Source organism: Schistocerca nitens, chromosome 4 (assembly GCF_023898315.1).
Source record: "Schistocerca nitens isolate TAMUIC-IGC-003100 chromosome 4, iqSchNite1.1, whole genome shotgun sequence".
Classification (NCBI taxonomy): Eukaryota; Metazoa; Arthropoda; class Insecta; order Orthoptera; family Acrididae; genus Schistocerca; species Schistocerca nitens.
This window is the reverse complement of record NC_064617.1, coordinates 401,657,309-401,945,666: the sequence shown is the minus strand read 5'-3', so window position 1 is coordinate 401,945,666 and position 288,358 is coordinate 401,657,309. Positions and strand designations below refer to the sequence as shown.

Below are 288,358 nucleotides of genomic sequence, written 5' to 3'. Positions count from 1 at the left end.
CACTGTAAGATGAAAGTTCTATTTCTGATAGACTACCACTTTACCGAACCTTCCGCTATTATTACTACTAACAATTTTATTATTAGTTCCAATAACACCTCAGTTTTCTCATTAATGTATTTGTCTGCCCCATTGTTTATGGATGGCTTGGTTTTGCTTCAGTAACTTATTCCTTTTTGCTAAACCGTTATGAACTGTAGGTGTAATTTCTTGGATGTTAAGGTCTCCAAACTAAGATTTTAACCGCTGCATATGTATGAAAATGTAATTATATACTAATAATATCCTGGAGACAATATGGAGGTACTTTAGAAAATATAATGTAACTTCCACATTTTACTAACTATCTGCAGATACAATCAACACGTCTGTTTTCAATGTGTTCGCATAATGTATCATCTCACATGTGCATGTAACAGGAACACCTCACCACTTTCTCATCATACCACTTGAATCGCAATTGTATTATCATTTCCAGTTTAAACTGCTGTCGTTGTTAATACACTAAAGAAAAAAGACTACAAGTTTACTTTGGTCAAGGTATTTCCTTAAAGAGAATTTTGTGAGATCATTTCCAGAGCTCCATTTCTGGTTGTCAATATATCCTACACTGGCGTTCTCTCTGATACATTTGACTTCTGGCTTGGAAGACTCCAGTACTTCTGGCTCGTTCCAAAGAGTGAAATATCTTGTTTTGTCTCTGGAAGCTTCTCATTAAAAGACTCCGGCACAAATGACATCAAAACAGACATAATCAGGGTCACGGCCGCAAGTATGGCGAAAGCGATGTGCATTCCAGCAGTCTTACTCTAAAGACAGAAAAAAATAGAAAAAAATATCGGTTTCATATATTGTCTTCTAAATACAATCTATATTTTGATGGTACTTTATTCTGTGACAACAGTGGTATAAATATATAACACAATCACATGCGCGCATTTTGGGGGCTGTGGTTATAGTGAATCAGGAACTCCATGCATGTCGAATAAATCAGTATATGATTTTGTGTGATTATCACATGTTAGCGATTGTTACAGTTTTACCAGTTCCATAACAATACGTAAAGTTGTTCACTTTTATGGGCTACCTACATACGATCGTCACTGATCATCATTCTGTACCAGGAATGGGAATTATCTTCAAAAAAGGTACATTTTAATATCAGTATCTCTCTAACCAAAATGTACATGTTATACACAAAATGTTTAGTTCTTCCACAAAGTGTCTTAAGGAACGAACAGGTAGTAGGAACCAATTTCCAAGAGATTCAGCCAACATTTCCATGAGAGCATCCAAGATATGAGAATCATTTTCTACTGGTCTCCAGTCCGAGAAAGAACTATTCTTCATTGTGCAGTGAGCGTGCTACCAATAAATCTAGGATTCTAGAACACAGCACAGATTTGCAAGAAACAGTACTAAAATATATAAGGTGATTTTCTAAAAAATAAAAATACAAAAATAAATTTCAGAAGTCTAGAAAGTAATAAATCCCACACGAAATCAAAGAAAAATGAATGTTAGTTGGAAATTAAATAATGTTACTACACATATTAGAAGAAAACCTCACCATCAACTGAACAATAACGTGATAAGAACAACAAACATAGTTTGCGTCGATTTCACAGAAGCACAGGGTAACGTTAATAAATCTAAGACAGACACATAACGAAGATGAAGCCAAAGATAACAGCTGTGACAGACATTCTAAATAATCAAATGAACGTAACTAGAAATAAAATTATTAATAACATTTGAAATCATAATGTAGAAGCATTATGTGATTCTCAGAATCATGCAGAATTAATGGGATTAATGGATTAGGTAGAAGCAGAAAAATAAGAGAAATGTGACAGAAGTGGAATGGTCAAATATTACAAAGGAAATGTTGAGAAATCCGTGGAAGGTCTCAGGATGAGAAAACCACGTTTAGTGTTAACATGCTGTGTGAAACGCAAAAGAGTTAAGAAGACTGTGTCTACAAACCAAATATATGGTGCACGATACTTCACAGAAGGTTTTCTCAAGATAGTAAGGTCCTCAAACGAAAGAAGCATAGTGAAAAACTGTACAAATATTACAGAACTATTAGTGATACACCTGTCACCTCCAAAACATCTAATTCAATAACAATACGAAAATTAGAGAAGAAAGAATAACCTGTCAGAGTAATATTTTGAAAATAGGATACAAAAGGGCATGAGACGGCACTGTGTGCGTCAGTACGCAGATGAAAAGTTTAATTACAGTTAACAGCGTTATTGTGGAAATGTTGATGATGTAGTAAGATTAAAGATCATATTTAAAGTATAAAAAGCAATTGAATAGAATGTAAGGAGACTAATAAAGTTGCTACGTTTACACCAAAGAGGTGTGATGAAAGTACAGGTTGAATAATTAGGTAAAATAGTTATTAGAGAAGAGTCAGATGCTACTTTCCACTTTTCTAGCCCTGTTTGGTAGTTTTGGTGACAAGATCCTCAATGAAGCCTCCAATAATGTAGGAGTATAAATGAATTTAGCAAGAATGCGAAAGTTGCATCATCTTCAAGTTGTCTCAGCGGAAAGTGGAGAAGGTAAACAGAAAATGGTCGAGGCAATGCAAAACACAGACTAATGAATTTGCCTGCTTGTAAATTTTTCAAAGACAAAACTAATGAAAAAAGCATAGAAATACCTCGCAACATGTAAAACGCTGTAGAGATTGAAATTAAAGAAGTGATGTACTTCACTTACATGAGAAAGTTTTTAATTCAAGATGGAAACTGCACCAGAGAAATAAGAAAAAGGGTAGACAATAAGAAAGAAAACTTCAGAGAATACAAGGGTTACTGTGAACATCACGAATAACAATGGATCCAAATAAGAGATTAGCAAATTATTTTCAATGCAGTTAAAAATAGCTCAGAGACTTTAGTAATAATGAAGGAAAAGGACAGATATTGAAAAATGTTTAAAATCTGGCTGTTTCATGTCCCCATTTTTACTTAGCTCATGGCTATAAAATACACAATAACGAATCTTTTTTTTTATCAACATGACCCATGATCAGTCGGTCTAAAATGGTTATTTTGGATTTGTGGATAGAGTACAGTAAATAAATTTGACCGGGACACAAAGGATGCGCAGCGCGGGATTAGCCGAGCGGTCTGTGGCGATGCAGTCATGGACTGTGCGGCTGGTCCCGGCGGAGGTTCGAGTGCTCCCTCGGGCATGGGGGTGTCTGTTTGTCCTTAGGATAATTTAGGTTAAGTAGTGTGTAAGCTTAGGGACTGATGACCTTTGCAGTTAAGTCCTATAAGATTTCACAGACATTTGAACATTTGAACAAAGGATGCACAAATGAAAGTGTTATAAACACAGGATTCCAGGATAACTCGTCAAACGCCAGCATACCCGCTGACTGTAATTGACGTGTGTGGATTTTTGTGAAAGGTATGGTCGATCACGGATGTCTCCTGCATTAAAAATTTACTGCAACTTATTCCATAGTGAGTCTTGGCTACCGTCACTGAGGTGTTACACGGTTGCAGTAGGAGGAGGAATAATACGAGTATTGGAACTTTAATAGTGGCAACTATTTATTTACAGCTCGTACAAAATAGATATGTCTTTCAAAGTTTTACTGACCTTCAAAGTAGTCACCAGCATCTCCCTCACATTGCCACTATCTATATATTTCTCTCCCTGTGATTGCTTTTCCTCCATTCGGCACTTTCTCGCGTCTGTCTCTCCACTTGTCAATGTTTTCATCCTTTTCTCTCTCTTCCTTACTGTCCCCTACTCTGCCACATTCACTGTCTCTCTCTGTTCCACTGCTGTTGTCTTTGTCCAATTCTTTCTCCCTCTCATTACCACTGACTTCCTTTCTCGTTTACAGTCTGCTGTGCCTGTCGTCAGTCACTATTGTCGCATCAACACACACGTGACTGGTGATGATTTGCTAGGGTTTTTAACACCTAAAGCGGGAAACTTTAACACACCGGTACAGGGATTGGGAAATGTGTGCAGGTTATTTCGTATGAAGCGCCAAAGAAACTGGTATAGGCACGTGTATTCAAATACAAAGTCAACAGGCAGAATAAGGCGCTGCAGTCAGCAAAGCCTATATAAGACGAGTGTATGTCGCAGTTGTTAGATCGGTTACCGCTGCTGCAATGGCAGGTTATCAAGATTTAAGTGAATCTGAACGTGGTGTAACAGTCGGTGCACGAGCGAGGGGACACTGCGTCTCTGGGGTAGCGATAAAGTGGAGATTTTCCCGCACGATTATTTCACGAGTGTACCATGAACATCAGGAATCCGGTAAAACATCAATACTCTAACATTGATGCGATCGTAAAAATATCCTGCAAGAACGTGTCCGACGACCACTGAAGAGAATTGTTGAACGTGACAGAAGAGCAACACTTCTGTAAAGCCGGCCGGAGTGGCCGAGCGGTTCTAGGAGCTGCAGTCTGGAACCGCTCGACCGCTACGATCGTAGGTTCGAATCCTGCCTCGGGCATGGGTGTGTGTGATGTCCTTAGGTTAGTTAGGTTTAACTAGTTCTAAGTTCTAGGGGACTGATGATCTCAGAAGTTAAGTCCCATAGTGCTCAGAGCCATTTGAACCATTTTTGAACTTCTGCAAATTGTTGCCGATTTCATTGTTCGGCCATCAACAAGTGTTAGCGTGTGAACCATTCAACAAAACATTATCGCTATGGACTTTCGGAACTGAAGGCCCACTCGTGTACCCTTGATGACTGCGCGACACAAAGCTTTATGCCTCGCCTGGGCCCATCAACACCGATGTTGCACTGCTGATGACTAGAAGCATGTTACACGATAGGACGAGTCTCGTTTCAAATTCTATCGAGCGGATGCACGTTTACTTGTGTGGAGAGAACCTCATGAATCCATGGACAGTGGATATCGGCAGGGGACTATTCAAGCTGGTGGAGGCTCTGTAATGGTGCGGCGCATGTGCAGTTGCAGTGACATGGGACCCCTGATTCGTCTAGATACGATTATGGAAGTTGATACGTATATAAGGATCCTGTCTGATCACCTGCCCCCATTCATGTCTTCATTTCCACTGTGCATTCCGACGGACTTGGGCAATTCCAGCAGGACAATTCGACACCCTTCATGTCCAGAATTGCTACAAAGTGGCTCCAGGAACCCTCTTCTGAATTTAAACACTTTCCTGTCCACCAAACTCCCCAGACATGAACATTGTTTCAGCCATTCTGATTGTTTTGATTTACTTCCAATTGAGAAGTGCTCATTTTCGCATTTCACTTTTGCATATTTCTCATTTTGCTAATAATATATCCTTAGCTTTTTACAGTTGAATTAACATAGTCTCATGTACTGTTTGTTCAATTCAGCCTGTTCATATTTTGATGTTCTTTAAATACTGTAATAGTTACCGGAAGCATTTCTTCCCTTAAACTTGTGTAAAGTATTCTCGGTGTAGGATTTGTTGTGTGACACAGGTGTAAGGTTTTGAATATAAATTATATACGGAACTATGGTTTAAAAGGAATTTATTTTTTCAGTTTGTACTACATCAGACGACAATTTTGTGATACGAGGAAGAAATTTGATAGGCGATCCCATGGAAATATTCTTAAGTGATCCCCTTTTAAAATAAAAATTTGTGTGACACTGAAAGACGTGACACTGTAGACACCGATGATTTACATATATGAAACATATACGTCACACTGGAGGCACCGGACGGATTTCGCTTAAGCCTATTTCTAAAGTAAGTTCACAAGTTATTCATTAAAATAGTAGTTATATGTATATTTCTCTTTTTCTGATAAAAAGTGGCATTCTGCTAATCTGTCTGTTTTCTTGTTCATGTAAACGACTGTATGAGCAATTGTAAAAGTGAATTCTTCAAAATCGACGGTTCAGCTGGTTAAACGAGGTACTTGGTGAGAAACATACTTCATTTTGTCCTAGTGGTTTATCTACCTGTAGAACACCCAAGTGTAGTGAATAGTTGCATGGGGGCTTAATTAAAATAAAAAGCAAATAATTTTAATTTTTTGCTTTAGTAGCTGTCTGTTCGGTTACGAAGTCTCGTAAACGGTAGGCCCTGAGTAGTATTATTACGCTATCTACTGCATAGAACAATAACAAAGAATGAAATGGAAATTTTCATTAACACAATTAATTAATTAAGTCCCCAGCAACTATAAAACCTACGAAACCAAAGCACAAGTATAACTGTTCTGTGTGTGGAAGTATGACTCAACGTACGCATCTGGCATGGTTCTTCTTCAACAACACAAGAAATTTTAAATATCATTTATACTGAATTAATTAAAGAAAATAGAAATACTACAATTGCGCAAGAAAACCAGGATTACACTCTAATCCCAGAACACAAGCCAGATGCTTTGTTGACTGAACCTGTAATGAAGCATTATTTACGACATTAAATAATGAAAAATAAATCAAGTTTCGTTACCTTCATATATTGACCAAAATCACTCTAATCATTACAATATATCTCCACACCGACTCGCTATTACCACATCTCAACAGGAACTTTTCAGTATCACATCTCAGCAAGCACTCTCTACTAGCACATCTCAACAAACACTCTCTGCTACGAGTTCTTAACAAGCACTGACTACCACGAGCTCTCCCCAAGCACTGCCCACTACGACATCTCAATAATCACTGCCCACTACGACATCTCAATAATCACTGCCAGTGGAGGCGGCGGAACAATACTCTCTAGCGCGATCTCTGGTGCTGTGGCTCGGTGTAGCCACCTTTCATATGCCCTTCCTCCACAGGCTAGAATTTGATGGTATTTTTGCCAGCATTGCTGGTGAAAATACCACCAAATTCGTCAAAAAAATACAGACAAAAATAAAAGATAATATTAATACGTAAATATCATATAACTAGACAAAATTTTGGCTTTGCACTGACCTTTCAATAACCTAATATATAAAATACAGTAAGCAATACAAATTCTTTCATATATGTGACTTTACATAACAGTTTACACAAGTATTATGTGGTTAAACAGTTCAATTAATAGCGTCAGCAATGACGAATATGTGCAGGTAAGAGTCTCATAACTTTTCACCAACAGGAATACACAAAAAATCAGTTTATACAAATATTCACATAAACGCTTTCCATAGCCCAAGAAACAAGTAGTTGACAGTTCCAGCAGTAGCACCCAGCAATGGTCAACAGGTAAAAATACCAACAAGTGACATTTTTTCAGTAGAAACAGTCCATCAGTGGCACCCAGTAATGTTGAATAGGTGCAGACACCAACAAGTAACACCATTTCAGTATAAGCAGTTCCATTAGTGGCACCAGCAATGTTGAGCAGGTGCACACAGCAACAGGTGACATCTTTTCAGTAGAAGCAGTCCATCAGTGGCACCCAGCAATGTTGAGCAGGTGCCGACACCAACAAGTGACATCATTTCGGTAGAAGCAGTCCATCAGTGGCACCCAGCAATGTTGAGCAGGTGCAGACATCAACAAGTAACACCATTTCAGTATAAGCAGTTCCATTAGTGGCACCAGCAATGTTGAACAGGTGCTGACTGCAGTCCATAATATTCACTTTCACTAATCACACTGTTCATCAGCAGAAATTAAACATGACTAAATGTCATACATCATGTTGAAAAGTGCAGCACCATCACTAATCAGACAGTTCAGGCATGAACAATAGTTTGAATACACATACAATGCTTTTACACTAAACATACAAATCATAATAAACACACAAATGATATCAGATAATTTTCATATTAAATATTACAAATACACAAATATCAGTAAACCTATAATATTTATGGGTGTCAGTGCAAGCCACAACAAACAAGTAAAATAATATTTAGGAGATAGGTTGTGATCACTTCTCTGGGATTATAAAAGGAAAACACACAAAACACACTCACTCATCTTTCATCCACATTGGTGCTACTGTGTAATTGAATAGTGTTAACTGTGTAAATGCAATTCTATCAAAATTTTATGTTCATCATGTGTATCATGTAGTAGTGGCAGCAATGTATAACAGTCAATAATAGTTAGTCAACGTCATAGTCATCATGTCAAGACCAATGTTTACCAAGCCAAATCAAATGTACGGTTGCTGAACAACTGTCAGTGTGCCAAGATATGCAAATGCTTCCTCTCTCCAAAAAAAAGGATATACTGCTTAGTGATTTGACAAAGTGTGTGTGTAGACAATCTTCCTTCTACTTGAGTGTTCTAGTCTGCCATCTTTATCCTCCTTGTTCCATATAGACCAACAAAAAAAAATATGCTCCTCACTTACTTCACCTTTTATCCACCAAAACTCCAATAATCATCAGCATCACATAATCTCAATACTTCAATAATACCTCTTCAATACGTCGATCATCAATATCATTTACCTTACCTCTTGTCCACGAAAACTCCAATAATCATCAACTTCACATAATCTCAATTCCTCAATCATACCTCTTCAATACGTCGATATATATAAACCTCAGTACCAATATCATTTCACTTCCATAACAACTCTTTCCTCTAGTCAGTCTCCTCGAACAAGTACAGACAAAATCCTAGTGCAACTTCAATTCAGCATCCCATAAAATCCGAAGACACAGTGTCCACACACAACCTCTGTGTAATCCATCTGACCCAAATTTTCTACTCATTATAAATTATAAGATACATTTTGGTTCCTTGTCCATCATTAAATAAAAGAAATGCATACATGACCTCTAACAGACTTGGTTCGAATAACTCTCAGTAATTAAGTACGATTACGAAGTGTTAATGATCGTGATATTTCAGTGTGTACACCACTTCAAAAATTATGGCAAACAGAAGCAAACATGTGGAGTATTTCTTGTGTCACGTGTCACTTCCTATTTCAATTGCTCACGAAGAATGCAGTGTAATAACTGTCAATGGTCTAAACCTAGTGTTGGTATGTCATGTCGTTAGCTTCCTTCCTATTAGCATAAATTTATACAGCTTCCATAAAACCTCCAGCTCATGTGACTTCTATGAAGTTTCTCGTACTAATGCCGTTCGTCGAATTATAGCAGTTCATTTTCTTATCTTAAAAATATCAGGCACTGAGCGTAAGCAAAACATGCAATAGCGAGTAAATATACAAGTAGAGAACAGAATGTCAACAAGTGGATGCAGCACAATCCCTACAACGAGGCTCTGCCAAGCAAACAATCTATAATTAATACCACAGTGTAACCTAAACTCTATGTTCGTACACAGTATATCAGCATTTCTATATTCTAAATTGAAGAGTAGTTATGACAACAAAACAGAAGTGTGTAAATATGCAATCCATACGCACAGCAGCAAACATATATCTTACGTAATAAACAAGTCATTAGCATCATTCAGCATAAGCAAATAAATGTTCATATGTAATCTTAATAAGTAAACATGAAGGCGCAAGCAGATAAATCACAAAGTGTAACCTACATACCTAACTACAGTCAGCACAATTAATCAGGTGACAATTATAATTTAAATAAATAAGCACAGCAGGCACATAATTAAAAAAAATGACATCAGTGAAAAAGCATAGCAGCCAAGCGATGCATAATATATACAAATAACAAGCCTGTTCATTAATCAATAATTGTCAAAATCAGCAAATGTACACAAGCACGTCGCTTCAGAAGTAAATTCATAGAACATGAAATTTAGCACAAAGTATGAATCACGTAATTGCGAGCAGCAAATTACATCTAAAATACGTACCTAAGTGGAATTATGTTACCTGAAAAATAAACTCAATTAATAGTTACCCTTTTTTAGTTTATTACTTTTTTTTTTTTTGAAATTACATTCTTCCTGAAATTTTCTCCATAGCAAGTCCTCTTAACGTCGGACACACACAGAATTTACCTGAAGGTCTTAAATACTTTATACAACCGTATCCTGAAAAATACTGAACGTTAATAACATAATTCATCAAGCCACTATAGCTTTATACTGAATTTAATCCGAGAAATTAGACTGTGTATTTGTTTACGTCTGTCAGTGCATTCGCACTGAGCGCTCTGTCAGCTGTAGGCGCGTGACGTAGGAAGTAATTGTTTGCGGTCAATGACTGCCTTGTGCGGCGCGCAGACTGACTGTTGCTTTGAGTATGTGCCGCCGCCACAACACAGCGCGGTATCCTTGTATTCTTTGCATGTTTACATGTAGCTGTTAGTTTCTCTAGAGTATGTCATTCCACAAAAATTTTTACGTTCGATATATGATGTATTCCCTTAGAGCGTCGAGATTTAAGAGTTTCTACTTCAACAGTGTTATCATGAATAATTTTGCGAATTCTATATGGACCGTTATAAAGCAGAAAAAATTTGCGACACAAGCCTTTTCCTTTGTGAGACAAACGGTGGGACTTAATTAATACCTTCTGACCAACTGACAAAATTTTTAAACGACCAGGACGTTTAGCTGATTTCTCTCTTCTTGCAGCCGCAGACGCAATATTTCGTAGAGCCAGGTTGACAACTTCAGAATGCCGCAGTTTCCGTGAAGGCGGAAAAGGAACGATTTCAGAAATGCGATTTGTTGGTACTTTATTTTTTAATATCAGTATAGGCGGTAAAGAAGTTGAGTCATTAGGAAGTTCATTCAGAAATTTTTTGAAAAATATGAAGATACTGATCCCAAGTGCTGTGATTCTGATGACAATAAAGACGACACAATTTATTAATTTCTTTCATCCATCTTTCTGAAGCGTTAGACTGAGGGAGAAAAAGTGAAATGAAAATTGGTTTAATCTGACGACGCCGTAGAGTACGAAGCCAAATTTTAGAGCGAAACTGTGATCCATTATCTGATATAACCTTATCAACATGACCAACTTCTTTAAGAAAATGTTTGATGAAAGCGTTAGATACTGAACGAGCTGTTGCTTTGCGTAAAGGTGTAAAACACACATATTTTGATGTCAATTCCACTGCTACGAAAATGTACGCAAAACCATTAGTAGAACGAACCACTGGACCGAACAAATCAACTGCAGCCATGTCCTTTAATTTCGCTGGAATGATAGGGAACAACGGTGCTCTGTGAGAAACAGTTGGCGGCTTAGCCTTTTGACATAATTTGCATTTGGCAAGAACAGATCGAATACGTTTTTCCATATTGCTGAAGTAACAATTTTCTCGTAATTTATGAAAGCATTTTCTGGGACCAAAGTGCGCATAACTGAAATGTGTAAACGAGGTGTGGCCAAATCATCCAATCTAACAAAGCGTCTAAGAAAATTACAGACACCAAAGAAACTACGAACATCACGTTTTGTGGAAGGAACAGCATAATTACGAATAGCGTCTACCTTCTCTGGATCACGAAGAATACCTTCTGTAGAAATAATGTGACCGAGAAATTTCACCTGAGAACGACCAAATTCAGATTTTTGCAAGTTCACTGTAATGCCAACTCTTGCAAAAATACGTAATAATGAATCAAAAATTTTGTTGTGCTCACTCCAAGAACTTTTAGCAATAAGAATATCGTCAACATATGAAGTAATATTGTCACGAAGATAAACAGGTAAAATTTCATTTAAGCTACGAATGAATGCTGCAGAAAATATAGTAAATCCAAACGGTAATTTCCAAAGTCACTTTTGGGTAAAACAGTCAAATCCGGTTATTTTTTTACCTACTGTCTAGATAGATGGATAGTAGAAGAATTGTTTTTATAGATGCAAAGAATAGTGAAAGAGTAGGCAGCGGTGCAGAAAACTAAAAGGGAAATAGCACCACTACAGCTCGGGGCCCTGTGAACGCTACGGCACATATTCACTTAGTGTAGTGAATCCCCTGAGGACTTTAATAGCTGCACATAATTTCTAGTTTGTGACTTAGTGGCAACTTTGGCGGAAGTGCGTACGTAAATTGATCTAACCAGGCACATGGATGTATGTCATTCTTAGAATTACGAAAGATCTTAAATTTCCGAACAGTCAAAAAGTGTTTATAGTCAAAGTTTTCGCCTCGTGGCGACAAAGACCTACCGCGTCTGTCCCAGTTTGAATGTCGATTATTGTCAAGTTCGCGCGCCTGGCGCTCTCTTGTTGCATCCCGTAAATGAAACAAATTACTTTCTTGAAACCCCTCTGCTATCTGTGATTCTAAATTTCTTCTACTGTCTTTTCCTACGATTTCGCCTTCAGTTTATTTGACTTGCATTCGTAATGCCTCAAATTCCCTTTTCACGCGTTCATTAAATTTTCCCTGATTTTCAACATGCTTATTTATGTTCTGGTACTCTTCGGTTTCTGCAAATGGTAATGGAGCTGTATCATCTGAATCTCTATCCCCATTTAAACTAAGACTTGTCAATTTATCTGAAATCTCCTCAACTCTTTCCGATAAGTCACCTATTTTTTCTTTCTGTTTACCCACGTCTTCCGTAAGTGTCGCGACTCGGGTTTCAGTGTTGACACATTTGGTAGTTAACTGTTCATATTGTTGTGTCAGGTTATTTAATCTGTCATTTGGTACAGATTCCTCGATTCTCTCAAATATTTCTTCCTTATCGTGTGCACGTTGTAAATTTAACTCTGAAAATTTTTGTACTATCACGCGATCTCTCTCTTCCTGTTCTCTATCTTGTTCCCTTTGTCTAATCTCTACTGCAATTAATCTATCATTGTGAGAATTCAAAATCGGTTGTACTTCTTCTCTAATTTCTTTCTTTAATTCATCTTTCATATTTTTGAAACATGTCCCTATTCGTGAATCTAACCGTGTTTCCAGTGTTCCCATATCAGTTTTTAATTCAGATCCCAAAGTTCCCATCTCAGTTGTAATTGTTCCTATCTCTGTTTTAAATTCAGATCGAAACTGCTCCATTGTTCCCATTTGTAAGTCTAACCGTGTTGCCATTGTTTCCCTATCTATTTTTAATTCAGATCGTAACTGTGATCCCAAATTTAATATTGCACTCATTAACTGCTGCATCTCTTCTGTCGTTAATCTCGTATTCTGAAAATTTTTCGATTGTGAAAAATTTTGAACTGTTTCCGGCCTATTTTCCCGACTTATTAAATTGTTTTCCACTTCATTATTCATGATACTGTTTTCCTCTGTTGGCGAGTTCGCCATGTTAACAATTTCGTCATTCTCACTATCCATCATTTTTGCCTTTTTCATCGATCGCGTAATCATTTACAAAACATACAAAACTCGTCACTATATGAAAATTACAGACAATGACACTTTATCTCCAACAATACCATTCACACGAAATGTTTCCCTCAGACACGATTAATCGAACAATTGAAATAATTGCACTAATTGTCAAACCCGTAGACAAGACAACAGAAATGAAATTTTGCAAAAAAAATACCATTAGAAGAATGACAATTACCAAATCTACACATGCAATATAGACTACAATTACTAAACTACAAATTACTACAACAATCCTACTGTCTACTATTTCTACAATCAGAAGAATTCCAAGGGACGATCCGAAGCAGCGGTCGCCACGTGCATGGGGGCTTAATTAAAATAAAATGCAAATAATTTTAATTTTTTGCTTTAGTAGCTGTCTGTTCGGTTACGAAGTCTCGTAAACGGTAGGCCCTGAGTAGTATTATTACGCTATCTGACTGCATAGAACAATAACAAAGAATGAAACGGAAATTTTCATTAACACAATTAATTAATTAAGTCCCCAGCAACTATAAAACCTACGAAACCAAAGCACAAGTATAACTGTTCTGTGTGTGGAAGTATGACTCAACGTACGCATCTGGCATGGTTCTTCTTCAACAACACAAGAAATTTTAAATATCATTTATACTGAATTAATTAAAGAAAATAGAAATACTACAATTGCGCAAGAAAACCAGGATTACACGCTAATCCCAGAACACAAGCCAGATGCTTTGTTGACTGAACCTGTAATGAAGCATTATTTACGACATTAAATAATGAAAAATAAATCAAGTTTCGTTACCTTCATATATTGACCAAAATCACTCTAATCATTACAATATATCTCCACACCGACTCGCTATTACCACATCTCAACAAGAACTTTTCAGTATCACATCTCAGCAAGCACTCTCTACTAGCACATCTCAACAAACACTCTCTGCTACGAGTTCTTAACAAGCGCTGACTACCACGAGCTCTCCCCAAGCACTGCCCACTACGACATCTCAATAATCACTGCCCACTACGACATCTCAATAATCACTGCCAGTGGAGGCGGCGGAACAATACTCTCTAGCGCGAACTCTGGCGCTGTGGCTCAGTGTAGCCACCTTTCATAGTTTCCAACCGATACTTATTGAACAATTTCCCTTTCATACGGTACGTAGCGTAGCGTGTAGTGCTGTAGATAAGTGGAGCCACGGCCAAGTGTAATCAAAACAGGCCGCCGCGTAAGCGTGACGGACATGCGTCCATGAATATTTATCCGTATTTCGTGTGACGACTAGCCTAAGATTTGAAATTGACGTGTGTAATCATGGATTTAAAGGAAGTAGGTGAAGTACAATTGGAGACTAGTGAGACTGAGGAATTAGAAGTTGTTGAAAATCTTTCCAGTATACAAAAGCAATTACGAATCATGACGACTACCATCTCCGCTATATTTTTTCAAGTAGGTGAGATGAATAAAAAACAGGAAGCCGTGTCGGTACGAGTAGATGACATACATAAAAGTCAGGAATCAGTGTCGGCACAAGTGGGCGAAATGTCTCGTAAGATAGGGACAATTTCTCAAAATCTAACATAAATGGCTCAAGAAATAATAAATCTCAGACGCGAACACGAGGACGCGGTCAGAGACTTAAATTCGGATGTAAAACAGTTAAAAGGAAATCAAGGTACTCTCGAGGTCATAGTAAATCAACTGTCTACGACACTCGACGAATTGTCATTAAAACAAACGGAAATATCTGTGGAAGTAGATTCTCGGGTAAACGAAGCCGTAAATTCCATTTCAAAAGAACATGAAAGACAATCGATAGATCCAACTGCTCAGATTTCTGAAGTAAAAATGCAAATTACTCGGGAATTATCTCAATCGCAAACGGGAGTAAATGATCAATTAAACAAATTTGGTAATGAGCTTACCGATATTAAAGAGGTGGTCAAGAATGATGTTTCCACGCCGACATGTGCAGAGAACGTAGTAGATGCTAGTACACAAAAGTGGGGGCAAGCCACCGAAGTAAATTCTCAGGTAATTCGGGATCAGGAATCATATTCATTACCGGGGGCTACGACACCTTATGTAAATGTCATTATTGAAGAAAACATTATCAAACACAGGAGGGGTCAGTCATTCTCACCTGCCATGAGTGGGGCGCATCCAGTAGTATTTACTCGTTCTTTTCGTCGCGTGTTACCCACAAAATGGACGGAATTACAAAAGATGCGTTACGTAAGTGGATTCATGTTAAATGATGCGGCCTTGTGGGCCACTGAAGTCATTGAAGAAAGTTCCAAATATGACGAGTTTGAAAAAACGTTTCTCGCGAAATATTGGTCTTTAGGGGTACAGCAACGACTTCGTGAGGCTGTATTGAACCCCGAGCAGTTTAATTATAGCAAAGGAACGCTCCGAAAGTATTTCGAGAAGTACCTGAATAAGACGAAATTCTGGGACGAGCCAATTTCGCGTAAAGATTCGTTGTGCTTTCTTAAGAGTAAGATGCCTATTGATATAAGCGAAAAATTAATTCACGCCCCAGACGCAAACGTTGATGAGTCCTAGATGCATCCTAGATGCATTCCATCCTAGATGCAATTGATATGATGCATGAGGATGTGCGGGCAAGATCTCTATATCAGTCAGTCGTGGAGGAATGGAAATAGTCAGCGTCGCGAGCCGTTTGGCAGAGAACCCAGCTCGGCGTACCAAAGCCGAAACAATAACAACGCGTACGTCTACGGTAGAACAGGCTGGTGGGAACGAGGTACTGCGGATAGGAGGCAGGAACGTAGGTTCAGTTCACTCCAGGATACTACAATAATAACGAAACGACACAAAACAGAAATCAAGGGAGACAGAATAACCAGACACAAAACCCGATAAATCAAAACTGGCGACAGCATCCGCCACCAATAGTAATCGATGAAGTAAATGATACCGAAATGCGGCCGATTTCTCAGCCAGCGGAAAACAAATTACCGCCGCAGTAAGTCCCGTAGGGCAGGCGGGTGGGCGAGATAGGGACGATTCTGATTTAAGATTAAAAATGTTAAGGTACTTTGACGGCACTGACATGAGAAATGAATTGTATAATGAGGACACTAAATAGAGCACCAATCATCCGGCAGTTATGAAACCTGCCAATAAAATATTAATCGAAGGTATTTCAGTGAACGCAATCTAATATTTGATACTGGGTCTGATATTAATGTGATTTCTATGGACTTATTTAGATAGATCACTAAAGTAAAACAGGTGCCAATATTGCCGGTTAGCAATTGTGAGGTTTTGTGAGCGATGGTGGGGGGGAGTAGAAGCGTGAAAATACAAGCCCAATTAGAGATACAGTTTGTAAATGTAGTGAATGAATGCACGTTCCTCATAATTGATGCGCTGATAGTGGACTGTATTTTAGGATTTTACTTTTTGCAAGAAAAGGACGCAAAGATCGACTTTTCTAACGAGGTATTTGAGTTGAAGGTCAAACAGAAAATCGTCTCTCTACAATTACTGAGGATAACCGACACACATGGAAAGTTTTACCTATGTATACAAATGAAGCTATTTCAAAAAATAAAACTACTGGCTCAGGGAATCAGGTTCAAGAAATAAAATCTGACCGACATGAACAAATGTTAAAAAATAGTCTCTGATCTTCTTAGCTGTCCTCAGAGCAGCGTTCTGAATTGTTTAAGGTTCTCGTGAATACAAACGAGTATTCGAAGAAAAACCTGGTGCGATTAGGGGATATGAATATAGGATGAATGTCATGCCACATAAAACCTTCTGTCATAGTTCGTACCAAGTACCATGAACGAAAAGAAACGCAGTTAGTAATGAAATTCAAGAGATGCTTGCATGGAACATCATAGAACCATCTGACAGTCCGTATTCGAGCCCCTTACTTGCTGTAGACAAGCCAAATGGACAAGAATGACTAGTTCTCGACGCAAGAGAAATCAGTAAAATTATAATACCGGTGAGAATAAGGCCCGAGAGTATAGACGAATTGATACAGAGATATCATGGCGTAAAATATTTTTCTAGCCTCGATCTCCGTCATCCTACTGACAAATTCCTATTGCGGCACAATTTAGGAAATACACAGCCTTCATTCACGCAGGAAGAAGTTATCAATTCAAAGTTTTACCATTCGCTTTAAATATAAGCTCAGGTGTCTTTACTGCGGCACTTGCTGAAGCGTTGGGTCCCGAACCTGTAAGACATCACTGTTTGTAGACGACATTTTAATCGCAACAAATAGTTGGGAGGAACATATGTAAATTCTGGAGAATGTATTAAATAAGCTTTTGCATGCTGGTATTACAGCTGATCTGTGTAAATCGAAGTTTGCACTAGAGAAAATTAAATTTTTGGGCCATATGATTGATTAGTATGGTATCCTCCAGATGGTGATAAATTGAATGCCATACAGAAATTTCCAGTGCCCAGAACAAAACGGCAATTAAAATCTTTTCTGGGACTGGCGTCATTCTATCGCCGATATGTTCCACATCAAATACTAAATGCGGAGCCGTTGTTACGTCTTCTCAAAAAGAATACGTACTCGAATTGGTCTCCAGAATGCCAATCGAATTTTGAAAAAATCAAAGAGGCTTTATTAAATGCAAAATTACTCCATCACCCTGATATGAGTATTGAATTTTGTTTGTATGCAGACGCATCCAATGTGGGATTAGGATCATGTCTGCTCCAAGTTCAAAATATTGACACCTCTTGCACAATTGCATTCGCGAGTAGGACTTTAACCTCATGTGAATGATCTTAGTATACTACGGAATTGTAACCACTTGCCATTCTGTGGTCGTTCCGAAAATTCCATTATTATTTAGCTGGTGAACATACCAAAGTGTATTGCGATCATGAGGCGCTAAGCTTTTTGCATAGTTGCAAACTCCTACATGCACGACTTGCCAGGTGATCTCTTGCTTTAAGAATACAGTTACGAGATAGTGTATATCAGTGGTAAGGACAACATTGTTGTGGCCGCCCTATCTCGGATGTCCCAAGGACTAAACGAATATTCCCCATCCTCAGATCTAACATTGGAATTTAACGTGGTTCTAATGAAAGATGAGGCAAATTGACAGTATTTTGTTGACTTAGGTAAAAATATAGCAGCATTGCAAGATGCCGACCCTCGGTGGAACTCGGTTAAACAGGAGCTATTGACAGCTCGTAATCCAAAAATCGGCAACCATTATAGACTTGAAAAACAGGTGCTATTTTATAGGAAGAATCCTGCATCTGGAAAATGGTGTGTATGTATTCCGGTTGATTGTCTAGACCAATTAGTATGGTATACCCATAACACCTGGGGGCACTTTGGGGTTATTAAGTGTGCTAATAAAATTGGGACATTTGATTATTTCCCCAATCTTAGAAAAAAAAGTCCAGAACTTGATTGGCACTTGTGTAATTTGTCAAAAGGCGAAAGCCATAAATATATGTAGAAAAGATGAACTACACCCAATTTTACCAGACTCTCCATTGCAGATTTTAGCAGTCGATGTTTGCGGGCCATTCCCAGTAGCCAGGGGTGGTGCAAAATTCTTAGTGGCATTTTTTGATGTTTTTACCAAGTACCTCAGAATTTATGTTCTTAAGTCGGCCAAAAGCTCTTCCATACTTCAAAAATTAATTGCTGATTTTATACCGCACGTGGGAAAACCGCAAGCGATATCGTCAGACAATTCGATCACATTTACCTCATCCACATGGAAAAGATGTTTGGCCGCTCTACAAATTAGGCAAATACTTGTGTCCAAATATCTTCCGGAAGCGAACCCCGTAGAAAGGGTATTCCTTGAGTTCAATAGATTTGTAAGGACGTATTGCCATAACAACCATACTGCTTGGGTCAGGAAATTGTAAATAATCTTACGCATTCGGCGACAAACCACACTCCAGAAGAGCTCATGTTTAAAATGACCAAACAAAATGAGTGGACAGAAATTTGGCCGAAATTTGCAAATCAAAGCATCTCTTTTGACGAAAAGATCAGGCAGGCGACCATTTTTCTACATCACCAAGCACAATTGAGGAAGGAATATTTTGATAATAGACTAAATGGGAAAAGAACATTCTCAGTCGCTGATAAAGTCCTGATTAGAAGTCATGTGAAATCGGCAGTATTGTCAAAAAAAGAATAAAAAGTGGCAGCTATTATATACTGGACCTTTTTTAATAGAGAATATACCCCATCTCGGCGTGTATATATTAGTGGATCCTGGTACCCTTAAACAAAAGGGACTATATCCTCATCAAGACATTAAAAAGTATATAGATTATAAAAACAGAATGGCTGTACAGATAACCATCTTGGACTCAACATCGTATGTTGCTACTAATAAATTTGCTCTTTCGCTGTTTTATTCAGAATGTTCAGCTAAACACGTTAACTGTTTAAAGATGTTTCCTATATTCATAAAAAAAGAAAAGAAAAAAAAGAAAAAAGAAAAAAACCGGAGTTGTGTGAATATAAATTTGACTACATAACGATGTTGACTATAGCTAATAGTTATGTGAAGATAAGCAAAACAACACGATAACAGTCGCACGAAATTCGTAGCGCCTACAATTTGTAGTACTTACATTCTGAGTAGTGATAAGTCCACAAAGGGCAAAGAAGAAAGGAAATATGTACAATGATAAACGATGTACCCTATCAACAATGAGTGATACACCATTGCTTGACCTGAGGACCTTAACAAAAAGGGCAATATTCAAAATTTCTAGGTGCTATTGGACTACTTCTTTAACCACACTCAAACTATGTCAATAGCCAGTAAATTGGAAAGGATAAGGATATACATAAGTTACCTTATATATTTGAAATGTATGTCTGTTGAACATCATTACTCAAAGGACTCGGATAATTTGGGGTCTTTCGAGCCAACCTTACATATATTATTTTTGAACAATAACTTCTCGATGCAAAAGGTTTGATAGATATGTGTGCGCTATATATTTCCATACACATTTTTAAAGTAGTACCTTCGAAGTTAACGAAGTACACTACAGAAAAATTTCATCTACATAAACGATTTCCAGACGTTTCCGTGTACAGTAGATGTCACAATGTATATACAATGAATTTTCAAACAAATGCCAGTTAATCATTACAACTTTTGTAGTTAAATAAGACCTGTAAAATAATGAAATATTTACACCAAAGCATCAACTGAAATATTGTACAGTACATTCTGTTCAATACAGGTAGAAGAATATATAATAAAATGTTTTGTATTACTGTCGTCGTACTTTTTAAATATGATTAAAATGTTTTGTATTTATGTCATTATATGTGATAAGATGAATACACTAAGCAGATGCAGAAGGATGTAGTTTGCAGTAGGTACTGGGAGATGAAGAAGCTTGCACAGGATAGATTAGCATGGAGAGCTGCATCAAACAAGTCTCAGGACTGAAGACCACAACAACAACAACATGTGATAATCAGTTATTATTTTGTGAAACAGTGAACGTAAAGGTGGTAGAAAAAGTGATAGTAATTTAAAATGGCCGGCCGAAGTGGCCGTGCGGTTAAAGGCGCTGCAGTCTGGAACCGCAAGACCGCTACGGTCGCAGGTTCGAATCCTGCCTCGGGCATGGATGTTTGTGGTGTCCTTAGGTTAGTTAGGTTTAACTAGTTCTAAGTTCTAGGGGACTAATAACCTCAGCAGTTGAGTCCCATAGTGCTCAGAGCCATTTTTAATTTAAAATGAAAAGTAAAATTTTGCGGTCGGAGTAAACTGACAAAATGTGTCAGGCATTTAATAAATTAACCGCCTTCCACTTTGGGGGCCATGTAATATCATAGATTAAGGGTCGAGCTGCGACAGCAATCGCACAACTTGCGTACGGGCCGCTAGAGTACATTGCGATCGCAGGCGCACCTGTTGCGTACGGGCCGCGAGGTGCCGCCACGAGCCCAACCGTATATAAGTGCCGACGGAGTTCGGCCAGCTCTCATTTTGTTGGCATCTCATTTTTGCCTATACTCTTATTTGCTTAGTTGCTTAACTCTTATTCGTTTATGGCTCGTGTTGTTGTGCTCTCTTTCAGTCATTCTGATTGTTTTGATTTACTCCCAATTGAGAAGTGCTCATTTTGGCATTTCACTTTTGCATATCTCTCATTTTGCTACTAATATGCTCCTTAGCTTTTTACAGATGAATTGATTAACATAGTCTCATGTACTGTTTGTTCATTTCAGCCTGTTCATGTTTTGATGTTCTTTAAATACTGTAATAATTATCGGCAGCATTTCTTCCCTTAAACTTGTGCGAAGTATTCTCGATGTAGGATTTGTTCTGTGACACAGGTGTAAGGTTTTGAGTATAATTATATACGAAACTGTGCTTTAAAAGGAATTTATTTTTTCAGTTTGTACATCAGACGACAATTTTGTGATATGAGGGAGAAATTTGAGGGGCGAACCCATGGAAATAGTCTTAAGTGATCCCCTCTTAAAATAAAAATTTGTGTGACACTTAAGGACGTGACATTGTAGGCACCGAAAATATATAAAAAAAACATACGTCACACAGCTAACCACACATATTTGAAACCAACTGAAAAATGTTCCTGTCGGCGCATAAGCAAACCGAAAATGCTCCTCTTTAAAAGACTCTGAAAGAAAAGAGGGGTTACAGCATCCACAATCCTCATCGCTTGCCAAAAATATTGACAAGCAAACGTATTCGCACTCTTACAGGACAGATCATTTCAATCCCTTCACCCGGTCGCACTTTAAAGTGAAGTGTTGATACTCAACATCTCCATCACATTGCCACTATCTATATATTTCTCTCCCAGTGATTGCTTTTCCTCCATACGGCACTTTCTCGCGTCTGTCTCTCCACTTGTCACTGTTTTCATCCTTTTCTCTCTCTTCCTTACTGTCCCCTACTCCGCCACATTCACTGTCTCTCTCTGTCCCACTGCCGTTGTCTTTGTCCAATTCTTTCTCTCTCTCATTGCCATTGACTTCCATTCTCGTTTAGTCTGCTGTGCCTATCGTCAATCATTATTGTCGCCTCAACACACACGTGACTGGTGATGATTTGCTAGGGTTTTTAACACCTAAAGCGGGAAACTTTAACACACCGGTACAGAGATTGGGAAATGTGGGCAGATTATTTCGTATGAAGCGCCAAAGAAACTGATTTAGGCATGTGTATTCAAATACAGAAATAAGTAAACAGGCATAATAAGGCGCTGCAGTCAGCAGCGCCTGTATAAGACAAGTGTATGTCGCAGTTGTTAGATCGGTTACTGCTGCTTCAATGGCAGGTTATCAAGATTTAAGTGAATCTGAACGTGATGTTATAGTCGGCGCACGAGCGAGGGGACACTGCGTCTCAGGGGTGGCGATGAAGTGGAGATTTTCCCGTACGACTATTTCACGAGTGTACCATGAATATCAGGAATCTGGCAAAACATCAGATCTCTAATATTGCTGCGATCGTAAAAAGATCCTGCAAGAACGGGACTGACACGACTGAAGAGAATCGTTGAATGTGACAGAAAAGCAACACTTCTGCAAATTGTTGTCGATTTCAATGCTCGACCATCAACAAGTGTTAGCGTGTGAACCATTCAACGAAACATTATCGCTATGGGCTTTCGGAAAGGAAGGCCTACTCGTGTACCCTTGATGACTGCGCGACACAGTTTTACGCCTCGCCTGGGCCCTTCAACACCGACGTTGCACTGCTGATGACTAGACGCATTATACATGATAGGACGAGTCTCGTTTCAAATTCTGTTGAGCGGATGCACGTTTACTGGTGTGGAGACAACCTCATGAATCCATGGACCCTGGATATCAGCAGGACTATTCAAGCTGGTGGAGGCTCTGTAATGGTGTGGCCCATGTGCAGTTGGAGTGATATGGGACCCCTGATTCGTCTAGATACGATTCTGGCAGTTGATACGTATGTAAGGATCCTGTCTGATCACCTACCCCCATTCATGTCTTCATTTCCCCTGTGTATTCCGACGGACTTGGGCAATTCCAGCAGAACAAAGCGACACCCCTCATGTCCAGAATTGCTGCAAAGTGGCTCCAGGAACACTCTTCTGAATTTAAAGACTTTCCTGACCACCGAACTCCCCAGACATGAACATTATCGAGCATATCTGGGATATGCTGTTCAAATAAAGGTTTCAGAATTAATTTAATTTTAATGTGATTAAGGAAGAATTGGAGATTCTCAACATTAAATCGAAATGTATTCCCTATACATGGAAGGAACTACATAATTACTATATTTGGGTAGATGGTTCCTTAAATGATCAAAGAGCTTAAACCTTTCCTTCAATCACATGTGTAGCAGCAGTATAATGAAGACAATAATAGCTATCATGACAGTAATCTTCGAATTATCTGGTAACCTCACACGCTGCGTTTGTATTTCTCGAACTAAAACATTAGTTGTCATAGAAAAAATTTCATATTGGCATCAAATCGGAGCTATGAAGACTAGACTGGTCCTTATATCACGCAGTCATGAGATTATAAACTAGCAGGTAACTAACCAGTTAGTCGAGAGAGCCGGATTTTTTCGCAGCTTCTAGGCGCATCGTCGGACACAACATTACAATCAGGACGTTTCCAACTGTAAGTTGCAGTGGTCTGCGGGGTTGATCGTGGTTTGGTAATTGCGGGGTATAGATTCGATTCTCACTCATGGCGTCCATTTTTAACATTCAGGAAAAGATCTAATTCTCCAGAACGTTAGGTAGCACAGTGGTTCAGAATCCGCATTAAACACAATATCCTTTCACTACCAACAGTGACAGAGCCTGTGTAAATGGCGCCATAACAGAGGCAAATGTTCAAATGCGTGTGAAATCGTATGGGACTTAACTGCTAAGGTCATCAGTCCCTAAGCTTGCACACTACTTAACCTAAATTATCCTAATGACAAACACACACACCCATACCCGAGGGAGGACTCGAACCTCCGCCGGGACCAGCCGCACATTCCATGGCTTCAGCGCATAACAAAGGCGGCAGCCGCCGAAGGCACAAACCCTGTCGCCAGTAAACTGGCACTAAAAAGTTTATTTCATTTAATTTAGGAATGGTTAATTCGTTCACAGTGTTCATATTTAATCTGAACTTGAGACATTGTAATTTTTGGTCCTCAACTGGAATTCGAATTCGGATCCCTAGGAATGGAACGTATCTGGGTTGCAATCCTGATCCAGCACAAACACATTCATAATTTCATTTTACGCCCTAGCATGTGCACACTGACCTACCACCGAAAAATAATTTGCATATTTAATGTCTGTTCATGAACAGTCAACAATAATGATAGGTACCGTTATTTCTAGTGAAACATGCGAGCATCTCACTACTGGTGAGCAAGCAGTTGATACTTAACGTCTATTTATGGATGGGAAACAGCGACAGTAAGCGCCGGTTTCGATTCCCGGGCAAGCAAAACAAATTGCACCCTCATCTCATATTGATACAGCTCGCTGCTGGTAAATAAATTCGATTTCTAACATCTGACTTTACTTAGTTAACAATCCGATAACGTGCTGGGTAGAAAATCCCGTCACAACATTTTAAATCATAGCATTCCAATTTTCTGCATATGCATACTTGGTTACTTGTGAAGGAGAGTATATGAAATGTCTTTCGTGGTCAGTTAACAGGGCAATAATGGTTTTGATGTAGTAGAAATAATTTCGTCATTTCGTTTCAAGTTCAGATGTGTTAACCAATACTGGTGAAAGCCTTTATATTTCACGTCTCTTCGGCATTGATGATCGTTGCTTGATCAAGACCCGGGCAGGTGCGGAAGTGTATTTTAGTTAGTAGTGGTGTAGTGGGACGCGAAATTGAAGCGTCACCCATCCACCAGTGTCAGCCCAGTTTGCAGGTGAATATAAGTCTAATTTAGTTTGTTTATGTATTTTTGTAATATTTGTAATGGTTGTGGATTGTCTAAAGTTTTTGTATTTTTTTTTTTTATGTTTCATGTACGGAGAGGGCGGCGCAACGAACGGAGACAGCATCTTCGCTGCCGGGACCAGAGAGAAAATTGGTGGCCACTATACGTCGCGGGTCGACAGCCAAAGAGCAACAGAAGATCCTGAAACCGAGTTGTTGCGTCGTGCTTCTAAAAAATCAAATAAACGAGAATTTGTAATGTTTTGTACAACAATGATATCATAGGAAGTTTAATCTTATTGAAAATGTTAGTTTTGTCTCGTCAAGGCTCAGGTTGACGTCTGTATGTAGGAAGATAATAAACTAGTGGATGCTACTAAAGTTGAAATACGTGTTCCGAGGATTTATTTATGAAGAATTATGTGAATGAATTAATAATATGTTTGACAAGATTATTGAATTTTGACAGCGTTCATCGCGACTTTGACTCTCAAAAATGTTATACAATGTGGTTCTAATACCGATTAAATCAGATAACGTGTATCAATATAATTTGTAACCTCCCCACAAAATTTGGAAAGACAATATTTAAATTTTAACGAGAATAGAACCTAGTGTAACCTCCCAGCAAATAAAATAATTTATTGACAATGACAATTAAATGAGAAATAGCAATCTGAGCCAAATGTAAGCTGCACACAAAAATGTAAGACAATTCAATGGTAATGAAATCTCAGTGACAATGAAAACGCAAATAGACCGAAATGTCGATCTTAGGCACTGTCAAATAATTAAACTCAAATTCTTACCTCAGTAAAACTGCATCTGCTCTTATTTTTCGCCACAGCTTGGAGGAAATGCATCGCAAATATTCTTTGAACTTAAGTAAATTTTTCTTTAAGGAAATGCATGGGAAACTTTCTTTCAATAAAATGTTTGTTTTGTTAAAATGCTTGGTTTGAAAACAAAATTATTATTGGGGCGATTCTTGAACAAATTAATTACACTTAAGATGCATTACATTATCAGATGAGCGCAATGCTGCTTCATTACCTTATTTGAAAAATATACCTCGTCCTGAATCATGACCAGAGGCCCATGTCGACGCCCGCCGACTCCTCACACACAGCTGCGACTGTCTCTCGCGCGCTACTACCACAGACTATGTCATCTCGTATGCGCTACTACTCTCGAACTGAACACTCGCGCGGTCAAGCGCAGACTAGCCACGATAAATAGCTCTCTGGTCAGAGATTCTGTCATGCCTCGCCATCGCTGCTACATAACATACGTGTTTCATAACCCTCCACTGAGGGGGGGGGGGGGGGGGCAAAAATTTGGCAGCGATGGTGAGTCATTTGGACTTGCCATGAGCAACAAATTTTTTCTCAACTAATTAACTTTACAATTACAGCATATATACAGATATAGAACATGAAGGAAATATGGTGCACATGCATCAAGTACAAAACATATTGGACAATGACAAAATGTGAGTACAAAACATATTAGCGAATCAGAAAAATGTGTATACAAATTATTTGATAGATAACAAAAGTGCACAAGCACTGAAAAACTCTTTAGCATTTTCAGAACAAATAAACAGAATGACAAAAAATCATGTTGACATGTGACATGAGTGCACACGCACTGCAGTTCAGAACATATCAGCAAATGAGGAAATGTATATACAATGAGTAACAAATGCCATAAGTGCATACGCACTGAAGTATTGAACATATCAGGAAATCACAAAATGTATACAGAATGAGTACAGATCATATTGAAAAATGAGAAAAGTGCACAGGCACTGAAGTTCAGTAGAAAACATATTAACACATGACATAAGTGCACATGTACTGTAGTTTAGAACACATCATCAAATAAAAAAAAAATGTATAGGTCATGAATACAAATCATGTTAGCAAAAATTTTTTTTTTTACTATGTTACAAGAATTAGGATAGGAAAGGGAAGGATTCCATCATGGTTGTAGCACTTTAGGTTGCACACAGCTGCACTGAAAGTCCATATCTTTCCACAGAAGTACAACACCAAGTGAGACAATCTGAAGTTCTTTTCCCAGAAGTATTTATCAGCGTAGCCAAGACACTGAACTGTCGTAGTAATATTCCATATTATCATTTTGGCAGTACATCAGGTACACCAAACAGTGGGACCATAATAACGTCTCCATCGCTCACGGTGGTGGACAGCATGTCGTGTCAACACCACGCTCTTACAAGGCACACCAACGTAGAATTAGTGCAAAAACGAAATATAGTGCTCCATGATCAGGAGGATGTACAGGACAAATGGATATTGCAGTAATTCAGGGTAGTTAGGTCAGTAGGTGAAGGACATTAGATCACATACTAGTCTTCATTGAAAATTACATTAGTCTAACAGCTGATTTAAGTAATTGGTGCCACTTATCGCCCAGTTATTGAACATTTCTGTACCATGTATGAAGTATTACAGAATAATGTTCATTAATCATCTGATTATAGTGAATATGTCATCATTGAAAATGAGAGTCAATTATTGGCATAGCATTAACATAATTTATTGAGTTATACTAATTATTGGCACTCATTGGCCAGCAAGTATTGAATAGTACAACATTTTTAATTATTGGCAGTCATTGGCCAGTTACAAAACATCAAAAGTCATTATTGAAAACAGGAGCTAATTAATGGTATAGTATTAACATAATTCATTTAGTTACACTAATTATTGGCACTCAGTGGCCAGTTACAAAACATCAAAAGTCATTATTGAAAACAGGAGCTAATGAAAGGCATAGTATTAACATAAGTCATTTAGTTACACTAATTATTGGCACTCAGTGGCCAGGTACAAAACATCAAAAGTCATAATTGAAAACAGGAGCTAATGAATGGCATAGTATTAACATAATTCATTTAGTTACACTAATTATTGGCACTCAGTGGCCAGTTACAAAACATCAAGAGTCATTATTGAAAACAGGAGCTAATGAATGGTATAGTATTAACATAATTCATTTAGTTACACTAATTATTAGCACTCAGTGGCGTTACAAAACATCAAAAGTCATCATTGAAGTGACATATTATTCAGAGCTGATCAGTATTATTCAGAACTCTCTTAAACTAGTAGCATTATTTGGGACTGGTAATTATTTTGTTTGCTTTTGATTTATTGCTGCAAATGAAGATGTGTAACGTCATTCGTCATAAGTCAGCTGTAGCAAGATTATGAAACAAGTAGAGTATATGTAATCACATTCATAGATGACATAGATTTAATGAACAATTACTTATAGCACATTAATTCTCCTGCAAAAATATATAAAAATGGATTATTAAGCTCAAAGAAGAAATGCATTTTGTGCTTAAAATTAGTGAACCCGAATTAACAGGTAGTGAAACGTGTATAACAATGTGTTCCATAGCTGTCCTTTCCAAAAACTTCAGTCATTATACTATGCAATACAACACCTGCTGTCAAAGCGAACTGCAACAAATACTTAAATAACTACATAGCATAAATACATAACTTCAATATTATCTTCATCTGCAAAGAAAAAAAAAACTTCATTATCCATCACGTCATTATCATAACTCCATCATTATCATCACCTGTAAATTCTTGTTAATGCTTGTTAATTCTGATCCATTTACTCTTCCTCACGAGGTTTGCATCTTCTTTCGATCATTCCGCAGTTGAAATTCCCATTTCTGTTTAATTTATTTCCTTTACATGTTATTTCTTTCAGAAAATGATAAACAAAGATTAATGTCTTGCATTTACATCATATACTCACTAAATAATGACTGGTTTATGGTGACATAATTAAGCATACAGCATAACATGACAGAAAGCGTAATATGTCAAAAGCATAGACAGTGTTCAAAGGCAACAATGTACAGAGAATATCACAATGCAGCAGCAAAAAAAAAAATGTAAAACAGTCATGATGTTGAGATATCATAGGGCAAAAAAAAATGTCAAATTCAACTGGTGTGTGCTATATCTTAACCATTTCATAGTGCACACAAACAAAACATGAAAACAATCGTACATACATAAGCAAATGATGACAACTTGCCAAGAAAAAATGCGATAATCATCAATAAGTAGTCAAGTGAATATAATTGCATAAGTAGTCATAAAATGTGTAAGTTCATCTGGAAAAATATGCACGGTCTGATGTGTAACGACAAGAAGAGCGACCTGCTAACCTTACCTTGCCGGGCACTTGCCAAGAAAAAATACGATAATCATCAGTAAGCAGTCACATAAATATAATTGCGTAAGTGATCATAAAAATTAGTAAATGGCATTACAGTGTGATAAACCATAAAGTATCTTCATTCAATAAAGGGTTTTATGTTGGATAAGTGGTGGTTTCCTTTCGATTTTCTGGTTCTCAGAGTTTCGACGTGTACAACATTGGGGTGAGGAATGCTGCGAATCCGATATGGACCTGCGTATAGAAGTTCAAATTTACTGCACTTACCTTTTATTTTGCTGGATAAATAGTGTGTACGTACCATCTTCTGTCCCACGTGAAAGTCTCGGCGTGTACAAACCTGTTTTTGCTGTCTTCTCCGGCGCTCTCCGGCACGTTGGATGTTGTTCAGCGCAATGTCAATTATTTCGTGGTGTCGTAATCGACGAGGTGTAGGAAATGTTACTAATTCTTTAATTCTGTTAGGTGGTTCAACGTTTTTCAGTATAACAGACGGAGATAGCATAGTGGATTCATTTGGAATGGAATTAATTACATCTTGGAATGAGAATATGTGTGTGTCCCAATCAATATGTCTTTTGTGGCAGTATATTCTACACAGTTTACCAATTTCTTTCATTAATCGTTCACAGGGGTTCGAAGAAGCATGGTACTTGGATATATAGATCGGAGAAATGTTTCTAGCTCGTAACATACGTGTCCATATAGCAGAACAAAATTGTGATCCATTGTCAGAAATTACTTTCATCACATGCCTTACATGAAATAGAAAATGTTTGACAAATGCTTTCGAAACAGTTTTAGCAGTAGCTTTGCGTAACGGAGTGAAAGTAACAAATTTTGAAGTGAGTTCAACAGCGACAAAGATGTAACAAAAACCTCTATTAGTTCTGGGAACCGGGCCAAAAATGTCTACAGGGGCATATGTTTCAATTTAACAGGTACAATGGGATATAATGGAGGAATATGTGAAGTCGTATCTGATTTAGCTTTCTGGCAGATTTTACATGACGCTAAAACTCGTCGTATACGTTTCTCCATGTTGGCAAAATAACAGTTCTGTCTCAGTGTAAGAAAACATTTTCTAGCTCCGTAATGTGCGTAACTTAAATGAGTATACCAGATTAATTTGTTAACAAGCTCGTCAGGAATGCATAATAACCAATTGTTGCTGTCAGGATGAGAGCGGCGAAACAGAATATTAATGCGTACAGTGTAATGGTTTCTAATCGTAACATTATTCCTATCTTGCCAGAGGTATTTAATCTCTTTCCACACGTTGTCTTTACTTTGCTCTTGTGCTATGTCCTGCAATGACGACGAAATAAAATTTTCAAATGCAACTTGTTGAATGTACATCACGCTGAAATTTGCTTTGCAGAAGTTGGTTGCGACGTCTTGTTGATTGTTGCTGAGAGAACGAGATAGTGCGTCTGCTATAACATTTTGTGTGCCGGGAAAGTGAACTATTGTAAAATTAAATTCCTGTAAATAAAGTTTCCATCTACTAAGTCTGTCGTGTGTAAATTTAGCCGAAAGTAAAAATTGTATCGCTCTATGGTCTGTGTAAACGTTCTGTAACGGAATAATTTCGTTCAGCAGGCGACAGAATGCGACTTGCAAATGCGATGTTTTTAATTACTGTTGAGCCATCTTCTTCAATTTCCTGAAAAATATGTACCCCTAAAGCTGTGTTGGAACTGTCGGTGGCAACGGAAAAATTTCTGGTAAGATCTGGGTGCGATAAAAGTGGAGCATTCAACAAAGCATGTTTCAGGTTCACGAATTCAGAATGTGCTTGCTTATCCCAGGACCAAATATTGTTTTTACCTGTTAATTGGCATAATCTAGGTGTGTCTAAAGCAGAGTGATGAATAAATTTACGAAAAAAGTTAATTAAGCCCAAAATACTGCGTAATTGTTTCTTCGTCGTAGGAACAGTAATGTCACGTAAAGCTTGAAGTTTTTCCGGATCAGGCGCAATGCCTTCTGCTGAAATCACATGTCCAAGAAATTTTATAGAAGTTTCACCAAAGTGCGATTTACTAAGATTAACTGTAAGTCCTTGAGCATGAAAAGTTTGCAACAGTTGTTCTAAAATCCGATTGTGTTCAGTCCAGTTAGCTTCTGCAATAAGAATGTCATCTACGTACGTCGTGATTCTGTCTTTAAGTTCTGTCGGAAGTATTGTGTTCAAACCGCGAATAAAAGCTGCAGAAGAAATAGTTAATCCGAATGGTAATTTGCAAAATTGATAACGGTCGCCAAAACAGAGAAATGCTGTGTACTTTCTGCAATTCGGATGAAGCTGAATTTGCCAAAATCCCGGTTTCAAATCTAATGTAGAATAAATAGCAGTACCATGAAATTTCTGTAAAAGTTCCTCTAGTGTCTGTGGTCGATCTGTTTCATTAATAATAATGTCATTAATGTGACGTGAATCAAGTACGAGGCGAAGTGAGCCATCTTTTTTCTTAACAATATGTAGCGGGTTTATGTACGGACTAACTGCTGGTTCTATAATTCCTTGGTCAAGCATATCCTGCAATTCTTTCTTAACTTGTTCTCTATGGATATACGGAATGGGATAATGTTTAGCTTTAAATGTATCGTGCTGTTTGACTTGAAATTCATACATAAATCCGGACATAGTACCAGGAATGTTGTCAAAAATTGGAGCTTGCTGTCAGAGAATTTCGTGTAGTTGCGTGCGTTCGTCGTCTGTATTTGCACTGCTTTGTTCAACTTTATCAGAAATCATCTGTATTACGTCGTAGTCAGCTTCGTCTGGAGTATTATAGTTATGTCCGTACGTATCTGTGAACAATGTGGAATTATAATCTATGTTACGTGATACGGAAATGACCTCTGTGCGATTAATTGTTTGTTCTTCCGCAGATAGTGAGTTCTGAAATTCTATAGCAAATTGTATATTTTAATCCTTCAACATTAAATAGGAATTCTGAAAATCGATAACTGCGTCGTGTTGTACCAGAAAATTCGTACCTAAAATAACGTCTGTTGTCAATAAAGGAACAATCCAAAAATTTGAGTGAAAAGTATGACCTGCAATACAAAATGATAAATGTGTCTGTAATTTAACGTCTACTCCTTTACTCGATACTGCTCCTTTCACTTTCATTTTGCCTAATGGTAATGTAGGATACTTATTCTCTTTGTTACACTCGTTAAAAGTTTCTTCATTTATTACTGACATAGGTGATCCGGAATCAATTACTGCTGAAAATTTCGATGAACCAATTTTAATTTCGATGATAGGGTGTGAAATAGTTTTTTGAACAACTGGTCTTTCCCGCAAAAGAGTGTCTCTGACATCGTCAAAAGTAATTACATTTTCGTGAACAACATTCTGCGTGTCAAAACTAGTGCTTGTGTTACTGGAAGATGCGACCTGTACAGTATCTAGTCAAATTCTATCTGATATGTTATTATTTTCTGGAGGATGCTGTGGCATTTCTACTATTTGAACTGTTCTATTACTCCTTCCAGACGTATTACGCTCTGGATGATACCTACTGTCGGGCTCATTCATGAGAATATGTTCTTGTGGATAATTTTGCTGTTGGTATGACCGACTGTTGTTAGATGTACGCTGAAAATTGTCCTCATTATTTTTACGTCTGTCGTAATAGTCATTCCTATACGGTGCATCGCGATAGGAATTGAAGTAGTATGTTTTCTGCACGTAATTATTTCCTTGCCGGCGTGCGTTACTATTTGTTGCATTTGGGACTATACGTCCACGCGGCGAAACATTAAAGTTAGGTTGACCTTGTGTACTACATTGTTGGTTAGGTATGCTAACCGGCTGGTTTTGTTGCTGTTGTTGTGAAAAACCTCTATTGTTACTAAAATGTGGCTCCTGTTGCTGAAAATTTTGACGATATTGATAATCAAAATTTTGTCTGCTATTAAAGTTCTGGTGGTTGTCGTTCCTAAAGCGTCTGTTACCTTTCCTATTGAAATTACGTGTCTGATCATAATTGCTGTACGTTTGTTGCCCTTGGTTGTTATACGAAAAATTTTTGTTTACGAAAGAATAATCTGATTGCTGCACTTCTAAAAGCTGCACCAGATCCATGAATGCCGAAATGTTTTCTTTTTGCTGACCCGTCAGAAGTGACACTCTTAATGACCGTGGTAATTTAGAAATGCATAATTGTATGAGTGCAGATTCACTGTACGGTTCACTTAAGTACTGGTTTTGCTGGACCATGTGCTCAAAAAATTGCGTGACACTGGGAAAATTTGTATTCTCATAATTTGGCAAACTAATTAGTTGATCTTTCATTCCGCGCTGTGTCGTCTTCGACCAGTACGCTGACAGAAAAGCATTCTGAAATTCTTCTACTGACAAGGGAACCTCCCCATCGCACCCCCCTCAGATTTAGTTATAAGTTGGCACAGTGAATAGGCCTCGAAAAACTGAACACAGATCAATCGAGAAAACAGGAAGAAGTTGTGTGGAACTATGAAAAAAATAAGCAAAATATACAAACTGAGTAGTCCATGCGTAAGATATGCAACATCAAGTGAAATGTTAGCGCAGGAGCGCCGTGGTCCCGTGGTTAGCGTGGGCAGCTGTGGAACGAGAGGTCTTAGGTTCAATTCCTCACTCGAGCGAAAAGTTTACTTTCTTTATTTTCGCAAAGTTATGATCTGTCCGTTCGTTGATTGACGTCTCTGTTCACTGTAATAAGTTTAGTGTCTGTGTTTTGCGACCGCACCGCGAAACCGTGCGATTTTTATTGAACTCGCGAGCTATATTTGCTGGATTCATATTGCCCACGGAATACATCTCACGTATTTAATGCACTCTCGTCCAAAGCAGCGAACAGTCAACTGCCGGCCAGGGAGCCTCGTTAGCGGGAATACTCTCTCTTCCGTGCGCTGTAGTCGACTGACGTCGTGCGTTTCGATGTTTGTTTAGGTGTAGCGTCCCCATACTTACGGCGCACTTACCTCGCATCGGACGGACAGATAATAATTGTCTGAAAATAAAAAAATTAAACTTTTCACTCGAGGGAAGACTTGAACCAAGGACCTCTCGTTCCACAGTTAGTCACGCTAACCACGGGACCACAGCGTTCCTGAGCTCATTTTGCCCTTGATGTTGCATATCTTACGCATGGACTACTCAGTTTGTATATTTTGCTTATTTTTTCATAGTTGCACACAACTTCTTCCTGTTTTATCGATTGATCTGTGTTCAGTTTTTCAAGGCCTATCCTCTGTGTCAACTTATAACTAAATCTGAGGGGGGTGCGATGGGGTGGTTCCCTTGTGAGTAGCATTGTCTCGCGATCGGTCTCATACGAGTTGCCAGTTCGCCTTCCAAAAAACTGCAGATAAATTCAAGTTTATGTGTTACGGGCCAAGTCGGTGGAAAAGCAAAGCTAAACTGTTGTATCCAATCCAGTGGGTGAATCTGTGTTCTGTCATTTTTAAACACTTTAAATTTTCTCACTGATAGAAAATGTTTGTAATCGAAATTATCGTCTCTGTATGACGGAACAGGTTCTGTATTGTAAGAGAATCTATTTGTTTGTGTCTGTTCTGAATCTAAGTCCCGTACTCTCTGTAGATTACCCATATTATATCCGCTGCGTGAGTCTGACAAATGTTCACAAAGTGGCGTCTGCTGTGATGTGCTAAACGCTGAAACATTTTTTATCTCTGTTACCTCTTGCTGTAAACTTGACAATTTTCTACGCAACGTGTTATTAGACGAATCGATCTCATTAATTGTCTGCTGTAGATTTTGAAATTCAGGTGTTTGATTAAATGAAACCGGTGAAGTATCGTCTGATTTGCTGTCATTATTACTTTCAATAGCGTCAATACGACTGGCCAATTCATCACATTTTTCAGTCAGTATTTTTACCTGATCATCGCTTTTAGTGTCAGAAGTATTAATCTGTTTTTGTAATTTACGTGTGGTTTCGTTCAATTTTTTAACGTCAGCTTTGATGACATCGCAATCCTGTGTTATTTCTAATTGTTCAAATCTGTCTGCCACTGTCTGAATATCTGCTGTGTGTGTATCTGTTTTTGATTTAAGATCAGAAATTTCATCACGTAATTCCGCGTTCAACTGTTCGATGGTATTAATTTTGTCGGACACTGTAGCAATATTGTTGTCTACGTATGTTTTTGCTTTCGCAAACATTTTACGTTTGTCTTCCTGTCTCTGTGCAGTGATTGTTTCTATTACTTGACGTTTTACTTTATTTTGATCCTGAATAAATTTGCGGAAACGCGTATCACTGTTTTGTATGTGAAGATTAAAACGTTCGTCAATCTGTGTGTTCTGTTGCTCGAATTTCGCGTCTATCTTTGCATCCATTGTCTGCGAAAGTTCTGCTGTCATTGCTTTAAACTCGTCGCGTAATTGTGTAGCTTTTTCAGAGCATTGTTTAGCGACTCCGCTAATTTCGTCTCTGAGTGTTTCTGTTGCAGCTGTTTGCAATTCCCTTAATTCCTGAGCAACAGACTTAATTTCTTCGCTACTTTTTCTTGAACAAGCCTCAATTTCCTCGCGTAACTGTTCCTTAGTGTCATGGCACTGCGCGGCAACGGCTCTAATTTGTTCACTAAGCTGCCTGGAATTGTTGTCTAATTTTTCATTTAACTGTCTGGAATTGTTGTCTAATTTTTCATTGAACTGTTTGATATCTTCACTCTGTTGTCTGACCTGTTCACTAAGTTGTTTGTTATCTTCTTTAAGGTTGTCTTGTTTTTTACCCTGTTGTAGCAATATTGCCATAATTTGATCAAATCTAAAATGAATATCTCTATTCTCTTTACTGTGTGATGGAGTGTCTGCAATTGTCACATTTTGTGTATCCATTTGCACATTCCGTAATCTACCAGAAGGTTTGCCAGTCGGATGTACACTGTCAGTCACTATTTCGGAATTAAATGAATCCGTCGTACTTTCAATACACTGTCCATTTTCATTAGATAAATTTGTCTGTACGTTATTTGAATTTACCAAACCGGTTGTGTTAAGCTGGGCAGCGCTCATTACAGTAGGGCGCCCCGCGTCATCAATTGTCGTCAAATTAACAGAAGACACAATCGAGTTCGTTTGTTCATCATTAAGGTCTACATCATTATTAATGGTTGGAACGCACTGATTGTCAGTGAACGCAGGATTGTCATCATTACACTGCGTGTCACAAGTACTATCGGTGAAGTTGTTTAAGTCGGTTATTTCGTTCATAATAGCTCGCGATACACTATTCATAGTCTTTCGCGGCATTTTTACAATAGTCACAATTATTCACAAAACAAATAAGCACAATGCAAAAAGCAACAAACACAAATACAACAGAGCAACGAATTGCCGCTGATCTGAGGAAAGAAAGTCACAAAATTAGTAAAAGCGTTGCGCCAAATCCTAATTATATTTAAGCAAATAAGAGCAGATATCTGACTGTTTCTTAGAAGATTCCCAAAGAAATACGATCCTGGCCGGATGTCGCCAAGTGTAACCTCCCCGCAAAATTTGGAAAGACAATATTTAAATGTTAACGAGAATAGAACCTAGTGTAACCTCCCAGCAAATAAAATAATTTATTGACAATGACAATTAAATGAGAAATAGCAATCTGAGCCAAATGTAAGCTGCACACAAAAATGTAAGACAATTCAATGGTAATGAAATCTCAGTGACAATGAAAACGCAAATAGACCGAAATGTCGATCTTAGGCACTGTCAAATAATTAAACTCAAATTCTTACCTCAGTAAAACTGCATCTGCTCTTATTTTTCGCCACAGCTTGGAGGAAATGCATCGCAAATATTCTTTGAACTTAAGTAAATTTTTCTTTAAGGAAATGCATGGGAAACTTTCTTTCAATAAAATGTTTGTTTTGTTAAAATGCTTGGTTTGAAAACAAAATTATTATTGGGGCGATTCTTGAACAAATTAATTACACTTAAGATGCATTACATTATCAGATGAGCGCAATGCTGCTTCATTACCTTATTTAAAAAAAATATACCTCGTCCTGAATCTTGACCAGAGGCCCATGTCGACGCCCGCCGACTCCTCACACACAGCTGCGACTGTCTCTCGCGCGCTACTACCACAGACTATGTCATCTCGTATGCGCTACTACTCTCGAACTGAACACTCGCGCGGTCAAGCGCAGACTAGCCACGATAAATAGCTCTCTGGTCAGAGATTCTGTCATGCCTCGCCATCGCTGCTACATAACATACGTGTTTCAAATTTCTGAGGAGAAACAAACGACATCTAAAATTGAAAAATTTTACGCAAACCAATTGGCCCGAGTGACGTAATTCTGTGCATACGACTCAAATGATGTTTTACAGTTTCGTTCAAGAACCATTCTGAGACAATTTAAAAAGAATATAAATAATTTTGAAGTGGGTTGTAACTGACGTAGGTGACGAAGTCTACACATGGTCATATGTCGAAAGAAAATCATTTATAAGAAACTTACGTCGTTACACTACACCGTGGCGACCTTGAAAACAGGACTTGTGTGCGACTTAGGCACACAGGTACGAAACAAAACATCAAGAGTCCTTCGGAAGTCAACGCGAGTTTTCGTGGAGCCTTCACCAGCCAGCGGCGACTTCGCGGATGTGGGCATCTGACGGAGCGCAGCCAAGCAGTACGGTCACGCAGTTATTCCACGAGAAGGCGCATCTGTTGGGCAGCAGCTGACCGCTGCGAACCCCGACACCCTTTTTCTCCCTAAACTAACAGGCCCAGTACGTCAGTTGGGGGGCGTTCCTCCGGCTGGTATTAGAGGTGTTGCTGAGGGCTTCGCCTGTCAACGGTGGGCCGGGCGTGGTTGCAGCCAGTGACGTCTCCGGTGTTCGACTCGGCGTCCTGCCGGTTGCGGAAGCGGGGCATCTCAGCGGCTGCATCGACGGCTGTTACGTCTGCAGCCCATAGCAGCACATAGATCACCGAGAACTACAAACTACAATATTAGTGTCCGGTGAGTTTGTTTCAAGTTGGAAGTGGAGTGTTGTACATAGGGAGTGTCCTTTTACAGGATTGTTGATTACAAGTCTGCGTGTGTAATCTTACAATAATGTTGGGAAGTGAAATGTCAGACGAAGAGCAATCTATGTCCGATAGGAGCATGAGATCCCTTTTTAGGGCGATCGCTAAATTGAAACAATCTAACGAAGAATCTAATGCTCGATTAAAAGAGGAACTAAAACAGGAATTAAAACAGTCTAACGAGGAATCTACTGCTGGATTAAAAGGGGAGCTAAAAAAATCTACAGACAGGTTACAGGAACATCTTAATGAAACCAGTCGAGAATTAAGTGATAAAATAGAGGCTTCTAAAGTTGAAATGCAGGAAAAACTAGTAGGACTTAGTAATAAGATTGCTGATAATTGTAAAAGGTTAGAAGAACATATCCAGGAATCGCGTGAGGAAAAAGCTCGTATGCGAAATGATATTACTGACTTAACCAAGAGACTAGATAATGTCAATGTCTTAGTTGTAAATGAAATAGAGAAAAATAACGATAAGTTACGAGATGAATTTTCTATGCAAACAGAAACTGTTCGTAGAGAATTATTAGAATCTATTAAAGAGGTTTCTACCAGACCTGTAGAGATTTCTTCAATAGATAATGTAGAATTAGAGATACTAACTCATCGAGTAGAAAAAGATCATACTGAAATAGAAAACATGAAATATTTAATTACCGAAATATGCAGTAACCTTGAGACTTCCAAAGATAATAACATTGACGAAGGTACAGAGCGTTCACATCGTAAACACAGTGAAGAATCGATATTAGCTAACCGCGTATCCAGTACAGAAATGAGAATACAGGAAATTACTAAACGGTTATCGGAATTAGATAATAATGAAAACATTTCAAGTAGTAGAAGTAATAACGTAATCAGAGACAACAGTCGCATCGTGTTTGCTAGCTCGGACGACAACAATACAAATAAAGAAATCATGGCAACCAATCCGATGCAACTCCGTCTCTGCAATCTAAACAAAATCCAACTATGTCTATCGCAGAATGTTGGGATGATATAATGACAAATTCAAATGTAGCAAGTCGATTTCCTGTATTCAAACCAGGAGACGAACTTCACCCTATAATCTTTATAAAAGTTTTTGAAACTTCATTATCTCCTAAATGGAGTAATGAGAAACGGATTCAATTTGTAATAGGACATTTAGAAGCAGAAGCTGCGGAATGGGCAGTACTGCATAGAACTGAATTTAGGGACTGGGATAATTTCGTTAAGCAGTTTAAACAAAATTGTTGGTCAAGAGGGAAACAACAACTCTTAACTTTAGAGTTGTTAGACCTTCCTCCATATTCTAAACGGTGGGGAGGTTATAGGAATTATTTTGAATGGCATTTAAACCGTGCTAAATTAATTGAAGAACCAATTATTGAAAGTCATCTACTACGAGTCCTAATTAGTAGATTACCGTATTATGTAAAGGAAAGAAAAATGTTATTCTACGAATTGTCTATCCAAACGAAAAAGTTTGCGAACAGATTGTTAAAAATGCTGAACGGAGAATTAAAAGTTATAATCAACTTGCTATAGAACCCGCATTTCAGGTAGGAGATCTTGTATTAGTACGATCTCATCTTAAAAGTTCGAAGATCAATAAGGAATGTAAAAAATTCTTCTTTATCTTTGAAGATCCATATGTTCTACATAAGATTGTACATCCCAAAGCGTTACTTCTTTTGGAACCTTCATCAGGTGTAATTAAAGGATTATATAGTGTTGATGAAATGAAACCCTTCATTCCTAAATAAGTTAATATTTAGTATATGTTACATACGGAAGAGCGTTCATAGTTTATTCATGTGAAGTTTTTCGTGATAGTTACGTGTTATTTTAAAGAAATGACAGGAAGCTTAAACAAGTGTCCTACAATAATCTACCGGTACTTCAAAAAGAGAAAGATAACTAAAAGGGGATTTATATGGAAGAAATTTTGTTATTAGGTCAGAAGGAATTTTGTATATTTTTATATTTACTCGGATAGTAGGAACCAAAGGGGATGGTTAATAATTTTAGGGACCATGGGCGTCCAGAGCTATATGGCTAACGAGAACATAGCAGAGTGCCTTTAATAGAGATTTGTAACAGTGTTAATATAGAACACACCAAACGGGGCTCTCTCGCTTGTATCTCCTAAATAAATTGCCATTACCCAACAGAGTGTCCGAAGGTAAAGAAAGCCGTGCCGAGATTCTAAAGAAAGTATGCTTGATTTCTTCTTGACATCAGGCATAAATAGGGCACTAGGGAAAAGAATGACGTAAAGTAAATAGTACTATTAGTTATTGTGAGAAACTTATTAGTAATATACATTTTTGGAAAGAATAACTCTAGTAAATGAATAAAACTGAAACTAATCTATCACAATTTGAACGCTCTGTCCTAATGTAACAACGTTAAAGAACGTACTAAATTATTATTTACTAGCAACTATTAAATGAAAAGGAGTAATCTCCATATATTCGGTTATGAATTACCATAATAGCACAATTAAATGACAAATAGTCAGAATAATATCGTAGTAAAAGGATTAAATCTATCTAAGAGCAAGGACTCTAGAGTACGTAAAATGTGAGGAAAACGTATTAACAGTTAAATATTGTATATAGTAAAAGTTTTATTTTCGGTTAAAACCTGACAAACTGCGCTAGTGGGTGGGGTATGTAGTGGGACGCGAAATTGAAGCGTCACCCATCCACCAGTGTCAGCCCAGTTTGCAGGTGAATATATGTCTAATTTAGTTTGTTTATGTATTTTTGTAATATTTGTAATGGTTGTGGATTGTCTAAAGTTTTTGTATTTTTTTTTATGTTTCATGTACGGAGAGGGCGGCGCAACGAACGGAGACAGCATCTTCGCTGCCGGGACCAGAGAGAAAATTGCTGGCCACTATATGTCGCGGGTCGACAGCCAAAGAGCAACAGAAGATCCTGAAACCGAGTTGTTGCGTCGTGCTTCTAAAAAATCAAATAAACGAGAATTTGTAATGTTTTGTACAACAATGATATCATAGGAAGTTTAATCTTATTGAAAACGTTAGTTTTGTCTCGTCAAGGCTCAGGTTGACGTCTGTATGTAGGAAGATAATAAACTAGTGGATGCTACTAAAGTTGAAATACGTGTTCCGACGATTTATTTATGAAGAATTATGTGAATGAATTAATAATATATTTGACAAGATTCCTGATACTGTGACATAGCATCAGAGATGCCAATGACACTCTCACACCAGGGAGTTTGCAGAATGTGTGGCAAGAGAGTGAATACGGGTTTGATATATTGCGTGATGGTGTGATTTAAATACTGAAGTGTATTACCTGTATTAAATTTTTATGTATTGTTCAAAGCTTAATGAGTAGAGGCATATGTGGTACAACAGATGTTTCGTTTATTATATCCAATAAAGAGCTACACGTGTCAATTGCCCATAACAATGCCAGCAGCTGGCATTTCTCCACACCATTGGCAATGGTCACAGTATTTTGGCTCTTCCGTGTATCTCCTTCTAATGATGTATCTTCTTCTAATGATGTATTTTTCTTCGATTCAACCTTAACGCAACTGTTACAAGGGGCGCTTCAAATAGCTGCAGTCTGCTCCTTACAACCCACATTGGCAAGATCGTCATATTCATCCGTGCTTAGGTTTCCCTCATGGCAAGGTACCAAGCCGGTTACTTTGTACATTCCCAGAAGTTTTAACCTTAAAACAGTGCCGTGGGTATTTTTCATAACAGCTATGGAATGGACTGCGCTACACAGAAAACATGTTGAAGTTGCTAACGTAACTCTGTGAATTTTGCCTGATAGTTGGTTATTGATTACAACTTGACCTCTTGTGTAAAAGCGATTGCAAAATGATGTACGAGAAACCCACGTTACTCCTCGATGGTTCTTATAGCCCTTTGCTTGACTTCACTAAATTACCCTGCTTGATATCCAAGATGACGCGGCTGCTCCCACCGCTGATGTTTTATGCAACCAACAATGTTTATCTGACCATTAAAATCCACGCGCGAGATTTTCATATTCTCTTCCTCACTATGTGCAAACAATTTGCCCAACAGAAAAAAATGAGCAGGAACTTTTATGCAGTAAATTTAACGTAGTTAAGTTTTGCTCTGGATACGTTTTCGCTGGAGATCTTAGTTTTCGATTGTTCAAGAAAGATGTACTGAAGTGACGTACAAACGCGCAGCTCCAGACCCCCACCAGTCGCACGCTCATCCCCACCGGTCAGGTTTTCTAGTATGTTGTTCGTGGCACTTCCTCCTACCACTTTTTTATTTTTATTTTTATTTTTATTTGTATTTTTTTTTTTTTTTTAGTTATCAGCTCTTTTGACTGGTTTGACGCGGCCCGTCACGAATTCCTATCCTTGTGCCAACCTCTTCATTGCAGAGTACCATTTGCAACCTACGACCTTATTTGCTAGATCTAGTCCATCTCTGTCTTCCTCTGCAGTTTTTTCCCTGTACACCTCCATCTGGTACGATGGAACTTGTTCCCTAATGTCTTAACAAATGCCCCTTCTTCTTGTCAGTGTTTACCATACATCGCTTTCCTCACCGATTCTACAGAGAACCTCCTCATTCCTTACCTTACCAGTCCACCAAATTTTCGATATTCTTCTGTAGCACCACACCTCAAATGCTTCCATTCTCTTCTGTTCCGGTTTTCCTCTTGGTCTGTTTCACTACCATTCACTGCTGTGTCCTAAACGTAGATTCCTATAAATTTCTTCCTCAAATTAAGGTTTACGTTTGATACTAGTAGAGTATTCTTGCCCAGGAACGGCCTTTTAGGCAGTGTTAGTGTGCTTTTGATGTCCTCCTTGTTTCGTCCGTTATGGGTTATTTTGCTGCCTAGATAGCAGAGTTCCTTCACTTCATCTGCTTCGTGATCACCAATCTCGATGGTAAGTTTCTCGGTGTTTTCATTTCTGCTGCTTCTCATTACTTTCGTCTTTCTTCGATGTACTTCTTAACTGACGAGCCTTACTACTCTACCGTCTTAGTCGAATACTTAGAAAATGTAAAAGTGACCCAGGCGTAAACTTTACCGAACTACTCCGTGAATTTTAACAGTATGAAATAAACAATTACATCAATGTATTCCTCAGAGCATCTGAGTACGAAACTGAATCGGTTAAGATAGGATCAAACTGTCAATGTGATTAGATTTCGCGTAAAGTTTACAAAAATCAGTTTTGCTTTCATTACCTCACGGGAACGTTTAAACTAAGAATGTTAACGGAGTAGCCGAATATGCTGGTGGCGTAATGACCTAATTAGTAAAGACCAAGAAAGGTCAAATATCGAGAATAGTTAGTGTAGTCGGTAATTTTTGTACATTTGTAAGAGTGAGTGCCACCAGCAACATATTATAAGTCCTGACTGGTGAGGAGTGTGGAGATGGAGGTGGCTTTTGTACGTTTTTCTTGAATAACCTCGATTCCAGCGAAAACGTAGCGCAGCGCAGAATTTAACTACACTACTGGCCGTTAGAATTGCTGCATCGCTAAGATGACGTGTTACAGACGCGAACTTAAACCGACAGGAAGAAGATGCTGTGATATTCAAATGATTAGCGTTTTAGAGCTTTCACACAAAGGTGGCGCCGGTGATGACAGTTACAACGTGCTGGCATGAGGAAAGTTTCCAACCGATTTCTCATACACAAACAATAGTTGACCGGCGTCGCCTGGTGAAACGTAGTTCTGATGCTTCGTGTAAGGAAGAGAAATGCGTACCATCACGTTTCCGACTTTGATAAACGTAGGATTTTAGCCTAACGCGATTGCGGTTTATCGTATCGCGACATTGCTGCTCGCATTGGTCGAGATCCAATGACTGTTAGCAGAATATGGAATCGGTGGGTTCAGGAGGGTAATACGGAACGCCGTGCTGGATCCCAACGGCCTCGTATCACTAGCAGTCGAGATGACAGGCATCTTATCCGCATAGCCGTAACGGGTCGTGCAGCCACGTCTCGATCCTTGAGTCAACAGATGGGAACGTTTGCAAGACAACAACCATCTGCACGAACAGTTCGACGACGTTTGCAACAGTATGAACTATCAGCTAGGAGAACATGGCTGCGGTTATACTTGAAGCTGCATCACAGACGGGAGCGCCTGCGATGGTGTACTCAACGACGAACCTGGGCGCACGAATGGCAAAACGTCATTTTTTCGGATGAATCCAGGTTCTATTTACAGCATCATGATGGTCGCATCCGTGTTTGGTGACATCGCGGTGAACACACATTGGAAACGTGTATTCGTCATCGCCATACTGGCGTATCACCCGGCATGATGGTATGGGGTGCGATTGGTTACACGTCTCGGTCAGTTCTTGTTCGCATTGACGGCACTTTGAACAGTGGACGTTACATTTCAGATGTGTTACGACCCGTGGCTCTACCCTTCATTAGATCCCTGCGAAACCCTACATTGCAGCAGGATAATGCACGACCACACGTTGCAGGTCCTGTATGGGCCTTTCTGGATACAGAAAATGTTCGACTGCTGCCCTGGCCACCACATTCTCCAGATCTCTCACCAACTGAAAACGTCTGAGCAGTGGTGGCCGAGCAACTGGCTCGTCTCAATACGCCAGTCAGTACTCTTGATGAACTGTGGCATCGTGTTGAAGTTGCATAGGTAGCTGTACCTGTACACTCCATCCAAGCTCTGTTTGATTCAATGCCCAGGCGTATCAAGGCCGTTACTACGGCCAGAGGTGGTTGTTCTGGGTCCTGATTTCTCAGGATCTATGCACCCAAATTCCGTGAAAATGTAATCACATGTCAGTTCTAGTATAATATATTTGTCCAATAAATATCCGTTTATCATCTGAATTTCTTCTTGTAGCAATTTTAATGGCCAGTAATGTACATGAAATTTTCTACAAAGAAAGGTACTACTCATATTTTCTCTAGGATTAATAGTCTGCTCTTAGTGTGCGAGAAAGTATGAAAATATCGCGAATGGTTTTTGAAGACCGGATACTGCACTGCAGATTTCAGAAAAAGGACAGCGGTAGAAGCAGCTGAATCACCATGTGTGCAGTGGCTTCTTACCCAAGAACGTGAACGATACTGTTCAGCTGTTGACGGGAAGATCTTGAAGTGTTACAGCTCTACATCTACATCTGTTTACTCTGCAATTTACCATTAAGTTCATCGAATCACCTTCAAAATATTTCTCTATTGTTTCTCTCTTTAACAGCGCGCGGATTAAACAAACACTTAAATCTTACCGCGTGAGCTCTGACTTCCCTTATTTTATTATGATCTATTCTCCCTATGTAGGTGGCCGCCAAAAGAAAATTTTCGCATGCGGACGAGAAAGTTGCTGATTGAGGTTTCATTAGAAGATCCTGTCGCAACGAAAAACGACTCTGTTTTAATGTTCGCCATCCCAAGCCACGTATCATATCCGTTGCGCTCTCTTCCCAATTATGTGATAGTACAAAACGAGCTACTCTTCTGTGAGTTTTTTCGATGTTCTCCGTCAGTGCTATCTGATGCGGAAAGCACACAGCTCAGCAATACTGCAGAAGAGGACGGACAAACGTAGTTAGGCACTCTCTTTAGTAGACCTGCTGCGTTTTCTAAGTGTTGTGCCAATAAACCGCAGTTTTTTGTTCTCTTCCGCCACAGCATTGTAAATGTAGTCCAGTTTAGGCCATTCGTATTTGTAATCCGTAAGTATTTAGCTGAATTCAAGGTCTTAAGATTTGGTGATATATCGAATAACCGAAATTTAGCGGATTTGATTTGGTTCTCATCTGGATGACTTCAATCTTTTCATTCTTTGAAGCCGACTGACAAATTTTCGCACTTGCAGATATTTCGTCTAAATCATTTTGCAATTGATCATCTGATGACTTTACAAGATGATAAATATCATCATCATTCACAAAATGTGTAAGAATGCTACTTGGTTTGTCTCCTTAATCGTTCATATAGACTAGGAACAGAGGAGAGCCAATAACAACATTGAGGAACGTGTGACATTACTTCTGTTTCATTCGACGACTTTCCGTCAGTTACCGTTGCAGATCGACGTTAGTGATTTGGGTCTGTAATACAACGGATTCCTCCTATTTCCTTTCTTGAATACTGTTGTGACGTGGGTAGCTTTCCAGTCCTTAGGTACGGGTCTTTCGACAAACGAGCTCTTGTATTTGGTTGCTAAGTATGGAGTTATTGTAACAGCGAAAGCAACCATCTGACAGGAGATCATGAATTCTTTCAAATAACTGAAATGATACTCTGCAGACTCGCTATCTGATTAGAAAACGCTTGTGAGAAACCGCTTCAAAAACTTTCTGGAAACCTAAAAATATGTTATCAATTGGACTTCTCTCGTCGATAGCAATCGTTACTTCGTGAGAATAATGAGATAGTTTTGTTTAACAAATACGTATTTTCTAAATCCGTGTAGGCTGTTTGTCAATAAATCATTTTCTTCGGGGTAAATAATAATATTCCAACCGTTGCCACCGCAAAATTGATGTTAGTCATATGGGTCAATAATACAGCCCATTCCTCCTATTTCCTTTCCTGAGTATTTGTGTGACCTGTGCAACTTTCCAGTTCTTGTATCCAATATGGACCGGAGGTCTTGTCTTTATTATGTGATTTAAATTACTTCACTACATGGAGGATATCTATGTCAAAGTTATTCATATTGGCTGTTGCTCTTGATTCGAATTCTGAAATATTTACTTATATTCTATGGATTGTCTTTGTTAAATATAACCATTTCTTCTACTTGCTTGCCCCTACATTCCCAGACTTTTGTGCCCAAGCTGCCCAAACCCAGTTCCTTTTCAAACCCGAAATAAGAAGTTCACGAAATTAACTGTGAGTCTGTGCTCAGGCTCAGCCGTTTAGAAATAACTAAATGCTTTGTTTTCACGCTATTTTTTTGGTCTAAGGTGCCGCAGTGTTTAACCTCTATCTGTAAACGTATTGGCAAGTTCGGACGAGTTCCGCGACGGAAGAGATTAACGAGACCGTCGCGAAAGCGCGGCGGGACGTTATCACGACTGCGACTTGTTTGCACAGCTCGTATTACAAGTGAAGGTAGTGCTTTATTGTACACTGTGTTACGAAACAAGAAAAGACGTCACCCGGATCCAGTAAATTTGTATTCATTCACAACAATAGCTACGTAGCCACTGAACTTACACATTCCAAATATACCGCAAAAAACGATGACCAGTTGGCATCTGTACATATTCATATAGGATAGTGACTAGGTGCTAACTAGGTGTTAATACCAGCTGGAAAACAATCGAGAGTTTAGACAGTTACACCCTTAGACAGTAGAATGACCCAGTTTTGAGACAGTGCTTCATTATAGTTGCTATGGTAGCTGCTGCTAGTGAGTTTACTATTAGTCTACAACATTATCGATACCCAATGATGAGGGAACAAGTTCCAAAGTTTTTAGCGTCAGAAAATTATTTTAAGAAAGAGGTACAAGAAACTTGAAGTATGGGCCACTAACTAAAGATATGCTAAACTGTTCGAGAATGCATAGAGAAAGCCAAAGTGGATCATATGAAAGAATCAGAAATATTACTCATGTAGAATGAAAATGCTAAAAGAAGAGCTTGTTAGATATATAAACACACAATACAAATGCGAAAATGTTGAAACAAGTGGATATTGTAAAGGCCAGCCAGTAGAAATGTTCCCTTGTGAATTAACTCTGAAAAATCGTTTACTTTTAATTTTAATTATATGTAAATTAGTACTGAGAAACACGGAACTGTTAATGTGATATAAGGATTCTTTACCGTGTGATACTCGGTGGTAATATCAGATTTTCGAAAAGGTTCTGACAGAAAAAATTATGTGGGAACCTTATTTGTATCCTACTAGTAAATCTCAGTAATTTTTGCAACACGGGTGGATAAAGACAGTCGAACGTGACTAATAATGTTTACTTTGATTGAGTTCAAAGCAAGAAAATAACTGTTTACTCAGTAACAAATGCACTGTCTGCTCATGATCTACAGTTAGGATGAATAAGGGAGTACATTACGGTATGGAGTTCGCTAAGTGGAAGTCAGCCATAATAATTAATGACAAAAGGATCGGCGTGTTTGAAAATAGTTCATGAGAGGAGACATGGGATAAAATTTATGGTGAAGCAAATGTTGATATGAAATTTAAGCGATTCTGTGATACATTCATATCATTATTTCTAGCCAGCGTTTTTCACAAACTAATCACAAAGGCTATTAAACCGGCTTGTAAATGAACATTACCGGTATTGTAATCAATACTGACGTAAATAGAGTAACATAAGAAAATATAAGTAGTGTTCTTATAAGTATTACTCAGTGTTTTCTACAAATGTTCTCACTCTCAGTTTAGAAAGCACAACTAATTGAGCTCTGCACATCCGGAGGTATTTCACCAGTGATAAAGGTAACACCCAGTGAGGACAATGTAACTAGCGCAGAAACTCCAAAATTTTTAGGTGTGCAATTTGATGAGCATTTAAACGGGAAGAAACACAGTCTTGAACTCCTATGACATCTCACTTCAGCTGATTTTTCACTTTGAACCATCGTAAATCTTGGAGAGAGAGAAATCAGTAAGTAATATGATCTGCGTATTTTCATTGAATAATGTCGTATGGAATAATACTCTGGGGAAACCCATCTTCATGAAAGAAAATTTTTATTGCTCAGATATGTGCTGTGGGAATAATATATAGTTCTCTTCTACTACTGATTCGCTGTGCATCTATTCCTTCATGAAGTTTGTTGTCAATATCCCACTACTACTCAGAAGGGACAATGATGTGCATCACGAAAAATCAGAAGAGAAATGATATTCGTTATTCCGAATTAATCTTTAGCTCAAAAAATTGGTGATGAGGGCTGCCACCAGGCTTTTTGTGACTTACCAAACTATACATAGTAAGTTACGTCCAAAATAGTTGAGTATGAAAACAAACTAAAACTCCTTGAAAATGCCTTCTATGCCACAGATGCTGTATGAAAATGTTGGTGTGTATGGCTAACTAATTCCCATACACAAGTAAGTGGTTACGTCATGAATATCATTCCACGTGAATTGGTAATACGAATATAAAATGGTTCGTTCCACATCATTACGATTAATCGTACAAATGCTCCACGGAACGTCAAACGAACCATCTATCTCACCAACTAAAAGTTAAAAGCAGCGTGCTGTAGAGACCAAGAGTTGGTAGGTAATTACAGCAAAGACTTAAAGGGACTGTAACTTCGACCACCCAGCCCCCCCCCCCCCCCACACACACACACATACACGCACACATCTTAAGTCTCAGCCAAAAAGCCTTGACTATTCTCTCACTAGTAAACAAGACGTATTCTTACAGAATGTGATGTAATGACCAACGTACAAGTCAAGCCACTGATGACTCCCAAAGGAGTAGGGAGACGTGTACGAAATGCTCTATTCACGTTCCTCCTGAACAATCCTTAGTATAAGTCGTAAACTAACATTTACAGATGAAGACGTAGTAGAAGAACAGAGTGCTTCATGGTTTTATTGACTACGATGTTTACACATTGGTTCAGACTGAAGCCTACAAATTTTTCATGTGTGTACATGATATTTTTGCCTCTGCCTTATAGAATGAATTTTTCAGGAAGTCACCTAAAGATTTAAAGTAGTCAGCGTTCGGTCTTTCCTTCCACAGTCCAATTTGTTTGCTATACAGCTGAAACCACAGCATGAATCAAATATTGTTCACCGACATATTCAATTTGTATGTTATTTCAAACAAAACTGAATGAAACATTGCAGTGTTGTCACAAATTTTGCAGAGAAAGAAGCTCATTATTCATTTTAGAGTGTTCAGTGACGCTTGCGTGTTTGTAAATTCGGGACCCTTCGTTTCTCATCCCACTCAACAGACCTTTGCCTGCCACTCTGCTACTTTAATGTGTAATTCAGTCTCTGAATAATTTATTTATTCCAAAAAATTATAAATTATTGTAAAATATTAAACTATTCAACCATAGTTTTGCTATATACTAGATACAAACATTTAACTAAATATAACAGATTATTTACTTACCTTGGTATTGTAACATTCTTCCACATACCATACAAAGTGAATATGTCGGTGAACAATATTTGTACCTTCCCTTCCTGGGACGTGGCACCAGTGTTCAGGTACCGTCCGAGCAATTATCCTGGCGTATGAAGACATTGTTGAAAATATTACCGCGATGCAAATGAAGATGATGTTCATTCGTATTTGGAACTTTTCAAACCTTCCAAGTTCTTCTATTATATTTTCAAATTTAATATTTCGTTAATCAAGTTATGTCTAACTCCATCCTGAAACTCTACGTATTCAGAAGCACGGATTTTTAATATTTCTGTTTCTAGTTTAGTTGCAGTATTCATTTTAAAAACTGTTTGCAGTATTCGATTAATGTTGGTACTTGTAAATTTTGCATGAAATACTTGCAATACAAACCAAGTCTTGCAAAAAGTAAAAATGAGGTGTTCCCTGTTTCTCATCTTTGCAGGAAATAGTCGCTTAAAAACGCAACCCTAGCTAAATGCAAACTTTTGTTGGAATCAGCTCGTCCTAATACAACATATTTTAATATTTTTATAACAAGTGCGGAGCGTTCTCTGAGAAACCAGCTTCAAGAAGTCACAGTTGCTTTCGCAGAGGAAACAACCATAGGAAACGTGGTAGCAATACGGGTAATGATAGTAAAGAGATAATTGTTTGAGTTCTTCATCTCTATCTTACACCTCTGTTTATAATATGAAGAATGTTATCGTCTGTATGCGATGTCGGCATGACGACAGTTAGATCATCACAACACGGAACGACAATGCTTGCTTACCTAGTAGTCTGCCATAGTCCGGTGTTTTTTGAGGTGTTTTGCCCCCAGCGTCTTGTACACAGGACGAATGGACGACTTCCGCAGAACCCTACAGTCTGTAGTCCTTGGTAATCGCTGTTTACTGCTCGACGCACTTAACAACTGGGTGACGTGCATTGAAATGAGACTTAACAATAAGATAATGGCGACTGCAGCCAAGCGTTGCACAACGTTCTGAACGGAACGTGTTTCACTATCCGCTTATGAAAACACATGGTGCCTATGGGCTTTGAAAGATCTGTTTTCTACCCATATTATCACGTTGTTGATTTGGTTATTTATTTGTTTATTTTTTGAGTCATCATTATTGGGAATTATCTGATGCTGCCTGCTACGTATTCCTCTCCATCGCCAACCTCTACGTGTCAGAGTATAACTTGTATCCTACCTCCTCAAAAATTTACTGAATCTACGCCAATATCTTCGTTCCCCTTCAGTTTTTACCCTCTATGGTTCTCTGTAAGACCATGAAGGTTAATCCCTGATGCCTAAATATACGTCCTATCGTCTTATATCTTCCTCCCGATACTGTTTCCCATGTTCCTTTCTTCACTGACTCTGCAGAAAAACTCCTTACAGGTTACCTTATCAATGCAACTGATTTTCAGCGCTTTGCTGTAGCACCAGATCTCAAACGCATCGATTCTCTTCTGTTCCGGTTTTCCCACTGCCCATTACTCCAATACAGTGCAGTGTTCCAAATGTACATTCTTACAATTTTCTTCCACAAACCTAAGACCTACGTTTGACACTAGCAGACGGCCCTTCGTTTCGAATGCTGTCCACCATAGTTTATTTTGATTACATGGTAGCAGAATTCCATAACTTCGTTTATTGCGTGATCACCAATTTTAATGTCAAGTTTCTCGCTATTCTCATTTTTGCTACGTCTCGTTACTTTTGTCTTTTTCCGATTTAGTCACAACACTTATTCTATACTCATTATACTGTACATTCAGCTCATCCTGTAATTCTTTTTCACTTTCAGTCAGAATAATAATCTCATCAGCGAATCTTAACTTTGATATCTTTTCACCTCGAACTTTAATCCCACTCTTGAACCTTTCTTTTATTTTCGTCATTGCTTCTTCGATGTATCTACTAAACGGGAGGGGCAAAAACCTACGTCCTTGTCTTACACCCTTTTTTATCCGAGTACTTCCTTCTTGTTCTTTGGCTCTAATTTTTTCTGTTGGTTCTTGTACGTATTGTATATCATCCCTCTTTCTCTATAAAAGAAATGGCTCTGAGCACTATGGGACTTAACATCTGAGGTCATCAGTCCCCTAGAACAAGGAACTACTTAAACCTACCTAAGCTAAGGACATCACACACATCCATGCCCGAGGCAGGATTCGAACCTGCGACCGTAGCGGTCGCGGGGCTCCAGACTGAAGTGCCTAGAACCGCTTGGCCACACCGGCCGGCCTTTCTCTATAGTTTACCCATATTTTTGTAAGGATTTTGAACATCTTGTACCATCTTACATTGTCGAACACTCTTTCGAGGTCAGCAATAACCTATGCACGTGTCTTAATTTTCCTTCAGTCTTGCTTCCATCAAGGAACTGCCTCTTTGGTGCCTTTACCGTTTATAAAACCCAACTAATCCTCATCTTGGGCGAATGAACTGTTAATCTAACTACGCGACAATTCTCGTACTTCTCAGCTCTTGGAATCTTGGGAATTGTGTGGATGATGTTTTTTGGATATTCTGATGGTATAACGCCAGTCTCATAATTCTACACACCAATGTGAATAATAGTTTTGTTTCCACTTCTCGCAACGACTTTAGAAATCCCGACTCGTTGATCAGTGAGGTGTGACAACAGAAGATAGCGAAGGAAAGCTGAAGTACTAAATTTCGTGTTTAAGAAATCATTCACGCTGGGGAACCGTGCAAACATACTGTCGTTTGACCATCGCACAGCCTCCCGTATTGAAGACATAGTAATAGGCGTCCCTGGCGTAGAGTAGCAACTGAAAGAGTTGAGAACAAGTAAGTCGCCATGTCCGTATGGAATCCCAATTTGGATGTTCAAAGAGCAGTCTACTGCACGGGTCCCTTACTTAGCTTGCATTTATCGCGAATCTGTCGCCCGGAGAAGCGTCCCAACCGAATGGAAATAAGTTCAGGTGACTCCTGTATACAAGGGTGAAAGAACGGACTCACAAAACAGCAGACCAATTTTCTTAACATCAGTGTGCTGCAGAATTCTTGAACATGTTTTCAGTCGTAATACAGCAAATTTCTTGAGAGGGACAAGCTTTCGTCCACAAATCACCATGGATTCAGAAAGCGTCTATCGTGCATGGATCACTTTTCCCTTTTCTTAGATGGTATCCTGTGCACCATGGATGAACGGCAACGCAGATTCCATATTCTTAGATTTCCGGAAAACGTTTGATGAGGTATCCCACTGTGGACAGTTAACTTTGGCAGAAGCACACGGACTAGTTTCCCAAATTCGCGAGTGGGTCGAAGACTTCTCGAGTAATGGAATCCATTACGTCGTCCTCGTCTGAGTGTGTTCGTGAGAGACAAGAGCATCGTCAGGAATGGCCCAGGGAAGTGTGACTGGACCACTGTTATTCTCTGTATATTTAAATCACCTGACCGACAGGTTGAGGAGCGGTTTGCTGATGATGTTGTGGTGTACGAGAATGTGTCGTCGTTCAGTGACTGTAGAAGTATACAATATACCGCGAAACGTCCCCTTAGAAAAATTATGATTGACTGTGCTGGTAAACCTCTTACGTTAATTGATTTTCAAACAGCTCAGCAAAACTGAACGTACTCAGACAATTCTCTCTTTACTTATTCTGATCATCACCAAACTGACACACAATATTTTTTAGCGCAATGCAATCTGACTTTCAAAAATCCCTACAAAAGAATGGCCCTGGCTAACCATAACCTATAACTATCACGAATCACTTACCTCACAAAAATCTTCGTTACTCGAACTACTGCAATACAGCAAGCGCCAAATACTGCCAGCTAAATAAAAGATTTAACTACTGAAGGCACTAACTACGGATGGGAATAGTTAGGGAATTAAAGATTTTGATAGAGAACAAACAATGTATTTACCTTAATAGTGTTCGAAAGTCATCATACATATATATCAATTAATACATGACATCCATCTTTACAAATTTCTGTTTTCTGGCGGTCACACGTCCAGATCGTGCGCTTATAGTAACCTCTCAAATCTATGGCATCTCTCTGTCCACATCCACCACTGTTTGGGGCTCACCTCCAACTTCCCAACGCTACGTGCTGTTCACATCCAACTGCCTAACACTACACAAGCGAATATTCCAACAATGAGTCCAAACAGACACAGACTGCACACACCACACTCAGTGATTTTCATACAGACCGCTACCAATATAAAAAAATATAAAAACCTAAACACCTACTTACATAGACCCTATGCTCCCCACAAAAGAAATTTGTAAACTGTTTTGGGCAGTGCCCAATACTGATTTGAATAAAAATTTTCATAATTACAATAACAAAGACATTAAATGCACACACTCATTGATATACTGTTGGTCAAATGCAAAATTGTCCTCACAGTCCATAAAGACAGTGCTGATAATTCATCATAATAGTAATTACAGTTTTTTTTTCTTTTTATTTATTTATTTATTTATTTATTTTTTTTTTGCACAAAGGCTGAGCAGTAAAAGAAACGCATATGGAAGTAGTGGATTTCCATGCAGTCTTGAAGAAGTAGCGTTGTCCTTCCAACGGAAAGACAGTGCTGACTCTTGATATGCAGACAGATAAGGGGCCACGATAGAGCCCACCCACAGCAGAGTCAGTAGAAGTTTTGAAGAATATTGGTAGGTAGGTCATCACAGAGCAGACTCACTGTAGTCCTTGTAGAGATAATGGTATTGGGGGGCCATGGTAGTCCTTGTAGAGGTGGCGAGCAGCCATCTGTTGCGACTGTGTGGGTGCACAATCACCATCAAAGAGTCTTGCGGATAATATAGCAAGTCCATAAACCACCAGTTGTGCATTCACAAACTTTTTGAAATGGCCTTAGAACCAGAAATGCTTGCAACCAGTCCCTTGTGGAATTATCAGTTCACATCTTTTTTAACTTCTCACACATTGTGCATATATATACTAGAGAATGAGGCAATGCAGCAGCGCAAAACAATTAACACAAACAGTAATGACAAAAAATGTGTGCAGTGAAGTGAAACTTAATTTGAAGAACTGGTGTGTATACAATTATAAATTTACAACATAAGAATACAATTACAAAGCTACCAAATACATCATTAAAGAACATAATAATACAGATAACATTTGTAGTAATAAGGGCTTTACAAAAGATTATAAATAAACATATACATTGGTGTTACAGGAATTATGACATAAGTAAATAAATGAGAATATTCAAACATTAATTTGACATATGATCATTAAAGGAAAATGTAACAGAGTAAATAATATCCAAACATTTTTCCAAAGTATTTGAGGATAACAGTATTCCTCATCTTAGTGAATGTAGCTTAGTATTAGATAAATTCTACAACATACCTCTTATCAGATAAACACATAAAGACAGGAAGAACACAAATACACAAGGATACACAAACACACAGCCAAATAACACAAAACGAAAGGACAGGGTTTGTTTTCAGTGTGACATTTGGTACTGCAGTATTTGATTTGCAAACAAAATTTTCTTTACTTCTCGGAGTTCTCCCATAGTTCATCATTATTCCCAAAAAGTCCTATCTGTACCTGTTGTCCCTAAACCCTACTGTTTTGTTCATATACTCTTTCAAAATAATTATTCTTCATTGTACACAACTTTTTTGCCAAACGTTTTTCATATAACTTCTCAATGCATTTCTTCCAATTCATCACAACTCATTCTCTTATATAGCCTACCCCCTCTTAAGCTAACTTAAATCTACTGAGATCAGATATATATACTAGTGAATGAGGCAATGCAGCAGCACAAAACAATTAACACAAACAGTAATGACAACAAAATGCAAATTGGCAAAGCAAGCAGCAATAAATATATCTAAATTAGTAAAGAAAATGCAACATTACAACTAATATGAGCCTATGTGCAGCAACAAGGAAAATAAATCAGTAGTAAAACTGGCTTAGCAGAGTAATACGAAGTGAAATGCCTGGCAAACACCAGCAGCAAATGCAATAACCTATACCTAAACAAGACAACGCTCAAGCAGAAAAAATACTATACTAAAGATAGCATATGTCTAATACCTATGTCAGATCTGAACACTAGAGTGATGCATCAAGATAACTTACTCTACCAAACAAGTTACCAAATCGTTGAAAAAATTATGTATGCAATTCCTGTGAAGTGAAATGTCTATTTGTGCGCCCTTTCTTTAAAAAAAATAGATCATAAAATTATTATTTAACGCGTCTGTAGACAGAAAATAGTGATATTAGTAAATCTATTAAATTTTTTCTGTCAACTAGACAGACAGTCATAATCAGATGTATAGACATAAAATATTTCTCATCATTTCATTAGGCATTTCAATAAATATCAGAAAGTACGAGCTCCAGACTGTAATCATATGTTTACAAGTATGAGCGTGTCATGTTTGCGATGCTTTCTACAAAGAAATGTCAATAGTGAGGTTAATGGACTCTTTTTTTCTCCACCTGTGCCTCTGATAGGCCAACACTAATGCCTTTTTTCCAGGCGACTGTCGTACAGCTGGGCGCCCACAGCACATTTCATCAAGGTCACCTAACTTCTTTACCGAAATATTTATGACAGCAGTTTCTGCTAGAGTGAGAGTCTCATATACACAGGGTGAAAAGTATTTAAACCGACAAACTCTGGGAGGTTGTAGGGGACATTAAAACAAATATTTTTCCCTAATGCCATTTTTCCTTCTGTGGAATATTTACACCGGTAGAGGAAGATTTCTCTGGTGGCAAATTAAGTAAACCAACAAACACTTTTCTATTTCTATATGAGCAAGAAGCAACACATTAACACAACCCAATTTCAATTACAGTAGATTTTCAAAAATGCCCCCATTGACACATAAACAAAGGTTAAACTGTCAGATCATGTTCTGTCGGACACGGGCAAAAACCCCAGGAGTATCCCGAGTGGTTCCTGCTGCTGCTACTATACAGGCAACCACATCCTCTTCTGATGCAACAGGAGTTGCATAAACAAGGTTGCGCATCTCTCCTCACACAAAAAAGTCCATAGGGGAAATAGCTGGGGATCGAGCAGGCCATGATACAGGACAACCTCTGCCAATCCACGTTTCTGGGAACCGTCGGTCCAGGAATCGACGCACACAACGACTGAAATGTGCTGGCGCCCCGTCGTGTTGGAACCACATGCGTTGTCTCGTAGGGAGTGGGACGTCTTCCAGCAATTCTGCCAATGCTCTGGCTAGAAAATTGTAATAGTGCCTGCCATTTAATTGCGTAGGTAGCAGATACGACCCAATTAAACAGTCCTCAACAACACCGACCTTCACATTAACGCAGAACCGCACTTGATGAGCGCTAGTAACAATGGCATGTGGGTCATCCTCACTCCAAACATGCGAATTGTGCATGTTGAAGACTCCATCACGCCCAAACGTTGCTTCATCGGTAAATAACACAGAGGATGGAAATGTAGGATACATTTCACACTGTTCCAGGTACCACCGCGAAAATAGTGCTCTGAGTGGATAATCAACTGGTTCCAGGTTGTGGACATGCTGTAAGTGAAATTGACGTCAAAATTGCTCTTGAAGGACTGTTCTTACATTCGTCTGATTCGTCCCCATGTTACGTGAAATTGTACGAGTGCTGATTGAAGGATCCCGCTTCACATGCTGCAAGATAGCTTCTTCAAATTGCAGCGTTCTTACCGTGCGACGGTGTCCCTGTCCAGGTAATCTGCTAAATGACCCGGTCTCACGCAGATGTTGGTACACAGCAGCAATGGTCGTATGATGCGGGGTATGGCGAATAGGACATTGTTGTTGATAAACCTGCTGTGCAGCTCGTCTGTTGTGGTGCACTGTAGTATGCACCAACCATATCAGTGTACTCACTCCATGTGTATTGCTCCATTAGTAAACACATACAATGCACTACACTGGTGGACAGCAGGTGCCTACAACTGAAGAGTGTAATACGCCCTCTAACAACTGAAGATCGTATGTAATACGGCCTCTAACAACTGAAGAGCGGTTTAAATAATCCTCATAGGAAAAAATGACATTAGGGAAAAATATTTGTTTTGATGTCATCTACAACCTCCCAGAGTTTGTCGTTTTAAATACTTTTCACCCTGTATGAAAATTTCACAGGTTGAGAATTTATGTTACGTATGTTTGGAAAGAAAATCCCATAAATACAACTGTCCAGAAATTTCCACTAGCATTGTGATACATTCACGCATGTACACACATTTCATAACTCTTAAAGTATGATTCTTGGTTTCCAACATCGTTTTCACAAACCAGTATCCCTAACCTCTTCTCGTTATTCATATATAAGCACATAATCACATCCCTCATAAATGTATCTCACCAGCATAATACACATCGTTGTCGTATTAACATCATCATAACAGATCAATCACAACTCAAAATCGTCACAGCTTCTTTCAGTAATTTCAAAACTAAAAAAGTGCTCTCTGCTCGTTTCAATAAATTCATCTACACAAACGTACTTTAACAATCATGATCCCATACCAAGTACTTCATGCAAAACTCTCATAGTATCACAATGGTTCCGAAAAAAATATGAAGAGTTCACAAAGTACAGACAAAATACAATTTCATAATTGTGAAGTTATCCAACTGTGTAACTGCGTAAACTCTGTCACTGATGTAGTAAAAAAATTTTTGTCTCTCAGTAAAATGACAGATAGCTGCGTAATTCTCTTTTAGAGAAATATGGTAACAATGTGTAAAGTTGTACAAGCAAATGCCATATTAGCTAGGGCTCCTAACACTTGCCACACTCTTAGTACACAGAGTAGGCGTGTACCCCCTAACCATTAATGTAATTATACCCTCAGGTGTTACAGATTACAGCAACGGAATTAAACGTCTCACCGAGAACCTTCTTTGTATCTTTGTAATTCAAGAGTCTTTCTAAAAATGTTGAAAGGACAAAATTTTAATCACTCAAATGCGTTTGCTGTAGCGCTAAACTGTGGGTCTTGCTGGAAGATAATTTCTGTCATTACTTGGTAAAAATGTGCCAAGTGCCGTAGTTGTCGTTCTCCATAAGCAAAGTTCTGCAGAAGTCAATGTACTTACCTCATCATAAGCAAAAGTGAAATGCTATGCGTATAGATATTGTAGTTATTACGCTCATTGCCATGATCAAGAAAGTACTATACTGTAATGTATTGTTGTGCTACAGAAAAGGCATTGTAACTATAGCATAAAAGGTACTACTGAAACATGGTTTACTTTCCAGAATGATACAGAGAAAGTGTGCAGATATAAAACAGATACAGCACAAAAGCAACAACGTAAATTGTGTCACTCATTAATAGCATCATGATATAATCGTGTAGCTGTCAAACAAACCAAATACTAACTCATCTGTAATCTCACGGAAAATACTTTAAATAGAGAATGTCTTTTCAAGTAAACCAAAATGTTACATTAAAGTCTCATTAGCAGTATATGTTACAAATATGTAAGCCTTATAGTCATTTCATAATCGTGCAAAGAACAAGCAAGCTGTACACGCAATAACACTGTGTCGTCTGCTCACTATAACAATGCAGTCGTAATTACTGTCTGAATAAGTTCCCTATGTTCTTGACTGGAAAGTTAACTACAAAACATTGTTGCATGTTAACAGCTTCTAAGTGTCACAAACTATACTAGTAACGTAAGTGAAAAATTTTGTGGCAACGACTAATTCAGAAAGCAAATTATCTCTCAATAAACGGTTTTAGATGTGAAATGTGGTGTAAACCTTTACTCTTCCTGGTACGCAGAGTTTCAATTTCAACGCAATTATCATGTGGTATACGTCGGATTCTGTAAGGTCCACCGTAAATCAGAAAGAATTTGTGGCTCAATTGTTTCTTCTTAGGTGACAATGAATGAACATTAATGAGAACTTTCTGACTTATATATAATTTCTTTGCATTTGCTTTATTGTGTAGTTTTCTCCTTTTGTCTGCAGCAGAATTTATATTTTTAATAACAAAATCAGTTACGTCTTTGTTATTCCGTGTTATTTACTACGTGTATTCGGAAAAGGCACAAGCTCTCTGATTCTGTTTGGTGGTTCTTCACTCTTCAGTACAAGAATAGATGGTAAAGCAGTGGAGTCATGAGGCATTTCATTCAGCACGTTTTGAAATAAGTGTCAATATCTGTCCCAATACTGACGCGTCCTGTGCAATAAAGTCTGCAAAGCTTATTGATTTCTTTCATAATCCGGTCAGATGGGTTACAATGTAGCGAGTACAATGAAATAAAAACAGATTTGATTTTATGATTCTGAAGCATCCATGACCAAACAGTGGATCTGAATTGCGGTCCGTTATCTGAAATGACTTTAGCAACGTAGCCAACTTCATGTAAGAAATTTTTAACAAAGGCGTTGGATACAGACCTTCTAGTGGCTTTACGTAACAGAGTGAAAGAAACAAAGTTTGAAGTACGTTCAACAGCTACTAGAAGGTACGAAAATCCATTAGATGTTCTGACAAGAGGTCCCAAGAGATCAACAGCAGCAAATTCTTTTAATTTAGAAGGACTGATAGGAAACAACAGAGCACGATGTGAGATGGTAGATGGTTTAGCTTTTTGACAAACTTTACAAATATCTTAGACTCTCCAAATTCTCTTTCCCATATTGTTAAAATAACAAGTCGTCCGAAGAATATGATAACATTTTCGTGGACCAAAATGTGAGTAGCTAAAACGAATGTACCAGATGAGCTTATTAACAAAATCTTCTGGAATGCAAAGTACCCATAGATTGTCATCAACAGTGCAATATTTGATGAGTATGTTGTTTGTAACCAGATAATAATGCCAAATCTGTGTGTATGTCTTTTCATGCCATTTACTTTTGATGCCTTGCCAAATTGGATCTTTATCTTGTACATGAGCAATGGCCTTTAAAGATGTGGCGATGAAGTTTTCAAAGTCGATTTTCTGAATGTAAAGAGTACTGAAATTTTTCTCGTGGTTGCCTTCTGTGTTACTTTTCTCAAGCCCAGCCTGTGCACGTGACAGTGCATCTGCAACAATGTTCTCCTTGCCGGAAACGTAAACTATTGTGAAGTGGAATTCTTGCAGAAACAATGCCCAACGTTTTAATCTGTCATGATTTAATTTTGAAGACATAAGAATTTGTAATGCATGATGATCACTGTATTCCTTTTGTAACCTCCCCGCAATAAAGTTAGTCTATATTAACCGAATAATAAAATGAGCCAAGCGTAACCTCCTTGCAAAATTAAAGAATAAAAATTGCGCAAATGTCGTTAAGGGATGAAGATTGATCACAAACCCACAATAACATTAATTAAATAATGAACCATGAACTGAATGTAACAACTCAACAGCAATAATTAAACCTGACAAATTTTATAAGGACAGCAGCGCTGACCTACGGCCCTGTGAAATAATTAAACCAAAATTCTTACCTCAGTAAAACTGCATCTATATCTGCTCTTATTTTTCTGCACAGCTCCGTGCAATGATGGCCCATATTTAATTTTGATTCTTGGAGGAAATGCATAGGAAATATTAATTAAATTGAAATGAATCTTTTTCTTCAAAAGAGTGGAAAAATTCTTTAAATTGAAATGATTACTTTTCTTTAAAAGATTTACTTTATAAAAAAATTATTATTGGGGCATTTGTTGAACAAATTAATTACAATTACCATACATTACTAGATGTGCGCAATGCTGCTTCATTACCTTCTAAAACAATACTCATCGTCCACCACAATCCTGACCAGATTCGGAAGAACAGCACGCTGTCGACGCATCGCGACGCCCGCTCAATATAACCGTCCACTCGCTACAACTACTGCCGACTGACTACTACTGCAGACTGCAACTACTCTCCAACTGACTACTCTCTCTGCCCACTCGCCACACACTACTGAACTCTCGCGCGGTCAAGCGCAGACTAGCAACAGCCAACGATAAATAACTCTCTGGTCAGAGATTCTGTCATGGCTCGTCATCGCTGGTAATGAATACATACGTGTTTCACTTTACATGTTTACCAGAAAGAAAGACACGGAATTTCTTAAATACCCAAACGATAGCTAAAGCTTCTAATTCAGTAACGGAATATTTTTTTTTTTTCAGATTTCGTTAGCAAGCGGCTAGCAAAAGCAATAGTTTTCTGAACAGCAGTGTCATTTTCTATGGCTGCTTGAAATAAATGGGCACAAGACCGACTTTAGAAGAATTTGTACTAAGGCAGAAATCTTGTGACAGATCCGGATAAGCTAGTATTGGCGCGTTAAGTAGCGCTTCTATCAAAGAATTGAATTCCAACTGTACCTGTTCGTCCCAGTTATAAATAGTATTTTTTACAGTGAGATAACAAAGTTTTGGTGGTATTAAAATCTGCATATTCAAAAGACGACAGTAAAAATTTTTGTGACCTAGAAAACTGCGGACTTGTTTTTTGTGGATGGAACTGGAATGGCTTTGATTGCTTGTAGCTTTTCAGGATCCAGCTGAATGCCCTTAGAAGAAATAATGTGTCCCAAAAACTTCACCTTTGACCTTCCGAATTCAGACTTTTCCAAGTTAACTGTAATTCCAGATTCTACAAAAATACGTAACACACTGTTGAGGATGCAACTGTGTTATTCCCATGTGGCTTCTGCTATTAGAATTTCGTCCACATATAAGGTGATATGACGTTTTAAGAACTCAGGTAATATGGAATTTAGCCCATGAATGAATGCTGCCGAACAACTGTTCAAACCAAAAGGAAGTTTCCGAAACTGATAACAAACGCCGAAACAAAGAAAAGCTGTGTATTTTCTACATTCTGGATGAAGTTCGATCTGATGAAAGCTGGATCTAAGATGAATAGAAGACAACACTTCTACACCATTACAAATTTGAAGAAGTTCTTCCAACGTATGTGGTCTGTCTGTTTCAGGAATGATGATAGTATTGATTTGTCTCGAATCTAAGACAAGCCCGATCGATCCATTTTTCTTTTCAACAACATGTAATGGATTGTTGTATGAGCTTACTGCAGGCTCAATAATACCCTCTTCAAGCATAGATTGTATTTCTGTTCTAAATCGGTCCCTATAATGTGCCGGAATTACGTATGGTCCTATACAAAATTCAGTATGCTCACGAACACGAAACGTATTGAAATCCCTTGATTGTCCCTGTTTTGTGACTAAAAACTGTGAAATGTGCTTGTAAAATGTCAAAAAGGTCCTCCTTATCAGTGTCATTACAGTTCTCAATTGTTTGAATTTTATTCTGAATTAAGTCATTAGTATCAAATACGTCATCGATATCGTCCCTGTCAATCCTTGCAGAGTGATTGTTAGTGTCAAGTTCCGTCGAAAATTCTGAACTGTTGTCTAACAAGAGGTAAAGCCGATTAATTTTGTCGTCATGGTTTGAGAGCCAATCTACAAATTTCAAAGCTATCGACTTACCTTCTTCCTCTAAACTTATTTCAGCATCGTGAAAGTTTAAGATTGCTTTGTATTCATTCAAAAAGTCTACTCCCAATACAATTTCTGTCGACAATAATTGAACAACAAGAAAGTTCATAGAGAATCCGTGGTTTCGACAAAAGAGTTCTAATTTGGTTTGTTGGCTTACATCTACACTTTTTCCAAAGATTGCACCTTGTAATTTAATCTTACGTAAGAAGTGTGGAGCAATCGTTCTATTTGTTGCATTTTCTAAAAGCTGTTTCACTAGTTTCTGAAATGGGACTGCCAGAGTCAAGTACTGCCATAAATTTTACATCATTTACTGTAATGTGAATTACGGGATATACAATATTATTCTGTTTTACGTCGTGTTCCTCGAGTAAGATGTCCCTAATGTCTTCCATTTTTACTTAATTAATAGCCACGGCAGCTAGATCCTCAGCTTCATAAGTACGTTTTGTGGCTGCTAACGGTGTGATTCATTGTATACTGTCTCTTTGTTGTCGCAAGTCGTTATTGGGATTAGAAGACCTAACTTCTACAATTTAGACATGTCGAGAGGGCACTGCCCTGTTTGAATCCCGACAGTTTTGATTAAATTCTTGTCTGTTGTTAAGATTGTATCGGCTGTCGTCTTGTCAGTAGTTTCCATAGCTTCTTTCTTGTCGGTCACGTGGTGGAGAATTTGTCCTGGAATCGTAACTTCGCAAAACCTGCGGCGGAGTGTTACAATGGATACTAATGTACTTCACACGTCAGTGAAGTGAAGAGCGACGCAGTCACCCTCTTCCACCACAAAGACGCACACCAACGAGTTGCACTTCTCGAAGCAACTACAGAAAGAGACCTGCAGCTCCCACAGAAACGCCAACGGAACCCCACAGAGGAGGGAGGAGACGTTTACCAACGAAACAAAATGGAGAATGTGCTACGTGTCAACGCCACCTAAGAAGATACTATTGCCCACCAACATGTAAGTTGCACTGCTAACTCACTCGCAACTGTCGACAAAGGGCCTTCCATCTTATTTGTTGAAAATAGAGACAGGCTCCACCCTCCAGCACTAGGCAAAGTTGTCAGACATAATCAATATAAGAAAATTGAGACTGTGTCAGCAACACTCAAACCTCCCTTATTGAGGACGAATTACCATCGGAAATGACGTGATACTGCGAAGTTATTGCCATCAGAATGTTTAGTAAAATTATAACCTTGAATGAGCAAAATGTAACAAGATTGTGTTGTGACATTTAGATCAAAGCGGCTCTCACAGTTTGTTTGTATTAACGGAGTTCGCCGTCAAAAAATGGTTCAAATGGCTCTGAGCACTATGGGACTTAACATCTATGGTCATCAGTCCCCTAGAACTTAGAACTACTTAAACCTAACTAACCTAAGGACATCACACAACACCCAGCCATCACGAGACAGAGAAAATCCCTGACCCCGCCGGGAATCGAACCCGGGAACCCGGGCGTGGGAAGCGAGAACGCTACCGCACGACCACGAGCTGCGGGCTGGAGTTCGCCGTCCAATGGACTTGTATATGCCCTCCGTCTTACAATGCTATAATTGTTTGAGTTATGGAGATTGCAGCAAACAGTGTATAAATAACACAACATATGTGTCCTCCACAGGCCCACGCAGAAGTGATGCCTGCGCGTCGACCAATCAACCACCTGTATTCATTGTACCTGTAGTCACAGTGCCCTATCGCGAACCGGACACAAGTAAATTAACAAAATTATGCCTGTCAATAATACTGCATCTGAGAAGTAGTAGCTGTGTTTGAATACAGGCTTTATGCAAATGCAGTTACCACATCGCCAAAAATTACTAGACAGGGTACAGCCACACCTAACTACACCATCAGCTACGGAGAACATCTATGGAACACAGAGGAACCCGTCAAAGCATTGTTCCCCGTGACGAATTGTACTAAGCAGAACTCAGCCTCACTCTTGCTCCAGTGGGTCCCAAACTCTACCCACCACAACTTCACAGGTTCATCCAACATATTGATTCTGGTATCTACCTCGTCAACAACATTTTGAGTATAATTATGCCTATGACAAATGATATGACTGTATCGTATAAGCAGACTACTAATGAACCCATTGTAGTACTACAGATTCGACTGAATTTTCTCATCTTCAGAGTGTTGAAAGGCGATCTATTAATGTTGTTAAAAATCAATGAAAAGCCAAGATCGCATAAAATATGTCTTTACTCAAGACGATCAGTTTCAACAATCACTAGTGCCATCTTCAAGTCTTTAACATCTGTCTGTTGTAAAATATGCTCATTTTACGCTCTGCGTGGGGTTCAGCGTAAAATGAACATGTTTTAACACAAAGATGTTAAAGACCTGAAGATGACAGAAATTTTTTATGCGACATTAGCTTTCGAATAATTTTTTACAAACAGATTCGATACGAATGTCAACCCAAAATACGTTGAGCCCGCAACTTACACCCAAAAATGGCCTCTAAAATCATCCATTGGAATGTAGGATTGCTCAAGGCTAACAAAGACAGCCTTCGACATGTTCTGCTCGAAGTTAATTTAGACATTTCTGTCATTACCGAAACATGGTTAAAACCAAACGAGCTGTTCACAACCCCAGGCTACTCTGTCGTTATAGAAAATAGAGATGATGGCTACGGCAGTGCAGCGTTGTCGGTAAAACAAGATATCCACTTTTTGTTCTCAGTACTGGCACTTAACATTACGCATTATAAGGATCTCCGTCTGAATTTGTTCTCGACGTACAAAGCACCCAATGACAGATTTTCTGAAAAACAGGTATTAACAATCATTGTCTCCCTGTGATAACCCCTTCTGCTACTAGGTGACATTAAAGGCCACCTTCACTGCGGGTCTGCAGAAGTGCCAGCGCAATGGGGGAAATACTGTTGGCTGTATTAGATCGCAAAACGTCACAATACTAAGTGACGGCTCACCCACACGAATTGGCCAACGAAATAAAGTCCCGACGGCAGTGGACTAGAGCGTAGCATCCCCTGCACTGTCTAGCGGAACAACAAGGGAAGTGATACCCGACACTATAGGTTCGCATCACTTGCCAATCCAAATCGTAAAAACTCACAACCCAGGGAGACTGTCAAAGACGTCGTTAGCCAGGAAACGAACCAAAACAAAGCCAACTGGAACTTATATGATACTCTGCTGGAAGAGAAACTGAAACCTATCATCGAAACTGCGAATCCAGAAGGAGTCCATGGGGTCTCGGTATCGCTTATCAGTGAAGCAAAAGAAGTCTCAAGAAGTCTCAGTACCTCATAACGAGATGAGCGGACTGCTCATGGGTTGTCAACCTGTTGGTGGGATTCAGAATACCATGCACTTCACAAGGAAAGAGGAACTGAGAAAACACAAAATTCTCTCTAACGATGCGATCTTCCTTCCTCTTAAGAAAGAACAAGCTAAAGAAAATATCAATGTACAAAAACAGGAAACCACGGCAAAATTTTTGCTTTGCGGGCTGCAAATAAACACAAATAACTGGGATATGGAATGTGACAAGGAACATAAAAAACCGTATATCATTCGATGAACTTTTAGAATCGTTCTTGTGTATAGCCTCACCTAGCCTAATGGATAAGGAAGACGAGTCGGAATATGAACAGGACAACAGTGACATTAAAAATACCTTTTCGCTGAAAAATCAGGGACCCACCATATTTAAGAATTTCTAACATCGTGCAGCCCCGTCAGCAACTGTGATAATTGAACATATAACACGTCAGCCTCAGTTGCAAATAGAAACCAATCTTTACCTAGGTTTCAGCCAAAATAATTTGGCCTTCTTCAGAAGCTATTGACTCTAAACTATTGCATGCCAAAGTTTGGCCAGGCCAAGTATAAAACTATAGCACCGTAGTACCCAGTCATAAATCTACATTACGTAGCTGAAGAGAAATAGCAGACCCCACTGCGCGGACGAGGTCGGTAGGCCGCGAGAGCTGCTCTTTCTCTTCAGCTAAGTAATGTAGATTTATTACTGGGTACTAGGGTGCTGTAGTTTTACACTTGACATGGCCAAACTTTGGCATGCAATAGTTTAGGGTCAATAGCTTCTGAAGAAGGCCAAATTATTTTGGCTGAAATCTAGGTAAAGATTGGTTTCTATTTGCAACTGAGGCTGACGTGTTATATGTTTATATGTCCACCATATTCCAGTCTTAGCATTGACGTGACTTCAGACTTTTTCACATCTGGTAATAAGTCGAATACGCACAGACATCACACTCCAAAGACTCGGCACTGTACAGTACAAAGCCTTGTGTTCAGTTACTGAGGCGTTGATGTCAATCCCAACCAATGCATTATTGGGTGAAGTGAATAAACCACCGTTGAATTTGCAACGAATATTTCTCTGCAAGGAACTCCTCCTGCGCCTCTATTCCGACAAATAAGACGAAAAAAGCCTGACAGTTAACACCGTACTGTGTGCACGGAAGATACTGGATAAATAAGCAACTTCTACTCGTCGCGGTTGAGTATATGGAGATGTAGGCGCTAAGGCACCAGGTGTGGAAAACCTACCGCACTACAGTAGGTCATACGAGACGTCGACTATGTAAACTGATGCCAGGACAAGTGTAATGTTTCAAAACCTGTAGACAACTAACGCAATGGGACTGAAATTCCTGTCTCACTGTCATGATGCGTGCGTGACTTATACAGATGTGTCTAGTGGAGGCACTGGTAGTACTTAGTTGGTACCCCGAAGCAGACAACAAGGCCAATACAAGCTGAATCCAGTCTCCACTATTGTCTCAGCCCAGCTATTCGCATGGACGACCACTTTAGATTCAATAATCATTATTCCTGATAGTATGTCCGCACTGCAAATGATTAGTAACCATCATGACTGTTGTACCAATCCCATAGCTGAAGCAGTTGTCGACTGCTCGTTCAATCCGAGTTCGGGTTCTGTCTGTCACAACATCGTCGTCGGAGGTGCCGTAAATCCTAATCATCTCTCTATCATTACTTTGTACGTTGTTCGAGAGATTATTGATAAATTCGAGCTGGAAATATTGCTACAGAAGAATGCTGAAGATTAGATGGGTAGATCACATAACTAATGAGAAGGTATTGAATAGAATTTGGGAGAAGAGGAGCTTGTGGCACAACTTGACAAGAAGAATGGATCGGTTGGTAGGACATGTTCTGAGACATTGAGGGATCATCAATTTAGTATTGGAGGGCAGCGTGAAGGGTAAAAATCGAAGAGGGAGACCAAGAGATGAATATACTAAGCAGATTCAGAAGGATGTAGGTTGCAGTAGATACTGGGAGATGAAGAAGCTTGCACAGGATAGAGTAGCATGGAGAGCTGCATCAAACCAGTCTCAGGACTGAAGACCACAACAACAACAAGATGTTAATTATGCTACCTATTTATTCTTAACTCTCACCTGATGCACTGAAGGAAAAAATCGCAACACCAGAAATTAATTAATATAGGGCAATGAAATTTCGGTAATAAATTTGTCTGTGTAACATATTCAAGTTTGATTAACATTGTAAGATCACAGGTTAATGTAAGCGCGACATAAGGTGCTGCGATTGTGAGTTGCTGGTAGAGTAACAACCGATGTAACCACCGGAATGTTGAATGCAAGCATGCGAAGGTTCATGAACTGTGTCGTACAGGTGCCGAACGCCAGTCTGTGGGATGGAGTTCCATCCCTGTTGCACCTGGTCGGTCGATACAGGGACGCTTAATGCTTTTTGTGGATGACACTGGAGTTATCGTCTGATGATGTCCCAATTGTGCTCGACTGGAGACTGATCTGGTGATTGAGGAGGTCAGAGCAGCATTTCGACGCTCTGTGGTGCGTGTTGGACTACAACTGTGGTATATGAGCGAGCGTTATCCTGTTGGAAACCACCCCCTGTAAGGCCGTTTATGAATGGCAGCACAACAAGTAGCATCACCAGATTGACGTACAGACTTGCCGCCATGTTGCGTGGGATAATCACGAGAGTGCTCCTGCTGTCATATTAAACAGCACCCAAGGTGTGGGTCCAGCGTGTCTAGCACGTAGAGGGGTTTGTTGCAGGGGCCTGACTGGCCTCATTCCAACCAACATCATTGACACCGAAGAAGAACCAGATTTTATCAGTAAATACAACAGACCTCCAACCTGACCTCCAATGAGCTCTCGCTTGACACCACTGGAGTCGGAAATGGCGGAGGATTGGGATCAGTGGAATGTAGGTAGCAGGGCATCTGCCTCTGAGTTGTCCTTGGCATTGTGGTGCCAACTCCTGATCAAATTTCTGCTGCAGATGCAGTACAATGTGACAGAACCATATGCCAAACACGATAGTCTTCCCTCACGCCGGCCGCGGTGGTCTAGCGGTTCTAGGTGCTCAGTCCGGAACCGCGCGACTCTTACGGTCGCAGGTTCGAATCCTGCCTTGGGCATGGATGTGTGTGATGTCCTTAGGTTAGTTAGGTTTAAGTAGTTCTAAGTTCTAGGGGACTGATGACCACAGATGGTAAGTCCCATAGTGCTCAGAGCCATTTGAACCAATCTTCCCTCTCGGCAGTGCCACGTGGCTGTCGCGATCTCGGTCTTTCAGCGACTGTACATTCTCATGGCCACCGCTGCCAGCAATCACGTGGTGGCTACTTTCATGCCACGACTTTCTTCAATATTTCAGAAGGAACTTCCAGCTTCTTGCAGCCCTATTACACGACCTTGTCCAAACTCAGTGAGGTGCTGATAATGTTGTCTTTGTCATCTTAAAGGCATTCTTGATAAACATCAGCTCACCACAACCAATCTTAAAGGTAACTATCGCTCACGACCGTTACAGCGTGTATTTAAAGCAAGCATGGTTTGCATCCTCGTAGTGGATGGCGAGAAACTTCTTAGACATCAGTTTTCAGAGGTACATATAAGCCTGCCAACTTTCGGGTACGTCGCACAACTTCTTCTTGGTGTTGCAATTCTTTTTTCCATCGGTCTATTTGCGTTAGGGCCTGATACCTTTGCGCAGTTTGAAATATTCTTGAGTACCGCTGGTGCTTATTTGAACATCGCCCTTAAGCGAGTTTGTGTGGGAGTCAAACGTTGGCACAGGAGTAGCTGTTTATAGTATTGAGACAGTTTTACAAGCAAAAATAAATATTTCGTCTTTCTGGTTGTTGTCATCTGTTTGACGCCAGACTCACCAATGGGAGATTAAACTGAATATCAGATTCTTACATAGGCTCTCCATTGGACCAAGCAACCAAGAGTTTTCTGCAACATCTTTCTCAAAGTCTTATTATAAAAACTAATGTTGGCCTATGTAATGGAACAAGGCGCATATCGACATGTCAGAATAGTACTTCTTAACATGTAGTAAATTTTCCATCATATTTTTTTTACAGTATCTTATAGGATTGTTTTATTCCAGTGACTTACAGCACTGCTTTATTTAAGTGTCCTTCAGCACTATTTTCCATGAAAGATTATTATATTATTTTAATTATACGCTAACTGTTTTTGTCATAAGTAACATTCATTGACAGTTCTGTACCACCGTAAACTGGAGATTGTTTCTCATTAAGCAACGCATGAAAGAAAACATTTCCAATGACAGTAGATGTTACGTCCAGTCACCTAGTAAATGCCTAGCTGACTATTGTTCTCCTCAGCAAACTACAGAAAAAGCTATGCACATTCTTGTGGAATTTTTTGGATTGGTGACCAGTTCTGAAATGTGTCGGAAGTGATATAATGAATGTATAGTGTGCTGTACTCTTCTGTTTAAGAGAATTTTAATCTTGATTCATACTCCTATAGACACTATAACATATTTATCTTCCTGAACAGGCGTCTTTTTCCGTGAATACACAAAAAAGGAAACTAAATGCATTTAACATTAATTACATTGTAAAAGTAACTGTGTATACACCTGATGATGACAGTATCCTGCCGAAATGCGTCGTGCTAATAAAAGTAACATCTGACTCTTGCAGTACATATTACTTCATAAAAATTTCAAAATATTCCCAAAGAAGTCCATATGGCAAGGTGCGCGTGATTCAGGTGTAAACAAATCAAGTGTTCACCGCATTTTGAAGCAAGCAATACGAAACCCTGCATTTCCAGGTTGCTTCACGCAATGACTAAGGACGGCAAGGATTGGCGTTTCGAATTTTGTGATTGGATTTCCGTTGGTGAACAGTTAAATGATATCATTGTTTGGTCTTATGAGGCAACGTTTAAATTGAATGGAACCATCAATCGCCATAACTTATGTACAGGCAAGAGATAATACCCCTATTACGGAAGAATGAGCTGTCAATCTTTTTCGGCTATCAGCGAGGTGTGGTCTGTTCGCCAGACTTATGGGCCATTCGTTTTTGAAGGAAAAGTAACAGTTGCAAAGTATCTTATGCTGAAGGAAGGAATTGCGCCAGCTGTTCACCAAGTTAATCTTCCTGGGTTATCAGTGGTGTGGTCTGTCTGTCAGGAGACTTAAAGGGCCATTCGTTTCTGAAGGAACAATAATAGGTGTAAAGTACCTTATGATACAGGAACGAGTTTTACCAGTTTTTCAACAACTTCTAACATTCTGCGTGGTGTCCGTTTGTTCTATATCGTGTCTCCCTACCACTTTCGCATATGATACAGGAACGAGTTTTACCAGTTTTTCAACAACTTCTAACATTCTGCGTGGTGTCCGTTTGTTCTATATCGTGTCTCCCTACCACTTTCGCGCAACGACGCTCTGAGCGTGTTTTTTAGGGAATTCACTAGTTTGAAACTGGGACCTGTTGCTGGTAAGGAGACGCCAGACCACACATGACATGTAGAATTCAGAAGAGTTCAGTGAGACTAGCGATGATATAACCAAATACTTAATGATTTCAGCGTCAGCTCCACTGCACTCCCTGTAAAAGAATCTTAATACTAACTTAATTTAGTGGAAGGGGTTCAAGGCTTTCCTATTTTTAGTTAGCTGGTAAAATAACGTCGAAAAAGCAGTTAAGTTTACCATTGGAAATTTTATTCTACTCACAAAACATTGTTTATAAATTGCACTATTGATAAAAGGAAATGTTTTAATACAGGATGGTAAAAACCAACTGCATTCAACAAAAATGTAAACCAATATTCCCTGAATGGGTTTCCAAGTTCTACAATGGATCGAAGGATGACCTATGCCATATCACATCTATAATCTAGGTTTAAATTAAGTTTCACAAGAGAGAAAACTATCAAAATGGTCTACAGTGACCCTCAATTATCTTTAATTACTTATCTAACTTGTCGTAAATTACAGTGGCTGATGCGGCTTCTCAATAACTATATAACAGAAAAATCATCGCGTTTCAGATTTTTACTTCAAGTGGCAAATGTGAACACCATGAGCTTTAATTGACGATCGACACTAGTATTACGCAAATAGGGGGTGTAACAGATGAGACTTCTGCAGTTCTGAGTGAAGCTTTATGCGCTGTTATACGGCAACACGTGCGTTCATTACCTTGTCGGTGTTCGTCAGGGGGCGGAGGGCAGCACAGCTCAGCTCACCTCGCCTTGTCGGAAGCAACTCACTCCTAACTTCTCCTTACTACAATTTACAAAAGTTGGTTTAAAAAAACTATCTGGCTGTGTTTTCATCTGACCAATCAGGGTCTCAATGTTAGCATTAAGCTCAGCCTACAAAAATTCTGTCTATCCAATGAGAAACGTTATACTTTTCGTGGTGGGGCAATGTTTTTAAAGTTTGCAACGTAACAGAGACGCGAAAAAGTCTCACGCTAAAACTTGCAGCTGGTGTGGTCCTTTTAGCGTTATCGTAAGATCAATACTGTTCTTCTGGAGGGCTCTATCTTTTAACATGGGCTGGGGGGGTGGTCCTGATGTAACAGAGACGCGAAAAAGTCTCACGCTAAAATGTGCGGGTGGTGTGGCCCTTTTTGTGTTATCGTAAGATCTATACTGTTCTTCTGGAGGGCTCTAGCTTTTAACATGGGATGGGGGGTGGTCCTAACGTAACAGAGACGCGAAAAAGTCTCACGCTAAAACTTGCGGGTGGTGTGTGGTCCTAGCGGTTAGCTGGCGACGTGGGTGTCCATCCGTCCCTTATCGTAGGGCCTTCCAGCTTAACACGGTTCTGCTCTCGGCTTCTGTTCTCGTTTCTCCCCTCGGAACTGCGTCTGTCTCACGGTGGGAAGGTATGACATGCATTTAGGCATTCTTGTGTTAGTCTGTGGTATTCCATTTGCTCACTCGTTACTCGTATTACTTTGGTTAATTTAATGTCACGATTTATTCGGAGCTATGTAACATACTACTGGATTTACTTATCATGTCAGGGTTTTCATGGAAGGTGTTGGATTTGCCGAACACCTTACAAACTATATCGAAAGAACATTTTCTTTTTTTCCCAACAAGACGGCAGCTTTTATTCAGCATCTCCAACACTCAGCAAAAAGGCTGCGAGTATTTACGAGTTCTTGACAGCTGAAAAATTCAATAAGAAGAGATATCACGCGTTGTGCAAGATTTATTTTTCCCTTGCAATAAAGTACATACCCAAACACATGGTGGTCTTAATGAATTAGGTTATCGATCGATTCGGTATATTTTAAAATTCGAATAAGCAAACTGTAGAAGTTAAAAGAGCCATCCACCCTCATCTCCTGTTCTGGCATTAAAATTAGGTGATGGTGTCAGTGGCGTCAGTAAAACATGGGTGAGATGTAAAATATCGCAGGGAGAACGAATTTCTCTATAAGCTAACACTGCAACATAACATATCCCTTGTGTCTACCCCTAGGTGGGAATAAAAATGTAGTCCTCTTGTATATGTACAAGGAAATTCATTATTTTAAGGAGTACAGGGATAACCATCTGTTGCGAATGAAAGTAGTGGACATCTACCTTTATCGAGGATTCTCATCTGGAATTAACTGGTTTCACGAAAAATAGGCACATTTTCGAAAATTTTGACGTTTTCGGTATTTCCCACTATTTCGGCCTTTTTGGAGTGTTAAACAGACACTTCATTACTTACCCAATTAACGTTTAAGCGACACTTGAGAACCTGCTCGCTATGTGTTTGTGGCAGCTCTTGATAATGGCATTGGACAGGATTTCACCTGCAAAACGTAAAATTTTAGTGCTCTCAAAATAGCCAATTATCTACAGTTCACTACGTCACCCTCTGTACTACACTGCTATTCTCAGAACCCTGTTGAGTTTGCAAATAGTGCCCAGATTATCTATACACCTTTCCGAATTTTACGCCTCAGAGAACAACAGGAGATTATGAGTGCTGTGTTTGGAGAGTACTGTTTGCGAATTTCCACAGAAAGTCATCCAGAGAACAATACTCACGTTCAGCAGTGTTGCAAAAATGGTTTATTTTTGCTGACAACCACAAATAGTGCACGAAGAGGTTACCGCTTTCGGCCATCACTGACCATCTAATAATGGGAATAATTGAAACTGAAGCTGCGCCAATTATGTCAAAAGTTAAACGTGTAGAATACACCGATGTCACATCGTAAGATGAAAGCAAGAGTTCTTTCCCATTAAAACCACATTTTTAAACGTATATAAGTGAGGAGTGTCATGTGTATATAGGTCCTGGTGGGCATGTAAATCTATTCACATAGTTTTCCACATTCATTGACATATGTCAACAACTTTAAAAACGCATATAAATTGCATTGAAATGTCTGAATTTTTCGTGTTTTATGTTGCAAATGTTCAGCATGTGCGAGAAAAAATATTTTACGTAATAATGTTACTACTGTGCGCCAGTAATTTTACAGAATTTAAATTAAAGTAGTAGCGGAAATACCATAGCGTACAAGTGGATAATTGTATATGGCATTTAATTTTTATTGTATTATATCAATAAATATTGTTACAGTAGTGTGGAAAATAAATGGAACGAAACGATTAAACTGTAACTGTGCACATTCATTACTGCATGTATAATACGGTTAGTAGCTTACTGATTATTTTACAACACTTCACAAATTCTCGATGGGATTTAAGTCTGGTGGATTACTAGGCCAATGAAGCATATTAATGTTGCTTCCTCCTACGAAAGTCTTGACTGCTTGAAGTGTTACACGGGACCAGATCAAGTGGAGCCGTTCTTCCGCCATCTGCAAATGTCTGTAAGAGTGGCACAATTCTGCGCCTAAGGATTTCCACGTATTTCGTTGAATTCATCATGCCGTCTACTTAAACCAGTGCCCCAGGGCCACTTGGAATGAAGAAATCCCAAAACATTTCTTGGGGAGAGCATTTTACAGTGTGTTCAAGATGCTTACGTCTCACTGCCTCGTGAGTCCTTCGCCTTACAGCATTTGCTCAGTATCCTTAAACACTAAAAAGGAACTCATCACTGAAAATTACACATTTCCAGTCAATGGAGATTCAAGATTTATTTATCTTGATTCATGCCAACCGTTTTTTCTTCATGGTAGGCGTAAACAACTAGTGATGGTTTTTCGTTTTCGTCCACATCTAGCCCTTCTCTTTGTAAACAATAAGGTAGTATCACTATATGCCCTAATAAGTCTTGAAAAACTAGATTTTCCTGTACCAACAATGAAGGCAATGTCCCTTACTGAGTAACTATTTTTGCCTACTTCTTAGGTCAAATGTACATTTTCACACAAACACAAAGTTTTCCAGTAGGGAAAATGTACGCTGTTGCTACACATTCAAGCATTCAACTCAACTGGAGGGGATATGCAATCGTTGTTCATAGCCAAGACGACGATAGTCCACAAGAGTGCAACAACTGGGTACAGTATATAAAATTGGTAATAGCTGACCAATTTCAATTCCTTGTAAAATATGAGCTTGTCCCAATCAATTTGCACGCTACTGTCAATTTATTGGTTTTATGGTTGATTTTACTTCTACTGGTGTCGTGACGTACGTAGTCATATTACTCAACTAATACACTACCGGTCATTAAAATTGTTACACCAAGAAGAAAATCAGATGATAACGGATATTCATTGGACAAATATATTATACTAGAACTGACATGTGATAACATTTTCACGCAATTTGGGTGCATAGATCCTGAGAAATCAGTACCCAGAACAACCACCTCTGGCCGTAATAACGGCATTGATACGACTGGGCATTAAGTCAAACAGAGCTTGGATGGAGCCCATGCAGCTTCAACACGATACCACAGTTCATCAAGAATAGTGACTGGCGTATTGTGAAGAGCCAGTTGCTCGGCCACCATTGACCAGACGTTTTCAATTGGTGAGAGATCTGGAGAATGTGCTGGCCAGGGCAGCAGTCGATCATTTTCTGTATCCAGAAAGGTCGGTACACGACCTGCAACTTTCGGTCATGCATTATCCTGCTGAAATGTAGGGTTTAGCAGGGATTTAATGAAGGTTCGAGCCACGGGTCGTAACACATCTGAAATGTAACGTCCACTGTTCAAAGTGCCGTCAGTGCTAACAAGAGGTGACCCAGACGTGTAACCAAAGGCACCCCATACCATCAAGCCGGGTGATACGCCAGTATGGCGATGACGAATACACGCTTCCAATGTGCGTTCACCGCGATGTCGCCAAACACGGATGCGACCATCATGATGCTGTAAACAGAACCTGGATTCATCCGATAAAATGACGTTTTGTCGTTCGTGCACCCAGGTTCGTCGTTGAGTAGACCATCGCAGGCGCTCCTGTCTGTGATGCAGCGTCAAGGGTAACCGCAGCCATGGGATCCGAGCTGATAGTCCATGCTGCTGCAAACGTCGGCGAACTGTTCGTGCAGATGATTGTTGTCTTGCAAACGTCCCCATCTGCTGACTCAGGGATCGAGACGTGGCTGCACGATCCGTCACAGCCATGCAGATAAGATGCCTGTCACCTCGACTGGTAGTGATACGAGGCCGTTGAGAACCAGCACGGTGTTCCGTATTACCCTCCTGAACCCATCGATTCCAATTTCTGCTAACAGTCATTGGATCTCGACCAACGCGAGCAGCAATGTCGCGATACGATAAACCGCAATCGCGATAGGCTACAATCCGACCTTTATCAAAGTCGGAAACGTGATGGTACGCATTTCTCCTCCTTACAGGAGGCATTACAGCAACGTTTCACCAGGCAACGCCGGTGAACTGGTGTTTGTGTATGAGAAATTGGATGGAAAATTTCCTCATGTCAGCACGTTGTAGGTGTCGCTACCGGCGCCAACCTTGTGTGAATGATCTGAAAAACTAATCATTTGCATATCACAGCATCTTCTTCCTGTTGGTTAAATTTCGCGTCTGTACCACCTCATCTTCGTGGTGTAGAAATGTTAATGGTCAGTAGTGTATGTTATTGGTGGTCTCAGATACTTCGTGACAGGTTTTATCGAACCTCACAACCCCATATTTTGAGTAACACCTATGGAATGATTGTCGAAAGTTTTGTAAGACTGCTCACATCTCTTATCGATGTACCACTTACTCTTAAAGCTATCTACTTATCATCTCAAGTTCTACCAGCCTCCTCCTTCATTACATTCCATATTCTCTTTATTTTGCTATCTTAAAATTCGTCTGCCTTGATGTTGTATTATTGTTGTCAATACTACAAGCTGTAGTATTAAGAGCAGTGCTGTTACTGACTTGCAGATATAGTTTCCTTTCCGCAATACGAGGTTGCGTAGTTTCTGAGTATTCTGTAGTGTTAATGTAGACACTGCTGGCGTTGGGTTACTTTTGGAGAAATAGATTTAATATAAAGTTTGAAATATGTGAATATATATTTCTTAATATATATTTATATGTTAACTGACCAACTAGGATCACGTAACAGTCCCAATTCATCTTCTCCTCTTGTTGTTTTCTATTTTTCCAGAACTCCTTCATCCTCTCACCATGTTCTATATTCTATCCAAGTTGTTCCCAATTTGTTATTTATTTCTGCATTGAAACCCTTCTGGATTTAATATTTTATTCTTAAAAATGTTCCTGCGGGGTGTTTCCGATTCTTTGATATAGTGTCTTTCCAGATATTTCCTTTTTTCTGTAATCCATGCTATTGTTGATTTTTTCTTCCAGGAATACACAAATATTTGTTTCGTGAGCCTGCTCTCATCCGTTCAGTAGAGGTGTCCAAAGAAGATTAATCTTCTTTTAGCAACTACTTCTGATATTTTCTCTGTATTTTTGTAGATCTCATCATTATGTCCCTTTTCCAGCCATCTGTAGTTTGTATTGCATCCACTACTTTTCTAACTATCCGTATTTCAGGTAGTTCTATTCTGTCCAGCTTATAGTTCATTGTTAGGCATTCACATTCATATAAACATTCTGATCGTATGACTGTGGTTTAGAGTTTTTCTTTTGTTTTCATAGTTTTCTTTGTCAATCCATATACATTCTCCATTTTGTTAACTCTTACATCTACTGTGAATTTTTTATTCCATTCTGTTGTATAGTTTCTCCAAGATATTTGATATTACTTACTAGCTCTATTTTACCTTTTTCTGTTTTATGAATTTTTCGTGCATTCTATTGTGTTTATCATGAATTTAGATTTTTCAGCTGAAATTTTGAGCACTGCTCTATCTGCTATATCTTCCAGAAGATCTGTTTGAATAACTGCGTCCGTCAGATCTCCTGAAAGTGTTGCAAAATCAGTGGCATCTCCTTGGGGGTCAGCGGGCTGTGCGCCAACGTCAGAAAAAAATTAAGAAATTACATCAATCTTAATCAGTATAAAGCACATTATGTTCGTGATTTTGTTTGGTAATGCTTCAGCTCAACTGTCTACAGCCTGCCTGGCCCCTAGCACCATGCAATGCGCTAAGCATGACACAGGGCGTTGGCACAGCTTCGCCGCGGACTCCCTTGCTGTACGAGTGTCACTATGCATGCTCCTTCCACTCCTCGGGCAGACCACAGCCAGGACGATGTTGCTTCTGCCAACGATTCGGCGCGTTGCTGACTGGCTGACTGCTTTGTTTTGCTTACGTCTTGCGATTCTTGTGGACGTGAAGATTGCGGCTGTTTTGAATTGGGAAATGAAAGCATTGCGTGAAAACTATTACACAGTCCTTTTCCTCTACTGTTTTACACAGAAATGAAACAAGTTATTGGCTATAGCAGACCATGTATTAAAACAAAAGTTTAAACATGTGTCAAGGCAAAATGTGGTTCTGCTGGAAACGGTTTTTAAGAGGCATTTTCGTAAGGTGTTGTACGAATTATCAGACTGGCTTTACAGTTATGACTTGATGAACAGATTTTATTGTAGGGCCTGCCTTTTATTTGCTACGAAGAAAGCAGTTTGGAATAAGCAAGGGTACTGTGATTTAAACCATTTTAATACTGCAGTGAATAAACGCGGTGAGTCTGATATCCACATTTCTACTTTTTTAACATGCCTTGCTATAGTTAACGTTCTTTAGAGTTCAACGAAGGGTGGAAAAAGAATTGCACAATGATAAACTAAGAAAGAACAGAGATATATTGTCTATTTAGCGAATCAGGAACTATCCTTTCGGGCCCACAAGGAAAATTCAGAACATGTGAACAAAGGTTACATGGAGTTTCTTCTTGCAAACGCCAAGTTTGATCCTTCGTTGAAAGACCATTCAGTAACGTCTACAGTGTCCCGCGGCAAATCGGCAAGCATTCAAAATGGGGTAATAATGCAGTAGCTGATATTTAGAGACACGTAATCTGTAATGAATTGAAGAATACGGATTTTATGTTTCATAAAGCATCATATATACGCAATAGATCATAGTTATCTATCGTATTCCGTTACTTTTTAGTTCCACGGAAAAAAATAGTGGAGTAACTTCTTGGGTTGCGCAGTGTGAATGCTGATAGAACTTCAACAGCTCTTTTTAATCATGTCGATGAAATAATGGAGCAATTCAATCTTCTCACGAAATTTCAACCAGCAACTTTCTTATCCGAATGCGAAAATATTTTGTTGATACCGACCTACATAAGTAGGAACGATCACCATAATAAAATAAGGGAAATCAGAGCTCGTACGGAAAGATATAGGTGTTCGTTCTTTCCGCGCGCTATACGAGATCGGAATAATACAAAATTGTGAGGGTGGTTCGATGAACCCTCTGCCAGGCACTTAAATGTGATTTGCAGAGTATCAATGTAGATGTAGATGTAGATGGGTTCATGAATTTCTTGCTGTGTTAGTGTGAATTCTTCCTCCAGATTTTGTGGTATTGTTAAAAATCCTGATTTAATTGCCGCAAGCGGACGTTTAAGAGCACGTCAAAAAATGTTGCCAGTATTTCACAGTTTTCTTTGTTATTTAATCATAATTTGCCATTTTCATTTTTGAAACAAATAACTGGTCTTCATACCCCTTAAACAGACGTTTAAAAGTTTGGTAAACATTTCTAGTACTATTTTTGGTAAACTTTTGTTGCATTTCGATAACCTGAGTTAATACAAACATTCTTTAGATTTTTCAGAACGGATTATTTTTTATGTTTCTTTTATCTGTCGTTTAAATTATCCTAAATGTTCTTCTTTTCTGAATGTCCCCATTTTCTACATTTTTGAGCACTTTGTTCTAGTGCTTCTTCACACTCTTAGTTCCATCATGTCTTCCTTTCTTCTTGGTCAGTCCTAAAAAGTTTTCTCTGTTGCTTGTGCCTTGAGTTCATGCTAGTAACCTTGTTTTGTTGTATCAATTTATTCTCTAATTTTTCTGTATTTTCTATACTAAAATTAGCTGTAGTGGAGTTTTATCTGATTACTTTCTTGGTTATATTTTTTATGTGGGAAAAATCGTACTTTAATCTTAGATAGATAATGATCTGAATCAAATTCCCCATTTCTGATTACTTTAACCTTATAATTTCCGTGGTATTCCTTTTAGGTATAGCCATATGATCCAGCTGAAATTCCCCTAGGTATAGATTTGGAGATATATAAGTTTTACCTTTCCTTGGTAGTTTACGAAAACGTGTGCACATCAGTTTTAACTAGAACATTTTATGCATATTGATCAGTCTTTAACCATTTCTGTTTGCTCTTAAGTGTGCTAGAACTCGCCTGCAATATTCTTAAATTCCTTTTCCTTCCCAAATTCCGCATTGAAGTTGCCGAGAAGAAGTTTAACGTTGTTTTTAAGTATATTGGAGATTACTTCAGATACTAAGAAATCCCAACACTGATTTACTTTCTGCAGATTTCTTCTGTTTTCGTATAATACATATGTTATATTTTTCGTTATTGCTACGAGAACTGTGTATATCACTTTAGTTCATGTTTTTGAGGATTTTTCTAATGTAAACTATTTTTTCTTCCTGATCACAAATTTAGCAGATTTTGTAGAATCTTTATCTGTATAGAAGGACCAGTGTGTGCACTGTGTGCAGTGACTGGAAGAGAGGAAATATTATATTTAATATTTTATATTATATTTAATATTTTGTCTATTATTAACTATTTATATTACTTATTATTTATATTACATTTAACATTTTATATTATTAAGTATTTATTTGTTATAATTTCCTTGTTAGAGTGCACAACAAATAAACCGAATGAGGTGGTAGTTCTTAAACAGGCTGGCCTTGCATTAGGGAGGGAGATTTTCCGTGGTTTCCCTCAATTACTTCCGGCTCGTGCCAGCATAGTTCCTAATAAACGGTCATTGCTGACAACCTGTCCCACACATGCCAACCTAGACCGGTAATTCTGTAAATACCTGTAGGTACGACTAATATTATTTTAGCTTTTTTGAATGGTAGTACAATGCCATGTCCAACAGCCTTGTCAAAATGATCTTCTTACTAATAATGGCATATTCTACTACTACTTCTACCTCTACTTCTTCTGATTGGTACTAAAATTTGCATGGGAAATTGCATGTCATGGTCTGAGAGACTAGTGATTATCTGTTTTGTAATACGATTTTGTTCATTAGACCAGTATGGATGGATATTATCAATATCTGTTTCTGAGGAGTTAAATACCTAGCAGTTTACAGAAGGAATGAAGTTGAATTATTACTGGAAGATATTTTTTTACGGAAATCTGAATTAAAATCAATAGCTACCAGTGTTTTTTTCTACCATTAAATAGGCCGAGAAACATTCAAGGCGACCATGTAGCTGCTCAAAATTACCTGCAGGTTCTCAGTATAAACCGATTATTAGAAACGGTTTGTTAAGAAGTTCTAATTCTGTCACACCTGATTACAGATGCTACTCCAAGCTAAATTTATTAATGTCTACGTTCTTAAAGATATAAATTTTCTTGATGAATTTCTACTTACTGCCTTTCTGCTGTCCACAGATCATGGAGATTCAAACGCAGAAAACGTTAATGCGTTGTACTACACATGTAAAGGAACCCTTCGACCTAAAATCGCAGGGTTGCAGATGTACATTCGCAATAGCGTTTCATACCACAGCTCAGGAAAACATACAATCGACCAGAAATCGTCATAATAAACAAGAAGAAGAAAATTTCCTTCCTCACTGATGTATCTATTTCGTTTACGAGAAACATTCGCAGGTTCATGTTGCGAAAAAAAATAGAAAATATGCAAACTTGTCTTTGAAAACACACGGTCAGTGGAATCTAGCTCTAATTCCTCGTGTTGGGCACAGAGATACAGTGAACACCGTCTTTCGATTGTTGAAGCTGAGGTAGAATGTGAAACCTATGCAAGCGAAACAGATGGTCAGGTCTCTATGTCTCAACAGGTATTCCAATGACTGTACTTTTGCCCATAGTTGGCAGAGACGTTACTTTCGTAGAGACGGAAGCTCACTGAAGTGCAGTGACTACAGAGGCCATACAGAGGCGACATTCAGCCGCCATTGGCCACAGTCCGTGTGCTTGCACGTGGAACAACGACTGCCCTGGGACGATACGGATGCGAATGCTCTTTGTTCTCTGTATGTGCCGCTTTGCAGCCAGCCGTGGTTACTGACTGCAGTGCGTCATCAAGTCACTCAATTTCAGGCATCGCCAGTTTTACTTGGCATGAGCAACTACGTCGCACCTCCGCCCACGACCGACTACGCTAGGCATGGGGTGAGAAATCACTGCAATTTCTCCCTCTCTCACGTCGTTCATGACCTCATGGGTTCAGTAGATTATACGATCTATTCGTGCAGTCTTCCCAAGCACAGTAGCAGTGCCGGTTTGGTTTAAACAGTCCACTTTACTAAAACTGTAAAACTGCCACAAGTCGCATGTAACTGGGTTCAAATGGCTCTGAGCACTATGGGACTCAACTTCTGAGGTCATCAGTCCCCTAGAACTTAGAACTACTTAAACCTAACTAACCTAAGGATATCACACACAGCCATGCCCGAGGCAGGATTCGAACCTGAGACCGTAGAGCTTAGAACCGCTCGGCCACCCCGGCCGGCTGTAACTTGGTATTTTATATGATTCACTCGACCAAAGAGAGCATCTTCAGAAAGTACGTGGCCGAAGGCCAGTCGCTACGAGTCTCGGTCTGTGCATAGCGCCGCCGCCATGTGTGTGTGGACGAACTCTTCGAATTCGAAACTCGATTACAGCAGGCTGTTTCTCCCGCACCAATATAGTTACGCCACACCTCTTTCATGTTAGATGCTACAGTTCGGAGCCTTGTAGCGGTCTACCGTATCTTCCTTCACCGTCGGCGTTGTTGTTGTTACCGTGAGACACCGTTATACCAAGAGGAAAGGCGCGTCGATCTTAGAGCATGAGATATGATGACCTTAAGCCATTGACAACACACAACGGTCACGGTAGCACCTGATTCCAGAATAGCTGCAGTAGTTAAGATCTACGAACTATCCCCTGTTGACCAGGCCCCCAAAACTTAACTCGTAACGAGATCCCTTCAAAGAAAATTGTCATAACGATCGTCTATAAAGACTTCGTACAACGAGAAGAAATGTTACGGTTTATGGAATAATAACAGATACGATCAAACTGTCTTGTCTCTTCTGCTTTATTTAACATAACTTCGTTCACAGTTTCATTTCGCATTCACCACTCATTCACCGAAACCCTTTGATGAACAGTTTTGGTTGCTTAACACCAACAGTCAATGATAATGATACAGCTTTTCTCCTTTTTATAAATTGAAGCCCGCTCTCCGTGATATAATAAAAAAAAAAAACGGACTCAATACCGCGTCCCTCGTGAGATGCGAATAGACTTATCCCGGAATTGACCGCCCTGTAGGCGTACTCAATTTAATGACCACACTTCGCTGTCCGCTATTTTGCGTAACTGAATGTCTATTTGTTAGTCTGATTATACACTGTAGCTATTTAAAATCCGCCCCTATATTTTTCACAACGCACAATTAGCACTTCGTTACTTGTTTTTTTTTCTAAGAATAAACAAAAAAAAAAAGACGCCGTATCAGCGGCTTAGTTGACATAAAGCAAAACACCTTAACATGCCCAATTTCACCTCTTCTTATAGGATCGGCTACCTTACTCATTAATTTACTACATATTATTTCCGATAACACTAAACAGGTATCGCCGTTATATTTTAATTGTATTCAAAAGCATGTTACTACTATTATGACCAACCAAATCGTCATAAATCGCGCGGCGGGCGTTTTTAATGATAACTTTACGCTATCCAATTTCCGTTACAGCTATCTAGACTCGTAATGTTACACGGCCCCCCAGACTGTGATGTCTTGAAGAGGGTTCCAGACAGAACAGGCTTTTTTTTTTTTTTTTTTTTTTTTTTTTTTTTTTTTTAGAGTGACAGGAGAGGGTATTTGTTTCGGCGAATACACTCACTCTCAGATTCACTCAACAAGTCAGTACATACATTCTACAATATTGAAGTTGAGTTAATGGGCCTAGACAAAATGCCCTTAACTAAATTCCACGTTTGTTTATAGGTTGTCTTAGAAACACTTCGCACTAATCATTTCATATTCACACCACATTTTTTTTCTTGGATGAAGCCCTCAGTTCTTCAACCGACTGTGCAAGGCAGGGATCACAGCCGGGTTCGACGATTGGCATCCTAGGCCAAAACCCTTATAAGGCCACTTGTTTAACCAGAGAGGATTTGGTCCTTTTCTTTTCCTCTTAATTCCACTTTTAAATCATCCATCCTCGCTGTTCGGTGAGAGGATAAATCGTATTTCAGCGTCGACATTGTTGCTGATACCAAGAAGGTATCTCATGGAAATCGTCGGTACATTCTTTAATTTTCTTTGTAAGTTAGTATAAGTACGTATTTATCCACAGGTGCTTTTATTTAGTCCACTGAGTGTAGTCTTGATATCATTCAGTGTTTCTTGAATCTATATTTTGCTCATTATTGATAATACTTCTTCAGGTCTATGTGAGGGAACAAGCCTTTAATTACATCAGTATCACAATCTGCCAGGAGGTAGCTCCCTTCATGAGGTATTTTCATTATTTTGTATGGACCTGTATATAAATATTGCCATTTCTTATTCAGTCTTTTCCTGGTTGATGCTTTTGGGTGATATCTCAATGAAATTTCTTCCCCTACATCATATGTGACTACTTTCTTCACATTTTTATCAAAACGGGTTTTTCTCAATGGTGCTTGATGCTTCAGGTTTTCGTAGACCTTCTTCACCATATCTTCTTTCTTGGTAATCTTTTGTTCTATCACAGGCAATTTCTTCATCCATTCTGGCACAATACTTTCACCAAATACTATTTGGTTAGGTAAATAACCTGTCGATAAGTGTGGTAAGTCATTATACACTTTCTCAAATTCATAAATCCAATCGATCCATTTACAATGTTTTTTGGGTATGTAAATCCGTAAAAATCGGTTCAACTCTCGGAAGATTCTCCCAACCGGATTTCCACAAGGGTAAAATCTTGAGATGTAAATGTGCTGGATTCCTTGTTCTTTCATAGTGTCTCTCCATACTTTGCTTGTATAATAAGCAGCGTTGTCTGTCAAGACCATTATAGGTTTGCCAAGCTCAGTTATATAGTTGTTGATAAATTTGCGTAACATGGGTCGAACGTGGAGATTTTTCAAAGGATATAATTTCACATATTTTGAAAAGAGATCATAGAAAGCCAATACATATTTGAACCGTCCACGTGTCATGGGACATGGCCCACAGACATCACATGACACCAACATTAAAGGTTGTTGTGGGATGATAGGATGTAATTCTATCTTCCGACAATAGGTTATGGGTTTCGCCTTCTGACATATTTTGCACTTCTTAAGAATATTTGTAGCTATACGTCCCACATTTGGATGATAGCAGTATTGTGCTATTTTGGCTGTACATTTAGCGGCACCAAAATGACCCCAATTCAAGTGAGTGTACCATACTAGTGATTCTAAATATTTATTTGGAACACAAACTTTCCAAACATCTTCTTCATCCTTCCTCCGATACAATATTCCGGATTTTAATTGATACTGTTCTTGAGAGTGACTTAGCGTTTTGCATTCAACAGCATGCCTAATGGCTTTCCACAACTTATCATCTTCTTGCAGTTGTGGAAGACTTCGACATAGCTGTGAAATCTGCCTCTCACAATATTGCCTTGATAAATTCATGACTTTAAAGTCAATAGTCCGTTCTTCACACTCGTCGTCATTCTTTCTTTTCGGTAGTCTTGAAAGAGCATCGGCTATGATGTTGTCTTTCCCTATGATGTATTTGAGCGTAATATCATATTCTTGCAGTAGCAAGGCCCACCGGGTTAAACGTGAATGGAACATCCTTCCTGTTAAAATAAAAGATAAAGCTTTGTGGTCTTTCCATATACAAAATAGCGAAACTTTCTAAGGGACCAGACCACGGCCAGTACTTCCAATTCAGTAGTACAATATGCACGTTCACAGCTAGAGAGTGTTCTGCTGGCAAACCCAATTATTTTGATGGTACTGATATCTTCTGGATTGTCCATCTGGAAAAGAGTGGCACCCAATCCTGTTTCAGAAGCATCCGCAGCAATATAAAAATCTTGATCAAGTCTCGGATGATGTAACAGTGGAGCATTAGTCAAAGCATTGCGGATGTTATCAAAAGCTTGCGTGCATTCGGAATTCCACTCCCACATGACATTTTTTCTTAACAGACGTAACAAACAGTCTTGGCTTCCTAACTGATTGGGTAAAAATCGTCGAAAAAATGAAACTAAGCCGATAAATGACTTTAATTCCGTCCTGTTTTTTGGATAAGCACACCTGTTAATCGCATCCATCTTTTTAGGATTTGGTTTTATCCCTTCAGGAGTGATTATATGTCCAAGAAATTTCAATTGGTTATGAGCAAACTTGGATTTGCTCAAATTTACCGTAATTCCATATTCCAAAAATTTCGCAAAAACTCTTCTTAATAAGTCCAAATGTTCCTCCCAAGTTTCAGAAGCAATTAGCAAATCATCCACATATAAAGTAACTTCATTCAAAAGGTCTCTGCCCAGTACGGTATCTAATGCCGATATGAAAACACCACCGCTTATTTTCAACCCAAATGGCATGACGGTAAACTGGTAACTTCGGCCCAGAAAAACGAATGCAGTATATTTTCTAGATTCTTTCGATATTCTAGTTTGCCAATATGAACTACGCATATCCAAAGAATTTAAGAAGCGGGCACCATAAAACTTTTGTACTAACTCTTCTAGGTTCTCCGGTCGCGTTTGTACAGGTATAATGATCTTATTGATCTCTCTGGCATCCAACACCAATCTGATGTCACCATTGGGTTTAATTACCGCCACAAGAGGGTTACAATATTCAGAATCTGAGGGCTCAATAATACCCCATTCTAACATTTTATTGATTTCCTTTCTGACTACTTCTTTCTTTGTCCATGGGATAGAATAGGAAGTACGACAAAAGGGTTTATGTGCATACGTCTTTATATGGAATTCAAAGTCTTTTATTATACCCGGACGTTTACTAAAAATCGACTGATATGTTTCCAACAAGTAGTACAGTTCGTCCCTTTGGATAACAGATAAATATTCTGATTCTAACACCTTTTCCTGCAATGACATTTTATCAATCATTTCTTCAGAACATTCAATAAGGCATATATCATACACATTTTCATCATCAATACTGACATATTTTACCATTAGATTCATACACAACTGATTTGGAATTACTCGGCCCTTTCTCAGGGTGGCTGTCAAAACATTACCATTGGAATTAAATATAGATTCACCTTTCTCTAAATTAATGATTGCACCGGTCTCACATAAAAAATCCAAGCCCCAGATACATGGTACTGTCATTTTAGGAACAACCAGGAATGTACTTTCTATTTGAGCCCCCCGTATTGTAACGTCGACACGTACTTGTTTCACAACTTTTTGCCTTTTTGCGCTGAACGCGCCAGACACGGTACATCCTGTGATAGGAAAAGTGGGCATTTTTACCCCTCGGCTTATCTATTTTAAACAGTCCAGCGTCATGACACTAATAGTTGCTCCAGTATCAATTAATATTTCAACATCAACATTATTTATACTTGTTGGAATTATTGCCTGTAAAATTTGTCCACATTTATTAGAAACTTCAGGTTTTTCTTCAATTAATTCATTCCTTATATCCTGATCATTATTGTACCTTAATACTCTCAGTTCAAATTGATGCCTGCCTTCCTTCTCCTTTCCAGTGATCCTAGGAAGGCATTTGGTGACTGGTATTAGTTTAATCTATCTCGTTGAGTCATCGGTGGGGGTTCATGAACTTCCACAATCCGTACAGTATTATCCGAGTTATGGTATTCACCCCGTCGCACATTGGAGGCTCCTTCGCCCATTGGTATAACTCCTTGTGCTGGATGAGGACTCGAGGCATTTGTTCCATCCTGCCGATGAACATTATGCTTCGAATTATCTTCCCAAGGTCGAATACAATTGGGTTCATCACTTGGGTATCTGTTACTCTTATTAATATCACTACTATGCACATTCGCGTCACCATATCGAGGTTTACCTCTAGCACAGTAAGTATCTCTTCTATATTTATTATAATCATTGTTTTTATTGCAACTATAGGATGAAGATTGTCCACGCTCCTGTGATGCGGGTTTGACCTGGTTTTCGGTATTATTATTATCATCATACGTTAAATTATTATTATAATTATTCGTATTACTATGAGTGTGAGTCGACATTTGATTACTACTCATTTGTTTTGCGTATTCCATAATCATATCTATAGAGTCAATCACCGACAAGAACTGTTCTACATCGTGGTCAGGAACATTTATTAACTTTTCACGTATATTTATGGGCAACCTTCCCTTCAAAATTCTGATCACTTCCTTGTGAGAAATTGGATCACTCCAATAACGTGTCTTATTTATGTACTTTTCAAAATATTGCCTTAAAGTACTCCTTTTACTGTTAAAATACTCAGGTTGGTAAACCTCTTTTCTTAATTTCTCTTGTTTACTCGACGACCAGTATTTAGCCAAAAAAAGTTGTTCAAACTCAGCGCAAGTATAGCAACTTTCACTTACTTCGGCGGCCCATAATTCGGCTTCTCCGGTAATTTTGGATACTATAAATTGAAGTCGGTCGTGTTCTGACCAGCTACGTGGAAATATTCTTTTGAAATTATTGATAAAGATTTTCGGATGCAGGTTGTTCTTTTCAGTGGAGAATGTTGGGAATTGTCTACTTTTAAAAATGCTGTTCTCCACCTTTAAAGAAGACAAATATCCTCGCTGACCAAAAGAATCATCATCTTTACCAACCGAATCATCAACTTCCCAATGCAAATTTTCACCACAATTGTACTTCGTATTATCACATGTTCGGTTGTTTTTCGACCTATTCTCCGAACGTTCGTCCTCTGTCAACAAATTTTGTGATGACTTTCGTTCTAACTCCGCCAATTTATGTTTGGTTTCCTTTTGCCATTTAGGTAACTCATCAACTATTTTCTCTTTTATTTTCTGAATTTCGCTAGTGAAGAGCTTTATTAATTCATCATTTCTACCTAGGTGCTCATTGATATTTTCGTTTGGCTGGGATCCAATAGTAGTCTTAACCTTGTCTACAGTTTCATTTCCTTTTATTTGTATCCATTCAGATAGATCTTCGTCAACTCTTTTAGTTTGATCTACTAAATACTTGTCAATCCCCTTACGAGCATCGGACTCAAACTCGACTATTTGTTTCGAAAGCTCTTCTATCTGTGCGCTAGCATTGAAACAGCTGCTTTCACACTTAACCATCCTATTGGACAGGCCATCATAACTCTTCGAAACTACCTCATATTTCTTTTCTACGTCATGAAGTTTTCCCATTAAATTATTATATTGCCTTTCTAAGGTGTTAGAAAACTCTACATCTAGTTCTCCAAATTTCGCATTTAATTGAATCTCCCAGTCCGCCTTTAATTCTTTCTTAGTATTTTCCAGTTTATAATCAAAGGTGTTCAGTTTGCTTTCCAAAGAATCCATTTTAACTTCTAATGAACCAAATTTGGCCTCAAATTTTTCATTTAACTTTTGATTGTCCTCTTTTAATTGCTTATTATCTTTTTCTAGTGAACCAAGTCTTCTATTCATTACACCCATTTGAGTATTTATTTATACCAGCATATCAAACATTTTTTGATTAATATTTCCATTTTGAGGATCAACTTGGTGATCTACTTCCGAAACCTCAAGATCTTTATGTTCTCCCACGCTGCTTACCTTACTTATCATTGCATTTGAATCTCCTAACAGTTCTAAATCAATAACTGTATGTCTCCTGTCCCACATTGATCTCATGGGATGCATCATCCCTATCCTCTTCACTTTCCTCTCTCTCTCTACTCATTACTCTACTCAACTGCACATTATCATGTATTCTTTTAGTTCGTTTTGACATGATTATTCACTACCAAGACATACACTTATTTTCACTATGTATTTATATATATTTATCTACCGAAATCACAAGTCTCAACTTCCTTTTTTTATAATTATACAGTTATTTTAATCATACCTGGTAGTATCGCTCACTTTTAGCGATTATTGAAGAATACCTCTTTCATTGGACAGACTCACTGGCTGCTACAATATTTTCCAACTCTAGGGTTCGTGAATCCGGATGACACTCGACTCGATGCAGCAATCCTCCTCGATCGAGCCGCACGTTTTGGCGCCACTTCTACCGTATCTTCCTTCGCCGTCGGCGTTGTTGTTGTTACCGTGAGACACCGTTATACCAAGAGGAAAGGCGCGTCGATCTTAGAGCATGAGATATGATGACCTTAAGCCATTGACAACACACAACGGTCACGGTAGCACCTGATTCCAGAATAGCTGCAGTAGTTAAGATCTACGAACTATCCCCTGTTGACCAGGTCCCCAAAACTTAACTCGTAACGAGATCCCTTCAAAGCAAATTGTCATAACGATCGTCTATAAAGGCTTCGTACAACGAGAAGAAATATTACGGTTTATGGAATAGTAACAGATACGACCAAACTGTCTTGTCTCTTCTGCTTTATTTAACATAACTTCGTTCACAGTTTCATTTCGCATTCACCACTCATTCACCGAAACCCTTTGATGAACAGTTTTGGTTGCTTAACACCAACAGTCAATGATAATGATACAGCTTTTCTCCTTTTTATAAATTGAAGCCCGCTCTCCGTGATATAATAATAAAAAAAAAAAAACGGTCTCAATACCGCGTCCCTCGTGACATGCGAATAGACTTATCCCGGAATTGACCGCTCTGTAGGTGTACTCAATTTAATGACCACACTTCGCTGTCCGCTATTTCGCGTAACTGAATGTCCATTTGTTAGTCTGACTATACACTGTAGCTATTTAAAATTCGCCCCTATATTTTTCACAACGCACAATTAGCACTTCGTTACTTGTTTTTTTTTTTTCTAAGAATAAACAAAAAAAAAAAAAAAGACGCCGTATCAGCGGCTTAGTCGACATAAAGCAAAACACCTTAACATGCCCAATTTCACCTCTTCTTATAGGATCGGCTACCTTACTCATTAATTTACTACATATTATTTCCAATAACACTAAACAGGTATCGCCGTTATATTTTAATTGTATTCAAAAGCATGTTACTACTATTGTGACCAACCAAATCGTCACAAATCGCGCGGCGTGCGTTTTTAATGATAACTTTACGCTATTCAATTTCCGTTACAGCTATCTTGACTCGTAATGTTACAGCGGCATAGGGCTGCAAATATGTAGACATGAAGAATACGGTTGTAGAATCTTAATAACTTCTATTTTGTTTAAAAAGCATTAAAAGTTTTTACATAAAAATTCGGAGGCAATAATTTTCAGCACGCTTTTATAACGTGCTAGGGCGCACCGGTAGCGTTATCAGGTACTGTCATCCTGTTAGTGTGTTGTTTTCTAACTAATCACACATTCTCGTAGTTACTCAGTCCCTGAGATGTCCCTCGTATGTGTTCTGAACTAATTCGTAATGGTTCATTATTGTGCGGGAAAATTCAAAACATTTTGCAACCTAGTACTGTAACATAGTTTATAAGTACTGAAGAAGAACAGTTCATTTCAATAACGTTTCTCCTTGGTAAAGTCGTAAGAAATGTGTTAAGTACGTCCATCCACTCGGTACAATGTTCCCATAGACATAAACATTGTGGTAAGAATCCTGCCATAAATACCGTTTTCTTATTCACAAATGTATGTAATCTGTTTCTTATTGAATATTTTTGTATGTGTTTATGTATGTATTAACTCAAATGTAAAGAAAATATAACACAAATGGTTCTGCCCACATTTTGTATCATGTCTATACAAAAGAGACTGCATTGATCTGATAGGAGAAATGTAATCCTTATAAATATTGACTAAGAGGGAAGTGACAAATGATGTGTTAAACCGGACGGAACGGATGTGTCATTTTATAAGCGAAAAAGAGAGATAATTTTGGAGAAAGGAGGCAGTTTCCCTTCTAATAATAGCTGGAATGTGTACTACGAAGAAGCGAATTACAGTCCTGAGACAGTGGAAGTATTTTGAAAGTGTAGAGATCAGCAGACTGAAGAAATTTCCAGCAGATTGTCATAGCACCATTGTTTCAATTAATTACTTGATTTTAAGAAGAATCGCCAATTGTGAAATGATCAACAATGGGGCGGATACGACGAGAGATGATTGCGAGAGTAAAGCTTCAAGACTGAAGAATTAGCAGGAGATTATTTTTCTACAGTGATTGCTTTACAGCACAATGAAGCACTTAAAAACAGTCACGTTATGAATTAATACACTGAAGCACCAAAGAAACTTGTATAGGCAAGCGTATTCAAATACAGACATACGTAAACTGGCTTCGCTGCGATCGCAACGCCTATACAAGACAAGAAGCGTCTGGCGCAGTTGTTAGATGTGGTACTGCTACTACAATGACGGCATATCAAGATTTAAGTGAGTTTGAACGTGGTGTTATAGTCGGCGCACGAGCGATGGATCGCAGCTTCTCTGAGGTAGTGATGAAGTAGGGATTTTCCCATACGACAATTTCACGAGTGTACCGTGAATATCAGGAATGCGATAAAACATCAAATGTCCGACATTGTTGCGACCGAAAAAAGATTCTGCAAGAACGGGACCAACTTCGACTGAAGGGAATCGTTCAACGTGACAGAAGTGCAACTGTTCAGTAAATTGCTGCAGATTTCAGTGCTGGGCCATCAACAAGTGTCAGCGTGCGAACCATTCAACGAAATATCATCGATATGGGCTTTCGGAGCCGGAGGCCCACTAGTGGACCCTTGATGACTGCACGACACAAAGCTTTACGCTTGGCCTGGATACGTCAACACCGACATTGGACTGTCGATGTTCGTAAACGTGTTGTCTGGTCGAAAGAGTCTGGTTTCAAGTTGTATCGAGTGGACGAACGTGGACGGGTATGGAGACAACCTCATGAATCTATAGACTCTGCATGTCAGCAGGGGATTGTTCAACCTGGTGGAGGCTCTGCAATGGTGTGGGGCGTATGCAGTTGGAGTGACAGGGGACTCCTGATCTGTCTAGATACGGCTCTGACAGCTGACAAGTACTTGAGTATCAGGTCTGATAACCTGCATCAATTTGTTGTGCATTCCGACGGACTTAGGCCATTTCAGCAGAACAATGTGACACCCCACACGTCCAGAAGCTCCAGGAACACTCTTCTGAATTTAAACACATCCGCTGGCGATTATTGAGCATATCTGGGATGCCTTGCAAGATGCTATTCAGAAGAGATCTCCAGCCCGTCGTACTCTTACGGTTTTATGGACAGCCCTGCAGGATTCATGGCGCCAGTTCCCTCCAGTACTACATCAGATATTAGTCGAGTCCATGCCATGACGTGTTGCAGCACTTCTACGTGCTCGCCGGAATCCTACACGATATTAGGCAGGTGTACCAGTTTCTTCAGTGTATATGAAAGACAGAAGAAACATTGTAGATATGAAAAATGAATTTGTATTTATGAGAATTCTCCTCTGCTCTCTGTATCCATCCTGAAAGAAAAACATAAGGAGAGAAAAAACCGTTTACAAAAACAATATTACCATATAGTCATAAAGTATTACAACACCATTCAACGAAATTTGATGCTGCTCTGGTGTAGTTATGCTTTGTCAGCCCTCCTGTTTCGCCCCCTTCTTAGGTGTAACCAAGGGTGATAGCAACATTAAAACACGCGTGACTAACGGATCCCTCTATGTCCTCCCCCACCGTCATCCCCTTGTTCGCCAACAGCACACTTTTGTTGAGCATTTAAAAAATGTAGCTCTACAAAGACATACATTCACTGATTACTAGGCGTCAAAATGACAGGTTGTTGTTTCGGCTCCTCTGAGCTAAAAGGCACTACGTCACTGAACCAGCGCCTAGTGGCTGCATGTGCAATCTACGGTGTGTCGAAAGGAATACCTGTCACAATAGCGCCAGTAATCACTGACTGAATGTCTCTGACCTGGTGCATTCTTAAAACGCTCAGCAGAGGTGCTTGGGTGGCGCCGAGAATGCTGCTGAATGACAGTTCTCAGAGGGATCCCTTGTCCTTTTATTCACACATGAGTCAATGCCGCCACCCCCTCCTCACCCTGGACGCGTGATCACACCGCACCAGGGTCATAAAAAGGAGGGTTGATAAAACATGAACAACTTTTCCTCCTTCGGATTACGTTCAAATTTCGGCTAATGGTTTTGAACGGTGCGTAGTGGATCGTCATGGATACCAGAGCAAAAATTGTGGTTACGCTTCTGTCCAAAGGGGTGCGATCAGTTGTATGGTGTTGTAGACACACGATGTTTTTACGGAAAGGTTGAATCGTCCAGTGGTGTCATCAGGGCCAAACACTCTCAAGAACGTCGTCCTGTTTCCAATCGCATTGTGGACTGTCGTGTTCGACCGCGGAATTTGTGGGAATCAACGCCCCAAGGGAAGCGGTGTTCTCTTCGATTCCCTTATATCCCAAATCCTGATGCCGTTTCGGTTCGTTCCTGGGCCGTGGTGTGTCTGACATATTTTATGTCTGATATATTTTACATGTCTCCATCCAAAAAAAAAACTGTCGTGATTTCAATTCTGGGCTTAGCGTTCCTGACTTACATCACAGAGGCTTCATAAAAGGGTTGAAATGCGGTTAAGAGGGTGAGTGAGGACCTTACGACGGTGTGCCACACCCAGTATGGCGTAAGACAAAATTATAACGCTATTTGGTGCCAACGTGACATTGGAATGTATCGACACAGTATTGTCTCAAGCGTCACCGAGCTCCAGGGTGACGTCGGAGGGTGCGATGCTTTTGCATCATAATAGAGGCAGCACCCATCGTGTAGGGGTAGCGTCTTTGATTAGTAACCAACATGTCCTCAATCATAACATAGTGTAGCTAAACTGTCGATCGAGAGGAAAATATGTTTTCTTATGACTAACAGTTTTACATTTGATAGATAAATGTGCACTGTGATAAAATTAGCGTAACATATATTCTGACTGTTTTTCTTAATTCTGTCAGCAATAGGTGCACACACATTACGTGCTTTATAATATGAACAAAACTGATTCAGTGACTCTACTCACACCCACTGCTTCTTCAGTGAATAGGGTTTGACATAAACACATTCTATGTGTAGATCTCATAATCAAATTTCCCTCGAGACATAATCTAATCCTTTATCTACAATAATGATGGAAGTTGAAAAAGAGTGTGTGTTCTGGAAAGGAAAACATGATAGCATATAGATATTTTGTTGCCACTGGTTATAATATATGTCATTGTACCCAATATGACACTGAAAATTACTAACGAGGATAAGGAGGAAAAAGATAATTGTAACAGAGATATGTTTTCCTTTTGTGATGGGAATAATTTTTGTATACTTAAATATATGTCTAGAAATTTTACTAAGCTTTATTAACATGATGTTGCAATTATGAGGTAAGACAGACTTTGGTTCAGTATTACAAAGTGAATTACCGTTCATTATTGGAAAACGATGTTTTACATACTTATGTGTAGCAAAGTAACTGACTGCAAGAAAATGCATCAACATTACTGGGTCGGGAGAGAATGCATATTACCTTTAATGTAAATAATTGGACTTAATACTGAAATTTCTTCTTAATTTTATTTTTATATAATTTCATTATCAGCTTTCTATCTGTTAAAAAAAGTGTTGCTCTATGTAAGTGTTGCGGTTTTCAGGAAATGTTATCCAATTTGTGTGCAGTTTTTCCAAAACTAAATGCCATATGATATGTTAGATGACAAAATTAGTTGTTGCAATGGAAGAGGAGAAACAGAAGAATTTCATTCTGAGAGGAAAAGTTCTTGATCATTTAAAATACGTATTTCTTTGCTGGATTCCTGTAATACTAAAATGTCATTGCTAAGTAAATGTAAAATACTTTGTATATCATGTCTTTTGCATACACTTTTCTTGACAAATGTTGTTATTTAAAATTTGTGCTTATTACAATCTCTCTCTTATGTGGATTTCCTGGAAATGTCTTGAAAATGTCAGTGTTATGCAATACTCATTGAGGAGTGCAGAAACGTAACAGACCAGTTTGGAAACAATAATGAACAGATCAGTACTATGCCTCTTAGTTGACTGAGGGCAAGTCATCACCCCTGTGAATTATGTTTTCTTGTCATTGTTTTATGTCCATTTGCAACACATTCCACTACAGTGTTTGTAATACTACATGCATGTATTTTGCGTGTTCTTGTGTGTGTGTGTAATTAATATATAATGAGTATATAATGATATCATGGTACACCAAATAGCCCATTTTGCATTTGTTGGTCAAAGTACTTGAAGATGTATTATTTGGAATAACATGAGAACTACTAATATACACCTTTGTAACTAAGAATTTAGTAATTTTAACGGTAATTATGAGCCCTTTGGCTATTATGAAACTAGATACAGGTTAACAAATCGTCCAAAGATATTTTCTGTGTAAAAGACAGAATTACTGTTAAATTGGCCCAAAGCGCTAATCAAATTTATGTCGAAAACACGGTAGTAACACTGTGCTCAGTTTTGTAGTTGTTTAATTACTGATACTGTTACTACAATTCTTTATTCCGCATATCTAGTGTAAATTCAAGTGATAAAGTCGTTTTTTGGCTGATTTGCATGCATGAAACGAATAAAGCAATTGCAACATTTCTGCACGTATGTCAAATTAATTTGATGAGATACTTTTTGTCGTAACATCTAAAAATTGTAATATCAAAAATGAAGTAATTATTTGAATGTGTATATTCAGATGTGAGTTGTGTAGTTAACGGTTCACTGTTGATCCTATATTCGTGACGGATAACGCTGTGTTGCACTGAGTAATAAAATGTCATAAATCGTATGTAAGGATATCTGTTATTACGTTCACCTAACATGCTGAATGGATATACTGCTTGTGAATAATTCCAGGACACTTAATGAGAAGAAATATTTGAAATACAACACCCATGTCAATTGTTGAACCTTAATTGCAAGAATCTTATATCATTTTAACCACCAGGATATAAAATTCATTTTAGATGAAGAATATGTTCGACGGAAATCATGTCTGATAATGCATAACTCCCTTCTTCGTCGTGCCAATGTTGCGTTCTTTACTTATGCAAGCAAATTTAACTTCTAACTGAAACCTAAACTGTAAAGTAAGACATTAGTAAAATAAAAAAAAACATTTCCCACTTCCTTATGATGATACAGAATTCTTCAAAAATGCAACAATAATATCAGATGTAGACTGTCGACTTGACTCTCTGCTATGATATTATAACTGTGTTGCATACAATGTATACAATTTGCTATTTCCATTGTCTTGCCTTTGGTTTGTGCGTTTGTAATCCGGTTCTTGACACCTTTAAGCGTTAGTCATGGCACGACCGGCACGATTATTGGGATTTAATTTTATTCTCCGTGAAGTTATAGGCATTGTAGGGAACAGTTCTGTTGACTTGTACGGTTTTACGTAATATTTTGCTGTTTTAAAGCCTAGCATATTATATTTATAAATTATAAGTGTATATACTCGATAGTAATTGAAATGTGTCGTTTTCAGTATCAAACTCAGTGTCGTAGAATATGTGAGTGAATCTAGTTCCAGGATTCCAACTATATAAGATGATCCGTGTGATTATAAAGAAAGTGAAACTGATAATGGCCAGTCAGCGTCATACAAGGTTGATAACAATGGAACAGACCTTGCTGAAGATAAAAGCCAATCATGTGACGTAATTCATTGTGATTTGGAATCCCTAGACACATTTAATTATCCTGTTTGTCGAAAGGACAACACGCGGAGAGAATTTATGAGAACGCATGGGGCATGCTGAAAAGTAGTGGGTCAGAATTTTTTATCCTGTTCTCAAGCTCGTCCTGCATATTACGTGGTCAACTTTCCCACTTCAATGACACAAGCTGAAAACCTCTGCCGTTACATTGTGCTCACACACCAGTGATGCGATATCCGCAACAATCGGACGTCTTGGGTTCAGTGTGATCGGTCATCCTCCATAGAGTCCAATCTTGGCACCATTCAATTTTCATCAGCTTCCAAAATATCAAGAACATCTTGGAGGACTTTACTTTGATAGTGATGAAGCTGTGCAGGCAGAGGTGAGGTCATGACTCGGTCAACAAACATCCTACAATGGCGGTACTGATGAAAAGACTTCTCGTCAGGAGAAATGTATTCGACGCCAGGGAGACTATGTTGAGAAATACATATGTAGACAAGAAGAATAAAAATGTAGAACGTTAACAATGTTAGTTTTATTGAAATGCTTGAAGACTTTTCAAATAAAAAATTAGGTAGTATTGTTTTCAACACATCCTCGTTCGCGTGGTAGGTGTGTAGGGAAGGCAAACTGGGGTGCTTAATCTGTAAAGACGAGTGAAATATAAGAGTAAATCACAGAGAGTGTATATTTCTAAATAATGGACTAGTGTTTTGTGGTGTCCAGTTTGTGCAAGTAAACGAGCTCAGATAACATACTGAGAAAGAAAGATTCATAGACACAGACATTCTGCAGTTCTTTTAACTGTTTGGAGGTTAGGAAAAATAACACAAGAAAGTTTTCCAGAAATTTTTTTAGCTGTGTAGTAGAAATATATTTTAGAAAGAACAAGGAAATTGTTTGTACTGTTTATTTTGTAGCAAAAAGTAACCCGCCATATTTAGACTTTCGCAAGCTTTTGGATTTGTAAATTCAGAAAAAGCCTCGCTTGGGTGAAATACTGCATAATAAACTCTGTTGTGACATCACAGACTGAGTTTTGGACACAATGAGGAATAAGCTCTGTTCACCCATAATATAGTAGAATTACAGTCTACATCTGGGCTGCACAATCGATTTAATAGCGTATTAGTGATGGCAATATCTTCTTCTTGGGTACCACTAAACTTCAAGAAACAGATGCAGAAACAATAGAAGCTGAACTTCCAAAATACGCTAGTGTAATGCTAGGTAGGATTTCAGCTGTGTTAGAAAGACCTAAGATCAAGTACAACAAACTTTTCAAATAATATTGTTTGAGCCATCCAACTGAATTAGGGATTGCTGATGCAGTTGGAGTAGTTCCTGGTGTGAAGCAAATAATCTTTTTTGACACGCTTTATACATTTTACACTCAGTCTTCAAATCGTCAACATGAACTGTCAGATGTCGCACAAGAGTTAAGTGCGCAGCATAAGAACATATTTAGAGTACTGCAAAAGGCGATAATTGGGAGTGTGTAAGTAGAGTTAGTTCTTAGTCGCTCCTTGCAACTTTTCCGCTCAGCGATGGTAATGATCTGCATTCCCCCTTAGGCGCAGTGAAAGAACTTTCAGAATTAGTTATTTATTTCCATAAATATGCACGAAGCGGTCTTGACTCGTGGTTGGCATCGTCTATCAGTGCCCCCTGAAGAACAGTATTGTAAGTGGCCTTCAGCCGCTTAAGGTAGCTGACACCACACACTTGGTTCCAGCCGGCTGCTGCACTGGCGTTTCGCCGTTCCCAGTGGTTCTGGCACCGACTGTACCACGACACCGCGGCAGTGAATGATGGCGGGGCACGTATTGAGTTTACATACGCCGGCGTGGGAGGTGCTCTGTCCCCTCCTGCTCGCCATCCTTGTTCGTCATCCGTTGTACCACAATTTCGGTTGCCATGTAGCCGTGAAGCTCGATGATATTCACCTGTCATCCAGAATGTCGTGAACTCTGAAGTACTGATCCTGATGGCAAGGAAAAACCTCCAGCTCCTCCGATCAGCGCAAAAGGCAGACTATGGTGCTGAACACTGCGACTGGTGAATGTGGCGATGTAACCATCTCTCCCAGTAGTGACTCTTTTTGTCCGTAGCGTGCAGAAAATCTACAACAGACTGTGCCAGACGTCCCTTCGCTGCTATCAGCACATCGAGTACGAACGTCATGTATGGCATCGATCGCTCTGTCCGGTTGCCTTGTAAGCTAAACTGCTGTGATATTTGTGGAGCGAAGTGGTGCCTAATTTTTACCTGATGCCATTCGTCATGACCTCATAGGTCTTGCTATTACGGTCAGCGGTTTTCCGTCTGCCATGCTTGCTTAACGGGTTTGGTATACTATAGAAATGGCTCGTAGAAGCTCATGGTACCATTTCTTGCACTCACTTTACAATCTCATTCATCACATAACGAAGGTGACGTGACCCTATTTGGCTGCTCTCACCCACTGCATTCTGTTGAAGTTTGCTGCGTGGCTCGCCAGAAACGTCGGTGTTGTGTTTTGTCCTGACCAAGTCTCAGTGGCGAAATGTTATCGTTTTGCCTGTTTGATTGTCCTATACAAGGCTGACATTCAACTCTCTAAAAAAAATAAAAATAAAAATCAGGTCATCGCGAATTTTTAGGAAAAGCAAACAAAGAAAAAGTTAATCTTTAATATAATAATCTTGGTCCACTTACAAAATTCTTTATCAACTTAACTTATGTTGCAGTTTCTCTTCTCCTTCCTGGTACAACTCATTGCAGAGGGATGTCGTGTGTGAGCTTTAATTCCGCTTTCGTTATTTGACTCCTCTCTGTAGTACTGTAGCAACTAGTGTGTAATTTAGAAAGGACATATTCTGAATAGGTAAAATGCTGAAGGGATTTTCTGGCCAATACAACGTCGGTTGTACATTAGTAATTGTTGTAGTACCCATGATGGTTGATGCTACACGGAAGTCTACTCCCGCTATATCACATCCTCTTCCGTTGATTAATGTACCGCTAAGCTGTAAATTCTACTCTTATCATTCCTGTAAAAATCTTGTTTTATAACAGTTCACTATTACCGTTTGTGGCTTGTGTACAGAATAAATCCAATGATTTCCGATTCGCTGAAAGTGTGTCCGTGCCTTCATAACAATTTTCTTACGTATTTCCTAAGAAATCGAACGGTTATCCTTTTGTACTACTCGTGCAGGACAAATAGTCATAATTTCATTAATACACTTACCAACATCTTCTCCTGCTATAACTAAGTGCATTTCACGTTGTTTAGATACAAGCAATACTTCATTAACCAAAAATTTAATCCATCTGTTAATGAGACTCCGTCCAATTTGATATACATAAATTGTATAACATTCAAATTGTGACTTAAAGTTAGTTACGGGGAATTGTATAAAAAAAGGACGTCGCGAAATTTTAGGAAAAGCAAACAAAGAAAAATCTTAATATGTATTATTGAAACTTCACACACACACACACACACACACACACACACACACACACACACACTGCTTTCATTTATGGAAATAACAAGCTGCAGACATACAGGAAATTCTTTCTCCACTTGCAATAGCCCTTGAAAAAAATTTTTTCGATGTCAGCCTGTAGTCCTTAGGTGATTATGCATAGCATGGTTGATAGCTTCTTGAATGCTTTCCAATTTTGTTCTAGCATCATTTACACTGTTTACGAATTCCCTCTCTTCCCTAGCTATGCCTGCTTTGCTGTCCAATGTTTTTAGATGATTCTGTATTATATCTAAAACCTTATTTACGGGAATCATTGTATCATTAGCACACTTCTGTAATTCCATTGTTATTTTATGCATTGTTTTAGTTATGTTTTACAATCCTCGTTGCACGTCCATAATTTGATGGTATGCCAGTCCACTATTGTTTCTGTATGTCTCGGTACTACTTGCTTTTAGCCTATTGTACCATTCAAACTTGACGTATAATCACTACCTGCTGTGCTGAACACGGTTTTTAGTAGTTTCCCACGAGCATTCAGCCATCCCATCTTTCTCAGTACAAGAGAATATGGAATTTTACCTGTCACTTGCTGCAAGTTCTCTCTCTGCACCCCATAAGGTTATAAATTGTTTGTGGATGAGTTTTTGAATTATAGGTAGAAATTACAAAATTTAAATATCCTTCCCAGTCTAGATGTTGAGGATTCACATAATTGCTTAGCATCTTAGATACAGACCTATGAACTCATTCTGTGCAACCATTCGCCTGTGGGTGGAATGAACTTGTACGTAATTTCTTAACTTTCAGTGAGCGACACAACTGCTAAATGATATCGGACATGAAATTTGTCCCCCAGTCCATAATAATCGTTTGTGACATCCCAAATTTAAGTATTGAATGATTTACCATAACGTGAGCTACTGCGCTTGCTTCCTGATCTGATATTGCTACCATTACCAGATATCTTGAGAAGTGATCGATAATTGTTAACACATACTTGTTACCCAATTGACTTCTGTGAAATGGCCCCAAAATATTTGCTCCTATAATTTGGAATGGGCAGTCAGACTCTGGTGAGCTCTGTACTTCTATCTTTTAATAGCATAAATTAGCACGTTGTGCACATGAAATACAGTTCTTGATGTACTGTTGAACAAGAACAGATCTTGTTCTCCACCAGAACCTTTCTGCTACTCTTCTATCTTTTGTTCGCTTACCCCATGACCGGATAACATATGATCATGTGCTTGTCGTAGTACTTCTGTCTGCAAAGTTGCAGGAACTACAACATGTGGTCAACATTTGGTTGATCTACACACAACTCCATCCTGTATGACATACTGTGGCTATCTGCAATACATCTGATACTCTTTACCGTTCACCTGTGCTTTCCTCAGATCTTTTAGATCAGATCCTGAGACTTGCAATGCTCCATTCTTTCTACTAAGTGTGTCTGCATTTGTGTGTTTAATATCCGGTTTGTGAATCACATCGCATTGAAATTCACTTAGTTTCAACCCGCACCTCGTCAGACGACTTGAAGGATCTTTTAGCTCTAAGAGCCATTTTAAGGCTACATCACTGTGAACTCAGCCGGCCGAAGTGGCCGTGCGGTTAAAGGCGCTGCAGTCTGGAACCGCAAGACCGCTCCGGTCGCAGGTTCGAATCCTGCCTCGGGCATGGATGTTTGTGATGTCCTTAGGTTAGTTAGGTTTAACTAGTTCTAAGTTCTAGGGGACTAATGACCTCAGCAGTTGAGTCCCATAGTGCTCAGAGCCATTTTTTGAACTGTGAACTCACATCCATATAGATAATATCTAAAATAAGGAAGATCATATTTTTCCCGTCAATAATTTGTTCTAAAACCGCTCCCAAAGCTGTACCACTTGCATCACATGACAATATAAATTCTTTTAGGAGACCTGGAAAAATCAAAACTGGATCTGAAGTTGATACATCGTTTACATTTTGAAGTGCTCTCTGGCACTCAGGTGTCCGGCTAAACGTAATACCCTTCCATAATAATTTTGTAAGTTGCTGTGCCCCTTTAGCAAACCCCTTCACGAATTTTCTATAGTAGTTTGCTGAGCCAAGGAAAGATTGTAATGATTTAACAGGCTGAGGGGTTAGAAAATCTAGTACTGCTAATGTAAATCGCAGATCTGACCTTACTTAATCTTGGCTAATTATATGCCCTAGATAGTTTACCTGTGATTGTGCAAAGCGACACTTACCAATGTTAAGCATAAGTCGAACCTTTCTCAGTCTGTCACTTTCCACCTCAAAACGCTGGACATGCTCTCCTTGGCTTTTAATGAATATAATTATATCGTCGAGTTACACCATGTAATTGTCTTTTTTTTCTTTTTTTTCACCGCTGAGGTCCACATCTAATAAATGTTGAAATGTAGGTGGTGCGTTTTTTCCCCCAAACGGCACCCTGCAATATGGGTACTGACCAGGAGTGGTGGTAAGTGCTGTTTTATGTCTATCCTTAGAGCATATCTCAATTACATGATATTCACTTCTTAAATCTAATGCTGAAAGGAATTTACACTGATCCAAATTATCTAATATGTCAGTAATGTTAGGGATCAGGTACACATTTGTTACTGTTTTTCATTTATAAATCTGTAGTCGCAACTGATATTTCTTTGTTCCATTTGGTGACTTCTTAACCACAATCACGATATTCGCTGGCCATGGACTATCACTATGTTCAGCCGGCCGCTGTGGCCTAGGGGTTCTAGGCGCTTCAGTCCGGAAACGCGCGACTGCTATGGTCGCAGATTTGAATTCTGCCTCGGGCATGGATGTGTGCGATGTCCTTAGGTTGGGACTGTTGGCCTCAGATATTAAGTCCCATAGTGCTCAGAGCCATTTGAACCATTTGATGTCCTTAGGTTAGTCAGGTTTAAGTAGTTCTAAGTATAGGGGACTGATGACATCAGATTGTAAGTCCCACAGTGCTTAGCGCCATTTGAACCATTTGCTCACTGCTCTGTGTGGCTGGTCCCGGCGGAGGTTCGAGTCCTCCCTCGGGCATGGGTGTGTGTGTTTGTCCTTAGGATAATTTAGGTTAAGTGGTGTGTTAGCTTAGGGACTGATCACCTTAGCAGTTAAGTCCCATAAGATCTCACGCACATTTGAACATTTGATTTGATAACTGCTGACTCACCATTTCTGATACCCTTTTCTAAATGCTGGGGGATGGTCGCCTGTTAGTATTCTATGTTGTGTGATTGGTGTAGCAGGTAACACTCCTTGTGGGTTGAACAAATTCTTATACCGTGTTAACACTATCTTCACCCTGAAGGTGTTTAACTTTTTCTCGCAAAGCATCCATCTCAACGGTTCGCTCTGTTTTATCTTGTACCGTAGAATACTTAATATCTTCCTCCTAGAGAACCTCTAACATGGCTGTCAGTAACCCTTTTGGAAGACTCACTTCATGTACCACAAATTATCCAGGTTTATTGGCACGATAACGTGACCGTTAATGTCCCCTTGTACATATTATACAGCTACATACAAAACAATGTTGCTCAGGCAACATGACATTATTTGCTAGTAGTTCTACCAAACACGCTACACCCTGTGGGATGTTACTATCTACTGGTACCGGATTAGTTTTCCTGTATCTTCTGGTACTCTGTTATGCAAAACAACTTTTAATGCACTTATACGTAGTTTATTCGATGCTACTTTTGTAATACGTCCTTCTTGTCATATAGAAACATTTGCAACTGTTGTAGCAACGGAAATAAGTTACCATCGAGCTCAGTCTTCCGTTACCAAAGGTTTATTGTAGCACGACGCCTAACGAGAAACTCTAACCTAAGTATGGCAGCAACACCATGTCCCACAGTTTGCTGATGAAACCTTGTGTTTCCTATTTTAAACACAAGCCAATTGTCCCGATTGTCGCCTACTGCGCGCAGCCTATACCTTGGTTCTTGTAGTCTGCTCTTATCCGCGAGGTTCCGACTGACAACCGATACGTGTGCCCATGTATCTTCCAAAAATTCGTACTGTTTTCCTTTCAAATATGCCGACAACGGACAATCCGTCTCTGTGTGTGCCTAGAATGCACTTCTATTTAATGGGAACGCATCTCAAGGTAGGGAAAATACCCGCTGTCATTCAGTGATTTCTTTTTCCAGTTATACACTCCTGGAAATTGAAATAAGAACACCGTGAATTCATTGTCCCAGGAAGGGGAAACTTTATTGACACATTCCTGGGGTCAGATACATCACATGATCACACTGACAGAACCACAGACACATAGACACAGGCAACAGAGCATGCACAATGTCGGCACTAGTACAGTGTATATCCACCTTTCGCAGCAATGCAGGCTGCTATTCTCCCATGGAGACGATCGTAGAGATGCTGGATGTAGTCCTGTGGAACGGCTTGCCATGCCATTTCCACCTGGCGCCTCAGTTGGACCAGCGTTCGTGCTGGACGTGCAGACCGCGTGAGACGACGCTTCATCCAATCCCAAACATGCTCAATGGGGGACAGATCCGGAGATCTTGCTGGCCAGGGTAGTTGACTTACACCTTCTAGAGCACGTTGGGTGGCACGGGATACATGCGGACGTGCATTGTCCTGTTGGAACAGCAAGTTCCCTTGCCGGTCTAGGAATGGTAGAACGATGGGTTCGATGACGGTTTGGATGTACCGTGCACTATTCATTGTCCCCTCGACGATCACCAGTGGTGTACGGCCAGTGTAGGAGATCGCTCCCCACACCTTGATGCCGGGTGTTGGCCCTGTGTGCCTCGGTCGTATGCAGTCCTGATTGTGGCGCTCACCTGCACGGCGCCAAACACGCATACGACCATCATTGGCACCAAGGCAGAAGCGACTCTCATCGCTGAAGACGACACGTCTCCATTCGTCCCTCCATTCACGCCTGTCGCGACACCACTGGAGGCGGGCTGCACGATGTTGGGGCGTGAGCGGAAGACGGCCTAACGGTGTGCGGGACCGTAGCCGAGCTTCATGGAGACGGTTGCGAATGGTCCTCGCCGATACCCCAGGAGCAACAGTCCCCTAATTTGCTGGGAAGTGGCGGTGCGGTCCCCTACGGCACTGCGTAGGATCCTACGGTCTTGGCGTGCATCCGTGCGTCGCTGCGGTCCGGTCCCAGGTCGACGGGCACGTGCACCTTCCGCCGACCACTGGCGACAACATCGATGTACTGTGGAGACCTCACGCCCCACGTGTTGAGCAATTCGGCGGTACGTCCACCCGGCCTCCCGCATGCCCACTATACGCCCTCGCTCAAAGTCCGTCAACTGCACATACGGTTCACGTCCACGCTGTCGCGGCATGCTACCAGTGTTAAAGACTGCGATGGAGGTCCGTATGCCACGGCAAACTGGCTGACACTGACGGCGGCGGTGCACAAATGCTGCGCAGCTAGCGCCATTCGACGGCCAACACCGCGGTTCCTGGTGTGTCCGCTGTGCCGTGCGTGTGATCATTGTTTGTACAGCCCTCTCGCAGTGTCCGGAGCAAGTATGGTGGGTCTGACACACCGGTGTCAATGTGTTCTTTTTTCCATTTCCAGGAGTGTAGTTATGCTGTTTCTTTGACCTACACTCCAGTGCCTTACGACAATCCATTGACAATTAAAACATTGCAGTTTGCGACACTGTGTTTTAAAACGACCCTTTTCCCCGCTGCCATAATATTCTTTGTTAGATACAAATATTTTCTGATCATTTCGAGACTCAGTACCACTACCTATATCTTGCAAATAATTGGCTACCTGCAGCGCTGCTGCCACATCTTGTGGGTCTTCCATTCTCACTCTGCGATAAAATTCTGGAAAATCCCCCTTAGGAACATATGAAGCGCTCTATCCTCAGCCTCTCCCAATGAAAGTGCATCAACATCCGATTTGTTAGTCGACTCACATAAGTTACGGCGTACAATTTGCGTATCATGTCCGAAAACGCTTCAACTCTCTCATTTGGCAATTGTCTCAAATTACTTAAATTTTCTAGAAAAAAGAAACACTATAATGTTTTCTGTACCGTTGCTTTAAGCCATTTACTAGCTCTATAACTCTGCATATTTTAGTCAAATACTCATGGTACGTGATGTACGTCTTAGCCTCACCCGACATGCGCAGTTTGGTGATCTGCAATGATGTTTGTTAATACCAGTTGCACAAGCTGGCTGCGGAAAAAAATAGTGACATCCTCCAATGATTTGACAGAAAAAAGGAAAATAAGATTAGAGGATACATGATTAACGGATGGGGAATGTACTGCCAGTATTAATTTAACTTCATCAGGATCTGATTGTGAAGGATCTCGCATTTGACTACGTAACTGAAGTGCCATTTGCTCGTTCTGTTCTTTTTACAATTTAACTTGTTCTGTCAGTGCTAATAACTTGTCTGCCTTAGTAGCTGCTCGCCTTTGGACCATATTTGTGCAGTTTCCTTTTCTATCACAGTAAGCCTTCTACACAACACACAATATAACTATAATGAATATGAAAATGTACTTATTACTTCGCCTCATTGACACCGAATGACACTTAACAGAGCTGTCTTTTGCATGACCATACTGCAAGTGGAATATATTTCATGAATAAACCTATCACAAAGCAGTCCATACCTAGACTAATGACAAATTTTACAATCTGCCCGTACAAAATAGACTTTACTAAATTCCACTTAAATTCGGATACTAAGCTTTGAAAGGATAAACTCACTGTGTCCTTTCTGGATATGATCACCACTAAAACATACCTGTGTGGGAAAGAAAGCTTTTAAGTAACTTACGCCACAATTGTTGTAGCTGACGTTGTGGCTCTGTATGAAACGCTTCATGTAGCCTTATGATAAAGACGCTCCATGCGTCAGCAGTACTACCATAGCCTGATCTAAATTTTGCAAGAGGCTACTATAGGGAGCGGTTACGTAGAGTTGGTTCTGTGTCGGGAAGCACTCTCCCAGTTCGTTCTTTGCCCTTTTTCCTGGGAAAGATGGTAGTGACCTGTGGCCGCAAGTAGGCATAGTGAAAGCAGATTCAGAATTAAAGTATTTATTTCCATTAAAATAAAGGTAGCTTCTTGCCTCGTGGTTGGCATCGTCTGTCAATGCCCCCTGAGGAATAGTATCGTAAGTGGCCTGCCGCTTAAGGCAGCCAACACCACACACTTTGTTCCAGTGGTCTTGGCACTGGCTGCACCACGACGCCGCGAAAGTCAGTCATGCCGGGGCACGTGTTGAGTTTACATACGCCGACTTGAGAGGTGCTCTGTCCCCTCCTGCTCACAACCCTTGTTAGTCATCCGTCGTACCACAATGACGGTTGCCGTGTAGCCGTGAAGTTCTATGATATTGGCCTGTCATCCAAGTAGCCTCTATTCAGTCCACCGGAATGTCAGGAATTCTGATGTCCTGGTGGCAAGGAAAGACTTCCAGCTCATCCCATTTTTGAAACAAGCAGACTATGGTGTTGAACACTGCGAACGAGGATTATGGCCAAATTTAAGCAGATGCAAAATCCACAAGATTGGCGATCTTTTACAGAAGCTCGAAATTTAGCACGGACTTTAATGCGAGATGCTTATAATAGTTCCCGCAACGAAACTTTGTGTCGAAACCTGGCAGACATCCAAAGAGATTCTGGTCGTATGTGAAGTATGCTAGCGGCAAGACACAACCAATATTTTCTCTGCGCGATAACAATGGAAATACTATCGACGACAGTGCTGCCAAAGCAGAATTTCGAAATTCCTTCACCAAAGAAGACGAAGTAAATATTCCAAGAATCAAGAGCAGCTGGCAGCATGTGTAACTTAGAAGTAAATATCCTCGGAGTAGTGTAGTAACTTAAATCACTAAATAAAAACAAGTCTTCTGGTCCAGAATGCATACCAATTAGGTTCCTTTCAGAGTATGCTGATGCATCAGCTCCATACTTAACAATCATATACACTCCTGGAAATGGAAAAAAGAACACATTGACACCGGTGTGTCAGACCCACCATACTTGCTCCGGACACTGCGAGAGGGCTGTACAAGCATTGATCACACGCACGGCACAGCGGACACACCAGGAACCGCGGTGTTGGCCGTCGAATGGCGCTAGCTGCGCAGCATTTGTGCACCGCCGCCGTCAGTGTCAGCCAGTTTGCCGTGGCATACGGAGCTCCATCGCAGTCTTTAACACTGGTAGCATGCCGCGACAGCGTGGACGTGAACCGTATGTGCAGTTGACGGACTTTGAGCGAGGGCGTATAGTGGGCATGCGGGAGGCCAGGTGGACGTACCGCCGAATTGCTCAACACGTGGGGCGTGAGGTCTCCACAGTACATCGATGTTGTCGCCAGTGGTCGGCGGAAGGTGCACGTGCCCGTCGACCTGGGACCGGACCGCAGCAACGCACGGATGCACGCCAAGACCGTAGGATCCTACGCAGTGCCGTAGGGGACCGCACCGCCACTTCCCAGCAAATTAGGGACACTGTTGCTCCTGGGGTATCGGCGAGGACCATTCGCAACCGTCTCCATGAAGCTGGGCTACGGTCCCGCACACCGTTAGGCCGTCTTCCGCTCACGCCCCAACATCGTGCAGCCAGCCTCCAGTGGTGTCGCGACAGGCGTGAATGGAGGGACGAATGGAGACGTGTCGTCTTCAGCGATGAGAGTCGCTTCTGCCTTGGTGCCAATGATGGTCGTATGCGTGTTTGGCACCGTGCAGGTGAGCGCCACAATCAGGACTGCATACGACCGAGGCACACAGGGCCAACACCCAGCATCATGGTGTGGGGAGCGATCTCCTACACTGGCCGTACACCACTGGTGATCGTCGAGGGGACACTGAATAGTGCACGGTACATCCAAACCGTCATCGAACCCATCGTTCTACCATTCCTAGACCGGCAAGGGAACTTGCTGTTCCAACAGGACAATGCACGTCCGCATGTATCCCGTGCCACCCAACGTGCTCTAGAAGGTGTAAGTCAACTACCCTGGCCAGCAAGATCTCCGGATCTGTCCCCCATTGAGCATGTTTGGGCCTGGATGAAGCGTCGTCTCACGCGGTCTGCACGTCCAGCACTAACGCTGGTCCGAGGCGCCAGGTGGAAATGGCATGGCAAGCCGTTCCACAGGACTACATCCAGCATCTCTACGATCGTCTCGATGGGAGAATAGCAGCCTGCATTGCTGCGAAAGGTGGATATACAGTGTACTAGTGCCGACATTGTGCATGCTCTGTTGCCTGTGTCTATGTGCCTGTGGTTCTGTCAGTGTGATCATGTGATGTATCTGACCCCAGGAATGTGTCAATAAAGTTTCCCCTTCCTGGGACAATGAATTCACGGTGTTCTTATTTCAATTTCCAGGAGTGTACAACCGTTCGCTCGACGAAAGATCCGTACATAAAGACGGGAAAATAGCACAGGTCACACAAATATTCAAGAAAGGTGGTAGGAGTAATCCATTTAATTACAGGCCCATATCATTAATGTCGATATGATGCAGGACTTTGGAACATATATTGTGTTCGAACATTATGAATTACCTCGAAGAAAACGGTCTATTAAGACACAGTCAACATGGGTTTACAAATCATCGTTCTTGTGAAACTCAACTAGCTCTTCATTCGCAGGAAGTGTTGAGTGCTATTCACAAGGCATTTCAGATAGATTCCGTATTTCTGGATTTCCGGAAGGCTTTTGACACTGTACCACAGAAGCGGCTAGTACTGAAATTACGTGCTTACGGAATATCGTCTCAGTTATGTGACTGGATTCGTGATTTCCTATCAGAGCGGTCACAGTTCGTACTAACTGACGGAAAGTCATCGAGTAAAACAGAAGTGGTTTCTGGCGTTCCCCATGGTAGTGTTAAAGGTCCTTTGCTGTTCCTTATCTACATCGACGATTTAGGAGACAATCTGAGCAGACGTCTTATGTTGTTTGCAGGTGAAGCTGTCGTTTATCGTCTAGTAAACTCATCATAAGATCAAAACAAATTGAAAAACGATTTAGAAAAGACAACAGTATAGCACGAAAATTGGCAATTATCCCTAAATAACGAAAAGTGTGAGGTCATCCACATGAGTGCTGAAACGAATCCTTCAAACTTCGGTTAACGGTAAATCAGTCAAATCTAAAGGCCTTAAATTCAAGTAAATACCAAGGAATTAAAATTACGAAGAACTTAAATTGGAAGGAACACATAGAGATGTTGTGGGGAAGGCTAACTGAAGACCGCGTTTTGTTGGCAGGACACTTACAGAAACTAACAGATCTACAAAGAGACTGCCTACACTAAGCTTGTCCGTTCTCTTTTAGAATACTACTGCGCGGTGTAGGATACTTACCAGAGAGGATTGACGGAGTCCAACGAAAAAGTTCAAAGAAAGGCAGCTCGTTTTGTATTATCGCAAAATATGGAAGAGTGTCACTGAAATGATAGAGGATTTTGGGTGGACATCATCAAAACAAAGGAGTTTTTTGTTGCGGCGGAATCTTCTCACGAAATTGTAATAAAAAACTTTCTCCTCCGGATGCAAAAATATTTTGTTGACACCGACTTACGTAGGAAGAAACGATCACCATAATAAAATAGGGGAAACCAGGGCTCGGTCAGAAAGATATAGGTGTTCGTTCTTTCCGCTCGCTATACGAGACTGGATTAATAGGGAATTGTGAAGGTGGTTCGATTTAACCCCCTGCCAGGCACTCAAGTGTGATTTGCAAAGTATCCACGTAAATGTAGATGTGGATATAGATATGGCAAGGTAGCCATCTCTTCCAGTAGTTACTGCTTTTTTCGTAGCCTGCAGAAAATCTACAACAGACTTTTGTCAGATGTCGCTTCGCTGCAAACAGGGAACCGAGTGCGAACATTACGTAAGCCATCGATCCGTCTGAAGGACTGCCTTATGAGGTAAACTGCTGGGGTAGTTATGGAGCGAAGTAGTCGCTAATGTTTACCAAACGTCATTCGTCACGACCGCATAAGACGCTTTTATGAAGGTAACAGCGGTCAGCGGTTCTCCTTCTGCCGTACTTGCTTAATGAGTTTGTTGTAGTATAGAACTGATTCATAAAAGCTCATGGTTCCTTTTGTTCCATTTGCCTTAACCTTCCTTTCCTCACATAACGAAGGTGACACAACCCTGTTTGCCTGCTCTGACCCACTACATTCTGCTGAAGTCTGCTGCCTGACTCGCCAGAAAGGCCAATGTTATGTTTTACCCTACCCAGTCTCAGCGGCGAAATGTTTTCATTGCGGCTGCCTCGTGTCGATATTGCAATTTAGCGAGATGGTTTCGCTCTGAGACATTGAAAATTTTACCCGTTTCATTGCCCTACACATGGTCGGCATGCAAATACATTCTCAGTGCGCCAGGTTTAGAGCACTGCATGCATTAGAGCATTGCAGGCAGTATGGATGACCTAGCAGGCACTCAATGCTCATTTTAATAGATATCGCGTTGGGGTGTGAACAGAAAATCAGATTTAGGGAATGAGTTCAAGCGATTGCAGAAAGAACAATGAAACCCCGAGTTCGTGTGCAACACTGCACTACTCTCTCATGTTCTTGAAGAGATTAGTGTACTCTCACAGTACTCCACAAGGACAGTGCCAACATTCCCTCATCATACAGGTCAATTACAAAGTTAGTAAGAGCCAATGAACAAATGAACGAAATGCCAGGTGGCTGCTTGAAGGAAGCAGAGACAGCTATTTCAGAAGTGCACTTCGAAGTCGTTTCGCTGGTTACCAGAGGAGAATCACGCAGAATGACTACCCAAATTGGAAACAGTTCTGTCAGACTCTCAGTGAGGTTTTGAGACAAAAGCTGATTTCTAATGACAATGAGGATTTCTAATCCTTCATAAAAGACACTGGAAAGTAATATATAATGGCTCTAGGACAATGCGAGACCACGACCAGAAGGGTAGAAAACATAAGAAAAATGTGTTAAAGTTTTCTTATTTCTTTTCCAAACGTAAGAGAAGATTTGAGAGATTGTATAGACAGAAAAGAAGACATTTCCGAAAACCTTAAATCGATTTTTGTTTTCTGATGTCCCCCCCACCCCCCATGAGCATGTCTGACTGTGAAAGTGGTTTCAACAAAATGAACTTAGTTATAACATTGTGGAATTCGCTTTCTATTTAGCGTCTCTCATACTCCATGTTTATTTCAATTGTGGGGTCTCCACTACTTGTATGGAGCGCCGAGGATTACATCCAAGTATGGATCAGAGCACACAGGCATGCCCAGAACAACCAGTGCAAGAAAGCTAATTTATATGTGCAGCAGTCTAAACGACACTCCAACTTACGGGATCTTCTTTAGGTTCATCTCCCCACCATTTCTAGTACGAATACAGTAATGTTCATAACAGCCTATAAACTTTGGTCTGTGTGTACGAAGTTGTTCTCACTGTGTCTCTTGGACGATAATGTTATACTGACCGACTGTAAGAAGTGCTATATTGACATAAATTTCACCCTGATGGTTGCTGTGTAAATCTGATTTAATATTCAGGACCACAGTGGTGGGTAGGAAATTTTATGCTAAAATTTTATGTGTCGTACATTAAGAAGTGTCTTTTAATAGTTAATAGGTCGGTCTTGTAAGTTATTTTGTATATTTTAGGTTTCCTTGGGATTTTATAATATGATTGTGAATCCACACGACAGTAATATGATAAGCTGTTATTTTATTTTCATTGATATGCTCGTTAAATATTGGGCCCGCACTGCGTGAGTTTTTAGACATGTTCTCTTGTACATTATCATTATTTTACGCAGTATGTTTGTGTATTTCTTAATGTATCCTGAAGAGCTACCATCAGTTGGGAATCTGTTATAATATCCATGTCTGGGATGTTGTTGGTGGGAAATCAATGGTCACAGGTACTAGGTTGTTCGATAAGAATTGTACTCATCTGTTTTGGCCAATGTCAACACAATTTGTTTCTCAGCTAACGAGAGCCTTTTCCTTTTTAACCTGTCACCCAGTGGCCAGTGTGGAACTTAGGTATTTACTTCTTATGTCCTGTTGACACATCCTCCATCTACGTAGCAACCACTACTACTCATCATTATATTTATGTAAATTGTTTTCCTCCAGTCCATGAGTTATCACCTTTGTCTCTTAAAATATTTTTGTTATCAGGCTGTATGTGTTTAACGAATAATTATTTGAGTTTTCATCCTAAATTTTAATAACCCCAGCCCTAGCTCCACTTTCATCACTTAGATATTAGCACAAGAACATTAACAGATTTCTCTTTCCTGTTTAAATTCCAACAGTTACTGAAAAGTAAATCGCTCTGCTCGATTCTCTCTCATGCTTAGCATTTCAACATGTTTTTCATGTGACTTCTTATCTAATTCTTGCTAAACTAATCAGTACTTGCTACAGGTGATGCAAACAGTTGGTAATTGATACATATGATTAGACTGGGGTTGGCGGTTTTCTGCCTGAGGTACATTCAGGTGACACAAGGCGATACCAGAACCAAAACAGTTCCAGAAACCGATATACTCATGACTGTGATGTTATTGCACTTCTTATCACGATACTGCCATACGAGCTGAAACATTTGGTGAGCGACAACCCGAACCTTCAGCGAAACTATAACCTCATTCAATGTATTTTAGGATGCTATTTACATAGGTCAAGTTGGCAGTTGTTTTCCGGTCAGTGTAACAAGGGCTGTCTTCAGTTTATTATAGTTGTTCCAGTGATAGTCGTTGGGAAATGGAATGTTGTTCCCGCTATGTGAATGGTCGTATTACTGACTAACATTCCACTGTTTTGCAATTCCAACATCGAAATCCCCTTGGCTGCCCTTGTTCGTAACAGTTCACTATCATCATCTGTGAAGCAAATATGTAATAAACTTGATGCATACTCATCCACTGACAGTATGGGTGTGGTGTCAGAATACCTCTCTAGTGTCCTACCGCTTCCACTTTACCCAGGAATAACCATTCCTCACACGCACGTGTGCAAGTTTTAACCCTCCCGGTTGGGAACATCGTAATCTTCTCGCTTTGGCGCAAACGCAGCTCATATATTGACGTCAGTACTTAGTTACTCCTCTTCTTGAAAAGCAGCAACATCTCCTGAGTTTTCCCCTTTACAAATCTCCCTATGGTTCCCCATTTCACTAAATAGTGGCAGATAATGAAACACTGTAATTCGTGAAACTGCCTAACAGATTAAAACTGTGTGCCGGTCCGAGACTCGAACTCGGAACCTTTGCCTTTCGCGGGCAAGTGCTCTATCATCTGAGCTACCAAAGCACGACTCACGCCCCATCCTCACAGCTTTACTTCCGCCAATACCTTGTCTCCTACCTTCCAAACTTTCATATCAGAGCACACTCCGCTGCAGAGTGAAAATCTCACACTGTAATTCGTGTTCACATTTGGCGCTGGCAAAAGAAGAAGTACATAAATGTCTGTGGGTAATAATCTCCGCTCATAGGATAAAACAACGACAAACTGTATTCCGTTGTTTCTGTAATGGGTCCACTGCTAACCTCCAGAAGAGGCGCACTATCATCAGAATTCTTACGCCCATCCTGAACACTCTCAGTGATACCCCAACTGGAGGATTTCAAGGCTCGTTGTACATGATTAATTACAATAGAAAGCCCCATATTACCTTAGCCCGCCCGGCTAGCCGAGCGGTCTAACTCCCCGAACCGCACAGTAACCCTGGGTCCAGTCTGGGGTGGCGGGGAGGAGGATGGACTGCTGTGACCTGTTGTGGGGTTGTGAATCACTGAGGGCTACGACGGTACGTAGCCTCTCCGTCGTTTCTAGGTCCCCGATTCAATACATAATATAATACCGTATTACCTTAGCATACTACAGTAAGACAATGACAGAACTATCAAGTAACTTAGCGAGAAACCGTTTATATACCTCGCGTAATTCAGTATCTATAGTATCTATCCTTGCCATGACGTTGCACACTACTCTGAAAATCCCACCCCCGATGTTCCACCACCAGCCACTCATAGCATGACGGTTGACGACATTGTTTCCGAAAGTGGCCCACATATCCACACCAGTAGCAGTTCGTTTCTGACGAAGAAAGACTTCGTTTATCCTGCACACCAGTTTGTAATTCTACTTCCTCCAGCTGCGTAGCAACCTTAGAGACAGCAGTCTAACACTCTGGATTCTGCATCCATAGCTCCTACAAATATCGGCAGGGAGTCTTCTTAAAAACATATTTAGTGCTCTGTACTCAACCTCTTGCAGAATAATTTTACCCCCTCATCATTCTGTGATAATTAATTTATTTACGTGCTGATTTTCCTAATTACAACTACATATCCTACGACTCATTTCGTTTCTGGGACATCCTATTAAATTGTTCCGTAAAAAGTCTTTCATTACTCAGCTTGTGGCAGCGCTAGTAGTAATGTCTTGAATTGTTCAAATGGGCGCCTCTTATTCACCCCCTCATGATGCATGATGTACGTAACATAGTCGTGTATTCTGTCCGACTACCCAGACCAGCAGCAAATTCCAGATTGCTAGTAAGCGCTGGCACGTCCTCAGTCACTAGAATAGCCACACATGTGATCCACAGAAGTAACACGTAGCACACTGAACGAAGCTTTTGCCTCTTCCGTCCCGGTTAGATCACCCTGGTTACGACCATTACCTGTCGTTTAAGTGTCCACCTGCCCTTGCAGCGCAACATTCTTCTTCGGTAGTTCGACCATTTGCTCCACTAAAGATTCAATTGCATCCTGCATCGTCATTGATCGTGTTTCTGCCGTTTGTGTATTCTTTACCTACCAGCAATACAATACACCTAAAATACAGTACACATTAACAGAGCAAGTACAGCTACCACAGGCACCCGGAGATAATCACAGAAATATCATACCAATCATTACGATGGATCATAGCCCATCGAAACTCTGAACACTGACGTGCCTCATGTCCATGACGTCGGCATGCACTAAACGTAGCTGACACTGCCTGCATACAAAGCAATTCGTGATCTGCCAAATTACAATATCGACATCTCACTGACTCTAAATATTACTCTTTACAATTTCCTCTAAAGTGTGATAAATCGGCAGGTCTCTCAGGTTCCGTAATTTGTAAATTCATGTTACTACGCACATCACTTCTGTCTAACATGGCCATGTACAGGACAAAACGAGAAGGCCAAAAAAATAAAAAAACTCACTCACCAAAACTGCACTGCTGAAGCGCACGACACGACCGCCTATGTGATGCTGGACCCAGCCGCAGAAGTCAGTTCAAATGTGTTCAATTGTGTGTGAATTCCTGAGAGAGCAAACTGCTGAACTGCTGAGGTCATCGGTCCCTAGACTTACACACTTCACAAACTAACTTAAACTAACTGATGCTAAGAACAACACACACATCCATGTCCGAGGGAGGACTCGGACCTCCGGCGGGAGGGGCCGCGCAATCCGTAACATGACGCCTCAAACCGCACGGCCACTCCGTGCGGCTCTTACTGTAGTATTCGGACATAGGCAGTGTTGCAGAATGGTACCTTACGTAGTTTCGAAGTCTTTTACGGAATGCAGTAGTAGTGAACTACAATCCTCCACATGCTTGAAAACGTTAAAAACGGGGGGAGGGACAAAAAGCGTACGACGACATACACTCAAGCGCCAAAGAAACTGGTATATGCAAGCATATTCAAATACAGAGGTACGTGAACAGGCAGAACACTAAGCTGCAACCGGAAACCCCTATGTAAGACAAAAAGTTGCTGGCGCCCTTGTTAGATCGATTACTGCAGATAATGTGACAGGTTATCATGATTTGAGTGAGTTTAAAGTGGTGTTATAGTCGGTGCACGAGCGATGGGACGCAGCTTCTCCGAGGTAGCGATGAAGTGGGGATATTTTCCCGTTCGACCATTTCACGAGTGTGCCGTTAATATCAGGAATCCGGTAAAACGTCAAATCTCCGACATCGCTGCAGTCGGAAACAGAAACTGCAAGAACGGGACCAACGACGACTTAAGAGAATCGTTCGATGTGACAGAAGTGCAAGCCTTCCGCAGACTGCTGCAGATTTCAATACTCGGCCATCAACATATGTCTGCGTGCGAACCATTCAACGGAACACTATCGATATGGGCTTTCGGAGCCGACGGCATACTCGTGTACCCTTGATGACTGTCCGACACAAAGCTGTACGCTTCGCCTCGGCCCATCGACACCGACATTGAACTGTTGATCACTGGAAACATGTTGCCTGATCGGACGAGTCTCGTTTCAAATTGTATTGAGCGGATGGACGTGTACGGGTATGGAGACAACCTCATGAATCCATGGACCCTGAACGTCAGCAGGGGGCTGTTCAACCTCCTGGAGGCTCTGTAACGGTGTGGGCCGTGGGCAGCTGGACTGGCGTGGGACCCCTGATATGTCTAGATACGACTTTGACAGGTGAAACGGACGTATGCATCATGTCTGATCACCTGCATCCATTCATGTCATTACAAAGGACTTGGGAAATTCCAGCAGCACAATGCGATACCCTATGAGTTCAGAATTACCACAGAGTGACTCCAGAAACAATCTTCTAAGTTTAAATATTTATGCTGGACACCAACCTCCCCAGACATAAACATTTCTGGGCATATCTGACGTACCTTGCACGTGCTGTTCAGAAGAGATCTCCACCCCCTCGTACTCTTGCGGATTTATGGACAGCCCTGCAGTATTCATGGTGTAATTTCCCTCCAGCACTATTATAGATATTAGTCGAGTCCATGCCACGTCGTGTAGCGGTACTTCAACTCGCTCGCGGGGGCTCTACAAGATATTAGGATAATACAAGATATTAGGTATTAGATATTAGTTTCTTTGGTTCTTCAGCGTACAAGGAGAGAAGACCCACAATGTTGACAAACTGCCTATTGGCTTCTGTCTCGGGTTCTTCGGCCGACGTTCATCTAATGATTTTTTTCTGACGTTTCGCCAGCACGAGTGGCTGGCATTGTCAAAGCTTCACCCTCCATTGCCGGTGGAGTTCACCACCGGCAATGGAGGGTGAAGCTTTGACAATGCCAGCCACTCGTGCTGGCGAAACGTCAGAAAAATCATTAGATGAACGTCGGCCGAAGAACCCGAGACAGAAGCCAATAGGCAGTTTGTCAACAAGTGGCCACGAAAGCCTCAACAATTTTGTACCCACAATGTTCTTAGGAAGACAAGGTAAATTTGAATCATACTTTAGGGCCGCGCGGGATTAGCCGAGCGGTCTAGGGCGCTGCAGTCATGGACTATGCGGCTGGTCTCGGTGGAGGTTCGAGTCCTCCCTCGGGCATGGGTGTGTGTGTTTGGTTAAGTGTAAACTTAGGGACTGATGACCTTAGCAGTTAATTCCCATAAGGTTTCACACACTTTTTTTTTGATACTTTAGGATGATAACTGAATCTTTAGTATTATGGCTGCCTGTGGGTGAAAACTGATCTCATCCGAAAGTGATGATGCAGAGAAGTCATCAGCTTGTGACGTTCCACCATCGCTGTCACCACACCCATCTCTTTCACGTTCGCAATCTTGCTGGAGACAATGCGACAGATTTCTGCCACAGCCTCAGCCCCATATCGACTATGATTTCATATTCCTCCACCATTATTAGATGTTTTCGGTGTTTGTTCGAAGTCTAAATTTGTGGAAGCAGCAACAACAAAAAACCGAAAGTCAGTTATTCAAGAGACCGGTTTTTCGAGCCGTTTTAACAGTCAGGTTTAACTGGAGACGAAAGGAATCTGTGTAACCGAAAACCAGTTGCTCCTGTACGGTGTATCGCCTTGATAAACTTTCACGACCAGAATTGTCACAATTAATAAAATACGCCTGGCTACTATTCCACGGTCGAAGGTACTTCACTTTAAAACCCGACGTTTCGTCCAAATCTGCGGAGAATATTTTCAAGAGGAATCGTAGGTTAGTTGAACGTCCGAATCACACCTGGTTCGCTGCTGAGCGACGTTCAACAAAGCTACGATTCCCCTTGAAAATATCCTCCGAAGGTGGGAACGAAACTTCGGTTTTTAAAGTGAAATCCCTTCGACAGCGGATAATAGCCCGGAATATTTTATTAATTGTGATAACATCATTGTTAAAATATTCATTTATAGTTAATTAACTACGACAACAGTGATGATACACCATGACAACAACGTTTCATGAACTATGTGGTAGGTGGCCTGTGAAGAGATGCTGCCGTCAGCAGGCGACCCGGCGACATGCAGCGTCGTATGGCTGGTAAAGTGATGACGGAAGCCACTCGGCAAGGCTGGTGACCTCAGCAGTGGGCGGTGGCCCACAGTGCAGACGAGGAACAGCGTGTCAGCGCTGGACAGGGCGCACGGAAGTAGGGTGGATGAGAAGGATCACAGCAGGAACAGTATGTGTCCACACGAGCCGAGGCAAGCAGCAATGAGTTTCGCCACACGAGCGAAGGCCGCTGAGCGGCAGCACTGCCATAGGTTCTATCTGTGGGCTACGGGAGGCTCACTGGTTGGAGGGCGCTATGCCAACTGCATTAATTTTAGAACAGGTAGAAGGGACGCAGCTACACTATGTGATCAAAAGTATCTGGACACCTGGCTGAAAATGACTAACAAGTCCGTGGCGCCCCCCATCGATAATGCCGGAATTCAATAGGGTGTTGACGCACCCTTTCCCTCGATGACAGCTTCCACTCTCGCAGGTAAACTTTCAATCAGGTGCTGGAAGGTTTCTCTGGGAACGGCGGCCCATTATTCACGGGGTGCTGCACTGAGGGGAGATATCGATATCGGTCGGTGAGACCTGGCACGAAGTCGGCGTTCCAAAACATCCCAAAGGTGCTCTATAGGATTCAGGTCAGGACTTTGTGCAGGCCAGTACATCATAGGGATGTTACTGTCGTGTAACCACTCCGCCACATACCGTTCATTACGAACAGGTGCTCGATCGTGTTGAAAGGTGCAATCGCCATCCCCGAATCGCACTTCAACAGTGGGAAGCAAGAAGGCGCTTAAACCATCAATGCTGTGATAGTGCCACGCAAAACAACAAGAGGTGCAAGTCGTCTCCATTAAAAACACGACTATACCATAACACCACAGCCTCCGCATTTTACTGTTGGCACTGCGCACGCTGGCAAATGACGTTCATCCGGCATTCACCATACGCACACCCAGCCATCGGATAGCCGCATTGTGTGCCGTGATTCGTCACTCCTCACAACGTTTTTCCACGGTTGAGTCGTCCAATGTTTACGCTCCTTGTACCAAGCGAGGCGTCGTGTGGCATTTACCGGCGTGATGTGTAGCTTATGAGCACCGGCTCGACCATGAAATCCAAGCTTCCTCACCTCCCGCCTAGCTGTCTTAGTACTTGCAATGGATCTGATGCAGATTGGAATTCCTGTGTGATGGTCTGGATAGAAGTCTACCTATTAAACATTACGACCCTCTTCAACTGTCGGCGGTCTCTGTCAGTCAACAGCGGAGGTCGGCCTGTACGCGTTTGTGCTGTACGTGTCCCTTCACGTTTCCACTTCACTATCACATTGGAAACAGTGGATCTATAGATATTTAGGTGTGTGGAAAGCTCGCGTACAGACGTGTGACACAAGCTACACCCAATCACCTGACCACGTTCGAAGTCCGTGAGTTCCGCGGAGCGCCCCATTCTGCTCTCTCACGATGTCTAATAACACAGACAACAGCTGACCTTACACCGATTGCGGAGACTACAAACACAAGAGAAAAGGAGAATGTCATTGTATAATTATAAATAACCGCTTTCGTTCAAAAAAAGTTATTATCACAAGATATTTTAAAACTATAAATCAGAAAAGCACAATGGACCGTAAATATTTGTAGTAATTGAGAAGTGTAAAGCTCCCTTCCTCGGTGATGGTATCGTTTCCCCTAAGAGAAAAATACAAAGCACGTATTGGAAAAACCAACAAAAATATACAAACTTGTCATTTCAAATAAAGCTTCAGTAAGAAGCACTTAACGTTAAAATGGTTCCACTTAGTATACTGAGCCCAGGAATCATCCAAAAGAGAATCCAGAAAACCTTTCAATGTTCGTACTTGAGCACGTACAGGATCGTCACACACTATTTGTTGCTAATGAATATCTTTGGGCTCATCGTGCCATGTACTTGGATCATATGATCCATATGTAATGTTTCTTAATGTTTCCTTTATAATGTTATTAAAATAGCTCATTACATTATATTTCCATGTGCACTGACGTATCACTTTTTATTGTGTCATTTTATGCAATTTATTATCGTAGTAAATACGACACGGCGCCACAATGTTTACCCTACTGAAAACTAGTGGTGACTGAATTTTCCTATCACGGTTTCATGGAAACTCGCTTAACAGTCTGTCTTTCATGTAACGTATGTTACTGATGACGCTCTTGTCCTTGTCCTTCCTTTGCATTTGGACACATAGGAATGGATGATGTTTGCACTTTAATGTTGTGTAGTTGTTACTGTCTAAAATAGTTATTACCATGAATTATGTATACCAGTTCGTTTGTTACATTTCTATTTTATATCTCTGAAGACGAAAAAAATTCCGAAACGTGTCACCCATTCTTTGTGATCAGTAAGTCATTCTTGCGCTGCTGTATCACTTTTTATGTGACCTTGCCCTATTAACAACAGATGTACGTATATTTACTAGAATGGCCTCTAGCCCTCTACGTGACTTTATGCCACACCTTCGTTGCTAATGAATTTGTTATTAGTTTTAGTAATCTCTGAGTTTCGTCAGTAATATATTTTTCTGCCATAATGTTGTTTGGTGTCTTCTTTCGATCAATAACTTTATTAATTATCCTGAATCAACTTTTGTCTTGGTTGTACTGGGCTTGAAACTAAGACTATAATCATTTGAATGTGTTAAACTGTATTTACAGAATAATAATAATAACAGTAATAAGGGTAATAATGTATCATGAACAAAAATTGAGGTTATTTCATAAACATTATAGTTTGCATGTTTTACTATCTTTAAGCTGGTAGAATCGATTTGTTTGTCTTGTAGGTGTTCGATTTATATATCTGTTTCATTTGTAGAAGTAACTGTCTCCCTCACCACGTTACCATCATACCACTTGAATCATGGTCGTATCATTATTTCAGGAAGGAATTGCTTTCATTTCTGTTAGAATAAAGAACACCGCCTATATATTTTTCTCGTCACAGTATTACGTTTCTCCAGACTTTTGCAGGATCATGTCCACAGCTCCAGTTCTGCTCAGCAATATTTTCTCGATCCCCTTTACTTTCTGGTAGGAAGACTCCAGTACTTCTGATTCTTTCCTAGGAGTGAAATATCGTTTTTTGTCTCCGGGAGCTTCTCGTTAAATGACTCCGGCACAAAAGACATTAAAGCCGACATAATCAGTGTCACAGCTGCAAGCACGCTGAATACGATATGCATTCCGGAAGTCTTCCCCTGTAAACAAAAATATGAATGTCATATACTCACATCTAAATACACTGCCTGACAAAAAGGCAAGTGCGCAGGAGACGGAGAAAAAAACTGAATTAAACCTCGCTGGCTCAGAGGGTATGTGATTTTATTTCAGTGATTACACAAGCGCATAAGATCACGAAGAACTTGGCAGTATAAGCCCAATTATCGGTTTGATGTTGCACGCCTTCTGACTTGGAGTCGTCCTGCGAAGGCTGTTACAAAGCCGTAGAATCCTCTCCCGGGGCAAGTTGGCCAACAGCCGATGTAACTCGTCCTTCATATCTCGGATATTGACACGAAGTCGAAGTTACGTCCGAGCTGGATCCACACGTGATCTATTGGGGGCAGACCTTTGGCTCTTTGTAGACACAGGAGTACATGATCATCACGCTGACCGTTTATAGAGACACACTTAATTTGAAGAAGAGCGTTGATATGTAGAAAAATGACACCATCATACATTTCCACGAGAGGTGACACATGACGACTCAGGATATCTGCGGACGTACCGTAGAAATCCCTCAGTCACTACCAGCCTTGACCTGATGTCATCAGGAGTCGGCGACATCTCTGCGCAATTCGCAGAGATAACTCAGCATTTGACGTTTTTCACGTCCCTCAGATACTTTGTCAGGCCAGATAACAGCACTAAACACGAACTATACTAATGCGCTCTGGTGGCCATTCTATCTACCACAGAAAATTTTAACTCGGATCTTTCACGTCCCCGCCGATGATGTGCACGTCTACGAAGTCACATTGACATCCAATTATATGATCTGGATGTTTCACGTTGTTTTGTCATGCAAGTGTACTTGTATTAAATATGTTTTTAAAGAATTTTATTCGGCGATACTACTGGTATAAATGAAAAGGCTCACAAATGTAGTTCATTAAAACAGAGGTCATAATGATAAATGAAGTCGACGTACGTCAAACGGACCAGGAAATAATATGGTGGCTATCGTTTGTTATCGACAATTACAGAGAGTTTTATCAGTGCCATAAAAATACATACAGTTTTTCATTTATAGGATTTTTATAAGCGATCGTCATTCGTCGTCATTGTTCACCAGGGATAGTAATTATCTTCAGATAAAGTGGTTTCTTAATATCACTCAGTTTCTAAACAAAGTGCATATAGTATAATGTACAGAAACATTTAGGTCTTCTAGATTGTGTTACAAAGAACGAACAGGACGTAGAGTTCCGTATCTCAACAATGTAGCCAACGAATCTAAAAAGTTTTGAAAGAATGAGAATAACTCTCTATTGGTTTGCGGTCCGCTCAAAAATTACCACCATATTCTGCACTGGGTCTAGCACCAATAAATCTACTATTTTCTAATTCAGACACTGTCCGAATCACTTCCTTTATTACCGACTTCCGGTCTGAGTCTGCGCTGCAGATCATCGTCAGGTCTAGTTGGAACAGCAAAAAGGGGCAACGAAAATAAAAATTACAAAAGTGTGACATTACAAATATTAGCATCAGAAGCTGCACAGTTAACAACAAAATATTTTGAGAACCCACACATATCTGGAGCAGCAAAATTCAGTTTGTCAGCTAACGTAAGGCACAAAGGTTATGGATGTGGTAAAAAAAAAATTGTATGGTCACATGTGTTCATGTTATAGGCTACAAAATTTAGGAATAGCCATGTGACATGTTCATAAGTCATAAGCTACAATATAAAACCAGCGTCAAAGAGGTTCTTCCATTATAAAGGGAACTAAAATAAATAATGAAATCAACAGCTAAAAGACATGATCATCAATAGCAGGTTGCGGTATGTACATCACGTCACACAATAAAAAATAAAAACCGATGTAAAAGACAACCTCAAAGCACAGTGTGCATAGTACATTTTCGTTCTCAACTGTATAATTTCAGAAACATTGTAAAATTAACCTACTTATCTGATCAGCACAGTTTGAGTCTTCCACCTATTAAAATACAACTTTTACCTCTTAACGCTGGCGTGCGAAATCGCGTCATATCATTGTGACCAAGTGTAAGGTTAACTGTATTCTAGCGGTAGGGCCGGTAAATGCAGATTCTACACAGAGCTACCAACGATTTTGACGTGTGCTGCCATGTCCTGATTGTTTCGGGTACTTCTAGAACGACATAATTTTTGACTCTTTGTTCCAACAAGAAATTTATTCAGGCATTAAGTGATTAATACTGGCCTTCCTATTAGTGAATGAGAATTCAGATAAATCGAGGACCATTACTGTACGCTAAAAATTGGAAAAGGGGCAAGAGAGTTACAAAAATACTATAGCTTCTTGAAAATACTACAAATTATGAAACCGTTTAACGATAATAGTGTGAGAAATAAGAGTGGGCGCTAGAGTGCGATACCTACCATAGCAGGTTGAATGATGAGCGACATGGGTACAGTATTAATGGTTACATGCGTGTCATTGGCTGCAATCTGTGCCGACTACCTTACACCCCGACCAGACAACAAAATAAACAAATTCATATTTGAGGACCGAGGAGCGCCACCAGGCACTTCGTATCATATGTAGGAAGTCATAATAAATACTGAAGTAAGCTTCATGGGAAAATTCATTCCACTCATTAAGATTCTTGTCAGGTTGTTTTCTTTTAGCAGTATAAATTTAAAGTTCCACAAGACGTCGTAGATATGTATTGTGGTTTCTGCCCCACCGTCCCCAGATCATAGAATCTACTCAAATTCATTTATCGACCATATGAGATCATCTCCACTTAGCTAAAGGAACAAGGGCATGATAATGAATACAAAATAAAATGAAGAAGTAATAGTAATCACAACAGGAAAAGAACTATTTCGTTCAAGAACACCAACAAAGTAGAAGAGTTAAAGGAACAAAGAAGATACAATTCAAACCCATTAAAATCAAAGCACTACAACTCCAATTGAAACAAAACCAAATCGAAATAAATAAGTCACTTATAGAAAAATCTAAATCAAATCGCAAGTAAATACAACACATTGTTATGAAGACAAAAACAGATATCTCTTTCTAGAACAACTAATCAGACCTCTCTTCAAGTATATAGTCAAAAGGGGGTCAAAATCGGACCTCCCTTACACTACGCATCGATGAAGTTAGATATGAAAAAAATGAAGAAAATTTTACAAAAATCCGTGGGGTACCTCCTTTGACCCTCAAAAATGACCAAAAATGATAAATTTATTTTTGGTGAAGATAAAAATTGAAAGACAATAAATAAGATTTCTTATATAATAAATACAATGTCAGATACTGTATATAATGAAGAAAGCAATGAGAGTATGAATGAAAGTGAACTTAGAAATAGTCAAACCAATATGTGTCCTAATTTTAACAACATGTCAGTTCACAGGCTACAAGAAATCTGGAAAGCCAACAACATCCGTGGTTATAGTTCTCGAGATAAGAACAAATTAATTTCAAGACTAACTGACTACTGTAACAAACCGCATTATTCCAGATATCTACATGATATGACACTTACACAACTCAAATCATTTTGCAAAACTTACAAAAACCGAGGCTATAAAAAATTTAACAGAGATGCTCTTATTAAACATATAATCAAGTCTGGTATTAAACCATACCCACTTACTCAACTACCTTTTTATGATGAGGATGATGAAAATACTTTAATCAGTCCTATATCATGAGGCAAGCTTAATGTTGCTAAGAAGGAACAAGCCCTCAAAAGTAGGCTCAAAACTTGGTTATTTGAACAACAAGAAATAACACCTTCTGACGATCCTGTTACAGCATTTTTAAAACAGTCATCCAAAGCCATGATTAAGAAAATTGAGAGCACTCTTCACCAACAAAATGCACTTAAAGTTAATGTTCTACTAACGTGTGATTATAAGAAAGGAAGAGTAATACAAGAGTTTAACTTTAAGACTAAAAACGAAAGAATCTCTGAATCAACAAACCTAACCAGATATATGGCACAAGTTAGAAAACATTTACTTAGAGAGATGAGTGAGTTTCAAGGAAGAGGTTCTGGCTGGTCTCTCCACAAAATTAAAACACTTTAGTTAAGACTTAATACATATACGCCTTATGCAGGAAATTCTTACTTTGATCTTCCAAAATTTATTAAATCGAGAAAAGCTGTACTTAACATCAAAAATAACCATAATAAGTGTTTGTTATATTGTTTAAAAACTTATTTACATCCACCACCTCGCAATGATCATAATCCTGATCGAGTTTCTAAGTATATTAATTTGAGGGATGATATTGATGACATGTTGAAAGATATAACATTCCCTGTCACACTTAAAGATATCCCCAAAATTGAAAGACGAACTGGATTAAAAATAAATGTGTTTGGATATGAAATGAAATGAAATGATCGTATGGCATTGTTGGCCGGGAGGCCCCTTCCGGGGAAGTTCGGCCGCCGTATCGCAAGTCCTTTTTAGTTGACGCCACTTCGGCGACTTGCACGTCAGTGATGATGAAATGATGATGATGAACACACAACACCCAGTCATCACGAGGTAGAGAAAATCTCTGACCCCGCCGGGAATCGAACCTGGGACACCGTGCGCAGGAAGCGAGAACGCTACCGCAAGACCACGAGCTGCGGACTTGTTTGGATATGATTCCAAAGGAATGATTTATCCTCTCTATCCAAATAAAGCAAGAAAAACTTATGATAAATTTGTCGATCTTTTATTAGCAACTAAAGGACTGCGGAGACACTTCTGCTTGATTTGAAACCTTTCTCATCTAATTTCTGCTCTAGTAAGTAAACACAAAGAAAAGATGTACATTTGCAGAGGTTGTATGCTACACTTTAACAGTGAAACAAAATATAACAATCACATCCAACACTGTTGTGCTAATGCTGCTGTGAAAAGACTAATGCCAGAAGAGGGATCAAAAATTTACTTTAAGAACATTCAAAATATAATGCGGCTACCATATGTGATTTATGCTGACTTTGAGTGTCTAAACTGTAAAATTGATCATAACAGTCACAATCCTACCAAACAAACAAGAAAATGTCAAAAACATGAACCATGAAGTTTCGCTTACCATGTTATTATAAATGAAACATTAACCGAATATAAACAGTACAGAGGTCCAGAAGCATCAAAGACGTTTATTGAAGACCTAACAGAAGAGGCCAAGAAGATTCACCAAGTATATAAAAGTGTTGTACCTCTAGAAATGACTGACGAAGATGAAGCCTTATTCGATAGTTCAGAATCATGTTTATACTGTAATTGAGAATATAAACTGAAAATTACAAGACTAGACACCATGATCATCTTACCAGCCAGTTTATAGCACCAGCATGTAATAATTGATACCTTAAACTTAAACTACCTACATTCGTTCCAGTGTTTATGCATAATCTTAGTGGCTATGATTCTCATTTGTTTATCAGAGAATTAGTCTGCACAAATGAAGAAATAGATCTTATTTCAAACAACGAAGAAAAATACATATCATTTACTAAGTATGTTAAAGAAGGCATTAAGTTAAGGTTTGTTGACTCGTTTAGATTTATGTCCTAATCTCTTACCTCTTTAGCTAATAATCTTAAACCAGAGCAAATGCCTCACACAAGAAAATACTTTAACGAAGTTTAATTAAAACTTGTAAGTCAAAAGGAAGTATACCCTTACGATTTTAATGGATTCATGAGACAAGTTTAAAGAAACACAACTTCCATCTGTAGAATCCTTTTACAACAGCCTTCAACAATCAGATATAACGAGCAAAGATAATAAACATGCTAAAATATTTGGAAACATTTTGATATGAATAACATTGGTGACTACCATGATTTGTATTTAAAAACATATGTGTTATTACTAGCTGATATGTTTGAATGCTTTAGAACTACATGCATGAGCGCTTATGATTTAGATCCCGCATGGTATTACACAATTCATGGGTTGGCTTGGGATGCTTTGCTAAAAATGACTCGAATATACTTGGACATGATAACTGATTATGATATGATCCTAATGATTGAAAAAGGTGTAAGAGGAGGAACTTCCCAATGCTGTCAAAGATATGCTAAAGCAAACAATAAATATATGAAAAACTATAATCCAAGTAAAGAAAGTAGTTACCTTGCCTATCTTGATGCAAATAATTTATATGGATGGACTATGAGTCAATATTTGCCTTACAAAGACTTTACATGGCTAACTAAACAACAGATAAAAGATCTTGATATTGAATAAATACCGAAGAACAGTAAAACTGGCTACATATTGGAAGTTGATTTAGGATACCCTAAATAACTCCATGATCAACACAAAGACTTCCCATTAGCTTTAGAAAACATGTGTCCTCCAAATTCTAAATACCTAAACTTCTAGGAACGCTACACAACAAATAAAAGTATGTCATTCACTACAGAAATCTCCGAAATGTCTACAACTAGGATTAAAGTTGATGAAAATACATAGAGTAATTCAGTTTAAACAGTCTGCTTGGTTAAAGAAATATATAGATTTAAATACAGAAATGAGAACGAAGGCAACCAACGATTTCGAAAAGGAGTTTTATAAATTAATGAACAACAGCGTATTTGGAAAAACTCTGGAAAACATTAGAAAGCGAGTTGACATACGAATTGTGGCTGATGCTGAGAAGTGTCTTAAACTCATATCAAAACCTAACTTCCATCGAACTATTCTTACTGAGTCATTAGTTATAGTTCACATGAACAAGACTAAAGTTCTCTTTAACAAACTGTTATATGTAGGAATGGGCATTCTAGAATTATCCAAAGAACTTATCTACAATTTCCACTACAACATAATGAAACCCAAATATGGAGAAAACATAAACATTTGCTACAAGGATACTGACAGTTTTGTCTACCACATCAGAACACAAGACTTTTACCAAGATATGAAACAAATGATTGAACACTTTGATACAAGCGATTATCCGCAGAAGAACATACACAACTTGCCCGTAGTTAATAAGAAAGTCTTAGGTAAAATGGAAGATAAACTATCAGGCAAAATCATGACAGAGTTTGTTGGATTAAGTTCAAAAATGTATGCGATAAAATATTATGACAAAGAAACTAAGAAAGCGAAAGGAATTAAAACAAGCAATGTGAAGAAAGATTTAAACTTTGATGACTATAAGGACCATTTAACACAACAATGCGAGATTTACAAGTCTACGAAACTAATACCGAGCAAACACCATAAACTGTATACAATTGAATTAAACAAACTTGCTCTAAGTTACAAAATGACAAACGATATATACTGCCAAATGGAATAAACACATTACCTTGGGGACACTATAAAATTGACCAAGAGTTAAATAAATAATAAACGGCCAGATTTAAGTCTTCCATTTATGTTTATTAGTATTTAAGTGTGTACGTGAGTGTTTTAGTATTAGTGCTTTTATAGGTGGTTCTTATAAAAAAGACCATGTGGTTCCCACTTAGACCCTCAAAAATGGCTAAAAATGATTAATTTATTTTTCATGAAGATAAAAATTGAAAGAATAAAAATTTTCTTATATAATAAACGATATATGATGGAAAATAAAACTATAACTGAGCTTAAACAGTACTGTAGAGATAACGGTATTCGTGGTTACTCTAAGTTAAAGAAAGTAGATCTAATAAGTTTAATTAACTTATATGAAACAAGTTCAACGATAACTAATCAAAGGGAAGAGTTTGCAATAGAAAACAGAACGATAAACCAACTGAAACAATATTGTAGGGAGAAAGGAATTAGTGGTTATTCGAAGCTAAGGAAAGCTGATCTTATAACCTTGATTAACACTTCTCAACAAAGAAACAACCAAGATGAAGCAATATAGAATAACCAAGAAGAAACAACCAACAAAGGTGAAACAACCAACGAAGACGAAAAAACAGTGAACAACCAAGAAGAAACGTTATGAATTAAAGTAAACCTTATAAAACAACTGATCCAACATCTGAACCCTGAACATTTTGTACGTTACTTTCAAAACCCTGTGTTTAAAGGTATAGTAATCGATGTTCTCAATAACCTATCAGGAAAAAAGAAGGCACAGGTATCCCAACTAAAGAATCTGTCCAAAGATTCTATTTATTTGTTTAGGAAACTACATTACTTCTTATTATACACAATCACTACATTACTTCTTATTATACACAATCACTTTCATTCATCAAACGTTTCAAGAAATACATCGATTGGATCTCCTTATCAAGAATACAACTTTACCCACTCATGAAGATATTGCTGACAAATATGCTGAAAAACTTCATTGGGACATAATGTGTAGAAGAAGAGAATTTTTTATTAGACAATATCGTTATCTCAACCGAGATTTCGTTTTAAAACATCAAGAATGTGTAACACAATATACCAGCTGGTCAACATACTCATGATAAAATGCAGGAAAGATGTCTGAAAACTTCCTAAATCAATTGAAAGAAAACATTGATTGGAAAGACTATAGTGATGCATACAACTGAAAAAAGCATACAACAAAAAGAGCTATTGAATTCTGTAGAAATTTCAGAGAATACTTAGATTGGAATGTTCTCTCTTGTAAAAGGATTGTACTCACAGAACCTTTTGTAAATGAATTTGATGATCTTATTAATTGGACAAAAGCCTCACCCTTTTTGAACGAACCATTAGTATGAAAATATCAAGATAGAGTCTGTTGGCGAGATGTACTTTTACATGATAAGAGTGAAAGTTTTATTCTTGAATTTGAAAACAGGGGTTCAAATTTAGATGATCTTATATGGAGCTGTGAGGAGAGAAAGTTCTCTGAAAAATCCCTAATGAAGATCACAAACAATTTCGAAATGGTTCTATTCTTAAGACGTAATAAACATGTTAGCCCATCCCTCAAGAACAAACTGTTGTTACTTTAAACTGGTTTAAATGCGACAGAGAACTCAGATGAATGTCCAGTATGTAAAGAAACAAAAACTCAAACGTTTAAAACCTTGTGCAATCATGCATTTTGGACTGAGTGTATGCTTACTGCATTAAGGATAACAACACTTGTCCTTTATGCAGAAATACTATAAGAAAATCCAACAATAACATCAACAATGACATAACTGCTGATGATGAATTTGATTTTGATAATCCAACTATTTCTTATGATCAGTATGATACTCAAGAAGAACTGGTTTCACCTTGAACATCACAAATACAAAAATGAAATTAAAAAATATTTTTACTCTTAAAATAAATAGGATAAAGGAATCCATCATCACTAAATGAAATAGGTAAACCAAATATCCCATTCAAGACCCTAAATGAACTTCCACTAAACGAAACACTATTAATCAGAAAGACTGAACTACTCAAAACTAAAGTTTGAGCTAAGGTCGTCGTTTACATAGACGACTACAAGGTAATTTTACCTGATCGTTACATTGAAGCATTTGATAAAAAACCAAAAAAGTAATTAACGATGGTAAAGAACAATTATATCAATTTAAGTGATAATAGAAGTTTTCACAAGATTGAATTTACAGGAAAATCAAACGAAAAACATTCAGAACCAGAAATTAGCGATAGTGAGTAACTGCTTTTTAGGTTTAAATCTTTGTTTCACATCTGCTTTTATGGTATTAACCATTAAAGCCCAAGCTTAACAGTGTTCATGTAAAACCTAACCTTTCATAACTGTCTTTCAAACGCAGCCTCGAGCTACTTTTGTAATAAGATGTTTTTGTGTTTAAGCCTTTCCATTTCTGTTTCCGTTTTGAGTTTGCCTATTTTTATGTTTTTCAGTTTTGGTTGTGATCCAAGCCGGTCTCGTTTGTTTGATAATTTTTGAAGGTCAAAGCCACACTTGTCATTTAATTCTTCATAATATTCTATTGTCCTTTTGAGTTTTTTCTTATTAAGCACAATTAGCTCTTTGAAGTTTCTATAATCAATCTTTGCACCTAATGTGTTAAAGTGTTTAGAGATGGAACTTTCTGCGTGTGTTACATACAGTGGATCGGTATAAGAAAAACATTCAAGAGTTAATACTGCCTTCTTGATACTGCCATACGTTTTAATGTGGTCTTTTGTTCTTTCTTATAAGTCTTTCGTTTTGCCATATTTATACACAATGCAGTTATCATCAATAACATCATTAATGAGAAACTCTTTGCGAAGGTCTTTAGCGGCACCTAATGAAAACAAATAATCACAAGAAATAGGAGTAGTTGCTGCCTTTAAAACAGCTGTAATATGCGCTGGGGTAGCTTCTTTTGATCTTAGTTGTTTGTTCTCTCCTTCTAGTTGTTTAATTCTATTTGTTAGTTGGTAATGACCTGTCTTCCTTATTGATGGTAAAACTTCCTTGTAAACCCAATCTTGAAAATTTTCTGCTTCTTTCATGTTAGACTTCATAACTAAAGAATATAAACCAGGTTCATTGATAAAAACTGTGTGTGGTTGTTCGTTTAAAGGGAGGTCTAATCTTCTCCTCCCTTTTGTTTGTTCATTTAAAGGGGGAGCAAATCGCTCCTCCCTTAGTTGTTTGAATGTTTTTTGATATTTAAGTTTGACATAATATCTAATTGCTTCATCTGTATTTTTATATTCTAGAATCTCTGCTACATCCTTACCTTTAAACCATATCTTAACATCGCTATCTTCGACAGTAGTAATAAAACTAACAGATCTTGTTTTAAATGTAAAAACGTTATTCTGTAAATCAATCAAATTATCCATTTATTATATAATGAATTAAGATAATTTATTTGTGCTTTTATGGTATTAACCATCAAAGCTGTTTAAACAAGAACGCTTGATTTATTAATCCATGAGTTATGAGAACTATCGAAACCTAACCACTTAACAAACACTTTGTCTCCTTTCTTTTTCAACACCTTCTGAACCGAACAAATATCTGGATATTTTATCTTAAGCAATTCAGGTTCATAAAACAAACCTTCAACACGTTCTCCGCTTAAATCCATTACCCTGTAAGTTGGTGGGTTTAATGGTATGGCTTCGTAAATCTCAGATTACTGCTATTTATCAACGTCCATCTGGTGAAGTTGTTCTCTTTATAAACAACATGGTATACATGATAACGTTTCCAGACTTACGTCTTGTTAGTGGTTATCCAAAAACCTTGCCTGATACAGGAATTCAACCGAATACCAAAACAATTGCGGTTGTAAATATGTACACAGGGAGAACTTTTGTCTTCTGTGATGATGTTTACTATCTTGAACTGAATGAATGTAACCATACAGTTAAAATATACAGGTTTCTTAGAGACTTCCCAGGCATACTCACAAACATTGATGCTGTATTTAGGTATGTTGATAGGCTATTGCGTTTCTTTAAAAATGGCAAAGTATTCCTTTTTAACGAGTTTACAATCACATTGGTTAAAGTTGAAAAATTGTAATTTCTCAACATTTGGAATAGAATGCAAAAAACAAACTGAAACAGTCGCACAAGTAGTTAATAATTTTATAACTGTTCTCTCTCAGCTTGAATATTTAGTCTAACGTTTCTTTTCTCATTATATGTTAGACCAATTGAAAGATGAGTGCTTTATGGTTATATAACCATCAAGCTTGCAATAACCTGGTAAACACTAATTAATTAGGGAACAAGAAACCAGAAGCAGAAAAGTTTCAAGATCACGTTACGTTTACGTTTTTTCACGTTACGTTTACGTTGTGTTTACGTTTTTTCACGTTGCATTTACGTTATATTTACGTTGTGTTTACGTTTTATTATTTTGTATAATAAATGGTTAGTAAAATGAAGAATCTTAGTGATGTAAATAAAACACGAGAAGCAATTAAAATGAGAGAATATTTAAGGGATAGGTTTAGAGGATTTACAAACAAAAGAGTTGATGAATATGACAAATACAAAAAACAGGAACAATCTGTGATTGATGCAATTGGTAACCTTGGTGAATGACTTGAAAACAAACTAGATAAAGCTCTTGAGAATAAAAGTAAAGACGTTATTCCATTTCAATTTAATACAAGTGAAGGTTTGGGAATCAATAGAACATTAAACGAATCGGACGTAGATTATATGCTTCGTGATTATGATGAAGAAACTAAGAAAAGTGAAATGAAATACATAGCAAGTCAAATGGCTTATGATTATCAACAAGATGATGAATCAGAAGGACTAGCAACTCCAAAACCGAAACAAAATCCAACTTTCATAGATTCGCATTTACTGGGACACCTGAACAACTGCAATGACTAAATTTTTGGTTTAAAATCAATTGGCACTGAAAAATACGTTGGTGATGAACCTGTAAAATTTGATACATTAACTATTGGAGGAAGACACTATAATTATTTAATTGTACAAAGAAAAGAATACCAAGCCACTGACAGATTAATGAATCTTCTTAAACAAAAGTATATTACTTTTGACGATCTTGATGATAAATTTGATGAAGATGATTTACAAAATTACACAGAAATCTTACTTGAATCAAACGCATTTTTTGTAAAGGGAAGCCTAGATGGAGTAGAGGGGCAGAATACAAATCAATAATTAAGCACATTCTAGGAAAAAACTGTAGAAACGATAGTAGCTCAGAATCAAGTTTTGAAACTAGTACTCCAAGATCAAAAAAAGGTAAAGGTTTTGTTAAAGAATATAACGAGCTGCCAATCAAATACATTTGGATGAACGATGTTAGAGACTTAATTTATCATGTGGCTGTTATTGATGGTGAAGAAAAAGCAGGAAACAATAATTTTCGAAATGAGAAAGTTGCAATAATGAAAATGTTAACGTTGAAGTTTAACGATTTTGTGATTAATAGCCCTAAAGGTATATCATACGTTATAAAATTCTTAAACATGTTACCACCGTCCTTCTGGGAAAATAAGAAATATGGCAAAGGAATAGTTAATTGGGCTTTGAATAATCTTAAAATGCATGAGCTTCACTTTCCTGGTTATAACTACTGTGGTCCATTTACAAAGCTGGAAGAACGATTAAAAAGTGGAGATGAAGGAATTAGTAGGTTAGATGAAGCTTGTAAAGAACACGATATAGCTTAACACGAGAATAAAGATTTAAGTAAGAGACATGAGTCAGATAAAGTCCTACAAGATAAAGTGTTGGCTACTGTTTTTAGTAAAGATTCTGATTGGAATGAAAAGTTAGCATCGGCTGGTATCGCTGGTGTTATGTACACAAAAAGGAAAATGGACTGGGGTTTGTAAATAATTGTTTGTGAAGTTTAGTTTACGATGTTTTTATGGGTGTATCCATAAGAGCCGGTTTTAATTAGAGGCGCTACAACGTTGCTGTGTAATCATAGGAGGAAACGATAGCTGTCAGCCTTGGCGTGCTTTTTGCACTGTGTATTATGCAACCAGCTAGTGACCTTGTTAGCCTCGCTGTCTCGCACAGAAGTGCGGCGCTGATTCATACATTGAAACAGGAAGCTGAGACATGTACTAGCTTCGAGCTTCCGTTAACAGATGGGATTCACGTTTGTTCCATTTAATTACTAGGGGATCGTGTTTCACTTTAAACACAAATTAGGTATTTTTAAATGTTGTTTTCTTTATTGATACTAACATTTACATGTGCTATAGATTTAGTCTCTCTAAATGAAATATAATAACGTGAAGGAAATTATATATTTACGTCCAGAATAAGCTGATGAAAGTAGAGCTTTTAGAATGTACTTTATCACTTGAATACCAACTATATATACAAACTGCAAAGTACTGCTTGAGCTCCTGGTTGCCCCAGGCTGGGAGTTGGGTCTGGCCAAGCCAAGCAATGGGGATCATCGTTCATCAAGACGCTGCTGTCTGGAGCTCTGCCCCCTCAATTAAAGACGACGGTTGACAGATGCGAAAGGACAGTTACTATCAAGTCACTGGAAGACGACCTGGTAATGGAACTTAGCCTACGAGAAGACTTCGAAAAAACCCCGTAGGGTAGAGATGAGATAAAGAGAAGTTGAAAAAATCCCTCTGGGGTTTTCTTCCATGGCGCCGAAGGTTTTTGCCGTTTTTGAGAATGATTTTCAGATTTGATTTCTTTTTCTTTCATTTTTGTACTGTGAACTTGTTCATTTCGTTTTAACCCCGCCGTTTTGGCAAGTTTGAATTATTTATGGTTGTTCTTTTTAAAGGAGGCCATGTTTCACTGCTCCCTGGTTATAAAGAGAACCGTGTTTCATTGCATATGGTTTTATCTGCTTCTTTCATACTAGCTTTATAACTATAGAATATAAGCCGGGTTCATTGATAAAGATAGTTTCAGGATGTGTTTTTGAAGAGAGTCTACAGTATAGACTGTTTGAGCTAGGAGAGAGTCTACAGTATAGACTCTTTAATTCTTCAAACGTTTTCCAATTTTTTGCCCTTTGTTGTTTGTTTATTTGAAGAGAGTAGCGAATTGCTACCCTTTGTTGTTTGTTTATTTGAAGAGAGGAACAATTTGTTCTCCGTTATTTGTGTGTATGTTTTTCGGTATTTAGGTTTAACGTAATCTCTAATCTATACATCGCCGTCTTAAACAACAATAATGAAGCGCGCCTTTTTGGATTTTCTTGGTGGGGTTTAATTAATTCATTAGTTTAAAATTAGAGAATATAAACCAACTGGTTAATAAAAATAGTTCTTCTTTCGTTAAAATTATACTCGTCGTTTTTGCCTGGATAGACCCTCAGTTTTGACTGGGCAAACCAGGTGTTTCACTGGGTCTCACTTGTTCGTGTGTTTTATTATTTTCTATGTCTACATGTTTGCTAACTGCTTGACCTGTGTCTGTTTATTCAAGTATATCAGTCACATCTTTACCACGGAGTGTGCAAGTGTCTTCATTTTATTTTGGTTGTATTGTCATTGCTCTGATGTGTGCAGTTATATTTATTCGACTGTATTTCATTGTTTCTTTTATTTATTCATCCTGCTTGTATTGTATTTATTCGACTTTATTTCATTGTTGTGGACTTTAGCAACTGTTAATGTACAAATGTTATTGGTCATGGTTCACTGGGTTCGTTCTTTCTCGTTATAGGTAAGGGTCTTCGTTTTCTGTTTTGTTTGTTAATAAAAACTCATTGAAAGAAGGGTAACGGCCAACTGTTTTGATGTGTTTACTCTTAGTTCTTCATTTTATTTTAGTTTTTGTCTTCATATCGATGTGTTGTATTTACTTACGATTTGATTTAGATTTTTCTATAAGTGACTTATATATTTAGATTTGGTTTTGTTTCAATTGGAGTTGCAATACTTTGATTTTAATGGGTTTGAATTGTATCTTATTTGTTCCTTTAATTCTTCTACTTTGGTGGTGTTCTTGAACGAAATAGTTCCTCTCCTGTTGTGATGACTATTACTTCTTGATTTTATTTTGTATTCATTATCATGCCCTTGTTCCTTTAGCTAAGTGGTGTTGGTCTCATAGGCTCGATAAATGGATTTGAATAGATTCTATGATCTGGAACCGTTGGGGCAGAAACCCCAATACATATCTACTGATGTCAACGTACAGCTCTTTGCTTGCACTAACCAAAACCTCCAAGTTACTGTTTATATTAGTGAGTTCATGTTTGTGCATTAATAAATGAGTACATAGGTCAGTTTTACTTTGAGTAAGCATGTAATCATTAGAGCCGTTTTAAATGTTCGTCCCACCTGTCCAATGCAGTCCTTTTGACTGTCATCAGACGTGACCTTATAAATATCGCAGTGTAAGAATTTATTCTTTCCTTGTGAAATGTTTTGTCTAACCGTTAATCTCAAAGAATTTTCTGTTATAAAGGCAACTTGTATGTAGGGACCTTTCTATTTTATTAGAAGTTGTGTCATTTTAAGTCAAGCTGACTAAGTAACAGTTCATCCTTATTAATCTTTTAGGTTCATGTTGTGAACGCTTTAATTAATTGAGTGTGCACATAACCATAGACCTGCCGTACCCATTTGCTACCACAATCCGCTTCAGTACCTCGATCTCCATATCTACCTCATCAAGAGCCAAAAGCAGTCGTATCAACTAACAAAACGTGGAGTGAAAATAGGCTTCCTTTTACCGCTTAGAATGACACAATATTCTGGGATTATAGTAGCAGTGCATGTAAGTTTTCTAAGATGACGAATTTGGTGATCCGATTAGCTTTTGAAATGATTAAGTCAAGATAATGACTTCTCTATTTCTAGAGTCAACTGTATATTCGGATGCATGGTACACATTTTGTCAGCCACCTCCTTAAATTCTTCCCCATTCTCATGGAATAAAATTATAGCATCATTGACTTCCAAATAATGGACGTTTTCGGAATTCTTTTTCTTTCTTTTTTGTTTTTGCTTGAAGTGTTTTGTCAACAACTGGATTGTTCTAGCTACCTTCTCAATGAATTTAAAAAAATGACTGAGAGTCATGTATACATTCCCCGATACATTTAACGTTATAGAAAAGCTACGAAATTGTTGATCAAATTAAAGATATAGATATATCTCATGATACGGTACTAGCTTAGCTTGATGTTAAGAATTTGATAGTAATTTACTGATGAAAGAAACTTCTGATAATTAAAAACAACTTATTCAAGTGTAATAAAACCAGTTTAGGTGAAATTTCAGAACTAGTTAAGTTTCTGGAGTTCACACTATCTACCAGTTTCTTCATGTTTAACAACAGGGCATTACAGCAGGTTGAGCGAGTGGCTATGGGTAACAGTCTTCCTGGTATTGTTGAAGAAATCTTTCTCAACGACTTGGAAATTAACTTTTTACAAAAATATCCAGTAGTTAAAAGTCGCGTCTTTACTGCAAGAGGGATGTCAATGACTGTATAATTTTATTCCATGGGAAGGAGTAAAATCAGACGGGTGGCTGAGAAGATGTGTACCATAGATCCGAAATGTAGTTTACATTATAAGTGGAAAACGATAATATCCTGAATTATCTTGACTTAACCATTTCAAAAGCTAACTGTAAACACAAATTCGGCATGTTTCGAAAACCCACATGCACCGAGACTATAATCTCTGCAGCATCATGTCATCCTAACTGGTGTAAGAAAGCAATTTTCATTCATTGTTAAGTAGGGTGATACGACTACCTTGGCAAGGAGATCGTGATCTTGAAGTAGATTATGGTAGCAAATGGGTGTGGTAATTCTACAGTTCGCACAAACACAATAAACTTAAGCGTCAGCGACATGAACCTAAATTAAGGAAGAAGTGCCATTTTATAAGAATGGCTTATCGTGACACAGCTTGAAAAAAATCTAAAGGTCTCTACGTAAAGCTAACGTGCAATTTGTCTTCGCAACTGAAAATTCGTTGGGATGTGGGGTTCGTCAGCAGATTTGATATTTGAAACGTGCTTCAATGCCATCTCCTCACGCTAAGTAAAACTGCATTAAGTAAGCATTTATCAGCGCACAAACATGAAATCACTAGTACTGACAACGACATTGAGAATTTGCTTAGGGCAAACGAAGGGCTGTACCTTGACGCCTTGGGGAACTTTAAATTTATATTGCCAAAAGAAAAAACTTGACAAGAATCTTAAAGAACAGAATGAATTTTCATGTTGCACAGATCTAGTACGAGAATGAAGAGTCTACTTTTACACTGGGAGGTATTCTAATAATTCAAATGGATGCCATTCACATCACTATGTTTACAATAGAGGACACTGTATGAGCCTGGATACGGGCAGCTGTCATTATTTTTAAGTAATAAATCGTGCGGGTACGTACCAAGTGAGCAAGATGAGGTGCAGCAGTCAGAGTGCACTGAACGAAGACGTACTCAATTGCGATTCCTATTTGTCGTATACTTGTTGGATGTAATTCCAAGCTCTGCAGGTTTGAGAGTGAATACGAACACTCGCAGCAAAACAGTAGCATCAGCGAAAATGTAGTTATGATCCACTGGGTTGCATGTCCTGTAAAAGAGTCACTTCATTGAAATAACAAAACACTAAATCTGTATAAATTAAAGACTACCGAAATCGCTTGTAAAGTACAGTCTAAAAATATTGAACGTTTCCTTTCCCCTGAACATATTTCTAAATCATTTTCTTGTAGGAAACATGCAAGAAAGGATTAAACAAAGAGCTACCTGTGGTTAAGAATACGAGAATGATGCAGAAGAAACCAGTAGACATTAGCACCAAACATTGAGTTACCCGTCTCCCGAACTTGTTTCCGACAACGTGACCCGCGTACAATGCAACTAGTTGCAGTGATCCTTTTCCTATGAATGCAACAAATGGATTCACTCCGAAATTACTGTTGCTGAAAAGTAGGGTAAAAACAGTAAACGAAGCAGCTGACCTGTAAAACGAAAATACGAAAACTTGTTACCGTAATTATATTTTGAAATTATTCTCGTCAAATATAACACTTTTAATATACAAGTCGGTTATAATATTATTGCACCTGGGAGTGAGGCAGCTTCGGTTGCATTATAGTAGGTAAGTGCGTAATCAGAGTTGATGGTATAAGCACAACTTACATGAAAACATTGACAATGCGATTCGTTTAGCTTAAACACAACTGAGTTTGCTTACTGTGATGTCACCACGTGTTTCCGGTAACGGCCAAGTGCAATAATATCGTGGTTGAACTACATACGTTTCTCATCACTTGACCATAACACATGTTTGTGTGAAGATTTGGTCAACACTAATAAGAACGCCAAACTGCAGGGCCAGACTGCCGATTGGAAAATACACTACTGGCCATTAAAATTGCTACACCACGAAGATGACGTGCTACAGACGCGAAATTTAACCGACAGGACGAAGATGCTGTGATATGCAAATGATTAGCTTTTCAGGGCATTCACACAAGGCTGGCGCCGGTGGCGACACCTACAACGCGCTGACATTAGGAAAGTTTCCAGCCGATTTCTCATACACAAACAGCAGTTGACCGGCGTTGCCTGGTGAAACGTTGTTGTGATGCCTCGTGTAAGGAGGAGAAATGGGTACCATCACGTTTCCGACTTTGATAAAGGTCGGATTGTAGCCTATCGCGACTGCGGTTTATCGTAACGCGAAATTGGTGCTCGCGTTGGTCGAGATCCAATGACTGTAAGCAGAATATGGCATCGGTGGTTTCAGAACGGTAATACGAAACACCGTGCTGGATCCCAACGGCTTCTTATCAATAGCAGTCGAGATGACAGGCATCTCATCCGCATGGCTGTAACGGATTGTGCAGCCACGTCTCGATCCCTGAGTCAACAGATGGGGACGTTTGCTAGACAACAACCATCTGCACGAACAGTTCGACGACGTTTGCAGTAGCATGGACTATCAGCTCGGAGACCATGGCTGCGGTTACCCTTGACGCTGCATCACAGACAGGAGCGCCTGCGATGGTGTACTCAACGACGAACCTGGGTGCACGAATGGCAGAACGTCATTTTTTCGGATGAATCCAGGTTCTATTTACAGCATCATGATGGTCGCATCCGTGTTTGGCGACATCGCGGTGAACGCACATTGGAAGCGTGTATTCGTCATCGCCATACTGGCGTATCTCCCGGCGTGATGGTATGGGGAGCCATTGGTCACACGTCTCGGTCACCTCTTATTCGCATTGACGGCACTTTGAACAGTGGACGTTACATTTCAGATGTCTTACGACTCGTGGCTCTACCCTTCATTCGATCCTTGCGAAACCCTACATTTCAGCAGGATAATGCATGACCGCATGTTGCAGGTCCTGCACGGGCCTTTCTGGAAACAGAAAATGATCGACTGCTGCCCTGGCCAGCACATTCTCCAGATCTCTCACCAATTGAAAACGTCTGGTCAATGGTGGCCGAGCAACTGGCTCTTCACAATACGCCAGTCACTACTCTTGATGAACTGTGGTATCGTGTTGAAGCTGCATGGGCAGCTGTACCTGTACATACCATCCAAGCTTTGTTTGAGTCAATGCCCAGGCGTATCAAGGCCGTTATTACGGCCAGAGGTGGTTGTTCTCGGTACTGATTTCTCAGGATGTATGCACCCAAATTGCGTGAAAATGTAATCACATGTCAGTTCTAGTATAATATATTTGTCCAATGAATACCCGTTTATCATCTGCATTTCTTCTTGGTGTAGCCATTTTAATGGCCAGTAGTGTAATTTTACAAGAAGAATACAGTTTTGCCATATGTCCGTCACGTTACTTTACTCTTCTAAAATGCCTTATACTGGAGTTATTACTTATACTTTAGTGAAAATTATAAGATGCCCATCAGTCGCGTGCAGATTCAAGAGCTTTTTACAGTTAACGCAAGGGAGCAACGTTATATTTGATTTATTGAAGGAGTGTTGTGCTGAGTGTTGGTATGCATCAGCAAAAATTGCATGCATGTCACGATAATATCAAAAAGCACAATTCGTGTGGACGAACTCTTCGAATTCGAATCTCGATTACAGCACGCTATTTGTCAGACACCGCCACAGTTACGTTACACACAGCGGTGTTACATGTTAGGGGGAGAATGCTGCAAATATGTAAACATGAAGCATAAAGACGTAGAATGTTAATAATGTCTGTTTCATTCCGAAGTTTTTAATAATTTACACGTAAATGATTCGATGGCATTACTTTTCAGCACCCCTTCGTATAAAGGAGCTAATGCTAGACGATTGCAACAAGAATTTGAAGGAATGGAAAGTAAAAGGACGTCGGAGGAACGAGTTCTGCCTTTATAAAAGTAAATATGATTTTAGCAAAATTTGAAAGGAAAGCTGTCAGCGTTTACAGTAAAAAACATATTCCACCTTTAATCCATTGGGGGAGGTGGACGGACGGAAAAAGACAATTAGGGCGTCTATGACTGGAAATAATTGTTCCCTAACGTGATACAAGAAGAAGTGAGTGTCGAATAGGAGGATGTAAGTATCCACTGAGAGGCAGTGTCTCGCAGAGCTTTGGAAGAATTGGGATCTGTTGAGGCAGAGAGGGTAGATTATGTTTCTGCATAATAGCTAAAATCGTTAGAAGAAGTGCCAATCAAAATGATTGAAGAAGTTAGACTGCAGCATGTATAATAATGGTTGCATAACATCGAAAATTCCGAAGAATACGAACAAAACAATTTCAAAGACGGTTAGAGCTAGCCATGAGAGAACTATTTTATAAACAGATTCACGGCTCATATATGCTAATTCCTGACGAGAATAAAACACAAAAATGAATAAAGAGTGAAGATCTGTTAGATGAGGACGGATTTGGGTTTAAGTTATTTGAAGGCACGATAGATGGAGATCCGGCGTTTTACATGGTACTGAAGCAAAAACTAATAAAAACTAAGATATTTTCGTTGGGTTTTTCGACATGGAAAAAGCTTTCGACAATGTAAAGTTATGAAAGGCCCCTGAAATACTAGTAAAAGTAGATACACCATATAGACGAAGACGTGATATAAAATATATACACTATGCGGTCAAAAGTATCCGGAAACCACCAAAAACACGTTTTCCATATTAGGTGCATTTTGCTGCCACCTACGGCCAGGTACTCCACATCAGCGACCTCAGTAGTCATTATACATCGTGGGAGAGCAGAATAGGGCGCTCCGCGGGACTCACGGACTTCGAAAGTGGTCAGTGATTGGGTTCACTTGTGTCATACGTCTGTACGCGAGATTTCCACACTCCTAAACATCCTTAAGTCCACTGTTACCGATTTGATAGTGATGTGGGAACGTGAAGGGACAAGTATAGCACAAAAGCGTACAGGCCGACCTCGTCTGTTGACTGACAGAGACCGCCGACAGTTGAAGAGGGTCGTAATGTTTAATAGGTAGAGTTCTACCAGACCATCACATAGGAATTCCAAACTGCATTAGATCCACTGAAAGTACTATGACAGCTAGGCGGGAGGTGAGGAAGCTTGGATTTCATCTACATCTACAAGGATACTCTGCAAATCACATTTAAGTGCCTGGCGGAGGGTTCATTGAACTACCTTTACAATCCTCTATTATTCCAATCTCGTAGAGCGCGCGGAAGGAATGAACACCTATATCTTTCCGTACGAGTTCTGATTTCCCATATTTTATTGTGGTGATCGTTCCTCCCTATGTAGGGCGGTGTCAACAAAATATTTTCACATTCGGAGGAGAAAATGGTGATTGGAAATTCTTGAGAAGATTCCGTCACAACGAAAAACGCCTTTGTTTTAATGATTTCCAGCCCAAATCTTGTATCGTTTCTGTGACACCCTCTCCCATATTGCGCGATAATACAAAACGTGCTGCTCTTCTTTGAACTTTTTCGATGTACTCCGTTAGTTCTATCTGGTAAGGATCCCACACCGCGCAGCAGTATTCTAAAAGAGGACGGACAAGCGTAGTGTAGGCAGTTTCCTTAGTAGGTCTGTCACATTTTCTAAGTGTCCTGCCAATAAAACGCAGTCTTTGGTTAGCCTTCCCCACAAAATTTTCTATGTGTTCCTTCCAATTTAAGTTGTTCGTAATTGTAATACCTAGGTATTTAGTTGAATTTACGGCTTTTAGATTAGACTGATTTATCATGTAACCGAAGTTTAACATCCTCCTTTTAGCTTCATGTGGATGACCTCACACTTTTTGTTATTTAGGGTCAACTGTCACTTTTCGCACCATTTTAGATATTTTTTCTAAATCGTTTTGCAGTTTGTCTTCATCTTTATTAGTCGATAAACGACAGCGTCATCTGCAAACAACCGAAGACGGCTGCTCAGATTGCTCCCAAATGGTTTATATAGATAAGGAACAGAAAAGGGCCTATAAACTACCTTGGGGAACGCCAGAAATCGCTTCTGTTTTACTCAATGCCTTCCGTCAGTTACTACGACCTGTGACCTCTCTGACAGGAAATCACAAATCCAGTCACATAACTGAGACGTTGTTCCAGAAGCACGCAATTTCACTACGAGCCCCTTGTGTGGTACAGTGTCAAAATCCAGAAATACGGAATCGATCTGAAATACCTTGTCAATAGCACTCAACACTTCATGTGAATAAAGAGCTAGTTGTGTTTCACAGGAACGATATTTTCTAAACACATGTTGACTGTGTTTAAATAGACCGTTTTCTTCGAGGTAATTCATAATGTTAGGACACAATATATGTTCTAAAATCCTGCTGCATTTCGATGTTAATGATATGGGTCTGTAATTAAGTGGATTACTCCTACTATCTTTCTTGAATATTTGTATGACCTGTGCAATTTTATAGTCTTCATGTACGGATCTTTCGTCGAGCGAAGCGTTGTATATGATTGTTAAGTATGGAGCTGATGCATCATCATACTGTGAAAGGAACCTAACTGGAATAAGTCTGGACCAGAAGACTTGCTTTTATTAAGTAATTCAAGTTCCTTCACTACTCTGATGATATTTACTTCTAAGTTACTCATGTTGGTAGCTGTTCTCGATTCGAATTCTGGAATATTTACTTCGTCTTCTTTTGTGAAGGCATTTCGGAAGGCTATGTTTAGTAACTCTGCTTTGGCAGCACTACCTTCGATAGCATCTTCATTGCTATCGAGCCGAGAAGGCATTGATTGTTTCTTGCCACTAACATACTTCACATACGACAAGAATCTCTTTGGATTTTCTGCCAGGTTTCGAGACAAAGTTTCGTTGTGGAAACTGTTATAGGCATCTCGCATTGAAGTTCGCGCTAAATTTCGAGCTTCTGTGAAAGATCACCAATCTTGGGGATTTTTCGTCTGTTTAAATTTGGCATGTTTGTTTCGTTGTTTCTGGAGTAGTGTTCTAACACGTTTTGTGTACCAAGGAGGATCAGCTCCGTCGTTTGCTAATTTATTTGGCATAACTCTCAATTTCTGCCGATTTTATTTCTTTGAATCCAAGCGACATCTGGTGTACACTTATTAATTTGGAATGAGCGGCTGCTCATAAGCCACACATCACGCCGGTAAATGTCAAATGACGACTCCCTTGGTGCAAGGAGTGTAAACATTGGACGACTCAACAGTGAAGAAACGTGATGTGGAGTGACGAATCACGGTAAACAATGTAGCGATCCGATGGCAGGTTGTGGGTATGGCGAATGCCCGGTGAACATCATCTGCCAGCGTGTGGAGGGCTTGCACCCCTCGTCGTTTTGGGTGGCACTGTCACGGCACAGTCCTACATTGATGTTTCAAGCACCTTCTTGCTTCCCACTGTTGAATAGCAATTCGGGGATGACGACTGCGTCTTTCAGAACTATCGAGCACCTGTTCATAATGCACGGCCTATGGTGGAGTGATTACACGACAATAACATCCCTGTAAAGGACTGGTCTGCACACAGTCCTGACCTGAATCCTGTAGAACACCTTTGGGATGTTTTGGAAGGCCGACATCGTGCCAGGCCTCACCGACCGACATCGATAGCTCTCCTCAGTGCATCACTCCGTGAAGAATGAGCTGCCTTTCCCCAAGAAACCTCCCAGTACCTGACTGAACGTATGCCTGCGAGGGTGGAAGTTGCCATCAAGGCTAAGGGTGGACCAACACCATACTGAATTCCGGCAATACCGATGGAGGTTGCAACGAACTTGTAAGTCATTTTCAGCCGGATGTTGGGATACGTTTGGTCACATAGTGTACCTGAAACAAGGTGAACCAATAAGTATGGACTGCTGACTGAGAGGCGATTGTGTTAGAAAGGGCGTAATGTAGGGATGCAGTTTATTTGTTTTTCTGTTCAACCTATATATTACAAAAGCAGTCTTTAGAAGTGGGATTAAAACTCAGAGTGAAAGAATGTCAGCGATAAGAGACGCAAATGACGTTCCTATACACGTAGAAGTGGAAATGTATTTCAGAGCCTGATAAATGGTTTGGACATTCTCTGAGTAAAATGGAAGCATAGAGAGTAATGGAAAGAAATATGTTTGGGAGCAATAGAAAATATGATGACCGAGCCGAAAAGAACTTAAGGAGCAGACTAGCCCAGGCAAAGAGATTATTTCGCTATTTCCTTCTCTTATTTCAACAGCTTCTTGTTTGGTTTCACGTAAACTCGTGGAGCCATTTCCAAAAAGGGATGCATCATAAATACACTGATGGCCTATATCAATGTGACCACTGCTATCCAGAGACTGAATGTCGCCTAGTAGTGTTGCAGGCATGCCGCTTGTCCCAAGCTGTAGTTTCTTCAGCTTCTCAAAGAAATGTTGCGAGTCCTTTTTACATGAGTCGGTCTTTCGCCGTGAGGCAGAAGCAGAAAGGGCAAGTGTTTAGCGAAATGAAATACTTCGGAAACTTTCTGTAGAGCAATGGACACTCCAACCAGTTACAATAAGAACAACACTCGGCCAGACGACACATCAGAAGAAGAACCGATAGGAACACCCTTTCTGTCATACATACCCAGAGGACGGACGAATCTGCCGCATACGCCGCAAACACCACTCCAAGACTAAAAGAGTGTCTCATATTGGGAAAAGACAAAAAACTTTCTACTTGAAATGTCGGGAATATACTGCATACGTTGTACATGTGGAAAAGCCTGTGTGGGAATCACTAGACGATCTATGAACGTCAGGATCTCCGAACATAAAAGGTATTTCAGACAAATACAAGTGGAGAAACCGACGGTGGTGGAGCACGCGCTTTGTGAGACCGACAAAATAATAACATTCACCGAAACAGATTTTCTCGCTTTGGAGAACAAATCCCATGCCCGCTTCATCGGGGAAGCCATAGAAATACACCGATATGTCAATAGTATTGTAGATCTGCAGGAATGCAGTAAGAGACGTAGTGGCCATGTTGCACACAAATTGCCTTCGTCACAGTGTTTACTGAATGGCAGCCTTAAGCCTTTCGATCATACATTTTCGAAGGCTAAATGGAAAATGTGCGCAGTATCACTGGTACAACAAATGTTTACACATTATTACACAATATTACACAATATTACTGAATCATCTATGGAGATCTTACCATGCATAAAAATATACCATATTGAAAACACTGCATGTACTAAGCATGTGCGTGCATAGTACGTGGTAATCTGTTGTGGGCAACAGTCGAGTGCAGACTGATTCCTGGTACTGCGTGTACCCTTAAGTCGAGTTACCAAAAAGAAGGCAAGAGTGCAGCAGTATGTCTATTATTTACATATAGTAGTTTTACAGATACGTATAACAAATTTGACGGATTTTAAAAATGAAATAAGGGTAAAACTAGTAGCTCATCATATTACAATTGTTCAAACAACTAATTCTGCTATTAAACTCATACACGCTATAATTAACAGGACAATAGATGGCATTGCTTATGAAAAACAATTTCAGCATACATACTATTAACGAATACAGTAGTTTATGCATACAGCCTCTATTTACATCCATTTAAAATATATAGTGAAGGGAAAAAAATCGGAGTTATGTGCCGTAACCGAAAGTTGGTAGGCGTGTTTCTACATCTGAAAGACGAAGTCTAATAGATTTCGCGCCATTCGCATAGGAGTGGCGCTAGTAGTGCCACTATGAGTATGAAAATACACGCTGTAACGGTCGCGAGCGTTAGTTACCATCGAGACTGGTCATGGCGAGTTGATGTTAACCAAGAATGCCTTTAAGGCAACAAAGACGCCTTTAGTAGGGCTCACTGACTGTGGGCGAGGTCATGTGACACGGCTCCCAGAAGTTGGATGTCCCTTCTGAAGAAAGACTTGGCAGGTATATGGCCATTCCACTTGATTGCTGGCGGCGGTGGTCACGAGTGTGGTGTCACATATCGATACCACCTTACGGGCGCTCTACAGTCGGTAACGGAATTGCAAGTTTCCGTTAGACGCTGACAGTGGTCGCGCGGGATCAGCGGACGCAATGGTGTGCGACCGCTGAGCCACGCATCCAGCGGCTGTGGACTAAGAGCGCCCTCTGCCACCAGAATACAGGATGGCAGGAGGCAGCGACTCAGCCCACCTGCCCAAGGAGCCACTTCGCCTTGTGACACTGTGCAGACGCCATCTAGTCGCGGATCAAACATCACAGTTCTTCCTTGTTGTCAGTGATGAGCTGGACTCTGCTTCTTGCTGCATTATCTGTACTCAGTCTTCCTTCACTTGGAGAAATATAAGTTAAGTAATTCTTCTGTATATACAAGGTGTAATTGGGAAGTTCTAAGAATGAGGTTGTAATTGTACAATTGTGGTACTTACATGACACTGTAATGCATCTCCTTCAAAATAGTCCCCTTTTGACTGAATACACCGACTCCAACGGTGTTTGCATTTTTGGAAACATTCCTGGAAATTTTTTTTCTCGAAGTGTGTTAAGGACGCTCTCCGTATTTGCCTGGATGTCTTCAGTCGAGTCAAATCGCTTCCCTTTCAGTGAAAATTTCAGTTTAGGAAACAGGTAGAAGTCCACAGAGGCGAAATCAGGGGAATATGGCGGTTGTGGAAGCACAGGAATTTTGAATCTGGTCAAAAATTCAACGATAAAGAAGGCACGATGAGCTGGAGCATTGTCGTGGTGTAGCACCCAACTCCTGTCTATCTACAATGCAGGCCTTTTCTTCTGCACCTTTTCTCGCAAACGCTCAAGGACACATTTGTAGTATTCCTGGTTAATTGTCGGTCCTCCAGGGGTTAATTCATGATGCACAATACCGGTAGAATCGAAAAACTCACCAACATTGTCTTCAGCTTCGACGACTTTGCTGTGCTTTTTTCTGTCGTGGTGAACCTGGAGTCTTCCACTGCGAAGACTGCATTTTCGTTTGAGGATCATATCAATATACCCACGATTCGCCACCTGTAATTACCCTATTTGACAAATCTGGGTCATTTTTAGTCCGATTTATCAGTTCTTGGCACACGTGAAGTAACATCACCTAGACTACAGGCCTGCGCGCACACTTGTGACGTCACATACTGATGGCCGGGTCTGTATCGGAACGCTGCTGTATAGCACTCAGCAGTTATACGAACTTTACGGGTTTTAGAGCTGAAACTGCATAGGGATTCTCATGCTTTTCACTTCTACATGGCCTTGTAATGAAAGTTTGGAAATTTATATCACTGCGTGAAGTAACTGAACAAAACTGCCATATGTTATTTCAAGATGTAAGATTATTTTGATGATTTGCCTTAAATACGCGTTTCTATGCTGGAATACAAACTGTAATTTAAAATTCTGTCTTTTACCGCAGGAGCTACATTTTCCTGCAGTAAAAAATCGGCAATATGCAACAACAAGTAGACTTTTTCGGTTTTAAATAAAGCAGCTGGAGCTCCTACAGAATTTAAGAATTTGTTTCACCGGTTATTTTCGTAAATTTTCCTCTCCACTTCAAAATTTGCTGACCACTTACGAAGCTCAAATCCTTCGACGAAATGGAATACCTCCTGACATAATGTTTAATAAATCAAAAAACCCGACAAAATATTTTATTCCCCTGTTTCTCCAGAACTTTAGAACCTTAAACATTTCTCCTATATCCTCGACTGAAGGATAATGCTGTTAGTTTAGTGTTGTTAATCTAAAGAGTGGTGTTAATTTAATCACAGAGTGCTGTTAATTTAATCACAATGCACTTACCTCGAAATTCTGCTTTCTATACTGCTTAATCTGTCGAACACTGAATTCATTAAAGCAATTTTCTAAGGTAGTTTACTCAAGTTGAAATTATTTCAGAATAACTACATATGTAAAACTGAACAAAATCATTCTGTAGCTCTTCCAAACAAAAGTACTGGAAACTCAATAATCTGGTAGGAATGATAAGAAATACTAAACATTTTCGAGCCACACTAATTAATATGACTATTCTGTGTGACAATAGTTGCAAATATGAGAGACATTTCACAGCCAGCTTCGTATTAACCTCGCAGCAATGGTCCAGAATTAAGAAACAAATTATGCTGGTACATGATACATAACTGCTTTTAAAAATAATTGGCAAATGTGGTGCAATGGAAACAAATAACAGGCTATAAATTTTTTGTCATTTACTTACCCTTGAATGATGCGTAGACACAAATTCCTGTCTGGGAATAGCTGCAGTCTAGCGGTTTCTCAACTTCACACATTAGGGAAATCGAAACATGTGCACTTTCATGCCTTTTTGGGATTTATAATTCCTTGGCAAAAGGAAACGCGACACTTGTATCCCATACTTCGAAGAACTGTAGGCGAATACTGTATGAAATATATGTCAGTTTCACGTGGCACACACTTTCAACATAACATAAACGCCAACAGGACTGCCGTGTAAAGATACGATGGCCAACAGTTTGTGACGTCACGTGCCAATATGGCCGCTGTGCGTAGGACTTGCATCTAGAAGGCTTTGCTTCGAGTCGATATTGTCTATGGTCACTTGACAACACTTTTGGTATGAGTTTTTCACACACTCAACGCATGTTCAGATCTTCAGTTAAAATTGACTTAACTGGATAGAAACTTAAATTAAATTCATCAGAAATCTCCCTAATTGTAAGTCTACGATCAGAGCGCACTAAATCGCGAACTTTCACAACCTTTTCATTCGTTTTTGAGGTGGAAGGACGGCCGGACCGTGGTTCATATTCAAATGATTCGCGGCCATTTTTAAATCTGTTCAACCAGACGAAGACATTTGACTGGCTCACACAACTATCTCCAAAAGCTGTTTTTAATAATTCGTAAGTCTCAGAAGCTGATTTCCCGGCTTTTAAACAAAATTTCACATAAACCCGTTGCTCCGTTTTTACGTTCATTTTCACGCAGACAGAATCCGGCAACAAGCCCTAACGGACCCACGCTCAACAAGCTGCCACAACGAACTGAATCGAGGAAACGCAGTTTCCTGTCAGAGGGTGTTCAAGAACAGGGCAATGACTCAGTCCCCATCCTCCGTGTACCTGCCTGCCAAACCAGTAAGCAGTAGGAGGGTCCATTCTTAAAACTTTCCAATCACATCTCGTATGTTCACTTGGTTGAAACTCATTTCTGCCTGTGTCAATACTTCATGTGACGACAGTTGCTACACCATTCTGTAGCCCACCTCTCCTTACAGTTGTATATCACGTCGTACCCAACAACGAGACAGTACAGTTGCAAGAAAACTGGGCTCCAAACGACCACGTGGCACTACCTAGAGGCGTATGGCTTTGGCGCTTCTTAACTGTATTTGCAGCAGCAATTTGAGCGACAGCTGGCACAACAGTGACACAGCGAACTGTTAAAAATCGGTGTCGACATCTCGCCTTGGCTTGCTCGGTCACCAGATCAGGACAGTTCCATGCCAGACTCCTTCTAGGACGCATCCGCTAACCCCAAACCACCGCCATTCGCAATTGGTGGTGTCATGCGAGAGCTCATTGGTTGATAGGGTGAACGTCTCTTGTGTTTTCTGATGAAAGCTGGTTCTGCCTCGGTGCCAGTGATGGTGGTGTATTGGTTAGAAGGAGATCTGTTGAGGGCCTGTAACCAGCCTGTATGTGTGCTAGACGCGCTGGACGTACACGCGTTATCACCTGGGGTGAGTTTTCGTATGACAGCAGGAGCACTCTCGTGGTTGTCCCACGCACTCTGACTGCAAAATTGTTGTCAGTCTGGTGATTTGACCTCTTGTGGTGCCATTCATGATCAACATCCAGAGGGGATATCCAGCAGGATAACACACGCCCACATACCGCTATCATATACCAACAAGCTCTACAAAGTGTCATTTTCCCTTGACTTGCCCAATCACCAGGTCAGTCCCCAGCTGAACATACAGAGGATATCATCAGACGACAATTCCAGAGTCTTCCACAAACAGCGTTAACCATGACTGTATTGACCAACCAGCTGCAACACGCATGCTACTTCATCCCACAAACTTACGTCTTCTACCTGTACAACACAATGCAAGCATGTTTTCATTCTTGGATTCAACATTCTAACGGTTACACCTGTTATTAATGTACCATAATTTCACATTTGTAATAATCCTATCTCTCGCTTATATTATCGTGTGATTTTGCAATGTTCATCACTTACATATGTTACTACACAAATGTATCCATGAAATTTCATTGTTCTACACTAATTATTTTTTTGGTGTTGCATTTCTTTTCGTCAGTGTATTTACATGCATGTATGATGCAAGAGAAGGAGGTGGGTGGGGCAGGAGATGAAGAGGGAAGACAAGGCAGGGGGGAGTGCAGAGACACAGAAGGGCAGCACAGGAGAGGGAGGTATGTAGGAGGGGGAAAACTGCTCAGGGAAAGGGAAGGGGAGGGGAGGGGACAGGGAGCCCTGAGAAGTAGAAGGGAGGAAGGTGGGGTAAGAGTTGGTAGGAGGGAGGCTGCATGTTCCCAGTGTCGGATTTATAGCAAAATTTGCTGCGGAGACGCATGCGCTTTTGCAGCCATCACAGCAGCGTCCTCTATCGAAATCCGCATCCTCTGGAAATACTGTTCTGACGCTACCAGTCACAATAAAAGATTGTTTATTCGGCGCACGACCGGTTTCGGGCTTGCGCCCATCTTCAGGTGTTTATACATTCATTTACATGTTTGTACTGTTGGAGGTCACTGTATAAATACAAAAAAAATTATTTGCTGGTGACTACAATTGTAAGTGGTAAAGTAGCATTTGACGAAAATATATCTGTACTTACAAAAAGATGAAGCACCATTATTACAGTTATGCTATGATGATAGTTTTGCCACTTAGTTACACACTTATAGTCTTTTTCACGTCCATATATCAGGTATAGCTCCATATTACACTATTATGATGTGCACTCGTGAAATACACTATGTTTACATACAAACATGTGGGCTGTGGTCAAAGAACTTAGATGTAGCAGATGTAAAGATGTTGCTCACACAGAAAGTCGTAGGTTCTGGTCAAAGAACTTAGCCACAGGAAGTGCAAAGGTGTTGCATACATAAAAATTTAAAAAGATATTATAGACTGCGATGTTTCTTGACACACATTATGAAATTTTTTGGTTCACATTTTTTATGGAAAGCTTAGATCTAGGAAGTACAATGTTGTTATATATATATGAAATTAGTCAAAGCTAGTACAAATTAAAAATTAAAAAATGACAGCTAGAACTGTTTTGAGCCACCTGTTGTCAGAGAACTTAGATCTAGGAGGTGCAATAATGTTACATATATGAAATTTTTGAAAGCTTATTACACATTATAGAATGCCAGTTACAGCTTGTGTTTACAATATGACTATTACAAATTATGATAATGACCCTTGGACTGTTGTATGACTGCTACATCGAATTTCAATAGAATATTACTTTGTTATTATATCAGAGGATAATTATTTTCTGTTTTTTAATATTTCATCAAATATGTGAAGATAGGATTTGTTTGCAAGTTCCACTTGTTCGTTCAGAACAAGGTCTGGTGTATTAGGGCTGTGGATATAAATTTCTAGCTCTTCAAGCAGATTCATTTTCTTTCCTTTGTTCACAGTGTGTAGTATTTGTAGGTTTTCTGTAGTGGCTGTGTCTGAGTGGCCATGATCTTTTAGGTGCATTGCAAAGGTGGATTTATCAAAATTATTCAGCTGGAAGGCATCCATATGCTCACAGTATCTTATAGTGAAACTCCTTCCAGTTTGGCCTATGCAGAACTGTGGGCAATTGTCACATAAAAAGTTTTTAAATACCTGATTTGTGGTGGCATTGGTTGTTTGTCTTACTGTTGTGGATGATGTGCTGTTGTAGCTTGTTGTTAGTGCTGAAAGAAATTTGAATACCAGTTTTCCGGAAGAGGTTGGCAATTTGGTATGAAATTTTACCTATAAATGCTATGCAGGCGAATGTATTTTATTTGCATCATCTTTACATCTGCTACATCTAAGTTCTTTGACCACAGCCCACATGTTTGTATTAAACATAGTATATTTCACGAGTGGAGCTATACCTGATACATGGACGTGAAAAAGACCATAAGTGTGTAACTAAGTGGCAAAACTATCATCACAGCATAACTGTAAAAATGGTGCTTCATCTTTTTGTAAGTACAGGTATATTTTCGTCAAATGCTACCTTACCACTTACAATTGTAGTCACCAGCAAATAATTTTTTTGTATTTATACAGCGACCTCCAACAGTACAAACATGTAAATGAACGTATAAACATCTGAAGATGGGCGCAAGCCCGAAACCGGTCGTGTTACGAATAAACAATCTTTTATTGTGACTGGGAGCGGATATTTTTCTACAACCCCATAAAGGAATAGTCACGGAGTTCGACAGCATCCACTATGGATAAAATTCAGTTAAATACTGTTCTGTCTGTGGAGTGCAGGTGCATGCATAAAGGTGAAAACTACATGTCCGCCCTCTGTCGGAATGTATTCACGTAGCTAAAAACCAGAATCAGATGTCGCCAGATGTGTCATTATGAATAAACTGTCTTCTCTCACAAGAAATTAGAGAGATCACCGTGTCCCATGCCTTGTCCAGTTGCAAATCACCGTCACGATTTATAAGATTTTGTGCTAGGCATATTTCCACAGATTCTATAATTATTGAATCCCAAAAAGTTCTCACTAGGGCCAAGGTTTTTGTTCCAGAAAAATCCATAGTATGTCCTGTGGTAATACAATACTCAGCAATGGCCAACTTACTGGGCTGCGAAAGGCGAGTGTGGCACTCACGTTCAACGTACCTTTCATGTACTGTGTGTCGTCTGACTTCTGTAAGCTTTGCCACACTGGCAAGGAGTTTTGTAAATCCTGGCCCTCCGCAGACCCACATCGTCTTTTACCGAACCGAGAAGGGCACTAATCTTCGCTGGTGGCCGGAAGATTAATTTAACTTTATGTTTACTTAGGGTTCAGCCTACTTAGATAAAAGGCTGCCAACGTAGGGAAGGGATGCCCTGGACTTGAACAGCTCCTTATGTTCTTGATGTTGTGGGAGGTCACGTTTCTTCCTTATTAGTGGTTTGCAAATTTGAGTATCCATTACCTCTGGACAACAACTGTAAATGTTCTAGCTCCTTTGTAAGTCTGTCTTCATCAGAAACAACGTGATCCCAGTGCACCAAAGCTCTAAGGACGTCAGTAGTTTGTGAAGGGTGATGGTAACTCGACGCATACAGGTAAAGGTCCGTATGTGTGGGCTCACGATAGACAGAGTGCCCAAAAACGGCAAAAAAGTATCCTTCTCTATTTCCATCATATCTGGATGTTCTTGTGGATTGTATTCAGATGTTGCAAGAAACGTGACAGTTCTTCTTCACCATGTTTCCACAGTATAAAACTGTCATCTACGTACCGCCAGAAGACTGTCGGTTTAAGTTCTGCCAAATCAAGTGCCTTTTCATCTTCTGGCCACCAGCGAATATTAGTGCCCTTCTCGGTTTGGTAAAAGATGATGTGGGTCTGTGGAAGGCCGGGATTTACAAAATTCCTTGCCAGTGTGGCAAAGCTTACATCGGTCAGACGACACACACAGTACATGAAAGGTGCGTTGAACACGAACGCCACACTCGCCTTTCGCAGCTCGGTAAGTCGGCTGTATCTGAGCTTTGTATTACTGCAGGACAAACTATGGCCTTTTCTGCCATGAAATTCTAAGCCCCAGCTAGAACTTTTTGTGATTCAGTAATTAAAGAATCTGTGGAAATACACCTAGCAGAAAATCTTATAAATCGTGACGGCGGTTTTCAACTGGATAAGGCTTGGGACCCAGTGATCTCTCTAATTTCTTGTGATAGAAGACAGTTTATTCATAATGACACATCCAGCGACGTCTGACGTCTGGTTTTTAGTGAAGCGAGCGCGCATTCCGACAGAGGGCGTACATGTAGTGTTCACCTCCCTGCATGAGCCTGCGCTCCACAGATAGAACAGTGTTTCCAAAGGGTGCGGATTTCGATAGAGGACGCTCCTGTGATGGCCGCCAATGCACATGCGTTTCGGCGTCAATTTTTGCTATAAAGCCGACGCTGGAAACTTGCAGTCTCCCAATATGCTGATGACATCACCTTCCTGGCTCTCTGTCCTAACCTTCAATGGTTCCAACACACCCTCAAATCCTACCTTGACCAGTTCACCACTTAGTGTAACCAGTGGTTCCTTTGTATCAACCCCTCCAAAACACAGGTAATCATCACAGGCCGCATCACCCACTCCTTCCGTCTCCATGATTTCTACCTAACCACCCCAACCTGAGATCCTTGCCCTCAACTTCGGCTATCACCTCACCTGGACCTCTCATCTCCTGACCATCCAGCAGAAAGGCCATTCCCACCTCTGCCTCCTGAAGCTCCTGTCTGGTCGGACATGGGAGTGCATCCTACACCATCGTCCACACCTATAAATCCCTCATCTATCCTATCCACTGTTATGCCAGTGTTGCCTGGATCTCCAACTCCCCCACCCCCCACACTTTTATAAGACCCTTCAAACTGTAGCCTGACCTTGTTACCCCCCTTCCCAGGGCCCCCCTTTTCCTCTCCCCTCCTTCTCCCAGAGCGGATTTTCCTCCTTGCCCCACTGAGTCTCTGCACCTCCTCCTTGACTGTTTCCCTCCCACGTCCTTCCCTCTCTCCCTTCAGCGCGCCCCCCTGCCCGTCTCCCCCCCTCCCCCTTGATCACCACCCTTCCCCCCTTTCTTCCCCAGCCCGCATCTCGTGGTCGTGCGGTAGCGTTCTCGCTTCCCACGCCCGGGTTCCTGGGTTCGATTCCTGGTGGGGTCAGGGATTTTCTCTGCCTCGTGATGGCTGGGTGTTGTGTGCTGTCCTTAGGTTAGTTAGGTTTAAGTAGTTCTAAGTTCTAGGGGACTGATGACCATAGATGTTAAGTCCCATAGTGCTCAGAGCCATTTGAACCATTTGAACCTTTCTTCCCCTCTCCCTCGTCTCCATCCCCCTGGCAGAACCTCTCAGTATGTTTTCGTTCTAGTGTGCTATGTCAGTATTGTGTTTGGTGCTGTTCTCCTGTGACATCAAAAGCTATGATTTTAATCATGTGCTGGACTTGTACATAGTGTTGCTGTTAGTGATTGTTATGCGCTGCGCTGCCCATCGCTACTTTTATACTCTGTCCATACTTCGCCTTGTTTTTCTTCTAATGGTCACAGTGTACAGTTTTTAGATTTTTATCACCATTTTTAGTCGCCCTCTTTTTTTACGCTATCTTCCATTATGTTTCCCCTTTTATATGTCTGTTTCGCCATAGTTCCTCCTTTATGTTGTTTTAAACGTCTCCATGTTCTGTACATATTGTCTGTCTCTCGGCTGAAGAGCGGCGCCTATGCTGCTGCCAGCCCGCGCCTTATGGGGCATTGAAATACAATAAAGAGAAAAAAAGAACTTGCAGTCTCAGGTGACACACACTCACCTGAAGATGGCTGGACGATTGCCAGCCGAAATATCGTGGCAAGAAGTCAACATGATCCGGCTGCAATCCCGAAACCTCATCGAACATTCAGCACGCCAGGAAAACTTCAAGAAGCTGATCCCACCTTTCCTGTTCCAGTCGCGAATGGCACGTGGAAACAATAACTGTCAGTAAACATCTGTATTGGCTGTTCTCTACATCGGACTCACCTCGAAGATGATGAGAGAGGAATTCATGGAGTGAAAACATGGCTTCGAGACTGCGACCAGAGCTTTACCAGCAGGGAATATGTGCTCTTGCATAACGCTCCACTAACAGGGAATATATGATTTTACACAACGCTGGTGCAAGGCCATAGAACGTAACGGAGAGTACGTGCGAAAATAGTACATGTAAAAGAAACGTTGACTGATATTGTCATCAAATTCAAACTCTTACCTTAAATATATTCCGAGAAAAAAACGTGGGGCGTTGTTTATCACATAACCGTCGCAGTTATATTATTCATAGAAACTACATAAGTTTCTAATCAGCAGTTTCGGTATAATCTGAACGAATTATACTTAATGAACTACAAATTAATGAACCTAATATTTTGTTCCACTCACCTATTGAGCACAAGTAAAATCGTATTTTTCAGTAGTTTTTTGTTGGTTATGATGATTGTAAAGCCCATTTTCGAAGTTCTTTGTTGACAAAGAGTATCAATTTTTTTCGTGATATCAGGAGACAAAGTTTTTCCGTTTGTGCGCGCTATACGTTCCAGGACCTCGCAAGCGTCTTCTGTGTGTCCTTTATTTATCAGCCATCGTGGCGACTCAGGCAGGTACCTGCAAACAAATACGTGAGTTTTAAAAATTATTATTCATTTTTATTTGTGGTTTGGAGCATACGTCTAAATGTGCCTTCGATAACAACTGTTAGGAGAAGCTCAAAGTATTTCAGTACCTTCTTTAATAAGAAAATTGTATATTTCAGTTCTAAATATTTGTCTTTGGTCCTGTTTGTCAGTACAATAAAAGTTTGAATAGCTAAGCCTGCTAGATACTTTCGCCCGAAAAGGGTATAACATCCCAATACATAACAATCACGAGTTAGCCGCAAATGAATGAATTAGCTTCAGAACGTCTCAGCAGTAGAACTCCCCTCCCCTCTCTCTTCTCCTTTATGCGAAAAGTGTATGGGCATACACCGAAAGCTGTTTTATACTCACTATGCTCTACGGTTAGCAGTTATTTCAGGAACTTCAAGGTGACTAAAAGTGGACACCAGTTGCAAGGGATTTATTTTCAATACAGTCTGCTGCTGTAGATGATCATGCGGCTAGAGACCGGTCCAGTTTAATAGAACATTAAAATTAAATCTTGTCGGCCAATACCTGATATGTTATTCCAGCCACTACTAGCTGTGCCTGACGTGCCTCTTTCTCTCTCTAAGCAGGCACAAATGTACCATCAGACACAATTACATCTACAAAATAAATAAAAGACAATAATGTGCGTTAAAGTGAATTTGAAAAGTTTGATTCAAGTGTTTTGGGCTATACAATAGTTTTTGTCTTTCTGTCTTCTGCGAAGTCAAATAACTTTTTCAGCTGCCCCACCTGTCAGCATGCAACACAAAGCATGGATTTTCCAGATTTCACACCGATAGAGGTGGCGCATAACCTTTTTGGCTGCCCCACCTGTCAACATGTAACGGACCATATGGAATGCATGGATTTTCCAGATTTTTGATACCGAGCGACGTGGCACTGTGGTTAGCACACAGGACTCTCATTCTGGAGAACGACGGTACAAACCCCCGTCCGGCCATCCTGATTTAGGTTTCCCGAGATATCCCTAAATCGCTTTAGGTAAATGCTGGGATGGTTCCTGTGTAAGGGGACGGTCGACTTACTTCCCCATTCTTGTCTAACCCAATGGAACCGATGACCTCGCTGTTTGATCTCCTTCCCCGAATCAACCAACCAACCAATCAACCATCCAGATTTAATTTACACTCTTGAGGCTTTCTTCCCACAGCTTCGCATGCATACGCATATGCCACATATATTTCACACACACACATGTAACATATTTAACATATATTCATACCCGTATTTGATCCGCATCTCTATCGAATTTCTCACAACAGTTTCTTAATTCTAAGGAAAATTGCGATTCTGGCAGCAATGATTATCGTTTAGGGAAAAAAGGACTGTCGCTGCAACTGTTTGATTCCCCAATGATTTACACCAGGCGTCTCCAAACTTTTTGTCCGCGGGCCACACTGACTCCTCCACGAAGTCATAAGGGCCAAGATCTACCTAGTGGGATTAAAGCACCCTAGCACTCCATGATCACCGTAATGTAAGGCTAAAGGAAAGATGCAATCGCAAAAATCTAAGGTTGTGGGAATAGGTAGCACTGAAACGAACTACGATTTTTGTTTATTTACATAATTTTGATTGGTGGACGTACCTGACGGAAATTCTGGCGTATTTTATTCTGGGGAATTTCACCGACAAAAAAGTATGTCACTGCACATTCTTCACGAAAGCGTCCTGCAAGTTAACGAAATTTCAAAATCATTGTTAGCAACACTATTATTGCAAGACGTAACAGAGGTAGAGTATGTCGACGCATTGTTATTTCAAGCGGTGCAACAATAAGTTTAGTTATGTAGTCCTGTAGCGAGTAGCAGAGCCAGAGCATATATTTGATAGCTCTGTTGCGTGATTCTGTCTATGTTGCGAGTGTCTCACGAGTTCTTTAGTGTTTTATGCGCTGTACTAGTAGGTGAGACGACGAAGTGTGGGACAATTCAAAGTTTGAATTCGAAGAGACAAGGAAAATCTGAAAAACGGAGAATGGTCTGTCTGTTTATTGTGGATAGCCACAAGTTTAACCATGACATTCCGCTTTGTAAAGATAGAGCTCCGACAATGTAGCGGTGTATTGGCCGCGATAGGCCTCTAAACTCAATTGTTGGCAGTATAGGTACCACCTCGAATATCTGGCGGGCCGGATACCGGGGATGTCCGGCCAGCTAACGCGGGCCGGTTTCGGCCCGTGGGCCGTAGTTTGGAGACCCCTGCTTTACACGATGAGACTGCACAGAGGACGTTACAACGTGACCATAGAATTAACACGTGCGTCTTGATCTTGGGCTCCGAAACAACCTGGGAAAATTATTGTCTCGATGCAGTGTTCATTCTCGCGACCTGGTTAATACACTGAACAACGTAAATGAGAGACAGACGACACTGAAACGCCCGCTAAACCTGCTGGACAGAACCACAAAATCTGCAGGAAGACTTCCCACCGACACACCAAGAAATTTATGAAGCTATCTACATCTACATGGATACTCTGCAAATCACATTCAAGTGCCTGGCAGAGGGTTCATCGAACCACCTTCACAATTATCTTTTATTCCATTCTCGTATAGCGCGCGAAAAGAATGAACACCTGTATCTTTCCGTACGCGCTCTGATTTCCCTTATTTTATCTTGGTAATCGTTCCTCCCTATGTAGGTTGGTGTCAACAAAATATTTTCGCCTTCGGAGGAGAAAGTTGGTGATTGGAATTTCTTGAGAAGATTCTGTCGCAACGAAAAACGCCTGCCTTTTAATGATTTCCAGCCCAAATCCTGTGTCATTTCTGTGACACTCTCTCCCATATTTCGCCATAATACAAAACGTGCTGCCTTTCTTTGAACTTTTTCGATGTACTCCGTCAGTCCTATCTGATAAGGATCCCACACCGCGCAGCAGGATTGTGGAAAGGGCCAAATACAGTGGGGGGCAGTATCACCTTAAAATTGTAATTTATTGTAATTTAATAACATATTTACAACCGAAGCGGCACATAGCCGAACTTTTACAACTACGAGTTTCCAAACTGCAATTCTTTCACGGCTGAAGGTCTCCAAACAAGAAATCTTAAAGCAGCAAGATAAATCTCAAGTGGTGAAAACATGCAGATAAAATTGCAAATAAAATAATTAACATGCATATATACACAGCGAGGCCTAGATCCTGAAGGCAAGGGTGAATAGACAAACATAAACAAGATGCAATACAAACGACTAAATGTCTAAAATAAAATTATCCAAGATTTTAAAATAAATTACCATAACCTCTCAAAGGTGTAGGCCACAATGTTGTTTTTTTTTTAAAAAAAAAGAAAAACACAAAGATTTAAGTGGCTGAAGGCCACAACTGATTTTCCAAAATTAAAAACTACATGAAGTCCAGTAAAAACAAGAATATTTTAAATCACTGGCTATGGTAGATTATAAACAGACAATTAAGCACCGGGAGAAGGACAACAAGTAAACGGCACTCAGAAGCCTCCAGGGAGGCTGCTCTGCCCACGTTCACTTAGGTGAGACAGGTGGTGAGCCCAACTACACACTTGATCCGTCGGAACACAACCAGGGAACAGCCACGGACCGACCGACAAAACGACTTGATTGCCACCAATCGGCACATGAGAACTCAAACACCAAAAGTTACGAACGTGATTATCCACAATGAAATACGTATTAGCTATCAAAACTACACACCATGTTGGTGAGCGACAACACGTGAGGAAAGGATGCTGCCTGTAATTACGTTAGTAGCCAGGGCAGGTAACCGGAACACTAACGGCCACAAACCAGAAAATTCCTCTGGTACACTTGAATTTGGAATACGGCAATATAGTTAACTTCACCCAAAAGGAACACTGCCTGAATCTACGTCAGTGGCCAGGGCAGGTAACCAAAACACTAACGGCCACAAGGCAGAAAAATCCGCTGGTGCACTTGAATTGTAGTCAACCAATTTAGTTAATTGCACCGCATGGCGGCTAAATTTCAGCAATAGAAACACTCGGTGTTGCTCACAGGAAAACCTCCTCAACAGCGAACCACCGAAACGAACCACACAACCAGCGTGGAGATGGTTTCTCTGGTTCGCAGCAACCGACCAACTCCGCAGAATACCGACAACATCTAAAATCGTCGTCAGTGGAAATAACGCCAACTACACACACAACTGACAACACTTGCACGAAAACCTGAACGATACCCAACAGTAACTAAACAGGCACAAAGACAAATCTGGAGTCGATGCACACACACACACACACACACACACACACAGGCGACTCATGAACGATCGGCGAGCCAAAACGCGTCTGCGGTAGGGCGACCGACTGACGATCCACCAAGACCGTGGACCGGCTAAAGTGCTGTGTGGCGGCGATGGTCGGGCGAGCTATGTCGACACAGACCCCACAGCTCCAACCCGACTGCACTAGTGCCACATTGGAACTCCCCGACTGGCAGGTCCAGACTGCGCTCCAGACGCGTTCCAACTGACTAGCAGCCCCAACTCACTTTTTTTTTCTTTATTGTGATTTTAAAACCTGTAGAACAGGCAGGCTGGCAGCAGCACAATACGCCGCTCTTCAGCCAAAGATAGTACAATGATATAAACAGAGAAGATACATGACTTGGAAAAACGGCGGGAAAAAACAGTAGACACATGAACAGAACAAAAAACATGAAGCCGTTCACACTCGATGACAATCCACACTACAAACTGTTGACACGAAGCACAAGCACTGAAGATGTCGATGGCACTGGTGAACGATGGAGTGTGACGGTGAACACTGAACACTAAGCACGACGGCACACACGAGACACTGATGGCGTGTGCGAGTCCAGGGACCTGCCAAGAGAGGGATAAGGGTGTGGTGGGGGAGAGGGGAGAACAAGGATGCCAATGGCTGAGGACTTGGGGGGAGGAGGAGAGGGACAGGGGAGGGGAAGCCTGGGGAAGGAGTGGGGAGAAATGGAGGAGGGAGGGAAGAGGGAGAGAAGGGAGGGAGGGTACCCAAAGGAGCAAACACAGGAGGAGGGTGGGAGGATCAAAGTTGGTAGGAGGGGTAGATGGAGGGGAGGAGGGCATCATCAGGGAGAGGGAGCTGGCGGAAGCCACCTTGGGAGAGGGTAAGGAGGGTGGGGAGATGGAGACCGGGTGGGACGTGGGAATACAGGCGCGGAAGCGGGCGGGGGTGGGAGAGGATCGGGGAGACTAGCGGGTGAGGAGGATCGAGTTTGCGGGAGGTGTACAGGATCTGTATCCTTTCAAGGAAAAGGAGGAGGTGGGGGAAGGGGATGAGATCATACAGGATCCGCGTGGGGGAGGGGAGATGGATGCTATAGGCGAGGCGGAGAGCATGGCGTTCAAGGATTTGGAGGGATTTATAAAAGGTAGGGTGGGCGGAGATCCAAGCCGGATGTGGCGGATGAGGGATTTATAGGTGTGGAGGATGGTGGAGGGGTCCAGACCCCACGTACGGCCGGAGAGGAGCTTGAGGAGACTGAGTCGGGAGCGTGCCTTGGCTTGGATTGTCCGGAGATGGGGAGTCCAGGAGAGGCGACGGTCGAGGGTGACGCCAAGGTACTTAAGGGTGGGAGTGAGGGCGATAGGATGGCCATAGATGGTGAGATAGAAATCGAGGAGGCGGAAGGAAGGGGTGGTTTTGCCTACAATGATCGCATGGGTTTTGGAGGGATTGACCTTGAGCAACCACTGGCTGCACCAAGCGGTGAACCGGTCAAGATGGGATTGGAGAAGCTCCAACTCACAACCCGAACTCCCTTATGACAGACAACGACCAGGAAGTAATAGCAGTCGAGCAAAGACGCTACGAGAGGGGATACATCGATATACGCTGCTAACGCCGCGCAAGTTCAGGCAAAGCAGCAACTCAGTGACAGTAGTAATTTAAATTAACGTAGTGACGTGGAAGTACTTCGAAAACAGGGTGTAAAATACGTAATGGTGGGAACATAAGTGACGCACGGCTCAGGTACTTTATACTTTTAAAGTATTGTAGTTAAATAAATGGATTAGTTAAATATTACAAATCGTTCTCGGACGTTTACACATGTTATCCCTTCTCAACTGTACCCCACCCCTAGGGGCGGTTAGGATATAATACCCGATAAGTATTTTTGTACACATAATGAGTCATGATATGCAAGATTTGATTGAAATTGGTACATGCGTTTCTGACTTAAGCTACTATGTCACCATCTGTTCATCTTGGTCCTTACGTCCACAGAGACCTTCCCTGATGTGCGCACCAATTGCGCCTACACCTAGCAGCAAGGGAGGATCTCACCCCCCCCCCACCCCCATTAGCTCTCAGGGAAATTTAAAAAAATGTAAAGTAGTCAGGTGTTTCGGTTTAGAAGTCGGTATTAGGCAGGTTTTTAACGGGATTGTAACTGGAATTTTTTATGCCTACTCACAAGTCGTCATTCGTCTTCCAGTACTGTTGGCTTCAAGTTTGTCCCGTATACTGTGAATGTTTTCAGATGAATGGTATAGAAGCCGAGCAAACAAATATTACTTTCGACGTGAAAATGTCTATACGCTTGTTGCAGTTCGAGTCGCTGGAATTTTCTTATGTCACAGAAAACCATCACATTTGAATCCCTAATAACTACTCGTATGAGAAACAAGCATTAACAATGGCTGAATCAATAGCGGACAGATCGCGTGTGTACCTGTTTGTCGCGGAGTATTTGTTGTGCCTGTCACGTCGTCGTATCAGTGTAGGTGCATGATCGTGATTATAGCGAATTAGCTTTGTTTAAAGCTGTAAACCGGAGTAGCGTGGAAACTCGTATACCTAGAGCTTGCGGATCCTTAATAGGACACAAAGGAAGACAATGAAAATATGAGCCGGAAATACGTGAAAATCGGTACTAAAATGAAAATTACAAAATAATGAAAGATGTCGTCTCAGATGAATCGTAAATATGATCGAAACTGTAGAAAACGCCAGTGAAGGGAAAGCTAGCGTCGAAAGCAGTCTAAAAATCTTAAGAAGCACAGTGCCGAGCGAATGCGAGAACTACGGGAACGTTCAAAAAGAAACGAAGAGAAAGGCGCAAAGCGGTTACGTAGCTGATCTATTGGGCACACAGTGGCCAGCGGCAGTCCAAACGTCTACGATCATCTGCAGGCGTCGTTGGAAGGCAATACAGAAAACAGTGATGACATAGACGCAGAAGGCAATCAGACAGCACCAGACAAGTATCCATAGCGACCACCAAACATCGTCGTGTAGTCAACCGATATTACAACGTTAATGTTGTGATTTATCTATTTTGTAACCATGATACCACTCTGTGTAACCATTTTATTAAGGAGATTGATGATTAAATTAGATATTAACACGTAGTTTTTACGAAAATTCAATTGCTCGTACGGGAACTGCACTCAGGTGTATATACAGGAGTCCAGAAAAATGTAGACACTCTTTGTATTAATGGAACAAACTGACATAGTGTTACAACTTTTGCACGGGGATGGGGGTTATTTTCTATGATCAAAGTGACCCCCCTTAGCAGCTAAACAACATCGATGCGTTGAATTGTTGACTGAACTACGTCTGCCAGTGCTGCAGGTGAGATAGCCACAGAGGACGCCTCGATGATTTCTCGTAGCTCCTTCAGTGTATCTTGCTTCTGTTGATAAAAATCATTTTGAAAGGTACTCAACAGCTCCTCTTCGGCCTATCCTACACCCAAATACATTTTCACCCAAGCAAGCTCTGACATATCTGTGAAGTGGAGCGGCATCTTGTAGATAAAATCTTCCATTTCCAAATACCTCTCGGATGGCAGAAAAAACCAATGTTTGCAGCATGTGAAGATACATCTCACCAGTTATAGTTCCTTCAAAAAGGAATGGGACAATCAAACCGCACGATGGCAGACCACACTACACATTAACACCTAGTATATTAAGTGTTTGCCCATGTGAATGTGAGGATTTTCAGGAGCCCAGTGCAGGCGGTTGTGGCTGGTTACAGGACCGTTCGGTTTGAATTGCGCCTCGTCAGGCAAGATAATCGTTCCTGTAAACCCTTCGTCATCGAGGAGCAGATCTCCAAACAACACGGAGTACTCCCTCCTTCGATCCTGATCGTCCTCCTCTAGAGCATACAGTGATCTTGGAATGTACACTTTCCCCTTTTCAGCCATCAGAATTCGTCGTACACATCATCGGCTTACCCCACTTCCACGTACACCCTACTTCACAGATTCTGAGGTGATCTAGTAAAATGTTGCAACACAGTACCGCTGGAAGCTGGCCTTGTTGATGTTTTTGGTCGGCCGGATTTTTCCTTACGTGTGTACTGAACAGTACTGTCGGCTTCGACTTTATCGTGAACACGATAAATTGGTGTACGTGTTGGTGACTGAGTTCGGTATAATTACACTACGCCATTACCATTGTACCTCCATCATAATATCGTACTACCAGTACCGCTTGAATATGGGCTGGCGTTGCTCAAACTCCAATCTTACTTCATTCGTTGCTGCCATGTCATCTGCTGGAAAACGCACGCCAAAATCTGTTGAGAAAGCAATGGACTACTGTGGTATACACCAGTTCTAACAAACACCGAACAACGCGCTCCAGTACGCGGCCGCCAAATACATCGCTGGCCACACTTCTCTGGGCGGCCCGCTGCTTCCTTCGCTGGCCATCTTCACACGCACGCTCCCTTACGTGGCCGAGAAATACATCGCTGGCCGCACTTCTCCGGGCGGCTCGCGACTACCATCGCTGGCCGCCTTCGCGCGCGCGCGTTTATCAGCACACAGCAATTGGCTACGCCAGGAAACATTGCGATTGGTTTTCCCTGGAAAACAGCGACCCCAGCCGACGGCTCCATTAACTAGCAAGCCTTATATAAACCCGGCCGCCGCCGCAAACGACAGTTCTCATCGGGAAGTGCAGTACGCCGTGTTCCAGCTGCTTGTGGATGACTCGCCGCCCACTCGATGTTACCTGGCTGCTCGGCGGAAATCTTGCGACTTCACTCGGAGAGACTGAACTTCACTGGACTTGGGAATAATTACGGGACGTGCACCCCACCATGCACATTTGGACATTGGTATAACCAAATTTTAATTATGCATTACTTCTGAGTGTGAGCCTGGGTAGACGCTTGGCTAACATAATTGTTAAAAAGTGATTTGTGATTTAATAAACCAGACTGAAGAGGTTATTGTGTTATTCCTGGTTATAACAACTACCTATAATCAATTATTCAAAATGACAGTCACAATCGCATTATTTATTTTGTCGCCAACCTATAGGAAATGATCAAGGGGGTTAATATCAGGTGACCTCGCAGGCCATGGAATAGGATCCCCTCTTCCTATCCAGCGACCAGGAAATACTGTGCCGTTACTACTCCTTCGTATTGCACTGTAAGTCTTTGAATAACACTGAGTAATGAAAAGGTCTGTCGTTGTAGCACGTTCTGTCATGGGACAATGGAAATACGATACAACGGAGCAACCTTAAGGACAAGTAAAGTAAACAAAACCTCCTTCATGACTTCCTGGTAATCAGGCCCGTCCTTCATGTTTCCTTGCAGGAAGTAAAGAACGTACATGTAAGTAGATAGCACAGTACGTGTAAACTTGTACACATGTTAGTTATAAGTAAGCTGGAAAACAGTAACGCTAGACCAAACGATAGACAAATTTACTTCCATATCTCCTTAAGCTGGCTTCTTCCGCCCAAGGTTCCCTACATCAAATTCAGTAGAATATTTTCTACGTACTATTACATTTTTACCTGCCATTAAAAACCCTACTTTAGACGTAGTTCCTGCAAGCAGTATTGATTCGAGAAGTGGAACGACATCGAGAAGTGGGATAACACAAACGTTTAAAAGTAAAAATAATATGACCCTGATAAATGAGGACAAAAATAGTCAAGTAAAGCGGAAAACGCAATTATTTATGAATCACAGCCTAGCAATTATGTCGTGGGGACACATTTTCGCGAATGTTCGTAGAACATGACGTAGAATTTCTCTTAAAATTATTAAGGTAGCGAGTCAAGTGTACTTCTATGACATACAACGAAGAGCCAAAGGAACTGGTACATCTGCCTAATTTCGTGTAGGGCCCCCGCGAGCTCGCATAAGTGCCGCAGTACGACGTGACATGGACTCGATTAATCTCTGAAGTAGTGCTGGAGGAAACGGACACCATGAATCCTGCAGGGCACTCCATAAACCCGTAAGAGTGCGAGGGGCAAGAGATCTCTACTGAACAGGACGTTGCAAGGCATCCCAGATATGCTCAATAATGTTCATGTCTGGGGGCTCGATACAATTTGAAAGGAGACTCGTCCGATCAGGCAACATGTTTCCAGTCATCAACAGTCCAATGTCGGTGTTGACGGGCCCAGGCGAGGTGTACAGTTTTGTGTCGCGCGGTCATCAAGGGTACGTGAGTGGACCTTCGGCTCTGGAAGCCCATATCGATGATGTTTCGTTGAATGGTTCGCACGTTCACACTTGCTGATGGGCCAGTGTTGAAATCTGCAGCATCTGCGGAAGGGTTGCACTTCTGTCACGATGAACGATTCTCTTCACTCGTCGTTGGTCCTGTTCTTGCAGGATCTTTTCCCGGCAGCAGCGATGTCCGGAGATTTGATGTTTCACGGGATTCCTGATATTCACGATACAACTGTGAAATGGTCGTAGGGGAAAATCTCCATTTGTTCGCTACCTATAAAGATGTTGTGCCCCATCGCTCGTACGCCGACTATAACACCACGATGAAACTCACTGCCTCTGTAGCAGCAGTAACCGATCTAACAACTGTGCCAAGCACTTGTTGTACAGGCGTTGCCGACAGCAGCTCTGTATTCTACCTGTTTACATATCTCTCTATTTGCATACGCATGCCTGTACGATTGGCGCTTCAGTGTATAAAGACTGTACCGGGCATAGGGAAGAGTACCGCTGAGTTTCTGTTGTTCAAATGGTTCAAATGGCTCTGAGCACTAAGGGACTTAACATCTGAGGTCATCAGTCCCCTAGAACTTAGAACTACTTAAACCTAACTAACCTAAGGACATCACACACATCCATGCCCGAGGCAGGATTCGAACCTGCGACCGTAGCGGTCGCGCGGTTCCAGACTGTAGCACCTAGAACCGCTCGGCCAAAACGGCCCGCTGTTTCTGTTGTTGCGAGTCATACTTGAAATGAAAGGTAGTTTCGAAAGCAAATTCGGAGATGCCAAATATCAATTTGGTGGTCCAAATATTCTGTGTCTGACAAACTCGAAAAAATAAGCTGGCATGTTTAAGGTTCTTATCCGACACACAACCTACTACAAACATCACAAACACTCACTAAACGAAATACCGCGCGTAAGCTAGGAGACTATACCACATTATTGGTTCAAAGCCTCATGGCCAGAAACTCTACGCCATGATTGATGATATACAGGGTGTTACAAAAAGGTACGGCCAAACGTTCAGGAAACATTCCTCACACACAAATAAAGAAAATATGTTATGTATACATGTGTCCGGAAACGCTTAATTTCCATGTTAGAGTTCATTTTAGTTTCGTCAGTATGTACTGTACTTCCTGAATTCACCGCCAGTTGGCCCAATTGAAGGAAGGTAATGTTGACTTCGGTGCTTGTGTTGACATGCAACTCATTGATCTACAGTACTAGCATTAAGCACATCAGTACGCAGCATCAACAGATTAGTGTTCATCACGAACGTGGTTTTGCAGTCAGTGCAATGTTTACAAATGCGGAGTTGGCAGATGCCCATTTGATGTATGAATTAGCACGGGGCAATAGCCGTAGCGCGGCACGTTTGTATCGAGACAGAGTTTCAGAACGAAGGTGTCCCGACAGGAAGACGTTCGAAGCAATTGATCGGCGTCTTAGGGAGCACGGAACATTCCAGCCTATGACTCTCGACTGGGGAAGATCTAGAACGACGAGGACACCAGAAATGGACGAGGCAATTCTTCGTGCAGTTGACGATAACCCTAATGTCAGCGTCAGAGAAACTGCTGCTGTACAAGGTAACGTTGGCCACGTCACTGTATGGAGAGTGCTACGGGAGAACCAGTTGTTTCCGTACCATGTAAAGCGTGTGCAGGCACTATCAGCAGTTGATTGGTCTCCATGGGTACACTTTTGCGAATGGTTCATCCGGCAATGTGTCAACCCTCAGTTCAGTGCAAATTTTATCTTTACGGATGAAGCTTCATTCCAACGTGATCAAATTGTAAATTTTCACAATCAACATGTGTGGTCTGACGAGAATCCGCACGCAGTTGTGCAATCACGTCATCAACGCAGATTTTCTGTGAACGTTTGTGCAGGCATTGTTGCTGATGTCTTGATTGGGCCCCATGTTCTTCCACCTACGCTCAATGGAGCACGTTATCATGATTTCATACCGGATACTCTTTCTGTGCTGCTAGAACATGTGCCTTTACAAGTACGACACAACATGTGGTTCATGCACGATGGAGCTCCTGCACATGTCAGTCGAAGTGTTCGTAAGCTTCTCAACAACAGATTCGGTGACCGATGGATTGGTAGAGGCGGACCAATTCCATGGCCTCCACGCTCTCCTGACCTCAACCCTCTTGACTTTCATTTATGGGGGCATTTGAAAGCTCTTGTCTACGCAACCCCGGTACCAAATGTAGAGACTCTTCGTGCTCGTATTGTAGACGGCTGTGATACAACACGCCATTCTCCAGGGCTGCATCAGCGCATCAGGGATTCCATGCGACGGAGGGTGGATGCATGTATCCTCGCTAACGGAGGAAGTTTTGAACATTTCCTGTAACAAAGTGTTTGAAGTCACGCTGGTACGTTCTGTTGCTGTGTGTTTCCATTCCATGGCTAATGTGATTTGAAGAGAAGTAATAAAATGAGCTCTAACATGGAAAGTAAGCGTTTCCGGACACATGTCCACATAACATATTTTCTTTCTTTGTGTGTGAGGAATGTTTCCTGAAAGTCTGACAGTACCTTTTTGTAACACCCTGTATATATCTTCACCAGGAATCCGAAGAGCCCCCTTCAGTAGAGATATACTGCGGTGGCGTATATTAATGCTGAAACGCGTCCTATCATAAGGTAAACGTAAAACTCTGAAGTTGGATTAACATCTAAGTGGGGTGAGAATGACAGGTACGATCACATGAGTGAAATGTTATGGAAGTAAACTATCGCATATACCAATATGCAACTTTCATAATAAGAAAGTATCTGGAAAATATTGCAGGAACTTTAGGTCAATACTTAATTATTACGCTACCATTTTCTCCAAATTGTCCCATAATTTACGTAAAACACCTTATGAAAGAATCATATCAAATCAGACTAAATTAATCTCCACTGGATAATGAAATGTGCATTCGTGAGTTTAACTGCAAGCGTTGGTAAATGAGAAGCCACTGTGAAAGCAGGGTGGGCTCCACGGAGAACGAGAGCGCTGTAGGGACTCAAATCTGCCATGAAGGTATAATGTTAGGCTGGGCTGTTTTCCGTGGAACGAGAGTTAGGCAGAAATCCACACTTGCGTCGAGCGTCTGAAGTCAGAACGTGCTGGACAACAGTCTGTCTTTCACGAGCTGTGTGGCCGTGGGATGCATGCCGCTTAATTCTTAATGGCAGAGTCCTGGAAGAGCTGCATTTGTAGAGAGAAATAGCACGCAGTCAAATTTCGCCGAAAAACGAAGGTTGGTAGGATAACATCTTTGAAAGTGGAGAGGGGAACAAAAAGATTCGTGGGATACCGACACCTTGGGCACGTGCCTCCACACCGAATGTTTAAGGAAATGTAGAACCAGCTATCACTGACCAATGTAAATAATTTAACAGTGGGGCGTAACGACTCCGCATGTGCTTACAAACGTCTTTTCTTATTGGCTAGTACAAGTTAATACAAGTGTACTTAATACTCTGCAAGCCACCTAAAGGTGTGTGGCGTAGGGTATTTGTGGTATCACTAACTGATGCCCCCTTCTCTGTTCCACTCGCGACTGGTGTGTGAGAGGAATGATTGTTGGCAAGGCTGTGTATTAACTTTGATTACTCGAATTTTCTCGTCGTGGTAGTTTGACTAAATGTATGTGGAAGGAAGTAATATGTAGTCTGAATCTTATCGGAAAGTACTCTCGCGAAATTACAATAATAAACCTCTCCAAGGTGCACAACGCCTTTCTTATAACGTCTGCCGCTGGAGTTTGTTGAGAAGCTCGGTAACGTTCTTGCTCCGACGAAAAGCGCCACTCTTCGTTGGATCTTCTGTATCTGTTTTATCAGTTCTTCCTCGGAAGGATCCCAGATAGATGAACCATACTCAAGAATCGGTTGAAAAAGCGCCTTGTGTGCCTCTTCATTCGTGAATGAGCTGTATGTCCTTAAGGCTCTTCCCATGAATCTCAGTCTGGCATCTGCTTTCCCTATTATTAGCTTTATGTGGTCATTCTACTTAAGGGCACTCTGAATAACTGTTCCTAGATATCTTGCGGCAGATGCTGTTTCCAGCAATTTGTCATCAATAGTGTAGTAATGCAGTAGTAGATTTCCTTTCCTATGTATGCGCTGTATGTTGCATTCATTTACGTTCAGTGTCAACTGCCAGAGCCTCCACCATTCATCAGTCCAGCACAGGTCGATCTGGAAATCGATCTTCTCTTGTAGAGTTGCTATTTTCTTATAGACAACCGAGTCATCTCGGAAGTCTCAAAAAGCTTCCGGCGCTTTCTACTAGATTTTGTTATGTAACAATTTAGATGTAAACATTAACGGTCCTATCAAATTTGCTTCAGGTATTCCGGAAATAAACTTTACATTTGTCCATTTTATTTAGTTAAGGCTGACTTGTTCAGTTCTATCTGCAAGGAACTCTTGAATCCAGTCGCAAATCTGGTCCGATAGTCGGTAGTTATTTTTCACTAATCGACAATGTGGGACGGTGTCAAATGCGTTCCATATGTCACGGCCTTGCTGCGCTGGTACTGCGAACGGCTGAAAGGAAGGGGAAACTACAGCCGTAATCTTTCCCGAGGGCATGCAGCTTTACTGTATAGATAAATGATGATGGCGTCCTCGTGGGTAAAATATTCCGGAGGTAAAACAGTCCCTCATTCGGATCTCCGGGCGGAGACTACTCAAGAGGACGTCGCTATCAGGAGAAAGAAAACTGGCGTCCTACGGATCGGACCGTGGAATGTCAGATCCTTTAATCGGGCAGGTAGGTTAGAAAATTTAAAAAGGGAAATGGATAGGTTAAAGTTAGATAGAGTGGGAATTAGTGAAGTTCGGTGGCAGGAGGAACAAGACTTTTGGTCAGGTGAATACAGGGTTATAGATACAAAATCAAATAGGGGTAATGCAGGAGTAGGTTTAATAATGAATACAAAAATAGGAGTACGGGTAAGCTACTACAAACAACATAGGGAACACATTATTGTGGTCAAGATAGACACGAAGCCCACGCTTACGACAGTAGTACAAGTCTATATGCAAACTAGCTCTGCAGATGACGAAGAAATTGAAGAAATGCATGATGAGATAAAAGAAAGTGAAGGGAGACGAAAATTTAATAGTCATGGGTGACTGGAATTCGACAGTGGGAAAAGGAAGAGAAGGAAACGTAGTAGGTGAATATGGATTGGGGGTAAGAAATGAAAGAGGAAGCCACCTGGTAGAATTTTGCACAGAGCACAACTTAATCATAGCTAACCCTTGGTTCGAGAATCATAAAAGAAGGGTGTATACATGGAAGAAGCCTGGAGATACTGACAGGTTTCAGATAGATTATATAATGGTAAGACATGGATTTAGGAACCAGGTTTTAAACTGCAAGACATTTCCAAGGAGAAGATGTGGACTCTGACCACAATCAATTGGTTATGAACTGTAGATTAAAACTGAAGAAACTGCAAATGTTTCATCGTCCTCAGCACTGAATATTTTTATGCTGAAGCATAGAGTTTGCATACCTAAGCAAAAATATCTTCCTACGTTTCTTAACATTACTTGTAAATCACGTATAGTTGCCTTCCTCTACGGTAACTATTCGATAAGTTCAGTGCTGTGTCCATTTCAGTGTTAAGTTTATTGTTAATATTAATGTTACTATTCCTCACAGCTTTCATCCTTCTTTGGTTTAACCTCAGTCCGTAGGGATATGAGTTAATTAAAGTATACATTCTAGCGAACAAGTCCAGCAATCACTTGCACTGAAGGCAGCAATGTCATCTTCAAATCTGATCGATCATATCTCTTCACTCTGAATTTTCATCACGTTCCTCCACCCTCGTCTTATTTCCGTCATAGCTTTTCCGATTAACGGATTGCACAGTAGAGATCAAAGGCTGCATCCTTGTCTGATACAGCTTCTGATCCTACCCTTTCGTTCTTGGCCTTATATTCGTATTTTTCTCTTTATTTCTTGTACATGCTGTATATTACACGTCTTTTGCTATAGCTTATATTTAGTTCCGTAAGAATTGCGAACATTTTGCGCTATTTTACATTGTCGAACACGTTTTTGTAGGTCGACAAATCCTATGAACCTTCCTGGCAGATTAAAACTGTGTGGCCGGCCGGTGTGGCCGTGCGGTTCTAGGCGCCACAGTCTGGAGCCGAGCGACCGCTACGGTCGCAGGTTCGAATCCTGCCTCGGGCATGGATGTGTGTGATGTTCTTAGGTTAGTTAGGTTTAATTAGTTCCAAGTTCTAGGCGACTGATGACCTCAGAAGTTAAGTCGCATAGTGCTCAGAGCCATTTGAACCATTTGAAAACTGTGTGCCGGACCGAGACTCGAACTCGGGACCTTTGCCTTCCGCGAGCAAGTGCTCTACCAACTGAGGTACCCAAGCACGACTCACGACGCGTCCTCACAGCTTTAGTTCTGCCAGTATCTCATCTCCTACCTTCCAAGCTTGACAGAAGCTCTACTGCGAACCTGCAGAACTAGCACACCTGGATGAAAGGATATTACGGAGACATGGCTTAGCCACAGCCTGGGGGTCGTTTCCAGAATGAGATTTTCACTATGCAGCGGAATGTGCGCCGATATGAAACGTCCTGGCAGATTAAAACTGTGTGCCGGACTGAGATTCGAACTCGGGACCTTTGCCTTTCGCGGACAAGTGCTCTACTGTGAGGATGGGTCCTGAATCGTGCTTGGGTAGTTCAGTTGGCAGAACACTTGCCCACGAAAAGCAAAGGTACCGAGTTCGAGTCTCGGTTCGGCACACGGTTTTAATCTGCCAGGAAGTTTCACATCGGCGCACACTCCGCTTCAGAGTGAAAATCTCATTCTGAATCGTATGAAGTTTTCTTGATTTTTCTTGCCTCCTATATCAACTGCGATGTCAGAATTGCTTCTCTGATGCCTTGAGCTTTGCTAAAGCGATGTTAATCGTCACATCGTCAAACAGATATTCAATTTTCTTTTCCTGTTGTCTGTATGTCATTCTTGTCAGCAACTTGGATGTGTGAGCTGTTCATTGTGGGATAGTTATTGCAAATATCTGCCTTTGCTGTCTTCAGGATTATTTAGATATGATTTTTGTGATGGTGTAATGGTATGCCTCCAGTCTCGTAGACTCTACAGTCAAATATCAATAGTCGTCTGATTCCCCGTTCCGCCAACGACGTTAGAAACTCCGAAGGAGTATTATCTGTGCCTCCTGTCTCATTCGATCGCAAGTTTTCCAAAGCTCCACTATTAAACATTGATTATATTATTGTATCGCCTATGTAGTTCACGTCGACTGCCACTTCTTCTTCTGTCACACCGTCAGATAGTTCTTCCCTCTCCTACAAGCAATCAACACATTGTTTTCGCCTACCTGCTTTCTCATCAGCATTTAACAGTGAAATTCTGCTTACAATCTTAATGTTGTCACCTTACCTTTAATTTTGTAATAGCTGGTAACAACCTACCCATAAATAATGACGAAAGACGTAATGAAAGACTTGCAATTCAACCCAGTCGCAACGGTATTTTGTGCGAGGTCATTCGGGAAAGCCTTGTCACACAGTCATTTGGAATTCCCACGTAGATGTAGATACAGATGTAGAAGCAGGCGGAGCAGGAATCTGTGTTGCTTGAAGTGTCTTAAAAACACTAATTAGTGTCAATGCTTATTCTTACTGTCCGTAGTGTTTGGTATTAGGTACATCGTGAGTATGATGAGGAATATACGTGGTAAAATCTGGATGACTCACATGCCTCTCAGGGTCTGTGTTAACGTGGTTGCACATTTAGGCTACATATTATACGTTTTTGTTACGAAGAAATGAAATAAAATTGAAGTTCGGTAAGATATGAATGTAGCAGCTAGCAATAACAAATATGTGTTGCAGAAGAAAATGTTAACATTAAGGTCACATTAGGATTCGGGACGTCGAACGAAGGTAACATTTGCCGGAAACGATTGGTCGGATCTGCGTTATTATAAGAGGCAGTCAGTGACAAATACTGGATACAGTTCTTTAAGTTAAATTTTACCCCTAATAACGCTTTACGTCGTTTTAATAAAATAATCGTATTATTCTGGATAATGCAGGAGTAGGTTTAATAATGAATAAAAAAATAGGAGTGCGGGTAAGCTACTACCAACAGCATAGTGAACGGATTATTGTGGCCAAGATAGACACGAAGCCCATGCCTACTACAGTAGCACAAGTTTATATGCCAACTAGCTCTGCAGATGATGAATAAATAGATGAAATGTATGACGAGATAAAAAAAATTATTCAGGTAGTGAAGGGAGACGAAAATGTAATAGTTTTGGGTGACTGGAATTCGAGAGTAGGAAAAGGGAGAGAAGGAAATATAGTGGGTGAATATGGATTGGGGGAGAGAAATGAAAGAGGAAGCCGTCTGGTAGAATTTTGCACAGAGCATAACTTAATCATAGCTAACACTTGGGTCAAGAATCATAAAAGAAGGTTGTACACATGGAAGAATCCTGGAGATACTAGAAGATATCAGATAGATTATATAATGGTAAGACAGAGACTTAGGAGCCAGGTTTTAAATTGTAAGACATTTCCAGGGGCAGATGTGGACTCTGATCACAATCTATTGGTTATGAACTGTAGATTAAGAACTGAAGAATCTGCAAAAAGGTGGGAATTTAAGAAGATGGGACCTGGATAAACTGACTAAACCAGAGGTTGTACAGAGTTTCAGGGAGAGCATAATGGAACAATTGACAGGAATGGGGGAAAGAAATACAGTAGAAGATGAATGGGTAGCTCTGAGGGATGAAGTAGTGAAGGCAGCAGAGGATCAAGTAGGTAAAAAGACGAGGGCTAGTAGAAATCCTTAGGTGACAGAAGAAATATTGAATTTAATTGATGAAAGGAGAAAATATAAAAATGCAGTAAATGAAGCAGGTAAAAAGGAATGCAAACGTCTCAAAAATGAGATCGACAGGAATTGCAAAATGGCTAAGCAGGGATGGCTAGAGGACAAATGTAAGGATGTAGAGGCATATCTCACTAGGGGTAAGATAGATGCTGCTTACAGGAAAAATTAAAGAGACCTTTGGAGACAAGAGGACCACTTGTACGAATATCAAGAGCTGAGATGGAATCCCAGTTCTAAGCAAAGATGGGAAAGCAGAAAGGTGGAAGGAGTATATAGAGGGTCTATACAAGGGCGATGTACTTGAGGACAATATTATGGAAATGGAAGAGTATGTAGATGAAGATGAAATGGGAGATACGATACTGCGTGAAGAGTTTGACAGAGCACTGAAAGACCTGAGTCGAAACAAGGCCCCCGGAGTAGACAACATTCCATTTGAACTACTGACGGCCGTGGGAGATCCAGTCCTGACAAAACTCTACCATCTGGTGAGCAAGATGTATGAGACAGGTAAAATACCCTCAGACTTCAAGAAGAATACAATAATTCCAATCCCAAAGAAAGCAGGTGTTGACAGATGTGAAAATTACCGAACTATCAGTTTAATAAGTCACAGCTGCAAAATACTAACGCGAATTGTTTACAGACGAATGGAAAAACTGGTAGAAGCCGAGCTCGGCGAAGATCAGTTTGGATTCCGCAGAAATGTTGGAACACGTGAGGCAATACTGACCCTACGACTTGTCTTAGAAACTAGATTAAGGAAAGGCAAACCTACATTTGTAGACTTAGAGAAAGCTTTTGACAATGTTAACTGGAATACTCTCTTTCAAATTCTAAAGTTGGCAGGAGTAAAATACAGGGAGCGAAAGGCTGTTTACAGTTTGTACAGAAACCAGATGGCAGTTATAAGAGTCGAGGGGCATGAAAGGGAAACAGCGGTTTGGAAGGGAGTGAGACAGGGTTGTAGCCTGTCCCTGATGTTACTCAATCTGTATATTGAGCAAGCAGTAAAGGAAACGAAAGAAAAATTCGGAGTAGGTATTAAAGTCCATGGAGAAGAAATAAAAACTTTGAGGTTCGCCAATGACATTGTAATTCTGTCAGAGGCAGCAAAGGACTTGGAAGAGCAGTTGAACGGAATGGACAGTGTCTTGAAAGGAGGATATAAGATGAACATCAACAAAAGCAAAACGAGGATAATGGAATGTAGTCGAATTAAATCGGGTGATGCTGAGGGATTTAGATTAGGAAATGAGACACTTAAAGTAGTAAAGGAGTTTTGCTATTTGGGGAGCAAAATAACTTATGATGGTTGAAGTAGAGAGGATATAAAATGTAGACTGGCAATGGCAAGGAAAGCGTTTCTGAAGAACAGAAGTTTGTTAACATCGAGTATAGATTTAAGTGTCAGGAAGTCGTTTCTGAAAGTATTTGTATGGAGTGTAGCGATGTATGGAAGTGAAACATGGACGACAAATAGTTTGGACAAGAAGAGTATAGAAGCTTTCGAAATGTGGTGCTACAGAAGAATGCTGAAGATAAGGTGGGTAGATCACGTAACTAATGAGGAGGTATTGAATAGAATTGGGGAGAAGAGGAGTTTGTGGCACAACTTGACAAGAAGAAGGGACCGGTTGGTAGGACATGTTCTGAGGCATCAAGGGATCACAAATTTAGCATTGGAGGGCAGCGTGGAGGGTAAAAATCGTAGAGGGAGACCAAGAGATGAATACACTAGCAGATTCAGAAGGATGTAGGTTGCAGTAAGTACTGGGAGATGAAGAAGCTTGCACAGGATAGAGTAGCATGGAGAGCTACATCAAACCAGTCTCAGGACTGAAGACAACAACAACAACAACAACAACAACATCATTCTGGAAACATAATCGTATAGCTAGACACATCTCTGACAGACGAGAAGATGCCAGCAATTATAAACATACAGACCAAGAGTGGTTTATCGAACAGAAGCACCGTTCGCCATAAAAGTTCTGTGACTAAATTTATTCCTGGCGTACAAGCCACGCCGGCACACATGGGCTGCTTGAACTAACAACTGCAAACAACAGATGTGCATTCGTCCAGTCAGTTCTGAGGAGACAATGGTAAGTAGTGGGTGTGCGGCAGTAGTGTCACAGTTGTTGTGTCCCAAATCGCGATGGAGCAACATCTCTGAAATCGTTTGTCCCGCACTACTTGACACCTGAACAAAAAAAGTGTGCCGTGGACTCTTGCCAAGACTTAATTTAAATGCAAAACGTGGACAGTTCTTTTCTGGAAGAGAATTATCACCGGTGACTAGTCTTGGTATCATCAGTAATAATCTACCACAATATGAAATATGTGCGGAAACTCACACGAACGGCCCAGCCTTTGATGTCATGATCGACATTCAAACCAACGTGATGCTAGACTTGTACAGTAATCTGAGAAGGAGTTTCACATGGTTGTATAGACGTTCTGTAGGTTGTATTCACATGATCAGAGACTATGTAGAAGCCTGAAGCATTAAAACCACCATTTTAACTTATTTCTGGTCTTTATTAATTCAGCCTAGAAACTTAGACTGAAGAGGTGCAGTGGGTTCCCTGGTTACCCTGTTCATGTTACTCTTTATCGAACGATACTTCAGTCATACAGAAATTACTCTTTGCTACACACAGTATGCAGTTTGTCACAAGTTTCTACATAATAAGACTCAATGGAAATGCCATTATGGTAAACACATAATTTACATTTTCGTTATGGTCGAAAAGCTGTGGCATCATCAAAGGATAGTACAATTTGAAGTTAAAATACTACGATAGCAATATACACGTATACACTTATTTTATTTTCAATAAACGTTTTTCTATCAGTACGATCGGAAGTAAATTAATGCATACTCTATAATTTTGCAACAATGTTGTGAACTTAAAGTAGGTGAAAACAGAAAGATTTACTTTGTATATAGCTTAACGTTGTTCCACATTGTATGTTATTGCGTAAGACTGCTGCCACCTGTTAGTACACTGTAGTGTTGCGCAGTTCTTTTGACAACTTTCCGGCAGTGCCGAGTGGGTTATCACCATGCACACATCTGACAGCAGTGAATGTGGTCTGTCTGATGTATTTGACACCTCTGTTCCTTGCTGATGCAACTACGGCTTTTATTTCAGTATACTTAGTGTTACACGGGAGTGTCTTTTCTGTGAAGTATACGTTACTATAGTCTAAGACGACGGAGTCTCCTTAAACGTTTTTAGCGCTTATATTTAAGTAATATTTTTATTTTCACAGTTTACGTCCATGTTTTCAACGGCCAGATGGCACTGTGCCACAAGTAGGGGCTTTTGTAATTCACGTATCCGATGATATGTAAAACTGAGTTAACGTTTACTCTAAATTGCGTATGACAATCACAAAACCTGTAACATATTTAAAACACTTAAAGATCTGAAGATGGCAGTATAACTTTGCAGCAGCTAGTAATGAGGAAATGTACCAACTGCAATAAAACAATTATTTTGCTTTTATACAGAGATCGCTCTCCTTCTGAAATGCCAGGTAATTACAGACCTCTTTATCTAAAATACAGCCAGATATTAACGTTTTATTTGAACGGATATAATGAGAATTATGTGCTATTACATTCCAGATTCTGAAATCAAGAGTATGGACTCTATTGGTTTGATACCTACGAAAACATAGTGAAGTATCAATAGCTAACTTCAACGGACTTTGAAATAAGATGAGAATGTTACGAAAGATGAAAATTACTGTGGTCCCTGTGGACATTCATTTCTCGATTATCGAAAACTGAAAAAAAAACAAAATATTTGGTTGTTAAACGACTAAGTATATTTTTTACGGTAACTAGAAGATAAGGTACAGTTTTCAGATTAAATTCTACCTCATTCATAACAACAAATCTATATGGAAACAATTTGTTACTAAAACCAAATTTTCATTTGTACTTTTCTGGTGAACATTCAGTGAAACAGTATCTCAAGGTGTGTTTTTTCTTAATCACTATATGTACACTCAACTGTTTGGATATATGATGTACTTACTTTTGAAGCAACAGTGGAATGAAACATGGTACAGCGGCAATCAGTGTAAAATGCACCCAGTTCTTGACAAACCAAGCTACCAAAGCCATGGCAATTACACCAAGGCAGTAAGAAAAGAAGCCCAAAAAGTTGACAGATGAACGGTGTTTGATACTGGCCAATTCCACTCCTGGAAATAAAATAATTGTTTGAAATTTTACCCGTGATGTATTTGTATATTTGCTACGTCCCATGTCTAGTTCTTCCATTCATCATGCAAAAAACATTATTACACGAAACGCAGATGACATATGAAGTAAAATAAAATTCCTGGAAGTAATGTTACCTTATTGTAGAATTTTTTCTCATAACCTCACTCTCAGATTAACATTAAACTATTTTTGATGGCTGCATTTTCTCTTGCGTCATAAACACAAACAGACTACAGATCAGAAAAGAAGACAATTATGAAGCTATTATAAGCTTGCGTTGTTTTTATAAGTTTGTATTTAAAATGTGTTTTTCAGCTTAATGTTGTGATAGAGCAAGTGTTTCTTTTTTTCAGTTTTCTTCAGCTGGTCGCCACGAATTCTTCTTGCGTCCAACTTCTTCATCTGAGTGCCACTTACACGCCAAGTCAGCTATTTTTGGTTATATTTCAGTTTCTGTTTTGCAGTATAAACTTCACACTCTACAGCTTCCTACAGTACAATGAAAGTTATTCGACGTTGTAAAGCATGTCCTATCATCCTGTCCCTTTTTCTAGTCAGTGTTGCTAGAGGTCTGCAAACAGCCAGTTTTTTACGCTAATAATCGCTGGAGTCCACCGCACTCGGGCATGGCTTGTACGAGTGCGAACACTCGAAGCGGGCAGGCGGTCGGCGAAAGACCTGAGTGCTGCTGTTACTCTTTCGACGACCCTAAATAAATGTCTACAGATATCACAAAAACTAAGATATTACTTCCGAATTACAATATTATTCTAGCTCACCAGAAACTGAAATTTCATCACAAATCTGACTTGCGTATTTAACGTCTCATCTCTGTCAGATACAGAATTTTCAGCAATCGAAAGAGCAGCTGCAGAAATGTACACTACTGGCCATTACAACTGCTACACCAACAAGAAATGCAGATGATAAACGGGTATTCATTGGACAAATATATTATACTACAATTGACACGTGATTACATTTTCACGCAATTTGGGTGTATAGATCCTGACAAATCAGTACCCAGAACAACCACCTCTGGCCGTAATGACGGCCTTGATACACCTGGCCATTGAGTCAGACAGAGATTGAATAGCGTGTACAGGTACAGCTGCCGATGCAGCTTCAACACGATACCACAGTTCATCAAGAGTGGTGACTGGCGTATTGTGACGAGTCAGTTGCTCGGCACCATTGACCAGGCGTTTTCAATTTGTGAGAGATCTGGTGAATGTGCTGGCCAGGGCAGCAGTCGAACATTTTCTGTATCCAGAAAGGCCCGTACAGGACCTGCAACATGCGGTCGTGCATTATCCTGCTGAAATGTAGGGTTTCGCAGGGATCTAATGAAAAGCAGTGCCACGGGTCGTAACACATCTGAGATGTAACGTCCACTGTTCAAAGTGCCGTCAATGCGAACAAGAGGCGACCGAGACGTGTAACCAGTGGCACCCCATACCATCACGCTGGGTGATACGCCAGTATAGAGATGACGAATACACACTTCCAATGGGCGTTCACCGCGATATCGCCAAACACAGATGCGACCATCATGATGCTGTAAACAGAACCTGGATTCATCCGAAAAAATGACGTTTTGCCATTCGTGCACCTAGGTTGGTCGTTGAGTACACCATCGCAGGCGCTCCTGTCTGTGATGCAGCGTCAAGGGTAACCGCAGCCACGGTCTCCGAGCCGATAGTCCATGCTGCTGCAAACGTCGTCTAACTGTTCGTGCAGATGGTTGTTGTCTTGCAAACGTCCCCATCTGTTGACTCAGGGATCGAGACGTGGCTGCACGATCCGTTACAGCCTTGCGGATAAGATGCCTGTCATCTCGACTGCTAGTGATACGAGGCCGTTGGGATCCAGCACGGCGTTCCGTATTACCCTCCTGAACCCACCGATTCCATATTCTGCTAACAGTTATTGGATCAAAGTCGGAAACGTGATGGTACACATTTCTCCTCCTTACACGAGGCATCACAACAACATTTCACCAGGTAGCGCCGGTCAACTGGTGTTTGTGTATGAGATATCGGTAGGAAACTTTCCTCATGTCAGCACGTTGTAGGTGTCGCCACCGACGCCAACCTTGTGTGAATGCTCTGAACAGCTAATCTTTTGCATATCACAGCATCTTTTTCCTGTCGGTTAAATTTCGCGTCTGTAGCACGTCATCTTCGTGGTGTAGCAATTTTAATGGCCAGTAGTGTAACTGTTCTGTGGAACGTCCGAATTTCGGCTTTCTCCTCGATGAGACAGAGACAGTACTCCTGCGGTGCCCGTAGTATCTACACTGATAAACGATAATACGACAGCTGTATGTACTGCCAAAATACACTGAAACTGACGATTTGCAGTTAAGTACCATTTTCATTTGCTGGACAAGCAGAGTGTATTAAATAAGAAAACTAGCTCTACAGAAACTGTACTTTTCTCTGTATCTTCGGGCCCTGTATTACAATGAATTTTCAGTTTGTGCACACATAAAAAAATAACTTAACTGTTGAATATGTCTCGTCTCGCCTTCCAGCATTCCTACTGCATCTTGGAATGGTTCTAAAAAGGCGCGAGTTCTTTTACAATGTTGTTGTCGTTACCATTAAGTTCTTCTTAGACGCCTATCTCCAGAAGCATTTCCACACTTTAATTCTGCTGTCTAACTACAGACTGCAGCATATCAAACAAGCTGTATCACCTTCCCTCTGTTTCTTGCTTGAAGCTTGTCTGTACCCAATTTATGTCACCAGTTTTCTTAATGATACGGACAGTCCTCTTTGGCAGCATAAGTCGTGAAATAAATCATTGCAACCACATATATTGAACAATCGTCATCGAAAATGTGGTTCAGGAGTGTGTTCAAAACACGTGTAGTCCATGCATAATGCTGAAAGGCTTCAGTGCCTTGCATATATCACCGCCTCGGTCAGTGAAAAGTGAAGTCTTATTAAAATGCTGGTGATTTACTCGTAACAGTTTGGATAATGTTTCGTCAACGTAGACCTCACTAAATTTCCTGGAGTTTTCTCTTCTCGGAAAAGAGAGTTGTAACCAATATCATATTTTTCAGTGCCTAATCTTGATAAACAAACTGTGTAGCAGTAAATATGTTACACATTTTCCTATATGTATCGGTCATATATCCGTTGTACATCCATATACGAGGGCTATCCAGAAAGTAAGTTCCGATCGTCCGCGAAATGGGCACTACTGTAAAAATCAAAACTGTGTTTTGTGCAACAGCTAGACACAACTCCCAGCTAAGTATCTAAATAATCACCGCTCCGAATTCGACATTTGTCGTGGCGTTGTACCAATTTTCAATACCCTTGTCATAGAAGGCAGCCACCAGTGCTTTCCGTTAATTCTCTACGCAGATCTACAGCTCGTTGTGTGTGCCACAATGTTGTCTTCATAGTCAGCGGTTCGTGCAAGCAAAGATGAAACTCAGGGGGTCAATTGCGGTCTGCATTGTGGGTGATCAAACACTTCCCACTGAAAATGCTGCAGGAGGATCTTCATTCAAAAATGGTTCAAATGGCTCTGAGCACTATGGGACTCAACATCTTAGGTCATAAGTCCCCTAGAACTTAGAACTACTTAAACCTAACTAACCTAAGGACATCACACACACCCATGCCCGAGGCAGGATTCGAACCTGCGACCGTAGCAGTCCCGCGGTTCCGGACTGCAGCGCCAGAACCGCACGGCCACCGCGGCCGGCAGGATCTTCATTGCCCATGCAGAGTGCAGCTGACAAGGGAACCTCCCCATCGCACCCCCCTCAGATTTAGTTATAAGTTGTCACAGTGGATAGGCCTTGAAACACTGAACACAGATCACTTGAGAAAATAGGAAGAAGTTGTATGGAACTATGAAAAAAATAAGCAAAATGTACAAACTGAATAGTCCATCCGCAAGATAGGCAACATCAAGGATAACGTAAGCGCAGGATCGCCGTGGTCCCGCGGTTAGCGTGGGCATCTGCGGAGCAAAAGGTTCTTGGTTCAAGTCTTCCCTCGCGTGAAAATTTTACTTTCTTTATTTTCGCAAAGTTATGATCTGTCCGTTCGTTCATTGACGTCTCTGTTCACTATAATAAGTTTAGTGTCTGTGTTTTGCGACCGCACCGCAAAACCGTGCGATTAGTAGACGAAAGGACGTGCCTCTCCAATGGGAACCGAAAACATTTGATCGCAAGGTCATAGGTCAACCGATTCCTCCACAGGAAAACACGTCTGATATATTCTATACGACACTGGTGACGGCATGTGCGTCACATGACAGGAATATGTTGTCGACCCACCTAACTTGTACACTTGGCGAATGGGTAAAAAGATTCTTCTACCTTGCCCGATTTAGGTTTTCTTGTGGATGTGATAATCACTCCCAAAAAAGTGATGAAAACGTAATAGTTTGTCACATAAACTGCAACAAATGAATGCAATAGTTTCACAGTCGCTCAGTTTTCCGTGCACTCTGTCAAAACATATGTTTTTAACGTTTTCAAATTTTTCCGTGTGTAGACCGTCAAGTCCTGCGTATGTCCAAGCAAATCTGAACATGTCCTGGAATTTTGGAGAGCGAAGTTGATTTTGTGTGAGTGCCTGAACTTTGATAATTGTCTGAAAATAAAAAATTAAAATTTTCACTCTAGGGGAGACTTGAACCAAGAACCTCTCATTTTGCAGCTGCTCACGCTAACCACGGAACCACGTCGCTCCTGCGCGCGCAGTGTCCTCGATGCTGCCTATCTTGCGCATGGACTCAGTTTGTATATTATGCTTATTTTTTCCCTAGTCCCACACAATTTCTTCCTGTTTTCTCCATTGATCTGTGTTCAGTTTTTCAAGGCCTATCCACTGTGCTAACTTATAACTAAATCTGAGGGGTGTGTGATGGGTAGGTTCCCTTGTGAGAATTGTCATGAAGAACGAACGGCGTGAGAGTTGTGTTACGTGGGCTGCATAGCTTCAGGCGAAATTTCTTAGCAAGCCCTCGTACTTGGTGGGAGACACTGTTTTCTAGGTACATTTACGTGCTCCTTGTGCGCTCAGAACTGAAAAGAGCGATGTGACGCGATCGTCGGGCGTTCTACAGACACTGCCCAACACATCGGTGCAAAGATTCATCGGATTTTTGCAGTGGTTTCCATTTCGCGACCGATCGGAACTCACTCTCTAGATAGCCCTCGTACATGGACGGGTATGTCATGGATAACGCTGGGCATCATAATCTGCCATAACTATATCATCGGGTCGTCTTTCACTTTTCTGTAGTAAAATGAAGCAAAGTATTGGTGATGTCTACTGTACTAATTCTGAACCGACATTTACAAGCTCCTAACATAAAGTGCATGCTACAGCCAATATTAATTTAAATGGACGAATATATCTGGCAGAAATTTCTGCCTTTTTAATTACCTTAGCTTTCAAAGAAACTGGTAATGCTTAAGAATTTAAACTTTGATGTGTCATGCGGACGTGTGTCTTTGGATGTGTAAGGAGAACAGAGCGCTTGCCCCAGTGTATGTAGCGAACATTCAGATCAATTGCTAACGAAAATCTCTCCGAAACAATGTTACGACCATCGTATTTGGCACTCAGGATTTATTTTTTCGAGTCAAGTTTCGCTGTCGTACCCTTCCTCATCTCACGCGCCGTGATCGTAGAATGGGGGACTGAGCGGCGCTTGGGCAACTCGAACGAGACATTAAGCGAAATCCCGGTCCGGTACACATTTTCGTTCGTCGCCGCTAATTCCGATTAATATCCCGCTGCAGCTGATAGCAGTGATACTTCATACAGTTTTCACAGCTGTAGGATCTGCATCATACCTGTCCTTACGAAGGAACAGACACTAAGTATTCAACTAACTCGAACGAGGTTCAAGGAAGTCAAGTGCACCTACTTCCCCAATCCAAAGTGGCTGTGTCGACATCTGCCGGACTTATGCGGTACTACCTACACAGAGAATTCGAGCGTGCATAAACATTAGATGCAGACTTCTAGTGTTATCCGTAAGTTTCTTTCCTCATGAAGGAAGCACCAAATCTCAAAATATTTGATTCACTTCTTTTCTGGTTTTCCATCATTCACCATCACACAATGCAATGCTCCAAACGCTACAAAACAGGGCGTAGAATATCGTCGATGTGCCGCTGTACTATAGCGTATGCCAGTCCTCCCTGGATATCTGCCGCCCCCCCCCCCTCAAATTCTAGAAGTCCCTGCAGATCCTCGAGCGCCATGCACTCCACCTCGCCTTCCCTATACGCCTCCTGTCCCCCACGCAGATCCTCTACTACCTCATTCCTTTCCCTCATCTGCTCCTTTTCCTCTAACATATCCACGTCCTCAACACCTCCCGCAGCTTTGATTCCCCTCATCCCCTGGTTGCTCCACTCCTTTCCACCCCAGACATCTGCCACGCCTTCACCGTTGTGTCCCCCCTACCCTCCACCTCCACACCCTTCTTCTCCTATCCAACGGTGCCTTCCATCGACTCCCCTTCTTGGATGATGCCCTCTCTCCCTCCATTTATCCCTCCTATCAACTCCCTCTCCCTTCCTCTGTTCTTTTCCTGGGCTCCCTTTCCCCCCCTTCCATCCTGTTTTTTTCCTTGCCTACCCACTCTCTACTTCCCTTCTCTTCCCCAAGTCCTTTTTGCTCTCCCCTCCACTGCCTTTCGCACTCCTTCTCGCGTCCGCCCAGCCCCCCCTTTTCTATGTCCCCTCCCTGTGTCGGGTCCCCCCTTTTTTCCTTTCCTCTCCTCCCACCCTTTTTCCCCCTCATTGGTCCAGATCCTATCCCCCCTCCCCCCCAATCTGTCGCCGGCCGCGGTGGTGTAGCGGTTCTGGCGCTGCAGTCCGGAACCGCGGGACTGCTACGGTCGCTGGTTCGAATCCTGCCTCGGGCATGGGTGTGTGTGATGTCCTTAGGTTAGTTAGGTTTAAGTAGTTCTAAGTTCTAGGGGACTTATGACCTAAGATGTTGAGTCCCATAGTGCTCAGAGCCATTTGAACCATTTTTGAACCCAATCTGTCGCCACATCGCCTGTATAGTGCTGTTTTAAGTGAGTGTTCAGTGTTGTGCGTCCCCTGTCAGTGTTGCGAACAGCCACCATACTGTCTCTAGTTGTGTTTTTTTTTATCTCATGTGAACATAAATTGTTCATGTCTATTTACTATGTGTTTTAATCAGCATCGCCGACCTTTTTGTTTTTATATTTTCTTCGTATCTTTTTTTCCATGTTTCAGTTTTTAACAGTCACCTTTTAATCGCCTGCTTTTGTTTCTTTTTCATATCTCCTGATTCTGTTTTTTAACTTTTCTGTAGGCTGCAGATCGGCGTATGGTACTGCTGCCAGCCCACCCCACCTCTGAGGGGTATCGAAATCCAATAAAGAAAAAAAAGTGCTGTAACGTTGCGGCTGGTGAAACCGAAGGGGTTCTGTTAGGAAATGAAATTGCACCTCAGACCATCACTCATCGTACGATAGGTGACAGTCAGGTTGGTATCCTAACACTGTGCAGGTCCTCTCCAAACACATCTTCGCAAGTGTGTGTGGTGGGTGTATTTAGGGGAAGAGACCAAACAGCGAGGTCATCGATCTCATCGGATTAGGGAAGGATTGGGAAGGAAGTCGGCCGTGTCCTGTTAAAGGAACCATCCCGGAATTTGCCTGAAGTGATTTAGGAAAATCACGGAAAACCTAAATCAGGATGGCCGGACGTGGGATTGAACCGACGTCCTCCCGAATGCAAGTCCAGTGTGCTAACCACCATCTTCGCAAGTGATCGGGGCTCAGCTCAAAGCGGAACTCATCAATGGAGAATATTCTATTGCAGTTTCACCAGTTGCTTTTTATATCGATGATAACGATTAATCCGGATCTCTGAGTGTTTCTCTGTCGGTTGCTCGGTCCTCAAGTTCTGTTGCCTCTCTATGTCGGTCGCTTCCTTCATGACTACGTGTTCGGCCTTGGTTCACCAGTTCCTGTGAACAACATTGTACAGAGGCATCACTCCTGTTCAAATGTAGAGCAACACGCCGATTACTCCAGCCAGCTTCTTTGAGCCCAATGATCCATCCTCTCTCAAATGTCAAATGCTTACATCCGCCTTCACTGTTCAAGCGTCAGTCTGTGAGGTATAGTTACTGTCCGGTTGAGTACACGGAACGAAATTTGCAAAGACTTTTTGCCCCTGATTACTGTAATTTCCAGCTATGTGGAGAAATGGCAGTGACACACATTCATCCAGCGGCCGCCAAAGTTTACAGTTCTGCATTTTCCATCGATACTTGAACGAAAATCAATTTGTGACCCATTTCCATAACTACTTTTTTATTTTAGTGTGTCATTATTACTATTACTGTTATTAGTATTAATAATATTATTATTAGAAGTCCGGATACGTTAGAGCAGATAGAGTATGCGGAATATACATTATACATCGTAAATTCGCACTCCGTTCATTTTTTAAAATGGCTCTGAGCACTATGGGACTTAACATCTGTGATCATCAGTCCCCCAGAACTTAGAACTACTTAAACCTAACTAACCTAAGGACATCACACACATCCATGCCCGAGGCAGGATTTGAACCTGCGACCGTAGCAGTCGCGCGGTTCCGGACTGAGCGCCTAGTCATTTTTTAAGACTGAATCAAGAATAAAGGTATTGGAGATGTAAATACAAACATCTACGACTAAAATTTTAAAGGAGCAATTGTTAACGTTGAGAATATGATGAAAAGCAGAATCATCCATGAAGGTGTGAATTACAAAACACATTTTCAACTTATCACCGCGTCCCTCACATGCCTCATTAAATGATTGCAACGAGAAGACATTATTTATACCCGCCATTCACAAACGGATCATGAAAGGTTGGTACCAGAAGTAGTTCCGTCTTTGGTGATGAAGCTATATTGCACTGGCAGTTGCGTAACACGCCATATTACAAACAATATACCTGTGATATCATGGTAGTCGTGATAGCTTTGTGTTTAATAGAATGGTAATGTTGTTCGTGGCTGAAATCAGCGGGAATATCAGGAAGTACTTAAAATGCATACAAAGGTATTCCAAATGCAGAAACATAAAAAGCCATCGCAGGAATTCATTACATTTATTTCCTAACAACTCTCGGGTGGACAATGTGTATACGAGTAAAATGCAGTACACATCCCACCCACAATTCGTTCAATACCTACTGTTAATATTGCTATCACGTAGATGCATCAAGCACTGTACACCGGCTTTTGGAGTGTGTATTTACGTGTGGGCTCTTATCTACATAGGAGGGCTGCGGCACCAGTATGCCACAGCGATTTACAGGAAGACTTGCACAGGATTAATCATTGGTGTAGGATCTAATTCTTCTTCTGTTGTCAGTGATACGTTACTTCCTACCACATATGTCTCATGATGATTGCAATTAGTAAGTCAAACTAATACAGATGTTTTCTTCCACAATAAAATAATCTCTTTTTCACACATTTGGGGAGGAGTAGGAATACATGTGATTCATCAATGAGGACAAATCCAGCAAACGCCTCTCTCAGAGCCCCATGACGTTGCCAGAGGGCGTCACAGTTCAAATGGTTCAAATGGCTCTAAGCACTATGGGACTTAACTTCGGAGGTCATCAGTCCCCTAGAACTTAGAACTACTTAAACCTAACGAACCTAAGGGCATCACACACATCCGTGCCCGAGGCAGGATTCGAACCTGCGACCATAGCGGTCACGCGGTTCCAGACTGTAGCGCCCAGAACCGCTCGGCCACTCCGGCCAGCGGCGTCGCAGTATCTGTGTCTTTACTGTACAGGAGTTTTGTGTTTTTCAGGTTTGCGATCAAAGTTGTGCACATAGCACTGTATAGTATCGAGTAGTATGTCAATATATATTTTTGGTTTTTACTCTTTCCATAGGTTAGAGTCAGACAGAAAAGAAACGTGACGCTACCGCCTTGTTTCACCATCTGCCATGCACTATACGGTAGCTTACAGGGTATTTGTTCCGTAATAGATGTAGGATGATGCATTTTCCTTTAAAAAGGGGCCGCGCCGGATTAGCCGAGCGGTCTAAGGCGCTGCAGTCGTGGACTGTGCGGCTGGTCCCGGCGGAGGTTCGAGTCCTTAGGATAATTTAGGTTAAGTAGTATGTAAGCTTAGGGACTGATGACCTTAGCAGTTAAGTCCCATAAGATTTCACACACATCTGAACATTTTTTTTTTTTTTTTTTTTTTTTTGTAATAAGGAAGTGGTGAACTGTTGGAAGACCTGTGACTGATCACTATAGGGACTAGTAGTAGACCTGAACGTAAATAAATGTAAGTATTGCGCCTAAATAGGACGAGATATCTTCCACATCATCGCAAAAAAGTGAAGGGACTGGTAGTTGAATCTGAACATAATGTCACTTACTGGATAGAAATGAAGAGAACCGTAACTTTTCTATTACGATATTGATGTAGCAGCAAAACCTGTTGTGTCATTGATCTCTCCATATATTCTCAGCATTAAAAAAGAATAATTTACAAAAGCTATACCCTTCGAGAGGAGGGGTAAATAGGTTTGCTGTAACGGAATTATTGATCTCCGTTTCTCTGTATTTAGAAGAATAAAGACGTTAAACCATATCGATGTTGATTGATAGAGGGTATTACGCGATAATACCCCGAAAAAAAGAAATAAAGAAAAAATCTGAAACGCTTAAAGTGCATAGCCAATCCCGCACACATCTATAGCTTGTCCATCATGACTTTTTTCCTCGTTTCGAATGCGGCATTCGATTTCACCAGTAGACGGATATCGTATTATCGTATTAATGTCCACTGGTAGGTGTCCAGATATTTTAGATCAGGTTGCACGTAGGTAAAATGGGAGTAACGTGCCGAGTAAATTTTGCTAAGCATTCTCCCTGGAGTCGCATTCGGGAGGACGATGGTTCAATCCCGCGTCCGACCATCCTGATTAAGGTTTTCCGTGATTTCCCTAAATCGCTCTAGGCAAATGGTTAGGTTAGGTTAGTGTTGTTAACGTCCCGTCGACAACGAGGTCATTAGAGACGGAGCGCAAGCTCGGGTTAGGGAAGGATGGGGAAGGAAATCGGCCGTGCCCTTTCAAAGGAACCATCCCGGCATTTGCCTGAAACGATTTAGGGAAATCACGGAAAACCTAAATCAGGATGGCTGGAGACGGGATTGAACCGTCGTCCTCCCGAATGCGAGTCCAGTGTGCTAACCACTGCGCCACCTCGCTCGGTCTAGGCAAATGCTGGATGGTTCCTTTGAAAGGGCACGGCCGAGTTCCTTCCCCGTCCTTCCCTAATCCGATGAGACCGATGACCTCGCTGTCTGGTCTCCTCCCCCAAACAACCCAAACCCCATTCTCTCTGAGTGTTGGAGTCGGTCGTCCCTCACGCAGCACCTGCCTAAGTCTTCGGCGGTGGCAGGTTGCTGCGGGGCAGTAAGTGACCCTCTCTCTATCTGTACGCTGTGTGTGCAGGGAGGTGGGAGGGTATTGCTTATGTTGTTTCATGTGGAGCTGCTGTTGGCTGCTTTTGGTACAGACTCCATCGTACACAAAAGCGAAGAGGCAGCTGTGGCAGTATCAAACACAGAAGCGCTAGAGAGCGACCGGTTCAGCAGAGGCAGGCGCGACTGCTGTTACACTAGTGTTCTGCTGTACAACAGGTATACATTGCACATGGTACGAAAGTTATATTTTCTTCAGGTTACCTTCCATTAGGAACGTTGGTGCACTCATCGACTGTGATGTGTACTAGAACATGCGTTGATACTATGAAATGGTGCATTGATAATACCTGGCTACTAGCTGAAATCTAGATTTGCCGAATAAAAACCTGCAAGAAAAGGACGACTCATTTCTGTGCTCTATCATTTGAAAGCTGCATTTTCTGTTTGCTTTTAAGAGCATAACGTGCCTATTCTTATCTCAGTGTTCGTGGCATCTTAGGTGAGTGCACAAGTGGCACAAGTAGATGATTAGCAATGTAGGTCCAATCAGATGTGCACTTTCGCGGCACGGTGTGATACTCTTTGGTGCTCTAGGAGGAGGGAGGGGGGGAGGGGGGGAGGGGGGAGGGGGTACTACAGGGTGAATTGTTTGTTAGAAATGGATGTTGCAATTATTCATGTACTATCCCAACAGTGGCGGCAAAATGCTACCCCAAAATGTTGAGCATTACGAGGAACGCAGCGGCGTCTGCGGCCGTGGTGTGCTGGAAGTGTGGGCTATGTGATAGGCTTGTACGATGTAGCGTGTGGGCGTCGCAAGTGTGATATATTAGTGATGTATACACTCTTCTCAGTAGAGGCGTTCCCTCGTTATTTTTACAAGCCCAGTACGTTCTCATAGTGTTAATGGACTTGATAGCGATGACACACACACTATTAGTGTGGAGGAATAAGCACGTTTATGTGATACGTAGAGCTGGCGTGTATTTGTTCTTAAATAGAAACTGTTTAGTGATGAAGATCAATGTGATTGATCCATATTTTTACTTGTGTGTCCTCAAAATAAGTGGCTATATGTGAAGTACTCGGAAAAAATCGGTAAAATCGTAAATAGCAATGGTGTGCTTACAAAAGGTAAATAGCAGGAATTTACTTATTACTAAATAATGCATTGCGAAAATTTTAAATGTTCACAGTCCAGTATTTATGTGTGTACTGTTGAAAAATCTGTAAAATCACCACCAAGACCGTATTTACGCGCGTCTTCTTAAAAACAATCGGTAAAATGTCACCAAAACCCAGTTCACATGTATCGTCTTAAAAAGTGGCGAAAAATTTGTTGTATAGCAGTGACACCCGTATTTGCGTATGTATTCTTTAAAAAATCGGTAAAATAACAACGACACTGTAAACAGCATCATATGTTGCAGAAAATAACTTCGGACGCAATACCCTCCCAGAAATTGCGTAAAAGAAGCCGACACCATTGGGTGCAATACTATGTTGAAAATATGCGAATATTACGTGAATTTACTTATGCTGCTGCTGCTGTTGCTCGATCGAGATACAGACTACGAATGCCAAGTCCCCTCTCAGGATGCTGAGGACTTTGAGGGGGGCGGCAGTTAGGAGCGGGTGGCGTACACGAGTGTAATGCATCACTAGGATACAGAAGACGCCATTTTGGGTCACAAATAACCTTCTTTATGATGACAGTTTTCACTTTAGGCTACAAGCATTTGACCATTAAGTAATACCTGAGTCAACATGAGCTTGTGTTACTCGACCACCATCTCGACCTTTTGGTTCAAATGGCTCTGAGCACTATGGGACTTAACAACTGAGGTCATCAGTCCCCTAGAACTTAGAACTACTTAAACCTAACTAACCTAAGGACAACACACACATCCATGACCGAGGCAGGATTCCAACCTGCGACCGTAGCGGTCACGCGGTTCCAAACTGAAGTGTCTAGAACCGCACGCCTACACCGGCCGGCCATCTCGACCTTTCTTTTTCTTATTTTTATCTTTCTTTTTTAATGGACCGTCAATGAAATTATAAAGACAGTTACAGCCCGTTACCAACGGTCTAAATGTACAAAACGAAGGCCCAAGTGAGCGCTTAGTTTAGCTACGTACACTAAGGCAATGGCCGATTTATTTACGTTAGAAGGACACTGGAACTTCGCCACTGAATTGCGATGTCTGACAACAGGAATACGTTATGAAGATTTAGAATTTTCGACATCAATGTCTAAACAAGCACTGAGCGAAATATTTCCTTACACATGCGAATTGTTTTAAGTTATCCTGATGAAGAATATCATGAAAACAAATGAAGAATCTCAGCTGTGTAACACATTAATTGTGCAAGTTACAGACAACATTTTCTTAGTTTTCAGTATTTTTTGACCTTCATACAACCTAATAAATTATAGGTCTCTGAGCACTATGCGACTTAACTTCTGAGGTCATTATTCGCCTAGAACTTAGAACTAATTAAACCTAACTAACCTAAGGACATCACACACATCCGTGCCCGAGGCAGGATTCGAACCTGCGACCGTAGCGGTCGGTCGGTTCCAGACTGTAGCGCCTAGAAAAGCACGCCCACTCCGGCCGGCTTACCTCAGGCAATCCCGCAAGATGATATCGCAGAAAATGAAGGTAATTCCGTCCATTGAGTTTATCTGGTAACAGTGAGAAAATTGCGTAGTGCCCCTAAACACAAATTCAATGACAAATGCTGCTGATGTGAATATTCATGCTCAGCATGTGCGTTAGGATCTAGATGACTTCAAAGGTGAGGACTGTGATAATTAAAGACAATATCAAGAGTGAACCCAGCTTCATCTGTAAGTAAAATGTTATTGTCAAACATAGGCTTGCCCATAGCTTGTCGCTGCATCCACTGACAGAACGTTAGCCGAGGACCAACGTCCGCGTCACAAAGAGTCAATGGAGGTGGTGTGGGTACACTGCATTTTGATGTATTATGCTCCAAATGCTTCTGTGACTCATTCTAGGAATTTGTGTGACAAGTCGAGATTCCTGGAGAGTGTTTGACTGTTTCCAGCACTGCATCTTCAAGCGCAAGTGTAATTCATGCAGCCTTACTCGCTCTCACACTATGGGCAAAGCTGCCAGTTTATCGGTGGCGTTGATGCATCCGACTCTCGGGGTTCCTTCTCGCATTCATGATACAAGCGTGCAGCCTCCAGTACATTGCCGTTAGCCGCACCATACATGAAATGCATATCCACATATTCGTCGATACTGTAATGTTTCATGTTACGACCAACACTCGTGCAACACAGTTGACGCTCCACAAAAAACTGACAGGAGTGGCACCCTGACTGAGTACTACAATGTCGCATCCGTATTGTTTACAGCGCCATTGGTCGAAACCGTAAACAAAGACCATGCGAAGTTCACACAGAAATACGTCAGCAGTGACTAGTAACCAAAATGTCGCCATTATCTCGTAAACATTTCACTTCCGAATGTGTCTGCTGGGAAATTTTTACTTCTACTAATGTCCGCTTTCCGTTCAAGCCATTAATTATGATACATCCTGTATACCGACATAAATTTGTAAGATAGCCCATGACTCTGAAGGCGCTGATGGAAGAAGTTTCTGTTTCACATTCACACAACACTCTGACTTAACTCTAAATACACAAAAGATTGTGGCGTAGAACATTAATGAGTTGAAGTATGCTAGCAATCCCGTATGGAGGGGAATGTAATGAGAGAGATTTCGCGGCACAAATCTGGTAGGATTAATACACTGACGAAAAAAAAAATCGCAAAATCAATAAGGAGTTGTGCGATAAAAACGAAAGTTGGTAAGCGTGTTTCGACATCTTAAAGATGATGTCCATTCCAGTTTCTATCCATAAGAGGATGCAAATCAGGTTTGCTGTAAATCCACGCTGTAACGGCCGTGAATGTTTGTACCTTTCATAAGGGATGTGCTTAGTTGATGTTACTCAAGATTGCCCTTACGGTGGGTAGGACGTGAAACGGGACGACTTGGAACAGGAGAGACACCACAGGAATTTTTAATTTCCAGTGTCTATACTTTTAAAAATAACTTCATAAAACTATGTCAGAATGACCAGAAAGGATTCAGGATTTACACTTATAGTGGTGGAAGTTCAAAAATATTTACATTTGTTTAAAAATGGTTCAAATGGCTCTGAGCACTGTGGGACTTAACTTCTGAGGTCATCAATCCCCTAGAACTTAGAACTACTTAAACCTAACTAACCTAAGAACATCACACACATCCATGCCCGAGGCAGGATTCGAACCTGCGACCGTAGCGGTCGCGCCGTTCCAGACTGTAGCGCCTGGAACCACTCGGCCACACCGGCCGGCTTTACATTTGTATTTCACCTTTTTTTGACTTAACATTGACTTCATTTGTTGCTATAGGTACACTTTTCTTCATAAGTAAGGGATATTCTTCGGTGAATTTTGCACAGCATACAAACCATACTTACAGGTGTATGAAACGGTTGAATTTTCCAAATCTATTAAAAACTGTGGTAAAATCTGAGATAATTAACTATAATATTTGAGGTTTTTTATAAACATGAAGTTTAAAATGTAACAGCACATTCATTTTTTCATGAATTAAATAATTTCTAGAGTTTCATACACCTGTAAGTATGGTTTGTAAGCTGTGCAAAATTCATCGAAGAATCTCTCTTACTTATGAAGAAATGTGTACCTATAGCAACAAACGCAGCCAACAGAAGTGAAAAAATGATGAACTTCCACATGTAAAAAAAAATTTCGTTTTTTTTTTTTAACTTCCACTGCTATGATTGTGAATCCTGAATCCTTCCTGGTCATGCTGACAAAGTTTTATGAATTTATTCGTAAAAGTATAGACAGTGCAAATTAAAATGTCCTGTGGTGTCTCTTCTGCTCCAAGACGGCCCGTTTGACGTCCTGCCCCCCTTAAGGCAACAAAGACGCCGTTATCAGCATCTCACGGAGTTTAAATGGGGTCTTCTAATAGTGCTGCGAGAAGCTGGAAGTTCTTTCTCCAATAACACAGGAAGACTTTGCAGAAATGTAGTCACCGAACATGACTACTGGCAGCGGTGGTGATGAAAATGTACGGGTGCAAGAAAACCGGACTCCAGGTGGCCAGAGAGGGAAGGACATCGTGTTCGGCTTATGGCTCTGGCGCATCGTTCTGCCTCTGCAGTAGCAATTTGAGGAGCACTCTCGTGGTTACCCCACACACCCTGACGGCAAATTTGTACATCAATCGACTGGTTCGACCTATTTGTGTTCGGCTTGTTGTGCTGCCATTCATAAACAGTATTCCAGAGGGTGTTTTCCCACAGGATAACTCACACTAACATACCGCTTTTGTAGCACAACAGCTCTACAAAGTATCGACATGTTTCTTTGGCCAGAACGATCACCATGTCTGTCTCCAATCGAGCACACATGGGACTAATTGTAGGCCTTCAGTTAGTTGCATGGACGGAACATACTTCCCTGAATTTTGAAGCAACTAAGGAACTACGGAAAAGAGAAAATACACTCCTGGAAATTGAAATAAGAACACCGTGAATTCATTGTCCCAGGAAGGGGAAACTTTATTGACACATTCCTGGGGGTCAGATACATCACATGATCACACTGACAGAACCACAGGCACATAGACACAGGCAACAGAGCATGCACAATGTCGGCACTAGTACAGTGTATATCCACCTTTCGCAGCAATGCAGGCTGCTATTCTCCCATGGAGACGATCGTAGAGATGCTGGATGTAGTCCTGTGGAACGGCTTGCCATGCCATTTCCACCTGGTGCCTCAGTTGGACCAGCGTTCGTGCTGGACGTGCAGACCGCGTGAGACGACGCTTCATCCGGTCCCAAACATGCTCAATGGGGGACAGATCCGGAGATCTTGCTGGCCAGGGTAGTTGACTTACATCTTCTAGAGCACGTTGGGTGGCACGGGATACATGCGGACGTGCATTGTCCTGTTGGAACAGCAAGTTCCCTTGCCGGTCTAGGAATGGTAGAACGATGGGTTCGATGACGGTTTGGATGTACCGTGCACTATTCAGTGTCCCCTCGACGATCACCAGTGGTGTACGGCCAGTGTAGGAGATCGCTCCCCACACCATGATGCCGGGTGTTGGCCCTGTGTGCCTCAGTCGTATGCAGTCCTGATTGTGGCGCTCACCTGCACGGCGCCAAACACGCATACGACCATCATTGGCACCAAGGCAGAAGCGACTCTCATCGCTGAAGACGACACGTCTCCATTCGTCCCTCCATTCACGCCTGTCGCGACACCACTGGAGGCGGGCTGCACGATGTTGGGGCGTGAGCGGAAGACGGCCTAACGGTGTGCGGGACCGTAGCCCAGCTTCATGGAGACGGTTGCGAATGGTCCTCGCCGATACCCCAGGAGCAACAGTGTCCCTAATTTGCTGGGAAGTGGCGGTGCGGTCCCCTACGGCACTGCGTAGGATCCTACGGTCTTGGCGTGCATCCGTGCGTCGCTGCGGTCCGGTCCCAGGTCGACGGGCACGTGCACCTTCCGCCGACCACTGGCGACAACATCGATGTACTGTGGAGACCTCACGCCCCACGTGTTGAGCAATTCGGCGGTACGTCCACCCGGCCTCCCGCATGCCCACTATACGCCCTCGCTCAAAGTCCGTCAACTGCACATACGGTTCACGTCCACGCTGTCGCGGCATGCTACCAGTGTTAAAGACTGCGATGGAGCTCCGTATGCCACGGCAAACTGGCTGACACTGACGGCGGCGGTGCACAAATGCTGCGCAGCTAGCGCCATTCGACGGCCAACACCGCGGTTCCTGGTGTGTCCGCTGTGCCGTGCGTGTGATCATTGCTTGTACAGCCCTCTCGCAGTGTCCGGAGCAAGTATGGTGGGTCTGACACACCGGTGGCAATGTGTTCTTTTTTCCATTTCCAGGAGTGTATGACGAACATTAAATGCCCGCGTATTGACCAACCAAGTTCAACACGCTCTGCGTCCCACAGGGTGACACCAGCACCTGTGCAACACAATGCATTCAACATTTGGCGATTACACCGGTTATTAATTTACCAGCATTTCAAATTTTCAATGGCTTCTCTCACGCTTACATTAACCTGTCATCTTGCAATTTTAATCACTTAAATATGTTACCTGGGCAAATGTATTACCGAAACTTCACTACTCTACTTTAATTATTTATTGATGTTGCGACTTTCTTTCCGACAGTTTAATTTTGTTAAGTTCTCAAGCGTTTCTTTTACTACTGTTTGTCATGGGATAATTGTTCTCATCTTCTCTGTTACCGAATTATAAGCATCCGGTTTCTTATTTCAATCTATACAATTATTGAACCTCCTGAAGACATGTGTGATTTTTATAAACAAGAGCGTGTTGAAAAGCAATGCCTCCAAAATTTTTATTCTGTTTTCAATATTGATTGAGACACTACATGTCATGCATATTACTCGGTCGACTCGCTGAAGCTAGTTGTAGCCATCTGCCCAATTGTAGCAAGTGACATGGCGACCTGTAATATAACTGCTGTATGTAGGACAATGAGAGCCGACCGGTGGAGCGAGCGGTTCTAGGCGCTACAGTCTGGAACCGCGCGACCGCTACAGTCGTAGATTCGAATCCTGCCTCGGGCATGGATGTGTGAGATGTCCTTAGGTTAGTTAGGTTTAATTAGTTCTAAGTTCTAGGGGACTGATGACCTCAGAAGTTAAGTCCCATAGTGCTCAGAGCGATTTGAACCATTTTTTTTAGGACAATGAGAAACAGCGTGCTGTAATCGAGTTTCTAACCGCAGAATATGTACCTCCAATTGAAAATCAGAGAAGAATAGAAGCTGCGTAGAATGATGATCGTATCGACATTAGTAACTTGAGACTTTGTGTTGTTCGTGCTCGTAGTGAAGGAAGCGGTGGTGCTATCGTCAACGTGTGTGATAGAACTATGGATAGACAGCCGCCTATGACAACCGAGAAGACTCGTCGGAATTGGGATGCTGCATTCATCAGAGAAAATCGTCGGATAACACAGACATAGCTCTCATGTGAGTGGCCGCGCGGGGTAGCCCTGCGGTCTAGGGCGCCTTGTCACGGCACGTGCGGCTCCCCCCGTCGGAGGTTCGAGTCCTCCCTCGGGTACGGGTGTGTGTGTTGTGCTTAGCGTAAGTTAGTTTAAGGAAGGTTAAGTAGTGCGCAAGCTTAAGGACTGATGAACTCAGCCGTTTGGTCCCATAAGACCATACCACAAATTTCCAATTTTTTTTCCCCTCATGTGAGTGTGCCACAACACGAGAACGTGTACAAGCCATCATTGCAGTAAAGCGATACAGAAAACTATGCACTGCAGCTGCCTCAGATGCTCACACCTGGAATGCAATAGAGGAGATTCGACATCTAACAATTGCTGTTATGTTTTGAGAGCGATGGTGATGCCTCCTTAACAACACTGTGACAGGTGGTGACAGCTAGGTTAACCATTTTGACACAGAACGCAAGAGAGAGTGATTGGAGTTCCGCCATAAAGGATCACCGACGCCAAAACGCTGAAACCATGCCATTGCCTGACAAATTCATGCCCACTTTGTTCTGGGGTGTTCGAAGTAAGATGCATTTGGAATTCATACGTATAGCCACCACCGTGAATTCTGCAAGATATTGGGAGGCCCACGAAAAGCACGAATGCGAAGAGTTCGCCCACACGTGGAGCTCCCGCGCCTTCAGCATGATAATGCGAGGCCACACATGAGCGCTGTGCCATCTGCAACAGTCTGACACCTTCATCGATCATCCTCCTTACGGTTCCGACTTGGCCTCATTCGGTTTCTACCTGTTTCCAAAATGTGAGAAACACTTTCGAAGACCAATTTGTTAGTGATGAAGCGGTGCAAGCAGATGTGAGGCTGTCGCTCCATCAACAACATCGAACATTCTACTGTGAAGGTATCAACAAACTGGTCTTTAGTTGGGAGAAATATATTCGTCGCCAAGATGACTATACTCAGAATTAAATACACAGACGTGAAGAATAAAGGCGTAGAAAGTTAGTAAAATTTGCGTCATTTCAGAAACTTTGAGAGTTTTCACATAAAAAAATTCGGAGGCGTTACTTTTCAGCACACCCTCAAATGTTTTAAATGACTCTGAGCACTATGGGACTTAACTACCCTGGTCATCAGTCTCCTAGAACTTAGAACTACTTAAACTTAACTAACCTAAGGAATCACACATATCCATGTCCGAGGCAGGATTCGAATCTGCGACCGTAGCGGTCGCGCGGTTCCAGACTGTAGCGCCTAGAACCCCTCGGCCACTCCGGCCGGCAGCACACCCTCGCATGTCAATAAATTCAGCAATGAATTCACCGAAGCACTGACGCCTTTCAACCATTAAGGAATTCACTGAGTTGGAAACGACCAGAAATACTAGACTGAACAAATAACTGACTCAAACACGTACCGTGCTTCAGTCATCGGCGATATCCTCTCCACACGCTACGATTTCTCTGAGCAGATGTCATTTGCGTTCACAGATATGAGCAGTTTTGCCTAAACCTCCAACTTCAACCTCCTGGTTTGTGCACATCTCACATCTGTGCAAATCCGTATGCTACAATGTGTCTGCGCTGATGTGATACGTGGGGCAGCTAACAGCGCAGCAATGACAAATACACTATCTCAAGTCAAAAATCACCACTGAAAAAATGGTTCAAATGGCTCTGAGCACTATGGGACTCAACTGCTGTGGACATAAGTCCCCTAGAACTTACAACTACTTAAACCTAACTAACCTAAGGACAGCACACAACACCCAGCCATCACGAGGCAGAGAAAATCCCTGACCCCGCCGGGAATCGAACCCGGGAACCCGGGCGTGGGGAGCGAGAACGCTACCGCACGACCACGAGATGCGGGCAATCACCACTGAATGTACAAATGCATTCAACGAAATGCTATGGCACATTTCAAGCGAAACTGAAAACAATTCGGTTATCTATCGCATCAATCGGCAGCCGGAACTGTGTCAACACATTTTCTTAAAATATGTAAATTTAATCAGTATTTTTTTCAGTTTAGTATGAAAATTGTTTTTTTAGTATTGTAAATATTTTATTTGTTTTACAATTAGTAATCGAAAAGTTTGAGAATTGTTCTCAAGCGTAGTATGAAACGTCAGCTGAAAAACAATACACGAGTTCTGAAAGATTTTCCAACACCAAATGCTGACTGGAAGTATCCTGAATGACAAGGAGAACATAGACATTGCCAAAGAAACATGCAACACCCTCAAGAACTGCGTTCAGTGGCACCAGCGTATAGCATGTGGATAGAGCGAGTTGTAACGTTATCGATTTATTTGTCACGGTCATCGGCAATCGGACTGTCTTTGGATGCCAGTCTGTGCGCTCTTTTAGCTCTGCAGACAGTTGTAAGTAGGCTGTTTAGGTTTTTATGTTGGTAACGCCACGTAGCGCTCTGTATGAAAATCACTGACTGTGCTGTTTGCAGTGTTTGGCTGCTTTGCATCGTTGGAATATTCGCCATTGTAGTGTTTGGCAGTTGGATGTGAACAGCGCGTGGCGTTGCGCAGTTGGAGGTGAGCCACCAGCAGTGGTGGGTGTGGGGAGAGAAATGGCAGAATTTGGAGAGCGGACGATCTGAACGTGTGTCCATCAGAAAGAGTATATATATATATATATATATATATATATATATATATATATATATATATATATATATATGTGATGACTTTGGAACATTATTAAGGTAAATACATTGTTTGTTCTCTATCAAAATCTTTCATTTGCTGACTATGCCTATCAGTAGTTAGTGCCTTCAGTAGTTAGAATCTTTTATTTTGCTGGCAGTATTGGCGCTCGCTGTATTGCAGCAGTTCGAGTAACGAAGATTTTTGTGAGGTAAGTGATTCATGAAATTTGTAGGTTATTGTTAGTCAGGGCCATTCTTTTGTAGGAATTTTTGAATGTCAGATTGCGTTGCGCTAAAAATATTGTGCGTCAGTTTAGTGTTGATCAGAACAAGTAAAGAGAGTAATGTCTGGGTACGTTCAGTTTTTCTCAGCTGTTTGAAAATCAAATAACGTAGAGGTTTATCAGCACAGTAATTCATAAATTTTGCTAAGGGGACGTTCCATAGTAACTGTGCTGAGATTAGACGAGAGCAGTGTGTGCAACAGACATTCTAAGGGAGAACCGTCCCCGTCGACGAGTACGAACTCTCGTTGAACAACGTCAACCATATGAACAGAGTTGCATTGTTGGTCTGCAGGAAGCTGGCTGGACATATCGACGGGCTGCTGCACATGTTGGGCATAATGTACCGGTGGCGTGTCGCCGATTTCAAGAGCTGTTAATGGAACATTCTCGCACCCACAGACCAGGTTCTGGACGGCAGACAGTAACTGTGTTGCGATCAGAAATCGACTCATTGTGAAGGCAGCAGTGGCCGACCGAATATCTTCAAGGGAAGAAATTCGGGCACGTGATGCACTTGGCGCGCCACAAAGAGCCATTTGGAACTGTGTCTTGCAGCAAGACTAAGATAAAGTGTGTCTAGCCAGGCAACCTCAGGTACCACGACACCGCCAGCACGGTTAGCTGGAGCCGTGAAAGAGTCGACTGATGAGTAGAAAGCCACTCTGTACTCTTCAGTGATGAGAAGAAATAGGTTTTGTCTGTACGTGAGAGGTGGACGTATCCAGCATAGACCTGGTGAGCTGCCTATTCCAGAGTGCATTCGTCCAGGGCAAACAGCTCCCATCCCGGATTCAAGGGATGGGCGTCCATTAGTTACAACTCGCAATCACATCAGTTGCTTCACCATGATAAAGTAATTAGTGCCCGCTAAACTGCAAAGATTGTTATCCCCATGTTTCTAAGAATACTTCGTGAGGCGACGTGATTCTTCAGCAGGACAAAGCACGACCTCTTAAGGCTGATGCGAAGCAACGTGCTCTTCGAGGTGCACGACTGCGCTGGTCAGAAAGATCACTGGATCTCCGAAAATTTAACATGTATTGGGTATGGTGAAGCGGGAATTTACTCTTCTCAAGAGCCCGCTAGAACCACTGCCGAATTGTAACAAAAGGTGCTAGATGCTTGAGAGAATCTATCGCTGAATACGTTTCGTTTCGGGATCTTCACGATAGTTTTCTTCGAGAACTGTCGCCAGAATGTGTGTGGTGGTGGCGGGGGGGGGGGGGGGGCGGTTGCGGGTCGGGGATACAATGTGTACTGATGTGACTGCTTAGACACCAATTAATGTATGATTCATTTGCTCTGAATTTGTTACCATATAGTCACACAGTCATGAGCCGCCTGTCACATTATCAATAAAATGGCTTTGTCGTTGAGGGTGTCCCGTTTTTTCCCGGAGCGTAAGATAACCTGCAAGTAACAGCAAATGTTCCGTCAGTGGTGGTGAGCCTATTTCCTGAAACATCACACCCTGCCTCCAAACTGTACTCCGCCAGTCACAGTCGGGTCTCGTACCTCTCCTAGAGAGTGGTGACGTGTCTCAGCCCAAATTAATGGAGAGAGTTGTTAATTCACAAATGGTCTCTGTGAGGGCGCTGACTTAGGATAAGGAACTAGGATCAGGAACTATCTGGGGATCAAGATTACTGGACCGGTAGTTTTCTACATGAACGACGACTACGTCGGTAGGCTTTTTAAGCGCTACAGCTAGGCCTTGCAGGTATTAATGAGTTGGAGAGGCCAACGCACTGTACACGGAAATTGTTTCTCACAGTTTCTACAGAATTTTGAGAGTAAAATTGAGGTAAGGAAGTTTACAATGGCGCTATTTTATCTTTATTTCATCTACATTACTAAAATTCATTCAAGATAAAGGTAAATAACTTTATGTTCAAACAAAAAAATTCAAGACATGTATCGATGCTTCCTATTGTGTTTGCGTGAATGTTGTTGACAACCATGCAGCAGTACTATTCGTCGCCTGAAAAGCGCGCAAAATCTAAATGCATTTCAGTGTAATTGTCTTCCTACGTATAAATTGCCCATTCAGAGTGTATAAAATGTCGTCAAATGTTTTGAATATCTTGTGGGAAGATATTCTAATTATTAATACAATGTTTAAAACCATTGTTATGTATAGTAATTATATTCAAAAGATTCACTTTTTTTAAATAATCAACCTAAGTTAACTGTTGCAAGCGTCAAAGAAATTTTAAAACTAAGCTATGAGACTTGTATTATAATAATAAATTATTAATCTCATTCTGAGTCTTGTTTTCATTTATTTGAATTTTATTTCATTTTTTATTTCTTTATTCATTTATTTTTTACTTCAGAATCAGAGAAATTATACTGAAGAAGATTTGGAGAGGGTAGGTACTGCCGTAAAGAATGGAGGGCTATCGATAAGACCGGCTGAGAGGACATATGGAATCAGTGCCATTCAATACTATTCGGAGGAGAGTGAATAGAGCTGTTCATTTAGGAAACAAGAGACCTGGAACAAAACCTCTCCTCGGGGAAGAAGTTGAGCAACAAATTTCCGAAACTGTAGTAGAGCTGCAAAAAATGGGGCATAGTTTGAGCAGAAATGCTCAAAACTGCAGGAGAAGTGGATGCTAAGGGAGCGGTCAAAGTTTTCAAAAATGACTTCCTGTCCAAACGATGGTACAAGAGTTTCATGATGCGGAAGAATTTAACACTTCGGCAATCAGAAAATCTTTCTGCCGCCTGCTCCGGCATGGAAACAGAAAATACGAATGAGGAGATCTCAGAAAAGCTGACGGGTACAATTCAGGAACTCCGTGTAACAGGCTGCGACATCTTCAAAGTTGACGAAACTGGGTTAACGATGGTCAATAAAAGTGGGAAAATTGTTGCTCGAAAAGGCTGCAAAACAATGGTGATAAGAGAAAGTGGTGGAAGAATTGAAAACATAACGCTTGTGGTCGCTACATATGCTACAGGAACTGTAGTTCTATAACCAATGGTCACTTACACAGGATGCAGGTTAAACTACGAACCTCTTGAACGGAGCTCCGGAAGATATCATTTCTGCCACTTCACCAAATGGATACACAAATTCCAAAAATTTTACAGATCGTTCGTGAAATTCACTGTGAAAGTATCTCCCAAATGACCAATACCTGTGCTTCTACACGGCCACGCTTTGAGTCTATCCTCATGTGTGACGTCACTTGAGTTCCTAAAGGAGTTCGAAGAAAAGGGAAAAGAAATAGAGAAGATGAAAAGAGAAGCAACATCGCGAAAGAGGAGACATGAAACGTCATCTGAAAGTTCAGAGAGCGACGAAGACGATCACACTGCCTGTGAAATATGTGGTGATGTGGTGGGACATACAGAGATGACTGCAATGGAGGAAGCTGGATCCTGTGCAATACGTGCGAAGTGTGGTCTCACCAAACATGTCAGAATTCAGCAAACAATGTTTGATCAAAATACTTCACATGTGAAAACTGCAAGTAGGTGTAGGTCTAACTTACAAAAGGCAACTTCATAAGATTGAGAACTATTGCATCCATAATATTGTTTGCGCATTGTAATTTCCTTTTCTGCATCCTTTGTCTATCGAGTTTCATTTTCATTCATATTCGTAGTTTTTATCCTCAATTAGTGCCGAGCACCAGATGTGGATCACACCGGACAGTTTCTCCAGAGAATATTTTAGCTATATACGCCGTCCACTGGCTTACGTCTTATGACATTTTTACTAGCGTAAAGAAAGGGAACAATTTTCAATAACTGGTCTAACTAAGGACCAGTGCCAACGGCCTTGCCGCAGCGATGACACCGGTTCCCGTCAGATCACCGAAGTTAAGCGCCGTCGGGCTGGTCTAGCACTTGGATGGGTGACCGTCCGGTCTGCCGAGCGGTGTTGGCAAGCGGGGTGCACTCAGCCCTTGTGAGGCAAACTGAGGAGCTACTTTGACTGAGAAGTAGCGGCTCCGGTCACGAAAACTGACAACGGCTTGGAGAGCGGTGTGCTGACCACGTGCCCCTACGTATCCACATCCACTGACGCCACTGGGCTGAGAGGACGACACGGCAGCCGGTCGGTACCGTTGGGCCTTCCAAGGCCTGTTCTGACAGAATTCAGTTTAGTTTAGGTTAATTACGGACCAATGCGAGTACTTAAGCTTTTTTAAGAAAAACCTGTACTCAGCCCCCGTTAATATAAATATATATTTTCCTTGATTACGGTGAATCAACTAATTAATACGTTGTACACATAGCTTATTATGCCCCTTTACTTCCATTCGAGAAATATGAGTCGATACTTTGATAGGTCCAGAACTAGTTACTTTACCCTACTGCATGACAGGAAGTCCACAAAACCGTAGGCGTTGGCTGATGATGCTTGCACTTTTCAGGCGAATTAAGACATTGCCGCCACAGTGATCGAATTTTGTAAACATGTTGGTACTCCTGCAAGCATTTGTTATACTTTTGGCTTTTTTACAGATTTTTTTGTGAAACGGCACACCACCAAGTGCTCCTGCAAAACATTCTCTGTGACACGGTGGCCTTTGAAAGTTCATTCCTAGACCGACAAACGGCGGGCGAACAATAGATCAAAACTTCACAAACAGATCGTTGCAAATAGAGCGGAAATTAAGTTGCGTGGCGGAGTCTTGTGTTGGGTGTTTCATTTCATAAATAACTGCTGCAACAAGCGTGTTTGGAAGGGAAAGTCTCTATGACATGCATTCACCAGACCTCGTTGTTTCCGTCGTAATTGTTACTATAGCTGCTGATCGGAAGGAGAGGCACGAACCCAAAAAATGTTGGTGCTTGAAAGTACATTTCCTACTGTATTTGTGATAAAAAGAACGACGTTAATTAACTTTACTAATAAATGCTAAATAGGAATACATTTCTACCAAAACTGAAAAGTGGTAGTTATGTACGAATAAAATTTTCTCAACAAACCGCATCACTTGGAAGTGACGCGGCTTGTTGAGAAGATTTTATTGATTCAGCAGCTTTTAACTCCTTTTACTAGGTTTACCATGTTCTTAGTTATGGCAAAGTACCTTATACGCCAAGTTAAATAAACTGATTCATCAGTGGCTAGAGCAATCCATCTTGATCCTCTCTTGTATAATGGACAAAGTACTGTTGTCTTACAGCTGTCGGGAAACGACTCAGTCTTCCAGATGACCTGAATGTGTGTGCACAGCTCGGTCTGTAGCACACGTCTTCTATATTTCAACACTTCGGCGTGGACCATGTCATCTCATGGCGCTTTATTGCTCTTCAACTTCCATATGGCTTTCACTATGTCCTCCACCGTGATATCAATTTGTGTTATTTGTTTCTTTTTGGTTTTCACTGAAACATAGCTCTCGTTTAGGGCAGTAAAGTAGCTCCATCGCTCTAAGATTAATTCATCATCCACGATCATTTTCCATTTTTGTCACTGATGTACTGACTTCTTGCTTTGAACCCTTTTCCTGCCGTTTTTACAGGTTCATAGAATCTCTTACTGTCCGGATTTCGGCTATTCACTTCTAAATTTTCAAGAATTTCTCTTAGATATTTTCTCCTTTCATTTATCAGTACTCTTGAGGTCGTTCTGCGCGCATCTAGGTATGTTTGCTTCAGTGTTTCATTTTCTGTATCCTATAGCCATAACTCACGTGCTTTCTTCCTTCTCTTAACTAAATCTTCGCATTCCTCATTACCGAGCGAGGTGGCGCAGTGGTTAGACACTGGACTCGCATTCGGGAGGACGACGGTTCAATCCCGCGTCCGGCCATCCTGGTTTAGGTTTTCCGTGATTTCCCTGAATCGCTCCAGGCAAATGCCGGGATGGTTCCTTTGAAAGGGCACGGCCGACTTCCTTCCCCACCCTTCCCTAATCCGATGAGACCGATGACCTCGCTGTCTGGTCTCCTTCCCCAAACAACCCAAACCAACCCATTCCTCATTAAACGATCTACTTTATTGCTGTTTCTTCTTTCTGCACAGCGCGTGTGCCTTCACAGCGTGACATTCCTTCTCCACGTATTCTTCATTTTCTGAATTTTTTGGTACATCGAATTGGTTATTTATTCTTAACGCAGAATCTTTACGTTTTTCCTCACTTTTTCGTTTTGGCACGTCAGACCCTGGGTTTCCATTTTTTGTTTTCGCACCCAACCGGAACTTTTCCGAATCATGAAATGGTCAGTCCCACGGTGACGTGCTGGACCATATTTCACTATGTTTCTAGATGAATTTCCTGTTGGGAATGTTGTCGAGCTGATAACCATGTTCCTTTTAGCGGCAAATGTTACCATCCTGAAGCCGTTATCATTGGTTTCTCCGTGCAAGCTGTACTTTCCTGCGGTCGGAGAACAGATATTTTCATTGTCTACTTTGCCGGTGAAATCACCTAGCAGTACGTATGTGTCTCTTTTAGAGATTTCTTCGTAAACTCGATCAATCCCTTCATATATTTTTTCGTCGTGTGCCTTCAGTAGGGGCATGTACGTTTGTGAAGGTTGAAGGTTGCGTCATAGCTTTTCTGATTAACATCTTATGACTATGACAAACACTTGCTCACAGTTTTTAACTGCTTTACTAGATTTACCATGTACTTACTTATACAAAACGCATCACAATTTGTCTTTTGGATCCTCCTCCATAAAAAATTGTAGTGTTCCTGCTTCGCATACCTGTTTGCCTACACATCCGATTTTCTGTAATGCTGCTACGTCAATCTTATAATGCATTCTCTTGTGCTACTACCGAAGAGGGCCCTTTACTGTTGGGGCTGACATTCCAAGCAGATATTCTTCTTCTTTGCTACGTTTGTATTAATTAATCTATCTGGTATCCGAGACTGATTAACTTGATTAAACTTTCCTGGTTTAGGGTTTTTAGGTCAACGGCAAACCCCAAACCTGGAGGGCAATGGGCGCTTCTGTTGGTGTTGTCATAACCTAGCCGAAAGGATCAGTTTTAAGGAGCCAGTCGATCGCCCTCAACCTTCCTAGCAAGGGACAGGATTCACTGCCTTGACCCTCACATATCAAGTCTGCCTAAAACTTTACTAGAGTGAAGTGGATACTTTTCAGTGGATATATCTGTTCCACTTCAGTATACCCCTCAACACTAATCATCGAGTCATTTATCCTAATGCTTCCTCGAACGTGTTTCGGACTACTGCCCTACCCCATCGATAGAGAAGCCGTTAGCCTTTGTCTATCGGCGTTGCCCGCCGCCTACGCCGCTGAAGTATGCGGTGGAAGAGAAATCAGAAGGTGATAAGGAATAGGAAGGGAGAGGAAAGTAAAGGAAGATGGATCGTTGTGAGGCACACTGCTGAGACCTGTCTAGCTAGCTCAGACCTGCCAGTAGCTACGTTACCGATCGCAGCTTCTCCAGAACACTCAAACTCTCCTGCACTCATAGTCGGTGCTACGATAAGGCAGTGCCTCCAGGAAGAGGGAATAGTTTATAGATCTAAAAACAAAGTCGTGAAACAACAATTAATGGAATAATCGATTACTGTGATACAATTACCCAACGGCCTTGCCACAGTGGTAACAACGGTTCCCGTCAGATCACCGAAGTTAAGCGGTGTCGGGCTGGGCTAGCACTTGGATGGGCGATCAACCGGTCTGCCAAGCGCTGCTGGCAAGTGTGGTGCACTCAGCCCTTGTGAGGCAAACTGAGGAGCTACTTGATTGAGAAGGAGCGGCTCTGGTCTCGCAAACTGACCTACGGCCGGAAGAGCGGTGTGCTGACCACATGCCCCTGCAAATCCGCATCCAGTGATGCCTGTGGTCTGAAGATGACACGGCGGCCGGTCGGTACCGTTGGGTCTTCCAAGGCCTATTCGGACGGAGTATGATACAATTGATCTATGTGATGCTTAGGTTCATTTAAATAAGCGGAAAGGCCAGGTAATCGGTTCTTAATCATAACTGCCCATCCCTACCACATCTGTAAACCACATTAACAATTGTCCCATTAGAAACAAAACAAACAACGGCAGCACTCGTTTTTGAGCCCAGAGGTGGTTAACTGCACGTTGTTGCCCGTCAAAGAAGATGTATTTGTTCTCATATCGACTGAAGTACAATAAATGTTCAAATGTGTGTGACACCTCATGGGACTTAACTGCTAAGGTCATCAGTCCCTAAGCTTACACACTACTTAACCTAAATTATCCTAAGGACAAACACACATACCCATGCCCGAGGGACAACTCGAACCTCCGCCGGGACCAGCCGCACAGTCCATGGTTGCAGCACCCAAGACCGCTCGGCTAATCCCGCTGATGTACAGCAACGTTGACATCACACAGTTCAACCCACAGGGCATAGCTAACGAGGTGCTGCTGGTATTCATCAATCACTTCCCGACCGATCCGTCTCACAATAAATACAGAAAGTGGATCACCTATACCGTACCGTGGCCAACTCGTACACCTATCTTCGCCATGGTAGATCTTTTATTACCACGCTCTGCTCCTTGCTGTAACAAGCGACTCAGCTCTTCTGGCACTTCTCCAAGTGAGCACAAACGAACTAAAGTCTTGCTACAAGCGAACTGATCGTAGTGAACGAGAATGGAACATAAGAGCCGCTAAACTGAAACGGATGTGTAGGATATATTTCTGTTTTTCTATTACGACTCCAGCTTAACTCACCGGTCGCCATGGTTGCTTCCGCCATAGGCAAATGTGCACCCTCAGAGACTGCGGAAAGTACAATGTAGAGCGGAAACACAGAAGCTGATAAGGGGAGCAGTATCTGGGACAACGACGTCGCACTCAGGCCTACCAGGTACTGTATCCTTCGTCCAAATCTGAAACAGAAAAAGAGATTTGGAGAAAGCAGAGAACAGGGTCGGTATAAAGCAAAAACGAAACAAGCAACAGCTTGCGGCTCCAAGCTAAAGGCGGCGCCGAAGTGCATGATTCGTATGCAGGGGATATCGCTGTTAGTGATTAGTGGAAGTGCCCGAGGGGAATGGAGGAGGGGGAAGGGTATCAAATGATGAATCGGTTCTGTGTAAAAGTGTTCTCGAACCCGCTCTGATCATCTAGATAAAAAAATTTCTTATCAATTCATTGACCATCACATTTGATATGATAATACGTACTAATTACAGCACCATGAAACCATGATACCTTATTATTAATTTTTTTTTACTTAAATAATTTGTAATCCTTTTCACTGTGTGTGTGGAATAATAATTTCATTGGCTGATAAAATAAAATTATTGTTTTCTGATAGTTTTTAGTACACCTTTTCAAGGTTCAGAGATCTGTCTCGTAAATTTATCATTACTGTATCGTCTAGTGTGTTGGTCTCCTACTCATGTAAAATGAGTTTTCTGCGGAGAAGTTTCCAGCAAGAAAGCTGATCGTCATTATTGATGGCTGATGACGGCTTCTTCTGTGACGCAGTGTCTGGTGATTGTCAAAAACTGTATTCAATAAAACTTATCGTTTAATAGGAAATAGTAATATTTTGGTTCATCGGTAGGTTGAGATACCTGCAGGTAACCGTTTATTTTCACTGACTACAGCATGCAAAAATACAGAATGAAACGTGTCTCTAGCTTAAGAATAAAATTTGAACTCATGTTACCAGTCACATATTTTCACATTACAGTTTCATTCTCTACGAATGCCGTTTTGTCTGGAATATGTCTTGAGCCAAGGGAACGCAGTTCGAAGGTAGAAATTTAGAACTGCCACATCAACAACATTAAGATTTTTCTGTACGATATGGCACATATACGTTATTCCGTTTTGCAAAATTTTTAATCTGTTTATTTTTTAATGTGGAAATTCAAAGTTACTTTGCTCAACAGCATGTCCTTTCCATAAAGAGGAGACTGATATAAAGGAAATGGGTGTTTCCTTGTAACGAACTGAAATTTCACGTTGCAGGATGCACAAATACCTACTTAACAAGGTTCCTCAAATGAAAAAGTGTTATCAGTATCCTCCACCTCCATTATGAGTAGTCGGTTCGTTAGGTGCCCTGCCATGCTAACTGGCTCAACCTCACTGGTATGACTAAAGGGCAGATACGGCAATAATAACAATGGCAACGTATGGTGTATAACAAGTGCAGATATTGTTACAAATAGAAAAGTGAATGAGAAAGTAAAGTGCAGATATTGTTACAAATAGAAAAGCGAATGAGAAAGTAATCTATTTCTGACAACATACTGATGTAGTTATTCTCAGGTGTTGGATGATGCCAGTGTCAACTAAAATTGTACAAGTTCACAACCCCTGGCCATGAGTTATTAGAACAGCTGGGAGAAAAAATGAGCCGGTTGATGAAGTGATTAAATATACACTCCTGGAAATTGAAATAAGAACACCGTGAATTCATTGTCCCAGGAAGGGGAAACTTTATTGACACATTACTGGGGTCAGATACATCACATGATCACACTGACAGAACCACAGGCACATAGACACAGGCAACAGAGCATGCACAATGTCGGCACTAGTACAGTGTATATCCACCTTTCGCAGCAATGCAGGCTGCTATTCTCCCATGGAGACGATCGTAGAGATGCTGGATGTAGTCCTGTGGAACGGCTTGCCATGCCATTTCCACCTGGTGCCTCAGTTGGACCAGCGTTCGTGCTGGACGTGCAGACCGCGTGAGACGACGCTTCATCCAGTCCCAAACATGCTCAATGGGGGACAGATCCGGAGATCTTGCTGGCCAGGGTAGTTGACTTACACCTTCTAGAGCACGTTGGGTGGCACGGGATACATGCGGACGTGCATTGTCCTGTTGGAACAGCAAGTTCCCTTGCCGGTCTAGGAATGGTAGAACGATGGGTTCGATGACGGTTTGGATGTACCGTGCACTATTCAGTGTCCCCTCGACGATCACCAGTGGTGTACGGCCAGTGTAGGAGATCGCTCCCCACACCATGATGCCGGGTGTTGGCCCTGTGTGCCTCGGTCGTATGCAGTCCTGATTGTGGCGCTCACCTGCACGGCGCCAAACACGCATACGACCATCATTGGCACCAAGGCAGAAGCGACTCTCATCGCTGAAGACGACACGTCTCCATTCGTCCCTCCATTCACGCCTGTCGCGACACCACTGGAGGCGGGCTGCACGATGTTGGGGCGTGAGCGGAAAACGGCCTAACGGTGTGCGGGACCGTAGCCCAGCTTCATGGAGACGGTTGCGAATGGTCCTCGCCGATACCCCAGGAGCAACAGTGTCCCTAATTTGCTGGGAAGTGGCGGTGCGGTCCCCTACGGTACTGCGTAGGATCCTACGGTCTTGGCGTGCATCCGTGCGTCGCTGCGGTCCGGTCCCAGGTCGACGGGCACGTGCACCTTCCGCCGACCACTGGCGACAACATCGATGTACTGTGGAGACCTCACGCCCCACGTGTTGAGCAATTCGACGGTACGTCCACCCGGCCTCCCGCATGCGCACTATATGCCCTCGCTCAAAGTCCGTCAACTGCACATACGGTTCACGTCCACGCTGTCGCGGCATGCTACCAGTGTTAAAGACTGCGATGGAGCTCCGTATGCCACGGCAAACTGGCTGACACTGACGGAGGCGGTGCACAAATGCTGCGCAGCTAGCGCCATTCGACGGCCAACACCGCGGTTCCTGGTGTGTCCGCTGTGCCGTGCGTGTGATCATTGCTTGTACAGCCCTCTCGCAGTGTCCGGAGCAAGTATGGTGGGTCTGACACACCGGTGGCAATGTGTTCTTTTTTCCATTTCCAGGAGTGTATATAAACATACAAACATCTTGTGATATACAATTTTATCGCTAAGCTTTCGTGTTAGGCGGTATCTCAGCTGGTCCGCTTTCTTAAAAATCATAAGAGAAAAGGGTCTTATGAAATGCATTCACAAACTGCGAATACGACTGTACAAGGGCTATACGGTTCACTAATAACATATGAAAGTTTGTACCGGACCGCTTTACGCAGGTGGTCGCATTACCCACCTCGGCCATCCGATCACGCTTCCAGGCCCCACCCGAATTTCCATATTTCCGAGTGTCTACGTCCCATAGTGTTCGCATAAAAACTCGTATGATTCCAGCACAGGGCTGAATATTGTTTTGCTCGTCATACTGCCTTGATTTGGTATGAAATACTGTAAGGCATTGTCTACATTTTACTGTGTGTGTATAGTTCGATGAAATATTCCTTCGAACATGCATGTACGAATCGTATTGCAAAATACTGCCCTACTGTATTTCATGCCAGTGCAAGTCAATCTGACTAGGAAAACAAAGTCTCTCCCTGCAAGGGAATCACACCATTTGAATGAGAGCACTGTGGGACGCAGACAATAGGACAAATGAAAGTTTGGATCGGTACTGGAGGTTTGCTTGGCTGGCCGGGGTGGTTAAGTAGACAGTTCGCGCAAAGCGGGAAATCCCGGGTAGAGTCTGTCTGGCACAACTTATCATATGTCACCAGTAAATCACATAGCCGTTTTACAATCGTATTCACTGCTTGCCAATGCATTTCGTAATTCAAGACGCCGACCACCGTCGGCAGTGTCCGTTCCTTCTGACATGCATGCCTGTTCGAAGGAACATACCATAACAGTATACAGCCACTGTTAGATACAGACACTCCCTTACTGTAAAAAAAGCCTGTATTTGAAAATGTTTGACAGATATGATCAGATCGCAGCTTGACTACTCCATTGTTAGACAAAGGTCTGGTGACCAAATATTGGACTTCAAGTATTTAAGACACGGAAGAATACATGTAGCCTTGTGGAAATGTCGCTATCTGACAATAAACTATACCCACTCCTACTCCGGCCGGCATAAGTGGCCGTGCGGTTCTAGGCGCTGCAGTCTGGAACCGCGAGACCGCTACGGTCGCAGGTTCGAATCCTACCTCGGGCATGCATGTGTTTGATGTCCTTAGGTTAGTTAGGTTTAAGTAGTTCTAAGTTCTAGGGGACTAATGACCTCAGACGTTGAGTCCCATAGTGCTCAGAGCCATTTGAACCATTTTTTGAACCACTCCTACTCCCCATTTACCAGGTAATAACTGCCGAAGATACTGATGATTCTAACATTACGCTAGCAAAGCTGCCTGAAGAATATGACAAGAGGGGTTTAAAATTGTGGAATTATGGCCAATATTTTTCTGTCATGAATAAATATTTTCAGCAAAACACAAAAATGGCTGGCAAATACAAAGTGAGTTTTCTAGGGCAGGTGGATCCGAAATTCGAGGCGTAAGGATTGAACAGAAATGAAAAAAAAAAATCAGATAGCGTACCAACGTAGTATGAGAGTGAGAAAACAGAAACATTAGAATTCCGTATTCTAGGGAACTTCCACCCTGCTCACGGGATGTGGCTTTCGCCTACTCCCACATTTCAACAACCATGTAGTGGAAATCGTTTTGAATAAAGTGAAGAGAGTCTGTCAATTGTAATTGGGTACTCTATTTTCCCTCAAAATTGGCACTACAGTTACGATACCTACTAAGGAAAAATGTTAGACACATTTCAGTCATTTAAAATAACTCCAAATGATATCATTTTCGACTCGAAAATAACAATCGACGAATCACTGAAAAATTTTCTTTGTTTCCTAAAAGACACTGAACTGATTTGAGCAACCAAGAATTTAATCTTGCTTGGATTCCTACGTGTATATTGTTAGATATATGTGAGAATTAGTTAGGGTACTATGAAATAAAGATATGAAAACATGATACTGAGTGCGCTCTTCTAGTTGTTCGGTATATCTAAATTAATTATAGGATACCTGAGCTTGCAGGACATCAGACGAAAACCGCGACGAGTAACACCTGGTAGGAATCATTCCGCCCTTCATTTATTTTCTTTGGAGGGTTTGTCATTCGTCTGTCATCAATAGAGAAATAGAAAAAACAAAACTAAGTAATTGACTGCAGCTTACTTGAAAAACATTTCGGACTTATATATAAGGTCATTGATGGCTCAAAATGGTTCAAATGGCTCTGAGCACTATGGGACTTAACATCTGAGGTCATCAGTCCCCTAGAACTTAGAAGTACTTAAACCTAACTAACCTAAGGACATCACACACATCCATGCCCGAGGCAGTTTCAAACCTGCGACCTCAGCAGTCGTGCCGTACTGGACTAAGCGCCTAGAACCGCACGGCCACCGCGGCCGGCTAAGGTCATTGATGATTTACTGGTTGCAGTGACTATAGTGATGGTAAAATCTTCAGGGTTCTTGGACCGTGTCGTACTACTTCCATACAATCGACGATTCGACCCTTCCTTTGGGGTCTACTTTAGGATCTTGTGGTATCCGTGGTCGTCTGAACACTGTCAAAGACCAGCGTCGCGTCCTGTTATAGAGCGGGGCTTCCCCGTGTTTAAGCTTGAGCATTGGGATTACTGGGTGAAATTGTAGTGGCTACCATTGGTAGGCTTTCTTCTTTGCACAGTAAGTGAAGTTTCCCACGCTAATGCGAAAGAAGTGGATTTATTTGCTGAAATTCTTATGGCTAGCATTGTTGGGCCACTGTCATATTTTAGGGAAGGATCTTTCCAACAATTATGCTCTAGAAGGGTTACTGCTAAGAATTCTTTCTTTTGCTATTGCTGATTCACCCTCAGCGGACAGAAGCGAAACGCGAAGAGTAAACGAGGCAGAATGTTAATCAACAATATTATTGTCCACGGAGGTGGCTTCCTGGACGATGATTACATTCCTCACATACAGCGACCACGTATTCACTTCCTTGATCTCGGGAAATCACGAAGCCAAAAGACTATAGCCTTTCTCTCTACTGAAGTTACATTCGTCCTTAGAATCTTGAATTGCTTCTCTGAATTTTCGTTTATAAATGTTTCTTTAGCCAGCCCGCTTACGTTATTGAAATCAATGTCAAGGGCACAGTTATCGTGATGTTCCGCCACAGCAGCTTTCCCACATATTTTCTGCCTCGTGTGATGTCCGTTTTCCTTAATACGTTCTTCAGTCCTTCCTGTTTCGTTTGCATACACTTTGAAGCAGCCACGCACCATTTCGTAGACGCCAGCAGTGCGGAAGAAATCAGTTGCAACCGTTTTGTGTTGGAAATGGTCTTCTACTTCGTACTTCCTGAAGATAGGGGTGTGTATATCATTCTTCCATATAATTCTGCTCATGCGGTCAGTGACACGAGAAACAAACGGTAGCTAAACTGAATAAGAAGACGGTTCCTCGTCATTCCTATTAGCATAATTAATTTTCGTTCAAAAGCCCTCTCTATAGGCAAATTATGTATGGCCTAACCATGATAAATGACAAATCGTGTCCTTTGAGACTTATAGTGAATGAGACCAACTACCCAACTTACTTTTTAGCAAGTCATTTATCTGGAAAATTAACACCTCTAACAGGAAAAAAATACTTCTAAACTTTTTTTTAGAAGTTGTACGAATAGTGAAGATATCCGCAAGTATCATTCTTGTAAGCTTCGATGTGAAATCTTTACGTACTAACACTCCAGAATTAGATATAATGGAGACCATAAGCTCGAAAGTTGCACCACATGGTTATGAAATTATTAAATTTAGCATTCGATAGAGGTATTTTAAAAATAGAGAAAAGTTTTACGAACAATCTGACGGTGTTTCTATGAGCTCACACTTGTCGCCGGTAGTAGCTGACAATTTCATGAAATATTTCGATCAACAGGCATTAAGTAATGCTCCTTTAAAATCTTCCTGTTTGCTCCACTTCGCAGATGACACGTTCGTTATACAATTCACACCAAAGAAGACCATGAAGAGTTCTTCAGTTTCGTAACTGAGTTTCACTCCAACTTTATCTTGTAGGTTGAGAGCGAGGTCGGCCACCTGTCACTAGATCTGTTGGTGTACCTAACAATACTCTAGGATACAGAGCAAACAGAAGAGCTACTAACACAAATAGGTATTTAGATGCCACTTCGCACCATCACCCAACCCAGAAGCAACGAGTACTGAACAATTTGTCTTCTCGTGCATCCAGTGTCAACCACGACAACGGCCTGGGATAGGAGTTGGATTTCTTAAAGAAGGCAGTTCAGGCCAATGGCTATGATGGGCTGTCCGTAAACTGGGCTTTGAAATATTACGCTACTAGCCACTAAAATTGCTACACCAAGAAGAAATGCTGATGATAAATCGGTATTCGTTGCACAAATATATTATACTAGAACTGACATGTGATTACATTTTCACGTAATTTGGGTGCATAGATCCTGAGAAATCAGTACCCAGAACAACCACCTCTGGCCGTAATAACGGCCTTGATACGCCTGTGCATTGAGTCATACAGAGCTTGGATGGCGTGTACCGGTACAGCTGCCCATGCAGCATCAACATGATACCACAGTTCATCAAGAGTACTGACTGGCGTATTGTGACGAGCCAGTTGCTCAGCCACCATTTACCAGACGTTTTCAATTGGTGAGAGATCTAGAGAATGTGCTGGCCAGGGCAGCAGTCGAACATTTCCTGTATCCAGAAAGGCCCGTACAGGACCTGCAACATGCGGTCGTGCATTATCCTGCTGAAATGTAGGGTTTCGCGGGGATCGAATGAAGGGTAGAGCCACGGGTCGTAACACATCTGAGATGTAACGTCCACTGTTCAAAGTACCGACAATGCTAACAAGACCTGACCGACACGTGTAACCAATGGCACCCCATACCATCACGCCGGGTCATACGCCAGACTGGCGATGACGAATACACGCTTCCAATGTGTATTCACCGCGATGTCGCCAGACACGTATCCGACCATCATGATGCTGTAAACAGAACCTGCATTCATCCGAAAAAATGACGTTTTGCCATTCGTGCACCCAGGTTGGTCGTTGAGTACACCATCGCAGGCGCTCTTGTCTGTGATGTAGCGTCAAGGGTAACAGCAGCCATGGTCTCCGAGCTGATTGTCAATGCCACTGCAAACGACGTCGAACTGTTCGTGCAGATGGTTGTTGTCTTGCAAACGTCCCCACGTGCTGACTCATGGATCGAGACGTGGCTGCACGATCCGTTACAGCCATGCGGATAAGATGCCTGTCACCTCGACTGCTAGTGATACGAGGCCGTTGGGATCCAGCACGGCGTTCCGTGTTACCCTCCTGAACCCACCGATTCCATATTCTGCTAACAGTCATTGGATCTCGACCAACGCGAGCAGCAATGTCGCGATACGATAAACCGCAATCGCGATCGGCTACAATCCGACCTTTAGCAAAGTCGGAAACGTTTTGACACGCATTTCTCCTCCTTACACGAGGCGTCACAACAACGTTTCACCAGGCAACGCCGGTCAACTGCTGTTTGTGTATGAGAAATTGGTTGGAAACTTTCCTAATGTCAGCACATTCTAGGTGTCGCCACCGGCGCCAACCTTGTTGAATGCTCTGAAAAGCTAATCATTTGCATATCACAGCATCTTCTTCCTGTCGGTTACATTTCGCGTCTGTAGCAGGTCATCTTCGTGGTGTAGCAATTTTAATGGCCAGTAGTGTAATAGGGACCCGTGGTCTAGGGGTAGCGACTTTGATTCATAATCAAACGCCACTGCCCAAATTTTGATAAATAATTAGCATTGGCGGACGAAGATTTCCGTCATAAGAAGTCAGCCTCATTCTGCCAACCGCCTTTTCAAAGAGGGCGGAGGAGCGGATAGAGGTTCAGGGCACTCTCTTGTCCTAGGGGTGGGAAATTGCCCCTAAAGGCGGAAGAATCAGCAATGATCAACGACATGAGGATGCAGAAGGCAATGGAAACCACTGCATTAAAGACACGTAACGTGTATCCACAGGACATGTGGCCTGTAATTGAAGAAGTGTCATGATGATCTCTCCATTGGCAAAAGATTCCGGAATAGTCCCCCATTCGGATCTCCGGGAGGGGACTGCCAAGGGGGAGGTTACCATGAGAAAAAGATTGAATAATCAACGAAAGGATGACCTTCTACGAGTCGGGGCGTGGAATGTCAGAAGCTTGAACGTAGTAGGGAAACTAGAAAATCTGAAAAGGGAAATGCAAAGGCTCAATCTAGATATAGTAGGGGTCAGTGAAGTGAAGTGGAAGGAAGACAAGGATTTCTGGTCAGATCAGTATCGGGTAATATCAACAGCAGCAGAAAATGGTATAACAGGTGTAGGATTCGTTATGAATAGGAAGGTAGGGCAGAGGGTGTGTTACTGTGAAAAGTTCAGTGACCGGGTTGTTCTAATCAGAATCGACAGCAGACCAACACCGACAACGATAGTTCAGGTATACATGCCGACGTCGCAAGCTGAAGATGAACAGAATGAGAAAGTGTATGAGGATATTGAAAGGGTAATGCAGTATGTAAAGGGGGACGAAAATCTAATAGTCATTGGCGACTGGAATGCAGTTGTAGGGGAAGGAGTAGAAGAAAAGGTTACAGGAGAATATGGGCTTGGGACAAAGAATAAAAGAGGAGAAAGACTAATTGAATTCTGTAACAAGTTTCAGCTAGTAATAGCGAATACCCTGTTCAAGAATCACAAGAGGAGGAGGTATACTTGGAAAAGGCCGGGAGATACGGGAAGATTTCAATTAGATTACATCATGGTCAGACAGAGATTCCGAAATCAGATATTGGATTGTAAGGCGTACCCAGGAGCAGATATAGACTCAGATCACAATATAGTAGTGATGAAGAGTAGGTTGAAGTTCAAGACATTAGCCAGGAAGGATCAATACGCAAAGAAGTGGGATACGGAAGTACTAAGGAATGACGAGATACGTTTGAAGTTCTCTAACGCTATGGATACAGCAGTAAGGAATAGCGCAGTAGGCAGTACAGTTGAAGAGGAATGGACATCTCTAAAAAGGGCCATCACAGAAGTTGGAAAGGAAAGCATAGGTACAAAGAAGGTAGCTGCGAAGAAACCATGGGTAACAGAAGATAGGCAGTACAGTTGAAGAGGAATGGACATCTCTAAAAAGGGCCATCACAGTAGTTGGAAAGGAAAGCATAGGTACAAAGAAGGTAGCTGCGAAGAAACCATGGGTAACAGAAGAAATACTTCAGTTGATTGATGAAAGGAGGAAGTACAAATATGTTCCGGGAAAATCAGGAATACAGAAATACAAGTCGCTGAGGAATGAAATAAATAGGAAGTGCAGGGAAGCTAAGACGAAATGGCTGCAGGAAAAATGTGAAGACATCGAAAAAGATATGATTGTCGGAAGGACAGACTCAGCATACAGGAAAGTCAAAACAACCTTTGTTGACATTAAAAGCAACGGTGGTAACATTAAGAGTGCAACGGGAATTCCACTGTTAAATGCAGAGGAGAGAGCAGATAGGTGGAAAGAATACATTGAAAGCGTCTATGAGGGTGAAGATTTGTCTGATGTGATAGAAGAAGAAACATGAGTCGATTTAGAAGAGATAGGGGATCCAGTATTAGAATCGGAATTTAAAAGAGCTTTGGAGGACTTACGGTCAAATAAGACAGAAGGGATAGATAACATTCCATCAGAATTTCTAAAATCATTGGGGGGAAGTGGCAACAAAACGACTATTCACGTTGGTGTGTAGAATATATGAGTCTGGCGATATACCATCTGACTTTCGGAAAAGCATCATCCACACAATTCCGAAGACGGCAAGAGCTGACAAGTGCGAGAATTATCGCACAATCAGCTTAACAGCTCATGCATCGAAGCTGCTTACAAGAAAAATATACAGAAGAATGGAAAAGAAAATTGAGAATGCGCTAGGTGACGATCAGTTTCGCTTTAGGAAAAGTAAAGGGACGAGAGAGGCAATTCTGACGTTACGGCTAATAATAGAAGCAAGGCTAAAGAAAAATCAAGACACTTTCATAGGATTTGTCGACCAGGAAAAAGCGTTCGACAATATAAAATGGTGCAAGCTGTTCGAGATTCTGAAAAAAGTAGGGGTAAGCTATAGGGAGAGACGGGTCACATACAATATGTACAACAACCAAAAGGGAATAATAAGAGTGGACGATCAAGAACGAAGTGCTCGTATTAAGAAGGGTGTAAGACAAGGCTGTAGCCTTTCGTCCCTACTCTTCAATCTGTACATCGAGGAAGCAATGATGGAAATAAAAGAAAGGTTCAGGAGTGGAATTAAAATACAAGGTGAAAGGATATCAGTGATACGATTCGCTGATGACATTGCTATCCTGAGTGAAAGTGAAGAAGAATTAAATGATCTGCTGAACGAAATGAACAGTCTAATGAGTACACAGTATGGTTTGAGAGTAAATCGGAGAAAGACGAAGGTAATGAGAAGTAGTAGAAACGAGAACAGCGAGAAACTTAACATCAGGATTGATGGTCACGAAGTCAATGAAGTTAAGGAATTCTGCTACCTACGCAGTAAAATAACCAATGACGGACGGAGCAAGGAGGACATCAAAAGCAGACTCGCTATGGCAAAAAAGGCATTTCTGGCCAAGAGAAGTCTACTAATATCAAATACCGGCCTTAATTTGAGGAAGAAATTTCTAATAATGTACGTCTGGAGTACAGCATTGTATGGTAGTGAAACATGGACTGTGGGAAAACCGGAACAGAAGAGAATCGAAGCATTTGAGATGTGGTGCTATAGACGAATATTGAAAATTAGGTGGACTGATAAGGTAAGGAATGAGGAGGTTCTACGCAGAATCGGAGAGGAAAGGAATATGTGGAAAACACTGATAAGGAGAAGGGACAGGATGATACGACATCTGCTAAGACATGAGGGAATGACTTCCATGGTACTAGAAGGAGCTGTAGAGGGCAAAAACTGTAGAGGAAGACAGAGATTGGTATACGTCAAACAAATAATTGAGGACGTAGGTTGCAAGTGCTACACTGAGATGAAGAGGATAGCACAGGAAAGGAATTCGTGGCGGGTCGCATCAAACCAGTCAGTAGACTGATGGCCAAAAAAAAAAAAAAAAAAAAAAAAAAAACAATTTAGTACCCTTGGAAAGACGACATAGATTTCGATCCGATGATGGCCTATGCCATCTTGAGATAGTAGATGTACTGATAATGATTTCCACATCATCCGACAACACATAGTGTAGAGGCATACCCACAAGAGCGCCATCTGTGTCTAAACTTTAATAGGGAATGCTCACAGCCAGAAGGCTCCGTGTGGTTCAGACTAGTGAAGCAAGCAGGCAACCACTCCACAGGGACGAACTTGTGCTTCCTACAGCCAGCTGAACGAGTTTGAAAGGGGTCAAACTGAGGCCTTCAGAGTGGCGGGATGGATCCTTCGGAGAAGTGCCACACAGTTTGGACGTTCTGCGTCAGTGACGTAACGATGCTGGTATCAGTGGTCACGTGAACATTCTCACACCTGTAGACGAGGTTCTGGATGACCGCGTAGCACAAACGCCCGCCGGGATCGTCGTATTGCAAGGGCAGCAGTGGCAGATTGTACAGCTACCACAGCACAGGGTTTGTGAGTCTAGACGTGTCAACACGAGCTTTGTGAACCGGTTATTAGCAGTGGGATACGGTCACGCACACCTCTAGCCCGTCTACCACTTACGCAACAGCATCGATGTTTATGGCTTGACTGCTGCCATTAGAGGATCACTTGTAAGATGGAGTGGCACACTTTGATCTTCAGCGAAGAAAGCAGATTTTGCCTACTCGCATGTGATGGTGTTTGCGTGTACGATGTAGACCAGAGGAACGCTATCTAGTGGAATGCGTTCATCCAAGACACACTGTCCCCACCGCAGGCCTTATGGTCTGGGATGCGATAAGCTAGAACACTCGTTCACCAATGGTGTTACTGGAGGGGACACGAACCAGCTCTCGGTGCGTGCAGAATGCTGTTAGACCTGTTCTTTTGCCGTTCTTGCAACAGGGTAGTTATGTGTTGTTCTAGCAGAACAATGCCTGCCCACACACTTTCTGTGAAAGTCAATGTACTTTGCATGACGTGCACCAACTTCCCTGGCCAGTACCATCTCTGGAGTTGTCTTCAATCGAGCACGTGTAGGATGTGATGGCACTGCAGGTGACTCATGCGATTCATCAGTTAACAACTTCTACAGAACTACGTGAACAGGTTGTAAGGTATCAAGCAAATCCAACACCTTCCATGAAAACCCTGACATGATAGCAAACCCGGCAATATGTCACATAGCTCCGAATAAATTCTGACATTATATTAACCAAAGTAATACGATCAATGAGTGTCAAATGGAATACCACAGACTAACACAAGAACTCCTAAATTCATGTCATACCTTCGCACTGTGAAACAGATGCAGTTTCGAGGGGAGAAACTGGAACAGAGGTCGAGAGCAGAGCCGTGTAGGCTAGAAGGCCCTACGATAAGAGTGGGACAATGGGACACCCACATCGCCGGCCGACTGCCGGGAGGTCCATCCCTCAGCACATGTTAAAAGATAGAGCCCTCCATAAGAACAGTCTACATCTTACGATAACACTGAAAGGGCCACACCAGCTGCAAGTTTTAACGTGAGACTATACGCATCTCTGTTATGAAGCAAACATTAAAAACATTGCCCCACCACGAAAAATATAACGTTTCTCATTGGATAGACAGAATTTTTTGCAGGCGGAGCTTAAGGTTAACATTAAGACGCTGATTGGTCAGTTGAAATCACAGCCAGATACCTTTTTCTTAAGCCAACAGTAGTAAGGATAAGTTCGTGAGAGTTGCTATCGAGACAGCGACAGCAAGGTGTGCGGAGCTGCGCTGCCCACCGCCCCTGACGCTGCCTAACGACCGACAATGTAATGAACACACGCGATGCCGCGTAATAGTGCATAAGGCTTCACTCAGAAATGCAGAAGTCTCATCTGTTACATCCCCTTTTTATGTAATACTAGTGTCGATCGTCAATTAAACTTTGTGGTATTCACATTTGCTACTTGAAGTTAAAATCCGAAACGCGATGATTTTTCTGTTATATAATTACTGAGAAGCCACATCAGCCACTGTTATTTCTGACAAGTTAAATAAGTAATTAAAGATAACTGCGGGTCACTGTAGACAATTTTTAATAGTTTTCTCCTTTATGAAACTTAATTTTAACCTAGATTATAGATGTGATATGGCATAGGTCATCCTTCTATCCATTATAGAACTTGGAAACCCATTCAGGGAATATTCGTTCACATTTTTGTTGAACGCAGTTGGTTTTCATCATCCTGTAATAAAATATTTCCTTTTATCAATAGTTTAATTTATAAGCAATGTTTTGTGAGTAGAATAAAATTTCCGATGGTAAACTTAGCTGCTTTTTCGACGTTATTTTACCAGCTAACTAAAAATAGGAAAGCCTTGAACCCCTCCCACTAAATTTAGTTAGTATTAAGATTCTTTTACAGGGAGTGCAGTAGAGTTGATGCTGAAATCATTAAGTATTTGATTATATCATCGCTAGTCTCACTGAACTCTTCTGAACTCTACATGTCATGTGTCTTCTGGCGTCTCCTTACCAGCGACAGGTCCCAAGTTCAAACTAGTCATTTCCTTAAAAAACACGCTCAGAGCGTCGTTGCGCGCAAGTGGTAGGGAGACACGACTTAGAACAAACAGACACCACGCAGAATGTTAGAAGGTTGGACTGGCGTGGCGTAACGTATCCCAGGACAGTATTCGCCCTCTGTAGGATCGAGTGGATGCCAGACTCAGTACCTGCATTGCCGCTCGTGAAGGCTACACCATATACTAGTATGGGTGTTTCAGCATGGCTTGATATCTGATACCTCTCACCCGTTTGAGATAGTGATCTGTAAATGCAATCATATCATGTACTCCATTTCACTATTGAAACAATAAAGTTTGAGTGATTTGGAAACCTCTAAATGGGTGCACTAAATGTTTTACGGCAGTCCATCATGCTAATCGGAAAGAGTTCTTAATGTGTTAAGTTACAGTTTGTTTCTCGGGTGACTGATCGCATAAGCAGGATTCTTATGGAGACCTCTTTCTTCAGTAAAAACAAAACAGAAGGCTTTTTCCGGTCATTAAACTGATGCACCAGATTACCTCCACATTGCGGGCGTCTATAAAATTATGTGTGGCTGCTGCAAGTTGTGTACAGGCAGAAGGGAAAGGACTCTTAAAGAATATGTTAAGGAACACGATAGTCATACGCTGCTGTAATAAATGTGAAATATGCAGCAGCGGAAATCACGAGAATTGTGGCGTTGACGCCGATTTTAATAACGTACAAGTGGTGGCGGAGGAAACCAGAGGTTATAGAGGAAAATACCGAGAAAGCGTATTAAATTTCTACATGCTTCAGATGGCTCTAAGTACTATGGGACTTAACATCTGAGGTCATCAGTCCCCTAGACCAAGCTCATCCAAGAATTGCGCCCGGCGGGCGCGCCCGCGCCCCGCGGGCGCAAGGCAGTGTAGTTCAGCGCCCCGTCCGCGACCCTGTGTCGCTAGTGTCGCCATAGGAGCGAGCGAGAGAGAGAGAGAGAGAGAGAGAGAGAGCTGCACAGCGAGTGAGACCGCACAGCTCTGCTTCTGCCCTGGACTGTCCCGCGCTCAGATCCACCGTAAATAACAGAGGAAGCGCACCTCTGTAAAAGAGGCCGATGAGCGGTAAAACAAGCAAACCATTTACCGTTTAGGTAACAACCAGTGATCCTGTGGCGGAATTACTATGCAAAGCTTTAGAAAACAATATGCAAAACAAGAATCCAAGAACATCTTAGTTGTTTTCTGACCCATAGATTCATTCTATTAGTACTGCACATGCACACTCGTCATATGTACAATAGGCGTCTTCTGAAAAGTACATCAGTTTCTTAAATGAACTAGAGTCATAAATATTCTCGTTTAGAAAAAATTTTATATAAAGGATATAGAGTCTCATTCTTACTGTTAGCAGTTACAAGTAAATATTTTTTGTTATACTTCGGGCTACATCTTTTTGTATCCCTTTTCAGAGTTTAAATTGGATCCTTAGTTTGCTGTTTTGTACGTAATAATTCTAGCCGACCTAGTTTGAAAACCTATTAAAAAATAAAATTAAGGTTATGAAGCTCTTTAATTCTTACAGTTAACATTGTTAAAGAAGACAACTAACATTTTACACTTTTTTCTTTTTCGAGGACACGATTTTGTCTATGTTTGGTACAATATTCCGTGAGACTGATAACCACAAAGAATTAGTCAAATTTTTATCGCCAAGTAATGAACGGTTCTTAGTTTTAGCAAGTTTTAAAAGAGAGAAAAAGTGCTCACAGATATATTTGGAACCTAACATTGAGAGAACTTCGGCCGCGTGCTAGTGCAAAAGAGGATATTTCTCTCGTGGAAGATAGCTGTAAAAGTCATCCAAAGGTTTACACATAGGAAAGCGGTCCTTCAGGCGTATATGGCACTGTAGGTCAATCAGCTCTAGTTGAACCACTTGTGAGACGTCGTCTGCCCGAAGGTAAATTGGGCGAACAAATATATCTAAGGCCTGTTGATGCTCACTTATCTCCAAAAATCTGTTTTCAAACAGTTCTTGTAAATTAATTTCCCCCTCGGGTTTAAATAATGCGGACGCGCCGCTCCTTTTTCTTTTTGTCTGCTGCTGTTGACCATTCATCTCGATCCGCTGTAGCCTTGCGTCTCTTGACTAACGACTCTGTGGCACTTTGGACGGCTGCTGGTGCAGCGGTCTGTCGTCCGTACGAAGCGCACGTACATCGGCATGGCGAGGCTGGGCGGGAGGTCCGCACAGTCAGCTAAGCGACAAGGCTCGGCCACTGCAGCAACATACGAATTCGCCCGGGGCGCTGGCCGCGGGCGATCGCGGGCGCTGGCGCCCCAGGGGCACAGTTTCGACGAACCTGCCCTAGACTTACAGCTACTTAAACCTAACTAACCTAAGGACATCACACACATCCTCGACTGAGGCAGGATTTGAACCTGCGACCGTAGCAGCAGCCCGGTTCCGGGCTCAAGCGTCTAGAACCGCTCGGTCATAGCAGCCGGCTAAATTTCTAAGAACTAATGTAACTTCATTAGATAGGACAGCTATAGGTTGCAGGCTCCGTGGATCCCCATCATCAAGAAACTGAATACGCCGCTGCGGTGTGCGAGAAAAACAACGTCCAGGAAGCCATCTCTGAGGACAATAATATTGTTTGGTAAACAGTACCCCTCTCTTGCTCTGTCCGTTTCACTTCTATCCAATAACGGTGGCCCCCCAGTAGCAGCAAGAAGAATTTTAACCAGTAATTCTCCTCTGGCATAAGTGTGGGAAAAATCCATTTATATCCAATGACAATGGTACACCAAAATAAGTCACAATAATTTCAAGCAGTAACCCTACTTCTTAAGTATTAGCTCTTGAATACTTCGCTTACTAGCCAATGAAGATGGCCCACCAACGCGAGCAACAGGTATTTTAATCCCACTTTTCCGGCATGAGCGAGGGAAAACTTCTGCTGTGTAAGAGATCGCGACACTGGTCTCTGACAGTCTTCAATCAATCGCGAATACCACAAGGTCCTGAATCAGAGAGGTCGAAACGTCGACTGTATAGAAGATATACGATGGAACCTAACAACCCAGAAGTTTTTACCTTCAGTGACGACGACCACCAAAGTCTGCATACTTACAATGACTTGACTGTCTCATCTTCCATAAACGGACAACAATTATCATTATTATTCAAATTTTTCAGCAAATTTTAATCTTACTATGAGGTACTCACCTGTCACCAATGTAAAAGAGAGTAACTCCAATGGCGGTGGAAACGAAGAGGCTCACGGAATACACGGTATTTGGGTACAGTTCCTTATCGCACACCCAGTCCTCCTGGGAAGCGGCAGTAAGGGACAGCCACGTGGTGTCGTAGTCCCAGCCATACAAGCAGTGTGTAGTTTCGTTCTCTTCCCCTTGGGTCTTCATCAGGCATCGACTGTACTCTCCGTCTTGTCTGTGGAAGTCAATAGATTTTAAAAGGACCTCTGATACGAGGGTATGCTTATTTGTTGATAACACATGTTGAGTAGCCTATTGTCCAGTGTGGCAACCGGCTCCAAACGATCAACCATTGTTCTATTTATAATGCCAGAAAAGACGCCAGACTATGAAAAAAACAGACTGATAACAGATCAAACAAATAAAACTGTCCAAAAATAGTTCTTTTTATACCGATCTCAGGGAAAATACAAAATGATGAATGCAGTTTCAGACATGAAATGTCAATTCTCTTATTACTTACTTCTCGAAAATATTTTTAAGTTACTAAGAACGGCAGCACTGTGTCCCATAAAATATCTTTACGTAATAAAGTGAAGCTACAGTTAAATGAATGAATTGCTTTAATTAACCTCATGAAAAGCGATATACTTATAGAGTTAGCATAATTCATAGCTCTACCCCAAGAAAGACCAAAATCTCGCCCTCAGTGTTGCGTCGTGTAAGTGATTCGTACTACACACTGTTGACCACAAACGGACTTTATCTACGTCTGGTGTGATACACGTCTAGAATATGAGGAATACCACAAAAATGTGGAGATATAATGGATAATAGACTAATAGATCGACGCCGAGGAGTAATAAATCACTTTGTGGATTCAAAAGAAAAAATTGATTGTATAACTATTGAAGCAGGAGCGAAAAAGAAGAAATTAGCATATATGCAGTTGTACACTTCCATATATTTTTCATCTCCAGATCTACCATAAGTAATGTATATTTACAAGTTTGTTCATCGCATCCATAATTTTTTCGTTCTTGGTTTGATACCGAGACAACGAACAAAATACAAATTCGTGTAACTGACAGTTGCCGACTCTGTTTAGAGACTTTCACTTGCTCTGTCGGTCATGTAACCCGAGATTCGTGGAGCAGATGACTATGGCTACTCCTCCGAGGTTGCCAATAGACATTTGACAAGGAGGGTTAAGATTCGTCATTTACTTGTCATAAGTAAAACCTCAATTAAAATCCTAGCGAAAGGAGGTGATAAGATACTGCTTTTGTAGAAAAACTGGAACTGATTTCGAGAGCAGCTACAGTTATAGAAAGTGAGTGCTTTACAACTATGCAAACAAAGCGCATTGGTGCAGTAAACACTTTCTCCCTGGGACAATCGTAGCTGAGGTAGACAGCTTGCAACGTGAAGCGTGAAAAGTAAGAGTAGCCTATGCATGAAACGACTTTCTTGTAATCAAAAAATTTGCCTTACTGCTTTAGACTAATCCATTAAGATGACTAGGGAAATCCAAGCGAATTTAGCAGGGTAAACTAGTATCACGCTCACAAGCCATTCTTATCACAACTGAGTTTCCAAGACTTGACTACGCTAGCTGCAAGAAGAATGCGTTTTCGTAGTTGGTATCAAGACTTGTCTGTCCGGACGTTCATTCTAGCACGACACTCTGTGTCCTCCAAATTTCTCATAGTCTTTATTTTCGAATGTCCGTACGGAGCATCTTGTAGCTGAAACTATTTGATTCTATACAGCAATGAAAAGCTTCTACGTGTCTGCAGCAATGTCTGACTGCTACACGAAGGAACGCTTTACAAAATCAGTGAGGCAGGAAACAGTGAAAGAAGTTCGGAATCCATACAGCAAGCCATCAAGAAAACGGCTAACACTGAATGCCACTTGAAGTAGCATATTATTTTCACTATTACACCTCGATAGTAGTTCCTACGAACCAAGGACCTTGCCGTTGGTGGGGAGGCTTGCGTGCCTCAGCGATACAGATAGCCGTACCGCAAGTGCAACCACAACGGAGGGGTATCTGTTGAGAGGCCAGACAAACGTGAGCTTCCTGAAGAGGGGCAGCAGCCTTTTCAGTAGTTGCAGCAGCAACAGTCTGGATGATTGACTGACCTGGTCTTGTAACACTAACCAAAACGGCCTTGCTGTCCTGGTACTGCGAACGCTGAAAGCAAGGGGAAACTACAGCCGTAAGTTTTCCCGAGGGCATGCAGCTTTACTGTATGGTTAAATCATGATGGCGTCCTGGGGTACAATAATACGGAGGTAAAACAATCCCCCTTCGGATCTCCGGGCGAAGACTCCTCAGGAGGACGTCGTTGCCAGGAGAAACAAATATGGCGTCCTACGGTTCGGAGCGAGGAATGTCAGATCCGGTAATCTGGCAGGTAGGTTAGAAAATTTAAAAAGGGAAAAGTTTAGGTTACAGCTAGATATAGTGGGAATTAGTGAAGTTCGGTGACAGGGTTATACATACAAAATCAGATAGGGGTAATGGTGGAGTATGTTCAACAATGAATAAAAAAATAGGAGCGCGGCCAAGCCACTACGAACAGCATAGTGAACCCATTATTGTAACAAAGATAGACACGAAACCCACGCCTACCACAGTAGTACAAATTTATATGTCAACCAGCTCCGCAGATGACGAAGAGATTGAAGAAATTATTCAGATAGTGAAAGGAGACGAAAATGTAATAGTCATGGAGGACTGGAATGCGATAGTAGGAAAAGAAGAGAAGGCAAAGTAGTAGGTGAATATAGAATGGGGTTAAGGAATGAAAGAGGAAGCCGCATTGTAGAATTTTGCACAGAGCATAACTTAATCATAGCTAACACTTGGTTTAAGAATCATGAAAGAAGGTTGAATACATTGAAGAAGCCTGGAGATACTAGACGGTATCAGATAGATTATATAATGGTAAGACAGATTTAGGAACCAGGTTTTAAATTGTAAGGCATTTCCAGGGGCAGATGTGGATTCCGACCACAATCTAATGGTTATGAACTGTAGCTTAAACTGAAGAAACTGTAAAAAGGATGGAATTTAAAGAGATGGGACCTGGATAAACTGACAGAATCAGAGGTTGTAGAGAGTTTCAGAGGGAGCATTAGCGAATGATTGACAAGAACGGGGGAAAGAAATACGGTAGAAGCAGAATGAGTAGCTTTGAGAAATGAAATATTAAAGGCAGCAGAGGATCAAGTACGTAAAAAGACGAGGGATAGTAGAAATCCTTGGGTAACAGTAGAGATATTGATTTTACTTGTTGAAAGAAGAAAATATAAAAATGCAGTAAATGAAGCATGCAAAAAGGAATACAAACGTCTGAAAAATGAGATCGACAGGAAGTGCAAAATGTCTAAGCAGGGATGGCTACAGGACAAAGGTAAGGATGTAAGGGCATGTATCCCTAGGGGTAAGATAGATACTGTCTCAGGAAAATTAAAGAGAGTTTTGGAGAGAAAAGAACCATTTGTATGAATATCAAGAGCTCAGATGGAATCCCAGTTCTAAGCAAAGAAGGGAAAGCAGAGAGTTAGAAGGGCGATGTACTTGAGGGCAATGTTATAGAAAGGGAAGAGGATGTAGACGAAGATGAAATGGGAGATATGATACTGCGTGAAGAGTTTGACAGAGCACTGAAAGACCTGAGTAGAAACAAGGCCCCGGGAGTAGACAACGTTCCATTAGAACTATTGACGGCCTTGGGAGAGCCAGTCCTGACAAAACTCTACCATCTGGTGAGCAAAATGTATGAGACAGGCGAAATACCCTCAGACCTCAAGAGGAATAAAATAATTCCAATCCCAAAGAAAGCAGGTGTTGACAGATGTGAAAATTACCGAACTATCAGTTTAATAAGTCACAGCTGCAAAATACTAACGCGAATTCTTTACAGACGAATGGAAAAATTGGTAGAAGCGGACCTCGGGGAAGATTAGTTTGGATTCCGTAGAAAGGTTGGAACACGTGAGGCAATATTGACCCTACGACTTATATTAGAAGATAAATTAAGAAAAGATAAACCTATGTTTCTGCCATTTGAAGACTTAGAGAAAGCTTTCGACAATGTTGACTGGAATACTCTCTTTCAAATTCTGAAGGTGGCAGGGGTCAAATACAGGGAACTAAGGGCTATTTACGATTTGTACAGAACCCAGATGGCAGTTATAAGAGTCGAGGGACATGAAAAGGAAGCAGTGGTTGGGAAGGGAGTGAGACAGGGTTGTAACATGTCTCAGATGTTATTCAATCTATATGTTAAGCAAACAGTAAAGGAAACATAAGAAAAATTTGGAGTAGGAATTAAAATCTATGGAGATGAAATTAAAGTTTTAAGGTTTGCTAACGACTTCACAATTCTGTCAGAGACATCAAAGGACCTGAAAAAGCAGTTGAACGGAGTAGACAGTGCCTTCAAAGGAGCATATAAGATGAACATCAGCAAAAGCGAAACGAGGATAATGGAATGTAGTCGAATTAAATCGGGTGATGCTGAGGGAATTAGATTAGGAAGAGCAAAATAACTGATGATGGTCGAAGTAGAGAGGCTATGAAATGAAGATTGTCAATGGCAATGAAAGCGTTTCTGAAGAAGAGAAATTTGTTAACATCGAGTACAGATTTAAGTGTCAGGAAGTTTTTTCTGAAATTATTTGTATGGATTGTAGCCATGTATGGAAGTGAAACATGGACGATAAATAGTTTAGACAAGAATCTTTGGAAATGTGGTGCTACAGAAGAATGCTGAAGACTAGATGGGCAGATCACGTAACTAATGAGGAGGTACTGAATAGAATTGGGGAGAAGATGAGTTTGTGGCACAACTTTACTAGAAGAAGGGATCGGTTGGTAGGACACCTTCTGAGGCATCCATGGATCATTAATTTAGTATTGGAGGGAAGTGCAGAGGATAAAAATTGTAGAGGGAGACGAAGGCATGAATACACTAAACAGATTCAGAAGGATGTAGGTTGCAGTATATACCCGGAGATGAAGAAGCTTGCACGGGATAGAGTAGCATGGAGAGCTGCACAAACCAGTCTCTGGACTGAAGACCGCAATAACAACAACGGTAGATGTCATATGAATATGTCAATATTGTTCCACTAACCACTTCTTTAGGAGCAATCTGGTGGTAAATTGGTTAAAAACTGTACCTAATTTTAGGGCACTACAGCAAACCTGCCCAGGCTTAGTCTGGTAACACTTTCGCTCTTATTACTATTGCGTTTCTTTTAATCTTAAGTGTACTGAAAATTGAAAAGCTCATTCAGCAGACTCTGTTCTCATTTACTGATAAAGCTTCCTAAATAAGCACTCGTTCCTTTGATGTATCGATACAAATAGACGGGCAGTTAAGTGTATTCAAATTAAGTCCGGTGATGCAGAGGGAATATTGCTCTCTAGACAGCAAAACAATTTTATGGTGGCAAAAGGAAAATGGGTGTAAAACCTAGATTGACAGTAGCAAGGATTTTCTCGAAAGATAAAAATGCCAACATCAATGATGAATTTTAAAGTTAGGAAGTCTTTTCGAAAAGTAATTGTCAGAATTCCTGCTATTATTTAATGGTGTACGTTATTGAAAGTAAACATACACATTATTTCTAGTTTAGCATTACTCAAGATTAGAGTCACAGAAATGAGAATAACATATTCTGGGCTATCGTTCTGTTTTCTATTCTTTTTAGATAGCTGGCCCCACTGCCTACCTGAAATTTGGAGAGAACAGTGTCTCGCGCTACACTCGACGAACTGGTCCCATCATGAAGGATTGGCTGGCCAGTGTGGCCGAGCGGTTCTAGGCGCTTCAGAGTGGAACCGCGCGACCGCTACGGTTGCAGGTTCGAATCCTGTCTCGGCCATGGATGTGTGTGATGTCCTTAGGAGAATTAGGTTTAAGTAGTTCTAAGTTCTAGGGGACTGATGACCTCAGATGTTAAGTCCCATAGTGCTCAGAGCCATGTGAACCATTTGCCACGAAGGGTTACAGAAACGCTTTTTTCTTGCCATTGTCTTAACTAAGGCTCTGTAACATTCCAAGCAGGTCGTCTCATGCTTAAGCTACCTCTTCTTTCATCTTTTACGTTCGGAGTTGTCTATCTCAGCCACGACTATGTCAATGACGGAAAGTTTCCTGAACCAACGCCATGTCTACATAGTTTTAAAGTGCTCTCTTTGTAAAACGGTAGCTGATTTCGTAATCAGTTCCAATTTTGCTGAAAATGCTGTATCTTATTAGTTCCTTTCTGTAGTACACGGTGGTCATAATTAAAATTTCGCTACTTGAGTGAGCCGAAAGGAAAAAAGAGTGACCATAGGAGAACGAAACTTTGTGGAAAAATTTGTAACGACAGAGAAATAACGAATACATCACTGAAAGAAATTCATTATAATTTTCGCATGAGAGGATTTAAATCTGATTATATTGATAATTTTGTTCTGCTGCTGTTCGAATGAGCTATGCTAATGGATATTTATGTATCTACATAAATTAATATGGAAATTCTGGGTGATCTAGAGTGTGTTTCACTTGTTAACTTCGATTTCGAACACAATTCGTAAATCCTTCTGGAGACCTCGATCCAGTGGGAGCAGGAATGGTAGCCTGCTTTACGAATAACAAGCAACAACGTACAAAGAACGTCGCTGCAAAGATTCGAAAGAAACGTCAGTACCATGGAATTGGATTTTTTTCATCATTTAGCAAACGAGAAGGAAACATTACCAAAGCAATCGACAGGCCTTAAAAGTATGGATCTCATGGTGAATAACATATGAAGAGGCAGATTAGCACATTGCCCAAATATGCAGTTTAGTGTCTGTGATAATGAACGTAATTTTCAGGTTCTTGTCTTCTGAATCCTTAAATGAATAACTATTTGATTGCGTTTATTCTCGCTTCTCTCTCCAAGAACGTACTTATGCATTCTCGTAGTAGGGTGGGGCAACACTGTATTCCAATTACTTTTCATTCTATTGAAACATCCTTTCCCTGCAAACCGTTACAGTGATTTATTTGTTTGTATTTTGGGAAAACTGCAATCGTAATGGATAATTATACACGTCAATGTTTTATATGCCGTATGCTGCAAGAGCGGAAACTAATATTACTACCTCTGATACCATGAACTGAAATTGTTAACAGCCCCTTTCGGGCAGGAAAGCTTAAAATGAGAAATTTAATTGAACGCTTTACGTATACACTACTGGGAAAACTCAGTACATCTGGAAAGAGGACGTCGATGTTGGTTCGATGGCGGCCTATGCTACCTGGGGGATAGAAGATGTACTGATTATGGTTTCAACATCGTCCGCCAACAGATAGCGTAGGGGCACACCTGCCAGAGTGCAAGCTGTGTTTATCCGTTAATAGGGAATGCTCACAGCCAGAAGGCTCCGTGTGGTGCAAACGTCTGAAACCTTGCCATAGAAACGCACTTGTGCTTTCCACAACCAAGTGAACGAGTCTGAAAGCCTTTCGAGTGGCGGGATGATTCATTCGGAAAATTATCACAAAGTTGAACGGGCTGCGTCAGTTACAGGTATCAGTGATCACTTGAACATTCTCGCAGCCGAAGAAGAGCACAGACTCACGGCTCGATCGTCGTATTGTAAGGGCACCAGTGGCATATCGTACAGCTACCACAGCGCAGGTAAGAGGGCTTGTGAGTCCAAACGTCTGAACCTGAAGTGTTGCAAGCCGGTTATAATCAGTGGGACTACGGGCACGCAGACCTCTGGCCCATCTTCCACTCAGGCCACAGCATCGACGTGCACGGCACGACCAGTGCCGTCAGAGGATCACTTGGAAGATGGAATGGCGCGCCGTGGTCTTCAGCGATAAAAGCAGATTCTGCCTGCACGCAAGTGATGGTCGACTGCGCGTACGAAGTACACCATCTGATCAAAAGTATCCGGACACCCCCAAAAACATACGTTTTTCATATTAGGTGCATTGTGTTGCCACCTACTGCCATGTACTCTATATCGGCGACCTCAGCAGTCATTAGCCATCGTGAGAGAGCAGAATGGCCGCTCCGCACATCTATCCAGGCCATCACTCAGCAATTCCAAACTGCATCAGGATCCACTGCAAGTACAATGACAGGCGGCTGCTCATAAGTCACACATCATGCCGGTAAATGCCAAATGACGCCTCGCTTGGTGTAAGGAGCGTAAACGTGGAACGATTGAACAGTGGAAAGAATTTGTTTGGCGTGAAGAATCACGGTACACAATGTGGTGATCCGATGGCAGGGTGTGGGTATGGCGAATGCCCGGTGACCGTCACCTGCCAATCTGTGTAGTGCCAACAGTAAAATTTGGAGGCGGTTGTGTTATGGTGTGGACGTGTTTTCATGGAGGGGGCTTGCACCCCTTATTGTTTTGCGTGGCACTATCACAGCACAGGTGTACATCGATGTCTTAAGCATCTTCTTGCTTCCCACTGTCGAAGAGCAATTCGGAGATTGTGACTGCATCTTTCAACACAATCGAGCACGCGTTCATAATGTACGGCCTGTGACGGAGTGGTTACACGACAATAACGTCCTTGTAATGGACTGGCCTGCACAGAGTCCTGACATGAATCCCAAAGAATACCTTTGGGATGTTTTGCAACGCCGACTTCGTATCAGGCCTCACCGAGCGACATCGATACCCTTCCTCAGTGCAGTACTCCGTCAAGAATGGGCTGCCATTCGCCAAGAAACCTTCCAGCACCTGACGGACAAGTTACAACTGTTGTTCATCCTTGGTATTTCTCTAAGGGGCACTAAACAGCGTTTGGTGCCTGTAGAACGTTCTTAGAGCCGTTCTTTGTCATTCTTGCAACAGGAAGATGATGTATTGTTACAATAGGATAATGCTCGTCCACACACTGCTCATGAAACCAACGTCATCTGCAAGATGTGCAATAACTTTCCTGGTCAGCATGATCTCTGAATTTGTCTCCAATTGAGCACGTGTGGGATGTGAAGATACGATAAGTGAATCATGGAACTGGTCAGCAAACAACTCCTACAGAATTATGTGACACATTTTGTTCGTGCAGGTTGCCCAAATCAGGGACAGGTATGCATTATTGTTCTTCTTTGATTCACTGGTACATAACTTATTGTTCTCCTTTGATTGACACGTACTAAACCTATTGTTCTGCTAAAGGAATCCTTCCTTTAGACTGACAAGTACTTAACCTATTGTTCAGCAAATAGAATCCTTCCTTTTGACTGACAGGTCCTTAACTATTGTTCCTCTACCCCCTCCCCTCCCCTTCACCCCCCCTCCCACTTCTCAGGAAACCTCACCCCTAGCTGCTAAAGGTACACTTTCAGGTCTGAGTTATTGGAATAGCCCCTCTCACGCTTATCACGTTGATTGACTACTTCTTTAAATTGATCAATTAATTAACCTCTCCCCCCCTCTGGTAAACACCTCCCCGTCCTCCCTCCCGAAAACTGGCTGCTCTGTGGTGCAGAGGAAGGATCTCATGACAGGAAATTCGAGGGAATATTGTTCATTTATAAAAATTGAGTTTGTGTGGGTTGGATTTCTGTTGCTCATCATTCTCTGCTGTTTGGAAAGATGTAGGTCTTGTAAGACGTAATTACATCGATTGGTTGTTTCTTTTTATCCCGGTCACACAAGGAATACCATCAAAAAACACCTATCACACGTAATTACACTAGCACATCTTTTGATCACAAAGCACGCACTGCCTGCCACCCCATGTCCACTGGACCACACAGAACGCCATTGCACATGCTCCCAGGAATCGGGATGCACAGGTGGCCCCCACGAAGTGACGACGCAGCTGTCAGCTGCCAAACCATGCACAGGTGTCAGTTGTGGTCCCGCGAGCATGAGGCAATTGCATCCCTTTCACACTTGACACCTCAGAAATACCTGTCGAAATATTTGTTCACCTAGGCACCATTGCTAGTGTGATGACACAAAGCTTTTGTATCCAGTGAGATGTCTGCATAACGGCTCACCCTCACATGCACAGCTACTCAATGTTATACTGCCATCACATGTCTATGTAAATAAGAGCCAAGTGCACATCTCGGAAATAGTACACTGCTGCAGAATTAATTAACAGTCGCTTTTGTCAGAGCTTTAGTGATGTCTCAGCTTGTCAGCATGGAAATTCTGATCCTAACAAGGCGTGATCACGAAAATAGCGCAGGATAACACCGATTGCATTCTTCCTCGCGATTCTAACAGGACAGCGCATCCGTCACTGAATATACCCGTCAAACTGCTGTTGCTGCCGGCGTGCAACCGCCATCTGCCATTGTTTTCTGCAGACGAGACTTTCATTGACAAAATTGTTTTGTACAGATCGCCATATTGCACTGACAGTTAAACCCCACAAAAGTCATCAAATGCTTCCAACGTACTCACCGTGCTGCTATGCAGCGCCATTGGAGGAAATTGCCGCCATAAACGTGTCTCCTGCACAGGAGAGTTTCTGTAAAGTTTGGAACGTAGGAGACGAGATACTGGCAGAAGTAAAGCTGTGAGTACCGGCCGTGAGTCGTGCTTCGGTAGCTCAGATGGTAGAGCACTTGCCCGCGAAAGGCAAAGGTCCCGAGTTCGAGTCTCCGTCGGTCACACAGTTTTAATCTGCCAGGAAGTTTCATATCAGCACACACTCCGCTGCAGAGCGAAAATCTCATTCTGGAAACATAGCAGACATGTCTAAAATTATATCTCCTGTGCTTGAAGAAAACCACAGACATAGGATGTGGTTATAACTCTAATCTGTGAAAGTAGGAACAGGGTCGAAAACAAGAACGCAGGGGTTATGAGATAAAAATTCATTTATATCTCATCCAACTTAAAGTAATTTTACTTTTTCATAAGTGGACACAACAACACTATCTTCACACATCTTCTTCTTCTTCTTCTTCTTCTGCTTGAGTCGGTGGAGACAAGGATACCTGTAGAATTCCAGGCCTTGAAAAGCAGCAAACTTAAAGATTCGATGCATCCATGAGATCTTCTCCTTCCCTTTCAGGTAGATGATGGTGTCCATGTGGTCGAATAATTGAAGCGAAGTCACAATATCTTTATAGGGTGTGCCAGGATCATCGCAGTGAATTCCATGGTAGAAATGCGTTAACCACTTTGCACCCTTCTGTGTCTTAGCACACTTCACATACTTGAAAGACCTAGGTAATGCAACGTTTGTTGAGAATGTCTCTATTACACTTGTATTTTCTGTGTACGCTACAGACCCAACATCTTTAAATATGAAGTTTCTACACTCACCATCATAGAAACCCTGAGCATCTGCAATGACTTTCTCACCTTGAGACGCCATTGTGAAATGCTCTAGGTATAGTGCAGCACATGTTCACTTATACAGCTCATTGCACAACATTGGTGAGTGGGCAGTAGTTGATAACAGGGTCATGTAGAACTGGAGCATGCATGGCAGTGTGTTCTTGAAATCTGTCGAAGATTCAAATTCAATTCGCACATCTGTACGTCCAGACTTAATTATCTCATCCTGTTTCGAGCAGTCTATTTCGATGACTAGTGATAACTCCTTGTACTTCGCTGGACTGAGTAGACACCATCCTCCTTCTTCTTCAGCACTTTCAAAGTAAGAAGCACGAATTCTTGCATACATGTCATATGCTAGACTGTACACATTTTCATTTCACTGCAGGTTTAAACTGTCATAAGGGGAGAATTCTGATTTCAGGTAGGCTTTTGCATTAGTGAACTCGCAGTTGTCGAACACATTGGAATCATTTGCTATATTCCCTCTTCTATCAGTCTGAAACGCAAGTATGATTAATGTAGTTGTCTCCAGCTGCAAAGAGGTTTTAATAACCTATGTCTGTACGCTCACAGACGGTAACACTGGGTACTCGAAAACATCCAACGAGTGAAATGTCACTGACAGAAATGTACTGGAATTCAGGACTTTTTAAAGCTTCGAATGCTCCTCTTTTCCATATTATCTTGCTGATTGTGATCATATTCTCCTCTTGAGCTCCTTGGATGTATGAGTTATTGTCCGTCGCACTCCGCACCAGAGTTAGTTCCTGTTTAGCATTCATACTAATATGCCTAATGTCCTCGAAGTACCCCTTAAGCATTTCTAGAGGTATGCATGCAGTAAGTGGCTTGTACTCTGCAACTGTTCTATACTATGGATGGTCTATGGGCCATCCAGCATTTTCGTAACTATGCAAATCTGTGGGTGATGCTGAGATGTATGTTTCAAGGTTTGATGTTATGCCGACATTGCATGTATGGCCGATCTCAGGCCCACTGATTTCATAGAGTATCTCTTGGAACAGGAATGCTAAAGTGTTACGTGTAAGCTTGGATCCCACTGTATCGCTGCCATCGATTTTCTTCAATGAGCCCTCTAGATATATGAAACTCTTGCAGAAAGTACCAGTCCGCCTTGGCGCTGGATGACAATCCTAATGTCGTTGTTCCTGTTAAAAGTGGTTGAAGCGTAAGGTTTATGAGAGAAGTATTCCTGACATATAATTCTCTCATCATACTCTACTGGACTGGTTGTATTGAGTGAGGATATCATTGCTAGGTTTCAAGCCAACTGATTTAAGAAACTTGTAGTTCGCACATATTACCACTTTGCAGTTTGTAGCGAAGTGACATGCTGTGGATTGCCTACACTGGTTTTATACCGTACGTCCATCTTGCCTTAGATATAATCGTACAATGACTTCCTCACCACGAAAGTCTACGCGTTGATTATTCTGTTGCACAATACGCAGCTCCAAATAATCCAATGTTTGAGCTGTCGCCGGAAGGTATATTGCAATGGCAGGAGTCTAACAATCTTATACCCCGTTGCAACTGAGGGGAAGAATCCGTAAATAGTATGAATTAGGCTGTCGTTGAGATAGGAGTTCGTTGCAATGTTACACTCAACTCGGATTTCGCTGACGGACAGTGTGTCCGCAGTTTGATCTGACTTGTAAAATTTACTATGATCCTTCTTCAAAACCTGCCCTTTCGTGAAACCAAGTAGGCGCTTTCTTGAACCTTTCTGGTTAAAGTCAATCGTTGCATTTAGTTCTTATTTCAGATTTAAGTCTATTGAGGTTTGCACGTACCTCAATACTTTTTCCAGTCTTTTTTAAGACTTAGTTTCAACCATCGATATCGTATGTATCCGGTTCTGTTTCCACAATATCTTTTTCAGCATTAATATCCAGATGCAGTTTGTTGTTAGTTTCGATGATATTCGGGATGCTGCTGAACGTCTCCAGTCCAATCAGTGCAATACTCCATTCACCAATGCTCAAATCAATTGGTGGGAAGTAATTTCCATGCAATACAAATGATCGTTCTTTTAACGCCAAAGCGTAAGATATTGCATCCGAACCTCAACTGATGAAGGAATGTTTAAAGCTGCTCTTTATGTAGCTTGCGTGTTCTTCTTTGTAAACGTCAAGAGAAACATGGAACATAGATGTCGGCAGAGGTATGTATTAAAGTCCTTAAAGCTCTGATAATTGTAGAACACATGTCTTCTGTGGGTGAAGTATCGTTGTAATTCTCATGGCGGTTGCAGGTCACCAAATGATTCGAAATAGTGTGCAGTATCCGCATTTTTCGTAACATATGACACCCAGTGGGTGATGGGGCCTCCAGAAACATCTGAATTCACAATATCACATTCACCAGTTTTCCACATAGTCTTTTGTAATGTATCCCGCTTAAACACACCACGGAATCTTGGAACGTTGAATTTTTTTTCTAACAAAGTTAAGAGGGTCAGTATTTGTGAGTGGTCGATCTGGTAGGACCGCTAATGGTTTTTTTTTATTTAGTATGCCCTTTTCTGTACGGTTTCAAGTATAGTCCTGTTTCTATGGCTGCGGCTTCCATCATGCGGTTATATCTTCTTGTCTCTTCTAACTGCGCTTGCGAGTTTTGCGCGTTCTTGACCGTTCGTGCAATAGCTGCAGCACCGCCAGCAAGTGACCCGAGCGCGGGGAGGGGTGGGATAAGAAATGGACACCAGTGCATCGTTTGGCAGCTGACAGCCGCATCGTCACTTTGCAGGGGCCGCCTGTGCATCCCGATTCCTGCTAGCGTGTGCAGTGGCGTTCTGTATGGTCCAGTGGACATGGGGATGGCAGACGGTGCGTGCTTTGTGATCAAAAGATGTGCCAGTGGTATTACGTGTGATAGGTGTTTCATGATGGTATTCCTTGTGTGACCGGAATAAAAAGTGACAAGCGATCAATGTAATTACTTGGTTCAAATGGTTCAAATGGCTCTGAGCCATCTATGGTCATCAGTCCCCTAGAACTTAGAACTACTTAAACCTAACTAACCTAAGGACAACACACAACACCCAGTCATCACGAGGCAGAGAAAATCTCTGACCCCGCCGGGAATCGAACCCAGGAACCCGGGCGCGGGAAGCGAGAACGCTACCGCACGACCACGAGGTGCGGACCGTAATTACTTCTTACAAGACCTACATCTCTCCAAACAGCAGAGAATGATGAGCAACAGATATCCAACCCACACAAACTCAATTTTTATAAACAAACAATATTCTCTCGAATTTCCTGTCATGAGATCCCTTCTCTGCAAGACAGAGCAGCCAATTTTCGGGAGGGAGGGTGTTTACCAGAGGAGAAGAGATTAATTAATTGATCAACATAAAGAACTAGTCAATCAAATTGATAAGCGTGAGAGGGGCTATTCCAATAACTCAGACCTGAAAGTGTACCTGTAGCAGCTAGGGGGGAGGTTTCTGAGAGGTGGGAGGGGGGTGAATGGAGGGGGAGGGGGCAGAGGAATAATAGTTAAGGACCTCTCAGTGAAAAGGAATGATTCTTTTAGCTGAACAATAGGTTAAGTACTTGTCAATCAAAAGGAAGAGTCCTTTTAGCAGATCAATAGCTTAAGTACCTACCAGTCAAAGGAGAGCAACAGGTTAATTATCTGTCAATCAATGGAGAACAATAGGTGAATTACCTATCAATAAAAGGAGAATAATAGGCTTCCCCTGAGTGCATACCTGCCCATGATGTAGGCAACCTGCACTAACAAATTGCGCCACAAAGGCCTTTGGTCCATTACTCACGGCTCGTGTTGTCTGTAGTTCAACCATGACTAGACTGTCAATACCACTGTTCGATTTCGTTCGCATTGTGCCAGGAAGAGCTCTCAGTAAGGGAAGTGTCCAGCAGCTCAGAGTGAATCAAAGAAATGTTGTTCAGACATGGAGGAGATACAGAGAGACAGGAACTGTCGATGACATGCCTCGCTGGGGCCGCCCAAGTGAACTGCTGTGGTGGATAAACGCTACCTACGGATTATGGCTTGGAGGAACCCTGACAGCAACGCCACCATGTTGAATAATGCTTTTTGTGCAGCCACAGGACGTCGTCTTACAACTCAAACTGTTTTCAATAGGCTCCATGATGCGCAACTTCACTCCCTACATCCATGCCGAGGTTCACCTTTGCAGCCATGACACCATGCAGCGTAGTACAACATGCTGAATAGACTGCTCGGGAAAGGCATCATGTTCTTTTCAGCGATGAGAGTCGCAAATGCCTTCGACTAGACAATCGTCGGAGTCGTACTTGGAGGCAACCCGGTCAGGCTGAACGCCTTAGACACACTGTCCAGCGAGTGCAACAAGGTGGAGGTACCCTGCTGTTTTGGGGTGACATTATGTGGAGCATAAGTGCGCCGCTGGTGGTCATGGAACGCACCGTAATAGCTGTACGATACGTGAATGTCGTCCTCCAACCGACAGTACAACCATATTAACAGCATATTCGCGAGGCATTCATGGACGACAATTCGCGTCCCCATCGTGCACATCTTGTGAATGATTTTCTTCAGGATAACGACTTCGCTCGTCTAGAGTGGTCAGCATATTCTCCAGACATTAACCTAATCGAACATGCCTGGAATTTATTGAAAAGGGCTGTTTATGGACGACGTGACCAACAAATCACTCTAATGGACCTACACCGAATCGCCGTTGAGGAGTGGGACAATCTGGACCACCAGTGCCTTGATGAACTTGTGGATAGTATGCCACGACGAATACAGACATGCATCAATGCAAGAGAACGTGCTGTTAGATATTAGGGGTACCTCTGAAAGTCTCGCTGTATGATGGTAAAACATGCAATGTGCGGTTTTCATGAGCAGTAAACAGGGTGGAAATGATGTTTATGTTGATCTCTATTCCAATTTTCTGTACAGTTTCCCGACCTCTAGGAACCGAGGTGCTGGAAAATTTTTTTTCGTATATGTGTAAAAGTGTGGAATGAACTGACATTCCATGTCGATAGCACTCATTAACTCGTGAGAATAATAAGCTAGTTGTGCTTCACAAAAACGATGTTTTCTAAATCCTTGTAGCTATTTGTCAATAAATCGTTTTCTTCGAGGTAAATCATAGCGTTCGAACACAGTATAAGTTCAAAAATCCTACTGCAACTCGATGTTAGGGACATGGGTCAGTAACACAGCCAATTACTCCTACCTCCATTCTTGAGTACTGATGTGAACTGTGAACCTTTCCAGCCTTTAGGCACGCACCTATCGACGGCCGAGCTGGTGCATTGTATATCATTGCTAAATATGGAGCTATAATAACAGTATACTCTGAAGGGAATATAAACGGTATCCAATATGGACCGGAGGCTTATCTTTATTAAGTGATTTAAACAGCTTCGCTACATGGAGGATATCTGTGTCAAAGTTACTCATGTTGGCATTTGTTTTTGATTCGAATTCTGGACAATTTACTTATCTTCTGTGGATTGTCTTTGTTGAAATAGCAGTTTCTTCTATTGGCTTGGCACTACAGTCGGAGACTTTTGGGACCAAGCTGCCCAAACCCAGTTCCCTTTCAAACCCGAAATAAGAGCTTCACGAAATTACCTGTGAGTCTGTGATCATGCTCAGACGTTTAAAAATAACTAAATGCTTTGTTTTCACGCTTTTTGTTATCTAAAGTGCCATAGTTTTTAGCCTCTACCGGTAGACGTAATGGCAAGTTCAAACGAGTTCCGCCCGCATTTCGTGGTCGTGCGGTAGCGTTCTCGCTTCCCACGCCCGGGTTCCCGGGTTCGATTCCCGGCGGGGTCAGGGATTATCTCTGCCTCGTGACGGCTGGGTGTTGTGTGCTGTCCTTAGGTTAGTTAGGTTTAAGTAGTTCTAAGTTCTAGGGGACTGATGACCATAGATGTTAAGTCCCATAGTGCTCAGAGCCATTTCAAACGAGTTCCGCGACTGAGATTAACGAGACCGTGGTGAAAGCGCCGCTGGACGTTATCGCGACTGGGACATATTTGCGCAGCTCGTCTTAGAAGTGAAGTTAGTGCTTTGTTGTATACAATGTTATTAAACAAGAAAGAACGTCACCGGAATCCAGTAAATTTGCGTTCATTCACAAGAACTGCTACGTAGCCGCTGAACTTACACATTCTAGATACACCGCAAAAACACTCACCAACTGGTATCTACACTCCTGGAAATTGAAATAAGAACACCGTGAATTCATTGTCCCAGGAAGGGGAAACTTTATTGACACATTCCTGGGGTCAGATACATCACATGATCACACTGACAGAACCACAGGCACATAGACACAGGCAACAGAGCATGCACAATGTCGGCACTAGTACAGTGTATATCCACCTTTCGCAGCAATGCAGGCTGCTATTCTCCCATGGAGACGATCGTAGAGATGCTGGATGTAGTCGTGTGGAACGGCTTGCCATGCCATTTCCACCTGGCGCCTCAGTTGGACCAGCGTTCGTGCTGGACGTGCAGACCGCGTGAGACGACGCTTCATCCAGTCCCAAACATGCTCAATGGGGGACAGATCCGGAGATCTTGCTGGCCAGGGTAGTTGACTTACACCTTCTAGAGCACGTTGGGTGTCACGGGATACATGCGGACGTGCATTGTCCTGTTGAACAGCAAGTTCCCTTGCCGGTCGAGGAATGGTAGAACGATGGGTTCGATGACGGTTTGGATGTACCGTGCACTATTCAGTGTCCCCTCGACGATCACCAGTGGTGTACGGCCAGTGTAGGAGATCGCTCCCCACACCATGATGCCGGGTGTTGGCCCTGTGTGCCTCGGCCGTATGCAGTCCTGATTGTGGCGCTCACCTGCACGGCGCCAAACACGCTTACGACCATCATTGGCACCAAGGCAGAAGCGACTCTCATCGCTGAAGACGACACGTCTCCATTCGTCCCTCCATTCACGCCTGTCGCGACACCACTGGAGGCGGGCTGCACGATGTTGGGGCGTGAGCGGAAGACGGCCTAACGGTGTGCGGGACCGTAGCCCAGCTTCATGGAGACGGTTGCGAATGGTCCTCGCCGATACCCCAGGAGCAACAGTGTCCCTAATTTGCTGGGAAGTGGCGGTGCGGTCCCCTACGGCACTGCGTAGGATCCTACGGTCTTGGCGTGCATCCGTGCGTCGCTGCGGTCCGGTCCCAGGTCGACGGGCACGTGCACCTTCCGCCGACCACTGGCGACAACATCGATGTACTGTGGAGACCTCACGCCCCACGTGTTGAGCAATTCGGCGGTACGTCCACCCGGCCTCCCGCATGCCCACTATACGCCCTCGCTCAAAGTCCGTCAACTGCACATACGGTTCACGTCCACGCTGTCGCGGCATGCTACCAGTGTTAAAGACTGCGATGGAGCTCCGTATGCCACGGCAAACTGGCTGACACTGACGGCGGCGGTGCACAAATGCTGCGCAGCTAGCGCCATTCGACGGCCAACACCGCGGTTCCTGGTGTGTCCGCTGTGCCGTGCGTGTGATCATTGCTTGTACAGCCCTCACGCAGTGTCCGGAGCAAGTATGGTGGGTCTGACACACCGGTGTCAATGTGTTCTTTTTTCCATTTCCAGGAGTGTATACATATTGATAAGAGATAATGACTGGGTGCTAACTATGTGTTCATACAAGATCGAAAACAATCGAGTGTGAATACAGTTACGCCCTTAGACGGTAGAATGACTTAGTTTTGTCACAATGCTTCATTGATGTTGTTATTAGTGCAGCGGCAGCTGCTGCTTGGTAGTAAGTTTACTATTAGCGTAAAACATTACCGATATCCAGTAAAGAGAGGAACAAGCTCCAACGATTGTAATGTCAGAGAATTTTTTCTAGAAAGAGCTACAAGAATCTTTAAGTATGAGCCACTAAGTAAAGATATCCCAAACCGTGCAAGAGTTCAAAGAGAGTTTCAGAGTGGAATATGTGAAAGATTCGAAAATATTACTCATATACAATGAATATGTGAAAAGAAGGGCTTGGTAGATATAGTCTCGTTAGATACATAAAGATGTTAGAAAAATGCGAATACATTGAAACAAGTGAATATTGTAGAGACCAGCCCATAGAAGTTTTTGCTTGTGAATTAACTGTGAAAATCGTTGACTTCAATGTAAATTCGTACTTGGAAACACTGGACTTTTCATGTGGTATAAGGATTCTTTACAATGAGATATGTCAGAAAATGAGCAGTTAATACTCGGTGGCGCTATCAGATTAGATTTTTTGAAAGGATTCTGACAGAAAAAATATGATCTGGTAACCTTATTTGTATCGTATAAGTAGATCTCAGTAATTTTTCAAACGCGGGCGGGTAAAGACAGTCGAAATGTGACTAATAATGTTTACTTTTATTACGTTCAAAGCAAGAAAATAATTGTAGACCCAGTAACAAATAGTCTCACTGCTTATGTTTACAAGTTAGGATAAATAATAGAGTACGTCATGAAATGGAGTCTTCTGAATGTAAATCAACCATAATAATTAATGACAAAAGGACTGGCATTTTTGAAAATCAGAAGAGATGACATGGGATAAAATTTATAGTGAAACAAATGCTCATATGAAGTTTAATAGGTTGTGTGATATGCTCATATCATTATTTCTACCCAGCTTTTCTCACAAACTAATCAGAAAGGCCATTAAACTGGCACATAATTGAAAGTGAATCACTATTCAAATTACTAAGAAAAGATATTAATAACATCCACGTTTTGTGAGAAATTAGTAAATCTGACAAGAGATATATGTAATATAGTGATAGAGAGGACAAATGCTCACATACCATCATTACATCACTATTGATTTAAGTAGAAGATCTGTAAATTGTCAGTCGCAGGTAATAGATATGTTTAATAATCATTTCCTAAATGTACTAAGAAATATATGAACAAGCAGTTAGTGAGAAGAATCGCAGAATGTTGAAAATGCAGCTAAAGTCAATTTCAATGATAGGTATGTTTCACACATTCCCCTCCTAAAAGTAAGAAAATTACATGTTCTTTCAAAAATAAACATTCATCTAGAATCCACAGTGTTTTCAACAGAGTACTAAAGACGAACCTCATAAAATAAGTGCCGTCTACTGCGAAATATGTCATGCATTACTAACTCAGGGCAGATAGCAATATACCATTGATAACAACCACACCCTCACCCCGCCATATGAAAGGTGATAGGAGAAATTTCAATAAGAACCGACCCATTTCACTACTGACATCATTTTCCAAAATATTTGCGATTGTGCTGAGCTCCAGATCTTAACTGATCAACAACAATTTCCTTAGTAAATCACAAATGTGCACATCAGAGGAGTTGCACAACTGAGAATGCTATTCGCACGACCGCTCACCAAAATTTACTACCGTAAAACGATAATGGAACAGCGAATAACATTTTCTGTTGATTATCTAAGAAATCTGACTGTATGAATTAGGAGGTTTTATAGAATTGGAGGTACTGCCAACCAATGGATGATATATCTAACAAACCTAATGCATAATGTTATACTTACTAATTCTTCCTTTGTAAGGATGGGAGACTCTTCTGAATAGGGGAAATAACTTATTGGGTTTCATAAGGCTCTATTGCAGGTCCTCTCTTGTTACTCATATATGTTCAAATGGTTCAAATGGCTCTGAGCACTATGCGACTTAACTTCTTGGGTCATCAGTCGCCTATAACTTAGATCTAATTAAACCTAACCAACCTAAGGACATTACACACATCCATGCCCGAGGCAGCATTCAAACCTGCGACCGTAGCGGTCGCTCGGCTCCAGACTGTAGCGCCTAGAACCGCTCGGCCACTCCGGCCGGCAATCATATATGTACACGACCTTTCTTGTAATACACGATAATCATAGTTAATTCTTTTGTTGATAATACCGGTATTGTAATCAGTACTGACATACATGCAACAACATAAGAAAAGATGAGTAATGTTCTTATAGTAAAGAGTGCTTTTCTACAAACTCTCTCACTCTAAATTTAGAAGCCACAATTAATTGAACTCTCTACATCTGCAGGTACTTCACCAATGATGAAGGTAACACACAGTGAGGACAGTGTAACTGGAATGGATACTTCAAAACTTTTAGGTTTGCAGTTTGGTGAGGATTTAAACTGGAGGAAACACAGTTTTTAGCTCCTAAAACATCTCAGTTCATTCACATTTGCACTTTGAATCATTGTAAATCTTACGGAGAGAGAATTCATTAAGTAATATGATCTGCGTATTTTCATTGAATAATGTCGTACGAAATAATACTCTGGGGAAACCCATCTTCATGGAAGAAAATTTTTATTGCTCAAATATATTTTTTGTGAATAATAAATATTTTTTTTATTTGTGATACGCAGTGTATCTATTCTTTTATGAAGTTTCTTGTAAGTAGCCCACTACTATTCAGAAGGAACAATGAAGGGCATCATGAAAAAATCAGAAGAGGAATGACATTTGCTATTCCACATTAATCTTTAGCTGAAAAAAATTGCTTAAGAATGCTGCCAACAGGATTTTGGTCACTTGCCAAACGATACACAGTAGCTTACATACAGAAAAGTTAAATATGAAAACAAACTGGAAAGGTTTCCCCTTGAAAATGCCTTCTATACCATAGATGCTGTATGCAAATGTTGGTGTGTAGGATTAACTAATTCCCATCTGTATTAAAACAAACACCAGTAACTGGTTACGTCGTAAATATCGTTTCACGTGAACTGGTAACATGAATGTAAAATGATTGGATCCACATCATTATGATTAATCGTGCAAATGTTCCAGGGAATAATAAAGGAACTATCTATCTCACTAACTAAATGTTAAAAGCAGCGTGTTGTAGAGTCCAAGAGTTAGTAGGTAATTACAGCAAAGACTTAGAGGGACTGTAACTTCGGCCACACGCACATATCTTAAGTCTCAGCGAAAAAGCCTTGACTGTTCTCTCACTAGTAAACAAGACGCATTCTTCCAGAATGTGATGTAATGACCGACGTACAAGTCAAGCCACTGATGCCTCCGATAGAAGTTGGGAGCCGGGAGCCAATTGCTCTATTCAGATCCTCCTGAAGAGTTCGTAGCGTAAGCCGTAAACTAACGTTTGTAGATGAAAACATAATAGAAGATCAGAATTCTTTATGGTTTCATTGACTACGATTTTTAGACATTGGTTCAGACTGAAGCCTACAAAGTATTCATGTGCGTACATTGTATTTTTGGCAGTGCCTTATAGTGCAAATATTTCAGGAAGCCATCTAAACATTGAATTTAGTTTGCGTTGTGCCTTCCCCTCTCCAGTCCAATTCGCTGGATGTTTACTGAATCCATGGCATGAACGAAATATTGTTCACCAATATTTTCACTTTATGTGGTATTTCAAACAATAATGAATACTGCGTTTCTTTTCCTTTGCATGCTTGGATTTATCGGTCTTGGCACAACTTTCGCTGACTATGAATCTCATTGATCATTTTACTGTTGTCAGTGACGCTTATGTGCTAGTAAATTCGAGACCCTCTTTTTCTCATCCCACTCAACAAACCTTTGCCTACTGCTCTGCTATTTTAATGTGTTATTGTGTCCCTGAATACTTCATTTACCCCCAAAAATTATAAAACATTGTAAAATATTATACTATTCAGCCGTCGTTTTGCTATATACTAGATACAAACGTTTAGCTAAATATAACAGGTTATTTACTTGCCTTGGTATTGTAACATTCTTCCACATTTCCGCAGTTAAATTTGTACCTTCCCTTCCTGGGACATGGCACCAGTGTTCAGGTACCGTCAGAGCAATTATCCTGGCGTATGAAGACATTGTTGAAAATATTACTGCGATGACATTGAAGATAATGTTCATTCGTATTTGGAACTTTCCAAAACTTCCAAGTTCTTCTATTATATCTTCAAATTTAATATTTTGGTTAATCAAGTTGTGTTTAACTCCAGCCTGAAACTAAACATATTCAGAAGCATAGAATTTTAGTACTGCTGTTTCTCGCTCCGTTGTAATATTGATTTAAAAATTGTTAGGAGAATTAGATTGACGTTGGTACTTGTAAATTTTGCATGAGGTACCTGTTCCAGATCTTTGCAGGAAAGAGTTGCCTAGAAATACAACTCTGGCTAGGACAAACATTTGTTTGAATCAGTTCGTCTTAGTATAACAGATTTTGATATTTATATAACAAGAACGGAGCATTATCTGAAAAACTACCTTCAAGATGCAACTCACAGTTGTTTTCGCAGAGGAAAAACCAAAGGAAACATAGTAGCAGTACAGGTAATGACAGTAAAATGAGTTCCCCTTCTCTATCTTACACCTCTGTTTATAATATGAAGAACGTTATCGTCTGTATCGGATGCTGGCACTGACGACAGTTAGATCATCACAACACGGAACCACAATGCCTGATTACCTTGCAGTCTGCCATAGCGCGTTGTTTTTTGTGGTGTTTTGCCCCCAGCGTCTTGTACACAGGACGACTGTATGACTTCTGCACGGCCCTACGGTTTGTACACCTTGCTAATCGCTGTTAACTGCTCAGCTTGCTTAGCAATCGCGCCGCGTGCACTGAAAAAAGCGCACCATAATTACGCAAAAACCGACATCGACGAGTTAGATAAGCGTTTTCCTTAAGATAAAGACAGTGGCGACTGCAGTTACACGTTGCATTACAGAAATTTCTTCTACAAATTTGCAGCTATGTTTCCCACCAGTAGACTCCCCTTCGTCACGAAAGCTCTCTTTAGCTGTGCTAGCCTACTTTATATGTTCTCCTTGCTTCGTCCATCATGGGTTATTTTGACTGAAAGGTAACAGAATTCCCTGACTTTGTTCATTTCGTGATCACCAGTTTTAATGTCGAGTTTCTCGCTATTCTCATTTTTGCTTCGTCTCGTGACGTTTGTCCTTTTCCGATTTATTCTCAACCCATTAGACTATTCCATCCACTCATCCTGTAATTCTTTTTCACTTTCATTCAGGATATCAAATTCATCAGCGAATCTTAACTTTGGTATCTGTTCACCTTGCACTTTAATCCCACTCTTGAACCTTTCTTTTGTTTTCGTCATTGCTTCTTTGCTGGCTGAGTAAACAGGAGGAGCAAAAGACTACGTCCCTTTCTTACAACCTTTTTAATCCGAGAATTTCTTTTTGTTCTTCCACTCTTATTTTTTCCTATTGGTTATTCTACGTATTCTGTATCATCCGTCTTTCCCTATAGCTTACCCCTATTTTTGTCAGGATTTTGAACATCTTGTACCATCTTCCATTGTCGAATGCTTTTTCCAGGTCGACGAATCCTGTGCACGTGTCTTGATTTTTCGTCAGTTTCGTTTCCATCAAGGAACTGCCTCTTTGGTGCCTTTGCCGTTCCTAACGTCAAACTGATCCTAATCTTGGACGCATGAGCTGTTACTCCGACTGTGTGATGATTCTCGCACTTCTCAGCTCTTGCAGTCTTCGGAATTGTGTGGATGATGTTTCTCCTAAAGTCTGGTGGTACATCGCCAGTCTCATACATTCTACACACAAACCTGAACAATTGTTTCGTTTCCACTTCCCGCAATGACTTTAGCAATTGCGACTCTTCTATCAGTGACGTGTGACAACAGAAGCTAGCAAAAGGAAAGCTGAAGTACTAAATTTCATGTTTAAGAAACCATTCACGCTCGGGGATCGTACAAACAAACGATCGTTTGAACATCACACAGACTCCCGTACAGAAGACATACTCGTAGTAATAGATGCCCCTGGCGTAGAGAAGCAGCTGAAACAGTTGACAAGTAAGTCGCTATATCCGTATGGAATCCCAATTCGGATTTACAAAGAGTAATTTACTGCACAGGTCCCTTATTTAGGTCTGGAACCGCGTGACCGCTACGGTCGCAGGTTCGAATCCTGCCTCGGGCATGGATGTGTGTGATGTCCTTAGGTTAGTTATGTTTAAGTAGTTCTAGGTTCTAGGGGACTGATGAACTCAGAAGTTTAGTCCCATACTGCTCAGAGCCATTCGAACCATTTGAACCCTTACGTAGCTTGTATTTATCGCGAATCTGTCGTCCAGAGAATTGTCCCAAACGAATGCAAACAAGTTGAGGTGACTCATGTACACTCATGCTCATAAATTAAGGATAATTGCAGAATGTGGTGCCACACAACGTGGCACTACACAAAACTGGCGATAATAGCATAGGCACATTGGGAACACACACGACACAGATCTGTAAGTCCACGGTATTGGTGATAAGTTGAGAAAAACGTCCCGATACACATGTGCTACTCTGGATCAGGTGGTCGAGCAGCCGCTGGGGTACAGCCTCCCATTCTTGCACCAGTGCTTGTCGGAGCTCCTGAAGTGTCATAGGGGTTTGAAGACGTGCACCGATACGTCGACCGAGAGCATCCCAGACGTGCTCGATGGGGTTTATGTCTGGAGAACAGGCAGGCCACTCCATTCGGCTGATATCTTCTGTATCAAGGTACTCCTCCACGATGGCAGCTCGGTGGGGCCATGCGTTATCATCCATCAGGAGGAAGGTGGGACCCACTGCACCTTTGAAAAGCCGGGCATACTGGTGCAAAATGACGTCCCTATACACCTGACCTGTTAGAGTTCCTCTGTCAATGACATGTAGGTGTATACGTGCACCAATCATAATCCCACCCCACACCATCAAACCACGACCTCCATACAGGTCCCTTTCAGAGACATTAAGGGGTTGGTATCTGGCTCTTGGTTCACGCCAGATCAAAATCCGGCGAGAATAACTGTTCAGACTACACCTGGACTCGTGCTTGAACATAACCTGGGACCACTGTTCCAGTGACTATGTACTGTGTTCTTGATATCAGGGTTTACGGGCTATTCTGTGACCAGGGGTCAGTGAAATGCACCTTGCAGGTCTCCGGGCGAATAAACCATGTCTGCTCAGTCGTCTGTAGGCTGTGTGTCTGGAGACAACTGTTCCAGTGGCTGCGGTAAGGTCCCGAGCAAGGCTGCCTGCAGTACTACGTGGCCGCCTGCGGGCACTGATGGTGATATATCGGACTTCTTGTGTTGTTGTACACTGTGGACGTCCCGTACTGTAGCGCCTGGACACGTTTCCTGTCTGCTGGAATCGTTGCCATAATCCTGAGATCACACTTTGTGGCACACGGAAGGCCCGTGCTACCACAAGCCGTATTTGACCAGCCTCCAGTTGCCCTAGTATTCTACCCCTCACAACGTCATCAATATGTATTCTTTGAGCCATTTTCAACACAAAGGCACAATTAGCACGTCTGAAAACATCTGCACACTTACTCACTTCACCATACTCTGACATGCACTAACACACCTCTGTGTATGTGGACTGCAGCCAGCGCCACCGTGCGACGACCGCAGGTCAAATGCACTGCATGGTCATACCCCGAGGTGATTTAAACCCGCAAACCGCCCACCAGAGCGTTGTTTCGCCATGTATCAGCATTGTCCTTAATTTTTAAGCATGAGTGGATATAGGGGTAAAAGAACGGACCTACAAAATGGCAGACCAAGTTTCTTAACGTCAGTTTGCTGCAGAGATCTTGAACATGTTTCCAGTGGTAATATAACAAATTTCCTTCAGACAGAAAAGCTTTTCTCCACAAATCAGCATGGATTTAGAAAGCGTCACTCGTGCTTGCATGAGCATGCCCTTTTTTCATGGTATTCTGTGAACTATTGATGACGGCAGAAGGCAGATACCATATTCCTAGATTTCTGAAAAGGTATCCCACTGTGAACTGTTGACGATGGTCGAGGTATACGGAGTAGATTTCCAGATTCGCGAGTCGGTCGAAGACTTCTCAAGCAACAAGAACATCTTCAGAAATGCCCCAGGTAAGTGTGACTGGCCCCCCATGAACCATGGACCTTGCCGTTGGTGGGGAGGCTTGCGTGCCTCAGCGATACAGATGGCCATACCGTAGGTGCAACCACAACGAAGGGGCATCTGTTGAGAGGCCAGACAAACATGTGGTTCCTGAAGAGGGGCAGCAGCCTTTTCAGTAGTTGCAGGGGCAACAGTCTGGATGATTGACTGATCTGGCCTTGTAACATTAACCAAAACGGCCTTGCTGTGCTGGTACTGCGAACGGCTGAAAGCAAGGGGAAACTACAGCCGTAATTTTTCCCGAGGACATGCAGCTCTACTGTATGATTAAATGATGATGGCGTCCTCTTGGGTAAAATATTCCGGAGGTAAAATAGTCCCCCATTCGGATCTCCGGGCGGGGACTACTCAAGAGGACGTCGTTATCAGGAGAAAGAAAACTGGCGTTCTACGGATCGGAGCGTGGAATGTCAGATCACTTAATCGCGCAGGTAGATTAGAAAATTTAAAAAGGGAAATGGATAGGTTAAAGTTAGATATAGTGGGAATTAGTGAAGTTCGGTGGCAGGAGGAACAAGACTTTTGGTCAGGTGATTACAGGGTTATAAATACAAAATCAAATAGGGGTAACGCAGGAGTAGGTTTAATAATGAATAAAAGAATAGGAGTGCGGGTTAGCTACTACAAACAGCATAGTGAACGCATTATTGTGGCCAAGATAGACACAAAGCCCATGCCTACTACAGCAGTACAAGTTTATATGCCAACTAGCTCTGCAGATGATGAAGAAATAGATGAAATGTATAACGAGATAAAAGAAATTATTCAGGTAGTGAAGGGAGACGAAAATTTAATAGTCATGGGTGACTGGAATTCGTCAGTAGGAAAAGGGAGAGAAGGAAACGTAGTAGGTGAATATGGATTGGGGGGAAGGAATAAAAGAGGAAGCCGCCTTGTAGAATTTTGCACAGAGCATAACTTAATCATAGCTAACACTTGGTTCAAGAATCATGAAAGGAGGCTGTATACATGGAAGAAGCCTGGAGATACTGACAGGTTTCAGATAGATTATATAATGGTAAGACAGAGATTTAGGAACCAGGTTTTAAATTGTAAGACATTTCCAGGGGCAGATGTGGATTCTGACCACAATCTATTGGTTATGAACTGCAGATTGAAACTGAAGAAACTGCAAAAAGGTGGGAATTTAAGGAGATGGGATCTGGATAAACTGAAAGAGCCAGAGGTTGTAGAGAGTTTCAGGGAGAGCATAAGGGAACAATTGACAGGAATGGGGGAAAGAAATACAGTAGAAGAAGAATGGGTAGCTCTGAGGGATGAAGTGGTGAAGGCAGCAGACGATCAAGTAGGTAAAAAGACGAGGGCTAATAGAAATCCTTGGGTAACAGAAGAAATATTGAATTTAATTGATGAAAGGAGAAAATATAAAAATGCAGTAAATGAAGCAGGCAAAAAGGAATACAAACGTCTCAAAAATGAAATCGACAGGAAGTGCAAAATGGCTAAGCAGGGATGGCTAGAGGACAAATGTAAGGATGTAGAGGCTTGTCTCACTAGGGTAAGATAGATACTGCCTACAGGAAAATTAAAGAGACCTTTGGAGAGAAGAGAACCACTTGTATGAATATCAAGAGCTCAGATGGAAACCCAGTTCTAAGCAAAGAAGGGAAGGCAGAAAGGTGGAAGGAGTATATAGAGGGTTTATACAAGGGAGATGTACTTGAGGAAAATATTATGGAAATGGAAGAGGATGTAGATGAAGATGACATGGGAGATAAGATACTGCGTGAAGAGTTTGACAGAGCACTGAAAGACCTGAGTCGAAACAAGGCCCCGGGAGTAGACAACATTCCATTAGAACTACTGATGGCCTCGGGAGAGCCAGTCCTGACAAAACTCTACCATCTGGTGAGCAAGATGTATGAGACAGGCGAAATACCCTCAGACTTCAAGAAGAATATAATAATTCCAATCCCAAAGAAAGCAGGTGTTGACAGATGTGAAAATTACCGAACTGTCAGTTTAATAAGTCACAGCTGCAAAATACTAACGCGAATTCTTTACAGACGAATGGAAAAACTGGTAGAAGCCGACCTCGGGGATGATCAGTTTGGATTCCGTAGAAATGTTGGAACACGCGAGGCAATACTGACCTTACGACTTATCTTGGAAGAAAGATTAAGAAAAGGCAAACCTACGTTTCTAGCATTTGTAGACTTAGAGAAAGCTTTTGACAATGTTGACTGGAATACTCTCTTTCAAATTCTGAAGGTGGCAGGGGTAAAATACAGGGAGCGAAAGGCTATTTACAATTTGTACAGAAACCAGATGGCAGTTATAAGAGTCGAGGGGCATGAAAGGGAAGCAGTGGTTGGGAAGGGAGTGAGACAGGGTTGTAGCCTCTCCCCGATGTTATTCAATCTGTATATTGAGCAAGCAGTAAAGGAAACAAAAGAAAAATTCGGAATAGGTATTAAAATTCATGGAGAAGAAGTAAAAACTTTGAGGTTCGCCGATGACATTGTAATTCTGTCAGAGACAGCAAAGGACTTGGAAGAGCAGTTGAACGGAATGGACAGTGTCTTGAAAGGAGGATATAAGATGAACATCAACAAAAGCAAAACGAGGATAATGGAATGTAGTCAAATTAAGTCGGGTGATGCTGAGGGAATTAGATTAGGAAATGAGACACTTACAGTAGTAAAGGAGTTTTGCTATTTAGGGAGTAAAATAACCGATGATGGTCGAAGTAGAGAGGATATAAAATGTAGACTGGCAATGGCAAGGAAAGCGTTTCTCAAGAAGAGAAATTTGTTAACATCGAGTATAGATTTAAGTGTCAGGAAGTCGTTTCTGAAAGTATTTGTATGGAGTGTAGCCATGTATGGAAGTGAAACATGGACGATAACCAGTTTGGACAAGAATCGAATAGAAGCTTTCGAAATGTGGTGCTACAGAAGAATGCTGAAGATAAGGTGGGTAGATCACGTAACTAATGAGGAGGTATTGAATAGGATTGGGGAGAAGAGAAGTTTGTGGCACAACTTGACTAGAAGAAGGGATCGGTTGGTAGGACATGTTTTGAGGCATCAAGGGATCACAAATTTAGCATTGGAGGGCAGCGTGGAGGGTAAAAATCGTAGAGGGAGACCAAGAGATCAATACACTAAGCAGATTCAGAAGGATGTAGGTTGCAGTAGGTACTGGGAGATGAAGAAGCTTGCACAGGATAGAGTAGCATGGAGAGCTGCATCAAACCAGTCTCAGGACTGAAGACGACAACAACAACAAGTGTGACTGGACCGCTTTTATTCTCTATATGGTTCAATGACCTGACCGACAGGTTGGGGAGCAGTTTGCTGATGATGCTGTGTTGTACGCGAATGTGTCGTCGTTCAGTGACTGTAGAAGTATACAATACATCATAGGCAAAATTTCTAGTAGATGTAATGAATGGCAGCCAGCTCCAAATGTAGAAAAATGTAAGTAAATGCAGATGAGTAGGAAAAACTACCACTCAGTGTTCGAATACAGTATTAGTAACGTGCTACCTCATTTCGCTTCGGGACACAGAAGTGTTGACATCGACACGCTCTGGCAGTGTGAACACTTATATCTCGTCCAGGTCTCGTGAAGTGTAAACAGTGATGATTCGTTCCGGTCTTCGATAAATACCGCGGAATCGTTAAAACATTTGTTGCGCTGCGATCACCACCATGGACAATGGCAGTGACAGGCCTCCTGCAACACAAACTTTGCAAAAACTGCGGCACAGCGTTACAATGGATACTAATGTACTTCATCCATGCAGTAGTGAAGTGATTAGCTACGCAATCACGTTGTTGCAGCAAGAAGATGCGCACCGACGTGTTGCACTTGTCGAAGCAACTACACAGAGAGACCTGCAGCCCTCACAAAAACGCCAACAGAACCGCACGGAGGAGGAGGGAGACGATTACCAGAGAAAGTGCTACGTGTCAACGCCACCTAAGAAGGTAAGTGGGACAGCTAACTAACAAGCAACTATCGACAAAGGTCCTTTCATGTTATTTGTTGAAAACAGAGACAGGCTCCACCCAACTGCACTAGGCAAAATTATTAGAAAGAACGTGCGACGTTATTCAAGCCCATAATCAATATTTAAAATTGAGACTGTGTCAGGAGCAACTGCCGATGCCTTAGTTCAACATTCTTCCTTAGACAAAACAAATTTGGAGGCCCGTATTGTGAAGTTCTTCACTACTAAAGAAGGCATCGTCAATAATGCTCAAATCTCCATTGCGGAGGACGAATTACTAACGGAAATGACGTGTTGCTGCGAAGTTATTGCCACCAGAAAGTTTAGTAAAATTATAATATTAAATAAGCAAGACATAACAATAGTTTGTGGTGACATTTAGATCACAGCGGCTCTCACAGTTTGTTTATATTCACTGAGCTCGCCGTCCAAGGGGTGTGTATATACCCTTTGTCTTACAATGCTATAATTGCTTGCGATTTGGACAGTGCAGCAAAGAGTGCAGAAGTAACACAATATGTGAGTCGTGCATAGGCCCACACAAAGCTTTATGCAAGTGCAGTTACCACACTACCAAACATTACGAGTCAGGGTACAGCCATGCCTAAATACACCATCCGCAACAAATAACTTCTATGAAACACAGAGTACCTCATCAAAACATTATTCCCCAGGACCAATTGTACCAAGCAGAACTCAGCGTCCCTCTCGCTCCAGTGGGTCCCAACCCGTACCCACCACAATTTCACAGATTCATCCTATAGAGTGACGCTATCATCTATCAAGTTAACAACATTTTAAGTATAATTACGGCTATGATAAAAGATAAGCCTATATCATACCAGCAGGCTACTAATGGACCCATTCCAGTATTACAAAAAGATTCGATTGAATTTTCTCATTTTCAGAATACTGATGGACGATCTGTTTTAACTGTTAAAAACCATTCAAAAGCCAAGGTCGCATAAAATATTTCTTTTCTTAAGACGACCTGTTTCATTAATCATCGCTCTCATCTTCAGTTGTTTAACATCTGTCTGTTGGAAAACATGTCCATTTTACGTTGTGCGTAAGGTTCAGCGCAAAATTAACATGTTTTACAACAAAAAGATGTTAAAGACCTGAAGATGACACCAGTGATTGTTGAAACAGGTCGTCTTAAATAAAGAAATTTTTTATGCGACCGTCGTTTTTGAGTGGTTTTTTACAAACAGATTCGATAAGAATGTCAAACCAAAATATTTTTAGCCCACAAATTACACCCCAAAATGACCTATAAAATCATGCAATCGAACGTACGATCGCTCAAGGCAAACAAAGACAGCTTAGACATTTTGTGCTCGAAGCTAATGTAGACATTTCTGTCGTCACCGAAAAGAGGTGATGGCTACGTCGGTGCATCATTGTTGATAAAACAAGATACCCTCCTTTTCGTTCTCAAGTCTGGAACCGCGCGACCGCTACGGTCGCAGGTTCGAATCCTGCCTTGGGCATGGATGTGTGTGATGTCCTTAGGTTAGTTAGGTTTAAGTAGTTCTAAGTTCTAGGGAGTGGTACTCAGCATGACACATTAAAAATAGTAGGTATCCACTTGAGGATCAAGGATCTCCATCTGAATTTGTTCTCGGCATGCAAAGCACCTAAAGACAGATTTTCTGAAAGACAGTTATCAACAATCATTGGTTCCAAGGGGGAACCCCTTCTGGTACTAGATGACATTAAAGGCCACCTTCACTGTGGGTCTGCAGAAGTGCCAGTGCAATGAGGAAAATGCTGGTGGCTTGAAACTTCCCCTTTGAATGTAAAGAATGACTGTGCTGGTAAAATTTCTACGTTACTTGATTTTCTAACTCCAGAGTGAAACTGAACATACTATTTTCTCTTTACTTATTTTCAACATTTCTAAACTGACACACAATATTTTAGCGCATCGCAATCTGACTTTCAATAATCCCTACAAAAGAATAGCCCTAACTCACAATAACCTATACCCTCCATGAATCACTTACCTCCCAAAAATCTTCGTTACTCGAACTATTGCAATAGCCGGCCGGGGTGACCGAGCGGTTCTAGGCGCTACAGTCTGGAACCGCGCGATCGCTACGGTCGCAGGTTCGAATCCTGCCTCGGGCATGGATGTGTGTGATGTCCTTAGGTTAGTTAGGTTTAAGTAGTTCTAAGTTCTAGGGGACTGATGACCTCAGAAGTTAAGCCCCATAGTGCTCAGAGCCATTTGAACCATTTTGAACCACTACTGTAATACAGCGAGCGCCAATACTGCCAGTTACATAAAAGATTCTAACTACTGAAAGCACTAACTACTGATAGGTATATAGTTAACAAATGAAAGATTTTGATAGAGAACAAACATTGTATTTACCTTAATAGAGTTCAAATGTCTTTATATATATATATATATATATATATATATATATATATATATATATATATATATATATATATATAGAATTAAGCATATACATGAGTATTATAGGAATTGAAAAAAAACTGAGAATATTAATTAGAACATCAAAATGATACATGTGCATAAAAAGGGAAACATAGCAGAATAAGTAATATCTAAACATTTTTCCAAAGTAAATAACAGATTGTATTTGAGGATAACAGCACTCCTCATCATATTAAATACAGCTAAGTATTAGAAAAATTCTACAACATAACTCTTATCAGATAAACACATAAAGACAGGAAGAACATCGACACACAAGGGTACACATAAACACATAGCAGAATCAGATAAAAAGAAAGGACAGGGTTTGTTTTCAGCATAACATTTGGTACTGCAGTATAACAAAACTTTCTTTACTTCTCGGAGATCTCCCTTAGTTCATCATTATTCTGAAGAAGTCATATCTATGCATGCTTTCTGTATTACTATTTTCACATATTCTTTACCTCCTTATTTGTTTTCGAGAAAATCCTACCTAACCCTGTTGTCCCTAAACCCTACTTATCTGTTTATTTCCTCTTTCAAAATAATTATTCCTCATTGTACAATACTCATATTGACTCAAATCATATAACTTCCATATTCCTCATAGTTAATTTCTTATATAGCCTCTCCCCTCTGAAGCTAACTTAAATCTACTGTGCTCAGATACAGAAACTAAGAGATGAGGCAATGCTGCAGCACAAACAAGAATGAGAAAAAAATCCAAATTGTCAAAGCAAGTAGCAATAAATATTGTCATGTAGAGGAAGGTGTAAGTAGATGAATGATGAAAACTAACGTCACTTAACGAAGGTTTATTCAGCACTTGCACTTACAACAGCACCTCCAGACAGAACACATACAGTATATATACAGCTACAGAACATTCCAGTGCACTTATCCTTGCCATTTGTGGATGCTTCTATAATGTACTCAAACCGAATATAGAAATTAAAATTTTTCAGTTCAGATGAGTTTTGAACTCACAACCCACTATGCAACAATCTAGTATGCTAACCACTACACTATTATGACTGCACTACTGGGCTTCATCTGCGACATATAAATTAGCAAAGCAAATACAACATTACAACTAATATGAGCCAATGAGCAACAACAAGAAAAATAAATCAGTTGTAAAACTGGCTTAGCAGAGAAATACAAAGTGAAATTCAATAGGAGAATAGCTGACAAACAGCAGCAGCAAAAGCAATAAACTATACCTAAACATAATAAAGCTCAAGCAGAAAAAATATTACAGTAAAGACAGCAATACAGATAATGGAAATGTCTATTTACACCTTAATACCTATGTCACATCTTAACACTAGAGTAATGCCTCACAGTAACTTACTCTACCAAACAAGTTACCAAGTCATTGAAAAAAATTATGTTTGCAATTCCTTTGAAGGGAATGTCTATTTACATCTTAATTATATCAGTTCTCCTTCCTGTACTTTTTTTGTTTCCTTGAACTCCTTTTTTTTAAAGAAAGTAGATCATAAAATTATTATTTAATGTATCTGTAGACAGAAAATATTTACATTAGTACATCTATTAAATTTTATTTTAAACAATGCTGCAGCGTTTATAGAGATTAGATATCAAACATAATAGGCAAATATATATACAAAGGAAGGCATGAAACCTCATTCACTAGCCATATGGCATTTCATAAGGCAGCAAAAAATCTCTCAACTAGAAAGACAGTAGTCATAATCAGGTGTGTAGACGTAAAATATTTCTCATCCTTTCATAGGCATTTCAGTAAATAATAGAAAGTACGAGCTCCAAAGTGTAATCATATGTTTTCAAGTATGAGTGTGTCATGTTTGCGATGCTTTCTACAAAGAAATATCAATAGCAAGGTATTTCAGGCATTGTTGCGAGGTATTTCTTCTACACCTGTGCCTCTGAAAGGCACACACTAATGCTTTTTTTTTCCACGCAACTGTCGTGCAGCTGGGCGCTCAGAGTGCAACAAGTCAAGGTCACCTACCTTCCTTACTGAAACATTTACGAGAGCAGTTTACTCTACGGTGACAGTCTCATATAAATAAAAAAATTTCACAGGTTGAAAATTTACGTTAGAAATGTATAGAAACAAAATCTCATAACTAACAGTGTCCAAAAAATTTTCCAGCGGCATTGTGGTACTCACATTCACACACACATTCACCTTTCATAATGATCACAACCACACCTCGATGTCACAAAACACATCGTCATTACAATAATAACATCATAACACCTTAGTCAAATCTCAAACACATTATAGCTTTTTTCAATAATTTCAAAGTCTCCAAAAAAATGCTCTCGTAGTATCACAGTGGTTTCTCAAGTAAATATGAACAGTTCACAAAATGCAGACAAAACTACAATTTAACAAGTGTGAAGTTATCCAACTGTGTAATTATGTAAACATGTGTCACTGATATACTAAAAAAATGTTTGTCTCTATCAGTTAAATGATCAGATAACAGTGTACTTCTGTGTTATCGAAATATGGTACGGATGTGTAAAATTGAATAGGCCAATACCATATTAGCTTTGGGCTCCTAGCGCTTGCCACACGCTTAGTACAAAAAGTAAGCATACTCCCCTGAGGGTTAATGCAATTATGCCCTCAGATGGTGAAATATGTCACTAGAATCTGTAATCATTGAGACAGCACTCGTTAAAGCCTGTACCGTGGTAAGTGAGTGGGATTCACCTTATGAGAAAGAATTTTCGACCACATGTACCTGAATGGTGGCAAATAAGACTTACATCCACTCTGTAATAACAATGATCCGTCAAGAAATTTCGAAATGCAATCACACGTCAGGGTGGACCAAAAGCAAACTAGGAGATGGTACCAATGTGACAATAATATGGTCGCCAGCCTAATTAGGCATTAACTGAGTTTCTTCACTGTACACGTTGATATTTATTCATACAAAACAAGTTGTAACACTGCATAATATAGTAGAATTTTAGAATCAGAAAATCTATTGACCTGATAGTTTCGCATTCTGTACTGATATGGAAAATCATGAATACATAACACTACACTATAATGTTTACTAAAAAACTTTATACTGTCTATTAATCTGATTAAAATGGGGCATAGGTTACGCTAGAAATTGTACTTTCATGCCACACACAAAATTGATAAAGATAAAACACTGATAAATTTTGACTTTTATATCGACTTTAACTTTTGCTGGTCAAACCAATTTAGAACACTTCAGAATTCAAATGAATGAAGGAGGGACACTGAAACTGTTATGATTGCTGTATTTTAAAAAACTGATTACTGAATTTATTATTCATTCACGATTTCCAGTATTAAGTTACTACTCTTTTCATCTTATTTACTGCTCATTTAAATGCCTTTAAATCTGTCTCTAAATAATAAACTTCATTACTATATCAATACTAAAGTTATCTTTTAACTTTGTTAGAATTTCGCTATTCATTTACTGGTTCATTAACAAAATATTTCTTTAAACACCATTCTAATATAGCTAGTTCTGCAAATAATTATTATTAACACAATTTTTAATTTTCATTTTGGGACACTCGGATTGCACAACGTTTGGAAAGGACCCTGTCTAGGTTAGTTGTGAGGGTAATTAAATGATGGAAAAGTCCTGGTAAATTTTAGATTATTATTGCACCAAACAAACACAGTTCACTCTCTGATCCATACGAATACAGTACTAAATGTTTCAACCTGCTAGTATCGATGCGGCGGTTGGCGGGCGGCAAGATGGCGAGGCACAGAGCACACATACAACCACGGCTATGGCTCTCGACGCATCGGCACTTTAATTCTTCTTAGCGTCGCAATACTTTTCCATTTAGTGCCTATGGAATTTTGCCATGCTGTGTGGGCGTTGGAACGGCATACCCGAGGCTCAGTGAAGCTATGTCTTCCAGGAGAGCCTCCTCGCCCCAGAAGGTGTTGCTCAAACCAGTGCCAAACTCCAACTACTACTGTGCCCGTTGTGCCGTGCAGTGCTGGCGCGCATTTTCCCGCGCTTGCCTGCCATCCACTTTTTACTGCTCCCTGACAGACTGGGTATTCACCCGAGGTTTTGCATTCTACATATCCCAACACATTTCCTACGTATGGACCAGACGCCCGGTTATAATTTTAAACATCTTACAACAGTTTCAACATTCGTTACATTAAAATTCTATTACAATATTACTTGACATTTGACATAAACATTAATATTCACATTGAAATTTATTTACAGTTTTCTTAACATAATGGCATGAAACAAAAGGAAATGAAATCAGAACATCAATTACACACGTTTATCGTAAAATCAGATGAAGAAAATTACTTGCATGTAGAATAGTACATACATTTTTATAAGGAACAGTCGACACTGTATACATTTTGTTTGTTGGTTGCACGATCATGTAACGACTATAATGCTTACATACTTGGAACATATACTGCTATGAGATTTTAATGCATCATCTTGGTTTACTTAAAAATACATTTTGTATTTAAAGTACTTTCTGAGAGATTACAGAGGACATAGTATTTGGTTTATTTGACAGCTACACGATTATATTACGACGCTACTAATGAATGACACAATCATCATTATTGCTTTTGCGATGTATCTGTTTATGTCTGCACAGGTTTCTGCGTTCTTCTGAAAATTAAAACTTGTTTTAGCAGTAACTTTTGTAGTATAGTCACTATGAGACAGCCTTTTCCGTAACACAACAATACGTTACAGTACAGTATTTTCTTGGTTACGGTAATGACCGTGATAACTACGACATCTATCTGCGTAGCACTTTACTTCCGTAAATGATAAAGTAAATACATTCTCTTCGACAGAACTTTGCTGATAGACGACGATAACTACGACACTTGGCACATTTTTATCGTTAAGTAATGACAGAAATTATCTTACAGCAAAACGCACAGTTTAGCGTCACAGGACTACAGGACGCATTTGAGTGACTAAATTTTGTGCTTGGAACATTTTTAGAAAGCTTCTTGAATTACATTGATACAGTGATCCATTTGTAACAATATGTAAGCCTTATAGTCGTTTCGTAATCGTGCAACGAACAAGCAAGCTGTACACCCAATAATACTGGGTTGTCTGCTCACTATAACAATGCAGTCGTAATTACTGTCTAAATAAGTTCCCTAAGTTCTAGACTGGATAGTTAACTTCAAAGTATTGTTACATATTAACAGTTTCTAAGAGTGACAAAGTGTACTAATAACATAAAGTAGAAATCGTATAGCAATGGCTAAGTCATAAAGCAAATTATCTCTCAATAAATGGTTTTACATGTCAAATGTGGTGTTGACCTTTACTTTTCCTAGTACGCGGAGTTTCAACTTCAACGCAATTATCACGTGGTATACGTCAGATCCTGTAAGGTCCATTGTATATCAGAAAGAATTTTTGACTCAAGTGTTTCTTCTTATGTGACAATGAATGAGCTTTAATGAGAACTTTCTGACGAATATATAGTTTCTTTGCATTTGCTTTACCGTGTAGTTTTCTCAATTTGTCTGCAGCAGAATTAATATTTTTAACAGCCAAATCAATTATGCCTTTGTGTCGAAGTTTACGTGTATTCGGAAAAGATACAAGCTCTCTGATTCTGTTCGGTGGTTCTTCATTCTTCAGTACAGGAATAGGGGTAAAGCAGTGGAGTCATGAGGCATTTCATTCAGCACGTTTTGAAATATGTGTAAATATCTGCCCCAATACCGATGCTTTCTGTGACAATAAAGTCTGCAAAGCTTATTGATTTCTTTCATAATCCGTTCAGATGGGTTACAATGTAGTGAGTACAATGAAATAAAAACAGGTTTGATTTTACGATTCAGAAGCATGCGTGTCCAAACAACAGATCTGAAATGTGGTCCATTATCTGAAATGTGTTTAGCAACGTGTCCAAAATTCAGATAAGACATTTCTAACGAAGGCATTGGATACAGACCATCCAGTGGCTTTACGTAACGGTGTGAAAGAAACAAATTTTGAAGTAAGTTCAACAGTGACTAGAACGTATGACAATTCATTCGATGTTCTGACAAGGGGTCCCAAGAGATCAACAGCAGAAAATTCTTTTAATTTAGTAGGAATGATAGGAAACAACGGAGCATGATGTGAGATGATAGATGGTTTTGCTTTTTGACAAAGTTTATAAACAGACAAGACTCTTCGAATTCTCTTTACCATATTGTTAAAATAACAAGTCGTCCGAAGAATATGATAACATTTTCGTGGACCAAAATGCTGAAATGAATGTACCAAATGAACTTCTTAACAAAATCGTCAGGAATGCAAAGTACTCATAGCGTGTCATCAACAGTGAAGCGTTTGAAGAGTATGTTGTTTCTAACCAGATAATAATGCCGAATCTGTGTGTGTGTTTTTTCATGCCATTTGCTTATGATGTCTGTCCAAATCAGATCTTTATCTTGTTCATGAACAATGTCCTTTAAAGATGAAGTTTTCAAAGGCGACTTTCTGAATGTAAAGAATACTGAGATTTTTCTCGAGGTTGGCTTCTGTGTTACTTCTCTCAAGCCGAGCCGGTGCAAGTGTCAGTGCAACCGGAAGAATGTTTTCCTTGCCGGGAATGTAGACTATTGTGAAGTGGAATTCTTGCAGAAACAATGCCCAACGTTTTCACCTGTCATGATTTAATTTTTTAGACATAAGAAATTGTAATGCACGATGATCACTGTATTCTTTTACGTGTTTACCAGAAAGAAAGAATTCAGTAACGGAATAATTTTTTCGCATTTTGTTAGCACGCGGCTAGTAAAGGCGATGGTTTTCTGAACAGTAGTGTTATTTTCTATGGCTTCTTGAAATAAATGTACACCAAGACCGACTTTATAAGAATCAGTGCTGAGGCAGAAATCTTGCGACAGATCTGGGTGAGCTAAGATTGGCGCGTTAAATAGCGCTTTTTTCAAAGAATTTAATTCCAACTGTGCCTGTTCGTCCCAGTTCCAAATAGTATTTTTTCCAGTGAGAGAACAAAGTTTAGGAGTTACTAGAATTTGCATATTTAGAAAACGACGGTAAAAATTTACGAGACCTAGAAAACTTCGGACTTGTTTTTTTGTGGATAGAACTGGAATGGCTCTGATTGCTTCTAACTTTTCAGGATCTGGCTGAATGCCTTCAGAAGAAATAATATGTCCCAAAAACTTCACCTTTGTCCCACCGAATTTAGACTTTTCCAAGTTAACTGTGATTCAAGATTCTGCAAACCTACGTAACACACTGTTGAGGATGTGATTATGTTGTTCCTATGAGGCTTCTGGTGTTAGCATATAGTCCACATATAAGGTAATGTGACATTTTAAGAACTCAGGTAACATGGAATTTAGCGCACGAATTAATGCTGCCGAAGAAATGTTCAAACCAAAAGGAAGTTTCGGAAATTGATAACAAACGCCGTAACAAAGAAAAGGTGTGTATTTTCTACATTCTGGATGAAGTTCGATCTGATAAGAGCTTACAGCATGTTCAATAATGCCCTCTTCAAACATAGATTGTATTTCTGTTCTGACACGGTCCCTACAATTTGCCGGAATTGCATATGGTCGGACGCAAAATTTAGTATGCTCACGAACAGGAAACTGATATTGAAATCCTTTGATTGTTTCTGTTTTGTGAGTAAAAACTGTGGAATGTGCTTGTAAAATGTCAAAAAGTTCCTATCTATCAGTGTCATTACAGTTCTCAATTGTTTGAATTTTGTTCTGAATTAGGTCATTAGTATCAAATACGTCGTCGATATCATCCCTGTCAATACTTGCGAAGTGATCATTAGTGTCAAGTTCCGTCGAAAGTTCCGAACTGTTGTCTAATAAGAGGTAAAGCCGATTAATTTCCTCATCATGGTTTGAGAGCCAATCTTCAAATTTCAAAGCTATTGACTTACCTTCTTTCTCTAAACTTATTTCAACGTCGTGAAAATTCAAAACTGCTTTATATTCATTCAAAAAGTCTACACCCGATATAATTTCCGTCGACAATAATGGAACAATAAGAGTTCATATTGAATCTGTGGCTTTGACAAAAGAATTCTAAGCTAGTTTGTTGGCGTACATCTACTCTTTTTCCAAATATTGCACCTTCTAATTTCATCTTCCGTAAAGGAAGTGTGGGGCAGTCGTTCGATTTGTTGCATGTGCTAAAAGCTGTTTCACTAGTTGCTGAAATTGGACTGGCAGAGTCAAGTACTGCCATAAATGTGAATTACAGGATATGCTATGCTGTTATGTTTTACGTCGTGTTCCTGGAGTAAGATGTCCCTAATATCTTCCATTTTTACGTAATTAATAGCCACGGCAGCTATGTCGTCAGCTTCATAAGTACGTTTTGTGGCTGGCAGCGGTGTGAGTCATTGTCTATTGTCTCTGTTGTCGCTCGTCGTTATTGGGATTTGGATATCCAAGCTCTACAATTTCAACTTGTCGATAGGGCCCTGCCCTATTTGAATCACGCCAATTTTGGTTAAATTCTGGTCTGTTGTTAAGATTATATCGTCTGTCGTCTTTTCGATACTTTCCATAGTTTCTTTCTTGTAGGTCACGTGGTGGAGACTTTGTCCCGGAATCGTAACTGTGCGGTGGACCGTTGAGTCTGAAGTCATTCTGTCTCCCTTGATAATAATTATTTTGGTTCCGATATTGTCTGTTTCTCTGACTGTCTCTGTCGTGGTCATTACCACAGAGAGGTGATCTTTCCCTGTAATTACTATTATTCTGCCAACGGTTGTCATACGGTTGGTGTCTGTTTTGATCACGATTTGCGTTATGAAAGTACTCTTGTCGTGTCCAGTTATTATTTCTGTCGTCATGAAATTGTGACAGATATGACCTGTAGTTGTTGTGTTCCTGTTTTCGCATTCTGCGACTATCAGTGTCTATTTCCAATTCTTGCAACAGTCCCTGAAAAGCTTTGATGTCGTCTTTGAAACGTTCTGCCAAAATAAAAAGTCTTAAATATTCCGCCAACTTAATTAAACAAATGCGAGTAAGTTCTAAGGGGCTGTATGGGTTTGACAGACACTGATTCTTACGCTGCGTGTCTTCAAAATATTTGACAAGACTGGAAAATGCAGGTTGTTCAAAAGTGTTTCATCATTATGATGCTACGTTTTACCCGATCTTGAGTAGCTTGAGACCAATATGCTGAGAAGAAGGCATGATAAGATTCTCCTTCACAGTGGCATTCGCGAATGACCGGTCGCTTTCTTACAACTGGTTCATTCTGGTATATTCTAATCTGTGCTATAATGACTAGTTGGGAGGAAAACAGTGAGACAATTGATGAAACCACGCTAGTGGATGAATGTCGTTGCCAGAATTCTTAAATGTTTTGAATTTACATGTAGTGATGAACAGCTTATAGTCAAAGTCCTCGTGCCAGCGGGTCGCAAATCGGTCATTGTAACGTCGTGTCGGCGGTTCCATCTCAAAATTCGGCACACCCTGCCAATTTCTTTCATAATTTCCGAAATGCTCTGTGTTATTATTTTGTGACTTTTCCGTATTTCTGAGTCCCTCTTCCCGTGTCGGAGCGCGAGTCTCCTCTGAAATATGTAATTCTTGCATTACGTGTGTTAACTGATCTTGTACCGTCCGCATTTCTCTTTTGTACTGTGTATTAATTTGATTCTGATTTTGTTCAAATTTCTTAATTTGTTCATACTTTTCTGTGTCAGTGAAATCTACCGGTCTTGAGTCATTCAGATCATCATCTACCTTTGTAGATAAGTTAATGAACTGATCCGAAAGTTCAGCTACTTTGTCCGATAATGAACTGATTTCCTCCGTGTGTTTTCCTGAACCAAGTTTTAGAGTATCTACTGTTTCTTTAAGTTTTCCTGAATTTGTACAAGTTGCGTAACCGTATCGTTAGACGCAACTGAGTCAATTTTAGCCTGCAAGGTGTCGTGATTTTCATGAACAGTAGTTTGCAGTTCTTTTATGGTTGCTTCGTGATTCTGTAATGCATTTTCATAACGCGAAAAAATTGGTAGAAAATGCTCACAAATTTATGTTTCTACGACGTTACAGACTTCCTGACATTTAGATTCGATGTTATGAAATGCAGTAGTTAAATCTTCACGTGTTTATTCAAGCGTTTGTTCCACTCAGCCTAACGTTTGAAGCTTTTGCTGTGTTTGTCTCTTATTTTGTTCCATTGTGTCTAACTTTTGAAGCTGTTGCATTATTTGCAATAACAATGCTTATCGGCAATGCATTTGCACCGGCAGCATTCGCATTTTGAAAAACAGTAAATGTATCTTGACTTGATTGAGAAACGGGTAATGACGCAAAACCTGAATCTACAGTATTTGTATAATTTTGTCCTGTCATTTCGGATTCCTGAGGTGAGCTATTGCGAACCCATCGATCGACAATACTTCCCTGTTCACTAATTATTTCACTGTCCACACCATTATTTATCGCCTGGTCCATTTCCCTATACACAATTACCAACTTACTGCTTTCAATATCTGTTAATTCATTACACGGTGGTGCTGGTTATCTACGCTCGTCGTAACTATCACTTACTTTGGAGCCTAGCGTTATGTTTTTCATACGCCATAATTATCCCGTATTTCACAGGATAACACAGAAAAGCACAATTTGAAGAGAAAAAATAAGAAAACACATTAAAATAGCACCGAAAATAATATCTAATTAATTGCAAGCACAGTTGCGAAATATATGGTGCAAAACTACATGTATGCCACAACTATTTTACTGTACAACAATGAAAAACTATAACTACAAAGGAATTTCTCTGTACAATTACTCGCTGGCCATAAACAATAACTACTCTGAGTATTCAAATTAACAGAAAAAAGTCAGAAGATTCCAGTGAGGCATCCTGTGCTAAGCGTTGACATATGAAACTTCCTCTTTGAATGTAAAGAATGACTGTGCTGGTAAAACTAATACGTTACTTGATTTTCAAGCTCCAAAGTGAAACTGAACGTACTGAGACAGTTTTCTCCTTACTTATTCTCAACATTTCTAAACTGACACACAATATTTTAGATCAATGCAATCTGACATTAAATAATCGCTACAAAAGAGTAGCCCTGACTAACAATAGCCTATATCCTTCATGAATCATTTACCTCACCAAAATCTTCGTTATTCGAACTGTTGCAATACAGCGAGCGCCAATACTGCCAGCTAAATAAAAGATACTAACTACTGAAGGCACTAACTACTGATAGGCATATAGTTAGGAAATGAAAGATTTTGATAGAGAACAATGTATTTACCTTAATAGTGTTCAGCCTACTTAGAGGCTGTATTAGATCGCAAAACCTCATAATACTAAGTGACATCCAGTTTAAAAAAATTCTTTTTCTGAGGGACGCACATCCAGATCGTCCGCTCATATTTATATCTCAAAACTCTGGCATCTCTCTCCCCACACCCACCACTGCTGGCGACTCACCTCCAACTGTCCAACGCTACGGACTGTTCACATCCAACTACCCAACCCTACACAGCGAAAAACTTCCAACAATCAGTCCAACCAGCCACAGACTGCACACAGCGCATTCAGTGATTTTTAATACAGAGCGCTGCTTGGCGTTACCAACATGAAAACCTAAACAGCCTACTTGCAGGCTATATTAGATCGCAAAATCTCATAATACTAAGTGACGGCTCACCCACGCGAATTGGCCAACCAAATGAAGTTCCGGCGGTAGCGGACTTGAGCATAGCATCCCCTGCATTGTCTACCGGAACAACAAGGGAAGTGATACCGGATACTCTAGGTTCGGATCACTTGCCACTCCAAGTCATAATAAACACACAACCTAGGAAGACTCTCGAAGACGCAGTTAGCCAGAAATAAAAAGAAAACAAAAGAAAGCCAAATGGAACTTACATGAAACACTAGTGGAAGAGAAACTTAAAACGATTATCGAAACTATGGATCCAGAAGGAGACAATGGGGTCTCGGTATCACTCATGAGTGAAGCAAAAGTAGTCTAAATACCTGATCGGACTGCTCATAGGTCGTCAACCTGTTGGTGGGATTCAGAATACCACGAACGAGTCACTGAGAAAACACAAAAATGTCTATAATGATTAGAACTTCCTTGCTCTAAAGAAATCATAAACTAAAGCCAAAAGAGTATTAATGTACAAATACAGAAAATCGCGACACAGTTTCTGCTTCACAGATTCCAGATACACACAAATAATTGGGATTTGGAATATGATAAGGAACATAAAAAAACCGTGTGGCAATGGACGTGCAGACACATCCACCATTCGACGAACTCTTAGAATCGTTCTTGTCTACAGCCGCACCTGACGTAATGAGCAAGGAAGATGAGGCGGAATATGAACAGGACAACAGCGCCATTGGAAAAACGTTTTCGCTGGAAGATCAGAGTCTCACCATATTCCAGTCTTAGCTCTAATGGGACTTCAGACTTTTTCACGTCCGGTAATGATATGTCGAGTACGCACAGACATCAGGCTCCAAAGACTCGGCACTGTGCATTACAAAGCCTTGTATTCAGTTACTGAGGCGTTCATGTCAATCCCAACCAATACATTATTGGCTGAAGCGAATAAACCACCATTGAAGTTGCGGCGAATATTTCTCTGCAAGAAATTCCTCCTGCGACTCTATTTCGACAAATATGAACCCCTTGACGAAAAAATCCGGTAATCAACATCGTTATGTGTGCGCGGAAGATACTGTATAAATAAGCAACTTCCAGCCGTCGCGGCTGAATATATGGAGATGCAGGCATTACCGCACCAGGCGTGGAAAACTCATGCAGCACTAGAGCAGGCCATACGAAACGTCGACTGTGTAGACTGATGCCAGGTCAGGTTTAACGTATCAAAACCAATACCCAACTAACGTAATGGAACTGGAATTCCTGGCTGATTGCCATGATGTGTGCGTGACCTATACAGATGTGTCTAGTGGAGGCTCTAGTATTACTCATTGGATACGCAAAGCAAACAACAAGCCCAATACAAGCTGGACCCATTTCCACCATTATGACAGCCCAGCTGATTGCCATTTTGAAATCCCTGCTATTCGCACCGACGACCACATCAGATTAAATATCATCTTTGATCCGCCCTACAAACCGTTAGAAACCATTATAGCAATAGTACCAACCCCATAGTTGCAGCAGTTATCGACGTTGTGTTTCGAGTGCAGAGGAGGTGTCGCAACATCGTGATTGTATGCATGAAAGGCAACTGAGGAATCCGCGAAATGAACAACAGAATATGGAACGCTCCGCCTCCAATTTTTATGTTACAATATACCTCCTTTATGTACCTGTCTGAACACTAATGTATTGCTGGTGTATGGCTGGTTGACACGCCTACAGCCATTAAATATCTAGGCGGACACTACAAAGCGATGTGAAATAGTATGAACATGTAAGCATGGAAGGCGAATGGTCCACTGCGGTTTATTGGGAGAATTTTAGGAATGGTCATCTGTAAAGGAGACTGCGTATAGAATACTAGTGCGACCCACTCGTGAGTACTGCTCGAGTGTCTGTGATTCCCACCAGGTCTACTTAATAGAAGACATCGAAGCAGGTCGGAGGCGGGCTGGTAAATTTGATACGGAAGGTTCGACCAACAGGCTAGGGTTACGGAGATGCTTTGGGAACTCAAATGGGAATCTATAGAAGGAACACTGTAGAGAAAATTTAGAGAACCAGAATGATTCTTCTGCCGCCAACGAACATTTAACTTAAGAAACAAAAAGATAATATATGAGAAACAGAGTTCGTACGGAGGCATATAGATAGTCGTTTTTCATTAGCTCTTTTTCCGAGTGGAGCAGGAAAGGAAGTAACTAGGAGTGGTACAAGGTACCCTCCGCCACGCCCCGTACGGTGGCTTGCGCAATATGTATGTAGATGCAGATGTAGTGTAGATTGGCTAAATACCCACAAACTTCAAGAAGAATTTAATAATATTACAGAACAATCAATTTAATAAGTCATCGTTGTAAAATACCTACACGAAGTATTTACGGAAGAGTGGAAAACTGGTAGAAGATAACTTTGGAGAAGATCATTTAGTTTCTGGAGAAATTTGGGAATACACGAGAAAATAGTGACCTCACGACTGAAATGGGGCCAAGGTGGTTGAGGCTCCGTATTACGCGGGAAATCTGTGTTCGAGCCCCGGTCCGGCACAAATTTTCATTTGACACTAATCATTAGTACTGCTGGTGTGCAATCGTCTTCTCAAATGCGAATACATTTCCTTAATTTAATACGGCAATAAATCTCCAGCAGTGTCAGTTCCTTTGGATATGAATGCATTCTTCAATAACGCTGCTTCAGACCAAACAAAAACTGAACAATACAGAGATTTCCAACCTGTATGTCATACCACAGCAGGGCAAAACGAAGAGAACAACAATGTCTCTCTGGCTGCGGGAATGACAGGAAGTTGTGCGAGCATGGGACGTGAACACTGTGACTGTGTATAGAGGTTTAAGCCGGTCCGGGAGGCGTGCACGGATACGTAATATGAAAGAAAACGAACGCGGCCCAGCACTCTTAACAAAGATGCGTCTAGAAATGAGTCAACGCGAATTTCATCCAGAGGGCTGTGTTGTAAAATTGCTGATATTAAACTTGCAAAAGTGTGTGCTCCGTGCGTATCGAACAAGAAGGAGGCTCGATGGAATTTTTTTCGGGAAACTCTCACATATAATTTAAGAAGTTCCCATAATAGACTTGGGGGTGACTTTTTTGTACTACGATACGTGGATATCAAGAGTAACACTCTAGTCTGTGAGCCCCTACGAGATGTAACAACTGCTGTCAGTGCAATATAAGCTCAAACATAGCGTCCCGAATGGACACGTTTTGTGTTTCGGAAATTATCGACGTAGACGGATATGCCCATGAGTGATCAGCACGCAGTTATAATTTAAGGGAAGGGATTCCCGAGACGACTCTCGTATGCCAGCAGCTACTGGAAACTAAACACTAGCGTCCTTGATGACAACCGTGTTGAAGAAAACTTCAGCGTTGAATTCTCCAGTTTGAAAAGAAAGAAATGGTTTTATGGAAATCACAGCGAAAGGGAGGAGACGATAGTTAAGCCAAGTATTATCAGATTCTTTTTAAATGATTCATATCAAATATAAAGGGAAAGGCCAGGTACCATACAATTTCATTACAGTAACATACGGAATAAAAGTAAATGATGGCGATGATAAAATAGGGAACTGAGTACGCTCAAACAGAATATTCGAATTACAGGCAAAAGAGTGAAAGGGTATAATGTTTGAGCCGAAGACCAGCATGTCACTCAGATGAAAAGTGGAGTCTCTGCCATTTAGGAAGATAACTAAGGAAGATAAGGGGTAGAATTGTAGGAAACATGACAGACTGAGGGCTATCAACGACACGCAAGTCGCCACACCTTCTGGCAATAAGAAAAGACTTCAAGACCCCCTGCAGTTACTACCAAACTTACCATACGAAAATCGCCACATTCTTAAACAGTTGTGAACAGTATTGAAGAGACATCATCATATCCAATCTTGAATTAGGCGTTCTTTCCGGTTGCAATTTCAATCAGAATGCAGCTGATCTTCCCATCTCTTCTTAGAAGGTGTATATTCGTATATTACACTACTGGCCATTAAAATTGCTACACCAACAAGAAATGCAGATGATACACGGGTATTCATTGGACAAATATATTATACTAGAACTGACATGTGATTACATTTTCACCCAGTTTGGATGCATAGATCCTGAGAAATCAGTACCCAGAACAACAACCTCTTGCCGTAATAACGGCCGTGATACGCCTGGGCATTGAGTCAAACAGAGCTTGGATGGCGTGTACAGGTACAGCTGCCCATGCAGCTTCAACACGATACCACAATTCATCAAGAGTAGTGACTGGCGTATTGTGACGAGAAAGTTGCTCGGCCGCCATTGACCAGACGTTTTCAATTGGTGAGAGGCCTGGAGAATGTGCTGGCCAGGGCAGCAGTCGAAAGACCCGTACAGGACCTGCAACATGCGATCGTGCATCATCCTGCTGGAATGTAGGGTTTCGCAGAGATCGAATGAAGTGTAGAGTACGGGTCGTAACACATCTGAAATGTAACGTCCACTGTTGAAAGTGTCGTCAATGCGAACAAGACCTGACCGACACGTGTAACCAGTGGCACCCCATACCATACCGCCGGGTGAATCGCCAGTATGGCGATGACGAATACACGCTTCCAATGTGCGTTCACCGCGATGTCGCCAAACAGGAATGCGACCATCATGATGCTGTAAACAGAACCTGCCATTCGTGCACCCAGATTCGTCGTTGAGCACACCATCGCAGGCGCCCCTGTCCGTGATGCAGAGTCAAGGGTAACCGCTGCCATGGTCTCCGAGCTGATAGTCCATGCTGCTGCAAACGTCGTCGAACTGTTCGTGCAGATTGTTGTTGTCTTGCCAACGTCCTCATCTCTTGACTCAGGGATCGAGACGTGGCTGCACGATCTATTACAACCATGCGGATAAGATGTCTGTCATCTCGACTGCTAGTGACACGAGGTCGTTGGGATCCAGCACGGCGTTCCGTATTACGCTCCTGAACCCACCGATTCCATATTCTGCTAACAGTCATTGGATATCGACCAACGCGAACAGCAACGTCGCGATACGATAAACCGCAATCGCGATAGGCTACAATCCGACCTTTATCAAGTCGGAAACGTAATGGCATGCAATTCTCCTCCTTACACGAGGCATCACAACAACGTTTCACCAGGCAACGCCGGTCAACTGGTGTTTGTATATGAGAAATCGGTTGGAAACTTTCCTCATGTCAGCGCGTTGTTGGTGTCGCCACCGGCGCCAGCCTTGTGTGAATCCTCTGAAAAGCCAATCATTTGCATATCACAGCATCTTCTTCCTGTCGGTTAAATTTCGCGTCTGTAGCATGTCATCTTCGTGGTGCAGCAATTTTAATGACCAGTAGTGTAATTTTGGTATTCGTTCTTCTGACATCCTTTGAATGTCTCTTGCCATTTCTTTCTGTAATCCTCTACTTTATGAAGGATACTTTTGACCACCAGTTCACTTCTAATTTCATTATTTTTTTATCCGATCTATGAGTATTAACCAGCTGCAGCTCTTAGGAGTCTCATCTCAGCTGCCTCAGTCCTCTTCCTTTGACTAGCATTTAGAGCCCAAGTCTCTGACCCATGTATTGCATGTGGTACTGTCGTCACATTATAAGATTTCATTTCCATCTCTTTTTTAACTTTTTTGATGAGAAAGCGATTTACAGTACCTAGCAACTGGTGGAATCTATACAATTTATATTATTGATCATTGTGTGTGAGTATGAGACCCCACATCTCAGGTATTTAAAATTGTGCCAGTGGTTTAACATCAATTAATATTTTTGCTCATAATGGTCCCTAATATGGAATACTATTATCTTAGTTTTACGTATTGAAATTGTCATATTATAATCATTTACTACTTTGTGCAAGGACCAAAGGACTCTCTGTAATTTATCTTCTGAGTTCGGAAAGCTTATTTGATCATCTGCAAAGAGGAGTGTATTTATTACTTCAGTATTAATCTTATTATGCTGAAATCTCTTTATGACGACGTCTGTGTATATATTAAATCATGTGGGTGGTAAAGGACACTCTTCTCTCACTCCATGACAACTGTTTCTCCCAAACGGACTTCGTTTTTGTACTTTGATTTTATTGTACCGGGTGATCAAAAAGTCAGTATAAATTTGAAAACTTAACAAACCACGGAATAATGTAGATAGAGAGGTAAAAATTGACACATATGCTTCGAATGACACGGGGTTTTATTAGCCTTCAGTAGTGCTAGTACTGCAAGGTTCGCAGGAGAGCTTCTGTAAAGTTTGGAAGGTAGGAGACGAGGTACTGGCAGAAGTAAAGCTGTGAGGAGCGGGCGTGAGTCCTGCTTGGGTAGCTCAGTTGGTAGAGCACTTCCCCGCGAAAGGCAAAGGTCCCAAGTTCGAGTCGCGGTCCAGCACACAGTTTTAATCCGCCAGGAAGTTTGATATCAGTGCACACTCCGCTGCAGAGTGAAAATCTCATACTGGAAACATTCTAAAGATGTTTGTGGTCTGGTGCGTTTCTGTACTTCGAAAAAGTATTTACAAATTTCAATAGCTTTATAAGTAATGATTCCGAAGCATATGTAAATAACTCCACATTGAGGATGTCTTCCCCCAGGGGATTTTCTGTTTTAGATGTTTTTGGCACAACGTCTAGTTTTTCCATTGATGTAAGATCAACATACGCATCTCTAACTGCAATTTTCACATTTTCCTCATCATCTGTACATAGATTTTGGAGATGTTACAACCATTTTACTTTTGAAACGAGGTTAATTTGAACCATAATTTGAACCATATAGGCTTTATTATTTTCAGTATCCTATAAGCTTTTGCTTGTTTCTCAAATACATCTTGCTCCATTTCACTCAGAAAATGTTCTCGGTTTATTTGGTTTATTTTTCTTCTCACCCTTTTGACCATTGCTGTGTGCTCTCTTATACTCGGTATAGTCTTCTTGTTACATTGATTGGAGATATTTCAATTAGGTATGTTTCTTACATTTTATGGTATCTGCTACTTCTTGGCCGGCCGCGGTGGTCTCGCGTTTATAGGCGCGCAGTCCGGAACCGCGCGACTGCTACGGTCGCAGGTTCGAATCCTGCCTCGGGTATGGATGTGTGTGATGTCCTTAGG

At 41.0% G+C, this 288,358-nt stretch overlaps 1 protein-coding gene and 1 pseudogene across 1 annotated transcript; one reads left to right on the top strand and one right to left on the bottom strand.

Moving 5' to 3' along the window:
* Window positions 1–125,268: 125,268 nt before the first annotated feature.
* LOC126251823 (solute carrier family 22 member 7-like) lies at window positions 125,269–259,738 on the bottom strand. Its single transcript, XM_049952485.1, has 9 exons — window positions 259,618–259,738; window positions 258,901–259,154; window positions 235,815–236,039; window positions 217,776–217,933; window positions 186,379–186,547; window positions 162,676–162,897; window positions 143,872–144,086; window positions 143,508–143,695; window positions 125,269–125,790 (listed from the first exon to the last, which is right to left on the bottom strand). Exons 1-9 carry the CDS (start codon window positions 259,630–259,632, stop codon window positions 125,614–125,616), a joined length of 1,623 nt encoding a protein of 540 aa, XP_049808442.1. The 5' UTR covers window positions 259,633–259,738; the 3' UTR covers window positions 125,269–125,613.
* On the top strand, window positions 212,897–213,014 carry LOC126254866 (5S ribosomal RNA; annotated as a pseudogene).
* Window positions 259,739–288,358: the final 28,620 nt, after the last annotated feature.

What these genes read in the sequence shown, in the direction of transcription:
- LOC126251823 (XM_049952485.1), bottom strand. An exon ending in ATTTTACTTGTGCTCAATAG is followed by an intron (nt 144,087 to 162,675) that starts GTGAGTGGAACA and finishes TTCGTTTTACAG; the next exon opens with GTCAGCTGCTTCGTTTACTG. An exon ending in TCTCGTATTCTTAACCACAG is followed by an intron (nt 143,696 to 143,871) that starts GTAGCTCTTTGT and finishes ACTCTTTTACAG; the next exon opens with GACATGCAACCCAGTGGATC.